This window comes from Pongo pygmaeus, chromosome X (assembly GCF_028885625.2).
Source record: "Pongo pygmaeus isolate AG05252 chromosome X, NHGRI_mPonPyg2-v2.0_pri, whole genome shotgun sequence".
In the NCBI taxonomy this organism is placed as follows: Eukaryota; Metazoa; Chordata; class Mammalia; order Primates; family Hominidae; genus Pongo; species Pongo pygmaeus.
This window is the reverse complement of record NC_072396.2, coordinates 24,613,393-24,882,412: the sequence shown is the minus strand read 5'-3', so window position 1 is coordinate 24,882,412 and position 269,020 is coordinate 24,613,393. Positions and strand designations below refer to the sequence as shown.

Here is a 269,020-nt window from a genome sequence, read left to right as displayed (position 1 = left end):
AGTCTTAAGCTGCAGCAAATCTGATGTACTTTGTGCTATGAATTTGTCTTTCTGCATCGTTCTGTCATAAAAAGGGGTACTACCATAGGATAGAATGCAGGCCTAGGACCCCCGTAAGCTCACTGTTCAACCCAGCCCAGCAAACTGGTCAGTTATAAACTTTGCTGCAGGTCCCTGAAACAACAACAAAAAACTGGGTGAGGTTTTCCTCCCATCTTGTTTTATGTCCTTGGGAGCTTGACCTTATAACCATATGACGGTATTTTCTCTTCGTCTCTGCCATCCAGGGAACCAGAATTTGGAGGTTTATGTCTTAGTTAGCTCTAAAAATTATCTTGAACAGTTAAAAGCCTTTGCAAGCTCAAAACTGACTGCTGTAGGCTCCTTCTGGCAAGAGCAATGGAAACCTTCCAAAGCTATAGCTCACCAGCTGAGGTTTTGCCATTTTACAATGGCCGTCCAGGTTCAATCCTGGCTTAGGGAATGAGTACTTTCTGGTTGATATCTGTGTGACCTTTACCATTTGTTGATTCTCTGCCCCTCCAGGTGCAACTTCCAGCTTCCTTTCGTGAATCTTCCTTTTTGTGAGCTACCTTTGGAGATTCTAGATCTTGTAAAAACTGCTAACACCTCTTTGAAAATACCTTGTACACTTATGGTTAAGTCATAACCTTAGTTAAGGATTATTGGTTTCACCTTGGAGGTTACCATTGTAAAGTTCAAAAGCCAGAAATATTGGCCATTTGGCCTGGCTAAAGTCAGGTAATAAGAGATTTAAGAGGACTTAAAAGGCCCCAACAGACCAGACCAAACCAAAATGGAGTCACTCGTGCTAAATGTGACATAATCAAATTAAGACTGTAAGGAAACACATAGATCCTAGAACAGATGAGGTTTTGTTTTTTCCCTGTAAATAGGATGTTCCAGCGTAAGCAACTACCCTCTACTCAGTCCTTCTTCCTACCTTGCAAAACCCACTGTTTTATTGTTTCCCAGTGGGTTTCAAGACCAAATAAGTACATTTACAATGGTGATAGTGATATCAATGACTAGAGTTTTGATCAGTCTCTCAAAATTGAAATGATGACCAAAAGGGGGAAATTGTTAAATCAAGTTTAGCTTAAAGCTGCCTCCTTACATACATTAAGTTTGACCTAAAGGTTTTTCTGTTATCGTGAACTACAACAAGTCGAGGTGTAAACAGACCATAGCCTACACTTGTGCCAGTCGCTGAGTTTTGGCCAATGAACAGTGGCCGACTGTTCAAGCCATGCTCAAATAAGGCAAACACCGAGCTGTAACTAAGCTAGCTGTTTCTGTACCTCACTTCCGTTTTCTGTGTATCACTTTTTTTTTTTCTGTCCATATGTCTTCCACTGTGTGGCTGCGCTGGAGTCTCAGAGCCTATTCTGGCTGGGGAAGCTGCCCGATTCACAAATTGTTCATTGCTCAATTACACTCCTTTAAATTTAATTCAACTGAAGTTTTTCTTTTATCACATGTAAGCTATGTAAGAAATTTTCTTACTGATTGAGCCAGTTTGAATCAGGGCTTTCTGTCACTTGCAGCCAAAATTATCCTAACTGGCAGGCATTCTGGCTCCTATCAGTCTCCCTGGCAGGGGCAAGAGTTGAACCGCACCACAAAGAGCCCCTGTGGAAGTTTTGCAGGCAAAGAGGGATGATAAGGATCTCCCCAAAGGGACTGTGCCTAAGAGCTGATGAGATTCATCTTACAGGTTAGTGCCAGGCATCCCTAACTGGTTTGAGTTTGGAGCTGGTTTTGACCACCCCCACACAGAGGCTGCCCTGATGGGCTGCTCTCTGAAGGAAATAGACTCAAGACTGGAACCCAACCTGCCCAAGGAAAGAGCAAAGGATTACAAATCACCTGAAGTTTATCCAAAGACAAATAGACATACTATTACCAAAGTAGCCCTCTTTTCTGTAAGTAATGACTATATACATTGTTTCGCTACTTTATATGTTAAATCTGGGCTAGTGTGCATCTTAATGTTACCCAAAAAAGGACCAAGAGAGCTGCACCGGCAGTCGCTGACCTCTCTCTGTTTTGTCTGTGCCTCATAATTACTTGTATCCTTGAGATTATTAGTAAAGCTTGATACCGGGTGAGAGTTCTTATTCTTGTAAGTCTAATTTGCCAATTTGTTTCCTGTGTTATTTAGCTCAGAAGAGATGGGTGTAGAGCAGTAACTGTAGCTATAGCTGTTAAGTGTCCAAAGAGCACACTGGATAGGAAACCATTCAGAGACTACAGCCCACAGGGCATCAGCCACATCAAGAGACATCCCAGGATGCTCCAAAGATGTGAGTAGTCCAAACCCAAAGTAAGATAGAATTACTCCAGATAAGACTTAGTTTCCCAAAGTGCACAGGATGATTCCACTGAGAGAGATATACAGGTCTTTCTAGATGGTCACAATTTTTTTTTTTTTTTTTTTTTTTTTTTTTGAGACAGAGTCTCACTCTGTGTCACAGGCTGTAGTGCAGTGGCAGGATCTCGGCTCACTGCAACCTCTGCCTCCCGGGCTCAAGCGATTCTCCTGCCTCAGCCTCCTGAGTAGCTGGGACTACAGGTGTGCACCATCACACCCGGCTAATTTTTGTATTTTTAGTGGAGATGGGATTTCGCCATGTTGGCCAGGCTGGTCTCAAACTCCTGAGCTCAAGTGATCCTCCTGCCTCGGCCTCCTAAAGTGCTGGGATTACAGGCATGAGCCACTGCAGATGGTCACAGATTCTTGAACCAGAACCTTAGCCCTAGAAAAGACTCAACATTATTTTTTACTACTTCTCATATCCAAACTCAAGTTCACCTTCCAAGTTTGCTGATCATACTTTATTTTAACTAAAGATCATTTGATAAAGAAAGGAGAAACCCTTCTTCAGAAAGCTTACCTGTTCATAACTCACCTTTTCAGTAAGTGTTCCTGACTGGTCTAGTTGGTTCCAATCACTCTAATCATTAACTGGTTCCCAGGGAGACCCCCAGACACTCTGTATTTTTTCCTTTTGCCATAAGTAAGCCCAAGTACTGCCCACAAGCTTGGACCTGGGACTCCCTTGTGAATACTTAAAACACCAGACAAATGCAGAATTTTCCATTACTCATCCACAAGCTTCTCTTGCTGAAGCAGGAAGAGAAGATCCACAGGAAATCACCTCATCTACCATAGCTAATAAGCTAATAGTGGATCAAAATAAGGCAGAACCACAACCTCTTTCTGCTCCCATCCCAATCTACAAATAAAAGTTGTTCTTCCATGACTATACAGAGTGGATTCATCTGTGGAAATTAGGTCACAACTTTCAACTCTTAAGTTGTGGTATATGCAAGCTAGGTTTTCCAACTTTATCATTTCAGGATGTATCATAGTGGGGTAAGGCTGGCCATGGCTAGCCAGGAGAAATTGATTGAAGAACAAAATTATCTAAGTGGTTTCTGGTGGTGATATCTTTAGTTATGGAGCCTCAATAAAATATTTATCTGAGCATGTTGTATTCCCTCTTGTGAGAATCAATTCTGTCTACTTGGCTAATGGATACAAAAGCCTGAAGGCACCACAGTTAGATGGAGTTTACAGACATTTCATAATTCCTCATTTAAAAAAAATTCCACAGGCATACAGCAGGCTGGCCATAAGCAAACTGAGAGAGGTCAGATGTATCTTGGGATCTATCATTTTTAATTTCTCTCTCTGAAATAGACGTTCCCCTCATACAAAAGTATCCATTCTCCAAATATTACAGTCCCTCCATCCCACTCCCCACAAAAAAATCCCTTGCTGTGTCCCAAAGGTCTCTATTAGGTAACAGCAACTCTGAAAATGTAATCGTCCACTTCATTCATTCATTTATTCCCCAAACATTATTGGGCACTGTTTTGTGTCAGGCATATTAAAGTAGCTGAGGACACAAGGATGTATAAGAAAAATCCCTCCCTTCCATCTTCCCTGCCCACTCACCTGATCATCACAAAATCCTTTTGCTTTGGCATCTTAAAAATCTTTTATGTTCTTTCTTCCCTGTCTCTGTCCCTACCACCATCATTTTGTCTCAGCCTTCATCAGCTGATATTGAGTCTATTGCAATGGTCTTAACTACCCATCCTCTTTCCAACCTGCTCCATCCCACCGATTTTCCATACATGGATTGATATTTCTAAAATGTTCTTGTTGCTGCTTACTGCCTTCAGGTCCTCCATAATCTGACCCCTACCCCCAGACTTGTCCATTACCATTCTATAATAGTTGTAATACACTATGTTCCTGTGCCTTCATGCCTTGCCATGTGTAGCATTTTTTTCTTTTTTTTTTTTTGCCACTTATTACACATCTTTTATAGAATTTAATTTTACAGAATTTTACTGATTAGAATTGCATTAAATTAAACATTGTGAACTTATTTCTAGATATTTTGTAAGATTAAAAAAGAAGGTTGTTTTTAGTATACTGATAAAACTTCTAATTTAGCTATATTATTTTGCAAATGACCACTTTATTAAACTCACATTAAATATAATTTTTTATTTGAATCACTTGAGTTTTTAATGCGAAGAAATATGCCACTTGAAAATAATAAGTATTTTGTTTTTTTCAATTCTTTTTTTTTCTTTTTATTATTATTATTATTATTATTATTATACTTTAGGCTCTATGGTACATGTGCGCAACGTGCAGGTAAGTTACATATGTATACATGTGCCATGCTGGTGCGCTGCACCCACCAACTCGTCATCTAGCATTAGGTATATCTCCCAATGCTATCCCTCCCCCCTCCCCCCATCCCACAACAGTCCCCGAAGTGTGATGTTCCCCTTCCTGTGTCCATGTGTTCTCATTGTTCAATTCCCACCTATGAGTGAGAATATGCGGTGTTTGGTTTTTTGTTCTTGCGATGGTTTACTGAGAATGATGATTTCCAATTTCATCCATGTCCCTACAAAGGACATGAACTCATCATTTTTTATGGCTGCATAGTATTCCATGGTGTATATGTGCCACATTTTCTTAATCCAGTCTATCATTGTTGGACATTTGGGTTGGTTCCAAGTCTTTGCTATTGTGAATAATGCCACAATAAACATACGTGTGCATGTGTCTTTATAGCAGCATGATTTATAGTCCTTTGGGTATATACCCAGTAATGGGATGGCTGGGTCAAATGGAATTTCTAGTTCTAGATCCCTGAGGAATCGCCACACTGACTTCCACAAGGGTTGAACTAGTTTACAGTCCCACCAACAGTGTAAAAGTGTTCCTATTTCTCCACATCCTCTCCAGCACCTGTTGTTTCCTGACTTTTGAATGATTGCCATTCTAACTGGTGTGAGATGGTATCTCATTGTGGTTTTGATTTGCATTTCTCTGATGGCCAGTGATGGTGAGCATTTTTTCATGTGTTTTTTGGCTGCATAAATGTCTTCTTTTGAGAAGTGTCTGTTCACGTCCTTCACCCACTTTTTGATGGGGTTGTTTGTTTTTTTCTTGTAAACTTGTTGGAGTTCATTGTAGATTCTGGATATTAGCCCTTTGTCAGATGAGTAGGTTGCGAAAATTTTCTCCCATTTTGTAGGTTGCCTGTTCACTCTGATGGTAGTTTCCTTTGCTGTGCAGAAGCTCTTTAGTTTAATTAGATCCCATTTGTCAATTTTGGCTTTTGTTGCCATTGCTTTTGGTGTTTTAGACATGAAGTCCTTGCCCATGCCTATGTCCTGAATGGTATTGCCTAGGTTTTCTTCTAGGGTTTTTATGGTTTTAGGTCTAACATTTAAGTCTTTAATCCATCTTGAATTGATTTTTGTATAAGGTGTAAGGAAGGGATCCAGTTTTTTGTATAAGGTGTAAGGAAGGGATAACAGCTTTTATTAAGATATAATTCACACACTGTTCATTCACCCACTTACAGTGTACAATGGTTTTAGTATAGTCACAAAGTTGTGCAACCACAGTCAATTCTAGAACATTTTCATCACCCACAGGAGAAACCCCACACCCATTAGCAGTCACTCCTCATTCCCCTCATCCCATCCCCTGCCTCGGCCCTAGACAATCACCAGTCTACTTTCTGTTGTTACAGATTTGCCTATTCTGGACATTTCATATAAATGGAAACACATAGTATGTGGCCTTTGTGTCTGGCTCCTTTTCTTTGCATAATGTTATAGCATATATCAGTATTTCATCCTTCGTTACTTACAAATAATATTCCATTGCATGGCTGTTACCACATTTTGTTTAGTTGATGGACATTTGGGTTGTCTCCACTTTGGGCTACTATGAATAATGCTACTATGGATATTAGTGTACAAAATTTTGTGTTAACATGTCTCCAATCTCTTGCATGTACATTTAGGAGTAGAATTGCAGGGTAATATGATAACTCCATGTTTAACTTTCTGAGGGACCAGCAGACTGGTTTTCAAAGTAGCTGCAGCATTTTACATTCCTATCAACAGTGTATGAAGGTTCTAATCCCTCCACAACCTCATCAACACTTACTATTACCAGTTTTTGTACATTATGGCCATCCTAGTGAGGGTGAAGTGATATCTCATTGTGGTTTTGATTTGCATTTCTCTGATGACTAATGGTGGTGAGCATCTTGCTAAGTGATTATAGGGATCTTCTTTGGAGTATATGAAGCTTCTGCTTTATGCTCTTCCCCTGGCTTGAATGACCTCTTCTTCACCTTGGGTCCCATTCCTGGCTTGTTGGAAAGTTCTACCTGTCCTTCAAAACCTGGCTCAATCATCATATTCTCTCTCAGGCCTTCCCTGACTCTCCCAGGAAGAACTGATCACTGTTCCTTTGGACCCATCCCTGTCTGCTCTGCAGCACTTAGCACCTTATACTTTCCAACATGTAGAAGTTAATTTCCCACAACATTGATTTTGGGCTTGGTTATGTAACTTGCTTTGGACAATGGAATGTCGATGTTTATGACTTACACAACATCCTAACAGAAGCTTTAATGCTAGTCATAATATTGCTGTGTCCCTCTTTTGACCTTCTCCCTTACACCATGCGAAGGCACATGGAGCCCAGTGGAGCTCAAAGATGCCCAACTATGTTCTGCCAAATTATAGCCTTTTGCTACGTAAAGTGTGGTACATGTACCAGCAGCATTGGTATTTCCAGGGGACTTATTAGAAATAAAGAATCTTGGGCTCTGCCCAAGTCCAATTTAATCAGAATTTGCATTTTAACAAGATCTCAGGTGATTGACATGCATATTAAATTTGAAGACCACTTCTTTAACCAACCCTGAGCCATCAGCTACACGAGCTTTTAAAACTTTGGAGGCCAGGTGTGGTGGCTCACGCCTGTAATCCCAGCACTTTGGGAGGCTGAGGTGGGCAGATCACGAGGTCAGGAGTTCAAGACCAGCCTGGCCAACATGGTGAAACTCCATCTCTACTAAAAATAGAAAAATTAGCCAGGCGTAGTGATGCTTGCCTGTAGTCCCAGCTACTCGGGAGGCTGAGGCAGGAGAATCACTTGAACCCAGGAGGCAGAGGTTGCAGTGAGCCGAGATCACGCCACTGCACTCCAGCCTGGGCAACAGAGCAAGACTCTGTCAAAAAAAAAAACAAAAAACCAAAAAAAAAAACAACTTTGGAGTTGTTGCCCCACAAAAACTGACTGAAACATCCACATTGTACTCAGAATCCTGACTCATAAGGAGAAGAAGAATCAGATGTAGCTTAGTTTTTCTCAAGAAGGAGCACTGAAAGTGTTTTATTATGTCTTTTTTACTCTCCAGACAGAAAGGCATTAAACTTCTTAATTTACTGCCCACCAATCAGGGGATGACCAAGTTAACTTTTATTCAGTGAAGTATACATATATATATATATAATATATATATATATATATGAGGGAGGGAAGAGTGGAGAAAGTAGGGGGGCAGGAATTACAGTCTGGAATTTTCCTGAAATGTAGATGATACCCATGAGATCTAAGAATCCCTGAATAACCTCCTAGTTCACACTTATTCTTCTGTTCTAAAAGGACCTCTATAAGTCAGAAGAATGTGAAACATCAGTCTTTGTGAGAAGGGATCCCAACAGAGGTAGAAGGAAACTTGGTGAGCTCGACTTGCAACATTAAAAGAGAATGAAAATTAGGTAGACCTTCTACTACATTATTTAAATTATTTTAGAATATGTGATTACATTGTGTATCAAAGCATTTTTGACTTTGACTGAGGGAAAGCTCAGCTCAAATTAGATCATGCAATAAGGAAATGTATTGGCTTAGATAACAGAAAGTCTAGAGTAGGTCAAGCATCAGGTTTGGTTTGATCCAGTAGCTCTACACTGTTCTGAAGGACTCAGATTCCTCCTGTCTCTCCACTCTGATGTCTATGGTATTGATTTCATTCCTAGGCTGGATCCCCTTATGTTTGTATTATTGGTACCAGAAGCAAGCAGGGCTATATCTTCCTGATAGTGTCTGATTTTCCATAGACTTCCTCTGAAGGGTGAAGAAGTTTTACTCCAGAAGTTCCCAGCAAACTTCTTTTCCATATATCATTGCCACAGATTAGCTAAAGACCTGCCATCCTAGAACCAGTCACTGGGGCGGGGGTTGGGGGAGCAGGGGAATGAGATTATTATAATTAGCTTAGACTAATCAGGCTTCACCCCTGAACCTGAGGTATAATGAATATTGGATTGTCAAACACAAGGTTCACTGAACATTTTATTGTCATTAGTTATTTAGTTACCTGTTTCCTCCTCTAAGTTATACTTTCCTGGAGGTTAGGAAGCAAATTTTTTTCCTCTACCCCCACAAAGCCTGGCATATAGTAGGTACTTAACAGATGTTAATTTAATGAGACTTAGAAAGGGCCAGCCAGCATAGGCAAACCCAATTTGAGATTTCTAGAATCTGTACACACCTCTGTTATATGTGCTACTCCTGGCCAGACCTCTCTGGTTCTCAGCAGTTGTTGTATAATAAAGAATTTATCTGACTTTGTCCTGGGTTTTGGGCATAGAACTTCTAAAACCTTGGAATTTCCTGAGTGATAGGAGTGTCTTTGTAATTAATGAGCCCCTTGAATCACACCTGAGTTTATGCTAATGAGATGATTCCAGATATGGACTGGTCACCAGAAAGACCAGCCATGTGACTGGAGGGTTGGGGTTTTGGGCCAGCCAAACCTTTGGGCAGGGGAGGAGGACTGGAGGCTGAGTTCAATCACATGGCTGATGATTCAGTCATACTTATGTGAAGAAACCCCAATAAAAATTCTGGACACCAAGGCTCAGGGGAACTTCCTGGTTGAACACATTGATGTGCCAGGAGAGTGACATGCACAGATTTGATGGGAAAGGGCATGAAAGCTCTGCATTCTGGACCCTCCCAGATCTATGTATCTTCATTTGGCAGGTCCTGATTTGTATCCTTTATAATAAAACAGTCAATGTTAAGTGTAGTGCTTTTCTGAGGTCTGGGAATCATTCTGGCAGATTATCAAACCTGAAGATATTGTGGAAACCCTTGAATCTGTAGCCAGCTAGTCAGAAGTGCTGGTAGCCTGAGAAGCCTCAAAGTGTGGCTGGCATTTGAACTGAGGGTAGTCTTGTTGGGGACCATGCCCTTTAAGTACTATGGGATCTATGCTAATTGCTGGTGGATAGTGCCAGAAGTATACTGCAGTATAACACCTGGTGTCAGAATAGTGGTAAGTCTCTTAAAATGAAGAGAAACTGTAAAATCAACCATATCTTGGAAACTCTACCAGTGGAAAAGTGGGACAGTGTAGATTCTCCCTGTACAGCCAGCCCAAGAGAAGAACACAGACAAGAGAAAAGATGGGGAGAGAGGTTCTGGTAGAGATACAAGACAGCAGGCTACATATCTACCCTTTGAGAAGTAAGAAAGAGGTCATGGGGGAATCATTGGACCTAATACATTGGCCCAGAATTTTATATGACAGGAAATTCCTATAAACTTAGCTCCTATCCAAATATTGTTCTTCCATCGTCCCTTATTACTCATTAGGCAAATCTGGGGAAAATTTTATTTTCTAAAATCCAGAACATTTAACAGAATGCTATCCTGTTGTTCAAAGACTCAAGATAGTGTCAAAGGGGGGAAGCCCCATAATATTAATTAGATAATAAATAAAAGCCAGTCTAGATTTAAAAGCTTCTGACAATTCTTCTACCATCTAACATCATGTAAGAATAAAGAATTTCATTACATCATGGAGTAAGAATTTCAAAATCTTCAATAAATAAGGAATGGCCCTCCTCAAAGCAAAAATAAATTAAGCGAAGTTTAACTTTAGTCATAAATCACTATGGTTAGAATTTTGGGTGGCATTCATGTCAGTAGAATTTCACAATTATATTAAACTAGTATATTATAAAAGTAGGACTTTATGATGATTTTTATAAGCCAGATGTTATTCTTAAAATCCTGCTGTGATTTGGTGCAGATCCAGCTAGCGTCTAAAAGAAATACTTTAGAAAGTGAAAATTATAATAAATTGAGCCTTGGCTGTCAGGTTAATGGAGTCTTTTTTTTCCTGTCTACTTTTGTTCAATATCATTGTGCATTTTTCTTCTAATGTTGGCAAATGTCGAAAGGCCTATTTTTAAGATGTGGAGATTGAAAACTATCTGAAGACTTTTGGCTAGCGCAGGGTTTCTCAACGTCAGCACTACTGGCATTTTGGGCCAGATAATTCTTTGTTGTTAGGGGCTGTTCTATGCATTGTGGGAGGTTTAACCACATCCCTGGCTACTACCCACTAGATACCAGTCACTTCACTCTCTCCCCCACAGTTGTGGCGACTGAAAATATTTCCAGACATCTATGATAGATATTTTTATCTAGGAGGTTGAACTATAAAATGGCAGTTCTAGAGAGAACAATTTTGTCCCCCGGAGGACACGTGGCCCCCTACAACAAAAACAAAATCTGGCCCAAAATGCCAGTATGCCAAAGTTGAGAACCCTGCTATAAACTAACAAGACTTGTGATGGCAGTGGGTGAAATTTGTTTCATTATTTTTTTATTACTGAATTATATTCACACTTAACCTCTGAGACCATCTTGTGAACTTAATTTGTTGCACTGCCAGTGTCAATTTCTATTCCTCACCCCCACATTTTCCTTCCAATTTCTCAGGGGTGGAGCACTGGAGCAAAGCTAAGCCAATTAGTGCATTCCATCCTCCTAGACAATGATTGGTTCAGAGGTGGGTATGTGATATGATCCAGGCCAATTAGAGTAAATATCTGGACTTTTTCTGGAAAATCAACCAATCCTCTTTGTCCTGCTGGAAACGAAGGAAGAAAAAAGAAAGCCATCTTAGGACTGCAGGTGACTGTATCTGTTGGTTGAATGACTCTGCAAAAGGAAGAGTGGAGAGACATGGAGATCCCTTTAGGGCACTGGATCAAGCCTCTCCAAATGCCAACCCAGTTTCTAGACTTTTTGCTTACATGGATGATGCAGTTTCTTTATTGTTTAAGCCATTTTGAGTTACATTTTTACTTGATACTTGCTACCGAAGGCAACCTACTGATACAACCATCTACTATGATCTGTTTCTGCCCACAAAACACTTCTGGACAAAAATGTGTGGGTTTTTCCTCACACCAGCAACCATTTCTCCACCTTTCTGGACATCAGCTGGGTGTCCTACAGTTTAAGTAAATCCTGACATTAACTACCTGGAGTTAGCATTACATCCCACAAGTTAAAGCTTCAGTCCCACAAGGCTGCCCCACTTCAGATGTCAATTGCAAGTCCTGGACCACTAGGACTTCTAACCAACCAGCTAAAAATTCAGGCAGTTCCCACAGCCCCTCCCTGGGTATGATAATTTGCTAAAATGGTTCACAGAACTCAGGAAAGCAATTTACTTTCATTTACCAGTTTGTTATAAAGGATGCAGATGAAGAGACACATAGGGTAAATTGCAGAGCGGTCCTGAATGCAGGAACTTCTGTCCAATGGAGTTAAGATGTGCCACCCTCCCAACATGTGGATGCGTTCACCAACCCAGAAGCTCTCTGAACCTCATGATTTAGGGGCTTTTATGGAGATTTCATCATGTAGGCATGATCAGTTATTAATTCACTCTCCAGCCTCTCTCCCCTCCCTAGAGGTTGGGGAGAGTAGACCTGAACATTCTATGCTTCTAATCAAGACTTGATCTTCCTGGCAACTAGCCCCCATCCTGAAACTTCAAAAGTTTCCTCATTAAAACAAAAGAGGCTCTATCACCCAGGAAATTCCAAGGGATTTAGGAGCTCTGTGTCAGGAATGATAGTCAAGGACCAACTGTTAGACAAAAGATGCTCCTAGCATCCCTATCACTTAGGAAATTACAAGTGTTTTAGGAGCTCTTTGTCAGGAACTTAGACAATAATCAAATATATAGTTCTTTTTATGCCACACTGTCATTAATACTTTTCTTCAAGGCTGAATGTTGACAGTGGTTCCAGAAAGGAAGAAGTGAATTAATCTAGAATGGTGAGGAGTTCCTGTGGTTTGAACAAGCTTTCCAGATGATTCTGATGTTCCTCTTCTCTCATCCCCAATAAAGAACATTATTTTAAAGCCTTCTCTATTGGTCAACTCTTGCTGAAATGAAGAAAAGTTTTTCTTTGATTTTAACTGTCAATACAGTGTCCTAACAACTTGTATTCTGTAATATGCTTTCTGTGCATTATCTCCACTAATTCATCTATCTATTCATTTTTCATTTACAGTTTCTAAATTTATAGATCATGGTAAAATAGTGGTTCTTTTCTTTTTTTGAGATGGAGTCCCGTTCTGTCACCCAGGCTGGTGTGCAGTGGCACAGTCTTGGCTCACTGCAACCTCTGCCTCCTGGATTCAAGTGAGTCTCCTGCCTCAGCCTCCTGAGTAGCTGGGATTACAGGCATCCACCACCACGCCCAGCTAATTTTTGTATTTTTAGTAGAAACGGGGTTTTGCCATGTTGGCCAGACTGGTCTCGAACTCCTAACCTCAGGTGATCTGCCCGCCTCAGCCTCCCAAAGTGCTGGGATTACAGGCATGACCCACCACACCTGGCAAAATAGTGGTTCTTTTACCCCCTAAAAGGTAGTGTATGAAAATGAAATTGTTTACAGGCACATAATGGAATTTGGGGTTATAGTTTGACCAAATAATTATAGTTGATACATATATTGTCAACCAACTTAAGATTATTCCCCAGCCTTTCTTCTTTTGAATAGTTGCCTCGCATTGATGGTGAAAATCAGATAGCACTCCAGATTAGCAGTGGTTCTTGACCTTGGCCACTGCACTTTGGAACCAACTGGGGAGGTTTAAAAATGACTAAAGCCGAAGCCACCTCCAGAGATTCTGATTTAATTGATCCAGGGTTTGCCTTCCTGGTTATGGGATTTTTGAAAGCTCCTCAAATGATTCTAGTGTGGAACCAGAGTTGAGAACCACTAAGCTTGATGCCACATAGAATCTTATAAGTGCCATTTGGCCCTTGATTTTACTCACCAGACAGGTCTTTTTGTTTTTAGTGAGTAATTTTTGGGTATGGTTTTTGGAACCTTCAGAAATTGACTGAATCATAAATTTTCATTAGTTACAGATAAGACTACATGTTATGGTCTCCCAAAATAAAATTTCTTAATAGTATAGGCTTGTTTAATGTTTCTGATTAGGAAGTACCCAATATGGAAATCGAAGTTTCATATTAAAGCATATCAACAGACCAGGAGACAGAAGAATGTTCAATGAACACTTTCTTTTCTGGATACCTTACAGGAGTAGGTTCCAGAGATATTCAAGACAGAAGACAGAGGGTCTCTCTCTCTCTCTCTCTCTGTTTCTCTCTCATGACACACACACACACACACCACTAATAACCTATTCATTTTAGTCAAATGTATTCCCAAATATCAAAAATAGAGACTATTCCATTGGCTTGAAAATTTGTAATACCTCCTCCACTCTTTCAAGGTCAAATGCTAGGATATTACAGGTGCCACAAAACCCAAATTGACCAGGGAATTTATATTTGTCACCTTCATGCAGCACAAATTTAGGGGTTTTCTTCTTGCAGCTGAGAATCACCTGATGTAGAAAAATAATTCCAACTGGTAACAGGGCAATAATAGTGAAGACTTCAGTAGAACAGTGGACCCACAGCACAGGACCTCAAGGTTTACCCAGGAAGGGAATGAATGAGAACCCTCTGGTTAGGGCTATGTCATGCTGTTCTTGGCAAATCCAATTCCCATCAAACAGAAGGTTCATGTGCCCCCAACTTAGACTGAACATGTAGAATTGCTGTAGCATCAAGTACTTTCAAGAACTGTTGGTTGGGGCCGGGCGCAGTGGCTCATGCCTGTAATCCCAGCACTTTGGGAGGCCAAGGCAGGCGGATCTTAATCCAGAAGAAAAGAAAAAATTATTAGATAACCCAAGTTATTTAAAATTGTGTCCCATCCTATCAGTCATGTAGCACAATAAATTACGAAGCCATGATCTGTAACACTCCCTACAAAACCACTAAAACTAAAACGTCTGGAATATAAACTGAGTTATATCCTCTTCTATCTATAAAAGTTGCTCACAAGTTAGTTCACATATGGTTAATTTACATATAATTCTGAATCACAGAAGATTCATTGCCTTAGTATAATTTGTATAGCACTTTATAAGCATTAGCTATGTTAGAGTGCATTAATAACCCTATTTCTTTATCCTTCCCAGTGTCCATGCCATTTCCTATATGACTTTACGGATCTCACAATTGAAAGGCATAGTATATATTCCCACCCCTTAAATCTCACTTTAGCCATGTGACTTGCTTTGGCCAATGGTAAATATGACACAAGGATAGCTTATAAAAGTACTTCTTCAGTTTCTTCTCTTGCACCTGTGCCATTTACCATAAGAATGATATGCCTGAGCTAACACAGGAGGAAGAAGAGCAACAGGTAGCACAGAGCCAATCACCGTTGCCCAACCCAGCTTAGATCAGTCATGTCCCAGACATGAGTCTAGCTTAGAGCAGCAGAACTGCCCAGAAAGCCCAGCATAGATTAGCTGAGTCCTGTACATCTATGAAAAATATATTGTTGGCTGGGCATGGTGGCTCACGCCTGTAATCTCAGCACTTTGGGAGGCCAAACTGGGTGAATCACCTGAGGTCAGGAGTTTAAGACCAGCCTGGCCATCATGGTGAAACCCTGTCTCTACTAAAAATACAAAAATTAGCCAGGCTGGTGGTGCATGCCTGTAATCCCAGCTACTTGGGAGGCTGAGGCAGGAGAATCACTTGAACCCGGGAGGCAAAGGTTGCAGTGAGCCGAGATTGTGCCACTGCACTCCAGCAGCCTGGGTGACAGAGTGCAACTCTGTCTTAAATATATATATATATATATATATATATACACACACACATATATATGTATATATAGTATATATGAGTATATATGTGTGTATATATATACATATATGTATATATACACATATATATGTATATATATAGTCATATGCTACAAAGGCCTTGTGATTGTTACGAGGCAAATGTTAACCAATATGTTAGCTAATATAATCCTTGATATCCCTCATTAGATAGGTAGAATGGATATCATTATTCCTACTTTACAGATGTGGAAGTGAGACTCATAGAAGTCAAATGCAAATGATTTTATCATAGTCTTACAGCAAGTAGGCGGAAGAACATCATTTCAGACCCAGGGTTTTTAGCATTCGATTCCAGTGATCTTTCCACTGCATCTCTTGGTAAAATTGCCTTGAAGAATGGAGTTTAAGGGCATTCCTATGGGAGTCACATGTTCAGTCAAGGATCCTATGACAAATGGTTGCTGAGCTGCACTTCAGCTGGGCCACCTAAGGCTTCAGCTGCTTCACCCTTCTTACCTGGAAACCAACAAACTTGGGGCAGAGAGCAGAGTAGGTAAGAGCTAGGCTGCATGTCATTATAATTGGTCACAGTCATAGCCAATTTATTTTCCATTCTTGAAGCTGTAACCATTTGAGTTCAAGTTGCAGCTTAGTACAAAATGAAAAGCATATCCATGTTCTTTTAAGAACTACCTCCTTCATTTTAAAACAACAATGACCAAACAAAATAAGAATTACGGAATTGTAATTAAAGCCTAGAGTTTGATAAAACCGAGTTGGTATTACAGTTATGAGCCACACAAGATGTTTCAGTCAACAAAGAACTGCATATACAATGGTAGTCCCATAAGATTATAATGCAGTATTTTTACTGTACCTTTCTATGTTTAGCTATGTTTAGATATACAAATATTTACCGTTGCCTATAGTATTCAATTCAGTAACTATACAAGTGTGTAGCCTAGGAGCAACGGGCTATACCGTATAGCCTAGGTATGTAGTAGGCTCTACCATCTAGGTTTGTGTATGTACACTCTAGGATGTTCACACAATGACAAAATCATCTAAGGATGCATTTCTCAGAATGTGTCCCCATCGCTAAGCCATAGATGACTGTATTTCTTAATGTCTTCCCCTGGCAAAATCATTAAAAATAAATATAAGTTCTCCTTTGCACTGCCATTAAAGAACTCAAATTTCCTTTAACTTAGGAAATATCAACAATCGCATTAGTTCAGAATTGACAAATTGGCCAGATCATATTACTCACTGGATACTTATTAAATTACAGATTCCTGGTCTCTACCACAGACCTACTTAATAATGTCCAGGTGAGGAATCCAGGAATTTTTAGTTTGATCAAGTAATAGGTGATTCTTAAGCTCAGCCAAGTTTGCATTTAGCTGATGCAGAGACAAAAAGGCTATATAAGTTGTGATTTTAAATATAGTTATAGTTCTGACGCTTTAAGAAATTCATCAAACTTCCCTGGATCTCAGTGTTCTTATCTGTAAAATGGGGACATTGGATCAGCTGTGTCTAGAAGAGGTAAATAGAGATAGCAGAAGGGACTGGAGCTTTAAAGTATTGGTTAGCAATCCTGACAGTATATTAGAATCCCCTGGGAAGCTTTTGAAAGTTACTGATGCCCAGGTACCACCCTAGACCAGTTAAACAGAATTTTTGAGGGTGGTTCCACGTGTTGCTAGTTTTAAAATCTCCCCAGGTGACTTTAATGAATAGCCATGGTCACAAACCACTGCTTTAAAGGCTGACCCCAACCACATTGAGCCAGGATAATTTTGATTAGTCTCCCTGCACCTGCTTCCTTGTCTATAACCTGGGAGGCTGATACAGTTTGGATATTCGTCCCCTCAAAAATCTCATGTTGAAATTTGATCCCCAATGTTGATATTGGTTGGTGGGAGGTGTTTGGGTCATGAGGGCGGATCCCTCACTAATGGCTTAGGATTTAATGTTTTCATTTCCTGTTCACTCACTGGTTTTCTTGTGTACAGTTACCCAGGAGTAACGTTTTTGCCATAGACTGTGAGTCTTGCAGACTGGCTCAGCTTGTCCTGCCAGCCCAAAGGCACATGCCTACTGGTCTCTTCCCAGGTGGTGATTTTTCCTCTACTCCATGAGAAAGTTATAAGGTAGATAAAATATGTCTTCGTAGCCCCACAAGATCCTTTTGTACCCTCAGTGAGATCCTCTTTCTCACCTTCCTCGGACACCCTATGCTTTATTTCCTCCCATCCCCACCCACTCATTAAAAAAAAAAAACTCCCCTTAAAAAAAAAAAAAAAGCAGGTTCTCAGAAAGGATTTGAAATTCATTTACTATTTTAAGAGATTCAAAGATCTTCTGAAATCTGTCCGTGTATCCCCTAGTTTAAAACCTCTGCCCAGACTCAAAATTTCAGATGTCAAGTCAGGGCAGAGGTATTTTTGGAGTAGGGCCCCTGAAATCATGTGAGTAGCTGTCTAGTTGGCCTGCTGACAAAGGCCTCTATCTCAGTCTGGCCTGTGCACATGCCCCTGTGCATGTTTCAGGATTCCAGTCCCAACCCTAGGATGTCCAAATAGCCCTTAGACATGTTAGATCACAAAGGGTCCCAGCAAGCCTTCCAACAGATGAGGTCCCAAGGGTATCCTCGGGTTCTCTCTGCAAAGCTGAATATGTTGTCGATGTGGCAAATGGCCACAATTATTGAACCCACAAGGTAGCATGAGCCAAGATGCTAAGTCTGAGGTAGCTGACCTTCCACCCTGACACTGCAGCAATGATGAGACTCCTCCTGGTCAGGCTATGTGGTTCTAAGGCCAGGCAAAGAGAGGCTGGGAACTGCAAACCAAGCTGGTAAACTGCAATGTTTATGTGCCCAGAGCACAAATTTAGGCACAGGGATATTTCTGAAGCCTGTCTTAATTCCTGAAAGTTTGGAAAATCTTGCGAGGCTTGTGTGTACACGTGTCTGGGTAACTAGGGATGTTCAATTTGTCCTATGTTAACCTCCAACCATGCCCCACCCCCCACCAATTCCCCAGAGTCAGTCCTTTGTTCCAGATTGGTTATCCATTTACCCACAAGTCCCAGGTCTCTGGTCGCCATTATTGTTTTTCTCACCTGGACCCCTCTCCTCCAGGGCCATAGGCAAAGCACAACACTTTCCCAAATATTCTCCCTTCCTCGTTTTTGATTCAAGCAAAAACGACTTACAAGAGAATTGAACACTTTTGCCATTAGTAACCACTAGAAAACACATTGAGCTTCAAATTATTCAATAAATTTTGACAGAAAAAGGTCAATTGTGGTTGTCTCTGGTTTTCACTGAAATGGGAGTGGTCTGTCTTAGAAGTAGACCCCACCCAAAGACCAGCCTCACAACTTCATATGGCCCCTTCCATCAGGGAGAGAGAGGCCCCCACACCTCCCCCTTCATCCCCATCCATGGAGATATGGGTCCTTTAGGTGACCCATTAGGAGCCATTGGTACTGAATATTCCAGAATGAAAAATCATGTTTGGCCCACTTGCTTATCTTCATAGTTAAAAAGGGACTATCTAATTAAATGGTTTCTTTTTAATTATGTCTGGCATAATTTATACCATTCAAAAGGTTCAAAAAATAAAGAGTGAAAAGTAAACTTTTGCTGACAAAGAACTGTTGTCCTCCAAAATATACAAAGAACTCTTAAGACTCAACAATAAGGAAATGAACAACCTGATTAAAATATGGGCAAAAGACTTGAATGGATACCTCACCAGAGAAGATATACGGATGGCAAATAACCATATGAAAAGATGCTCAACATGTATGTCATCTGGGAATTGTAAATTAAAACAAGGAGGCCCAGCACCAGTGGCTCATGCCTGTAATCGGCACTTTGGGAGGCCAAGATGGGCAGATCACTTGAGCCCAGGAGTCTAAGACCAGCCTGGGCAACATGGTAAAACCCCTTTTTTACAAAAAAGTACAAAAATTAGCTGGGCATGGTGGCATGGGCCTGTGGTCCCAGCTACTTGGGAGACTGAGGTGGGAGGATCGCCTGAGCCTGGGAGGTCAAGGCTGCAGTGAGCAGTGATCGTACCACTGCACTCCAGCCTGGGCAACACACCAAGACCCTGTCTCAAACAAAAAACAAAACAAAAACAAGGAGATACCACCACACACCTATTAGGATGGCCAAAATTCAAAACACTGAAAATACCAAATGCTGGCAAGTATGTGGAGCAACAGAAACCCTCATTTATTGTGGGTAGGAGCATACAGTCACTTTGGAAGAGAGTTTGGCAGTTTCTCACAAAACTATACTCTTACCATACAATCCAGCAATCACACACCTTGGTATTTACCCAAGTGAGTTGAAAACTCATGTTCACACCAAAACCTGCACAAGAATGTTTATAGCAGCTTTATGCATAATTGCCAAAACTTGGAAGCAACCAAGATGTCTTTCAGTGGGTGAATGGATAAACTGTGGCGTATCTATACAATGAAACACTATTCAGCACTGAAAAGAAATGAGCTATCAAACCATTAAAAGACATGGAGGAATCTTAAATGCATATTGCTAAGTGAAAGAAGCCAGTATGAAAAAGCCACATACTGTATGATTCCAACTATATGATGTTCTGAAAAAGGCAAAACTATGGAGACAGTAAAAAGATCAACATTTGTCAGGGGTTAGGGAGGGGAAGGGATAAATAGAGCACAGAGGATTTTTAGGGTAGTGAAACTATTCTGTATGATTCTATAATGGTAAATAGATGTCATTACACATTTGTACAAACTCATAGAATGTACAACACCAAGAGTGAACCCTGATGTAAATTCTGGGCTTTGATTGATAATGATGTGTCAATGTAGGTTCATCAGTTGTAACAAATGTATCACCCTGGTGTGGAATGTTGATAGTGGGGGAGGTTAAGGGGTGGGGGGCAGGGGGATGGGAACCATACTTTTACTCAATGTTGCTGTGAATCTAGAACTGCTTTTTTTTTTTGAGACGGAGCCTCGCTCCGTCGCCCAGGCTGGAGTGCAGTGGCGTGATCTCGGCTCACTGCAAGCTCTGCCTTCCGGGTTCACGCCGTTCTCCTGCCTCAGCCTCCTGAGTAGCTGGGACAACAGGCGCCCACCACTGCGCCCAGCTAATTTTTTGTAATTTTTTTAGTAGAGACGGGGTTTCACCGTGGTCTCGATCTCCTGACCTCGTGATCCGCCCACCTCGGCCTCCCAGAGGGCTGGGATTACAGGCGTGAGCCACCGCGCCCGGCCTAGAACTGCTTTTTAAGAAAGGCTATAAAAAAGAAAAACAAGGAGTCAGATGCTTGTAAAAAAAAAAAAAAGGAAACCTTCGTCCTTCCCCCTATCCTACCACCCTGTAGGGTATCAGTCCCCAACATCCAGAGGGACGTTTTAAATCCAGAGATATTTCAAAGGTTTCATCTAGAAACCTGGCTGATTAAGCCACCAAACTTTTGTTCACAATTGACTAAAGTTCAATGGCTTCTCTTTCCTTTTATTTTCTTTGGTAACACTCTGATGGGTTAGTGAGCAGTGAAACGGCCAACAGGTAGCAATTTCAGGGTATGAGAGTCAAGGGACATGCATAATCCATCACAGAGGAACCTCCCTGTGATAACTGGGAGGAGACCTCTAAGAACTACACCTACAATTGATAAATCCAACTGAGATTGATGCTAAGGAGTAGGGCGAGCCTTAGATAAAAATGATTGAAGTCTATGTTTCTCTTACCCTTTCAGGTACTCCCTCCCTCTTCCCCCAGACAAAAACTCTTCAAATTAATGTGTTTTCTCTTCTAGGTCATTTTAATGTCATTCAACAAGTACTTACTATTAGATATAGGGAGGAAGAGAGAAACGGAAGAGTTGAGGATGATTCCAAGGTTTTTAGTCTGAGCAACCGGAAAGATGAAGTTGTCACTTCCTGAGATGGGGAAGGCTGCTTGGATAGCTTTGCACCGTGTCAACTTGGCTAAGCTGGGACTATGTTTCCTAGAATTGCCTTTCCTCTGGACCTGTCTCCTGAACTAGACTCATAACATCATGAGTATGATATGATTCTGAGGTGTAGGGCTGGCCAAAAGAGAAATTTTTATGAGATCTGGAAGTCAGGATTGAAGCAGCAGCCATTACATTCTGAAGTTCAGTGTCAGGTACCAGGCACCACTGCAGCTCACACATGTTGCTCATCTACTGGCTCACCTTGATGGGAGCTGGGGAGTAGGCAGTAGCTAGGCCCACAGCTCCCCCAGCTCCCGCTGGATATCCTCCTTCAGCTTTTCTGAGTCCTGGGCCAGGTGCCTGTGCACCTCCATGGCAAAGGGAGCCAGTTCCTTCTGCAAGTCACCTGAATCATCAAGGTTAAAGGCAATGAGAGCCAGACTCAGGTTTGTCCTCGCTGGTTCCAGTTAGCCCTTGTGTGTTCCAGATGGTCCTTGTTCTCGTGCTTCATGCCCAGCTTTTCTTCCTTGCTGCTTGCTCTACTGACCCCCAGTGGTATCAGGTTCATGCCCAGATGCAGAAGCAACAGCCCTCCATAGACTTCTTCACCAGCTTCCCTTTGTGATCCCTGGTCCTTCCAATTGTCCTCTTCTACACATTTACTTCCCTAGGGTCTCCCATGATTTGTGGGGTCTGGTCACTATAAGCAAATGTAATTCCATATTACTTATAGTGATTCCAATTTCTAATTGAACCCCACTGATACTCTGCCAAAGGAGCAAGTTTGGGTAGGAGATAAGGAATTCAGTTTGGACATGTTAAATTGAAAATTCCCATTCAGCAATCAGGGGGAGATTTTTGAATAGGAAGCTTGAGGTTATGAGTCTGTAGTTCAGGGGAGAGGTCCAGGCTGGAGCTATACATTTGGAAACCATTAGGGTGTAGATGGTATCTAAAGCCATAAGACCAGATCAGGTCATCAAATGACTGAGTGTAAATAGAGAAAAACTGTCTAAAGACCAAGTCCAGGGATGCTGTGACATTAAGAAAACAAAGGGCAGATAACATACCCTGAAAGAACAAATACTAAACGAAGACCAAAGATAAATTATTGAAATGAGCAAAGGTTCTTAACTGTTGAGTAAATCTAGAAAATTTGGAAACGGTTATTGACATTTACCAGGCAGACGAACAAAAATATCTTTGCTAGTTTATCTTTTTAAAGATAACTTCTAAAGATTTAATGTTGTTTTTGTTTGCATCTATCCCACTGGCCATGGGCTGTCTTTATTAATCAGGTCCAATGGCAGATTTAGAGCATTAGCAAAGTAATTCAGGGCCAACCATAACAGCCATTGCAGTAAAAACAAAAATAACATTTTAAAAATTACATCTATCATTTGAATTATCCTAGAAATTGAGGTGTAAAGTGTTTTGTGGTTTAGAGATTGCTGCTTTATTTCTCCAGACCTGGTTTTGTGATATCACAGGGTGGTGGTTCTTAACCAGGGATGATTTTGTCCCCCAGGGAACATTCGACAATGTATGGAGACATTTTTGATTGTCATAAATGGGAGGGGGCTGCTACTGGCATATAGTGGGTAAAGGCCACGGATGCTATTAAAAATCCTACAATGCACAGGACAGCCCCCATGACAAATGGGAATAATACGGAGAGGGAGAAACCCTGTCTTAGGGTCTGGCTACTTAGAGAGCAGAATGAAAGTCTTAACGAACAAAATCCAATTTCATTTACTTTTCAGTAAAATGGTTAAAGGATGGGCAAGTGGAAGAAAGGGAAGGGGGATAGAGTTCGAGAAAAGAAAAAGAGGGAAAAAGAGGAAGGCAGAAGATTAATATGCTGTGCAGCACTTATGGGTTGTGAGACGCTCTTAAATCCAATAAACAACTCTTAGCAGATGTGGAAGCACTGAATGATGTAACAGGCTATGGAAAGTGATCTTCACTCAATCTCAGAGCTACAATGTTACCTAAGGTTTGCTTTACTATAGCTGGGGCCTGATCACAGGAGAAATACAAAATGTCAGAGCAAGCGATGGAGGGTTAACCAGGAGGCAACGGTATCTTCAGCTTCTGCAGTCTTTGGGCCCTGTATTTTCAAATTATCTGCTGGTCCCTCTAATTAATGGTAGCAGGGAAGAGGTGGCAAAGATCTAGACCTCAATGGGTATAGAACAAAGTAGTTTGCTAATTGTAAATTAGGACAATTATCTTGCAATTAATTGAATTTTCTTATTCCTGTAGCAAATCTTAGCATGGCCATGAATTTTTCTCAGCTTGTGCTATTCTCTGCTGTGCTGCTACAGGGGAGGGCTGCAGTTGAAGTTCTTATAATCAACCAGTGTTCTCATTAGCATGCTTGGAAGGCCTGAAGGATGGTGTACACTCAGAGGAATTAAAAAAAATTAATCTTGTGGAAAGCCCTGGTAATTAGGCAGCTCAAGTGAAGGGGATGGCCAAGCCATTATAAGCACTGTCAGGCCTAGTAATGCATGTCGTAACATACACACAGGTTCACAACCTCTTCCAGTGTACCTGTGGCCCAGGCAGCCTTGGGGTCTTCCCTCTGGGGAGTCAAGAGTGGGTCACATCCTCTATTTTTGGCCTTGTTGGCTTTAATACTTGGGAAAAAAAAAAAAAGCCTTACATGAAATTGCCCATTTCACTTGGATGGAATACAAATTCACTTCTCCATATGCCCAGATATATGACATAGCACATTATCTACAAAATTAAGAATGAATGGGGCCGGGCATGGTGGCTCATGCCTATAATCCCAGCACTTTGGGAAGCCAAGGCAGGTGGATCACTTTGAGGTCAGGAGTCCAGACCAGCCTGGCCAACATGGCAAACACTGTCTATACTAAAAATACAAAAATTACCCAGCTGTGGTGGTGCACACCTGTAGTCCCAGCTACAAGGAAGGCTGAGGCAGGAGAATTGCTTGAACACGGGAGGAAGAGATTGCAGTGAGCCGAGATCATGCCACTGCACTCCAGCCTGGGTGACAGAGCGAGACTCAGTCTCAAAAAAAAAAAAAAAAAAGAATGACCGATTTCTCCCACTTCTCTTCAGTCCTAAATGTAGCTAATGCTGCCAGTGCCCTGTCCATCTCCCCTTGGCACTCACCATTTCTGTACACACAGACAGAGTCTTACTGCAAGCACCTGTGACTCTGTCTGAGAACATCCTCAAGCCACATCAGCATGGGTGGCCCCTGTATGTGGCAACCAGAAGTGTCAGGAAATAATGCTCCCAGCACTGTCCTAAGTCAATGAGAAAGAATTGGATGAATAAATACCCCAGCTTCTTTGCCTCTAGGGAAGAACAATCTGAGGCTTATTCTGTACTGTCTTCCAAGGTCCCCAGCGTGGACCCGTTGTCCGGAGCTGGTCGTGCTCAGGAATACGTCTTTCATTGTCTGTTTTCCCATCTCTGACTCAGCTCCCCTTTCTGTCACCAATGTTTCTAAGGATTAGCACCCAAAGAAACTACTCCCACTCAAATCCTCTCCTCCGGGAATGCTTTTGGGGAAACCCAAGTGAAGACACAGGCAATTCACCAGCTGAAGATCGAGTCCATCCCATGGCAGGGCGGGCAGCTATACCTCTCTAATAAGTGAGATGCACCCTGGGATATCAGCTGAAGGAGAGGCAGAATTTCGATCACACTCATGAGTCAGAAAAACAGGCTATGGAGTAGTTCTCCCCAGAAAAACATTAATGATCTTGTCCAATAAAACAAACAAAAACAAACAAACTGGGAGATTTCAAGGCAACAAAGTTAATGGAAAACAATGTCCCATAAGTTACCTAAGACAGAATGATGACACTGCAAATCCATCATTAGGATCTTAGCTAAGGTCTACAGTTTACTCTAATCATTGAAAATTTATTGCCATCACCTGGAACAATTGTTCTCGTCCTTATCAGGTGCAAATCACCTTGTAGAAATGAATGGTTTCATGTCTCTCTACCATCCTGACCTGCAATCCATAGACAATGTAATGACCCACCACGTAATTTTTTAATCTGTAAGTGCCCTAACTCAACACATGGAGAAATAAAGGTGAGTAATTATGTAAATGAACGTCATGTACTGGTGCATCCACATGAACACCCCCAGGCGGGAGCTCACTGGACGACGACATGAAGAATCCTGACGCTTGCCACAAACCTGTGGCGTCTCCGGGCATGGAAGCACTACTACCGCGGGCTCATTCCGCAGCCCAGTGGCTGATACCAGCAGCAGTGCTGCCACTCATGGCAAGAGATTCCAAAAGTGCCAACAATTGTTGAAGTTTCCGCGAAGACCAGTGACAACTTCCCATGATTTCCCGACAGTGGTATTCCTGTGAAAACTGATGTCTATGCACGGTACGAAAGATGTGTCTATACTGTCGTTAGTGGCTCGTGCTTTTGCATGTACGCTTTCAAGGTGAAATGGCAAGTAGTCGAGTGCCGGTGCGGGCAGCAGACCCGGAAGTGCAGCGAGTGAGCCTCGCGCCCAGGAAGCCAGAGAAGCAGGGGGCGCCTGGAATCTGCGGTGTGCGGCAAATGCGCACGCGCGCAGTCGGCGCACAGTAGCTGACCCCGGCCCTCCCGTTCATTTCCGGTGTAGCACTCAGAGACGCGAAGCCCAGGCCACGACAATCACCCCTCAGGTACCGATGTTTTCAGAAACCCTCAAACAGATTGGGTAGCGCTTCCCTGGGGGCAAGTTTCTGGGCAGGTGCCCAGACACGCCTAGAGGCTGAACCCGGCCCTCCCGCTCACTTCCGTTCCAGGTCGCAGAGACGCGAGCCCGGCCACGACGACCCCTCAGGTACCGATGTTTTCAGAAACCGTCAAACAGATTGGGTGGCTCTTCCCTGGGGGCAGGTTTCTGGGCAGGTGCCCAGACGCGCCTAGAAGCTGACCCCGGCCCTCCCGCTCAGTTCCGTTCCAGGCCGCAGAGACGCGAAGCCCGGCCACGACGACGACCCTTCAGGTACCGATGTTTTCAGAAACCCTCAGATTGGGTAGTGCTTCCCTGGGGGCGGGTTTCTGGGCAGGTGCCCATGTTGAACTCAGTGTGGACTTGCGGCGTCTTGCGGGCCTGTAGATTAATATGACAGCCGTGATTCCACCCTGCTTCACCAATGCACATGCGTTTTCTCTCCTCTTAGGGGCCCTGTTTTCTGTTACAATGGATCGAGATTTAGAACAGGCTCTGGATCGCGCAGAGAATATCACTGAAATTGCCCAACAGAGACCTCCTAGGAGGAGATACTCACCTAGGGCGGGAAAAACTCTACAGGAAAAACTTTATGACATTTATGTTGAAGAATGTGGAAAAGAGCCTGAGGATCCTCAGGAATTGAGAAGCAATGTAAACTTGTTAGAAAAGCTTGTTAGGAGAGATTCCTTGCCATGTTTACTGGTCAATCTATACCCAGGCAATCAGGGGTATTCTGTGATGCTCCAGAGAGAAGATGGGTCCTTTGCAGAGACCATTCGGCTGCCTTACGAAGAAAGGGCATTGCTCGACTACTTGGATGCAGAAGAATTACCCCCTGCTTTGGGTGATGTCCTGGATAAAGCTTCGGTTAACATTTTTCATAGTGGGTGTGTCATAGTAGAAGTTCGTGACTACAGGCAGTCCAGTAATCTGCAACCTCCTGGTTACCAAAGCAGGCATATTCTCCTACGTCCAACGATGCAGACCTTAGCCCATGATGTGAAGATGATGACAAGAGATGGCCAGAAATGGAGCCAGGAAGACAAATTTCCGCTTGAGAGTCAACTGATCTTAGAGACAGCTGAACCACTGTGTCTCGATCCTTCTGTAGCAGTCGCCTGCACTGCAAACAGGCTGCTGTACAACAAGCAAAAGATGAAGACTGACCCGATGAAACAGTGCCTCCAGAGGTATTCGTGGCCCTCTGTAAAGCCACAGCAGGAGCAGTCTGACTGTCCACCTCCTCCTGAGCTGACAGTGTCGACTTCTGGCCAAAAAGAAGAAAGAAAAGCAGGTCAGCCTTGTGAGCTGAACATTGCTAAAGCAGGAAGTTGTGTAGACACATGGAAACGCAGACCCTGTGATTTGGCCGTGCCTTCAGAAGTGGATGTGGAGAAACTTGCTAAAGGGTATCAGTCCGTCACAGCTGCTGACCCACAGCTCCCAGTCTGGCCAGCCCAGGAGGTAGAAGACCCTTTCAGATTTGCATGGGAAGCTGGCTGTCAGGCCTGGGACACCAAGCCAAACATCACGCAGTCGTTTAATGATCCGGTTTTCAGTGGTGAAATATGGCCACATAAAAAAGCCAGGCAGAAGAGCCAGAAGTCTCCCTGGCAGCCCTTCCCAGATGACCATTCAGCTTGTCCCAGGCCTGGGTCAGAGACTGATGCTGGGAGGGCAGTGAGTCAGGCCCAGGAATCAGTGCAGAGCAAAGTCAAAGGTCCAGGCAAGATGTCACACAGCTCCAGTGGCCCAGCCAGTGTCAGTCAGCTCTCTCCATGGAAAACACCAGAACAGCCTGATCCTGTGTGGGTCCAGTCTTCAGTATTGGGGAAGGGAGAGAAACATCCACCTCCCCACACCCAACTTCCCTCAAGCTTGGGAAAGATTTCCTCAGGTAACAGTTTTCCCCCACAACAGGGAAGCAGCCCTCTTAAGTCTCCATTTCCTGCTGCTGCTGCTCCTGCTCCTGCTGTAGCTGCTGCTGCTGCTGCGGCGGCAGCGGTGGGGGCGGCAGCGGTGGGGGCGGCACCAAGTCATTCTCAGAAGCCCTCTGTGCCTCTCATTAAAGCTAGCAGGCGCCGTCCAGCTGCCCGGCCCCTCACCAGATTCGTAAAAATAGCCCCAGCCATTCAGGTCAGGACAGGCTCCACTGGCCTAGAGGCCATCAATGTGGAGGGCCCAGTCCGGGGAGCCCAGGCTTTGGGGAGCAGTTTCAAGCCTGTGCAGGCCCCTGGCTCGGGTGCCCCCGCTCCTGCAGGAATCAGTGGCAGTGGCCTTCAGTCCTCAGGAGGTCCACTACCAGATGCAGGGCCCGGTGCAGTGCAGGCATCTTCTCCAGCACCCCTTCAGTTTTTCCTAAATACTCCCGAAGGTCTCAGGCCTCTGTCACTCCTCCAGGTTCCGCAGGGCTCGGTTCTGACCGGCCCACAGCAGCAGTTCCATCAGCTGGTTTCCCTGCAGCAGCTCCAGCAGCCCACAGCTGCTCACCCTCCTCAGCCAGGGCCACAGGGTTCCGCATTCGGTTGGAGCACTCAAGGGCAGGCCTTTCCTGCTCAGCAACTTCTTAACGTGAACCTCACTGGAGCAGGTGGTGGTCTGCAGCCCCAGCCCCAGGCTGCTGTGTTGAGTCTGCTTGGCTCTGCCCAGGTTCCTCAGCAGGGTGTCCAGCTCCCCTCTGTCTTGAGGCAGCAGCCACAGCCGCTGCTGCTGCTGCTGCAGCAGCAGCCACAGCCGCTGCAGCCACAACCACAGCCACAGCAGAACCAGCTCCAGACACAGCCTTTGAGAGTCCTGCAGCAGCCAGTGTTTTTCGCAACAGGTGCTGTTCAGGTAGTGCAGCCACATCCAGGTGTGCAAGCAGTGAGCCAGTCGGTAGGTCAGACAAAGGGAGGCAAGCCAACCCCTCCAGCGCCCTGAGGCTTGTGGTAGTTTGTCTCTCTTTTAAAAGCACAGGAGCACTGACCCAAATGAATTCCCAGTTTTTACTTGAGTTTTGTTTTTTTTCTCATGTTTTGGTATTTTACATTTTAAAATACACATTTTACACAGAAGCACAATCCACTGATTTTTATTTAGAAACGGAAGTGATTTCCTAAAGGGGCATTGTTTTGCTTAAGTTACTCCTTTTGTTGTCATTGCTGTTGATATAATTATTTTTAATATAGTATTTTACAGTGTCCAAATCCTAACCAGGTTGAGTTTAAACTTGTGAAGCATATTTCTCTAGAGCCATCAAATGGCAATACCAACAATGTTGTTAATATTTTAACAAGATTTTAATTTTAAGTTAATATTTTAACAAGAAGAGCGTGATTTAAAATTTTTAATGGTGATAAAAACATATAATCTAAAATGGACCACCTTCACTATTTTAAGTGCACGGTTCAATAGTATTAAGTCCACCCCCACGGTTGTGCCGCAGATCTCAAGACCATCTTGCAACACTGAAACTCATGCCCGTTGAACACCAGCTCCCCATTCTCCCTCATCCAGTCCCTGGCAGCCATTGTTCTACTTTCTTTCTCTATGAGTTGACTACCCTGGCCATTTCATGGAAGTGGAATCATATGGCATTTGTCACTTGGTGAGTGGCTTATCTCACTTGGCATAATGTCCTCATGATTTATCCCTGCTGTCTCATGTGACATGAAGGTCATTGCTTTTTAAAAATGGTCTCACTGTACATAATATATATGAAAGTGACCTATGAACTCTGAGAAACCTCTTTCAGAAGAGTGTAATTGTATTTCCATTAATAGGTTTATGCACAATATATGGAATGGAATTATTACACATTCATTTTGAAAAATGAAAAGAAAGTACAGTACAGTGATGCTTGTCACACTGCAATTGAGTACATAGAAGACCTCCAAAGCTGTGGAATGGAATTAGTGGCAGATTTGCTTGTGTGACAGTCCCCTGCCCTTTCAAAGGCCCTGTCTGCACCTAGTGCTCCACAGAGCAAGGCTTTCTCACTGGCTTTGAAAAGGCTCTTTTTGGATGTTTTGTGTGCTCTCTTTACAAAATCATTTACATTTTTTGTAGGTTGTTTGCAAGAAGTTAATAGCGAAACATTTGAAAATCCATTTTATTGGTTTGCTTTTCAAATATTTGTAGCCTTGTTTCTTAAGTAGAACCCCCGTCTTTGTCTTTTTCTCTTTGTTGATGCATCATCATCAGTTGTTCAGCTGTTTCTGCTCCCTCATTTTTTCCCTTGTTCCAGTGAGACTCAAAGAACCATGAACTTTTGTGCCCTTTTGTTTTCCCTTTCTTTTTTCTTTTTTAACAACTAAGGGGTAATCACAGAACAACCAACCATTGTAAAGTACAATTGTAAAGTGGCATTTAGTACATTCATGATGTTGTACAACTACCACTTCTGTTTCCAAAACATTTTCATCACCCACCAAGAAATCTGTGTACCCATTAAGCACTAGCTTGTCATCTTCACACCCCCAGCCTCTGGCAACCACCAATTTGCTTTCTGTTTCTATGGATTTACCTAAATATTTCCTGTAAATGTAGTCATACAGTATGTGATCTTTTGTGTCTGGCCTCTTTCACTCGGCATAATGTTTTTGAAGTTCTTCCATTTTGTAAAATGTATTGCTACTTCATTCCTTTCTGTGGTTCAATAACATTCCATTGTTTGTATATAGCACATTTTTGTTTATTAATTCTTCTGATGATGGACACTTGGGTTGTTTCTACCTTTTGGGTGCTGTGCATAGAGCTGCTGTCAACTTTCATGTACAAGCATCTGTTCTAGCACCTCATATTTTGCTCTGTTAAAACCTTGAAGGGCACCCTATGTAATACTAGTTTTTCTAGGTACGCATGTATATTTCTCTGTTTTTTGCCTTAACAAAATAGAAGGAAATTTGATCTGGCATTCCAAAAGACATCAGTAAAGAGACAGGTATCCAGTGAATCTTACTTGATGAACCCTTTTACTAATGTGCTACCGATGCTGTTAAAGATTTGACCAACTTCAAGCAAACACATCGAATTTCCTAAGTGACACCAAGTCCATCAGAGCAGCCTGGACATAATTGGGAATGGTGCCTGCACTTTTAAGAAGCGAACGAGTGCAATGACCAGTTGTAGAGAAGAGTTTATGCATGGCCTTCAGAGCTAAGCAGTGACCTGAATTCAGTATGTCACCAAATTTGGCGTGCTTTCTCCTTTGCCCCCTGCTTCTTTCAAGTAGGACATGGAGACAACAGCCAAATTTGTGCTTCAGTGATGTGACCTTCCCTTCCCAGGCAGGCAAATAAATTGAGTTTTGTTTCTGATTATCATTTAGTGGTCTTTATTTCCTTATAATGATCCTCAAAACAGTTGATAATTGGATGCAACTGCCACAATGATGAAGAGGAAAGAATATAACCCTTGAAATAAAACCCTAGAGTATGTATTTATTTAAACACCTATATAAGGAGGATTTTCCACAATAATGTTGGAGATGGGGGAGAAGACAGACCACAGAAAAGTAAAAATGCCTCTTTAGGACCTAGATGGTATTCAACCCTCATCTCATTGTGTCCTTCAGTAATTTAAGCTAGATTTACAGAATAATGAAATGTCAATAGATGAGTACGCAATAGAAAGAATAAGAAATAGGTTGGTGCAAAAGTGATTGTGGTTTTTGCCATTACTTGTTTGGTTTTATTTGTTTGTTTGTTTTTTGTTGTTTTTTTAGATGGAGTTGTCGCTCTTGTTGCCCAGGCTGGAGTGTAGTGGCACAATCTCAGCTCACTGCAACCTCCACCTCCCAGATTCAAGTGATTCTCCTGCCTCAGTCTCCCTAATAGCTGGGATTACAGGCATGTGCCACCACACCTGACTAATTTTTTTGTATTTTTAGTAGAGACGGGGTTTCACCATGTTGGCCAGGCTGGTCTCAAACTCCTGATCTCAGGTGATCCACCTGTCTCAGCCTCCCAAAGTGCTGGGATTACAGGCATGAGCCACCGCGCCCGGCCAGTTTTTGCCATTACTTTTAATGTCAAGAAGCAAAGTTACTTTTGCACTAACCTAATAGAGGCAGGCTCAATATTTTAGTGGCTTATTGCCCTACCCCAAGTCAGAGGCCAGGACACAGACCAAGTAGATGATAGAAATAACATTACAAGAGAAAAGTATTGACCAACCCAGGAAGTCCAGGTATTTGTATCTGCACAGAGAATTTGTACTTATTTATAAGTGACAAGTTTAAACAGCTGTCATTCTGTATTAGATTTCTGTTTTGGGAAAAACACCCAATTCTACTAAGAAACTTATTTCTTAAAGCAACACTAACATCTTAGTGAACAGGCTGTCTTCAGGGTCCCACTTCCATTTCTCCCACCTCTCAGCTAATACCAATATTGTCATTTTTTTTTGTTGCATGCTGCCTCCCTGAAATGTCACCAAGACAACCTGTTGATTAGAGAAAGCTGAGTTTATTCTTACTGGTAAGATAGAGGACTACTTTGATAGAGTCTTAGTAGTATTGCAAGTCGTTAAATATATTTTTCCATAAAATCTAATTAAAATAATTCTTCATCTCCAGGACTGTAGCATTTCATCTCCAGGGAAAATGTACTTAACTGCTTTCATTGCATCCTGATAAACGCGTAGGCATAAAATATAGGATCTTTTCCCCTCTGTTCTTTCTACGTGCTTGACACTGTTCTCTCTTAACTGTTTCACTCGCTGAGTTCTTGCAAAAACCACTTACAATTATAAAAGAGGAAACAAGGGATTGGGCGCTTAAGTAATTTGTTCACAATCCCCCAGCTGCAAAGTATCATAGCCCAGATTTGGACCCAAGCTTCCTGGGGTCAGAGACCACATTCTTTCCCACACAACCCTCTTTACTGCGTCATTGAGGGCAAGACGTAGGCCTGTCGCCAGGGGGCTCACGATATGGTTGCAGAGACCCCATAACGTGGACGAAATGACAGATGGCAGTCTGTCATTTTGCTGTATGTTGGCGTTTGAGGGGAGCTTATACGTGACGTCTCTGCCATAGATTGACACCAGCTGAAAAAGAGAGGGATCCAGCAAACAGCTGGACATCAATATATCTCTTTATTAGTGATGCTCATATATTCAAGGACATAATTTAGACCTGGCTTCCTCACTCACAGGCAGGGCTGGAGGCAGGGCTGCTGTGGGCTGCAGATCCCTCCCATGATCTGGCCCTCCCACTGGGGAGAACTGAGTGGGCAGGGAGAGCGCACTTTACTCTAATGAAGAGCTTCTTAACCCCTTAACAATAGGCCTCTTTGGTATTTGGTGAAGCCCATGGATCCTCAAAACTTTTTTTTTTTTTTTTTTTTTTTTGGAGGCAAGGTCTGGCTCTGTCGCCCAGGCTGGAGTGCAGTGGTGTGATCTTGGCTCACTGCCGCCTCTGCCTCCTGGGCTCAAGCCATCCTCCTATCTCAGCATCTGCAATAGTTGGGACTAAAGGCACACACCACCATACCCAGCTAATTTTTTTATTTTTATTTTTGTATATTTTGTAGAGACAGGGTTTTGCCATGCTGCCCAGGCTGCTCTCGAACTCGAGAGCTCAAGCGATCCACCCACCTAGGCCTCCCAGAGTTCTGGGATTGCAGGCATGAGCTACCATGCCGGCCTCAAAATAACATTTTTAAGGGCAAAAAATAAAATACATGGTATTACAAAGGAAAACAATTACACTAAAATACAACCCTGAAAGTATATACCGTAAATACATTCATGATAAATAATCTATGTGCTCCCTTATTAATGCATTAAATAATAAGACAACGGTGGACTAATAACTACCATAATTTTGAAGTAGTGATGAGCTTAAACGATATTTTGAGATATCTGCAACAAGTGAAATTTCATAAGAAAATATCTTATTTCTATTAACTACAAATTTATAGACACTGGTAATACTGCAGTTTGTTGTCTATATTCATACTTGCAGGAAATACTGCATTTCAGTTAGAAGTCAGATAAAATGGCTGGGTGTGGTGGCTCACACCGGTAATCGCAGCACTTTGGGAGGCTGAGGCGGGCAAATCACCTGAGGTCAGGAGTTCGAGACCAGCCTAACCAACATGGAGAAACCCATGTTGGTTTCTCCAAAATTACTAAAATACAAAATTAGCCGGGCATGGTGGTGCATGCCTGTAATCCCAGCTACTCGGGAGGCTGAGGCAGGAGAATTGCTTGAACCCAGGAGGCGGAGGTTGTGGTGAGCCAAGATCACGCCATTGTACTCCAGCCTGGGCAACAAGAGTGAAACTCTGTCTCAAAAAGAAAAAAAAAAAGAAGAAGAAGATGTCAGGTGAAATTACAATGTAAGGTTTTTTCTTATTAAGTTCATGGGTCCCCTGAAAGTGTCAACAGACCCCAGGTTAAGAATTGTTGCTCTAATGGAAGCTCCGCCCCCTGGAAACAGAAGAAATAGGTAATAAGCATTGCCCCCAGCAGTATATGTTATATGAACAAGACTACAGGTGGTGATCAAGTTTGCTTAAATTGTACGTAGTGGCCAAATTATTAAATGGTTATCATAGCAGCTTAGAAAGTAGTTGCTTACAAGGCATGCATTATCAATTTAATCCTCAAAACAATTCTATTGGTGGCTGGTATCGTTAACTCAATTTTCAAGTGAGGAAACAGAGAGGTAAGTGTAACTTGTCAAAGGTCACACATCTAGTTAACAAAGAGGCCAGGATTTGAATCTAGATAGTCTGGTTCCAAAATTCATTGTCTTAACCACTAAATTGAAGCTGCATAAGTTTAGAGAGCTAGTCTAGAAGAAACTAGGGCTAAGTATAACTACTGTTTATAAAATTGCTTCCATAGGAAAATACTTATAAATAAATCCTTGGGAGATGTATTAGTCAGGGTTCTCCAGAGGGACAGAACTAATAGGATAGATGTATATATTAAGGGGAGTTTATTAAGGACTGTTAACTCACACAATCACAAGGTCCCACAATAGGCCATCTGCATGCTGAGGAGCAAGGAAGCCAGTCCAAGTCCCAAAGCTGAAGAACTTGGAGTCCAATGTTCAAGGGTAGGAAGCATCCGGCACGGGAGAAAGATGTAGGCCGGGAGGCTAAGCCAGTCTAGTCTTTTCACGATTTTCTGCCCACTTTTATTCTGGCTGCTCTGGCAGCTGATTAGGTGGTGCCCACCCAGATTAAGGGTGGGTCTGCCTTTCCCAGTCCGCTGACTCAAGTGTTAATCTCCTTTGGTAACACCCTCACAGACACTTAGGATCAATACTTTGCATCCTTCAATCCAATCAAGTTGACACTCAGTATTAACCATCACAGTAGACAACCCTTCCATAGATTAGAATATACAGAGATCAGGAACTATGGAACACCCTATAGTTGTCTATTATCTACTGTACTAAAATAAGCAGAATTGTCTAAAAATGACCTCATTCTGAGTTGCCTGTACCATAAATCAGCTGGGGCTGGAACAGAGTGGGGAAGGGACCTTCTACTGAACTCAGCTTCCTATGGGACCAGTGGCTGCCTTCCCCTGACCAGAGGGCACATAATTTCTAATGGGCTCTGTCAAGAACTGGGAAGGGTCTGAGAATTTACCCTGCTTGCAAGCTAATCAGTTAGCCTGCCACAGTTTCATGCATGCTGGCAGAAAACACAAGAATATCAGGTCAAAGAAAAATTACTTTATTACTCATAGCACAATAGAAAGCATGAACCTCAGGTTTGCGTTGGTTCCTCTGCCCCCCAAGTTTCATGGGGGCAACACGGAGAAGGACTCAGGTGGATGCTGCACGTGCAGTGGATGTGTGTCACAGATGAGGAACCCACGCTTAGAAATACTATTTTAGCTGGGCACGGTGGCTTACACCTGTAATCCCAGCACTTTGGGAGGGATTACAAGCACAAGGTGGGCAGATCACTTGAGGCCAGGAGTTCAAGACCAGCCTGGCCAACATGGTGAAACCCGTCTCTACTAAAAATACAAAAATTAGCCAGTGTGGTGGTGCACGCCTGTAATCCCAGCTACTCAGGAGGCTGAGGTTCGGGCATCGCTTAACCCTGAGAGGCAGAGGTTGCAGTGAACCGAGATAGTGCCACTGTACTCCAGCCTGGGCGACAGAGCGAGTCTCTGTCTCAAAAAAATAAAAATAATAAAATTAAAAATTAAAATTAAAAACTTTTAAAAAGAAAATACTATTTTAAAGGGGGCTGCAAGCAAACTTGCCCAATTGTGTTCTCAAATAAGACATTATCATTTTTATTCTTTTTTTAAAGTTGTTTAAAGACAAGATCTTGCTCTGTTGCCCAGGCTGGAGTGCTGGGGCTCAATCATATCTCACTGTAACCTCGAACTCCTGGCCTCAAGGGATCCTCCTGCCTTGGCCTCCCAAAGCTCTGGGATTACAGGCATGAGCCACCACACTTAACCCTTTATCTTTATTATACTGGTCAACAAAAAAGTTTGCCCTTGGCTTCATAGGGAGACACTATACAAACTTTCTTCAAAAGTTAGTTCAGAATAAAAACTGTTAGTGTCTCTACTCACAAGACATACGGAAACACACAAAAACCCATGGAGAAGTGGCACCTCCCAACAGAGGCCAGGAGCTGGAATTCCTAGGTAACTCCTTTAAACAGCTAGCATCCAACTCCAGACTTCCTGGCACTCAAGCAGTTTATGTGTCCCTTCATTAATAAAGTTGTCTTCTCATACTCACTCTATAAAAGGAGATCAGTAAGGGGACAGGTCCCTCTTCCGGAATGCGGACACACACTATATAACCAGGAGGGTGCCGTGACGCTGGCACATTTCTCTAATGGATAATGGAAGGAAGGGGGGATGGGCCTTCTCTTCTCCTGTTACCCTGGCCTTGTTAAGTTTTCCTTCCCCTGAATAAAGGTGATGACTTAAAATTAACTCCAAGTCCTGATGCATGACAAGTGAGACCCAAATGGTCTCAGTACAATGGATAAAGAAAAGTAACAAAACATCTAAGAAGTCCCAGCAGGCCAGGTGCAGTGGCTCATGAGTGTACTCTCAGCACCTTGGGAGGCTGAGGTGGGAGGATCACTGGAGCCCAGGAGTTCGAGACCAGCCTGGGAAATATAGCAAGACCTTGTCTCTAAAAAAAAAAAAAAAGGAAGAAAATTAGTCAGGCATGGTGGCACACACCTGTAGTCCCAGCTACTTGGAAAGCTGAGGTGGGAGGATCACTTGAGCCCGGGAGGTCAAGGCTGCAATGAGTGGTGATCACACCACTACACTTCAGCCTGGGTGACAGAGCAAGATCCCATCTCCAAATAAAAGAAAAAAAAAAGAATTCCCAGCAGCCAAAAGGAGGAAGATCAAATAAGGCAGGCACTCAGGGAAACAGAATTGCTAGAGGACAAATAACACATTTTTAAAATAAAACTAAGAAAAAGAGATTCAAATACAGCATTAGGGTGACCAACAATCCTGGTTTTCCCGGAACTAAGGGAGATGCAGGGATGTGAGGCCTTCAGTGCTAAAACCAAGACAGTCCCGGGCAAACCAGGATGAGTTAGTCACCCTATACATGCATGCATCCTCCCACACACAAAAACTTTCTGTAACTAGGTGAAAATGATTTCAAAATTTTAAAATACAGTAGATCTCCTTGCATCCTGCCATTGCATCCAGAGGTAGTAATTTGGGGGAAGGAGAAGAAATATCTCAAACATACTATCTCAAAAAATACAAAAAGATGGAATTATAAAAATAAGAGACTTGGAAGATAGAGACAAGCAAAAATAGGAGATCAAGGAGGGGAAAACCAACTGATGGCGGATAAGCATGATTATGCGAGTACATTGGCTCTTGAACGACACAGATTTGAACCTCATGGGCCCACTTATAATGGGGACTTCTTTTCAACGAAACTCAGATGAAAAATATGGTATCCATAAGATGTGAAACCCATACATACAGAGAGCAGACTTTTCATGTACTTGGGTTCTGCAGGGCTGCCTGTGAGACTTGGCTATGCACAGATTTTGGTAAATGTTAGGGTCCTGCAACCAATCTCTCACATATAAAGAGGGACGACAGTAATGACGGAAACTTTTCCTTGAACAAAACAAAGACCCAAGTTTATAGACTGAAAAGCTGCACTGAGTTCCCAGTAGTTTCCAGGAGGATAACAGCAGATAATCTACACACTATAATACATGAAATGGTTGCTCAACAGACATTTATTCCCTCCCCTTATCTAATATGGGTGAGCAGTACTTTCTTAACTCGACTTTGGGTTGGGCTGTGTGACTCACTTTGGCCAATGGGATGTTAATAGATGTGATTCAAGCAAAACTTGAATTATACCTGCATAGCTGGCCTCACCACCCTGTGCTCCTGCTTTCTGCCATGGGAAAAGCATGTTTTTGGAGGCTCCTGATCCAACCTGGACCCAATCTGGAACCTAGATTTAAGTACAGCCTAGATTTGTAGGTGTGTGAAAAAGAATAAATACTTATTGTTTAATGCCACTGAGATTTTTGTGGTAGTTGGTTATGCAGCATTATTGTGACAATAGCTGACTGATATATACACTTATGCATACTGTGGTAAAATTCTGAGCTGTCAAGAACAAAAAATAAATCTTGGCGGGGTACGGTAGCTCACACCTGTAATCTCAACACTTTGGGAGGCTGAGGCAGGAGGATAGCTTGAGCCCAGGGGTTCGAGGCTAGCCAAGGCAACATGGCAAGACCTTGTTTCTACAAAAAAATTTAAAAAATTAGCCAGGCATGGTGTCTCACTCTGGTGGTCTCAGCTACTCCAGAGGCTGAGGTGGTAGGATCCCTTGAGTCCGGGAGATGGAGGTTGCAGTGAGGCGAGATCATGCCACTGTACTCCAGGCTGGGTAACAGAGCAAGACCCTGTCTCAAAAATAAAATAAAATAAATATTCTTCCAGTCAGAAAGAGTAAGTTATCTACAAATAAGAAGAGGCTGGGCGCAGTGGCTCAAGCCTGTAATCCCAGCACTTTGGGAGGTCGAGGCAGGCGGATCACTTGAGGTCAGGAGTTCAAGACCAGCCTGACCAACATGGTAAAACGTCGTCTCTACTAAAAATACAAAAATTAGCTGGGCATGGTGGCACACACCTGTAATCCCAGCTACTCGGGAGGCTGAGGCAGGATAATCACTTGAATCCAGGAGACGGAAGTTGCAGTGAGCCGAGATTGTGCCACTGCACTCCAGCCTGGGTGACAGAGTGAGACCCTGTCTCAAAAAAGAAGAAGTAAGATGAGTATTGGACTTCTCATGTACAGTGTTGGAAGTCCTAGAAGCTAAAAGATGTTGAAAAATCCTCTAGAGACTACTGAGAGTAAAGTACTGCAACCCAAAAATCCCACACCCAGCCAATATTTCATTCATCTATCAGGGGAAAAAAAAAGATCTTTGAGGATTTTTAAGAATAAAAAAATTTTAATAACCACATGATTTATTTGAGAAAAATACTCAAGAAATCATGCTAACCAAAAACCAAGTGAACGAAAACAGTAGCCTCAAGTACTGAAGCTTAAATTAAATGGCTAGTGATTGTATTTCTGAAAATATGTAATAACTAGTTTAATCTAAATTGATCATAAATGAATATCTTAGAATCTGTAATATGAGTACTAAATAAGGATTCTGAAAAGGAGTTGCTGCAAAGGCAATTTTAATAATAATCCAGAACGAAACTATTTTAGAAAAAAACAGGCATTAGATGTGGTGGAGTGGAGGGGGAAGGAGAGTTAAAATACACTGACAACCTCATCTTATTAGGGTAAGGGATGCAAGGAAAAATAGACTGTTGGGTGAGAAAATAGTTGGGGGGCTGTGTTTTCAAGTAATGGTAACAAAATATGCAATTGGTTATAAATACCAGATGATAATAAGTTGCAATTAAGAGAATGGAAAGTACAATGAAACTTCCGAATTAGCCAGGGCAAAAAAAAATGGAATGGATAGCAACTTCATAAAACTAACAAAAATAAGGAAAAAGAAAAAGAAGAAACACCAAATTAAAATGATATAGAATAAACATAATATGGAAAAAAATTAATCAAATATATCAGTCATTTCAGTGGATATGAATAGACTTAATTTTTTTTTTTTTTTAAGGTGGAGTCTCTCTCTGTCACCCAGGCTGGAGTGCAGTGATGTGATCTCGGCTCACTGCAACCTCCGCCTCCCAGGTTCAAGTGATTCTTCTGCCTCAGCCTCTTCAGTAGCTGGGACTTCAGGCACGCTCCACAACGCCCGGCTAATTTTTGTATTTTTAGTAGAGACGGAGTTTCGCCATGTTGGCCAGGCTAGAATAGACTTAATTCTATCAAAAGATAGAAAATATCAAAATGAGTTTTGTTTGGGTGTTTGTTTTTCTGTTTTTTGTTTGTTTGTTTTGAGACAGGGTCTCCTCTGTCGCCCAGGCTGAAGTGAATTGGCACAATCATGGCTCACTGCAGCCTAAACCTCCCAGGTTTAAGCAATCCTCCCACCTCAACCTCTTGAGTAGCTAGAACCACTCCTGGCTAATTTTTAAAAAAATTTTTTTGTAGAGAGGGGAGTCTTGCTATGTTGTCCAGGCTGGTCTTGAATTCCTGTGATCAAGTGATTCTCCCCTCTCGGCCTCCCAAAGTGCTGGGATTACAGGTGTGAGCCACCACATCTGGCCTTGAAAATATCAAAAGGAGTTTTTAAAAATGAATAATTTATAAGAAAGAGATAGCAGGCCAGTGTCATATATAACAGAAATGGTAATATTTATCATCAGGCAGGAAGGAATTGAAGATGAAAAAACCTATAGAGACTGAAGAGGGAAGTTATGGAATGACAGCAAACATAGTTTAAGAAAAGAAGCAATAATATGGAAACTTGTATGTCTCAAACAACATAGCAGCTAAATATATACAGAAGAAAGGCTAGGATTGAGTCTTGAAGAAGGCCAATATTTACAGGTTGGGAAGAAAAGAATAAGCCGGAAAAGGAAGCTGAGAAAGCATAGCAAGAAATAAAGGAAGAGCAGGAAGGTGGGAAATGGTAACATGATCCCTGTGCCCTGGGAGTCCCCCAGTCTACAGGTAAATATGAGCCGAGCAACACTGGTCAGCTCTGCGCTCAGAGAGGACAAAGCCTGAGTGACCACACTTCCTTCCCTGTGAGGAGGCTGCGGGAGACACAGGCTTTTGCCTACAGGCTTCCATTCTCCTGCATCTGCAATTTGTAACAGATTGTAATTGAGATGCACAGAGCAGAATTCGGTCCTTTTGTCTAAATGGGAGTTTTATAGGCTTGGAGTATTAAGAAAGGAACAGCTGCCCAATGTATGGGTGACATTGTGGAACACACCAGTATGTGGAAATTAGAGAGTGCCTATTACTTCCCATTAAAAGACCCATTTAACTTTCTGAGACTTAAAAAGTTAGCCCGTGTTAAGCAATGGAATGTTTCTTACCCACTAAAAATCCCCTTTTCTCTCGACTATTCAGGAATCTATGCTTATTGTCACATTTTCAGGATAATTTTAGGGAATTTTTCTAATATCTACAGGAAATACAACTTCTTAATATTGGCAGATACCTGTCAAATCCCATTTCTCTGCCTTACGCTGTGCAGAGCTTTTGTTTTTCAGTCATGGTGATCCGTTGCAATTAGTAAATTTTTAAAATGACACTCTCACTTTGCATATTGGCTGCCTCCCACCCCAACCCCCCCAACACAAGCATGTGCGAACGCGCACGTGCGTACACACACACACACACACACACAGGCTATTTTTTTTCTGGAAAAGGCAATCAGGCAATAAATTGTGAGAGCAAAATAATACACCAAACAAAATAGATGTATGATCAAGTTGTTTCTTACTTTGGATTTCTACCTAAAGGTTTTGCTGGCATTTTCAATTAGCAGGTGACATGGTTAAGTTTTGTGTCCCCATGCAAATTTCATCTTAAATTGTAGTCCCCATAATCCCCACATGTTGTGGGAGGGACCAGGTGGAGATAATTGAATCATGGGGGCAGTTTCCCCCATCCTATTATCGTGATAGTGAGTTAGTTCTCACGAGATCTGATTGCTTTATAAGGGGCAGCTTCCCTCCTCACGCTCTCTTGCCTGCCGCCATGTAAGATGGGACTTTGTTCCTCCTTTGTCTTTTGCCATGATTGTGAAGCCTCCCCAGCCACGTCGAACTGTGAGTCCATTAAGCCTCTTTTTCTTTATAAATTACCCAGTCTCAGGTATGTCTTTATTAGCTGCATGAGAACTAATACAGCAGATATGTAGGGAATTAGGCCTGATTGGAGGTTGCACAGGAGGAGGAAAGTTAAAGGGTAGGTGATGTCCCAAGCACCTGAACTTCCCCTGACTGTACTAAGTAGAACATTAGAAAATGGCAAACAGCATCCATTCAGGAATTTAACGTAACAAGAAATGAATACAACTAAAATCTTGCGCCATGTTACCCAAAGGGTGGTACCTGGACCAGCAGCATTGGTATCCCCTGTTAGAAAGGAATGCAGACTCTTAGGCCTCATGTAAGACCTACTGAATCAGAATCTGCATTTTAACAAGATCCAATGAGACGTGCTGCTATGGAGAATCTCCTGGCAAGCTCATGAAGAACACAGAATCCCAGCCTTGTTGAAATAGGACGCAGCCTAGGCCTGTGTGGTTTTACCAAGTCCCCCAGGTGACTCTGATACCAGCCGAAATTTGAGCACCACTGCACTAAAGCTGTGCCATTCAAATACGGTAGCTGGTAGCCACGTGTGGCTATCTAAATTTGATTTTAAATTACTTAAAAAGTCATCTTAGCCTCTAGCCACATCTCAGTGCTCAAGAGCCACATGTGGGTACTGCATTGGACGGTAAAAGTCTAGAACAGTTCCATCAATGCAGAAAATTCCATCGGGCAGCACTGGTTTCATTGGTTCTCAATCTTGACTACACATGCAAATCACCAGCCCTAGCTTTTTTGTTTTAGGTTTTAATACAGAACATTACTTATTTTAGGCCTCATCATACAGGCATTTTACCTTCATAGAAACTTGGCCCAAGGTTTTCTAGTACAAACACTGTTAGGAAAACCCAGATCTTGATCTCGATAAAACCACACATATTTCACATTTAGACGATCACGTGAGATATTGTCGCTTAACTTTGCTGAAATCCAGGCTGTGGTGCCAGATTCTATGTAGGCAGTTTCGTGGATGTGCTACTTCATTTTCCCTTTCAATAGTTGAAAAGATTCCCTGGAAACACTGAACATTTTTAAAAGATTCCACACCGTCATACTATTTCCCTTACACAATCATTTTTGTTCAGGGACCTAACCCTCTAATCCTTGCATATCTGCATATAGAAACTGATTATTTATTTATTTTGAGACGGAGTCACTCTCGTCCTGGCTGGAGTGCAGTGGCGCGATCTTGAATCACTGCAACCTCCGCCTCCCAGGTTCGAGTGATCTTTCTGCCTCAGCCTCCCGAGTAGCTGGGATTACAGGCGCCCGCCACCACACCCGGCTAATTTTTGTATTTTTAGTAGAGATGGGGTTTCACCATGTTGGCCAGGCTGGTCTGGAACTCCTGACCTCAAGAGATCCACCTGCCTTGGCCTCCCAAAGTGCTGGGATTACAGGCGTGAGCCACCGCGTCCGGCCAGAAACTGATTTTTCACAAACCTCCTGGCCTGGCTGCTCAGTAGATTTATAACAATCACAAGACTGTATTTCTCTAGATCAGCTCCCATCCCCAACCTGCAGAATCCACAAACATCTGTAAATGCCTGCCTTCTAGCTCCTTAGGGACAGAGGCAGGGACTGGGAAGGGGGCATCTGGTTTGCCCTACAAATATTTCTACACACACATAATGTGTCATCTTCAGCCTTTGCTCCCATAACAACAATGGTGCCCCGGGTACCGAGGTTGCTGTAGTGATGTCCGTTGCTGCTTCTAACTCACAGACATGTCTCCATATCACACTGAATCTCCAAGAGTCACCTAACTAGGTCCCTTTCACTCTGGAGATTTGCTTGGTAGGGTAGAGCATTATTATTTGCTCTATCTTCTTGTCCCAGCCTAACCCCCTGCAACATCTACTTAACACTGGACTACACCAAAACATCTTCCCTCTGGATCAACCATTCCTTAACCAAGTGTATGCATTTGGACTCCTCCTCTTGGGGTTGGTAAGGAGTGGCCCTTATTCCCAATGGGGCTCAGTCCTAGAGCAAAGAGAGGGCCACTGGCCCTAGATGGCTAGCTACTGTTAAAAGAAAAACTTCGGCTAAATTAAATTTAAAGGAGTTTAGGCTGGGCGTGGTGGCTTACGCCTGTAATCCCAACAATTTGGGAGTCCGAGGCCAGCGGATCACGAGGTCAGGAGTTTGAGACCAGCATGGCCAAAATAGTGAAATCGTCTCTACTAAAAATACAAAAAAAATTAGCCAGGCATGGTGGCGGGTGCCTGTAGTCTCAGCTACTTGGGAGGCTGCGGCAGGAGAATCTCTTGAACCCGGGAGGCAGAGGTTGCAGTGAGCTGAGATTGCACCACTGGCACTCCAGCCTGGGCGACAGAGTGAAACTCCATCTCAAAATAAAATAAATTTAAAGGAGTTTAACTGAGTAATGAACGATTCGCGAATCAGGCAGCTCCCAGAATCACAGTAGATTTAGAGAAACGCCAGCGCCGCCATGTGGAAGATTTGTAGACAAGAGGAAATGACAGAAATCGGCAGTGAGGCACAGAAGCAGCTGAATTGGTTACAGCTCGGCGTTTGCCTTATTTTAACATGGTTCAAACAGTTGGCTACATATAATCGGCCAAAATTCAGTGACTGGCACAGGTGTGGGCCACGGTGGGTTTACACCTCCACTTGTTATAGTTCACCATGTACAGAAAAACCCTGAGGCTGAATTTAAATACGTAAGGAGGCCACTTTAGGCTAAACCTGATTAACACTAGTCACTGTCCCTACCAGGGCTGGGACTAGGGTGAGGCAGGTGAGGCACTTTCAAGCTTCACATGCAGGTTGAAACTTTAAAATTTTGATGTTGTGTTCATCATGGTTTCTTGCCCTAATTTTGATTTTTTTTTTCTTTTTTTTTTTTACTATTGCATGACAATATTTTTATCTTGATTACTGAGGGAGTTTGTCCGGCACTCTGTTAAATTTTGCATAAGTGCCTCGTTTACCCTCACCCTAGTCCCAAACCCTGGTCTTGTCCATCAGATTCCTCTCTCCTTTAGCCCTGGTAGGCTGCCTCCTCATGCCTTCAAGCTATATCTATTATAAATCCCTCCTGAGGCTGGGCGCAGTGGCTCACGCCTGTAATCCCAGCACTTTTGGAGGTCAAGGCGGGTGGATGGCTTGAAGCCAGGAGTTCGAGACCAGCCTGGCCAACATGGCAATACCCTGTCTTTACTAAAAATACAAAAATTAGACGGGTGTGATGGTGCGTGCCTGTAGTCCCAGCTATTCAGGAGGCTGAGACAGAAGAATTGCTTGAACCCAGGAGGCAGAGGTTACAGTGAGCTGAGATTGCGCTACTACACCACAGCCTGGGTGACAGAGTGAGACTCCATCTCAAAAAAAAAAAAAAAAAAAAAAAAAAAATTCCCTCCTGGGCATCAGGGTGTAGGTCCTGAGCTGCACATAGTAGCTACCTAGTTGTAATCACACTGCTCACCATTTTTTGTATTATCTTTTATTTTCATAATTATCTCATAAGCAATACTTTTGGTTTCCAGGTTGCCTTAATTGCCTTTTTTTTTAACAGCTGCAAGATAGCTCACTTAGTTGATGCACTATTATCGGATATTTAGGCTAGCTTCCATTTCTAATTGGTGAATAAAGCTTTAGATTTGTAAAGATGCTGAGTGTAGGGGTAGAGTGAGGTTTGAGTGAGATAAATTGCTCTGCCTGATAATGTAGGAGGCTTTGTTGTCTTGGAGTTTGGAGATGGAGGAGTGGGCGTTGTTCGTTTTCTGATGGGCTACAAAGCAGAGAACAGGGTCCAACAACATGTTGAGAAGCTGGAGCCTCAGTTGGAAGAAATAGTGGAGGGACATTTTTAAAAGAGATGTGTGACACTGAATTATGTTGGAGAAAGAGGAGAAAAGAAAGACGAAATGGGAAACATTTGAAAATAGTGACTTTTTTCTCCTTAGCATCTCTTCTCTTCTTTTTATTTTGAGACAAAGTCTTGCTCTGTGGCCCAGGCTGGAGTGCAGGGGTGCGATCTGAGCTCACTACAACCTCTGCCTTCTGGGTTCGTGATTCTCCTGTCTCCTGAGTAGCTGGGATTAAGGCATGTGTCACCACACGCAGCTAATTTTTGTATTTTTAGTAGAGACGCGGGTTTTGCCATGTTAGCCAGGCTGGTCTCAAACTCCTGAGCCCATATGATCTGCCCGCCTCAGCCTCCCAAAGTGCTGGGATTACAAGCATGAGCCATCGCCCCGGCTCCTCTTAGCATCTCTTCTGATGCGAATCAGCTGGTAGCTGGCAGGGCCGAGGCCTGCCACAGGAAGACCACCAGGGACACATCTCTAGTCCAAACCAAACTAGTTTCATTTACTTGCTGCAGCCAGTAAGATCTCGCTACAGGGGGACTGTGGGGGCATTTTAGTAAGAAGAATGGGGGTGGGGGTTGGTTATTACAGGATTTAGGCACGTGTGGAGGGATTCTAAGAGTTTAGGGATGCAGGAGCATGTTCTCAACTCTGTTGTCAGGAGGCAGAGGCAATACAATCATTGGGTATCTTAATTTGTATTTGGGAGCTGAGAAGCTTGAGAAAGGGCTGGAATTGTCATTGGTAAAGAAGAAGCAGTGGATGGGGGAGCTGTTAATCATTTTCCTGGCTGAGGAGTGGCCTTGTCTCTGTCGAGTTCCAAACATGGTCACGGAGTGGCCTTCTCTGGACATTATTTATATCCCATGTTGCTATTTATCTTCAGTTGGGAACATCACGGCCTAGCTGCCAGCAGGGCTGTTCTTCACTTTCTCGGTCCTTCCTTTTGGCCAAGAGCAGACAAGCTGAGCCTGCGGGGCATTAATCTGCGGGATCCAGGTCCACACAAGTCAGGGCATTCTGCTCTTGAACAGCTGCAGCAGTCACCCAGGGAATCATTTGGGTGGTTCAGGGATGGAGGCGCCAGGAGATCTGGGAGTTTACTCTGACATGTTCGGGACAGGCTGTTTCTGCTTCGTGTCTGTCAGTGTCTTTTGAGAGCACCTGCATTTCAATTACACCTTTTCCCTCACCCAGTTTTTCTGAACAGATGCAAATGCTGGAACTTAGCTTCAGATCCCTCCAAGCAGAACCAGAAGTGACAGCTTGCGTATACGTGGTTCACTGTGAGAAGTGATCCATTTTAGCAAGCATGGCTCAACTGCGCAGGGGCCCACCAGAGGGCTTCTATGAGGTCCACCCAAAGCCCAGGGGAGGGGATTGCTTATCGCCTGCCTATCCCCCGTGGCCAAGACTCCCCCACTTCATGTCAACCCCTCACCATTCCAGGAGTGTGGATTTGCAAAAATGGCTGAGAGGCCCCTATTAGGTGTCCCCTGCCTAGCAGATGTTAAATATTTCATCAGTATTTGAAGACTCATGGATAAATGGAAAAAAAGTTAGGGCCTTTTGCCCCTGAGAATCTTCAATGATTTCTGCAACCACCACCCTGGCAGGATCAAGTCCCAAAGAAGCTGTCTCCTACTGAGCCAGTGAAAACGCTTAGACTCAGCCTGAATTTCATGGCTTTACCTAGACAACTCCCTTCACCACTTAGACTTTCTTTGAGTAATTAACTAGAGTGCTGCCTGCTTCTCCCAGGACATAGAACCCAAAGGTATTTCTGTCCTTGTGGGTGAAGGCCCTTGACAAGTGCATCTCCTACAGACCAGACCTATTGTCAGCCCAGTAATGAGAAGGAGTAAAGAGAAAAGGAAGAAGGAAATCCTATCCCATGCTACAGCATGGATGAACCTCAGAAATACCATGCTAAGCAAAATAAGTCTGTCACAAAAGGACAAATACTTTGATTCCACTCATATGAACTGTCTAAAGTAGTCAAAATTATAGAAACAGAAAGGAGAAAGGTGGTTATTAAGGGCTAGGGGGATGGGGTGGAGGAATCAGTGTTTAGTGGGTATAGATTTTCCGTTTTGCAAGATGAAAAAGTTCTGGATATTGGTTGCAAAATAACGTGAGTATACTTAACACCACTGAACTACACATGTAAAAATGGCTAAGATGGTGCTATGGTTTGAATGTCCCCTCCAAAACTCATGTTGAAATTTAATTGCCATTGCCACTGTATTAAGAGGTGGGATGGTTAAGAGGTGATTAGGCCATGAGACAGCTCTATCCATATAAATGGATTAATGTCGTTATCATGGGAATGGGTTTGTTATCTTGGGAATGGGTTGTTACAAAAGCCAGTTTGACCCCCCTCTTGTGTGCTCTCTTGCCCTTCTGCCACAAGGTGACACAGCAAGGAGTACTTTTCCAGATGCAGGCCCCTCAACTTTGTATTTCCCAGCCTCCAGAGCTGTAAGAAATCTGTTTTTTATAAATTACCCAGTGGGTGGTATTCTTTTATAACAAAAAATGGACTATTGGCCAGGCACAATGGCTCAAGCCTGTAATCCTAGCACTTTGGGAAACCGAGGCAGGCGGAGCACCTGAGGTCAGGAGTTCGAGACCAGCCTGGCCAACATGGCAAAACTCCATCTCTACTAAAAATACAAAAATTAGCCAGGTGTGGTGGTGGACACCTGTAATCCCAGCTACTCAAGAGGCTGGGGCAGGAGAATTGCTTGAACCCAGGAGGTGGAGGTTGCAGTGAGCCAAGATCGCACCATTGCACTCCAGCCTGGGCAACAAGAACAAAACTGTCTCAAAAATAAATAAAAATAGACTAAGACAGATGGTAGTTTTTGTTATGTGTTTTTCACCAAAATAGACTTTGAAAAGCAAATCCAAAAAAGAGTAAGAAAGGGAAGAGAGACTAGCTTTATCCTGCTGCTATACCACTGAGTAGACCACATATCTTAGGGAGCTCTGAGTGGACAATATGCCTCTATTTTTAGCAGTATAACTCCAGCAAAACTCTGGAAAAGTAAAGCTGAAAGCTGAAACATTCAGCAGGTTAAGAAAGACTGGCCAGAGCTGAAAAGGAGCCCAAAGTATAATCATTGAAACTGGTAATGTACATAAATAGCTGGACCAGTTTTTCTCTTGTTCAAAAATCCCATTCTATTTGAAAGCAATTTTCTTCCACTTCAAACTCTCTCATTATATACCCTTTCATTCAAAATGTTAATTCTCCCTCCTCTTGTAATTTAACCATCCGCTAATCATTTCTGGGATGGAAACACATATTCCTAAGTGAAACTCTTTTGAAGAGCTGAATTAAGCAGACAGTGGGTTTGTTTCTGTAATTTCTTGTCTAATGATTAATAGAATTGCCAGTGAAGAACTTTCTCAAAGTCTTAAAAACTATCCATGACAATGTTTTTGTGCAAACTAAACTTTTTTTTTTGGCCAGATGGAGATTTATATCTCAGTAATTAAAGTGAAAAAAAAGACCCAAATAATACAAATATGTTGCCCACAAATAATATTTGCAAAAATGACTTAATAGTCTATTAAAAATGCAGTCCAACTCTCTTTGCAAGCAAAAGAGAAGCTATGGAGATATGGGTGCTAGCCTTGGGTCTTCTGGTTACTATCTAAATGACCTTGGTGATATGGTTCTGTGTCTCCACCCAAAGCTCACCTTGAATTGTAATAATCCCCACATGTCGTGGGAGGGATCCAGTGGGAGGTCATTGAATCTATGCTGTTCTCATGATAGTGAATAAGTCTCACGAGATCTGATGGTTTTATAAAGGGGAGTTCCCCTGCACATGGCCTGCCACCATGTAAGATGTGCCTTTCTCCTCCTTCACCTTCATTGTGAGGCCTCCCCAGCCATGCGGAACTGTGAGTCCATTAAACCTCTTTTTCTTTATAAATTACCCAGTCTTGGGTATGTCTTTATTAGCAGTGTGAGAAGGGACTAATACACCTGGGAAGAAAGGAAGCAACCTTGGTTCAAAGTCTGTATCTTCCAGCCAATATGAGTCCACTTATAACACAAATGATAGAAATCGGATCAAGAAACAAAAAATAATAGCAAAGAAGTTTTATTTGGTTTTTTAAATAATAAAGTAATGTCCTTCGCAGCAACATGGATGGAGCTGGAGACCTTTACCTAAGTGAAATAACACGGAAACAGAAAATCAAACACTGCATGTTCTCACTTATAAGTGGAAGCTAAATACTGGATATGCATGGACATAAAGATATAAATAATAGACACTGGGGACTCCAAAAGGGGGGAAAGTCGGGAAGAGGAAGGGTTGAAAAATTACCTGTTGGGTACAATATTCACTATTTGGGTGATGGATATACTGGAAGCCCAAACTTCACCTTATGCAATAGATTCATATAAGAAACCTATATGTGTACCCCTTAAATCTAAAATTTTTAAAAAGATTTATTTGAAAAGGGAATATCAACGCAATGGGACATTGAAGTCAAATATTTTTTCTGGCTCATTTTCTCTGACATCGCTGCTGTCTCTCCTTCCCCATAGCTCAAGGGGCTATCTAATCAGAGTAATTTATGGGCTCCTTAGCAAAAACAACCCTCTTAAAGATGTCAGCAGAGAGCAAGACCAGCTAAGACTTTCCAATGTTTGAAGTTGATTGATAAACCAGCAATTGGCTCCAAATTATATCTCATTTATAAATTTAAAATAGAAGTACATGTGGTCAACTGTTCTCACTGAATCCAATGTCATCCTTTTATCACCCTTGAGAAGAAACTTGAAATATCTTTTATCCGCCTGTCCTCACAAAATAAAAACTTCCCAGCCTATCAAATACATGGTGTGGTAAATTACATGGAAGGCCCAATTCTCCAGCCCTCCTGGGATCCACACCCTTTGCCATGTCATTTTGTAACGTGCTCTTGCTGAGTGGCTCTACCAGCTGCAGGGCCGGCCACACAATTTGTGGGGCCCAGTGCAAATGAAAATGCAGATTCCTTGCTCAAAAAGCAGGAAATGAGTGCCATTAAAACCACTAAAATACAAAGCTGCTTTCTTTCCTCCACAGTCTTTCTCTACTTGTCATGGTATTTTAAATTTGCTATTTCATGTCATACTAAGTAAAGAAAAGTTTAAATTATTAGCATGGGTTTTACAGTTCATCTTTATATTTTGCAAGAAGTAACACCTGAGGCTGGGAAACCTGTGCAAAAATAAATAGGCTACTGTCCACTGGGCTAAGGATTCCTAGAATATGGAGACCATTTCTTTTTTTTTCTTTGAATCTCCAGTGCTAGGCATGGTGCCTGTTACATAGTAGGCAATAAATAATATATTTAAAGGTGAAAGGAGGGAAAGAAATGAGTTTTTAAATCAGTTATGCCTGTGAGACGGTGAAGAAATTGGCACATTCATACATTGCTGGTGAGAATGTAAAAGGGTGCAGCTGCTATGGAAACACTTTGGCAGGTCCTCAAAAAGTTAAACATAGAGTTACCATATGACCCAGCAATTCCACTCCTAGGTATATACCCAGGAGGATTGAAAGCATATGTTGATACAATACCTTATACATGAATGTTCATAGCAGTGTTATTCATAATAGCCAAAAAGTTAGCTGGGCGTGGTAGATCACACCTGTAATCCCAGCTACTCGGGAGGCCGAGGCGGGCGGATCACTTGAGGTCAGGAGTTGGAGACCAGCGTGGCCAACACAGGAAACCCTGTCTCTAGTAAAAATACAAAAAAAAAAAAAAAAAAAAAAAAACAGGCATGGTGGCGGGCACCTGTAATTCCAGCTACTTGGGAGGCTGAGGCACAAGAATCACTTGTACCCAGGAGGTGGAGGTTGCAGTGAGCCGAGATCGTGCCACTGCGCTCCAGCCTGGGTGACAGGGCGAGACTCCATCTCAAAAAAAAAAAAAGCAAAAAGTGAAAACAACTCAAATGTTCATCAGCTGATGAGTGAATTTTTAAAATGTCATCTATCCATACAGTGGAATATTATTTGCCATGAAAGGGAACAAGGTACTGATTCATGCTACAACATGGATGACCCTTGGAAACATCCTAAGTGAAAGATGCCAGACCCAAAAGGCCCTATATCACATGATTCTGTTTACATGAAATGTCCAGAATAGGCAAATCTATACAGACAGAAAGTGGTTGCCAGGGTCCGGGAAAGGGGGAGTGACTGCTGATGGGTATGGAATTTTCTTTTAGGGTCATGAAAGTGTTCTGGAAATACGATTGTTGCAGAACTTTGTGAATATACTGAAAACCACTGAATTGAACACTTTAAAAGGGTGAATTTTGTGATATGTGAATTATATATTGATTTGAAAAATCATTTCTGCCTGACTCCGTTTTTTTAGTAGTGTGACCTTTGAAAAGTTATATGACCTCTCTGAACTTTAGTATCCTGGACTGTGGAAGAAATGGGGAGAAATAATACTTAAAACATGTAGAATTGTTTGTGAGGATAAAGTGAGATCTTAAATGTAAAACAGTTTGCACCGTGCAGTCCTCCAGCCCTCTTCTGTTACCCTCTCCCCTCAATATCAGGGAGGGACTATACGGGTTTCAGGGCAGTGACACAATGGGGTCCCTCACTCACCCTCTACTCGTGGGGAAGTTATGGATGGATCAAAGTTCTCTTCCTCCTCCTGCAAGTGGATTCTCCCCTCCTCAGGGTGGTCAGATGGAGCTAGATGAACTTTCTTCTAGGGAGGAGCTCTCTGCCTTGGAGAGACCAGGTGGGGCCCAGGGAAAAGGAACTATCAGGTTGGGGCAAAAGTAAGTACGGTTTTTGACGTTACTTTAATGGCAAAAAACGCAATTACTTTTGCACGAACATAATAGACTGCTGTCTTCTTGAGCTTGGCTGGTGTCCAGGCCATATAATGGAGAGTGACAGGAGTTCTTGGGATTTCTGCTTGGTCCAACCCCCCTTTCCACCTTGGCATGGAATAAAGTGTAAATAGTGTGCATAATATCTCACTGGACCCAGACACTCAGCAGAAATACAGTTCCAGGGGAGAGAGGGGGAACCCCAGTGTGTGGCCTAGCCAGGGCTATCTAAAAGAGATTTGCAGACAGCAAGGAAGCAGAGAATACAATAGTGGCTGCCAGGGGCTGAGGAGTAGGGGAGATGCAGTGTTGCTGTTCAATGGGTCTAAAGTTTCAGATTGCTCGATGAATACATTCTAGAGACCTGCATAACATTGTGCCTACACTTAATACGGTATAGTGTGCTTAAAAATCTATTAACAGGGCTGGGTGTAGTGGCTCATGCCTGTAATCCTAACACTTTGGGAGGCCAAGGTGGGCAGATCACTTGAGGTCAGGAGTTTGAGACCAGCCTGGCCAACATGGTGAAACCCCATCTCTACTAAAAATGCAAAAATTAGCTGGGCATGGTAGTGGACACCTGTAATCCCAGCTACCTGGGAGGCTGAGGCAGGAGAATCGCTTGAACGCGGGAGGCGGAGGTTGCAGTGAGCCCCGATTGCACCACTGCACTCCAGCCTGGGCGACTGAGGGAGACTCCATTTCAGGGTGACAGGGTCAATCTCGTTTTAAGAGGTTACTACAAGACAAAAGGGACACAAGAAAACTTTGGGAGGTGTTGGATATGTCTGTTGATACCATCAAGATGATGGCATCATGGGGGGGTGTTTGTGTAGGTTCAAACACTTCAGATTGTATGTATTAAATATGTGCAGTTCTGTGCGTATCCATTATACCTCAGTAAAGCTGTTAAATTATTTAGCGGCCGGGCGCAATGACTCACACCTGTAATCCCAGCACTTTGGGAGACCGAGGCAGGAAGATGGCATGAGCCCAGGAGTTCGAGACCAGCCTGGGCAACATGGTGAAACCCCATTTCTACAAAACATAAAATTAGCTGGGCATGGTGGTGAGTACCTGCAGTTCTAGCTACTCAGGAGGCTGAGGTGGGAAGATCAGTTGAGCCTGGGAAGTCAAGGCTACAGTGAGCCATGATCGTGCCATTGTGCTACAGCCTGGGTGACAGAGTGAAACCCTGTCTCAAAAAAAAATTTAGTGAGGATGGGTGATATTGTTGAGGAGTGTTTTCACATTTGCACCAGAGGGCGCTGTCTGCTTCCTTGATAGCCACACTGATGTTCTATGTGATGAGATAAGTGGAGTTAACTAGAACCATGTGATCAATTTATTACACCACCATCTCTGAATGTCAAAATTATATGTTTTCCCTCAGATTCAGCCCAAATGTTGCCACCACCATAAAACCTCTCTGAACCGCCGCCTCTCCTGCACTCCCACCAACTTTAAGTCAGCTCTTCTCCATCCAAACTGTCAAAGCATCTTATACTTCTGTTGTGGCATTTACCCCTTTCTGCCTGGTACCTAGCTACTGCAGTACAATTTGCTGTATTGGTTTCCTAAGTGCTGCCATAACAAATAACCACAAACTGAGTGGCTTAAAACAACAAATTCTGCCGAGTGTGGTGGTTCATGCCTGTAATCTCAGCACTTTGGGAGGCCAAGGCGGACAGATCACCTGAGGTCAGGAGTTCGAGACCAGCCTGGTCAACATGGTGAAACCCCGTCTCTACTAAAAATACAAAAATTAGCCGGGCATGGTGGCGGGCACCTGTAATCCCAGCTACTCGGAGGCTGAGGCAGAAGAATCGCTTGAGCCTGGGAGGCGGAAGTTGCAGTGAGCCAAGATCATGCCACTGCACTCCAGCCTGGGCGACAGAGCAAGACTCTGTCTCCCCACCACCACCCCCCACACACACACACAAAAACACACTGGAAATTTATTCTCTCACAGTCTGGAGCCCAGAAATCCAAAATCAAGGTGTCAGCAGAGCTGGTTCCCTCTGAAGGCCTCAGTGGGAAAAATTAGAGATTCCTGTGCTCTGAGGAAACCTGATCATTATTCCAGGTATGGCTCAAAAAATTCAGTGCACAGAACTCAATGAAAAACCACTGCATGGCTTCACAGCCACGTAGCTTAAAGGAAAAACCCTCAATTTTCCTTGGCTTGTAGCGGCATGAGTCGCTCTGCCTCCATCTTCCGTTGGCCATCTTTTTCTCTGTGTCTTCCTTTTCTGTCTCTTAAAAGGACACTGTCATCAGATTTATAACCCACCCTAAATCCAGAATGATCTCATCCTGAGATCCTTAATTATGTCTGCAAAGTCCATATTTTCAAATAAGGCCACATTCATAGGTACCAGAGTTAGGACCTGGACATACCTTTTTGGGAGAGCACAATTCAACAGCACTACATGTGTCATTAGACTAAGCTCCTTGAGATGAGGATCTAGGTCTTGTCCATCTTTGTCGACAAGTGCCTAGTATGATGCCTTAAACATAGAAAGTGTTCCGTATGCTTGCTGAGTTCATGGGTGGATGGATTGAGGTGGTTGGCCAGATAATGAATATCGTCTAACCTCTTCCACTCCTAATGCAGTCAGAATTGGGAAGCGTGCATTAGAGTTTCCTGTGCCCCGTGGAAACTTGATCATGATTCCAGGTGTGACTCAAAAAATTCGGTGTACACTGTTGGAATTTAGACTGTGGGGGTAGACTCAGTCCGATAGCCCTACTTCCCGCGGGTGTTGACTCCTACTGTTGCGGGCTCAGCGGTGCTTTTCGGGGACTCGTTCTGCATACCTTACCCGGTAGGGCAGGTTAGTGGTTGCGCTCGGAGAGTCAGGAAAAAAGCTCCAAACAAGCGGGACTGAGAGACCAGTAGCTGGCTTTAGACCAGTTTTAGCCGGGGGATTCGTGGTTTTGTATTTCCTTAGCGTGCTGGACGTATGGAAACCGTAGTAAACAGCATGAATCGTGTTTTGTTTTTGAACAGACCACTGGCCTTGTGGGATTGGCTGTGTGCAATACTCCTCACGAGAGGCTAAGAATATTGTACACAAAGATTCTTGATGTTCTTGAGGAAATCCCTAAAAATGCAGCGTATAGAAAGTATACAGAACAGATTACAAATGAGAAGCTGGCTATGGTTAAAGCAGAACCAGATGTTAAAAAATTAGAAGACCAACTTTAAGGCGGTCAATTAGAAGAGGTGATTCTTCAGGCTGAACATGAACTAAATATGGCAAGAAAAATGAGGGAATGGAAACTATGGGAGCCATTAGTGGAAGAGCCTCCTGCCGATCAGTGGAAATGGTCAATATAATTATTAAGTGACTTTGGTGTGTTGATGAGAAACTGATGTAATTAAATATTCTGTTATATTAAGAGCGTGTTCATATTACTGACATTTTATAATCAAGAAAAGTGATATAGAAAATATGTAGGAGACTGTTAAAATTGGTGACTATAGTAACATGGTCATGTGAATCCATTTTTGATTTATAAAATATTCACACAAGTTATTTCAAAGATGATATTTCTATGAACAGAGAGGCCACGGGAAGATTTGAAAATTATTAAAGAAAAATTCCTACAGATCTTCAGTGCAGAGATCATAATCAAAAAGTAAAGTTTCTTTAGTAGTATGTTCAAGTCATCATTTAATTTTTTAAGTTATCCTGAAGAAGAAAAGGTCCTTAATTATTATAGTCTAAACAAATTTATAGATCACTGTTTGAAGTAAATAATACGAGTGAATATTTTCAAATGTGATAAAATAGCACAAGTGGCTGGTGATAAAATTTGAAATTATGGTTAACCTCAGCAGTGATCTTATGTATGTAAAGTAAAATTTAAATATATAATTATGGGTTGATTACAAAATCCATAATGTCATTTTATTTTAGTCATTATTTGAATTATACCGTTTACTCTGTTTTCTTATAGTCTTAATTTTATTATATTTTGTTGTTACTGTATTATATTTGAAAACCTTCAAATTAGAATACATTGTACAGTTGAAGAAATTGACTTGGTACTTAAAAGAAAGATTTCCCATTGCATAGAGGTTATTGGAGAAATTTTCCTTTTGTTGCATTTGTGGAAGTTAGTTTTCTGGCCCGTGGCCTTTTTTTCTTATCAATCTAATTACATCAGGATAGAGGTAGAGTTTCTGTAAAAGAAGAGACATTAAGAGTTCCTGAAATTTATATCTGGCATACAGATAGGCTTATATTCAAAACATCTTAGTCATACGACTATAAATTAAAAGTGGAATCACTAAATAGTTTGCAGTACGTTTCTAATATAAGTGTAGGTGGGTATCAAAACAAGACAAATGCTGTTCAGGGAAAGAAGTTGGCAAGCTTAAGGTTAAACAAAAATAAAATTACATATGTTTTCGCCTTTAAAAAAAAAATTCAGTGTACAGAACTCAATGAAAAACCACAGCATGGCTTCACAGCCATATAGCTTAAATGAAAAACTGGATTTAGGGTGGGCTATAAATCTGATGACTGTGTCTGTATAAGAAACTTCTCTCAAATCCTTGCAAATATATCCCAGATGAAGCTGCTCTGGCCTTCAGAGGTTAAGGTAAACTTGGCTGAAACCCTAGGTGTCACAGACAATGAGAATCCACAGCCCTTCCTACAATTTCTGCAAATCCTGGCCCTAATTCATGGCCTTAATTTGTTGTCTCTGCATGTGTTCTTGATTCCTTCCCTTGCCAAAGGTCAGACCCTTTCCCGGTTGTTGCACAAGATCCCTGACTACCCCCCGCCCTCCACCCCCACCGTCCCCATGAGCATTTTGTGAGTTGAGAACTTCACTGAAGATTTGGGAGTTACAGAGTATACCCCCATATTCCTCAGCCCATTTTCTTACTCCATTTTCTCATTTTACTTTTCTCTCTCCTCTCTCTCTGGTTCAAAACACAAATTTCTTTCCTTGTTTTGTGCCAAGCGGTTCTGTTCATACTTAGGCCCCTTGCCATCTCAGCTTCTACTCTAAACAGGCTTTTTTTTTTTTTTTTAACGTAAGGCAGGAAGGCAAGAGAGAGAGAAGAAAGGAGGGAGGGAGACCTAGAGGGAAGAAGGGAAAGGAGGAGAGAGAATTGAAACCTTCTAAGAATTTTCATACCAGCTATCAAAATAATAATATTTTCCTTCTCTCTATTTTATAAATATTAATAGGTTAAAGTTTGAAGTTCTTTGAGTAGGGAGAGAAATTTCAACAGCCTTTGGTCCACTTGCTGTAGACACCCCTCAAATCCTTGGCGTCCTTAGCAGAGTGAAGCAATCCTCTTCTCAAGTTAACATTTAATTATAATTGCAACCATCATGATGATTAAACCTCCCTTTTTGTCATTGTCTTTTCTTGGTATCATTCCTTTGGCTCCATTCACATGCTATAGACTGTGTATGAATCACAGAGTCTGTGCTTTTTAACTGTGGCAAAAGCATAGGCAGCTTTTTGTTTATTCCCAGAATCAGTTCCAAAACAGCTGTTAAATGTTCGTCCTTGGTCCTGTCATCTTGTTTCAGGGAATTGTAACAGCAGCATCTTCTGCTTTTAATTCTCCCGAAGAATGAAAAAAAAAAAAAACTCCCCAAGTTTGTGTGCCCTGTGTAGGTGCTAGTTAATGTCTTATTTCCTCTCATTTCCTTAATCAGGAAATTTCATAGTTCAGCAGCGGCAGGGTTCCCATTAATGTGGTTCTGACCAAGCTGTGTGAAACAGTCAACCGTGAAAACAGCTGGCTTTGCAAGCCACTGAGTGTTCCAAACTGAGACAGACCAGGAGCTGCCATTCGACACCAGTAAGGAAAGCAAGGACATTTTTCACAGTGATGGTTCCATCTCTGGTAGAATCGATCTGCTGAAAAGTAATACATTAGGTCGTCCACCGAGTAGTTTGGACATGAATTGGCTGGTGGGTTTTGTTTTAAGATTTCCTTGTGAAAAACTGCCATTGAATGATGGACACATTTAATACATTGTGGTATGAAAAAGCACTCAGAAAATCAAGACAAATTGTTTTTTCATGGTTCAAGGTATTGCTTCATTTAAAATTATTACTTGAAGGGCAACAGCTTACCAAAATGGCCATTTTCAAATGACATGAGCTATGTTTAAATTGCTTTTTACCAATGGTTTTCACACACCATAGTTATACGTCGGAATAATCTGAGGAGAGCTTTGGAAGAAAAATACTGGTAACTGAACCCTACTCCCAAAGATTTCAATTCACTGGCTGGGGGTAAATTCTGGGCAGTGGTGTTTTATAAATGCCCTCAAGAGATTACTGCCGGGCATGGTGGCTCACACCTGTAATGCCAGCACTTTGGGAGGCGAAGGTGGGTGGATCACCTGAGGTCAAGAGTTCAAGATCAGCCTGGCTAACATAGTGAAAACCCATCTCTAATAAAAATATAAAAATTAACTGGATGTGGTGGCATATGCCTGTAGACCCAGCTACTTGGGAGGCTGAGCCAGGACAATTGCTTGAACCCAGGAAGCGGAGGTTGCAGTGAGCTGAGATCACACCACTGCTCTCCAGCTTGGGTGACAGAATGAGACTTTGTCTTTTAAAAAAAGAGATTCTAATGTACAGCCAGGATTAGAGCCACTGCTTTATGAAAATCACAACCACAGACAACTTTTGAGACCAATATATTGTGTACGGGGTATGTACATTGCAGTTAAGTCAATTAATTTTCTAATTGCCTGCCTTTTAAGTAGAATTTGTTCTCCTTTGATCAGAGATGATGAACCCATGACAAATCTTCAGCAAGCCTCAAACTCACTTTTTCATACTCAGCCTCCCTTCCCCCTCCCTCTCTGCCCAGGGAGACACATATGTAATTTTCAGCCCATACTGTCTTGTGGAGACCAAACATTCCCAGCCCAGTTCAGACTGCCCCCGATGGACTGGCTTCTCTAATACATATATCATTGCCTGTTTGAGTAAATTAGGCTTCTGTCTTTCTCTCCTCAACCTACAGCAGCGGGGAATTACCAAAATGGGGGCCTACAAAGAAACTCCCAATATCCCAATTAACCATACTGGTCTTTGTCCAGTATTCTCCATTTCAGGAGATGGTCCCCAAATCTACCCTCTTGTTAAGCCAGTCACTTGGATTCCTCTTTGATTCTTTCCTTTCCCTCATCCCTCCCATCTGATTCCCTTCCTCTCGCAGTCAATAAGCGCTCTCTCGCTCTCTCTCTCTCTCTCTCAAGCATATCTAACATTCACCCGCTTCTCACCACCCCCATGGCCACCTGCCTGATCCAAGCTATTAATGCCTCCCACCTTGGTACTGCAGTTGTCTCCCGAATCTATCAGCCTCTCTCTCTCCTGCTCTTGCCCCATTCCACACCCAGCAGCCCATCTTTCTAGATGGTGGTTCATAGACCACTTTCCTGCTGGAAACTTTACAATAGCTGCTTATTTATGAGATGGAGTCTCACTCTGTTGCCCAGTCTGGAGTGCAGTGGCGCAATCTCAGCTCACTGCAACCTCTGCCTCCCAGGTTCAAGCCATTCTCCTGGCTCAGCCGCCTGAGCCGCTTGGACTACAGGCACACACCACCACAGCCGGCTAATTTTTGTGTTTTTGTGTTTTTGTTTTTTTGTTTTGTTTTGTTTTTTTGAGACACAGTCTCACTCTGTTGCCCAGGCTAGAATGCAGTGGCACGATCTCAGCTCACTGCAGTCTCTGCCTCCTGGGTTCAAGCAATTCTCTGCCTCAGCCTCCTGAGTAGCTGCAATTACAGGCACCCGCCACCATGCCCAGCTAATTTTTATATTTTTAGTAGAGATGGGGTTTCACCATCTTGGCCAGGCTGGCCTTGATCCCCTGACCTCGTGATCTACCCGCCTCAGCCTCCCAAAGTGCTGGGATTACAGGCATGAGCCACCGTGCCTGGTCATCAGCTTTTACTTAACAGTTCTACTAGGTCCATTAGCTATTGTTGACACATTTATCACTCGAGCTATTCTTGTAATGTGTGTCAGTTAGGGCCCTGGTTACTAATACAGAAACCAACTTAAGCAAACTTAACCAAAGCAAGAATTCATTGTAAGGCTACTGGCCTGCCTTATGGAACTTACACAGTGGAGACTTAGAAAGGGATTAAAATCAAACTTATATGATTGGGAAGCTGGGGAATTCTCATATTTCCTCTCTCTCTCTCTTTCTCTTTATCCTGCTTTTCTCTACACAACTAATTCTTCTCTCTGCATTTCAGCTTTCAGCACACCTGCCACTATTTCTGAGCTTTTACATCTCTGCTGTCCTAAAACCCAGATGGACCTTGAATGTCACAGAATTAAACTTCCAAATTTCCTGGAAAAGAGATTTTAGTTGCCCTTGGGTTAGATGCTGAACCCAGGCAATTTTCTGTAGCCAATGAGGTGTGGGAATCAGCGTACTAACATCCTCCAAGGGGTATCACTTTAAAAACTGGGGGCAGGGGTGAGAGAGTTTAGAGAGAGAATTCCTGGTGACAGGGGTAATCACTGGCTTTTTGGCTAGATAGATACCCCAAAATATGCCCACTAGAGGAGTCAAGTTGTTTACTGGGGCATGTTAATCCTCACACCCTCCTGGGTGTCTTTTTTTGGGGGACACATTCTCTGTCACCCAAGCTGGAGTGCAGTGGCATGATCTCGGTTCACTGTAACCTCTGCTTCCCAGGTTCAAGCAATTTTCCTGCCTCAGCCTCCCGAGTAGGTGGGATTACAGGCAGGCACCACCAAGCCCAGCTAATTTTTGTATTTTTAGTAGAGATGGGGTTTCACCATGTTGGCCAGGCTGGTCTTGATCTCCTAACCTCAAGTGACCTGTCCACATCAGCCTCCCAAAGTGCTGGGATTCCAGGCGTGAGCCATCATGCTTAGCCTCTTCCTGGGTGTCTTTACTGTTTGTCCCCTATAGTCAGTTTACATCCAGGGAATCCCAGGCTTATGAGCTGATTATTTAATTCCTGGAGGACAGCAGATGTAGAACTGGAATCCTATGAGAGAAAAGAAGCAAAGATGATAAGTACTTTTATGCCACTGAAAGAAGAGAATTAAATAAAGAAATAGTATAATTTAAAGCATCAAAGTGTGATACATTATTTCTAAGAGAAGAATTGGATTAAGAAAAGAATAGGGCACAGAAGCTCACATCTGTAATACCAGCACTTTGGGAAGCAGGGGCAGGTAGATCACTTGAGCCCAGGAGTTCAAAACCAGCCTGGTCAACATAGGGAGACCCCGTGTCTACCAAAAAAAAATTTGTTTAATTAGCTGGGTGTGGTAACATGCGCCTATAGTCCCAGCTACTCAGGAGGCTGCAGTGGAAGGATCACTTGAGCCTGGGAGGTTGAGGCTGCAGCAAGCCATGATCGTACCACTGCGTTCCAGCCTGGACAACAAATGGAGACCCTGTTTCAAGAAAAGAAAGAAAAGAATAAGTATATAATAAGTATGAAAGTTTGAATTCTTTTAAATTGTTGCCTTTTAGTCCTTGGGCAAATCAAATGACTCAGCCACCAAGAGATTCTTTTGTAATGCGATCAATCTTACTTCATTGCTAATATGGCAAGTTCAAATGGTGATCTATTTCTGATTTAAGGTTGCAGATGGTTTCTCCATCCTTATGCTCAGCTGTATGAAGCATTATCTTCCAACATCGCTGCTTGAATCTATGAAAATATACGCATAAATATATTTGAATTAAAGAATAAGTGGCTGAATTTGGGTTTCTGATTTCAAGATCTTATGTAATAATGCCATGCAAGATAGAACAATAGGCAGTTTTAGGAAAAAAATAGAAAAAATCAATATGGTACATTGGTTAATATTTGCAGCCTAATGGTTAGAGCCCTGTGATATGGTTTGGCTGTGTCCCTACCCAAATCTCACCTTGAATTGTAGCTCCCCATGTATTACGGGAGGGACTCGGTGAGAGGTAATTGAATCATGGAGGTGGGATTTTCCCATGCTGTTCTCATGATGGTGAATAAGTCTCACAAGATCTGATGGTTTTATAAAGGGCAGTTCCCCTGCACATTCTCTCGCCTGCTGCCATGTAAGACGTGCCTTTGCTCCTCTTTCACCTTCCACCATGATTGTGAGGCCTCCTCAGCTGTGTGGAACTGTGAGTCCATTAAACCTCTTTTTCTTTATAAATTACCCAGTCTTGGGTATATCTTTATTAGTAGCATGAGAACAAATATACCCTTGTTTCTGTCTCTTACTTAGCTATGTGATCTTCAACAAAATAATTTCTTAGAAATTAAATTTAGTAAATTAAATTTAGAAATTAACATTCCTAGTTAAATTAGGAATGTGAATAGTGCTTGCCTGTGAGGAGTCAGGTGAACAACGGAGTCTATCTGTTAGGAATTGTGTTTGATTGTGAGCAACAGAATCTCTGACTAAATAGTGGCTTCCTCAGATCAGGAGATGATTTTTTCTGACAAGCCCAGAGGTAGGTGGTCACTGGCCTCGGTGAAGGGGCTCAAAGATTTCAGAGCTGAGGTCTTTGCGGTTCCATGACCTTTCTCTCATGATCCCAACATAGCTGCTGCAGCCTTAGCCATCATGTCTGTACTTCTGGCAGGGAAAAGGAAGGAGGGGTGATGACTGAATCAAGAAAGCAAAAGCTTTCCCAGATGTTTAAGGCAGGGTAGGCTAAGTGCTGTAACAAACAAGCCCTATTCATCAGTGGATTAACACAACAGAAGTTTATTTCTCACTCTTGCCAAGGCCAATTGATAGCAGGGAGCGGGAGTTATGGAGAGAGGATGGGATGCAGCTGTGTTCAGTGTGGTCCTGCAGGGACCAATTTAGATGTGGCTTCCAGGGTCATAATAGGCATGAATGTGCTGCCAGCAGATGAGGGGAGAGAGGGAGCGTGGGGAATTGTGTAGGAAGGTTTATGGATCAAGTCTAGAATCAAGGTATACTTTTGCCCACATCTTATTGGCCAGACTTCAGTCACATGGGTCCACATAGATTCAAAGGGAGCCAGAAAATATAGCCCCCGAATGGGCAATTCTTCCCAGCAACATCTCTATGCCATGGAAAGGGAACGTGAATCTTTGGGGGGTACTGCTAACTATCTCTGCCACTGCAACTTCCACAGAAATTACATTGCCTAAAACTATGACACTTGATCAGCCCTGGTTGCAATAAACGCTGGGAAATGTAATTTTCAGCTGGTATCATTGAAACCTTGGGTAGCTTGGGTTTTTCTTAGGAAGAAGAGGAAGATATGTAGGCAACTAGCAGTGTTTGCCACATGTGAAAAAGGTATTTAGCACAGTGCCCAGCACTTAGTAAATATTCAATAAATGCTAGCTATTGTCATTGCTATGATATCTTTCTCAGGGAAAGATATACTCTCTTACCCATTTGTCTCTCCCGCTGTAAGTTACCTTCTTGGCATTCTGAGTAAACCTAGAATCAGAAGACCTGGATTTAAATCCTGGCTTGGCCCTTTAATATCTTCTCTTTGCCTTAGCAATTTTTTTTTTTTTTTTTTTTTTTTAAAGTACAGACAGGATTTCACCATGGTGGCCAGGCTGATCTCAAACGCCTGACCTCAAGTGATCTGCCCACCTCAGCCTCCCAAAGTGCTGAGATTACAGGCATGAGCCACGGTGCCCAGCCAAGGCCTTAGTTTTTTTAATTGAGAAACTGGAGAGAATTAAACCTGCCTCACAAGTTTGTTGTGTGAATTAACTGAGACGATGTGCTTGACTGAGCCAAAAGCATTATTTCACATATAATGCAGACATAATATTAAAACTGAGTCTGTAGTGGAAGCAACCCAAATGCCCATTGTATGAGTTTCCTAGGGCTATGTATTAATCTATTCATGAGAATGGATTAATTGCTATAAAGAACTACCTGAGACTGGTTAAGTTATAAAGAAAAGAGGCTTAATGGACTCACAATTCTGCAAACTGTACAGGAAACATGGCTGGGGAGGCCTCAGGAAACTTTCTATCATGGAGGAAGGCAAAGGGGAAGCAGGCTTGTCTTACATGGCCGGGGGAGGAGGAAGAGAGAGCAGGGGGAGGTGCTACACACTTTTAAACAGCCAGATTTCATAAGAACTCACTACCACGAGAACAGCAAGGAAGAAATCTGTCGCCATGATCCAATCACCTCCCTCCAGGCCCCTCTTCCAATACTGGGGATTACAATTCAACATGAGATTTGGGCAGGGATATAAATCCAAACCATATCAGGCTGCCGTAACAAAATTCCACAAACTGGGTGGCTTAACACACACACATTTATTCTCTCACAGTTCTGAAGGTTTGAAGTCCAAAATCAAAGGCTGGCATGACCATGCTACTTCTGAAGGCCCTAGGGGAGAACCTTCCCTGCCTCTTTCAATTTCTGGTGGTGACTGACGAGCCTTGGACTTCCGTGGCCTGCAACCACATAACTCCGGCCTCTGCCTCTGTCGTCACGTGGCATTTTCCCTGTGTGTTTCTGTCCCTCTTCTCTTATGAGGATACTACAGTCATATTGGGTTAAGAGCCCACCCTGCTCCAATATGACCTCATCTTATCTCATTACATCTGCAACAACCCTATCTCCAAGTAGGGTCACATTCTGAGGTTCTAGGGATTAGGACTTCAACATACCTTTCTTTTGGAAGCCGGCACAATTCAACCCATAACATTCATCAAACGATGAATGAAAAAATAAAACTTGGGATAGCCACATAATAGAATATTATTTTCCCATTAAAAAGGAATGGAGTGCTACAACATAGATGAACCTTGAAAACATGCTAAGTGAAAGAAACCAGACACAAAAGGAAACATATGATTCCATATTAAGTGTCCAGAATAGACAAATCTTTTTTATTTATTTATTTGAAACAGAGTCTCGCTCTGTCACCCAGGCTGGAGTACAGTGGCGCATTCTTGGCTCACTGCAACCTCCGCCTGCCACGTTCAAGCAATTCTCCTGCCTCAGCTGCCCAAGCAGCTGGGACTACAGGCATGTACCACCATGCTTGGCTAACTTTTGTATTTTTTAGTAGAGACAAGGTTTCTCCATGTTGGCCAGGCTGGTCTCAAACTCCTGACCTCAGGTGATCGACCCACCTCGGCCTCCCAAAGTGCTGGGATTATAGGTGTGAGCCACCACGCCTGGCCCAGAATGGGTAAATCTAGACAGACAGAACGTCGCACGTAAGTGGTTGCCAGGGGCTGGGGGAGGTGAGACTGGGGAGTGACTGCCAAAAGGTACCGGTTTCTTTTAATAGAGGACGAAAGTGTTCTAAAATTGACTGTGGTGGTGGTTGTACAAGTCTGAATATACTAAAAATTATTGAATTTTACATCTTAAATCAGTAAATTATATGAATTATATCTCAATAAAGTTGTGATAAAATACAAAACAATCTCTCACGAGCTAGCAGAAGTCAGCTCTCTACAGTTGCATCACCATATTCTGAAACTTTAAAACAAGGTCAGAATCTGGACCCATCAGCGTCCCCATCTCCATGTGGGCATTCCATGAGGTCCTGCCCAGAAGAGCCACATGGTGTCTACTTTTGACATCTCTTAACTGTTGTTTGTCCATCCAGCAAGCATTAATGTGTCAAGTGCCAGATTAAAATAAATAGCACATGGTTTCTCACCCCAGAGAACCCACAATCAAGTGCCACAAGGTGTTACTTCTCTAAGGGTAAGGACAGAATATAGTAATAATCGCATCCTTATACTACAAGACAAATGAAGAATTTAAAGGCAACTGGGTAATATTCTTCAGCCTTAAAAGAAGGAAATTCTGACACATGCTACAGCGTGGATGAACCTTGAGGACATTCTACTAAGCCAGACACAAGAAGACAAATACTGCATGATTCTACCTATACAAGCTATCTAGAGTAAATTAATTGACACAGAAAACAAAATGGTGGCCGGGTACAGTGGCTCGTGCCTGTAATCTTAGCCCTTTGGGAAGCCAAGGCGGTGGATCACTTGAGCCCAGAAGTTCGACGACATAGCAAAACCCCATCTCTACAAAAATACAAAAAATTAGCTGGGTGTGGTGGTGCACACCTGTACTCCCAGCTATGCGGGAGGCTGAGGTGGGAGGATCACCTCATCCCAGGAGGTCAAGGCTGCAGTGAGCCAAGATCACGCCACTGTACTCCAGCCTGGGTGATAGAGTGATGCCCTGTCTCAGAAAGAAAGAAAACAGAATGGTGATTGCCAGGGGCTGGATGAAAGGGGAGTTACTGTTTAATGTGTACAGAGTTTCAGTTTTCTAAGATAAAATGAGTTACCGAAGTGAATGGTGGTGACGGTAGTACATTATTATTAATGTATTTAATGGCACTGAACTATACACTTAAAGATGGTTAAGATGAATTTTTTTTTTTTTTTTTTTTTTTTTTTTTTGAGACCGAGTCTCGTTCTGTCACCCAGGCTGGAGTGCAGTGGCTCAATCTCGGCTCACTGCAACCTCTGCCTCCCGAGTAGCTGAGATTACAGGCATGTGCCACCACACCCAGCTAATTTTTGTATTTTTAGTAGAGACACGTTTTCACCATAGTGGCCAGGCTGGTCTCGAACTTCTGACCTCAGGTGATCCACCCACCTTGGCCTCCCAAAGCTGGGATTACAGGCATGAGCCACCGTGCCCAGCCGTGAATTTTATGTTATGTGTGTCTTACCACAATTTTTTAAGGGGAAAAAACAACTGGGATTTTGGGCATTCTCCAAGATAGCAGGGACCAGGCCTTTTAATTCTTTCGATGCATACTTTCTTCAATACATGTAGTGGATTAATTGAATCCACAAAATTTCTGAACAAAGAAAAACTACTTTACTTCAAAAACATAAAAATGAAGCTTTCATCAAATTATTTCCCAAGAAACTGCTTTAAAATAATACCTTGATGCAAAGCTAAAGCTTTGCTCTAACTTTTCTGCCAACTCTAGGGTCCCAAGGTACACATTTGAAGTTACAACAACTAACTTTCTTTTTTGCGAGGGAAGCATCTCTTTTGAGGGGGGCAATGTTTTCTGCTTGTTTGTATTGTGGCAAAATATAAAGTAATATCATTTTAACCACTCATACGATTCAGTGGCATTAAATGCATTCACAATATTGTGTTACCATCACCACTATCTATACTCACAACTTTTCCATCATCCCCAACAAAAACTCTGTATCCATTAAACAATAACTCCTCCTTTCCCCTCCTCCAAGCCACTGGTAAACTCTATTCTACTTTCTGTCTCTATGAATTTGCCTATCCTGGGCACCTCATGTAAGTGGAATCGTGCCATATTTGTTCTACTGTGTCTGGCTTATTTCACTAAGCAGAACATTTTCAAGGTTCATCCATGTTGTAGCGTGTATGAGACTTACCTTCCTTTTTAAGGCTGAATGATATTCTAGGATATGCTACATTTTATTTGACCATTCATCAGTGGATAGACACAACAAAAGGTTGTGTCCACCTTTTGGCTATTGTGAATAATGCTGCTATGAACATTGGGGTACAAATAGCTGTTTGATTCCCTGCTTTCAATTCTTTTGAACTGAAAGTACGTAGGAGCAGAATTGCTGGGTCATATGATAGTTCTGTGTTTAATCTTTTGAGGAACTGCTGAACTGTTTCCCATAGCAGCTGCACCATTTTACAATCCCAACCAACAATGCACGAGGGTTCCAATTTCTCCACATCCTTAACACTTGTTATTTTCATTTTTTTTCCTTATAAATCCTAGTAGGTGAGAAGTGGCATCTCATTGTGGCTTAGGAGACAGCAATTTCTAGACCGATCCATTAAGAAGATGCTGTATATTTCATGTGTCTTGGTTTCAACCAGGTGTTTGACATCCTTTTGGACAGGAGGGAGACATGTAATTGGATGATAGTAGATATAAGTGATTGCTTAGTTGATTAAAAAACTATTTCCTTCCAGGAGTGAGATCAAAAGTGGTATGCCCCAGGTTGACCTCACCTATTCAACACTTTTCTTAATTAATATTTTATCAACAGTGTGGATAAAGACATAGAAGGCATGCATATGAAATCTGTAAAGCTAAGATCCTAGAGGAACAACTGTGAAAAGTAATAAGAACCTCACTGAACTGGGCGAAAGATCAAAAGAAATTGATAAAATCTACCAAAGAGAAATGGAAACTCCCAACTGAGGTCTAAAAGATAGTGTCCCCCAAAATGTCATGTCCACCCATGTATTAGTCTGTTCTCACGCTGCTAATAAAGATATACCCAAGACTGGGTAATTTATAAAGGAAAGAGGTTTAATTGACTCACAATTTAGCATGGCTGGGGAGGTCTCAGGAAAATTAATGTATTTAATGGCACTGAACTGTACACTTAAAAATGGTTAAGATGGTGAATTTTTTTTTTTTTTTTTTACAATCATGGCAGAAGGTGAAGCAAACATGTCCTTCACATGGTGGCAGGAAGGAAACTGAGTGCCCAGTGCAAGGGGAAGCCTGTTATAAAACCATCAGACTTCATGAGAACTCACTATCATGAGAACAGGATGGGGGAACCCCCAACCCCTGCGTGATTCAGTTATCTCCACCTGGTCTTTCCCATGACATAGGGATTATGGGAAGTACAATTCAGGATGAGATTTGGGTGGGGACACAGCCAAATCATATCAACCCAGAATCTCAGACCTTATTTGGAAATAGTTTTTGCAGATGAAATCAGTTAAAATGAAGTGATACTGGGTTGGGGAGGGGTGGCACTAAATCCAATATGACTGGTACCTTACAAGAAGAGGAGAGACACAGACACATACAGAGGGATGCTGACCATGTGAAGATGGAGGAAGACATTGGAGTGATGGAACTGAATGCTGAGGAATGCCAAGAATTGCTGGCAACCAGCAGAAGCTAGAAAGAAGCAAAGAAAGAATCTTCTCTGGAGCTTTTGGCCCTGCCAGCACCTTGATTTCAAACCTCTATGTGCCTTGCCCGAAAGACTGTTTCTCTGGGTCTGTCTCCCTTCCCTTCACCTCCACTTTTCAAGAAGGAATACTTCTGGCCAGGTACAGTGGCTCATGCCTGTAATCCCAGCAGTTTGGGAGACTGAGGTGGGAGCATCACCTGAGCCCAGGAGTTCGAGACCAGCCTGGGCAACATGGTGAAACTCCATCTCTACCAGAAAATACAAAAAAGAAAAAAAAGAAGGACTACTTCTTTCTGAGGTGACCCTTTCCTGGCACCTGTCAGCCCCCAAATCAGCAAGCCATTTCTTCTGTTTCTAGCTGCCCTGGGCTTAAATACTAATGTGTTATATTAACGGAAGAAAATGGAACTGAAAGAAAGTTTGCCTAATTTGTAAAATAAAAATGAGTTTCGATCCTGGTGGCTTATGTATTATTCTTGTGAGGACTGGGTTTACATCGATCATCTTTTCCATGGCAGTCGAGTGTGGAATATGGCGAAGTTCGAAATGTAATTGTGTAGACATAAAAAATTGCATCTCGATAACCATCATTGGGACACTTTTCTCAAGATGCTATCTCAGTGTCCTTCAGAGCAATAACGATATCAATTGAGAATGTAACAGAAGCAACTTAAATGTTATGCCTCGTTTACTTCTGGTGAGCCTAGTGTGCTTCAGAGCTATTGCTCATGACATAAGGTTCTGTCAGGCTGGAAATGCTTCAAGACCATTAAAAGAAAATGCCAGCCATTCCTGCTGTTCAAATATTCTTCAACTTCTAATTTAAGGCACCCACACCTAAGAATGTAATTGTGTTATTCTCTCTGATAGCTGGAATCTATCTAAGCCAAATACCTGGGAATTATGGACTATTGGGTCTACAGGAGTCCGGAAAACAAATGAGGTGGATAAAACGTGTTATTTTGTACTGGCACGTTCAACATTTGCGCCCCTTATCGTTTCTGTGTTAAAATGTATTCAAAGGTGAAAGTGCCTGAAGGGTCTCTTCTCAGCTGAATTGAAGGAGGTTGGCGAAATGCATAAACCGCCTCAGGATCTAAACTTAGAAATCTGAAAAAGAAAGACTCACACACCTGTACTCAGAATTCTTTTCCACACTAAATTTTCTCTAGTTGATTGTCCTTTATTTATTTATTTATTTATTTATTTATTTAGAGACGGTGTCTCGCTCTTGCTGCCCAGGCTGGAGTGCAATGGCGCAATCTCGGCTCACTGCAACCTCCGCCTCCCGGGTTCAAGCGATTCTCCTGCCTCAGCCTCCCCAGTAGCTGGGATTACAGGCATGCGCCACCACACCTGGCTAATTTTGTGTTTTTAGTAGAGATGGGGTTTCACCATGTTAAGCTGGTCTTGAACTCCTGACCTCATGTGATCTACCCACCTTGGCCTCCCGATTGTCCATTTTTGATTCAGAAAGTTGTCATCTCAATAAAGTAGGTCCCCCATACCTCTCCATTCTCTCCCTGATAAACAAGTGAGACCACAGTTTGAGAAAGGCTAGTTGGATCAGAAAAGGGCAATTTTAAAAGCAAATGCTGTGAAAGGTGAAGCTTCCCCTTCACACGGGTAAATTATTTCTGTTTAATGCCTGTCTTGGGAAGGATACACTTTAGGTTCAGGGACCCCATTGGCACATCAGGGCTTTGACTGGGACACAGTGCCAATTCAAACTGTCATACAGTACAGAGAGGGAAAAAAGCCCAAATCAGTTTCTATTCTTTAGTAGAAAGCAATACTGTAGTTTAAATTAGCAAGGCGCTGCTGAACCACTATTTAAAATGCGTTTGCACTGACATTCCAAGAAAGGATTTTTTTTCTTGTTTAATTGCACTGTCAGTGTGGAACGCTTTCACTTAAAACCATTCTGAGGTAGACCTTTTAATAGAAAGTGACAATTTAAATTGCCATGATAGCAGCGTAAATGGTGCTTAAAGTCATTACTAAACTGATGTCACAGTTGGCTTCAGACCAGTTTGTTAAAGCTGAAGAAAAGGTGTTGGGGGAAGGGAGGAAAGTAACTAAATGGTGAATCATTAATTCCTTTTATATTCATTGTAATAACATTAGCTGTGATGAAGTCATCTGGCTCCCAATGGATGTAATATACATTTCTATTGAATTCTACATTATTCCATTCTAACATTGCCCTGATTAGTGTCGATTACTGAGGAATTGCTTCAATCACAGGCATCTATTTCTCTGCAGTTACTTTTTCTTGTCTTCACTCTTATGGTCCAAAGATAGGATCTGTTGCTTCCATTTCTGGTTTGCGTTCTGAAGCGCAAGTCTTGGTTTTATCCGTGGCCTTTCTTTACTCTTGCTCTAATAAGTTAGATTCTCTTGGCAGCCCTTGGAAATGACTCTCACTAGCTTTCATGAACCGAATGGAACATATGGGATGAGGTCAAGGCCACCTGAGTGGGCTCATTGGTCAAACCTGATTGGTTTAACCGAACCAACTGGTTTGCCAAACTCTTGTTTCAGCGTTTGGGGGCCCAGTGGGTAGGGGCACCATAAAATGTCAAGCAGTTACTGGGTCTGTGAACCTGGAAAGGAGCTCATAGGTGGTTTAAGGTTGAGTTTGGTGCGTTGGCAACAGTGGGAGGGATGGTGGCGGGGGTCGGGAGGGACAGACGACAGAGAAGCCTGTGAGTCAGTAACCACTCAGCCACTTTCATGGTCTCCCACTGATTTGTCTTGCTTCGAAACATACCCCCATAAAAGTAAATTAATCATGAGGTGTTTTAGGAACAATAGGTAAACTAGTTTATTATACGATTACCATGTTAAAACATACTACACACTCCTTTTTGTTACGTACAAATTACCTCAAAGGCCAACAATTGTAGTTGGGCTCAGAGTAGGGAAACATACTTCACATTTTAAATTTAAAACGTTATATTTAGGATGGGGTTTTTGAATAGTTTCCTGAGGTCATACAATTGAAGAGCTCTGAGAACAACTCTACACCCTTCAAAATTTCCCTAAGTCACACATTGCAATTTCTGAAATTTCTATCATTCAAAATTGGAGGCATTTATGGTGATCATCGAAGGCACGACATTAGGGTCTTAATTTGGGGGTCTTGGAATAGGTTATAGAGAGACCATGAAAAACTGGCCTCTGAGTTTTGTATATATATGTGGAGATGCATGACACAGGAAAAAGAGCTCTTTTTTCTTAAATCAGGTTTGCAAAGGAGTTTGCAAACCAAAAATAGTTAACAACTACTAATCCAATCTGACTTTACTAAAAACTAGAAGACAGAGACCCAGAGAGGTGGTTGACTTGCCAAAGTCACTCTGATAGCTATTGGCCAGGCTACATACAGAACCTTGGTCTCTGATTCGTGGTCCAAAACTACCTTTTAAATTTGTTACAATTGTTCCTTTTGGAAAACAATAGATCTGCAATGCTGCGCTTTTCTGAAAGCCACTCTCCTGGCAACCTCAACTCCGTGGAATATAACTCTCCCTGGCAGAGGCACTGAAATTACTGTTACAACACTTTGGCCCACAAGAGAAGCCCCCGAGAGATCATTGAACACCCCATTCATTTACTTAACAAATATTTATCGAGCTAAATACTTACCAATGTTTTATTTGTACATAACTCTGGCAAATTTTGTTATCCAGTTTCACTGAAAATAGGGAATTAGATGAAAGAGGACAGTAAAAGGCAGAGATACTGATCCAGAATTGTGAGATATTCACTCACAGGCTGACAGCAGAGGGAGAGCAAGAACATTGCCATACAATGAGGTCTCTGCACCAGGAAGCAGACCATAAAAGACTTCTCATATAGTTTGTCTGTGAATGCAGGGTTGGGCAGAGTGCGTTTTAGAAAGTTCATCATTTAAAGGATTAAAATGTATGCCATGAGACTATAGATATCTATATCTAATTATATAGAGATTAGATACCTATCTCTCTATATAGAGATAGATATCTATATCTCTATATATCTTTATCTCAATGTGTCCTCTCATCGGATAAACTTGGGTTTTGGACGCTAGTATCTATCATCTTAGCCACCTCCTTAAGATAATTCTCGAAACAAAGGGGGAGGAAGTGTAACATAAATAAGCTTGCGGTGTGTTTGAAAAGCTGAGTCCATTGGAGGAAACTGAGTCCTGGGATCCAGAAAACAGAGTCTCTTGTGTTTGAAGGGTCAAAGGAGAGAAACTGCCTGATGGATTGGGGCAGTAGTTAGTGGAGAAGACAATCTAAATGTCTTCAGAAAGGGTATGACCTTGTATCGTGTTTAGGGAATATAGGATGAGCCCTCTGGTGCTGTTGAACTCCCTAGGACTGGAAAAGAGGCAATAGTTGTGAGTTTCACAAAATATGGATACCTGGGCCAACTTGGACCCAGCACTTCTAAGACATCAGGGCACTGGAAGGGACAAACTTGCGTGACTGATGGGACCAGACACAAAGAACTGTGACCTATAGGTTGTGATATGGTTTGGCCCTGTGTCCACACCCAAATCTCATGTCAAATTGTAATCCTCGTGTGTCAAGAGAGGGACCTGGTTGGAGGTGATTGGATCATGGAGGCAGATTTTCCCCATGCTGTTCTTGTGATAGTGAGTTCTCATGAGATCTGATGGTTTACAAGTGTGGTACTTCCTCCCTCGCTCGCTCACTCTCCTGCTCTGCCATGGTAAGACGTGCTTGCTTCCCCTTTGCCTTCTGCATGATTGTAAGTTTCCTGAGGCCTCCTAGCCATGCTTTTGTACAGCCCACAGCACTGTGAATCAATTAAACCTCTTTTCCTCATAAATTAACCAGTCTCAGGTAGTTCTTTATAGCTGTGTGAGAACAGACTAATACAGGCTGGGTGCAGTGGCTCACACGTGTAATCCCAGCACTTTGGGAGGCTGAGACAGGAGGACTGTTTGAGTCTAGGAGTTTGAGACCAGCCTGGGTAACATAGCGAGACCCCCATCTCTACAAAACAAAAAACTGTGACCTATGGATGCCCATGTGCCATGAGTCGAGTACCCTTGGTTGAACAAATCACAGACAGTGGGGACACACCGGCCTGGGATAGGAGCTGGGTCCAGGGAACTTAACAGCAGCAAGAGTAACAACATTGGTCAGCAGCCATGGGAGACCAGTGTTCTTTGTAACACTGGGAGGCAGAAAGGACCAACCACAGCAATGCCAGCACCAGGCGACAGTCAGCTAGGATCTTCCATGTGGACTGTGTAAGGCCTGCAATGTTCTCTGACTGCCTGGAGGAGTACGGGGGAGCCTGAAAAGTTGCCACTGGATTTCCTGACCACCAGGCATATGCCAGCCTGAATCCTTTTTATTTTTTTTATTTTTTTATTTTTGAGACGGAGTCTCCCAGGCTGGAGTGCAGTGGTGTGATCTCGGTTCACTGCAACCTCCACCTCCTGGGTTCAAGCGATTCTCCTGCCTTAGCCTCCCGAGAAGGTGGAATTACAAGCATGCACCACCACACCCGGCTAATTTTTTTGTATTTTTAGTAGAGACAGGGTTTTACCACATTGGCCAGGCCGGTCTTGAACTCCTGACCTCAAGTGATCCGCCCGCCTCAGCCTCGCACAGTGCTGAGATTACAGGCTTGAGCCACCACACCTAGCCATGCCTGAATCTATCCTAATTGAAGTTGGAAAAATGAAACAGACATGACCCGTTTATACTCTGAAGTTTGTAAAAGAGTTCACAATGAGAATACTAAGTCTCAAAAGCTGTACAGAACTACAAATTAATGAAGTGTCTTCACAAGCATCTTCTTATGTGGCCCTCACAGAAGTCCTGTGAGATGAGTATGGGGTTGACATTATTTTCTCCATTTATTAGATGAAGAAGTTGAGGCTTTGTGAAGCCAAATGAATTGCTCCACTCACATAATTATTAAGTGGTGGGCCAGGTGCAGTGGATCACACCTGTAATCCCAGCACTTTGGGAGGCTGAGGTTAGGTGGATCACTTGAGGTCAGGAGTTCAAGACCAGCCTGGCCAACATGGTGAAACCCTGTCTCTACTAAAAATACAAAAGTTAGCCAGGTGTGGTGGTGGGTGCCTGTAAGTCCAGCTACTCGGAAGGCTGAGGCAGGAGAATCACTTGAACCTGGGAGGCGGAGGTTGCAGTGAGCCAAGATCACGCCACTGCACTCCAGCCTGGGTGACAGAGCAAGACTCTGTCTCAAAAAAAAAAAAAGGTAAAGCTCTGGCTACCACCTAGGCCCTTAGGCCAGTGGCCTTCTATTATGCCATGATGCCTCTCTAAAAAGGAGGGATAGACCCTTTTTGTGGTTCATAAGGTTGATTATTTGGTTCTCATGACACTGCGTGAGATGTACCTCACTCAAACCTCATTACAACGCTGGCGCATTAACCATCTGAGGTAGAAAAATGGGGAGCTGGGCACGGTGGCTCACGCCTGTAATCCCAGCACTTTGGGAGGCCGACGAGGGCGGATCACCTGAGGTCAGGAGTTTGAGACCAGCCTGGCCAACATGGGGAAACCCCACCTCTACTATAAATACAAAATTAGCCAGGCATGGTAGTGCATGCCTGTAATCCCAGCTACTCAGGAGGCTCAGGCAGGAGAATCGCTTGAACCCAGGAAGTGGAGATTGCAGTGAGCCACCACTGGACTCCAGCCTAGGTTGACAGAGTGAAACTCCATCTCAAAAAAGGGAAAAGGGGGAGAGGGGGAGGTATATGGGCTCACCCAAAAATTTCAGAATTTTCCCTGATGCTGGCCTGGAAGGAGTGAATGATAGTACAGGGCTTTATTCCTAAATAACTTCGGTTTAGCCCCAGTTGTTTTTCTTGCATTAGTCCAGAAGACCCACTCAAAGAAAACTTTAGCTGGGTGCAGTGGCTCGTACCTGTTATCCCAGCACTTTGGGAGGCTGAGGCGAGTGGGTCACTTGAGCCCGTGAGTCCAAGATCAGCCTGGACAACAAAGCTAGATCCCTTCTCTACAAAAAATTTAAAATAGTTGGGTTTGGTGGCACACACCTGTAGTCTCAGCTACTTCAGGAGGCTGAGGTGGGAGAATTGCTTGAGCCCAGGAGGTCGAGGCTACAGCGAGCCATTATTGCACCACTGCACTCCAGCCTGGGCAACAGAGCGAGACCCTGTCTCCAAAAAAAAAAAAAAAAAAAAAAAACCTCCCTCCACACAGCTGGGCTGTCCAGCTGCTCCTGAGTCAGGTAGGTCCAGCCCCACATCTGCGCATGGGGTACCCCCTGCCTGGATGGCTTGCATCCTGACCAACCCCTGCCACCCCCACATCCCACACTTGTCATAGAAGTGGATGCCATGTTTAGTTCATTGAGATGTCTCCAATACCACTACCATCTTGCACCGTTACTTATCTGGATTATTGGTGTAGAATTTGTCTTCCTGTCTAGAGTGGCAGCTCTTTGAGGTCAGGGGCCCTTTTCTCAATGGTGCCTACTTCATAGGAAGGAGCAAGTAAAATTCTTCAAATAAATGCTTTTTCTTTTATTGCAAGCATACAGCAGGTGCTCAACAAATATTTGCTAATTGCCTCATTGGCAAGTATCCTACTCTGTAGCCAACTCCTCCCGCTTCAGAATGGGCCTTTAAAAAGGGCATATTTTGCCAGGCGCAATGGCTCATGCTTGTAATCCCAACACTTTGGAGGCCGAGGCAGGTGAATCATCTGAGGTCGGGTATTCGAGACCAACCTGGCCAACATGGTGAAACCCCATCTCTACTAAAAATACAAAAATTACCCTCATGCCTGTAGTCCCAGCCACTCGGGAGGCTAAGGCAGGAGAATCACTTGAACCCGGGAGGCGGATGTTGCAGTGAGCCGAGATCGCACCATTGCACTCCAGCCTGGGCAACAGAGCAAGATTGTCTCCAAAAAAAATAATAAAAGGCATATTCCCAGCCTGGGCAACATAGCAGGACCTCATCTCTACTAAAAAAAAACAAAAAATTAGCCAGGTGTGGTGGCACATACCTGTAGTCTCAGCTACTCAGGAGGCTGAGACGAAGGACTGCTTGAGCCCGGGAGGTTGAGGCTGCAGGGAGCTATGATTGCGCCACTGCACTCCAGCCTGGGCAACAGGCTGACACCCTGTCTCAAAAAATAAATAAGTAATAATAATAAATACATTAAAAGGTCACATTCTGTGACTCAGTCACGCTGTTAGAGTCACAATAAGTCATGTCATGCTTCATCAGCAAGTCATCTCAGTCCAACAGTGGTGTTCGGTATTTTCTCATGCCTGATTCAAACCTCTGTAGGCTTGAGTGGGTGGCATTTTGGGGGCCATGTCACCATTACTCATCCACTCATCCAGTCAAGCAACCAAGCATTCATACATTTAGTTATTTATTCATTCATTTGTTTAAAAAATACCACCTACTACACATTAGACATATGATAACATGTAACTGCTAGTTTTATTATATACCCCTGATCCTCTAGAATCTCTAAATGGATAAATTTCCTAAATAAGTGACATTCTAGTAATATACAGACAATAAACAAAATAAATGAGTAAGATATATAGTATTTTAGATAGTGATATATGCTAAGAAAACAGGAAAAGGGATATGAAATGTCAGGGGATGGATTTTTTTTTTTTCCAGACAGAATCTCACTGTGTCACCCACTGCACTGGAGTGCAGTGGCACGATCTCTGCTCACTGCAACCTCCGCCTCCCGGGTTCAAGCAATTCTCCTGCCTCAGCTTCCTGAGTAGCTGTGACTATAGGCACGTACCACCCCGCCCTGCTAATTTTTATATTTTTAGTAGAGATGGGGTTTCACCATGTTGGCCAGGCTGGTCTCGAACTCCTGACCTCAAATGATCTGCCCACCTCAGCCTCCCACAGTGTTGGGATTACAGGCATAAGCCTCTGTGCCGGCTTCAGGGGATGGATGTTTATATTCTACATAAGTTGGCCAGGGAACCAAAATCTGTATTAGTCATGGTTCTCCAGAGAAACAGAAAATAAAACCAATAGGATGAAAAAATGAGGTGGTGGGGAGAAAGAGAGATTGAAGTCTGCAGGGCAGGCCGGTAGGCTGGAGACCCAGGGAAGAGTTGATGTTTCAGCTGGAGTCTACAGGCAGTCTGGAAGTACAATTCCTTCTTCCTGGGGGGACTGTGGTCATTTTTTTTCCCCAAGGCCTTCAGCTGATTGAATGAGGCCCACCCATATGATGGTGTGTAATCTGCTTTGCTCAAAGTCTACTGAGGGAGGTGGCTTTTGAGGAAAAAAAAATCTGCAGAAAGTGAGGAAGTGAGTCATGCAAATAAACATCTGGGGAAAAGAAATCTAGGTAGCATGAGAAGCAAGTCCAAAGGCCTTGAGGTAGACGTGTGCTGGACACGCTGCTGGAATAGAGTGACTGTGATAGTTAATAGTGTCAATTTGATTGGATTGAAGGATGCAAAGTGTGGTTCCTGGGTGTGTTTGTGACGGTGTTGCCAAAGGAGATTAACATCTGAGTCATTGGACTGGGAGAGGCAGACCAGCCCTCAATCTGGGTGGGCACCATCTAATCAGCTGCCATTGTGGCTAGAATAAAGCAGGTGGGAGAAGATGGAAGAGCAGACTGGCTGAGTCTTCTGGCCTTCATCTTTCTCCCATGCTGGATGCTTCCTGCCCTCAAACATCGGACTCCAAGTTCTTCAGCTTTTGGACTCTTGGATTTAGTGGACTCTTAGACCAGTGGTTTGCTGGGGCTCTTGGGCCTTTGGCCACAGACTGAAGGCTACACTGTCAGCTTCCCTACTTTTGAGGTTTTGGGACTCAGACTGGCTTCTTTGCTCCTCAACTTGCAGACTATCGTGGGACTTTACCTTGTGATCATGTGAGTCAATACTCCTTAATAAACTCCCTTTCATAGACACATCTATCCTATTAGTTCTGTCCCTCTAGAGAACCCTGACTAATACAGTGACCAAGGGTGACAGCAATGGAGATTTGAAGTCCAGGGTGCAGAGCATGTGGGACCTTGCAGGTCTTAAGAACAACTCGAGTGTTATTCTGAGAAAATGGAGCAGAGGGATTGAACAAAGGAATAACACTATTTGACTTATGTTTTAACAAGATTGTTGGCAGCTGTGGTGAGAACAGAGTGCAGGTGGGCAAGGACAGAAGCAAGAAACCATTTGGGAGGCTATTTGAATAGCCCAGGTGAGAAATGGTGGTGGCTTAGATCTTGGTAGCAGTCAGAGACAGAGGGAAAGGTCAAGGGAAATGGCTGAATTCTGTCGATCATTTGAAAATATAGCCAAGAAGATTTGCTGACAGGCTGGATATGGGTTATGGGAGAAAGAAAGGAATCGAGGATGACACTAAGGTTTTTGTCCTGAGCCAGTGCAGCTGAGGTGAGGAAGTTTGCAGCAGTAGCTTGAAGTAGAGGGGAGGGTACACATCTAAGACTCTGTTTGGGACAGGCAAGTGGGGTGCCTAACACATATCCAGATGGAGATGTCTAGTAGACAGTTGGATGTACAGCTCAGGAAGGAGACAGGTTCAGGCTTGAGATATAAACTGGGGAGTTATCGACATATAGATGGCTTTAAAGTCCTGAAACACTAAAGGAGATGACGTAGAAAGTGAGAGTAGATACAAAAGAGGTTTAAGGATTAAACTTTGGGTCACCTCAACACTTGGAAGTTGGGAAAATGAAGAGGACCCAGCAAATGGGACAAGAAAGAGTGCTCAGAAAGAGAAACCAAGGGGAATTCCATCTCAAAAAAAAAAAAAAAAAAAAAAAAAAAAGAGAGAGAAGCCAGGCTGGGCACGGTAGCTCACACCTGTCACTCCAGTGATTTGGGAGGCTGAGGTGGGAGGATTGCTTGAGCCTAGGAGTTTGAGACCAGCCTGGGAAACATACCAAGACCCTGTCTCTACAAAAAATTTAAAAATTAGCCAGGCTAGGCCAGGTGCGGTGGCTCATGCCTGTAATCCCAGCACTTTGAGAGGCCGAGGTGGGCAGATCACCGGAGGTCAGGAGTTCAAGACCAGCCTGGCCAACAGGGTGAAACCCTGTCTCTACTAAAAATACAAAAATTAGCCGGGCGTGGTGGCAGGTGCCTGTAATCCCAGCTGCTCTGGAGGCTGAGGGAGGAGAATGGCTTGAACCTGGGAGACAGAGGTTGCAGTCAGCCGAGATCACGCCACTGCACTCCAGCCTGGGTGACAGAGCGAGACTCTGTCTCAAAAAAAAAATTATCCAGGCATGGTGGTGCACACCTGTAGTCCAAGCTACTCTGGAGGCTGAGGTAGGAGGATCACTTGAGCCTAGGTCAAGGTTGCAGTGAGCTATGATAGTGCCACTGCATTTCAGCCTGGGCAACAGAGCGAGACCCTTTCTCAAAAAGAGAGAGAGAGAGGAGACAGCTGGGCATGGTGATGCACACCTGGAGTCCCAGCTACTTGGGAGGCTGAGCCAGGAGTTTAAGGCTATAGTGTGCTGTGATGCTTGAGCCTGTGAATAGCCATTGTACTCCAGCCTGGGCAACATAGCGAGACCCTGTCTCTTTAAAATAATAAAAGAAAGCAAAAGAAGTGAGTGGGGTATTGTGGGAGCCAAGGAGTAAAGTATTTCAAGGGGAAAGTGATCAACATGTCAAATGCTGCCACTAAGGACTGAGAAGTGACCATTGGACTTGGCAAATGTTGCAGAGCTTTTGTGACTAGGGCAGTTGCAGTTTGGTAGAGAGATGAGGCCTGATTGGGTAGGTTCATGGGAGAATAGAAGCAGAGAAATTAGAGACAATAAACAGAAGCAACTTTTTTTTTTTTTTTTTTGAAATGGAGTCTCTCTCTCTCTCTCTCTTGCCCAGGCTAGAGTGCAATGGCACAATCTCGGCTCACTGCAACCTCCGCCTCCTGGGTTCAAGCGATTCTCCTGCCTCAGCCTCATGAGTAGCTGAGATTACAGGCGCCTGCCACCACACCCGGCTAATTTTTGTATTGTTAGTGGAGATGGGGTTTCGCCATGTTGGTCAGGCTGGTCTCAAACTCGTGACGTCGTGATCCACCCGCCTTGGCCTCCCAAAGTGCTGGGATTACAGGCGTGAGCCACCGTACCCGGGCTTTTTTTTGTTTGTTTTTTTTAAAGGCTGGAGTATTGAGCAGAGCACAGATGGGCTGGAGTGCAGTGGCACAATCATAGCTCACTGCAGCCTTGAACTCCTGGGCTCAGGCAATCCTCCCACCTCAGCCTCCTGAGCAGCTAGGACTACAGGCTCACACACCACTACACCCAGGTACATTTTTATTTTTTTTCTAGAGACAGGGTGTCACTGTGTTGCTCAGGCTGGTGGTCTCCAGCTCCTGGCCTCAAGCAATCTTCTTATCTCAGCCTCCTGAGTCACTGGGATTACAGGCATCAGCCACAGGGCCTGGCCCAGAAGCAACTCTTATTAATTAATATCAAAGAAATAGTAGTACGTGTGTGCTGATGGGAATGATGCGGTAAATAGGAGAAAACTGATGATGTGGTAGAGAGGAAAGAATTGCCACAGCCTGTTCTTGAGAGGGGATAGAATCTAGCATGCAGTGGAGAGGCTGCGGTTGGCCAGGAACATAAGTCATTCATCTTATTGGAGAGGAAGTGGAGTATCTCGGGTTCAGATGCAGCGGGAAGGGAAGCTGCTGTGCTGGGAACTTGTGCACATGCTCTTCTAATAATTTCCATTTCCTCAGTGAAGTAGGAAGCAAAGTCAAGCTCAGCTGAGAGAGTGAAAATAGAGGAGGAGAGGTTGAAAGTTTGAGGAGAGAGTTAAAATATCCAGTGCTAAATTTTGCTTGGATTTCTACGTGTCAGAAGCAAGCTCTTCAGTAGTTAGAGCACAAGACATACCAAGCCCAGGAGGGAGTTAAAGCAAAGTCTGAAGTTCACTGTAAGATCAGTGTTGGCAGAAGGGAGGGAAGAGGGGAGTGCAAAGGACGCCAGGATGCCCGCAGCAAGACAGGAAGTACCCCAAAGTGGACAAAGGGCATACCAGGTAGGGGGCCAGAGATACCAGTAATGGGGACCCGAGTTAGACCCCATTGTGAGGTCTGTCAGTGCCTCCAGGAAGCGATAGATAAAGGGCATTCCCTCCATCGTGCCCGTTTCCTCCCTTCAAACGGAAGATGGGATGTAGAAGGTCAAGTAGGCCAGAAAGAAACATTTGTTTGCAGGGCCCCCCAACTCCAAGTGGCTGGTCCAGCTTCCCCATTAACACAGGGTGTGCTGTGATGATTATGCCTGTGAATAGCCATTATACTCCAGCCTGGGCAACATAGCCAGAACCCATCTCTTTAAAAATAAAATAGTAAAAAAGTGAAAGAGAGAAGGCAAAAGAGGTGAGTGGGTTATTGTGGGAGCCAAGGAATAAAGTATTTCAAGGGAAAGGTGGCTCAGCTCCTCCATTAACACATGGCAATGGGGTGGGCGGCAGGGGGATGCTATAAGGAAGGAGAGAAGGAGAGAAGGATGATCTTCTGCACTTTAAGAAGCTCCCAGTGCGAGAAGGCTGCGGTTCTCAAGTGTGATCCCCAACCAGCAGCATCAGTTTCACCTGGGAAATTGTTAGAAATGCACATTATCGGGCCCTACCCCAAACCTGCTGCTATGGTTTGAAGGCATCCCCTCCAAAATTCATGTGGAAAGGGAATCCCCATGGTGGTGGTATTAAGAGATAGGGCCTTTCAGAGGTGTTAAGCCACGAGGGCTCTGCTGTCATGAATGGATCCGTGTCATGTAAAAGGGCTGCAGGGAACGGCTTAGGCTTTTTTTGCCCCTCTGCCCTCTACTATGTGAGGGTGACGCTAGCAGAAGACACCATCCATGGAGCAGGCCCTCAGCAGATACTAAACCTGTCGGTGATCTTGGACTTCCTTGATCTTGGACTTCCCAGCCTCCAGAGCTGTGAGGCATCATTTCTGTTCTTTATAAATAACTCAGCCTCAGGTATTTTGTTATAAATAACGGAGTCTCAGGTATTTTGTTATAGCGGCACTATGGGACTAAGACATCTAGTAACTTAGAAACTCTGAGTGCAGTGAGGCCCAACAAGCTGTATTTTAACATGATCATTGGTATGTACACCAAAGTTTGAGAAACAGCGCTTGAAGGCAGCCTGCAGCAGTTTCTGTCTGTTCTTATGCAGTACTGCCACCTATTGGGCAAGCTCTTCAGAAGCTCTGAGGTTAATACAAACATTAGGAAAAACAAAAGGGAATTTCCTTTTTCAATGTTAAATAACTGTACAAACCAAAAGCAAACCCTTTGCATTATGCAAACACTGATTTTCCGTGGTTGTAATGAGTGTATTTAGACTCTTCTGTTTCTTTCATAAAACATTTTGTACCTGCTTTCCATGTATTCACCTAGTAAAACATAGAGTTACGATTTTTGTTATAATATTCCATCAGGATAAAATTATGTAGTCACAGTGACCACATATTTCAAAGTAAACTGGATGCATGGGCTGGCCAAGCATAAACAGGTGAAGACAATGTGACCTGATATTTGGAATTCACACCATCTGTGGAAATCTTAGACGTTTGTTATATCACAAATTAGTCTGTTGTTCCACGGTTTTATATGCTTGAGCTATTTCTGGTTTTCAGTAGTTACTATCAATAAGGCAATAAGTACCACGTTACTATAGCTGGGTGGTTATTTCTTTGGGATTATAATCTCTAAAGTAAAATCTCTAGCCCAAAAGGTATAATAACAGACAGCATTATTTTAAATAAGTTAAAAAAAAAAAAACTAGAAATAACCCAAAGGTGTTTGCAACAACGTTATCACAACATAGTACCAAGGAATCTTGCCAAGGTTCCTGGCTTCCCAGCATCTTTGGAAGCTTTGTTAGTCCTGTCTCCCTGGTAGAAGCCAGAAAACTTGCTTTCTCAGCTTCCTTTGCAGACAGTTCACACATGACCCAGGGCTCATCCATCAGCCATCTCAAAACCGGACTGATTCCAAAGTGAGCAATGTGAAGAAGCAGGAAACACATGGAACCTACTTTCTGGTGAGGGTGGCATCGGCGTCCAGAATCCAGAGGTTCTGGAATCCAGTTCTCAGTATCACAGGTGCAAGCTGTGGGTCCACATCCAGTGGTCTTCCCTGGACACCCAGTGATGCGGTTTGAGCAGTACTCCTGGCTGAGTAACGTTTAAGTCCAACACTCCAGCCCTCTCAGACATCTGTGAACTAATTTTCTTTGTTTCTTTGTTTGAGACAGAGTCTCATTCTGTCGCCCAGGCTGGAACGTGGTGGCACGAACTCGGCTCACTGCAACATCCGCCTCCTGGGTTCAAGCGATTCTCCTGCCTCAGCCTCCCGAGTAGCTGGGACTACAGGCACCCGCAACCACGTCCGGCTAATTTTTTGTATTTTTAGTAGAGATGGGGTTCCACCATGTTGGCCAGGCTGGTCTCAAACTCCTGACCTCAGGTGATCTGCCCACCTCGGCCTCCCAAAGTGCTGGGCTTACAGGCGTGAGCCACCGCGCCTAGCCCGTGAACTAATCTTCTTTAATAAACTCCCTCTTGGGCCAGGTGCAGTGGCTCATGCCTATAATCCCAGCACTTTGGGTGGCCGAGGCGGGTGGATCACCTGAGGTCAGGAATTCGAGACCAGTCTGGCCAGCATGGTGAAACCCTGTCTCTACTAAAAATACAAAAATTAGCCGGGTGCGGTAGCAGGTGCCTGTAATTTCAGCTATTTGGGAGGCTGAGGCGGGCGAATCGCTTGAATCCAGGAGGCGGAGGTTGCAGTGAGCCGAGATCGTGCCATTGCACTCCAGCCTGGGTGACAAGAGCAAAACTCTGTCTCAAAAATAAATAAAAATAAACTCCCTCTCTGCCTGCATGATTGTTCTAGTACTTTTGCTACGTTACAAATCAACCTAAAACTTAGTGGATTATGTAGTTTAAGTAGGGTTTCTCAATCTCAGCACAGTTGGCATTTGGGACCAGCTAATTCTTTGTCCTGGAGGCTGTCCTGTGTCCTGCAGGATGTTTAGCAGCACCCCTGGTCTCCACCCACTGGAAGCAAGTACCACCATGCACCCACCCCCAAGTTATGACAATATCTCCAGGCATTGCCACACATCCCGGGGAGGGGGGGTGCGGCGCGGTGCAAAATCTCCCCCAGTTGAGAACTACTGGCTTAAAGCAACATTCAAGTATTGAGGACTGTATTAGCTGGGAGGGTCTGGCTTAGTGTGATTCATGCAGTTGTAGTCAAATGGTAGTTAGAGCTGGACCAGTGGGGGACTGCAGCAGCAGGGGGCTGGCTGGAAATCTTTTTCTTCTCATGTAGCCTCAAGGGCTCTTCCCATGATCTCTTTGTATGAGCTTGTTTGGGCTTTGTCATAGCATAGTGACGTCAGGTTAGTTTAACTACTTGTATGGAAGCTCTGGGCTCCAAAGGGGTGTCTCAAAAAACTAGGTAATGCCTCTTAAGACCTAGCCTCAGAAATCACATGTTACCATTTCCACCACAGTCACAAGATTCAAGGGGAGGGAACACAGATGCCACCTCTCCATAGGAAGAATGCCAAAGTTACATTGTAAGGTCATGTGGAATGGGAGACATTGTTGAGACTTTCTTTAGGAAAATCTCATCTGTCCCAGTGATCAACGTCACTACTCATCAGGAAAATGCAAATTAAAACCATGAGATACCTCTACACATCCCCAGAATGGCTAAAAATAAAAAGGCTCATAATACTAGGTATTGGCAAGGATGTGGAGCAACTGGAACTCTCATACATTGCTGATGGGAATATAAATTGGTACAACCACTGTGGAAACATTATTTAACTGTATCTACTAAAGCTAAATACATGCCTGGTCTATGGCCCAACAATCTCTTTTCCTAGGTTTGCACCTAAGAGAAATAAATGCATATGTGTACCAAAAGACATGAATGAGAATGTTCCTAGAAGTTTTATTCAGCATAACTAAAAACTGGAAAAGAACCAAATGTCTGTCAATAGGAGAATGAATATGTGATCTTTTCATCCAATAGAACATTACACTGCAATACAAAAGGACAACTTATATACACAACAAGGGTGAATCTCCTAACTATATGTTCAGCAGAGGAAGTCAGACACATACATGTGGTGTAATTCCATGTATATAATGTTCAAAAACAGGAAAACTAATCGATGATGATAGAAATCAGAGGAAATGGTTACTTGTAGTGGGAAGAGGGGATTCATATGGGGAAGAGGCACAAAGAACTTCTGGAAGGCTGAGGATCATCTATACTTTGATCCAGGTGGTGATTACACAAGTGTATACACATGTAAAAGTTAAGGTGTATAATGTACTAACGCTCTTTGAGTACTTTATTCCATTCCTCAGTAAAAAGTAGAAATAGGCCGGGCACGGTGGCTCACGCCTGTAATCCCAGCACTTTGGGAGGCCGAGGCAGGCGGATCACCTGAGGTTGGGAGTTCAAGACCAGCCTGACCAACATGGAGAAACCCCATCCCTACTAAAAGTACAAAAATTAGCTGGGTGTGGTGGCACATGCCTGTAATTCCAGCTACTCGGGAGGCTGAGGCAGAAGAATCGCTTGAACCTGGGAGGTGGAGGTTGCAGTGAGCCAAGATCGTGCCACTACACTCCAGCCTGGGCAACAAAAGCGAAACTCTGTCTTAAAAAAAAAGGTAGAAATAAAATTCCTTTGCTGTTTAAAAGTAGTTAGCAGATTCTATCAGTTAAACTACGACCTTCACCCTTCACCTCAGGAGGATGGAGACCCTTGCTGCTGGGAGGTCCGGGCTCACACTGCAGCCACAGTGTTCCTGTGAGGCCTGCCCCTTTGCCAGTTAGGCCCTCTAGATAACCATTTCCACTAGGGATGCACCCAGGAGCATTTTCCTAGAGGAGAGAAGTACACAATCAAGCATTGTAACCATAAAATATTAAAAGCTTAGTAACCAAAAAATGTATCAGTGAATAGCAGATTATACACAGCTGAAAGATAAACCAGGAAGCTGAAGGCTATATTGAGAAATTTTCCCAGAACAGAGCACAGAGATAAAGGATGAAAAGAATGAAGAAAATTGTAAAGACACATGGAGAAAAGACTCGGTAGTTACAAATTCCTCTAAAAGAATTTCCAGAAGGAGATAATTGAAGCAATATTCAAAATATAATAGTCAACAAATTTCTGGAACTGCACCAAAACACAAGTCCTTAGATTGAGAGAGACCTCTCTGAATGCTAATCAGGATTTAAAAAAAGAAAAAAACAAAAAAACATAGACACTGTGGTAAATTTTCAGAACAAGAAGGATGAAGAGCTACCTAAAAGTTACCAGAACAAAAAGACCCCCCAAAAATGAGAACGAGATTAACATGAGATATCCCATCAGCAAAACAGATGCAAATATACTGATCATTGCTGAAGTCAAGGGAGGGATATCTGGGGTCTCATTGTGTTATTCCTTCTACTTTTCTGTAAGATTAAAATTTTTCAGAGTAAAAAGATTTTTTTTTGTTTTTTTTGTTTTTTTGTTTTTTTTTTAATGGATGCAAGAAGATAATAGAGTAATAGTTGCTAAGTGCTGAGGGAGAATATGTTTGGTTTTTGTTGTTTGTTGGGTTTTTTTTTGTGTTTGTCTGTTTTTGAGATGGAGTTTCGCTCTTGTTGCCCGGACTGGAGTGCAGTGGTGCGATCTCGGCTCACTGCAAGCTCCGCCTCCCAGGTTCAAGTGATTCTCCTGCCTCAGTCTCCCGAGTAGCTGGGATTACAGGCACCCGCCACCACACCCAGCTAATTTTTTGTATTTTTAGTAGAGACAGAGTTTCACCGTGTTGGCCAGGCTGGTCTGGAACTCCTGACCTCAGGTGATCCACCTGCCTCAACCTCCCAAAGGGCATACTCTGCCAGGGAAAATATCTTTGAACTTCAAATTCTATATCTATTAATATTGTCCTTCGAGAATGAGGGCAAAATAAAAACATCCTCAGATTACAAGGACTCAGACATTTGATCATAACAGATGCTCCAAGAGCACTTCAGTAAGAGAAAAATGAAACCAGGCTGGGCACAGTGGCTCACGTCTGTAATTCCTACACTTTAGGAGGCCAAAGCGGGAGGATCGCTTGATCTCAGGAGTTCAAGACCAGCTTGGGCAACATAGTGAGATCCCATTTCTACAAAAAATACAAAAATAAACAGGAGTGGTGGCACATGCCTGTGATCCCAGCTACTCAGGAGGCTGAGGTGGGAGGATCACTTGAGCCCAAGAGGTTGAGGCTACAATGAGCTGAGATCACACCACTGCACTCCAGCCTGGGTGACAGAGTGAGACTCTTTCTCAAAAAAAAAAAAAATTTAATTAAAAAATGAAACCAATGAGAAGTGTGAGACTTCCAAACTGGCTGTTCTTTTTCAATATCGTTTTGATTATTCTGAGCCCCTTACATTCCATATGAATTTGAGGATCACCTTTTTTCATATCTGCAAAAAGACCATTAAAATGTAATATGAAATGTATTAAATCTTTTTAAAATTGTGGATATTATTGCCATCTTAACAATATTAAATTTTCCAGTTTATAAATAAAAAAAAAAAGAAACCAAAAGAAATGGTAGGATGCCAGAAGCAATAGACAACAAAGAAATTAATAAGATACCTGGTAGGTCTAAATTATTGCTTATAAAATTCATAGTCTTTAATACCAAATTGTAACTAAAATTCAAGATATATCAACATGGAAGAGATAGGAGAGGGAGGAAGGGAATTCAAACCTTTTTTTTTTTTTTTTTTTTTTTTTTTTGAGATGGAGTCTCACTCTGTTGCCCAGGCTAGAGTGCAGTGGCGTGATCTCAGCTCACTGCAACCTCCGCCTACTGGGTTCAAGCGATCCTTTCACCTCAGCCTCCTGAGTAGCTGGGATTACAGGCACATGCTACCACGCCCAGCTAATTTTTGTATTTTTAGTAGAGATGTGGTTTTGCCATGTTGCCCTGGCTGGTCTCGAACTCCTGGCCTCAAGTGATCCACCTGCCTTGGCCTCCCAAAGTGCTGGGATTATAGGTGTGAGCCACCACACCCAGCTGTAAATAAAAGCTTTCTAAAGGTCTGATTTTGTTCAGGTTGGTTATACTGAAACTAACTGACCCTTAAACTAGTGCTCCTCAAACTTTAATATGTATGCAAATCATCTGCAGAATTTTGTTAAAGAGCAGTTTCTGATTCAGCAAGTCCCAGGTGGACCTGAGATTTTGCATTTGAAACGAACCCACAGACCACACGTTGAGTAGCAAGACTTTAGACAAAACAGTGGTTCTGTACTGTGTTGATTCAGGGGGAACATATGCTAAGCTTTCCTCACTGTGTTTCAAAAATGTGAGAAATGATGGTGTGTTTCAGAAAATACTCAAGGACATGATTTTTAAAATTCATGGACTGGAAACTTAGTGGAAACCCATAGCAATAAGTGGGAGCTTAACGCACTGGCCCATAGCACCCAGGACCTGACACAAATATCGAAGTCTGGAATTTCACCTCCAAGGAATAAGGAATCACTGCACACCTATTCACAGGAAAACTGATGCACTGAGCTCCTGCTCAACCAGCTATGTTTGAAAAATTCTTACCTAGCTGCTTAAGAGTGCAACTAGAAACAAAGTTCTTGCCTGTGATAGAGTGGAAAAGCAGAGAGATTTACACAGCAGGCACCAGGAATACATTTCATGCAAGCTCCTAGTTTGGAATTGTGATATACTCACAGGGCAAGAGCCCAGAACCACTGAACTTGGTTCTCAGGACACTGGGCTGAAGCAATCATAAAACCATTTTCCAGGGAGAGTGGGAAAGAAAAAAAGCCTCCATGTAAGATGAGCACTCAAAAAAAAAAAATTACAAAGGCTACAATGAAACCCAACATATAAGAAGATTCACATAAAAGAAAATAGAAGTAATAGAGCAATCTGGAAAGGATTTAAAAATAAGTGCAGTTAAAGTCAACAAACAGGCCAGGCACAGTGGCTCATGCCTGTAATCCCAGCACTTTGGGAAGCCAAGGCAGTCAGATCACCTGAGGTTGGGAGTTTGAGACCAGCCTGACCAACATGGAGAAACCCCATCTCTATTAAAAAAAAATACAAAATTAGCCACGCGTGGTGGCGCCTGCCTGCAATCCCAGCTACTTGGGAGGCTGAGGCAGGAGAATGGCTTGAACCTGAGAGGCAGAGGTTGCGGTGAGCCGAGATCATGCCATTGCACTCCAGCCTGGGCAACAAGAGCAAAACTCCATCTCAAAAAAAAAAATTAATTAAAAAAAAATGCAGGTGGTTATGAATCAAGAATAGATGAAACTCAGCCAGGTGCGGTGGCTCACGCCTATAATCCCAGCACTTTGGGAGGCTGAGGTGTGCGGATCACTTGAGGCCAGGAGTTCGAGACCAGCCTGGCAAACATGTTAAAACCACGTCTCTACTAAAAATTAAAAAAAAAAACAAAACTGGGCATGGTGGTGCACACCTGTAGTCCCAGCTACTTGGGAGGCTGAGGCACGAGAATTGCTTGAACCTGGGAGGCAGAGATTGCAGTAATCTGAGATTGCACTACTGCACTCCAGCCTGGACAACAGAGCAAGACTCTGTCTCAAAAAAAATAAAAAATAAAAATAGATGAAACTCTTGGAAACCTTTGTAAAGCCACTGAACTAATTTTTAGATGGTATATCAGTCAGGGTCCAGTTAGGAAAAGAAAAATCTCTCTAGATATTTTCAACAGAGGAATCTTTATAGAAGGAATTTATTACACAGGTGACAGAGGAACTTAGAAGCCAAGAGGGGATGGTGAGATATCCCAGAGATTCAAAACAGGAAAGAAAAAGAAAAAAGCTGCTACCTCCCCTATGGCTAAAGGGACAGCAGAAGGAGGGTGTGTTACCAGAATCAAGCATTTAGAGCTATCTGATCGGGGCTAGAACCACAGCAGGATCTGAGACCATGGAAGGTGCAGCTATATGGCAGGAGATGGAGACACAGTCTCTTCTAGAGATATTGCTTAAAGCAGAGACAGAGGGAGAGAAATACCCTAGTTTCACTCTTATCTCTCCCTCAAGTCATCTGCCAATACTTCCCACAGGCCAAACTTACACAGAAAAGACCATGGGGTGTATAGTTCCCTGCAACACAGCACAGGGCAGAGTAGGATGGGGAATGAATCTGGGGACAAAGTAACAAGTGCCCAGCATAATGAGATAAACAAGAGAATGGACACAAAGAGTGAGTTTGTGATTTAGAAGGTTGAGCTGAGGAAGTTATCCAGAGTCAGTGATAAAGAGATGAAAAATATGAAAAAGTAGTTCAGAGCTAGGGGGATAGATTGACACAGAAAAGACCATGGGGTATATAGTTCCTTGCAACACAGCACAGGGCAGAGTAGGATGGGGAATGAATCTGGGGACAAAGTAACAAATGCCCAGCATAATGAGATAAAGAAGAGAATGGACACAAAGAGTGAGTTTGTGATTTAGAAGGCTGAGCTGAGGAAGTCATCCAGAGTCAGTGAGAAAGGGATGAAAAATATGAAAAAGTAGTTCAGAGCTAGGGGGATAGATTGAAAAGCACCAAAACATATTTGATATAAGTTCCAGAGAGAGAGAGAAACTAGAATCAGGAGGTAGCAATATTTAAGGTGATGATGTCTGAGAATTTTCCAGAACCAAAGAAAGACAGCATCCCTAGATTTAAAAAACTATTTCTGGGAAAGATGGGCTGTACTATTTATACCAACCATCCCACTGAAAACAACTAAATATGTGATATAAAATTTTTTTTTCTTTTCATCCTGTTTTAAGGACTTTATAAAATTGTAATTTTTTTTTTTTTTAAGAGATGGGGGTCTCACTATGTTGCCTAAGCTGATCTCGAACTCCCTGGCCTCAAGCGATCCTCCTGCCTCAGGCTCCTGAGTAGGCAGAAATACAGATGCGCGCCACTGCACTTGGCTTAAAATTTTAAATATTAAGAGCATTAAAAAGCTAATGAAAAAGTAAGTAAATTCCAGGCTAAGCTCCAAGAAAAAAGCAGAAGCCTATAGAAAGATAATTTTAAAGCACAAAACCATGCTTACCCCAAGGTGGTATGCTAATAAGAAACACTTGTGCTTCAATTTTAGTGGATTAATGAGAAAATTTGGACATAAAACAATGCCAGGGCCTGCCCAAGGTAGAGAAAATAACAGGAGGCCTTTTACAGGCTAAGCTGGGATTGCACTGGCTTAGCGATATTTGGAGCAGGAAGAAAAGGAAAAGGGAAAAAATCTTGTGCCCATGAAGCTGGCTTTTGCGTGAATTTGCAGCACAAGTTCAGTGTCTGGGTAGTTCAGAGAAATTACAATTGTATCCTCATCTAAAATGGTCCCAGATGAGGAGTAATCCAAGAAGAAAAGGTAAATGCAAAATCTTTTTGAGAAAAGCAGCTTCATCTTGGGCTTCAGTGAATCTCCGAAATAATTTTTCAAGTACAGTGACCAGTATAAAGTAAAAAATATTGGCTTACACCTGTAAGTGCTTTGGGAAGCTGAGGCAGGAGGCTCCCTTGAGCCCCAGGAGTTGGAGACCAGCTTGGACAGCATAACAAGACCTCGTCTCTACAAAAAATAAAATTAGCCAGGCAGGTGGTGGTGCATAACTGTGGTCCCAGATACTCGGGAGACTGAGGCAGGAGGATTGCTTGAGCCCAGGAGTTGGAGGCTACCATGAGCTATGATCATGCCACCACACTCCAGCTTGGGTAACAGAGCAAGACCCTGTCTCTATAAAAAAAAAAAAAATTAATAATAACCAAACAGGAGAACAAGGCACCAGGAGTGGGAGCCAGTTGAAACAACTGACTACAGAAACAGACATACCAAAACTTCAGACAGAGACTAATTTTTTTTTTTTTAAGATGGAGTCTCACTCTCTTGCCCGGGCTGGAGTGCAGTGGCATAGTCTTGGCTCACTGTAATCTCCGTCTCCCAGGTTCCAGCGATTCTCCCACCTCAGCCTCCCGAGTAGCTGGGATTACAGGCGTGTGCCAACATGCCCCATTGATTTTTGTATTTTTAGTAGAGACGGGGCTTCACCATGTTGGCCAGACTGGTCTTGACCTCCTGACCTCAGGTGATCCGTCTGCCTTGGCCTCCCAAAGTGTGGGATTACAGGCATGAGCCACCGTGCCCAGCCGAGACCAATTTTTTAAATGCTTACTTTATTTAAAGAATAAAAGACATGATTTAAAATATCTGCAAGAAGAAACAACTCTAAACAGTGATGCTTCTTGGTTTCTAATACCATATTCTCCAGTGAAAGGAACCAGGGGCTTGGCGCGGTGGCTCATGCTTGTAATCCCAGCACTTTGGGAGGCCGGGACAGGCGGATCACAAGGTCAAGAGGTTGAGACCACCCTGGCCAACATGGTGAAACCCTGTCTCTACTAAAAATACAAAAATTAGCTGGGCGTGGTAGCGTGCACCTGTAGTCTCAGCTACTTGGGAGGCTGAGGCAGGAGAATCGTTTGAACCAGGGAGGCAGAGGTTGCAGTGAGCCAAGATTGTACCACAGCACTCCAGCCTGAGTGACAGAGCGAGACTCCATCTCAAAAAAAAAAAAGAAAAAGGAACCCAGGGTTCCTTGGAGAAATTGTTGATTCTAGGACTGGGGCAGGAAAAATACAAAATGAGCCTGGAGCATCTTGAAGGGCCAGAGATAAGGAAGTGCTCAAACAACAAAATGATGGGGCTGTGTCACAGGAAGCACCTGAGGGGAGCTAGCAATGGCCAAAGCTGGAACAATTTGGACAGGGGAAATAAAATGAAGAATATAGTACTGAATTATAACCTGAAGCATAAAGGAAATATCCGGCTGGGTGCAGTGGCTCATGTCTGTAATCCCAGCACTTTGGGAGGCCAAGGTGGGCAGATCACCTGAGATTAGGAGTTCGAGACCAGCCTGACCAACATGGTGAAACCCCATCTCTAATAAAAATATAAAAAATAGCCGGGTGTGGTGGCGCATGCCTGTAATCTCAGCTATCCGGGAGGCTGAAGCAGGAGAATCGCTTGAACTGGGGAGGTGGAGGTTGCAGTGAGATGAGATGGTGCCACTGCACTCCAGTCTGGGTGACAGAGACTCTGTCAAAAAAAAAAAAAATCCATGACTCAACAGTAATATAAACAATTGAAAAAATTAATAAATGAAATGAGGCAGAATGGACAGTCTCCTATATGGAAGAATTCTACATGATTTATGTAGATACGCACTCTCCAGGGAGGTGAAACTTAACACCCCACACCTTAAGTACAGGCTGTGATTAGAGTTTTACTTCCAATGAGGACAGTATTAAAAGAGTGGGGTGGAAAATAACAGCAGAGAAACCTCACAAGCACCATCTTGGCCAGGCGATCAAGGTTAATGTAATCTGTGACAAGTCACATTGATAGCATGTGTCCTTGATGGTGATGTGATGAGGGCCCATCACCTCTGTGGCCTCCTTCCTAAAAACCTGTAACCTTAGTCTAACCATGAGAAAAATATCAGACAAGCTTAATTTGAGGAATAGTCTGCAAAATGCATGACCAGTGCTCCTCAAAACGGTCAAGGTCACCAAAAATAGGTGAAGTGTGAGGAATCGTCGCAGTCCAGAGGAGGCTGAGAAGACGTGATGACTATACATAACATATCTGGGAGGGATCCTGGAACACAGAAAAGACGTTGAGGGAAGCTAATGAAATATGAATAAAGTCAGGAATTTAATAATATCAGTATTGGCTTATTAGTTGCAACAAATGTACCATAATGTAAGATGTTAACAATAGGCAAGACTGAAGGCAGGGTATATGGGAACTCTCTGTACTATCTTTGCAACTTGAACTTTCTGTACTATCTTTGCAACTTTCCTGTCAATCTGAAACTATTCTGTTTGGGAGGCCAAGGTGGGTGGATCACTTGAGGTCAGGACTTTGAGACCAGCCTGGCCAACATGGTGAAACCCCCATCTCTACTGAAAATACAGAAATTAGCTGGGTATAGGAGCACATGCCTGTAATCTCAGCTACTTGGGAGGCTGAGGCAGGAGAATTGCTTGAACCCTGGAGGCAGAGGTTGCAGTGAGCCAGGATCATCCCACTGCACTCCAGCCTGGGCAACAGAGCGAAACTCCATCACAAAAATAAAATAAACTATTCTAAAATCAAGTTTACTTTGTTAAAAAAAAAGATGACCCCAAAACTTGGAAAAACAAACATACTTTTGTATAAAAAGATGACCCCAAATACTCGGAAAAACAAAATAGAACTTCTAGAAATAAAAAAACACTCAGTAAGCAAAATTGAAAATTCAATGGATAGGTTTAACAGTAAATAACATAGAGATGAAGAAAGAATAGCCAATTGGAAGTTGGTTCAGAAAACATTATCCAGAATTTAGCATACAGACAAAAACAAAATACAAAAGAGAAGTTAACATGGGAAATAATGTGAGAAGTCTAACATACATGTAGTTGGAGTTCCAGGAGGAAAAGAGCAAGAATTAGGTAGAGGCATATTTGCAAGTGATAGAAGCTGAAATAAAAGACATTGATCAGTATATTCCAGAAGCCCAATGCATCACAAATAGGACTTTCTAAAATCCATACCTAACACATTGCATCAAAACTGAAGGAAAAATCTTCAAAAATAAAAATTTAAAAACAGTCATGAAAGATATATTACCTACAAAGAAGAAACAGTGGACTTTTTGACAAAAATAATGAAAACATAATTTCAATGAGCACAAAGAAAAATAACAATAACAATCTATACTTAGTGAAAATGTCCTTCAAGAATAAATGAGAAGGCCGGGCGTGTTGGCTCACGCCTGTAATCCCAGCACTTCAGGAGGCCAAGGTGGGTGGATTACCTGAGGTCAGGGGTTCAAGACCAGCCTGGCCAACATGGTGAAACCCCGTCTCTACTAAAAATAGAAAAATTAGCTGGGTGTGGTGGTACCCGCCTGTAATCCCAGCTACTCGAGAGGGTGAGAAAAAAATGAGAAAAAGAAAACTAGACAATAGAAGTAGAACCACAGAGATTCAGATGAGGTTATTAGATTTCAATTTAAAAATTACTATGGTTAATATGTCCAAAGACTTAAAATATTTAGGCCAGGCACGGTGGCTCACGCCTGTAATCTCAGCACTTTGGGAGGCTGAGGCAGGTGGATCACTTGAGGTCAGGAGTTCGAGACCAGCCTGGCCAACATAGTGAAACCTCCTCTCTGTTAAAAACACACAAATTAGCCAGGCATGGTGGCGTACGCATGTAGTCCCAGCTACTCGGGAGGCTGAGGCAGGAGAATCACTTGAGCCCGAGAGGCAGCGGTTGCAATGAGCTGATATCACACCACTGTACTTCAGCCTGGGCAACAGAGTGAGACTCTATCTCAAAAAAAAAAAAAAAAAAAAGATTTTAAGTTTGGCAAAAAATTAGAAACTATGAAAAGAACCAAATGAAAATTGAAAACAAAAAAATACAGTAATTGAAATTAACTTGATCGATGGGTTTAACAGTATATTATACACAGCTAACGAAATAATTGATGAACTGGAAGATAGATGGGGAGAAAAAAATCCATGACAAAGTACAGAAGGAAAAAAAGAAGAAAACGGGGTAAGAAACATAGGTTACAATGACTAGATCTAACAAAAGGGTAATTGGAGTTCCAGCAGGAAAGAAGAGATAAATTGGAACAAAGGCAATATTTTGGAGATAATGGCTGACAGTTTTCTAAAACAAATGAAACATATGAGCCATATATTTAAGAATCAATATTAATCTAAAGCAGGATAAATACAAATAAAACCACAGCTAGGTACATCATAGTCAAATTGCTAAAAACGAAGAAACAAAATCTTAAGACACAGACACATGCGCACACACACACACACACACACACACACAGGCAATTGCCTTCAAAGGAGCAATAGGACAGCTAGTTTCCCAACAGAACAAGTTCGAAGAAAATAAAATGAGATCTTCAAAGTGTTGAGAGAAAATAACTGCCTATCCCAAATTATATATTAATTGGAAATAACCTTCAAAATTGAAGGTGAAATAAAAATATTTTCAGACAAAAGGCTGACAAAATTCCTTAAAGGAAATACTAAAAGGTATCCTTCAGGCAGAAAGAAGGTAATCCCAGATGAAAGTTTGTATTTGCAGGAAGGAATGAAGAGCAACTGAAATTGTAAATATGTGGGCCGTTCTAAATTAATACTGTATAATACAATGAAAATAATGTCTTGGGAGGCTTAATATACACAGCTATAATGGCATATAGGTCAGGAGAGGGTATAAATGAAGTGTTCTAGAGTCCTTGCATTGTCTGGGAAGTAGGCAAAAATGCCAGTTAACATTAGACTTTAACAAATCAAAAATGCATGTTGCAATCTCTCTTACAACTACAGCCCATCGGTTTTACTCCTGGGTACGTGCCCAAGAAAAACGTGTGAGCATGTGCACCAAAAGAGAAGTATAAGAATGTTCCTAGCAGCAGTATTCGAGATAGCCCCAGATGTCGATAGAGAAAAATAAATTGTAGTAGATTCATCCAATGGAACAAAACAGAATCAGGGAGTTCCAGAAAGTCTCCGTGGTTTGACAGTCTTTCCCAGCACTGCCTCTGGAATGAATAGACTTGCTTCACTCCGTTTAGGATTAAAGGATTAAAAGTTCCGGAGGAGTGAGTCACCCTCACATACTTTTGGCAACATGCTGGCACCTTGGCTCTGTTGAAGAGATTAGAGGAAGAATCTAGAAGATGTTGCCTTCAGGGGTCTCTTCATTTCTGTAGTGGGAGTTCTGCTAGATCCTCGATTTATCATTCCACCAAGATGGTGTACACCTAGGGAACTGGCCAGAGGTGATCATGCGTGCTGTCAGGAAGGATGAATGGATGTGGGTGGTACCGCCTTCCCCCACGAAATAGTCCATCCCTTTGGACATAGCTTCCCATAGATATACTTTCCAAAATTCTGTTGCCTAAAATAATGTGATTTTTTCCCCTTACAATGTAAAATGGACTCACATTTCCCAAAGAGAGACACACCAAAGTCTCCATTTCTGCACCTACCTCCAACATAAAGATCTTTGGATCAGACCTGTGCCTCTTCTAATTCCATCACAATTCTGTAACCTATGGTCTAAATAGCAAGTTTATCCATATTGAGGAAAAAGGAGCCAAAGAGATGAGAAATTGTTTATGAACATATATATTTGGCAAGGAAGAAAATTCGAGGATCAGCAACAGTCTTTGTGTTTGCAAGTAGCTATGAGGCTCCTGTCCTCTCTCATGCAATCCGAATTCCTCTTCCCTTGCTGGTGTGAGGTGTCCCAAGCTTTACTTCCTGAGCGTCCATGCCCTTGTTAGTCCTGCCTGTTTGGGTATTCAGTGGTATTCCATTAACTGTTACCTAGGGACGCCCCCTGAGTTCCAGCCATCCTCTGTCCTACCCCCATGGTGCAACAGCAAAACCTATTTTGATTTTGCACTGATTGGAGGCCATCAGTCCAGCCAATGTCCTAACCCTGTTGTCATTGCCTTCACACAGTGGTGTGAGCAAGCACTTTGTGGACTGCATAACCCCAGCGGCTCTCTCTAGATTGGTGACCTTGCTGAAAGCAGTGGCTCCTCCTCACCCCAGAGGGAGAGGCTGTATGTGATCTCAGTTTCTCACAGTCTCCCCCAGTGCCATCAGCAATGGCAGCTCATGTTCTCAGAACTGGTATGCAACTCCCCCAAGCAGTTGGCACCAAGGCTCAAATCCAATCCCCACCCCTGCACCCCCACACAGACACACACAACTCCTCTCATAGGAGCCCTGTAAAAAGGGAGAGGACCTGCCAATTAATATATGAAAACATTGTCACTCTCACTAATAACCAGGGGAATGCAAACTAAACAAGAAATCATTTTCACCTGCCAGATTGGAAAATATGACATTTTGGCAAAGATTGGGGCAAACAGGCAATTTCATTACTGCAGGAAGTATAAATTGGCACGGTCATTTTGGTGAGCAATTTGGGAGTGTGTCTAAGACTTAAAAATGTTCACATGATTTCCCCTCCCTCCCCAACATTTCCTCTCTTAGGTGTCTTCCCTAGAAAAGGACACTCTGACATGGACAAGCAGGCGGTGTTCACTGTAGCGTCGTGTAGAAAAATGAAAATCTAGAAACAACCTATAAGTCATCAGTGGGAAAATAAGTTTTCATTTTTTATAGCTAAGAATTAACTAGATCCACATGTAGCAACAGGGATTTCAAAACTGAATGAGACGGTTGAGTGGAAAAAAGTGAGGAATGAAAAAAGTGAATGATATGGAAGGAGAGTATCATTGTTGCAAAAACAAACACGTGTGTGTTTATGTAGTTTTTTTTTTTTTGGTCTGGAAAGATTTACTCCAAACTCATAACTGAGGGTGGGGACAGGTGGGGAGGAGAGGGACCTAGATTGAGTTACTGTCAAAGAGGACTCTATAACGTACTTATTTTCATAAGGAGAATGTATTCATGTTATACTCTTGCAACAGAAAATTAATGATAAAAAATAATACATGTTCCTCTGGAAAGTGTACCTAAACTTCAAACACTCATTCACATGGTATATGATCAAGATTTACCTTTTGTGACATCTCCTTTGCATGACTACAGACTGAGTGGCCCCAGAAGCGTCCAAAAGTATTCCCCTGGGAACATAAGGTCTAACAGGCTAAACAGGCAAGCACAGTAGAAAGTTTTTACTGAGGCTTATGAAGCCAAATTCAAACAGGAAACTTCTAAAGCTTTTGAAAATCCATCAGAATTAGTTTGGGCCCCTGAATTAGTTACCTACTGCTGCATAACAAATTATCCTAAAACGTAATGGCTCAAAACGACACATTTCTTTTCTCACAGTTTCCATGCTGCAGGAATCAGGGTCTCTCCCAGGGCTGCAATCAGAATGTTCACTGGGGCTACTGGCTCATCTGAAGGTTTCACAAGGGAAGGATCTGTTTGCAAATGCACTCACGTGGTTGTTGGCCAGATTCCGTTTCTCACAAGCTGTTGGACTAAGGGCCTTGGTTCCCCCTGAGGGCGTCAGTTTCTTGCTGGTTGTTGGCCAGAAGCTGCTCTCAGTTCCCGGCCATGTGAACCTCTGCATGGGGTGGTTGACAGCATGGTAGCTGGCTTCCTCAGAACAAGCACGCAAGAGGCATCAGAGACAGTTTGCAATCAAGACAGAAGCCACAGTCTTGGCCAGGCGCGGTGGCTCACGCCTGTAATCCCAGCACTTTGGAAAGCCGAGGTGGGCGGATCACTTGAGGACCAGAGTTTGAGACCAGCCTGGCCAACATGGCAAAACCCTGTCTTCAAAAAAAAAAAAACAAAAATGAGCTGGGAGTGGTGGCATGCGCCTATAGTCCCAGCTATTAGGGAGGATGGCTTGAGCCCGGGAGGTCGAGGCTGCAGTGAGCTGTGACCGTGCCATTGCACTCCAGACTGGGCGACAGAGCACGAACATGTCTCAAAAAATAAATAAATAAAGTCACGGTGTTTTGTAACCTAATCTCAGATGGGACACCCCATCATTTTTGTCCTATTCTCTTCATTAGAAGCAAGTTTGTCCTATTCTGTTCATTAGAAGCAAGTCACTAGTGTAGCCCACACTCGGGATCCAGGTCAGAAGCTGCCTGTCATAGCCTCATGGGAATTCTGTGTTCCGTTCCAGCTGTGTTAACAGGGGGCTAGTGGGATAGGGGGAAGGGAAGGGAGGGAATACTCGCTTCCAAGAGTCCTGAAAGAGAATTTCTGATGTTGTCAGAGAAAATATTAGTATATCCAGTAGGTGGCACCCATCACTGTGAACAAGGGTCCCCAGCCCCTTGAGAATAACACCTAACACAACAGACTCTGGTAATAAAGATTTAAGCAGCCAATCAAATATTCTTGTTAATAGGGAATTTTTGCATATTATGCAATTGTTCTTTTAAAAATTATGATTAATTTCTGTTCTGTTACCATTCTAAGTGATTTATATGATTTTCAAATTTTCTTGCAGATTTTGACATGTATGGTGGCAAATTATAACGACATGTAAAGTTTTTGCACGTAAGCCAGGATGTTTTACTAAGAGAGCAGTCATTCTACACTAAGGATCCCTTAAGTTAGCATCACAACTGATAAATTCAACATGTTATCATTTGTGCCTAACAAAATATACTTCCAAAAAACATGGCTGTGCCATTCACAATGCACCAATTCATAACTTTTAAACCTTTCTTCATATGGTTAAAATATCTAGGTTGTTATAAATATTAAAGATAATCTAGCAGTGCTTTTCTACCTATCGTATGTGACTTATTCGTGAATCAAAATAACTTGGTGGATTTTGATAAGTAAATTTATATCACAATATTTCTTGGTAAATGGTAAAATGTACATATCCTAAAATATATCATTGTAATCACTTTAAATGTACAATTCTGTGGCATTACGTATATTTAAAATGTTGTTTAGATCAGGCGCGGTGGCTCACGCCTGTAATCCCAGCACTTTGGGAGGCCAAGGCGGGTGGATCACCTGAGGTCAGGAGTTCAAGACCAGCCTAGCCAACATGGTGAAACCCTGTCTCTACAAAAATTAGCCAGGCACAATGGAGGGTGCCTGTAATCCCAGCTACTCAGGAGTCTGAGGTGGGAGAATCACTTGAACCCTGGAGGCAGACGTTGCAGTGAGCTGAGATAGCGCCACTGCACTCCAACCTGGGCAACAGAGCAGGACTTCATCTCAAAAAAAAAAAAAAAAAAAAAAAAAAAGTTGTTTAAATATCACCACTATCTATTTCTAGAGCTTTTTCATCATCCCAAACAAAAACTGTAGCATAGGCAATAGCTTCCCATTGTTTCTTTCTCCAGCCCCTGGTAACCTCTATCCTTCTGTCTCTATGAATTTGCCTATTCCAGATGTTTCATATAAGTGGATAATATATTATTTGTCCTTTTACATCTGGTATGTTTCATTTAACACAACATTTTCAAGGTTCATTCATGTTGTAACATGTATCAGAACTTTAGTTCCTGTTTTCAATTCTTTGGGGTATATACCTCAGATTGGAAGTATTGGATCATATGGTAATTTTTTTTTTTTTTTTTTTTTTTTGAAACAGTCTTCGCTCTGTTGCCTAGACTGGAGTGCAGTGGCATGATCTCGGCTCACTGCAACCTCCACCTCCTGGGTTCAAGCGATTCTCCTGCCTCAGCCTCCCAAGTAGCTGGGACTACAGGTGTGCACCGCCACGCTCGGCTAATTTTTGTATTTTTAGTAGAGATGCAGTTTCACCATGTTGGCCAGGCTGGTCTCGAACTCCTGACCTCAAATGATCCGCCCACCTTGGCCTCCCAAAGTGCTGGGATTACAGGTGTGAGCCAGGCCAGATCATATGGTAATTCTATGTTTAACTTTTTAAAAACCACCATACTGTTTTCCACAGCAGCTGCAACGTTTTACATTCCTACCAGCAATATACAAGGGTTCCAATTTCTCTATATCCCCATAACACTTGTTATTTCTATTTTTTTATAATAACCATCCTGGTGGGTATGAAGTAACATCTCATTGTGGTTTTAATTTGCATTTACCTAATGACTAATGATGTTGAGCATCTTTTCATGTGCTTTTGGTCCATGTGTAAGTCTTCTTTGGAGAAATGTCTATTTAAGTCCTTTGCCCATTTAAAAATTGGGTCGTTTGCTTGTACTTGAGTTGTAGGAGTTCTTTATATTTTTTGGATATTAAACCCTCATCATATGTATGATTTGCAAATACTTTCCCCCATTTCATGGGTCATCTTTTCAGTTTCTTGATAGTGTCCTCTGAAACATGCAAGCTTTTAATTTAGATGAAGTTCAATTTATCTATTTTTTCTTTTGTTTCTCGTGCTTTTAGTGCCATATTTAGATAAATGAATGTCTTCATGAAATACAATAGAAAAATCACAATGTGGCCAGGCACAGTGTCTCATGCCTGTAATCCCAGCACTTAGAGAGGCCAAGGTGGGTGGGTCACTTGAGCTCAAGAGTTTGAGACCAGCCTGGGCAACATGGGGAAACCTTGTCTCTACAAAAAAATACAAAAATTAGCCGGGCATGATGGTGTACACCTATAGTTCCAGCTACTCAGGAGGCTGAGGTGGCTGAGGTAGGAGGATCACTTGTACATGGGAGGCGGAGGCTGCAGTGAGCTATAATTATCCAACTGCACTCCAGCCTGGGCGACAGAGGAGACCCTGACTCAAAAAAAAAAAAAATCAGACTGGGCGCGGTGGCTCATGACTGTAATCCCAGCACTTTGGGAGGCCAAGGCAGGTGGATCACCTGAGGTCAGGAGTTCAAGACCAGTTTGGCCAACATGGTGAAACCGTCTCTATTAAAACTAAAAAAAATGAGCTGGGCGTAGTGGCAGGTGCCTATAGTCCCCAGCTACTCAGGAGGCTGAGGCAAGAGAATCGCTTGAACCCGGGAGGCAGAGGCTGTAGTGAGCCGAGACTGTACCACTGCACTCCAGCCTGGGCAACAGAGTGGGACTCTATCTCAAAAAAAAAAAAAAAAAAAAATTCACAATACCTTACACATAGGGTAAACATTGTTTAATGAAACTCTTGTCTCAGTTACCTGTATCGTGAATGAACGTCTATGTAAAACGTATTTCTTCTTACAGGTCACAGTGAACATTTTTTGAAATTCATCAATGTAGAGTAATTCCCCGTCACATACTTAAATATTCTCCATCTTCCTTCTACATAAACACAGAAGCCTGTCACGGTGGGGAGCTTGCTCCCTTCCAAGGCAGCCTCCTGGCATTTAGATACAAATTTCAAATGGATCACATGCACCTAAATCCCTTCCAAATGACTGAAATCACAGGAAAAAAAATTTTTAATTATTTATGTATAATACCACTAGAAAGCCAAACACTACAAACCAAAAGATTTGAGGAACTCTTGAAGGAAAAATAGAAGGTGAGAACAAACCCAAGAGGAAACTGAGGAAGGAGACTGGAAAAATTGGGGAGCAATAGATGGAGTGTGCGGGGGTCATGGGACAATCTGCCGGGTGGTTAATTTGAAGACTACATGTGAAATATTCTCTCTCTTTCTCTCCCTCTTTCTCTCCCTTTCCCCCCCTTTCCCCACCCCCCCACCTCCCCACCTCCCCACCTCCCCACCTCCCCACCTCCGCCCCCGCTCAGCCCCCTCTCAGCCCCCTCTCAGCCCCCTCTCAGCCCCTTCTCCTCTCTCCCATTTTCTCTAAGGGCTTGTGCTTACTCTTTGCCTAAAACTGCCCCCAGGGCCACCATTCCCCAAGTGACAAAGGCAGCCTAACATCCCCCACTCCACTCAACCCCATAATCCTCAAAACAAGCTTCTCCATCAGAGCCAGAATCCATAGCCACACAAGCAGAAGTTCTCACACAGTAACACGAGCACACAGACAAAAACCACAGAACACCCAAAGAAATCCATTGCCATGAAAGACAGGCACCAAGTTCAACCAACACAAGGAACAGCTTATGGAGAGATAGTTTTGTGTGTTTTTTTTCTTTCCACTCCACCTCAAGGAGCCTGCCACATCCCAAGATAGAGGTGATAAGAGGGCTTTTTAAAAACGTAACTGATGACGCCTGTAATCCCAGCATTTTGGGAGGCCAAGATGGGAGGATTACTTGAGGCCAGGGGTTCAAAACAGCCTGGGCAATATAGTGAGACCCCATCTCAAAAAAAAAAAAACTAATTAAATGTTGAGAAGGAGATATGAACTCTTTCAGCATAATTAAGTTCAAAATATACACCAACAGGAAGTTCTCCTTCACAGAAATGTCTGATTGCTTTATAACTATTTCACCCACAAGTCACGGCATCACGATGAACTCTTCCACTGTCGACTTCCACCTTCAGGACCCTAAAGGTTTCTCCCCCTCACCTCTATCCAAGAGGGAAAGTGGATGGGCTACAATGTAACCGACAGTCCATGACAGAAGAGGAGACAGGAAGATGAAAGAGGATAACAGATTAAAAGACTAAGGAATATGGGGAAAGGGACAAAGATGGGAAGGAAATGGTTCAAGGAGGTCGCTCTCTACTGACTGAAGGACTGGACACAGGTACATAAGATGAGTTGAATGGATGAAGGCCAACCTTCCAAGATCTTTAGACTCTACATGGCACAGAAGATGAAGGAAATAACCAACTTCATATGTTTCCTTGGCTGAGGGTGTGGGCATGCTACACGTTTTACCTCTCTAATCACCCAGAATACTTTGCTTTTTCCCAAGTAGAAGACAAAGACAGGAAAAGGTCACGCAGGGGATAGTTATTGACTGTCCTGTCCCTTCTCCAGCAAAGCAAGGGGCATAGGGCCTGGGTTACATTTGGAGTGCTGTAAACCATCTTTGGGGTTTAAGGTCTGATATTCAGATGGACTTCAGATTAAAAGTTGCATGCTGGCTAGGTGTCGTGGCTCACGCCTATAATCCCAACACTTTGAGAGGCTGAGGCAGGAGGATCACTTGAGCCCAGGAGTTCGAGACCAGCCTGGGCAACATGGTGAAACTCCACCTCTATAAACAAAATAATAAAAAATTAGCCGGGCATGGTGGTGCACACCTGTAGTCCCAGCTACTTGGGAGGCTGAGGCAGGCAGATCACTTGAAGCCAGGAGGTCAAGGCTGTGGTTAGCCGTGATCTCACCACTGCACTCTAGCCTAGGCGAAAGTGAGACCCTGCCTTATTTTAACAACAAAAAAACCTTTCATGCTAAACCTGAACCAGAAAACATTTTCACCATGTTTCACCAACAATGATGTCAAAAAACAGGAGCTGCCCAGCTCCAAGCCATGATAATTCTGACATTAACCCCAGATAGCCCAAGAGAGAAACATTGTGAAGTCTGGTATCAGAGTGGTACATCTGGGGAGAACATACTGTTTGAATTGTATATACCAGAGAGAAAACCAAACATATGTGATATTATGTAACTCTACCAAATCGAGAAAATCCATTGTCTTTTTAAAACCTAATCTCAGTTGGGCGCGGTGGTTCATGCCTGTAATCCCAGCACTTTGGGAGGCCGAGGTGGGCGGATCATGAGGGCAGGAGATTGAGACCATCCTGGCTAACACGGTGAAACCCCGTCTCTACTAAAAACACAAAAAATTAGCCGGGCATGGTGGCGGGCGCCTGTAGTCGCAGCTACTCAGGAGGCTGAGGCAGGAGAATGGCGTGAACCCAGGAGGCGGAGCTTGCAGTGAGCCGAGATCGCACCACTGCACTCCAGCCTAGGCGACAGAGCTAGACTCCATCTCAAAATATAAATAAAAATAAAACCTAATCTCCACTGATGACCAATTTCTTTTTTTATTTTTATTTTTTTTTTAGATGGAGTCTCACTCTGTCACACAGGCTGGAGTGCAGTGGTGAGATCTCAGCTCACTGCAACCTCTGCCTCCTGTGTTCTAGCGATTCTCCTGCCTCAGCCTCCCAAGTAGCTGGGATTATAGGCTTGTGCCACCATGACCAGCTAATTTATTTTTTGTATTTTTAGTATAGACGGGGTTTCACCATGTTGGCCAGGCTAGTCTCAAACTCCTAACCTCAAGGTGATTCGCCCTCCTCGGCCTCCCAAAGTGCTGAGATTACAGGTGTGAGCCACCACACCCGGCCTTATTCTTATTTATTTATTTTTATTTATTTATTTTTTTCGAGATGGAGTCTCACTGTCGCCCAGGCTGGAGTGCAGTGGCACGATCTCAGCTCACTGCAAGCTCCGCCTCCCGGGTTCACACCATTCTCCTGCCTCAGACTCCTGAGTAGCTGGGACTACAGATGCCCGCCACCACACCCAGCTAATTTTTTGTATTTTTAGTAGGGACGGGGTTTCACCGTGTTAGCCAGGATGATCTCGATCTCCTGACCTCATGATCTGCCCACCTCAGCCTCCCAAAGTGCTGGGATTACAGGCTTGAGCCACTGCGCCTTGCCCCTTATTTTTATTTTTTTGAGACAGAGTATCATTCTGTCACCCAGGCTAGAGTACAGCAGCATGATCCAGGCTCACTGCAGCCTTGACTTTCTGGGGTCAAGTGATCCTCCCACCTCAGCCTCCCAATTAGGTGGACCATAGGTGTGTACCACCACACCTGGCTAATTTTTGTATTTTTAGTAGAGACGGAGTTTCCTATGTTGCCCAGGCTGGTCTCAAAATCCTGATCTCAAGTGATCTGCCTGCCTTGGCCTCCCAAAGTGCTGGGATTACAGTTGTGAGCCACCCTTGCAAGATGGCCAGTTTCTTAAGAAATTGAAGTTGCTTCTGGATGGGGACAGGGGATCCATGACCAACATGCCTGCACTCACTCAGGGTCCTATTGGGCTCCACCAATGCTGTCAGCTCCCTGGGACTTAGCAGCCTCTGTGAGGCTTGTGATAACATAGGCTTACCAGAAACAAATTAGTAAGAAGTACCTCTTAAAGTACCAGATCGGAAGGCTTGATCTGTGATTAGAGGTGCCAATGAAATAGTAAACAGGTGGAAGCCCCAAGAAGTGAACATCAATTAAGTGACTCCAGTGTGAGAGTTGTTCATGAACCTTAGGTCACCAAAATTGGTTTTGGTTTTGGTTTTTGAGGGCTGCCTTATACCCCTAGAGAGAATAGCAGAATGGACAACTGCTGAGATTCATAGGCCCAATTTATCAGCACAGGTTGGTGAGGAAGGAGAAAGGGCACCTCTGTTTCTTCAGATTGGAACAATAATCACAGCAGGCATCTACTGGGGAAGAAGCCAGCAAGGCTAGAAGGGCCAGAGGCGCCAGGAGCAGCAGCTCTCAACCTCGGCTGCACAGAGTCACCTGGGGAGCTTTTTATACTGATGCCTGCCCTCCTCCCAAGAGATTCACCTTCAATTGGCCTGGCCTGAGTCCTGCAAAGAGGAACTTTGAAAGGATCCCAGGTGAGTCTAGCATGTAGCTAGAGCTAAGAACCTCTGATGTAGATGAAGGGCCTGTAATCCTAATTTATAGTCAAGATGTATTCAGTTATCATGGACTTCATCATGATCTTCAGAATTCTCATAGTTGGTGTAGCTGATCTGAGGGAGAGGAAAAGGTTACCATATCTGTTCTCCAAAAGCAAGCTTACATGATGTATTAGTCTGTTTTCCCCTGCTGATAAAGACATACCCAAGACTGGGTAATTTGTAAAGAAAAAGAGGTTTAATGGACTCACAGTTCCACAATCGTGGCAGAAGGTGAAAGGCACGTCTTACATGGCAGCAGACAAGAGAAATGAGAGCCAAGCAAAAGGGGTTTCCCTTTACAAAACCATCAGATCTCGTGAGACTTATTCACTACCACGAGAACAGTATGGGGGAAACTGCCCCCATGATTAAATTATCTCCAATTATGTCCCTCCCACAACACGTGGGAATTATGGGAGCTACAAATCAAGATGAGATTTGGGTGGGGACACAGCCAAACCATATCACATGATAAAGCTCAGATGGAGGATTCTGGTGGAGATCTGTGTGAGAGAAGTGATTCCAAATACAAGATGTACCCAGGATGAGCAAGATCCCATTGGTTTGCATGAGCAAGGTCTGAAACCTAAATAGGTCCTCCCTCCCAAAAGTTCAGTTACAAGACTGTACCCACTAATTTGCTTTCAGCTGAACAGAATGAGTTAGAAGTGGGGTAGCACAGGTCGGATGCAGTGGCTCACACCTGTAATCCCAGCACTTTGGGAGGCCGAGGCAGGCAGATCATGAGGTAAGAATTTGAGACCAGCCTGACCAACATGGTGAAACCCCGCCTCTACTAAAAATACAAAAATTAGCCAGGTGTGGTGGTGCGTGCCTGTAATCCCAGCTACTCAGGACGCTGAGGCAGAAGAATTGCTTGAATCCAGGAGGCAGAGGTTGCAGTGAGCTGAGATCATGCCACTTCACTCCAGCCTGGACAACAGAGCGAGACTCCATCTCAAAAAAAAAAAAAAAAAAAAAAAAATTGGGTAGCACTGAGTTTTTGGCTACTCATACCCTGGCATTTTGGAAACCCAGACACATGCAAAATGAAACCTAAAGGGCTAGCTCCAAACATTGGGAGGCTCTGTGTGTCCTGGGTTTGCTTCAAGCCACAAAGAAAGAAGGTCATGCAGCAGCAGTCTACAAACACGAAGATAACTGCTGGGCGAGCATATCCTCCTTTTCATATTATGTAGGGCAGAAACTGTGGCATGTCTGCCACTCCCTGGCTCTGAAGTTTGTGAGAAGGAATCATGATTAATTGAGTCAAGCTCGACCTGGCAGGACTTCCAGGCTTTCAAAAAATAAGTAATTAAACTCACCCCAAAAGGAAAAGGATAAAGATTGAACTGGAAGAAAAGTCGTCTCTGGGTGCTACCATAAAATACCAGGATTCTGTTTAGAGAGACTTTCAAATACTTCCTTGGGAAAAGCCTAACAGGGACAAAAATTCACAATCTTCCGTCACTATCTTCATTTTCTAAGGGAGGAAAATTCTTCATGTTACAGCTCCTAGGTTTCCTTTGTTGTGGAGAACCCACAAGGAGAAATTTAAAAAAAAAAAAAAAGGAAATAAGGCCAGGCGTGGTGGCTCATGCTTGTAATCTCAGCACTTTGTTTGGGAGGCTGAGGCAGGTGGATCACTTGAGCCCAGGAGTTCGAGACTAGACTAGGCAACATGGCAAAAAAAGCCGGGCGTGGTGGTGCACGCCTGTATTCCCAGCGACCTGGGAGGCTGAGATGGAAGGATCGCTTGAGCCCAGGAGGCAGAGGTTGCAGTGAGCCATGATCACGCCACTGCACTCCAGCCTTGGTGATAGAGCCAGACCCTGTCTCAAAAAAACTAGATAAGATGTTTAAGATCTATTTAAAGGTATCAGAGATTCCAAGTTGGAAAAAGATGGGCAAAAGGGAAAAAATAGAAGCTGTATGAACTAGATATTAGAGGGGACTTGGGTAGGGCTGAAAAGTGCTAGTTGGAGAGATTTTCAGAGCTCTATTGCCAGAGGTGTAGGGTATATTTGGGGAGAAGAAATATTTAAGATGTTAGGCATTAAAAATGCATTTCCTCTTTGGCTCTTCTCAAGAAACAAAATGCTGCAAATTACTTGTCAAGAATTTTAGCTGCTGACCTAGATTTCTTTGGATGGATGCCTTGCAATAAATGGATTACATATGGTCCTGATTTACATTAAAATTATTAGGGGTATATATGGAAAACAGAAGATGACTTAAAATCCATTATAATTAATATCTGGAGAAAGATTAAAGAGGCGATCACATTCATAAAACAAGAACTGGCTGTGAAGAAACAAACCAGTGAAAGATTAGAAAATTAAAAATTGAATATCAAAAAACTCTAGCTGGAGAACAAATTTTTCTGAGTAATTTTTAAAAACACAGTGCAGGCTGGGCACAGTGGCTCACACCTGTAATTGCAGAACTTTGGGAGGCCGAGATGGGTGGATCACCTGAAGTTTTGGGGTTCAAGACCAACCTGACCAACATAGTGAAACCCCATCTCTACTAAATACACAAAATTAGCCAGGCATGGTGGCACATGCCTGTAATCCCAGCTACTTGGGAGGCTGAGGCAGGAGAATCACTTGAACCTGGGAGGCGGAGGTTGCAGTGAGCCAAGATCACGCCATTGCACTCTAGCCCGGGCAATAAGAGCAAAACTCCATCTCAAAAAAAAAAAAAAAAAAAACCCACAGTGTAAAAGGGGAACAAAAGAGACAAAAATGTCCAAGAAAAGTTAGAAAACAAAGATCCTGATGTATCAGCATTGATCTAATGAAAGTTCCAGAGAAGCTAAAGAAAAGAGAGGGGGAGAAAATCATTTTTGAAATGAGATGAAAATTCCCCAGAGGTGAAAACAAGACACCAGTTTTCATATTTAAAGAGTCGCTCAAATGCAAGGAAGAGCAATTTTTAAAAATATATCTGGGTCTATCATGGGGAAATATCAGGACACCAAGAATAAAGAATAAAATTCGTAAAGTTACCAAAGAGAAAAGACATACTGCTTCAAAATAAAACGGAATAAGATTATGCTTAGAATTCTCATCAGTACCTCTAAATGTAATAAGAAATGCACTAATATAGCTGCAACTGTCAAGAGTGAGAACAGAAGAAAGATGTATTGAGACATGCATGGACTTAATATTTATCTTCTTAAACCCTTTTCAGGAATTTAGAGGATGTGTTCCAGCATGTGACTATGTAAGCCTAGAAAGAGAAAGTTATAATGTTAAAGAAATAGTAAATGTAACTAGGAAAATAATAAGTAATTCAAGGATAGCAGCTGCACAAATCAATCTGGAGCGAAATCAAGCCAGTTGGAACAGGGGAAGGAGGATCCCAGAGAAAAATTTTTGTGAATAAAATCCAGCCAACTAAATCCTGAATCAAAATAAACAGCTCAAAAACAGCACTGCAATGGTGAAATGGCTGGTGGTGAACAGTGTAACCATATACATTTAGAACTACCACTAAACAACTCTGTAAATTATGACCGTAGAATAGAATGCCAATTCCAAACACTTTGATGAAGTAAAATAACCAACAACAAAAAAATGAAAGGTAGGTTTTCTATTTCAGGCAGAAGTAGACTAACTTTTTGCATACCAACTGTCTCAGTAAGTACAATCAGAAAAACTAGATAAGATGTTTAAGATCTATTTGAAGGTATCAGAACTAGTACAATGAGGACGTGAGAGCAAAGACAGATGAGAAACATACAAAGATGAGACCAACATTCAGTGCTGCTTTTCCCTGGAGTCATCTACTGATTTAAAACACACACACACACACACACGCACACGCAGCTGAAAGGCCGAAAAGCTGAGCAGAAAGCGATGACTCATATATACCGAGGAGCTGTGCAGTGCTTCCAACAGTCTCAAAGGGATAGGGAGGAAATTAGACTTTAGAGTCCTCCAAGGAAGAGACCCTCATAAACACTCCATGCTTTCAGCTGGAATATCTGAAAGGCCAAATATTTGGAAAACTGGTGAATCGGAAGTGAATAAGCCCTCAAAAAGACTTATTTCCAGATTCAAATCAGCTCAATCCCTGAGTAGATTAAGGAGAACTGGCCCACTTTCAACTGACAGCCAGAAGCTAAAATAAAACTATAAGAAAATAACACCGTAGGCAGGGCGTGGTGGCTCACACCTGTAATCCCAGCACTTTGGGAGGCCAAGACAGGCAGATTATCTGAGGTCAGGAGTTCGAGACCAGCCTGGCCAACATGGTGAAACCCCATCTCTACTAAAAATACCAAAAAAAAAAAAAAAAAAAAAAATTAGCCGGGCATGGTGGTATGTGCCTATAGTCCCAGCTACTGGTGAGGCTGAGGCAGGAGATAATCTGATAATTGCTTGAACCTGGGAGGCAGAGGTTGCAGTGAGCAGAGATCACACCACTGAACTCTAACCTGGGCGACAGAGCAACACTGTCTCAAAAACAAAAAACACTGTACAGGGAATCAAATTATGTCTATAATTTTTCATATGCAATACCAAACATTCAATGAAAAACTATTAGGATGATTCTGGCCAAGATCGACTAAAAGGATTACCTTTATCCTCCCATCCAAAACAACCAAAAAGATCGGGGGGAGAAATGAAACAATAGGTTACAAGACACTGAACATTAAAGCAACAAATAACAGTCATGGAGAGAGCTTGGAAACAAGGTAAACCCTAAAACTGCCCTGCATTACTGCCTTGAAAGAGTTTCCAGGTCACGGTGCGGGGAAGGAGAACCCGGCATAACCTAACAAACAGCCTGAGTTGAGGAGACAAACTGAGAATCTGGGGTGACAAAGCAGCTAGAATCTGCAGGAATGAGTACCAGAGAGGAGGAAACTGCAAAGACAGAGAAAACTCCAGGTATCTGCAGAGGGTTCCCCTTGAGTATTCAACAGAGTACTAATCAGTCCAAGCATGTTTGGAAACTACCCAAGGCCAGGGAATGAACCAACTGAAGAGATTAGAGGGAATGGTGCTGAGAATTTACACAGGGCCAAGTGGAAATGGACTGTTTCCACTAACGAGACTGGAAAACCTCAAAATGCGCAGAGAATTTGGTAGAGTACGCAGAAGAGTCTTGGGTCAGTTGTGGGAATAATTAATCCTAAAGGATTCTGGTCCTGCCTAACAGATTTTAAAAGCAAGACCTGAAAGGATCAAACTGTTTCCAAGTAACTTAACTGTGTCCTAGAATAAAGCTCAAGAATGTTTATGGGAATAAAAATTATCAAACATTCAACAAGGTAAAATTCATAACGTCTGGTATCCAATCCAAAATTATTAGGCACAGGTCAGGCACACGCCTGTGGCTCATGCCTGTAATCCCAACACTTTGGGAGGCCAGGGTGGGAGGCTCACTTGAGCCCAGGAGTTCGAGAACCAGCCTGGGCAACATGGTGAGACCTCATCTCTACCAAAAATTTTAAAAATTAGCCAGGTGTGATGGCACATGCCTGTGGTCCCAGCTACTCAGGAGGCTGAGATGGGATCGCTTGTGCCTGGGAGGTCAAGACTGCAATGAGCCACGATCGCGCCACTGCACTCCAGCCTGGGTGACAGAGCAAGACCTTGTCTCAAAAAAAAAAAAAAAAAAAAAAAAATTACTATGCACGGAAGGAAGGAAAATACAACCCAAAATAGGGGGGTGGGTGGGGAATAAATCAATCAAAACCAACACCTAAATGAATGGATGTTAGAATTAGTAGACAAGGAACATTAAGAGTTATAACAGTATTTCACATGTTCAAAAAGTTAAGACATGGAAGATTTCTTTTAAAGACCCAAATCAAACTTCAAGAGATGAGAATTACAGTGTCCAAGATGAAATATACTAGCTAGAATTAATAACAGACTAATAAAAGCCAAAACTTTTGCAAGATACAAACTAGAAGAAAATATTTGCAAATCATATACCCAACAAAGGATTTGTATCCAGATAATAAACTCATAACAGTAAAAAAAAAAAAAAAAAAAAAAAGCCTACTGAAAATGAGTAAAATGTATTAAACCAAAAATGATATGTGATAAGTGAGCATATGAAAAGATGCCCAACATTACTAGTCATTAGGGAAATGCACATTAAAATGGCTAAAAAAGGCCAGGTGTGGTGGCTCATGCCTGTAATCCCAGCACTTTGGGAGGTCGAGGCAGGTGGATCATCTGAGCTCAGGAGTTCAAGACCAGCCTGGGCAATATGGCGAAACCTGTCTCTAAAAAAAAATACAAAAAAATTAGCCAAGCATGGCGGCGCACACCTGTAGACCCAGCTACTCGGGAGGCTGAGGTAGGGAGGATCACTTGAACCCAGGAGGCAGAGACTATCGTGAGCCGGATCATGCCACTGCACTCCAGCCTGGGCAACAGAGTGAGACCCTCTTTCAAAAAAAAAAAAAAAAAAAAAAAAGGCTAAAAAAGAAAACTGACAATACCAAGTGCTGACAAGGATGCAGAACCACTGGAACTCTCATATATTTCTGATCAGAATACAATATGGTATAGCTGCTCTAGGAAATATTTTGACAGTTTCTTAAAAAGTTGAACATATACTTACCACACTACCCAGCCATCCCACTTCCATGTATTTACCCTGCATAAATGAAAACTTATGTGCACAAAAACCTTTACGTAAATGTTTATAGCAGCTCAAACCATAATTGTGAAAAAAAGGAAACCCAAATGCCTTTCTTTTTTTTACTTTTTTAACAAATGTTTTAATTTTTCATTTTTGTGGGTACAGAGTAGATGTATATATTTGTGGGGTACGTGAGATGTCTTGATACAGGCATGCAATGTGAAATAAGCACATCATGGAGAATGGGGCATCCATCCCCTCAAGACTTTATCCTTTAAGTTACAAACAACCCAATTACACTCTTTTAATTATTTTAAAATGTACCATTAAGTTATTGTTGACTACAGTCACCCTGTTGTGCAGTCAAATAGTATGTCTTATTCATTCTTTCTATTTTTTGTACCTATTAACCATCCCCACCTTCCTCCCAATCCCCCCACTTCCCATTCCCAGCCTCTGGTAACCATCCTTCTATTCTCTATGTCCATTAGTTCAATTGTTTTGATTTTTAGATCTTACAAGTAAGTAAGAACATGCAATGTTTGTCTTTCTGTGCCTGGATTATTTCACTTAACATTATGATCTCCAGTTCCACCCATGTTGCTGCAAATGATAGGATTTCATTCTTTTTTATGGCTGAATAGTACTCCATTGTGTATATGTACTACATTTTCTTTATCCATTCACCTGTTGATGGACACTTAGGTTACTTCCAAATCTTAGCTGTTCTGAACAGTGCTGCAACAAACGTGGGAGTGCAGATATATCTTTGATGTACAGATTTCCTTTCTTTTGGGTATATACCCAGCAGTGGGATTGCTGGATCATATGGTAGAGATCCATTGCTGGATCTCTATTTTTGGTCTTTTGAGGAACTTCCAAACTGTTCTCCATAGTGGTTGTACTAATTTATGTTCCCACCAACAGTGTATGAGGGTTCCCTTTTCTCCATGTCCTCACCTGCATGTGTTATTGCCTGTCTTTTGAATATAAGCTTTTTTTTTTTTTTTGAGATGCAGTTTCACTCTTATTGCCCAGGCTGGAGTGCAATGGCGCGATCTCGGCTCATCACAACCTCTGCCTCCGGGGTTCAAGTGATTCTCCTGCCTCAGCCTCCTGAGTAGTGGGGATTACAGGCGCCTGCCACTAAGCCCGGCTAATTTTGTATTTTTAGTAGAGACGGGGTTTCTCCATGTTGGTCAGGCTGGTCTCAAACTTCAGACCTCAGGTGATCCGCCAACCTCAGCATCCCAAAGTGCTGGGATTACAAGCGTGAGCCACCGCGCCCAGCCGAATATAAGCCATTTTAACTGAGGTGAGGTAACATCTCATTGTAGTTTTTATTTGCATTTCTCTGATGATCAGTGATATTGAGCACCTTTTCAGATGCCTGTCTGCCATTTGTATGTCTTCTTTTGAGAAATGTCTATTCAAATCTTTTGCCCATTTTTTGATAGGATTATTAGACTTTTTCCTATATAGTTGTTTGAGCTCCTTATATATTCTGGCTATTAATCCCTTGTCACATGGGTAGTTTGCAAATATTTTCTCCCATTCTGTGGGTTGTCTCTTCACTTTGCTGATTGTTTCCTTTGCTGTGCAGGAGCTTTTTATGTGACCAAATGCCTTTCAATGGGTGAATGAATAAATAATTGTGGTATAGCCTTATAATGGACTACTACTGAACAATAAGAAGGAACAGACTATTGATACATGCAACTACATAGATGAATCTTAATGACACTATGCTGAATGAAGGAAGACACCCTCAAAGATTATATACTGTATGATTTCATTGATACGACATTCTGGGAAAGGGAAAACTATAGTGATGAAGAACAGATGACTGTTTGCCAGGGCTTAGAGGTGGGATGAGGGTGTAATTACTAAGATACAGCCTAAGGGAGATTTTGGGGACGATGGAATTCCATATCCAGTTTGTGGTAGAGGTTATATAAATCTATACATTTGTTAAAACTCATAGAACTTTACACCAAAACAAGCATCAATTTTACTATGTGTTATCTTCTAAATACAGACCTGTACACCAAATAGGTCAATTTTACTCTTTATTATTTAAAAGTAAAATAGAAACACAATGAGATATCACAATATACACCCTAAAATGGCTAAAATGTTTAAAAGACTGATCATAACAAGTGCTGGTGAGGATGTAGAGCAACTGCAACTGTTAACACTGCTGGTGGAATTGTAAAATGGTACAACTATGTAGGAAAGTTTGGCTATGTCTAAAATATTAAATATATACCTACCACACAAACTAGTCATTCCACCTACCCCAAAGAATTGAAAACCTATGTCCACACAAATATATAAATGTTCATGGCAGTTTTATATGTAATAGCTCAAAACTGTGAACAATCCAAATGGCTATCAAGAGGTGAATGGGCAGATTGTGCTGTATCCATACAGTGGAATAATACTCAGCAATTAAAAGGAATAAACTATTGATATATGCAGCAATAGAGATGAATCTCAAAATAATGGTTCCGAGTGCAAGAAACAAGACTGAGAAGGGTAGAAAAAGGAGTAGCAGAGTTAAGAGATGATATGTAGCCCATAATGAAATTACTGAACTAGAAGACAGGTCAAAAGAAACTATCCAGAATGAAGCATGGAGAGACCTAAAACATGGAAAATATGTTTTGAAAAGTGCAAGAGACATACAGGATACAATGTGAAGGCCTAACAAATATTTCTCCTTTTTTTTCTTTTTTTGAGACAGGGTCTCACTCTGTCGCCCATGCTAGGGTGCAGTGGTGCAGTCAGGGCTCACTGCAGCCTCAATTTCCCAGGCTCAAGTGATCCTTCCACCCTCATACACAGCTGATGGGAATGTAAAATCATGCAACTGTTTTGGAAAATAGTCTGGCAATTGCTAAAAATGTTAAAAGTCAAGGTACCATATGAGTCAGCAACTTCACCTCTAGGTTCGTGGCCAAGAGAAGTGAAAACATGTACACACAAAAACTTGTACACAAATACTTACAGCAACACTCTTCATAATAGCCAAAAGGTGGGACAACTCAAATGTCCATCAACTGATGGAAGAATGGATAAACAAAATGTGGTATATCCATACGATGGAATATTATTTGGCCATTAAAAAGAAACAAAGTACTGAGACATGCTTCAACATGGATGACACTTGAAAACATTGTGCTAAGTGAAAAAAGCCAGTCAAAAACAGCATATATTGTATGATTCTATTTATATGAAGTAACCAGCATAGCAAACCTATAGAGACTAAAGGTAAACTAGTGGAGGTCAGAGGCTGGGAGGATGTGGGGAGTGGGAAGTGACTGCTTATGGGTATGAAATTTCTTTTTTTTATTATTATTTTTTATTTTGAGACGGAGTTTTGCTCTTCTCACCCAGGCTGGAGTGCAATGGTGCGATCTCGGCTTACTGCAACTTCCACCTCCCAAGTTCAAGCGATTCTCCTGTCTCAGCCTCCTGAGTAGCTGGGATTACAGATGCCCACCACCACACCTGGCTAATTTTTTGTATTTTTAGTAGAAATGGGGTTTCGCCATGTTGGGAAGGCTGGTCTCAAACTCCTGACCTCAGGTGATCTGCCTGCCTCAGCATCCCAAAGTGCTGGGATTACAAGTGTGAGCCACCGCACCCAGTACTGGGTATGAAATTTCTTTTGAGAGTGATGACATATTCTAAACTTAGATCATGTTGATGGTTGGACAATTCTGTGAATATACTAAAATTTGAATTGTATACCTTAAATGGTTGGATTTTATGGTGTGTGAATTATACCCAGTAAAGATTGTTTTAAAAAGCCATGATGGGGCCAGGTGCGCTAGCTCATGCCTGTAATCCCAGCACTTTGGGAGGCTGAGGCGGGTAGATCACTTAAGGCCAGGAGTTCGAGACCAGCCTGGCCAAGATGATAAAACCCTGTCTCTACTAAAAACACAAAAATTAGCCGGGGATGGCGGTGCACGCCTGTAGTCCCAGCTACTCGGGAGGTGGAGGAAGGAGAATCACTTGAACCCGGGAAGTGGAGGTTGCAGTGAGCTGAGATTACACCACTTTACTCTGGCCTGGGGGACAGAGTAAGACTCCATCCTCCCCCGCCCCCACAAAAAAAGTTATGGGGTATAGTTACAGAGAAAGACAAATGACAAATGGAACAAAACAGAGATCCTAGAAGCAGATCCACATACATAGGAATATTTTATATATCACGGAGCTGGCTCTGCAAATTAGTAGGCAAGTATTGATTTTTTCAGTAAAGAGTTGAACTGTATGAAGTTGAAGTTGAAAAAAGTTAAAGTGAATGCTTAACTCACACTATATCCTAAAACTGATTCAATGTGGATTAAAGACATAAGTATGAAAAGTCAAACTACAGAGCTTTAAAAAACTAATATCAGAGAATAACTTCATTACTATCAGGAAGGATTTCTTAAGACACATAAAGCATTAATCATAAGGAAAAGATATCAATTTTACCATGTTATAATGATGAGCTTATGTTAATCAAAAGACACAATAGAGTAAAATGGCAAGCCACAGACCAAGAGAAGATATTTACAGAGATTTTAAAATTAACATGTATGGCCAGGTGTGGTGGCTCATACCTGTACAGCACTTTGGGAGGCCAAGGCAAGAGGATCACTTGAGCCCAGGAGTTTGAGACCAGCCGGGGCAACATGGCAAAACCCCATCTCTACCAAAAAAGAAAAAAACAGAAAAATTAGCCAGGCGTAGTGGCATGCACCTGTGGTCCCAGCTACTCGGGAGGCTGAGGTGGGAGGGGTGGTTGAGCCCAGGAGGTAGATGTTGCAGTGAGCCGAGACTGCGCCACCACACTCCATCCAGCCTGGGTGACAGAGCAAGGCCCTGACTCAAAAACTAACTAAATAAATAAAATTACATATAAGTGACAAAGGACTAATATCAAGACTATATAAAGGGGCCAGGCATGGTGGCTCACACCTGTGATCCCAGCTCTTTGATTGAGCCCAGGAGTTCGAGATCAGCCTGGGCAACATAGTGAGACCTTGTCTCTTAAAATAGATGATTGATTGATTGATTGATAGATAGATAGATAGATAGAGATATAGATGTTTATGGATCAACAAGAAAAAGGTAAGCAATCCAATAGAAATGGACCATTCATAGAAAATAGGCCAAAAAAAAACGATATAGTCTTGTCACAAAAGAGGAAACGTGAATAACCAATAAATATGTGAAAAGATGCTCAATATTATTCATAATTAGGGATATGTTCATTAAAATCTCAATGTAATATTCTTTTACATGCACAAAATTGGCAAAACTTAAAAGTGTGCCAATATTACAGTGTTCTCATTGCTGCACATCCTCACCAAAACTCAATATTTTCCAATTTTGCTGTGAAGAGTGTAAATTGGTCCATTTTGAAACAAAGCTTAGCATTGCACATGTGAACAAAAGTTCTCTGGAAGGGAATTTGGAGGAAAGATACTTTATTTCAGTGCATGGTTTGCAAACTAGGGAGAGGAAGGCTTCCCTGTAAAACAAAGGTGTTTTCCAGAGAACAAAAAGAGGGTTAGGGTCTCATAGCAAAAGTTCTCAGCCAAGTTCCCAATCTGGTCTGTTCATGCAAATAAAGGACTGAAACTTAGTTTTGATTGGTCAGTGAAGCTGAGTTCTGATCGGTTGATACAGCTGAGCCCTGATTGACTGAGGCAGGTATGCTCTGATTAGTTGATTCAGGGGAGTTCTGGAGTCACAAAGTTGAACAGAGGTGTGGATTTAGGGGGAATTCAGAGGATATGGGTGACCTCTAGTCAGCAAATGGCTGCTTGGCTCTGTTTTATTTTTACAGTTTTTTTCCTTTTTTTTTTTTTTTTTTTCCTATACCAGTTGGTTCATATCTATTTTAAATTTAGGCCCAGTTAGCCACTGGGGATCCATCTTGAATGATTGGCTCTCTCAGGTTCACATTTGTTCACATATGTTAAATTTGAATAAGATCAGGAATGACATTCAGGGACAATGGTGATGTCTGCTACAACAGTGCTCTCATTCTTTCTCATTTAACAAAATGTGTAACGTACAGGGAAAGGAAGAGATGGAGAACTCTTATTCAGCACTGTGTACCTAGCATTAAGACTTTTTTACATGCTTCTTTATTTAAAGTTGAGGCAAAGAAGGTACTCAGAATGCTGTTATTCTATGACAGGAAATTTCTGGCTGAAGTTCCTTCTACTAGTGAGAAATAAATCAGGAGCACTGTTACTCCATAAGGACAGGCTGCACATTTACAGACTATCACTCTCTTGCTTCTTTTCTTTCAGCAATCCCACCACTGGGGACATACCTTGCTTCTCTCTTCAAGAGACATCCGTTTCAAACATTTAAATTGTTCGGTACAATAATGATCACATGCTGGGGCACGGGATTAAAGGGATTCTTTCTTCTTGGTGCCATTTTATGATGACAAGACAAATCCAGGAGATGTTATATGTGAAAAATAGGAATTCCCGAAGAAGCAAAATGCCAGTATAAGTAATAATTACACACAAGATGTAAGAAAACTTCTTTAGCTGAAGAGAGACTTAACAGAAAGAAAGGAATCAGCAAATAACAAATCCCAGATGTGATTAGAAGTACACACAAACACACACACGCACGCACACACCCCTAGATAGATTCTAGTGACCTTTCTGAGTTCCAAAGACAAAGGAAAATTCATATGAACTTCAGGAAACAAAGGAAGAGGCATTGGAGTTCTTATAACACTGAAGTTGGAAAACAATGAAACATCTATAAACTGAAAGAAAAGAGACTGTGAACAAAAGTTTATACCTACTAAGATCATTTGTCAAGGCAAAAATAGATGTTTTGGGGTAGTCAAGGTTTTAGAAAGAATATATACCCACACACCAAATATGAAGGAACAAACGAAGTATACGTCAACCAAATGAAAATTTATTCAGCACAGAGATGTCAAATGGGGAAAGATGAAACGGACAAGAAACAGCAGTAGCCAAAAATTCTGCAGTGTACACTTATGTCTAAATTATGATAACATGAGAATTTTTAATATAAGACATAAGAAAGGATTGAAATAGAAAACACATATCAAAGTAGAGTTCAAGACCAAATACGTTAAAGAGGACAAAAATATCCTGTAAAAGGTACAATCATAAATAAGATCTGTCAAACATCTATGAAACAAAAATCGATAGAAACCAAATACATAAAGCAAAACTTTAAGTACAAGGAAACTCTATAAAACTCCCTTATAGTGAGATATTTTGATATTTTTTCAAAAATTAAAAATCAAATAGTCGCCAGGCATGGTGACCCATGCCTGTAATCCCAGGACTTTGGGAGGTTTAGGTGGGAGGTTCGCTTGAGCCCAGGAGTTTGAAACCAGCCTAGGCAACACAGCGAGAACCTGTCTCAAACAAAAACAAACAAACAAAAAAACTCAAGTAGTAAAAAAAAAAGCAAGGATATAGGATATAAAGGATCTGAATAATCAACAAGCTCAGTTTTATCTGTAAGTTTATACTTATAAATGTAAAGATACATGTTATATCTGTGTTGTATTTTCAAAAAAATTATGTCTTGCCGAAAAGGAAAACTTCAAAAATTCCAAAAAAAAATGTAGAGGTTATGCAGGCCATACTTTGAACTCAAACCAACAAAACTAGAGATCAAAGCTAAAGGGATTAATAAAAATGTTTACTACTTGAAAGTTAAACTCTACTGTAAATAGGAAATCAAAACAGATGTAAAACTATCTAGAATACAAAAAAGGATAACTCATATACAATGGCCCATAGCTAAAGTTGTATACCAAAGGAAATATACAGGTTTCAAGGATTTCCTTTAAAAATAAATGAAAATTAATGAAATACGAAGCATCAGACATTTTAATTAGATAGTAAAATATACCAGAAGAAAATAGGAAAAGAAAATAGGTCAGGCAGGGTGGCTCACACCTGTAATCCTAACACTTTGGGAGGGGGTGGCAGGTGGATAGCTTGAGTTCAGGAGTTTGAGACCAGCCTGGGCAACATGACAAGACCTCGTCTCTACCAAAAAAAAATACAAAAATTAGCTGGGCATGGTGGTGCGTGCCTGTGGTCCCAGCTACTCAGGAGGCTAAGATGGGAGGATCACTTGAGCCCAGGAGGTCGAGGCTGCAGTGAGCTGTGATCACACCACTGCACTCTAGCCTTGGCAACAGAGTGAGACCTTGTCTCAAAAAAAAAAAAAAAAAAAAGAAAAAAGTAACAACGAAAGATAAAATTAAGTAGAAAACCAAAAAATATAAACAAAAGAGCAGTTTCTTTGACACTACCTATGAAATAGCAAAACCTCTGAAAGCCACTTAAAGAAATATGAGCCAGGCACAGTGGCTCACACCTGTAATCCCAGCACTTTGGGAGGCTGAGGCAGGCAGATCACTTGAGGTCAGGAGTTCGAGACCAGCCCGGCCAACATGGTAAAACATCATCTCTACTAAAAACACAAAAATTAGCCAGGCATGTTGGCGTGCGCCTGTAATCCCAGCTACTCTGGAGGCTGAGGCAGGAGAATCTCTTGAACCCGGGAGGCAGAGGTTGCAGTGAGCTGAGATTACACCACTGCACTCCAGCCTGGGTGACAGAGCAAGACTCCGACTCAAAAAAAAAAAAAGAAATATGACAGAAAACAAAACATATAACATTTAAGATGAGAAAGGAGATGCAACCAGAAATGCAAGAGAATAAAATAAGACTATTAAATAGTAAGAAAATATTGTATCTCTATGGCAATAAACTGCAAATCTAGAAGAGTGGTTCAAATCTTGGCTACACATTGTAATCACCTGAGGAACTTGAAAAATTACTGTCTGAGACCCATTCCCACCGGGCTCTGGGAAGTTCAAAGGCTGCCCCGTGTGATTCTATGACCGAAATTGAGAACCACTGAATTCTTCCAGGGCTACGTGGTCCATGGTCCACAGCATCAATATCACCAGGGAGCTTGCAGGAAGTGCACAATCACAAGCCCCACTCTAGACTCACTGAATCAGAATGAGCATTTTCACATCATACCCCAGATGATGCATATGCACATTAATACGTGAGAAGTATTGATCTAGAGAAAATGGATGATTTTCAAAGATACCAAATCTTAAGAAGAGAAGCTCATGGGCTAATTAATGTAGAAGAGATCGGAAAAGTAAAGGCCTCCCATTTTATTTTATTGATTGATTGATTGATTGAGACGGAGTTTCGCTCTTGTTGCCCAGGCTGGAGTGCAATGGCGCGATCTTGGCTCACTGCAACGCTGCTCAGGTTCCCAGGTTCAAACAATTCTGCCTCAGCCTCCCGGAGAGTAGCCAGGACCACGGGCATACCACCACACCCAGCTAATTTGTGTATTTTTAGTAGAGGCGGGGTTTCACCATGTTGGCCAGCTGGTCTCCAACTCCTGACCTCAAGTGATCCGCCCTCCAAGTGCTGGGATTACAGGCGTGCGTCACCGCCGCCTGGCCCCAAGACCTACCATTTATAAAAAGGCATCAGACCCAAATGCTTTCACAACTGAGTTCTATCTGATCTTCAAGGATTAGATCATGCTTCCAGTTTTTAAACTATTGGAGATTGTAGAAAATTTCCAAGTTTATTTTTTAGAGCTAGAGTTAAATTAATATGCAAACTAATTAGTATTAGTCTCAGCCAGAGGTGGTGACTCACGCCTGTAATCCCAGCACTTTGGGAGGCCGAAGCGGGCGGATACCTGAGGTCAGGAGTTCAAGACCACCCTGGCCAACATGGTGAAACCCCGTCTCTACTAAAAATACAAAAATCAGCTGGGCGTGGTGGAGCATGCCTGTAATCCCAGCTACTCGGGAGGCTGAGGCAGGAGAATCGTCTGAGCCCAGGAGGTGGAGTTTGCAGTGAGCCGAGATCTCACCACTGCACTCAAGCCTGGGCGACAGAGTGAGACTCCATCTCAAAAAAACAAACAAAAAAAATGCATGCAATCTGAATCAAAAATCCCAATGAGGCTTTTAAGGGAAACTGGGTAAAATGATTTTCATGTTCCTATGGAATAAGTGTCAAGAAAACTATGAAAAAATAGAACTAAAGAGGGACTTGCCTTCTGGTTCACCAGAGTATTGTGAGAAAAACAATATGGCATTGGCATAAAAATGACAAACAGATCAGTAAAACAAAATAGACTTCAGAAATAAATCCAAGGATATATATGATGACCACATAAAGTGTCATTTCAGCTCATGAGGGTAAAGGGTGACTTACTTCATAAACAGTACTGGAATAGGTGGCTCTCTATCCAAGAGAAAACAGAAATTAGATGCCCTACCAAACAATATATTTTTAAAAAATTTTTTTGAGATGGGGTCTCACTCTGTCATCTAGGCTGGGGTGCAGTGGCACGATCATAGTTCACCATAGCCTTGGATTCCTGGGCTCAAGCTATCTTCCCACTTCAGTCTCCAGAGTAGCTGGGACAACAGGTGCGTGCCACCTTGCCCAGGTAATTTTTTTTCAAAATAATTTTTTAAATCACCATTGGATCTGCTAAACAAAATAATTTTAATTACATAATCCAAACAAAACAATAAAAATATAGGAAGAAAATCTAGGCATATATTTGTAGAACCTTGCGATAGAAAAGACCTTTTTAAGCAGAACAAGAAACACTAGGAATCATAAAGGGAAAAAAAAAAAACATTTGATTACACAAATATTAAAAATTTTTATATATGAAAAGATTACATAAGCAATAACAAGATAAATCATGGACTACAAAAATATGCAGCAAATGTATTAGAAAGTTAATAGGCTTAATGTACAAAGAACTCCAAATAGAAAATGGGGCACAGGATTTGAATAGGCAGTTTATCAGAGCGACAACTTAAAGTGCTATTATATACACACAAGTATTAAACCCCACTAGGAGTCCAGTCAAAGCAAATTGAAACAGCAATGACATATTCTTTATTTTTTTAACCTGTGAGATTAGCTGTAACACCCACTGTTTGTAAGGTTGAGGGGAACGAACTCTCCCATATACTGGTGTAGACACGTGAATTACATTTGATGTTTGAAAAGAAAATCTCTGAACCCAGAGTAGAATTGATATTGTGGTTACAAGACAGATAAAAGATTTATGTGTATGGACTAAAATTAGAAGAGAACAAAGACAAGCAATCCCTTTAATAAAGGTGGTGGCCTTGTGGGTGATCATTTTCCCAATTTTTGTTACAAAAGCATGCAATAAAAATAACTTGCAAGATTTCCATCTTTGTATAGTAGGTACATTTGCCCTTTAAAAATTAATTTTCTGAAGAACAACCAAAGCATACTGCCTTGAGAGAGAAAGGAACTTTAGAAAGTCTGCCACAACCACCACTTCAAGGGGGAACAGTAAAAATCAATAAAAGTGGACATAAACATGCAAGGCTACTGGGGAAACCTCACATGTTGCTAGTGTGCTAATGTCAGAGGGCAATCCAGAATTGGACTAACCTTTATTAGGATGACGTAAGGGAACTCTTCTCCCCCTTTTCCTGTGTTCTAGCCTGGGAGGGCTGGAGTAGATGCTCCCTTTCTCTGATGAGAGAACTAGTCTCTTGATAGCTCACAAAGGAGTGGAAGGTAGGCCCCATGCCTTCAAATGACTGGCTGCATCAGTCAAGGCCTACATGGGAGGGAAAGAGATTGGAAACAGACTCATCTCAGCCTCTGGGTCTCCCAATCCAGCCTTACTAGAATAAATCGCACACTTAATTGGTGGTTTCTTGTCTATCTTCAATGTGGTTAGAACTCAAGAGGGGAGGACAGGTGACTAGAACCTTCAAAACCCCAACAGATGGCTTTGCAATACCCCTCTTATTTCAAAGAATCTCAGACAAGGAAATGGGTTCTGCATTTAAAAGCAGAAACTGGCCTCTTAGAAAGCAAAATAATATAGGTCTAGTTAACTATTCTATACTTTTAGTCAATGTGTTGAGATACTTCTGTGGTAGTTCACATAGCCAAATGACATCTAGAAGTCCTGAGCAGGTTTTTAGTAGCCAAGTCTCCTAGTGGCTTTACAGTCTCGACAGGTCACTGTAATGCCAGATCCTTTGTGTCCACCAATACCAGCAATACAAGTAACATGGGAGACCAACTGAATAGGAAAAACCAAGTAAAGGAAAGTAATTCTTGATTTTGACCTCAAACTTCATGGACTGAGTATTTCCATCGCAGAGGTCAGAACATGATTTTGAAATCCAAGTCGGTACAGATGCTACGCCTATATGCACCAGTGACATGTTCCTTGGTGCTATTATTAGTGTTGAACCACTGAAGGGAGTCGAATCACCTCCAGCTTCGAACAAGTTGGGAATTCATTAACTGCGTGATTTAAGTCTCCTCATTTCGAGTATATACCTTGTCTATAGCCAACACTCCACTAGGGTAACTTAAAACAAAATAGTAATTTATTTACAATAGCAAAGATGTCAAAAATAACAGGAACAATATATAACAAATCCAAGATTTTTATGAAAAAGGCAAACAGTATATACACGAAACAAAAGATGAAACAAAATCCATAGGGTAAACTTAATTTGACCTTAACTAAACAGTTACAGAATGTGGCAAAATGGTTATGATTTACTTAAGTAACCCTGGGCCAATTACACACACACACACACACACACACACACACACACTCTCTCTCTCTCTCTCTCTCTCTCTCTCTCTTTCAACCCTTCTCATAAATGCTGAATCTTCCTCTGAACTCAATTTACCTTTGAGGAATGTAACTATGGGAGGCCACACAAGATTTAGGAAGTGCAGGCTATTTACATGTGCGCTAAAGGCATACTTGTTGACTTGGCAGGCTCACACTTTTAAAACAGCAAATGGAAGGTATAAACTGTCTGGGGTCCTATTTTTCTCTCACTGTTCATTTCTGATTTTTTGTGATAATTTCTTATCTACCACACAAAATGCTGAACCAGTCATCTTTTACGTTCCTCAAGTGCTCTAAAAGTGTTTCCCAAGTTTGAACGGGCATCAGAATCACTTGGAGAACATGTTAAAACAAAGATTGCTGGGCCCCACGCCAGTTTCCCAATTCAGTAGGACTAGGGTGGGGCTGAGAATTTGCATCTTTAACAAAGTCCCAGGAGATTAAGATGCTGCCAATGCTGCCCGGCCACACTTTGAAAACCACTGCTCTGAAAGACTGCCCCTTTAAGATATTGATTAGCCACGTTTTTCCTTACACGAATGCTAGAATTTGTGGGAAATGAAATTATTAATACTGAGATTCCCAGAGAATACAAATACAGCAGCATGTTACCTGACTTGTTGGATCACAGACAGGTTAGGTGTCATTTGTTGGGTGTTCCATTACAAAAGTTTTTCAGCATGCTATGTATGGTTTTGCCCGATTTATGGCTCTGGACAGTGACATTCACCACATTCCCTTCAACATTTACCTAAAATTTTAATTTATTGTTTCAACTATTAGGCAAACATTTGTTCATACAGTTGGAAGAACTGCAGAATCTTGTCTATAAAATCAAAGATGGCACAACTCTATCTCTTTTGACTCCTGACATTTACTTAACTGCCGATTTTTAACTGTGGCAATGACCATTCCCTAGTATGTTAGCATCTACTAGTCCTCTAAACTGGGGACAGTGGGGTAACTCGAGCGCGTGATTTCTGTTGTGGAGATGGTAACAGTCCCCACTGATTAAATATGCTGTAAATTAATACTGAAATGAACTTTAAGTGCTCTCAAAAACCACTTTATGCATGAGTAATTTATCTCAGGGGAATTGGAGATGCTAATAAAACAAATCCTTTATGAAGATAAAAGAAAAAATGAATTCCAAGGACATGCTCATCAAAGGACTCACCAATCACCTCTTAACTTCTCTGAAATATTACTTGCAAATTCACAGAACTGAAATATTACCAGTATTTGCATCTGAGTCACAAAATTCAAAGCAATCAAGCACTTTGCATTCCACTGCTGTGAAAAAGAAATTAAGAAATGGGGGGATGAAAACAATCCACTGCTTTTGATGTTTATTAGGTTTACAAAAACTGTACATTTTTTTTTCCTTAAGAAAAAGCATTAACTTAGTACTGGTATCAAATAGACTAAACATTCAATAACAGGAAAATATTCTGATTTTTATTTTTGCACGTTATTCTCAAGTACACAATTACAATAATGTCACACATCCCTATATGATTTTCTTTTTATGTATTTTACTTTCTTTACAAAGTGTACAGAGGGAGGGACATACAATATTTAATAGGGTATTTCTACAGAACAATAACTTATATTATGTCCTTGTAAAAATCTGTACCTCTTTAAAACATTTAACTGAAACATCCATTTTTTTTTTTAGCTTTGCTAATCAAAATTGTTTTAAGAATTAAAACTAGGTTGTAACTAATGTCAGTACATAACAGTGACTACGATTTCATTTTCTCTTTATACAGACAAGTATGTTTTATCATATTCACTTGACCAAACCCTTAAATACCTTTTAAAGGTTTTAATGTTGTGCTTTAAAAAGAAAAGAACTGTGTATGATTCCAGAGTATGTAAGAGAAATATAAAATGTGTGAAGTGTTGTGTTCTTTATCTTTCAGTTTATTTAAAAAAATATAGTTAAATGACCCAATCATTTATATTTTCTGTATTAATTTTATAGGATTTAAAATTAATACATTTCCACTTTCATTTAAGTGTTTTTACATTATTTCTGGGAAAATAAAAATTAAGGGAGATTTTAAAGGTTCTCACAAAAAAACAGACAGAGCTTTCAAGAATCGCAGGGCAATGAATCATGGATCACAAAATTGTAAGTTAGTTTTTTTTTTAAAAAAAAAAAAAAAAGCACATTATGGGGGCCAAGAAGGTACAGGAATTTCCTATAAGATAGGCTAGGAAAACCCATGCCTTGACTTTGACTGGCATTTGGGCTGGAGTTCACACCTGCCTAAAGCACTTGGTTTAAAACTAGACTAAATCAGTCTAGCACTTCAGAGGTTTGCCAAACACCAAATATTTTTATTTCTAACCCTAAAAATATAACTCTTGAATACAAACATCAATGGCAAAGAGAAAGATGAAAGGTAAAAACCTAAGCACACAGGGGATGGAGCACCATAATGAGGTGACAAGGCAGCTATCGGGTGGGAAGACAATTTCTAAATCTCCTACAATGTGCTAGATGCATACAGACCAATAGCCAACTGAAGGGACCCCAAAAACTGTTTTCTGTTCTCCAAGATTCATCTTAACATAACCAAGTTCTAATTAACCGAGTTTGTTTTATGAATGTATGACAATGACTCAGACCTATGTGGTGTCTGGGTGCGGTGGCTCACGCCTGTAATCCCAGCACTATGGAAGGCCGAGGCAGGTGGATCACGAGGTCAGGGTTCAAGACCAGCCTGGCCAAGATGGTGAAACCCCATCTCTATTGAAAATATAAAAAATTAGCCGGGTGTGGTGGTGGGCGCCTATAATCCCAGCTACTCGAGGCTGAGGCAGATAATTGCTTGAACCCGGGAAGCAGAGGTTGCAGTGAGCTGAGATCGCACCACTGCAGTCCAGCCTGGGCAACGGAGCAAGACTCCGTCTTAAAAAACAAACAAACCAAAAAAAACCTGTGGAAGACTTAGTGATGTTCCAAATAAGGCCTCAGACTTTCCTTATCCACTTAAAACACATCTTTACCTTTTAATCAAAGCCAACTTGAGTCTTAAGTTTTTAAAGTTTGCTAACTGTAACTGAGAAATACCAGATCGGCCTGAACTTGCCGAGTGTGAAGTCATAATTAGCACCCGTTCTCTGGTCCACAGAGCCATCGCTTCTTTTCCATCCCCCTCACTAGGTAAGACAGAGTTCCCTCTCAGGCTTCTCAAAGAGAACTGTGGGAGTCATGTCTGGATACTCATTTTCTTTTCAGAAAAATATAAAGACATGGAGCTGAAATTGTATGAAAACATTCTACCTAGAAACATCTTAACCTCTATTTTTCAATTACCAAAGATATTTAAAAGAAAATATCTTTACTCTTTAAAAATACTAGTGTCCTTATTTTCCTTCTAATTCTTCACCTGAGTAGTCTCTCTGAAGAGCATGACTTACAAAATGCTCTCTCATGCATCCCTGGATCTTTCATGTTATTGTAAATTTAATACTTTTCATTATAGATTTTAAACAACTACTACTTGGGGTTGTGTGTATAAATATGTAAAATAAGCAATACACACAGGTACATGATATATATGTGTATATATATAATTCAGGGTACATTTACATACATAAAGTTGCAAAAGATCCTATAAGCCATGAGTTACCTCTAGGAGATTCCAAAATGCAGTCCTCAGTAAGTGTCATTTGTAGCACACAACCATTCCAAGACGAAGCCGCACAGACAGAATAATCAAAATACAACATGATCAAGCACAATTTTTCAATAAGGTTTTCTAAAAGTTTGCTATGCTGACAAAAGATGTAAATAATCCAAAAAAAGCTAAAAGAAGTATATTTGAAAAGTAAACACAAACCCAGCCACTGCTCTTTACTCAGCAAAGCCAGGGATGCAAAAGCTCAAATGGAAACTTTCACTGTCAAGTGGTCTGAAAATATTAAGCAAGACAAGTAAATGACTTCCATGTTATGATAATTAGACCTGACTGTAAAATCTCCCATTTATATTAGTAGATGTCTCTGACAATTTTATTGTGAGAAATGTATGGGGAAAAAAATGAGTCAACATGAATACTTTAAGAGTTACCAATATAAAGTTACCTTAAGTTAATGGTCTTAGAAGAGTACCATCAAGGTAAGCAAGGTAAATATTTAAATAAATATAAAATTCTAAGATATAAAACTTCGGTATAGAATCAGGGATTACTTTATTAAAAGTAACTAGCATGTTGCCAGTTTTCCCCATTTATTAAACAAACTGAATAGAATTCAGAACACACTACTGAACAAAATGTATATTAAAAAAAGTCAACTAGAAGCAATAATTCTATTTGTACACAGCATAAATCAATATACAGTATTGTATGTGAACGAGACTGATTGGCTTTAAAATGAATTTTCTACTTCAAGGCCAATATCTCTACAAACGTTCTGTAGAAGTATTGTTAGGGCAGGCCAACTTCTTTATGATGTCGCATTATGTGCTGGTTCTTTTCTGAAGGTCTTCGGAAGCCTTTCTTGCAGTACTCACACCGGTGAGGATAGTCTTTTGTGTGAATGGAAATAACGTGCCGTTTAAAGCCTGAGGCATCTGTAGTGCTATACTCACAGTACTCACACTGATACACTTTCCTGCCACTGTGTGTCTTCATATGCTTTTTAAGCTCACTCTGTTGCCTAAATCCCTTTCTACATCTCTTGCACCTAAATGGAAGATCCTTTGTGTGAACTGAGAGAATATGGCGACTTAGAACAAATGGATCTGCAATCTTAAAGTCACAATGTCTACACTGGTGCATTTTTTTGCCCTTGTGGGCAGCCACGTGTTTCTTGAGTTCTGAAGGCCTGTGAAAGCCTTTATCACACATGTCACACTTATGGGGGTAGTCTTTCGTGTGAACTGAAATTATGTGTCGTTTCAAATCACTTGAGTTCGAACTCTTGTGGTCGCAATGCAAACACTGGTGTGTTTTGCTTTCTTGGTGGATAAGAGCATGTTGCTGCACCTCTTTGGTATCCGAGAAAGTCAGAAGACAAATGTCACACTTGAATGGCATCTCTTTACTATGCTTAGTTTTGACATGCGTTTTCAAGTTAGAAGAGTCTGCAGACCTATATTCGCAGTACTGGCATTGGTACGGCTTCTCCCCAGTATGGATTCTCATGTGCTTTTTGAGCTCTGACGGGTGACGAAAACCCTTACCACACTCCACACAAATATGAGGAAAGTTCTTGCTGTGGACCGCCAAGAGGTGGCGATTCAATAACCCTTGTTCAGCTGTCTCGTATTCACAGAATTTACACTTGTGCATTTTGTTGGCTCCTTTTTCCTTATGCACCATTTTGTGAGTAAACAAAGCCCCTGCATGAGAGAAATGCTTCCCACACTCATCGCATTCAATGGCCTTCTCTGCCTTGCTGGTCAGCTTGTGGCTCTCCAGGTGGTTGTGTAAACTTATCTTCTTGTTGGTAGTGTAATCACAGTCAGTACAGCGGTATTTCTTCTTGGCAAGGTGTTCGGGATGGTTTTTCATGTGCCTTTTCAAAAAACCTCTCGACTTAAACTTCTTCCCACAAATCATGCAAGGATAGACAGTCAAAGGATGTCCATCAGGGCCAATAATTATTGCTAAAAAAGGAAAAGAAAGGAGTATGAGTGCTCAACCAAGTTCTGTTGCAGTTTCTTTGCGAATGTAAAGTGTGGGTTCTGACCACTGTTGGCCAAGGACTCCTAAATTGGACTATTTGATACTTAACATTCCTTCTACTGTTTTTCAACACAAGAGATATAGCAACCTAGTCATACAGAAAATGGTCTGGAAACTTCATTCATGAGGACTGTACCACCTTCACTCCCTCTAGTTTAATAAAATTAATGAATATGTAACTTTTATCAATTAGTGATTAAACCTATAGCAATTTAGAAATTGGTGGAAAATTGGCTGGGCATGGTGGCTCACACCTGTAATCCCAGCACTTTCGGAGGCCGAGGCATGCAGATCACCTGAACTCAGGAGTTCGAGACCACCCTGACCAACATAACATGCTGAAAACCCGTCTCTACTAAAAATATGAAAATTAGTGGGGCACAGTGGCACACATCTGTAATCCCAGCCACTTGGAAGGCTGAGGCAGGAGAATCACTTGTACCCAGGAGGCAGAGGTTGCAGTGTGAGTTGAGATCACGCCACTGCACTCCAGCCTGGGCGAGAGAGCAAGATTCTGCCTCAAAAAAAATAAGTAAATAAACTGGTGGAAAATTATTCATAAAAATAAACTTTGGTGACAAAAATTTCCACTGTTTATTCCAAAAAACATAACTTACATTAACTTACAGCAAAGTTTATATATGCCCATAAAATTTTTAATATGCAAATCATCATACAAGAATAGGAATGTCATATGAACTAAAGTACTTATCCTGCTGCTCGGTAAATTATGCCTGCTTTATGCTGACATAGATTCTCTAAATATATTAATTTATTTAAAAAGTTAATGCTTATAACATATTTGAGGGATTTCATTCCATGTACACATAAAAATCTCCAAGTTTTCAATTTTTCTCATCCATGTTTCAGCCACGTCCTGTTTCTTTTTATCCAAGGAAATCATTCATGAATATCACTGAATTCTGAAAATTATATTTTCAAGTTCAATAGACAAAGCTATCTATGGTCTAGCAGCTAAAATGCCATTGTGACACCCCTGTGGATACATACTAGAGTTTCCTCTGAGAGCTCGCAGAGCACGCTGCGCCATGGAACTCGTGCGCCCTCACCTGTTTGGTACTGCCTGGAATCAGGTCTTCTCCTTTTCTTTGGTTTTTGTTTAGCCAGTCTGCCGAGGCCAGCAGACTCATCTATGTGCAAGAGGGCACTTGCAGTGCCATTCCGGTTTTCAATTCCATCAGAATTATTACCTAACAATGTGTATTAAAAAACAAAATTATACAGTATTATAAATTTTAAAGAATTAGGAATTCTTTATTAACTACAACAACGAAAAGTAAGCCATGATACTCATGAATGACAGAAATTCCCCATTCTAGGTCATGGGTTTTATGAGCACATTTATTATCGCGAGACCGTAGGAAACGCCTAGCTTCCAAAGCTAAAAAACGCATGTCAGCATTTCTGCCCCATGGACTCCCTTGTTATCTCCCAAAATGAAAAAGTCATGGGAAAAACATAATCAAGATGAAAACTTTCAGCCTGAAAGCCTGTGTACTTCTTGCAGTACTTCCCTTCTACATAATATACACATGAAGGAAATTCCTGTTAAAAATAAAGACAAAAAGTAGACTTTAATTCAATTCAAATAATCCTTACAGGATACTGGTACTTCAGACTTCTGAAACCTAAGACCACAGAAACCATTTTTCAATCATGGATTCATGTTCAAGAACCAACTTCTTCAATGCTAAGAGCTGCTGGGCAACTTACCATAAGCTGCTGCCCATGCGATCGGCATGAAGGTTTTGATTTCATTGTCATCCATTTGCTGCTCGTGCACGGCGGCGGCTGCTGCTGCTGCCGCAGCATCCTCCTCTCCTACGATCACTTCCATATAAACTTCGTCAGCGATTTCAGCAACATCTAAGTAGAAAGTTACAAAAACTTCTGTGACCAGGTTTACAGAGATCACAGGAAACACGTTTTTATTTGAATTCAGTTAATAGACAAAATGGAAAGAAGGTCCAAATATTACATACCTAGAACATAGCTTTCACGTAGTAAGCACTCAATACATATTTGTTGAATGAATCAGTTACTTCTTGGCTTTCACCATAACTTGGTTTTAAAGCAACATCATAAGCATATATAAAAGAGTCACTGATGTTTCCCTTGGAATGTAGTAGCATAATAATCTCTAAAATAATGCTACTTATTGCAAACCCTGGCCACCTAAAAGCTCCAGAAACATAAAATTTTCTCCCACAAAAAGGCCACCTACTTACTTAAATCTTCATCTTCTGGCTGAGAGTCATTGACAGTCATATAAACCATCTTTTCCCTGGGAACACGAATACTGCTGTTCTGATCAAGCAGTTCAACTCCATGATCATTCTCAGGCTCACTCTCCACAATGTCTACAGTTCCACCTATCAGGGAAGAAGACAGCTTCAATAATTTATTTGAAAACTTCATTTCCACCTATTTCTTTTTACATACTTATTAATTTTTACAAACTTTGCTATTACTACATTGGAATTCTTATATAAAACTTACTTCAGAAGAGACTCCAAATGTTCTCAATCTAAATAACCCAAAAGTAATCAGGCTGAAACATTTGGATGAGGATGTATAATGTCTAAACACTTCTTACCTAAGTCATCTTCTCCAGGGTCAGCTTTAAAAATGTACACCTTGATGACCTCAGGGCAAGTGCCATCCACTTTACAAGGATCAATTTCCGACTCTGTGTCCATGGTCATTCCAGAAGAACCGTCATGTTCTATTTTGCCAGCATCATCCACTAAAAAGGAAGGAAATAAATCACAAATAGTAACAGATATTTAAATAAAATGTTACTATTTGCAAAAAAAAAAAAAATTTTTTTTTTTTTTTTTTGAGACGGAGTCTCACTGTCACCCAGGCTGGAGTGCAGTGGTGCAATCTCAGCTCACTGCAACCTCCGCCTCCCAGGTTCAAGCCATTCTCCCGCCTCAGCCTCCCGAGTAGCTGGGACTACAGGTGCCCACCACCATGCCCAGGCGCCCACCATGTATTTTTAGTAGAGACAGGGTTTCACCGTGTTAGCCAGGATGATCTCGATCTCCTGACCTCGTGATCTGCCCACCTCGGCCTCCCAAAGTGCTGGATTACGGGTGTGAGCCACTGCGCCCGGCAAAAGTTCTTTTACAAATATAATCTCTAACTTGATTCACATAAAATTGGATTTTACCTAGACAACTAGAAGATTCAATAAATACATTTCTAAAGACTTCTAAAAACAGAATCAGATATTAAAGCAAAAAATACTATACATAGAGAAAACTCCTGGTAGCCTAGAAAACTGTAAATACAAAAGAATGTACTTATAGCCTTTACTAAGCCATAAGGTAAAAGCACTCCTATATTAAAGATATTCTTCTAATACTAAAACCTTAAAAGAACCAGCCAGGTGCAGTGGATCATGCCTGTAATCCCAGCACTTTGGGAGGCCAAGGTGGGTGGATCACTTAAGACCAGGAGTTTGAGACCAGGCTGGGCACCATGGCAAGACCCCCATCTCTACCACACACACACACATCTCTACCACACACACACACATCTCTACCACACACACACACACACACACACACACACGAGGCTGAGGTGGGAGGATCACATGAGCCTGGGAGGTGGAGGTTACAGTGAGCCAAGATAATGCCACTGCACTCCAGCCTGGGTTACAGAGGGAGACCCTGTCTCAAAACAACAACAACAAAAAAACTTAGAAGAATGTCCTAGAAGTAAAATCAAGAAATAGTCTTCATATAAATATTTTATAAGCAGTACTTCATGGTCACTATTCTTGAATATCACTTGATATGATCTATTTGCAATAGAATAATACATTTGAAAATAATCAAAACATGATTGCCAGAAAGGTACACTGCAATGAGATGGTCAATGGAAATTCAGCTTCAATCTGCTTAAATGTAAATATGCATAACGTACACACACAACTTTAGTTTATGACAATAATGAGTCTAGGTCCTTGCTGGCAAATGCAGCAATACGTGAATTTAAACATATTCTCATATACCCATTGCTCTCATTAATGAAGGTATAATAGCCTGTATGTGTTAAAAAACGAACAAACAAAAGAGAGACAGAGGGGGAGAAAAAGAGAAAAAAAATTAAAAACAAAAAGAGGTACGTATGATTTCCAATAGTAGAGACGCAGGGGATATACAACAAACATCACATTTATTTATTTATTTTATATTTTATTTTATTTATTTATTTATTTTGAAACAGAGTCTCTGTCATCCAGGCTGGAGTGCAATGGCACAATCTTGGCTCATTCTGCCTCCTGGGTTCAAGCGATTCTCCTGCCTCAGTCTCCCAAGAAGCTGGGATTACAGACGCCCGCCACCACACCCAGCTAATTTTTGTATTTTTAGTAGAGACAGGTTTCGCCATGTTGGTCAGGCTGGTCTCAAATTCCTGACCTCAAGTGAGCCACCTCGGCCTCCCAAAGTGCTGGGATTATAGGCGTGAGCCACCACGCCCAGCCAAACATCACATTTTTTAAAACTTTACAAAGTAGCCAAGAAAATAAGTGTCCTGTTATTCACAGGACCTGGAAAATAAAGCTGCAAAAAATGGTGTCTTCAGATAACAGACGCTGGATTTGAATAAATACCAAAAGCATAATCCCCATATAATGTAGCCTTACAATACATGTCACTTATGGACACTCACTGCTATCCCTAGCTCAACAAAAAGTGTGGCAAAGACTAATGAAAAGTTAGCACCCAATACAACTTAATTTATCACAAAAGTTGGGTTTTTCAATGTTGAGTCCATTAGTGAAACACTGAAGGAATGTTCTCTCTGCTCTAGGCCCAGCTGGCCTATCTGGCATGGTGGAAGACCAACTAGAGGGGAGCAGGACCAAGGCCCAGAAAAGAAGGCTCATTGAGCTTGTCTGTAATACCTGCAACAAGCCTTTTCATTTCCCCTTTGCCCTTTTAGTTCCCTTTCTGGTGTTCCTCTGCTAGATATATCTGTTTTCCTTTTGGATGGACATTGATTTATTCAGTTCAGCAAACAGTGAATCACAACTACATTAGACTCTAGGCAGGTACTGGAGATGCAAATATGAAAAAGTCAAGGGCTCCAGAAATTTACAGTCTTATGGCAAAGTGGACAAGTAAACAGGTGAGTATTTTTAAATGTAGTAATAATAATGCAGCTACCATTTACTAAGTGATTATGGTAAGTACTACTTAATACTTACAACAACCCTGTGAGGTGGGTGGTACAATATTCTCTACATTTTACAGCAAAGCAAACTGAAGTTTAGAGAGGTTGAGTAACTTATCTGGAGTCACACAATTCAGATCTCAAGCTACGTTAGTCCCAATCAGGGCTCGTCAACTTCTGGAATTTGGAGCATGGGGTTTAAGTTGGTAGAGGCAACTGTGATTTTTGAAAAATCAAAAAATAGTGTAACTATCTAAACATGCTTTCTTTTCGTGGAAAACGAATGTGCTCATGACTCAGGCAGGCATAATCAGTACTGCAACCAAGGCTAGGTGGTGGTGGTTCTGACCACTATAACTTTTAAAATTCACAGTCATCCCTTGTGTAATTTACACCCGTTATACCAAGACAGAACTCAGATTCTGACGTCTTTGAAATGATACTTCTGCAAAGTTCTGTCGTGATCTCCATCAGATCCAAAAACTGTGTTTACCTAATCAAAATTCTTACACAGAACATCAAGATGAATCTAATATCTCAAAAGCCAACATTAAAAAGCAAAAATACAGTGACAATTTGTCAACTTAACTTCTGACTTACTGAGAATCAAGACCATCCACATCCCAAATTACTTGCAAAGAAAAGCTTGAAAATGGCAGCCCCAAACCTTTGTCATTTACAAACATTAATCAGCTTGTTTCAAATGCAAAGTTCAAGAATCCCAAACTCTGGGTCACTGAAAGCAGTTGTTGTTTTGGTCTATTTTTGATATCATTAATCAGCAAACTACATTTTAATATACCTTCAGTTTCAAAACCAAACAAGTCACTTAAAAATGCACTTGTTGATAAATTATACTTTTTCTTACATAAATTGAAATGAAGGTCATTTATGAGAAAAAAGCAAAAGCTTGTTTATGTACATTGTAAGATGACATCAATGTTGAGCCCTCTAATGCAATCTTTAATAAACTGATACAGAAAATGAGAGGATGAGAGTCTGAAATGACTGGCAAACATCATTGTGCACTGATCGCTGCCATGGGAACAAAGGAAAGATACCTCACTCAGGTTAAGAGAAAGAAAGAGAAGGGACAAATGAAGGGAGACACGAAATGGCGTGATGGTAAGGGAATGCATGGTTCAATATTGCTGGAATTGTGAGGGTAAAGTGTGGCACAGGACATGGCAGGAAATGCAGCCGACTGCTAAACTGAACCCAGGTCATGAAGGGCCTCATGCACAGGCAGAGGGGCTCCGACTTTATCCTTGCAGGCCAAGGGTTTCTCAATCTGGTCAGGTGTCAAAATCTCTTAGGGAATTTAAAAACAAAGCATCCAGTCCAGCAGCTCTACAGAATTAGAATCTGCAGCGCTGGGACCCGCTATATAGAGACAGATTTAGGGGCGCCCTGCCTCTGGGACTCTGATGAGAGGCTGGAGAACATCTGCTGCAGGACTGGGAGACTTTCACACAGAGCAGTGACTAAGTCAGGTGCCCATTTTTGCTGGCCTTGGAAAGGTAGATCCAATGAGATCAAAGCATGGAGCTGACTTGAGTCTACTGCAGTAATGCAGGTGATAGATGACGAGGCCTTGAATCAGGACGGAGGTAGTACAACTGGCGGAGTGGGCTGGATTTAAGGCCTATCTTGGGACTGAAATGAGTAGAACTTGGTGTCTGACTGAAAACCCAACATGACAAAGAAGCCAAGGATAACTGGGTTTTTTTAATTTAGGTGACTGAGTGACTAGGGTAAGAAATTTGAGAGAAATGAGGAAAAGGATCTCTCTTCCTGCATGTTTGATTAACTTAAGGTCCCAAGCATAACGTCCTGAAAAGCCCTCAGAACCAGTGACTGTTGCTATTGCTTTGTGCTCATGGCACCCTTTGCTTGCTTCTCTTGGAATACATGATTCACTGTGTGGCCACTGTCTGGTTTTTCTCCCCGTCTTTCCCATTGACACAGCAGAACCTGTATTTTCATTACTCAGTCTTTTAAGACCCAGTCTGGTGATGGTAGATGATCAGAATATTGATGAATCAACGATTCACTGAATGAATGAGATGTGAAGCCAGCTGCTTAATATTCAAGTCTGAAAGTGGAAGGCTGACACAGTTTGGGGAGCCCTCAACTGTGTTAACTAAGCTTTGCCATCATGCAGTGAGAATCTGCAGTGTGAGGACAGAGTCCTGGGGAACGCCACAGTTGAAGGGAGGCGCAAGAGTAGTTCATAAACCAGAGAAGGGAAAGCTGGAGAGGGTGGTAGAAGGGCATGAAGGAAGCTAGGGAGTTAAAAGATGCAGGAACCCTAGTAAGGCCCATGGCAATAATGCAGCACCACACAAGAAGGAACGTGGAGGAGGAATGTCCACCACAGTAGCATGAGGTCGCTGATGTTCTTGGTTAAAATCAGTGGAGTGAAGGCTGTAGGGGGTCAGACTAGAGTGGGCTTAGGAGTCAATGGAACATGTGAATTTCTTCAAGTATGTAAAAAGGCAAACAAAAGGACAATAACTAGAATGGGTTGCAGAGTCAAGGACTTTTCCGTTTAGTATTAATAGATAAAAATACTCAAGCATGCTTGGTCTGTGGGAGAAAACGGAATAGAAAGTGAGAGACTGAAGCCAGAGGACATGATGAAATTTTGGGATCCAGATCTCAGAGGAAAAGGGATAAAGGAAACTAGGAGCAAAGATGAAGGAATTTTCCTTAAATAGAAGAGAAACACGCTACCCTTCTGAGACTTGAATGAGAGAATGTAGCTATGCTGTGTTTAGGGAAGCAGGGAAGGTGATAATGCAGAAAGTTGTAGTTTATGGCTGTTGGCTTCAATCATAGGTATGAAACAGGAGGCAAGAACTTGGATAATCAGTGAGAAAACAACAGACTGGGTTAAGAGCTTGAGAAACTAGAGAAAATGAGTGATCTAGGACAAGCTTAATGATATGAAGGCTTAAAGAGTCCAACTGGTTAAAGTCTTTGCAGTTAGAAAACAACTACAGGTTCTCTAAATGCTGGACATAACTATCTAAAGTATCTTGATTATGCTTTATAAAAATGGTTTGTAGGGAGAAAGAGTCAGCATTAATGTTCTTACTTCTGGACTGATATGTACTTACCCTTTTTCAAAGCTATTTTTATGATATACCCGGCTAACTGGGCCAAAGTTATTTTCTTAAAGGTGGTTTGGAATTTCAAACTGAGGTAGCAGTGGAGGGATAAAGTTATCACCAAACTAGGCAGAAATTTGTAACATCTTTGGGTAACTCAACTCGAAACAGTTTGATGTTGTTGATAAAGCTGGCCTCTTTTGACAAGGCTTGTCAAAACTGATTCTAACAAGTACTGGAAAATCCAATGTCCTTGTGTTTACAAAGAACAGGGCCAGGCTTCTTGTTTTTGCATGTCAGTTTGTCTGTACCCTTCAGGTTAAACCTCTGATGACTAGAAAATGCAATCATTTTAGAGCTCGCAAAATGTCATGGTTTTACCTGTAACTTGGAGTAAAAGACCTTTGTTTGCTTTCACAAATGTGTGGGAAAACACATTCCAAATATATGAGCTTACCTGGTAGCAAAGCTATTCTATTACATAAGTATAAGTCACCTTCAGATTTTCACCTTGAACATTTATCCCACTAACTCAATCTATAAAATTATTCTGAATATGAAATGTTACAAGAATGATTTATCTTTAAAAAAGACACTTTTATGGTCCTGCTAAGTACTCAAAATTTCACTATAATTTTAAAGCTACCATTATTAAAAATGAATTTCTAAAAACAGACAAAGAAGGCTTCGATAAAATTGAGTCATCCTACCTATGATTCCTGCATAAGTGCCTTCTCCTAATGTAGTAATGAAGAACTAGAGCTTTAGAATAAGGCCTCTCCAAAATAGAAGAGCATAATTTCTGGAAATTAAGACTACTTCTAATAATAACTACCAATTGCATGGCATTTTGTAATTTCCTTAGCATTTCTACATTTTTTTATTACATTTGATTCTCATCTTTTCCAGATAAAGAAATACAGGCTCTGAAATGGCATGTGATTTGCCCAAAGTCAGTGAGCTACTAAGTGAGAGGTGGAAGAGAAAGTGAGGTGCCTGTCTTTAGAACTCAGACCTTTATCTTCATCTTCTGAAAGAAATGAAAATGTGCTCAAAATCCTGCCACTGGGAACTATCAACAGAATTTACAGATCATTAGACATTTCTCCACGCATATTACAAATAAAAGGATGGACGAAAGAACAGAGAATTTTTTGTGAAAATAAGATATTGTAACATGCTCTTTTTAAACAAAGGTTACAACATTAGAATTTAAACTCAACAACAAAACAATTTTAACTCCAAAGTCGATCCCATTCCCTTGCCCACGATCTCAATTCCCTTTCCCTACCCCTTCTTTTGTTTCATCACACAGGCTTGGCACAATCAGACACTTTACAATTTGCCTCTTTGCCTCTGCACTAGCACCTATGTAGCTAAATGTGGCTGGAGACACACAGAAACACAAACACACACCCAGCAGATGGTTTCACTTTAAATTCATAACCTTGAACCTGCAGTGAGCCATTTCTGCTACTTTCTGTTCTCTCCTCTTTTCCCTATTCTCGTCTCCCCTCAAATGTCTAATACCACCTCCCCATCATCACTCTTTCTTCTTACTTCACCTAGAATTCAGACAATCAGAAGAGAAGATTTGCTACCACATCTAATCCACCTGCCAGCAACTAAGCCCACAAACGCTGTCTTCAGGCTCTTCCCACAAACCACTGTGTTCCTACCTAATGCCCATCCCCTCTTTTTGAAGGCCCTTCTTCACTGCTTGAGTACCTCTCCCCTCTCTTTCCCTGCATCCTCTACTGGATCATTCTCATCAGGATACAAACAAGCCATTCTTTCTCCCCTGCTTAAAACGAGCAAAAACTCTTTTTTTTTTTTGGAGACAGAGTTTCGCTCTTGTTGCCCAGGCTGGAGTGCAATGGTGCAATCTCGGCTCACTGCAACCTTTGCCTTCCGGGTTCAAGCGATTCTCCTGCCTCAGCCTCCCAAGTAGCTGGGATTATAGGCGTGCACCACCACACCTGGCTAATTTTGTATTCTTAATAGAGATGGGGTTTCACCATGTTGGTCAGGCTGGTCTTGAACTCCTTACTTCAGGTGATCCACCCACCTCAGCCTCCCAAAATGCTGGGATTACAGGCGTGAGCCACTGTGCCCGGCTAAGCAAAAACTCTTGATCCCATTTCTCCACCACCTCCATTTCCCAAATTAGCCTCATTTCATCCTTTAAAGTCACTTCAAGGTTGGGTGCAGCGGTGCACACCTATAATCCCAGCTCCTTGGGAGGCCAAGGCAGGAGAACTGCTTAAGCCCAGGAGTTAGAGACCAGCCTGGGCAACACAGTGAGACCCTCATCTCTACAAAAAATTAAAAAATTAGCCAGGCATGGTAGTGTGCACCTGTAGTCCCAGCTACCCAGGAGGCTGAGGTGGGAGGACAACCTCAACCTGGGAGGTCGAGGCTGCAGTGAGCTGTGATTGCACCACTGCACTTCGGCCTGGGCGACAGTGACACCCTGCCTCCAAAAAAAAAAAAAAAAAGTTTACTTCAATCAAGTCATTCTTTCTTTGCCCATAACTTCACCAAAACTGTTCATCAAGGTCACCTGTGACCAATTCTCAGCCCTCGTGTGACTCGCAGCGGCAGCATCTGACAGATGCTCACTCTCTGTCATTCACTTTCCTCACTTGGCTCCCCTGACCCAACCTCTTGGTTTCCTCTCACCTCACTGACCATGCCTCCTCACTCTTTTGCTGGAGCCGCCTCTTACCGCCTAATGCTGCAAACCCCAGGGCTTAGTCCTTAGTCTTAGTTTGTCTACAGTCACTCCTTTGGTTATCTCTTTCTGTCTGATGGCTTAAATTTCATCTATGTACCAAGAACTCCCAAATTTACGTCTCCACTCTAGACCTGTCTCCATAACTCAGATTTGTACATGTATTTCCTCTTTGATGTCTATCGGATGTCTCAAAAGTAAGTCTCTGCTCAAATGTTACCTTCTCAGCAAAACCCTGACCGTACTTGTAACCCAAATCCTCCTTATACTGCTTTTTACCTCCCTAAGTATGTATCACCTTATAATACGCTGTATCACTCACCTATGTCTGTGTACCTCTGCTAAAATGTAATGTCTATGAGGGAAAGAAACTTCCTGTGTTTTGTTCACTGATGTATCCCAAGTGCCTACAACACTGCCCAGCATATAGAGTAAGCACGCAACATTCATTCATTAAATACATGAATGCTAATCTTCAAGTAAATGTTTGGTCATTAAGATATTAGTTCTTAAACCTCTAAAAAAAAAAAAACAAAGCCAGGTGCAGTGGCTCACGCCTATAATCACAACACTTTGGGAGGCCAAGGTGGGAGGATTGCTTCAGCCTGGGCAACATAGTGAGACCATCTCTAAAAAAATTTTTAAATTAGCTGGGCATGGTGGTATGGGGCTGTGGTGCCAGCTGCTCGGGAGGCTGACGTAGGAGGATCACTTCAGCCCAGGAGGTCAAGGCTGCAGTGAGTCATGATCGTGCCACTGCACTCTAGCCTGGGCAACAAAGCAAGACCCCACTTCAAAAAATAAAAAATATTATAAAAGCATCCATATTTTGCCTATAATACACAAATAAGTTTTAGAGCCAGCATCTACCGTCACTTTACCATGGAAGATGTGGAAGTTAACATTTCGACTTCTCCACTCCCCCAAATATTTTATAGCTAGTTTTATATTAAATGAATTCAATGCTCATTTCTAGTTTTTTTAAATCAGTTTCTCCATTCTAGGGTTCTTTCTACTGATTGATCCTTTAGTAGATTCAATACCAAATAGTTCCTCCATCCCTGTCAAGAAAGGCCAATGGGTACTACAGTCCCTGAATTCCTGAATACTTGAAAATGTTGGTCCATGGCCTTTACTTGAAGAATGAATTGGCTGAGTATAAAACTCTTAGGTTACAATTTCCTCAGAACTTTGCAGACATTGTTCCACTGTCTCCTAGCATTGAGCATTTCTGTGTGGATGTCCCTGTAATTCTTGATCCTTAAAGTTCACTAAATAACATTATGATGATGATTTGGTTGTTTTACCATTTTGACAATTTCTTGGAACAAGAAAGATCCTAATCTTTATTTCAGGAAAAAAAATCTCCCATTATAAATCTTTTTTTAGTTCATTAGTTGTTCTCTTCTGGAATTTCACTTATGTGTGTTTGTATCCTTTATCTTTCTCCATATCTATCCTTCTTCTCCATAAGCATTTTCACAATTTTATTTTCTTACAATTTCATTTTGTGATTTCTCAAAGCCCAATTCCTCTGTCCTTGGCTATATGCTAAGATACATTTTTTCTTATTGTTGCTTCTATGGTGGCTTTTACCTTGATCGTATTTTTTTCTCTTCAGCTTCTTTCTGAATTTTGTCAATTTCTACTCTAACTGCCCCTATTGCCTTGTAATATATAATAAATAAATGTTTTTGTTTTGGTAGAGATGGGATCTGTGTTGCCCAGGCTGGCCTCGAACTCCTAGCCTCAAGCAATCCTTCCACTTCCATTTCCCACAGTGCTGGGATTATAGGTAGAAGCCACCACACCTGGCCTGCCTCAAGTTTTTAAAAAGACATCATATTGTTTGCAATTTCACTGAGCCTGCAGATCAGTGCTAACCAACAGAACTTTCTTTGATGAAGGAAATGCTCTGCACTAACCACATGTAGCTATTGAGTACTTGAAATGTGACTAGTGCAATGCAGGAACTGTATGTTTAATTCATTTTAACAACTTTATTTAGCCAAATATGTGACTAGTGGCTACTATTAGAGGAAATCTCCAAATTCAAAGGGCTCCCATGCATGAAAATACAATGCATAAACAAACAAACAAACAAACCTACAGCCAAACATGGTGGCTCACACCTGTGATCCCCAACACTTTGGGAGGCCAAGGTGGGAGGATCACTTAAGTGAGAAGTTTCAGACCAGCCTGGACAACATAGTGAGACCCCATCTCTACAAATAAAATAAATTAGCTGGGTGTGGTAGCACGTGCCTGCAGTCCCAGCTCCACAGGAGGCTGAGGCAGGAGGACTGTTTGAGCCCAGGAGTCCAAGGTTGCAGCAGTGAGCCATGATCACACCACTGCACTCTAGCCTGGGCAATGGAGCAAGATCCTGTCTCCCAAAAAAAAAAAAAAAAAAAAAAAGACAATTAAAATTTCTAGGGGAAAAAAGCTGTATGCAAAAATGTTATCAAAGTGATCAGTGGTTATGCTGCAAATGATATTTTCACAATCAAAATAATGTAAGCACTGAGTACTGATTTTCTACTTTATTGGAAGGCTAATGGTTATAGAACATACATGGATTGGCTGGGCGCAGTGGCTCATGCCTGTAATCCTAGCACTTTGGGAGGCCAAGGAAGGCGGATCACCTGAGGTCAGGAGTTCAAGACCAGCCTGACCAACATGGAGAAACCCCGTCTCTACTAAAAATAGAAAAATTAGCCGGGCGTGTTGGAGCATTCCTGTAATCCCAGCTACTAGGGAGACTGAGGCAGGAGAATCACCTGAACCCGGGAGGCAGAGGTTGTGGTAAGCCGAGATCATGCCACTGCACTCCAGACTGGGTAACAAGAGCAAAACTCCATCTCAAAAAAAATAAACTTAGATGGATCAGACTCAACAATACAAAGTAAACATAGATTGGAAGGTAGGCTGAACAGCTCAAGGAAAGTGGAGGGCAAAGGCACTGATATCCTCATCTTAAAAAGGAGGAGTCAAAAGATACTGTCCACATTTGATGGAACAAGAAATAAAGATGTTAATGCATTACTTAAATTTTGAAAGGCAAAGAACCAAAAATTGTAACACACTTATCGTGAAAAGTCATGGGAAAGGGAGGTGAGAACGAAAGTGAGCAAAATTGTCAGCTATCACAACAGGACGTGAAGAAAGAACATATAAAACAGAAGTAATAAAAATCAAGAAAGTGGCCGGGCGTGGTGGCTCACACCTGTAATCCCAACACTTTGGGAGGCCAGGGTGGGCAGATCACAAGAGACCAGCCTGGCTAACATGGCGAAACATCGTGAAACGTCTCTACTACTATAAAAATTAGCCGGGCACGCCGGGCGTGGTGGCTCACACCTATAATCCCAGCACTTTGGGAGGCCGAGGTGGGCGGATCACGAGGTCAGGAGATCGAGACCATCCTGGCTAACATGGTGAAACCCCGTCTCTACTAAAAATACAAAAAAAATTAGCCAGGCGTGGTGGCAGGCGTCTGTAGTCCCAGCTACTAAGGAGGCTGAGGCAGGAGAATGGCGTGAACCCGGGAGGCGGAGCTTGCAGTGAGCCAAGATCGCGCCACTGCACTCCAGCCTGGGTGACAGAGTGAGGCTCTCTCTCAAAAAAAAAAAAAAAAAAAAAAATTGGCACAGTGGCAGGCACCTGTAATCCCAGGTACTCAGGAGACTGAGGCAGGGGGAGTTGCTTGAACCTGGGAGGCAGAGGTTCAGTGAGCCGAGATGATGCCACTGCACTCCAGCCTGGGTGCAGAGCGAGACTCTGTCTCAAAAAAAGTCAAGAAAGCGTATTATTTAAAATCATATAGATAAGTACCATTAGAAATAGCTGAAAGAGAAGTACAGTATAAGTCCTCACGTAATGTCGTTAGTAGGTTCTCGGAAATTGTGACTTTCAGCCAAACAACGTAGTATATAACAAAAGCAATTTTTTGGCCGGGTGCAGTGGCTCACGCCTGTAATCCCAGTACTTTGGGAGGCCAATGCGGGAGGATCACTTGAGGTCAGGAGTTCGAGATCAGCCTCGCCAAAATGGTGAAACCCCGTCTCTACTAAAAATACAAAAATTAGCCGGGCAGGGTGGTGCACGCGTGTAGTCCCAGCTACTTGGGGGGCTGAGGCAGGAGAATTGCTTGAACTAGGGAGGTGGAGGTTGCAGTAAGCCGAGGTAGCGCCACTGCACTCCAGCCTGGGTGACAAGGTGAGACTCTGCCTCAAAAAAAAAAAAAAAAAAAACAATTTACTGTAGGCTAATTGATATAAACAAGAGTTAAGTTCCTATGGCATATTTCTGGTCACAAAAACATCACCAAACTTCTAAATATAGTCTAAAACACTTGTAGCATTAAACATGGAAATAAATGTGGGCTACACATATATTTAAGAAAGATTAGTAAAAACAAGATAATTATTTGCCCAATGATTCTAGATCAGGGTCATGGGTGTAGGAGCCTCTCCAGCAGCTCAGGGTACCAGACAGGAACCATCACAGGGCATGCTCACTCACATTGGGACAGTGTAGACATGCCAGTTAACCTAATGTGCACAGCTGTGGGATGTGGGAGGAAACCCACATGGACATGAGGAGAATGTGCAAACGCCACAGGGACAGTGGCCCCAGCAGAAAGTCGATTTTCTTTCTCATCAACATTATAAGGAAATAACGTGTTATTCCAGGACCTGCTACAGTTGCTTTGGGGGGGATAAGCCAGGAAGAACAAAGGGTAGGTAAGGCAAAGGATTACTGCTTTAAAATAGTTTTTCAGTGGATAAACACAATATGGTCTATCCATACAATGGAATCCTACTTAGCCTTAAAAAGGAAGGAAATTCTGACACAAGCTGCAACATGAATAAATCTTGAAAAATCATGCTAGGTGAAATAAGCCAGCCACAAAAGGAAAAATACTGTATGATCCCACTTATAAGAGGTAGCCAGGGTAGTCGAATTCCTAAGAGACAGAAAGTAGAAGGGTGGCTGCCAGGGGCTGGGAGGAGGGGATCGGGGAGTTAGTGTTTAATGGATATAGAGTTTGTTTTGCAAGATGAAAAGAGTTCTGGGGATGGATGATACTGATGGTTGCTCAAGAGTGTAAATGCACTTAATGCCACTGAACTGTATACTTAAAAAACTGTTAAGATGGTAAATTGTATGTGTATTTTATAATTAAAAAATAATAATTTTAAAAACTAAATTAAAAGCTTTTGCCACAATGCCACATCTATCACCTCTCCTTTTTTAAACATCCCTCATGATACCTGAAGATATTTTATTGAAAAAAGTAATTGCTTAAAGAGGAAAAGCTAATTTGGAGCCTTTAGTAAATAGAAAAGCTAATAATAAAGGCTCTAGGGGATTGTATCATTATTGAGATATAGTTTACATAACAAAATTATCCATTTTAAAGTGTACAATTAAGTGATTTTTAGTACATTCACTGTGGTGCAACCATCAGCACCCTTCTAATTCCGCATAAAGAAACACCATACCCATTAGCAATCAGGCCCAACTCATTCTTCCCCCAGTCTCCTGGAAACCACTCATCTACTTTCTCTATGGCTCTGCCTCTTCTAGACATTTCACATAGATGGAATCATACAACACGTGGTCTTTTTCGCCTGGCTTCTTCCACTAAGCATAACGCTTTCAAGGTTCATCCATATTGCAGCATTCAACAAAACTTAATTCCTTTTTATGACTGAATGATATCCCATTGTATGGATATACCACATTTCAGTTATCCATTCATCAGCTGATGAACATCAAGGTTGTCATCACTTTTTGGCTAATGTGAATAATACTGCTATGAATGTGCAGAAGTTTTTGTGTGAACATGTTTTCAATGGCCCATCTGGTTTTACATCTTTAAACCAATATACTAGTGTCTGCTAATGACACTAAAAGGGTGTAACATGGAAGTACTAAGCCTTTGGAAGTATAAAAGAAACAAGACCTAAAAGATAAGAAATGATCTCTTAAATAAAACCCAGAAAAGAGAAGTCATTAAACAGTCATTAAAATAAGCTCAAATAAAATCTTTTTTGTTTTTTTTTGTTTTGTTTTTTGGTTTTTTTTTGAGACAGGGTCTCACTCTGTCACCCAGGCTGGAATGCAGTGCACAATCATGGCTCACTGTGGCCCTGACCTTCTGGGCTCAAGCAACCCTCCCACCTCAGCCTCCTAGGCATGCGCCACCACACCTAGCTATTTTCTTTAATTGTTTCTAGAGATGGGGTCTCCAGATGTTGTCAAGTCTAGTTTGAACTCCTGGGCTCAAGTGATCCTCCCGCCTCAGCCTCCAAAAACGCTGGGATTACAGGTGTGAGCCATTGTGCCAGGCCTCAAAATCTTAACACTGCAACTCTGATTGCCACATTTCTATAAAGCTTGAAAAGATCTTGTGCTCCTCTTGAGAACTGAAATTATCTAGGAGGCACAAACAAGAGGGAAAATCTATGCCATGAGGACACAATCAGTCTCAAACTCTAATTAAACCTGAAGTCGATAAACCTATGGCCAATACTCACAAGGTAGACATAAATTCATTCACTAAATCCCAGCCTCCCAGACACCTGATAAATCTTTAAACAGGCTAATCTGAGAGAAAAATAAAGATGACTTTACTTCCTAAGTAAGTTACCTCAAGGGGCAGTATGAATACACAAATCTTTTCTAAAGTTTTAACAAGATTCACACCTGTGATCTTGGGACTGATGTCAAGGAGGGAAACCAGGCCTTTCCTTACCATACACCTCACTACTGCTAAGATAAAATTAGGTTCTGTGAACAATGAGCCTATTCTAACTTACTATGGCAAGTCTAATAGTCTTACTACCTAATTACCAGAATGTTTTTTATACCTCTAACCCCAAAATCCAATCAAAAGAAAAACTGTAGGATAGACTTGATATTATTCAACATCCTCAGGGTCCCTGTGTGGATGGCTGTTTAATACTCAATGAAGGCCGGACTCGGTGGCTCACACCTGTAATCCCAGCACTTTGGGAGGCCAAGACGGGTGGATTACCTGAGATCGGGAGTTTGAGACCAGCCTGGCCAACATGGCAAACCCCCATCTCTACTAAAAATACAAAAATTAGCTGGGTGTGGTGGTGCACACCTGTAATCCCAGCTACTCGGGAGGCTGAGGAAGGAGAATCGCTTGTACCCAGGAGATGGAGGTTGAAGTGAGTCAAGATCGCACCACTGCACTCCAACCTGGGGGGATACAGCAAGACTCCATCTCAAAAAAAAAAAAAATCCAATGAAGATATCAAAGATGGGTATTTCCTCCTAAAAGGATATCTGAGCAACTATTATGTCCCAGGCACTATGGTAAGTAGTTTCCCTGTATTTTATTATGAAATCAATGACGACAACCCCAGAACTTAGATGTTTTGTCTCTGCTTGACATATGTGAAAACAGAGCACCTAAAAGACTGAGTAACTTGCAGGAAGTATTCTGTCAAGAAGGCAAATGCTTTAGTAGATAAATACATTTAAATTTCACTCTTAGACCTTCCTCTCTTAACTTCCTCCTCAGGAACCCTCTTTCTGGGGTTAAAATTCCACCTTATTTTTATTATATAGCCTATAAGAGACTTGAAAGAATTGGGTACGATCTGATCTCCTTTAATTCTTGAAACATTCCTAGAGCAGTTCAAAGGTTTAGTGAAATTAGCCTCATTCCGTAGACGAGGAATTAAAGGCACAGTGCCAGTCAGGTCACTGTCCTAAGTTAGGGTGATCTGTAGCGTGGTGTCAGAGACCTAAGTAATGAAAAATAGTTGAATAGGTCTAAAACTAGTAAAACAATAACTGATTTCTTTATACATTCAGGAGGAAAAGAAAGGAATAACTGTTACAATCCCACCCTGTACCTGCCCTTACCCAAGAAGAATTCCCTGATGGGACAACAGAAAGGTCATAATGAAGCTAGTTGAGATTGAGCCTTGCTAGCCCAATGGATGCCACTGACTGAAAGCCTCTGGATGATAACGACAGCAATGGCTAGCAGTGACTGACAGGATCTCTCATTCTCACAACCACCCTGGAAGTCAAGCAGTATTACTGCCATTTCACAAATAAGGAAGCTAAAACAAAAAGGTTAGTTAACTTGCCCGAATTCATTCAGCTAATGAGTAGCAGAGCTGGTATCCAAATCCAAGGCTGTCTGACTCAGCTGCAAGCTGAGTTTCCATATACCAGATGTTGCTTCTCTAAGATAGGCTAGGAGAGGTATATTCTCTCTCTCCCTCTCTCCTTTTCTCTTCCCTCCCCAAACCCATTACCTCACAAAGTAATCATATATCTGTTCAAAGGGCAAGGTGACATTTTTGTCTAGGTTTCAGTAGATAAACAGTAAATATTAACCACAAGGCCAGTCTGAAGCTCCAATTGCTTGTAATGCTTTCAAAATAGAGACCTTTTCCCAACCTTGTTTTTGGCAGGGGAAGGGAGAAACTAAAACATCTTTGCCTTATTTGAGTGCTTTATTCTTGTTATAAAGCTAGCCAACACCTAGATTGAACATTATACTGAAAACTCTTAAGTCATTAATTGTAGTGTTGATTTCTAAATAAATTTCAGTGTTTACAGTAAAGATACAATTTTAGATGGATTAAAATAACCACTTTTCGAATTTTATCTGAAAAAGCTTTAAAAAGATGCTTGAGGTGACTACAGTTAATAACAATGTACTGTATACTTGAAAATCACTGAGAACAGATTTTAAGTGTTCTCACCACAAAAAAATAAGAATGTGAGGTAATATACGTTAATTAGCTTCACTTAGCCATTCCACAACACATACATATTTCAAAACATCATGTTGTGCACCATAAATATATACCATTTTTATTGAGCAACTAAAAAAATTAATTAAAAAATAATGAAATAAATTTTAAAAATCTTCAATACACTTTCTCCAAAATATCCTCAGTTCAGTAAATAACACTTTTCTCACATTTCAGAAATATTCCCATGTAGATATATAGTTTTCAAATTCCAAACTTTTTCCTGTGTTTTATCAAATGGTTTTTAAAAAATTGGTAGGGTACATACATAAAAATAATAAAATACATACCTAGCCAATAATTAACCCATAGAACAAATGAGTAAATATTTTACTATCTCTTCTGTGCTAATAGTCCCTAGAATCAATCAATAAACTATTAGGTTGTGTTGACCCTCAGAGTTTATACATTAAAGATAGGAGTTTGGACTTTATGTATTTATTTGCTCCCTGGTTTAAAAAAACTGGTAGGGTACATACATAAAAATAATGGTAAAATACATACCTAGCCAATAATTAGCCCATGGAATGAAAGAGTAAATATTTTACTATCTCTTCTGTGCTAACAGTCCCTAGAATCAATCAATAAACTATCAGATTGTGTTGACCCTCAGGGTTTATACATTAAACATAGGGGTTTGGACTTTATGTATTTATTCGCTCCCTGAACCACGTTTTATTGGATGTCTACTATGACCAAAGTCATGCTTAATTAGGAGCTAATATTAGAATGATTGGTCAAAATACCTAAACTAGATGGCCAGGGCAAACCACGGCCACATCATTACACATTTGCAAGAGTCCCTTTACATTGTAGTTGTATGCAGCAACCCTGTCCATCTTTAGCATGTCCATCTGCTCCTCTTCTAGTAACAGTTTTGCCATGTGCCCAGCTGCATAAGCTGGACACCAAGAAGTGAGCTGCAAACCCTCCCCTCTTCCTCAACCCTAAATTTAATCCAAATTCTACTTCCTACATATGTCATGAATCAGTTTTCACTAAATTCTACTGATAAAACCTTATTTCAGGCCAGGCGCAGTGGCTCACGCCTGTAATCCTAGCAGTTTGGGAAGCCGAGACAGGCGGATCACGAGGTCAGAAGATCAAGACCATCCTGGTTAACACAGTGAAACCCCGTCTCGACTAAAAATACAAAAAATTAGTCAGGTGTGGTGGCATGCGCCTGTAGTCCCAGCTACTCGGGAGGCTGAGGCAGGAGAATCGCTTGAACCCAGGAGGCGGAGCTTGCAGTGAACAGAGATTGCACCACTGCACTCCAGCCTGGGTGACAGAGCGACACTCCATCTCAAAAAAACAAAACACAAACTTATTTCGAACTATTATCATCTGTTTCTTACCTAGACTACCACAATAACCTTCCGAAATGTACTTTTTGTTTCTGAATTCGCTCTTAACTTGCGCCTGCCCTGAACATTGCCATTATCTTTCTAAACTATAAATCTAAACATGTTGTTATTAATCTGCCTAAAATCCTTTAACAGCTTCCCACGTCCAAAAAGTAAAGCAGGCGTCTATGTTCAAGAGCCTTTATGTTTTGGGCCCTATTTGCCAATCTTCTTTCTCACCACTTCCTCCATCCTCCTCACCAGACATTATTAGCACCCAAAGAATAGGTCTCTGAACACTCAGTGATCTCACATCTCTCTGCCTTTCTTCCCTCCTCAGCCACCTAATGAACATTGTATTTTATACGCCCTTCAGATTGAGTTCATCTCAAATTATTTTTTAAAGCTTTGAAAACGGTTTTTTTTTTTAATCCTTGTCTTTGAGAAGCAAATACTGAAATACTTATGAAAAAAATGTTATGTGGAATTTGCTTAAAATACAGGAGGGAGGAAAATGAATAGGAGATAAAATAAACTTGGTCAGTATCTTCAAGTGAGCTTCCATAGAACTTCAGTTTATAACGCTTTTGTACAGCATTCATCTCCCTCAAGCGTACCAAAAAAAAAATTTTTTTTTTTTTTTTTTTTTTTTTTTTGAGACAGTCTCACTCTGTCACCAGCGTGCAGTGGCTAGAGTGCAGTGGCGTGATCTCAGTTCACTGCAACCTCTGCCTCCCGGATTCGAGCGATTCTCCTGACTCAGCCGCCTGAGTAGCTGGGATTACAGGTGCACACCACCATGCCCAGCTAATTTTTGTATTTTTAGTAGAGACAGGGTTTCACCATGTTGGTCAGGCTGGTCTCGAACTCCTGACCTCGTGATCCGCCTGCCTCGGCCTCCCAAAGTGCTGGGATTACAGGCGTTGAGTCACCGCGCCCGGCCCCATTTTCTTAGTGCTTCTAAAGTACTTTGTATATCTATTTGTATACCTTCCTACACTCAACTGTAATTTCCTGTTTCTGTTTCTCTTCCCTCTCAGACTGTGAACTTAAAAAGCCAGGGACTTTGCTGTTTATCTCCAACCCCTAGTGAGGTTCGCAGCTCATTATGGCTGATCAATAACTGTTTTCTGAATGAATGAAGGCAAAAGAAAAATCAACACTGGCAAGACTAAAAGTAATAGCTTATATATGATTCCTTTTTGTCATGTAAACACAAATTGAAAAAAATTAATACTTTTCAGTTAGAAAAACAACAGAATGGGGTTTGGAAGCTGTCTGGGCTTCTGCTAGAATGAGTTAAATAAAAAAAATGCTTAACCCCTCCCAACAAATAATTTTTTAACATTGTTGAAATTTGGTATTCATTATTATTGTAAATTGCAGTTATCTTTGGAATTCTATTTGCCTCCCCCATCTACCAATAAGCACTATTTATCATGAACTCTACTGCTTTGTAGTATTAAATCATACACACATACACACAAATATACATACACAGAGACACACAGAGAGAAAGGGGGGCCAATAAGACAATTAAGAGTGGACACTTTGGAATAAAACATAACTGGTTTCAAAGCCTCACCCTAATGCTGCTGGGTGTGACCTTGGAGAAGCTATTATTCGAGGCTGCAGTGCACTATGATCAGACCTTCAGATAGCCACTGTACATTTACAGGCATGTATGTATGTATGTATGTATGCCAGGCATGTATGTATGCCTGGGCAACACAGTGAGATCTCATCTCAAAAACTAACTGTATTTTCAATTCCGGCACATAGATATCATTTATTGAAGATTTACTATTACCTATTTTTATCAAGAGACAATAGCTACTGGTAGGGAAGAAATGTATCGTTAATGCCTTGGATGAGGCATGATGTACACAGACTTTCAGCTATAACATTCATATATTCATTTATTCAACAAATATTTATTTCATACCTAATATACATATGGTGTGATGGGGAAGATACAAAAGCAGCAAAGATGCAATAAATAGTTCCTGCCCTCAAGAAACATATAATTAACTTAGAAGCCAATCATAAAATCTAGATTGCAAAGACTAAAGAAGTCAGTCATCCTGACCTCAAAGGTAGCTATATACTGGGACAATGTGTCTATATACACAACCATGATATTATAAAGAATGAGGATTGCTTCATCATCATTTATTGTTGTTTTGTGTGGTTTTTTGGTTTTTGGTTTTTTTTAGAGATGGGGTCTCGTTCTGTCACTCGGGCTGAAGTGCAATGGTATGATTACAGCTCACTGCAACCTCGAACTCCTGTGCTCAAGGGATCCTCCTGCCTCTGCCTCCTGAGCAGCTGGGACCACAGGCACACGCCACCACACCAGCTAATCTTTTTTTTTTTGGGGTTGTGGGGAGTAGAGATGGGGTCTCGCCATGTTGCCCAGGCTGGTCTCCAACTCCTTACCCTCGAGATCCTCCCACCTCAGCCTCCCAAAATGCTGGGATTACAGGTGTGAGCCACCTTACCTGGCCCATCATCATTTTAAATGAGACCTGCAGAGGGAAGAAACCTGCCAAGATGGATACTAAAGACATTATAAAAGCTGTTTATTAGACACTCAGATCCAGTAACTTACTGAAACTTTTAAAGAAAATAGAGTAGAAAAGAGAGTACTTGGACATCTGGCCACATTTCTGACCTAAAGATAAAGTGTTTAATAAATATAAGAATTCAGAGATACTACCATCTTTCATCATAATATGAAAAGCATTAAAGCTGACTACCGATAATGGTATCTCCACATTCTCTATCATGGATTAAATCAGCCCATAGTTTCTCTATATACTTACGACAAAACCTTTGTTAATCCTTAACTTCTGAAATCAATATAGGTGTTTTAGGGGGGTTTTGGGAGGGTTTTTTTTTTTTTAAGAAACAGGGTCTCATTCTGTCGCCCAGGCTGGAGTACAGTGGCGCAATCAAGGGTCACTGTGACCTCTGAACTCCTAGGCTCAAGCGACCCTCCCCCATCTCGGCTTCCGAAAGTGTTGCGATTACAGGCATAAGCCATCGTGCCCGACCTCAGTATAGGTTTTAAGTTAAAATGCATCATTAAGGCCGGACGTGGTGGCTCAAGCCTGTAATCCTAGCACTTTGGGAGGCCGAGGTGAGCAGATCGCTTGAGGCCAGAGTTTGAGACCAGCCTGGCCAACATGGTGAAACTGAGTCTCTACTAAAAATACAAAAATTAGCCAGGCGTGGTGGCATGCGCCTGTAGTCACAGCTACTCAGGAGGCTGAGGCAGGAGAATCACTTGAACCTGGGAGGTGGAGGCTGCAGTGAACCAAGATCATGCCACTGCACTCCAGCCTGGGCGACAGAGCAAGACTCTGTCTCAAAAATAAATTAATTAAAATAAAATGCATCATTAAGTATCTTTGCTGGGAGGCACAGCCAAGAGAAATGTTAATTCTAAAGTGTTCAATTGGTTTGATCCCAAAGCCAATAGTAAATTAAATTTTAAAATATGATCATTACTTTGAAAGGAAAGGGGATGATGAAGTAGAGGGAAGTAAGAGTGCAAAAGTGGCTGTAGAGGCCGGGCAAGGTGGCTCACACCTGAATTGAAGAATTTGGGGAGGCTGAAGTGGGCAAATTGCTTCAGCCCAGGCTGGTTCAAGACCAGATTCAAGACCAGCCTGGGCAACATGGCAAAACCCCTCTCTACAAAAAATATAAAAATTAGGCGGGTGTGGTGGCACATGCCTGTCATCCTAGCTACTCTCGAGGCGAGGGTGGAAAGATTGCTTGAGCGCAGGAGGCAGAGGTGGTAGTGAGCCACGACGGCACCACTGCACTCCAGCCTGGGTAAGGGAGCAAGACTTCATCTCAAAAAAAATAATAATAATAGAGAAGACAAAAGATACTACTAAAGGCCACCATCTCTAAACCCAATTTAAAAACAACCATTTCATTATAGTGAAATAGGGGAATAGCACATGTGTGCACGCAAATGCTCATGTGCGTATGTATTTGTTTAAATGTATCTCTGCATTATTTGAGTTTGGATATGTTTTATTTTAAAAGGAAAGAAATTATATTACCAAAATATATACACATACATAAAATATATATTAAAATATATAAAATACACTAATAGCCATTTATGTTCATCCATATTCACTTTTTCAGGAACATTAAAATCTATATAAATTAGAAGAAACCCAGGGCCTAAAGATGACTATAAATAAAATTTTTAATGAAAATTTTACAAGTCTGTAAAATTTTACATGTTTTGTATTACAGATTCTGTAATACAAGAACCTGATATGCTGAGTCAATTGTTACTAAAACAACTTCTGGGTTTTTTTCAATGACTTCCTTGGAGGGCTGAACTTCCTAAAAGAGGAGAAAGTAAAGGCAAGAGATAGTGTGCAGTTAAAGGGCAAACCAATACCATGCATTTTACTCCTTAGCAAAAAAGCTGAGGAAGACAGAAAACGCAGAAAGTGCAGAGAGAAGTCAAGGAGAAGCGAGAGTGCTTTCTCCTCTTCAGTATTTCACCAGGCCCTCTTCCCCTCACAAACTGGGACGAACTCAACTCTCTGCTTTCTCTAGCCTTGGTCCTGGGTTGCCCAGTCTTGTAATAGAAAATCTGGCAGTCGTAAGGGTTGAGTAACCCTTATCCAAAATACTTGGACCAGAAGTGTTTCAGACTTTCGTGGATTTTGCAATATTTGCATATACATAATGAGATACCTTAGGGATGGGACCCAAGTCTAAACATGAAATTTATCTGTGTTTCAGCCAGGCACGGTGGCTCACGCCTGTAATCCCAGCACTTTGGGAGGCTGAGGCGGATGGATCACTTGAGGTAAGGAGTTCAATCGAGATCAGCTTGGCCAACATGGCAAAACCCCGTCTCTACTAAAAATACAAAAAAATTAGCTGGGCATAGTGGAAAGTGCCTGTAATCCCAGCTACTCAGGAGGCCAAGGCATGAGAATCGCTTGAACCCGGGAGGCGCAGGTTGCAGTAAGCCAAGATGGCACCATTGCACTCCAGCCTGGGCAACAGAGTGAGACTCCATCTCAAAAATAAAATAAAATAAAATAGACTCCTAACCTCAGCTGGCCCCTCAATGCGGTTCAGCAATCTATCTCATAAATTCTTGGCTTCCTACACTGGCCCATCCCCAAAAGACTAAAGCTTTTCAACCCTTTGCCATTATCCTTCAGCTTTCCACCCAACCTCTGCAGTCCTTCCATATGTGCAGATGAATCTGCTTCACAAGACAAAATAGCTCCCAACATTCAAGCACTCCTTTTACCTTCTGTCCCTGGAAAGGGGCCTCATCCTTAACTGCCTTCCTGTCTCAGAGAAGGGGACTCACTTTCCCTCTCCAGGACTTACCTAACAGCCGTCTCCTGCAGCCGTGGACCCCAGTCCCTTCCCCTTCTCTGGAACCTGCTCCACTAGCCAGCCCATCCTTTCTTTATCTTCAGGTTCTCTCTGTCCAGTGATTTTTTTTTCCCTGAAGTCTATAAACATGTTCAACTTACTTTCGCCATCCAGGCAACCACCAAAAGCTATACTCCCACCTCTTCAGTCCCTTTGCTGACCAAAATGGCAATTTATCCAAACCGCTTTACCTAACTCTACTTCCACTAACTTCTCAATCCATCACAGCTCATCTCTTCCATCTCCTCTCCAATAGCCCATGCCTTACTGAACCTACTCTAATTTAGATACCAATGACCTCCTAAATGCCAAACAAAAAAGCCTGCGTTCTCCTCAGTGGCTGATAACTTGTAGAAACTCTATTCTTAACAGTGTTGGAAACACTTTTTCTCCTCCTTCTCTTCCCAAAACCTCCTGATTTTTCAAGGACTCTTTTCTGCCTACTTCTTAAATACCTAAAGGAGCCATACTTGACACTCTTATTCGACAAGCATACTCTGGGGACTACCATCTATTTCCATATATGATACTGCCTACATTCTGTTGTCCTAAATTTCTTCCTCTAGCAACAAACTCTCTCAAAAGCATCAAAGTCATATTTTCAACTGCCTAGAAAAAACATCCACCAGCAAGCAACTCAAACTGTAACAGATCCCAAATCTTCCCCCTTCCCCCACCTTCCCCCACCAAACCTACTCCTCCTTTCAGGTAATGGCATGAGTAGGCATCCAATCTCCCAAGGTAGAACACTTAGGGTCATCCTTGAATTATCTTTCTTCCTCAAACCCCTAGGCTCTTTTATCTATCATCAAATCTCATCCATTTTTCTTCCTAATCTCTCTTGAATGCAGCTACCTCTCTGTCCCCTTTACTATTATTAATGTACTTCAGATCATCTTATATATGAACCATTTCAACAGTTCACTGCCACTAATCTCTCCCTCCCTTAAGTCTTCTTCCACAAACAAGGATTATCATCCTAAAATAAATTCAAAATTGAAACAGGATAACGTATTTTTCCCTATCAGACTGGCAAAAACTAAAAAGAAAAATAATACTCTGTGTTGGTTCCAGTGTAGGGAAATGAACATTCTCATAAACTTGGTGAAGGGAATATTAAGGCAAAATACCAAGAGAATTTAACCAAACTTCAAGCATAACCAAACTTGTCAATGTGTACACCTTTTGATCTATCAATTCTATTTCTACAAATTTATTTTAAGGAATAAAACAGAACGTACACAAAGATATAAAAGTGTATCCTAAAGTTCCCATCATTATCAGCAATATCGGCAAAGGCCAGAACTTTTTTCTTTTTTAATATACTATAGTATATGCCTAGAATGTCTTCCTGCCACCCGTGCCCTTCATCCTGTAAAACTAGAATTCATCCTTGATTTCAAAGGTCAGCTACTCCATCCCATCTCCACGGCAGTTTAGTCACACCTCTGCATCACACTACAAACTTTCTCTCCCACAGCAGATCAAAAGCTCTCCAGGGATAATGGTCTTCTGTATGTATTTATTTAGCACGTATCTGTATCTACGCTACCTACAACAATGTCTCACACATTAAGGGTCCAATAAACGTGTTGAATGAAGGCATTTTCTTCCCTTTTCCACAAATAATTCTTTGATTTTCAGAATCTCAAGAAGTTTTCAAAGGAGTTTCAAAATCTCAAAGAAGTTTCCTAAAATGCTGGTGGACTCCAATATATTAATGTTATATTAAATTCCTTATTAAAACAGGTATTAGAACAAAGCAAATATTCTTGTAAATTTATAAATAGTCTGTGAATCCTTTATATTTTAGGTTTAGTTCCTTAAGGCATAAGAATTTCCATACTGGGTCAGAACCGTGGCCTAGCCTATCTAGAATTTTATCTCCGAAATTGGTACCAAGAAGTATGTTGTAAGAAGATAACGGCTGTCTTTCCAGATGCTAAGATAAACATGTAAAGGTGTGTTTCAAAATACTTTACTTTTCTCCAATAACCTAATATGAATCCATCATACTTGATACTATGTTTTGGAATCATGTTTCATACTATACCAGAGCTCTTTTTCATGTTATCTGTTATGTAGTGTTTTACATATTATGTAAGTACATAAGTATTACATAAACAGTACCGTGTATCCATATTCAAGAAAATAAGTAGCAGCGTGATACCTCACACCTGTAATCCTCCCACTTTGGAAGGCCAAGGCAGGCGGATTACCTGAGCTCAGGAGTTCGAGACCAGACTAGGCAACATGGCAAAACACCCTCTCTACTAAAAATACAAAAAATTAGCCAGGCGTGGTGGTGCGTGCCTACAATCCCAGCTACTCGGGAGGCTGAGGCACAAGAATCACTTGAACTCGAGAGGCAGAGTTTACAGCGAGCTGAGATCACGCCACTACACTCCAGCCTGGGCGACAGAGCAGACTCTCCCTCCAAAAAAAAAAAAAAGAATGTAAGTAGCTTGGTTAGACATTTTTTTTTCTAAGTTGAACTCCTTTTAGGTTTCAAGAGCATTCATAATTCTAATAAAGGCTGGTAACAGCCTAATCACATTCTTCATGATTCCAAAGTTCAATTCTGTTCCTTTCAGCTTTTTTTTTTTTTTTTTTTTTGAGAAGGAGTCTTGCTCTGTCACCCAGGCTGAAGTGCAGTGGCACAATCTTGGCTGACTGCAACCTCTGGCTCCCGGGTTCAAGCGATTCTCCTGCCTCAGCCTCCCAAGTAGCTGGGATTACAGGCGCCCACCACCACACCCGGTTAATTTTTGTATTTTTAGTAGAGACGGGGTTTCACCATGTTGGTTGGCCAGGCTGGTCTCGAACTCCTGACCTCAGGTGATCCACCTGCCTTGGCCTCCCAAAGTGCTGGGACTACAGGCATGAGCCACCACACCCGGCCTCACTTTTCCTAATTTTCAGTTATCTTGTAGGCTGCAAATGGAAACAATAATGCAGGTAGGTCTATGAGATTTACTTTAATTTTACAGACATTTAAGTCAAGAAAATTTCACCCCTGATGTAAATTAGGAGAGGCAGCCTACAAAAACACCTTTGACAATGACTGTACCCCAAGACTTACAGGAAATCATAAGGTAGTCCTCACAGTTGCCTTTGTCATCATCCTGCTGGTCCACAGGGATCCCATTGGCATCTATGACTGCTTCAGAGGCACAGTCTGCTACCAATACTTCTTCTGAAACTACGTCGGTAGTCAGAGGATCAGTGACAATTTCTGCTTCCACTACACTATCATGAACCACATGTTCAACATGTCCAACATGTCCAACGTCAGACACATGTATAGAATCACCCGTCAAGACGTGTTCTGGCATAGACATTGAGGCTGAAGTAATGTCAGAAGCTAAAACATCATCTGGGACTGTGCAATGTGCTAAAGAAACTTCTTCAGTTACATCTGAGTCCAGCACTTGCTCAGGAATGATGACCGTTTCAGATACATCTGCTTCTTCCATGATATCTGGGCACTGAACATCTTCTATAACAACGTCCTCAATAACATCTTGGATTACAACCGAATCTGGGTCATCAGGAACAAAGTTATGCACAGTTATGTCTGAATCCACAACATCTGAAACAAAAACAGTTTCTTGTACTTCCACAACAATTTGATCACCATCCATGTGTGTACCATCAGCTCCTTAAAAAAAAAAATTAAAATGACAAATTTCAGGTAAGTATGCATGACTACAATTAACGTAAATGTTACTTAATTTCTACTGGGAAAACAGACTAGCTCCTCAGTTTTCTTAAACATTAAGATAGATAAAAGAAATAAAGAGGGAATCTATTTTTGAATCACGTTTTTAACCCAAGAACTTTTGTAATCATCTCAAATCAATAGATTTTTAAAAATTAGGAGAACAAAGCAAATGAGGCACTCACAGGAGAAATACATACATGAAAGTAAAATTCTAGGCACACTAATAAAATCCATATATAGCCAGGTGCAATGGCTTCACACCTGTATTCCCACCACTTTGGGAAGCCAAGGTCAGGGGATCACTTGAAGCCAAGAGTCTGAGACCAGCCTGGGTAACATTGCGAAACCCTATCTCTACTAAAAACACAAAAATTAGCCAGGCATGGTAGCACAAGCCTATAATCCCAACTTCCCGGGAGGCTGAAGCAGAACTGCTTGAACCGGGGAGGCGGACGTTGCAGTGAGCCGAGGTGGCGCTGCTGCACTCCACCCTGGGTGACAAAGCAAGACTGTTTAAAAAAAAAAAAAAAGGGCCAGGAGCAGTGGCTCAGGCCTGTAATCCCAGCACTTTGGGAGGCCGAGACGGGCGGATGACCAGGTCAGAAGCTCGAGACCATCCTGGCTAACATGGTGAAAACCCGTCTCTACTAAAAATACAAAAAAAATGAGCCAGGTGTGGTGGCGGGCGCCTGTAGTCCCAGTTACTTGGGAGGCTGAGGCAGGAGAATGGCGTGAACCCCGGAGGCGGAGCTTGCAGTGAGCCGAGATCGCGCCACTGCACTCCAGCCTGGGCGACAGAGCAAGACTCCGTCTCAAAAAAAAAAAAAAAGAAAAGAAAACCATACACATAGGTACTTAAGGGAAGATTACAAAAATTAATTAAGTAGGCCAGGCACGGTGGCTCACGCCTGTAATCCCAGCACTTTGGGAGGCCGAGGCAGGCGGATCACGAGCTCAGGAGATTGAGACCATTCTGGCTAACACAGTGAAACCCTGTCTCTACTAAAACTACAAAAATTAGCCGGGCGTGGTGGCAGGCGCCTGTAGTCCCAGCTACTCGGGAGGCTGAGACAGGAGAATGGTGTAAACCTGGAAGGCAGAGCTTGCAGTGAGCGGAGATCGTGCCACTGCACTCCAGCCTGGGCAACAGAGCAAGACTCCGTCTCTAAGTCTCTTAAAAAAAAAAAAATTAAGTAATACAACTTCAGGTGACAAACATACTATTTTCCTTCATTATATGTGTTTTACCTTTTTGCTCCACCTCCCTCTCCTCAACTTATATTTGTTCTTCTTTCCATCTCTCCCATGTGTTTCTTTTACTTCTATTTTTTTCCTTTCTCCCTTCACACGCTTCCCTTTTTTGTTCTGGTGCAATATACCACCAATATGCTCTATCTATGGCTATAGAAATTTAGAAATCATCTTCTGAATCTAGGACATACAAGGATCAAAGGATAAATTAAAAGAGGGACAAAAGGCCACAGTTGAGGAGGAAAGATAACTGGGTTGAGGAGGCTCTGGAGACTGATAGGCTAAATACAAGTGCAGCTGCGCTGGAGTGGTGGACATTGAGAGTAGTTGGAGCGGGAGCTGCCCCAACTTCATCAGGGTACGTTGCCTCCATCTAGCCTCCTCCCGTCCCCCTAGACCCCAACTCCCAAGGCAGTTCCTCGGAACATAGTTCCCCTACTCTAGTCCATTTTGCAGTTAAGGAATGAAGGTAGACGACTGAATCAATTGAAGCCCAGTGAGATTAAATGACTTAACCAAGATCACACAGTTTGCACAGTGTATGGTGCTCAGAAAATATTATTATGAATGAATGTCACAAATGGAAATAGAAATCAAATATCCTTATCAAAAATATAAGATAAAATAAAAGAAGGCTGGGCGCAGTGGCTCACACCTGTAATCCCAGCACTTTGGGAGGCCGAAGTAGGTGGATCCCGAGGTCAGGAGATCAAGACCATCCTGGCTAACACTGTGAAACCCCGTCTGTACGAAAAATACAAAAAATTAGCTGGGTGTGGTGGCATGCACCTGTGGTCCCAGCTACTAGGGAGGCTGAGGCAGGAGAATTGTTTGAACCCAAGAGGCGGAGGTTGCAGTGAGTCGAGATTGCACCACTGCACTCCAGCCTAGGCGACAGAGCAAGACTCCGTCTCAATAATTAATAAATAAATAAATAAAATATCTTGGCTTCTGTTCTAGAGAAAAGCAAAGAAAGTTTTATAAAAGTCTTACCTAAATAGCTATTCAGTAGATTAGTGCCTCTGGTTGACTCAGACCAGGCTGAGTCCAACCAGGTGCCTAACTCAATGACTGTGTGTCACTGGCCAGGCCCTCAGAGAAATACATAGCTTCATCAACAATCAAAAATGATCAGGTCTGGCGCGGTGGCTCACGCCTTGTAATCCCAGCACTAAGGGAGGCCAAGCTGGGCAGATTACCTGAGTCCAAGGGTTCGAGACCAACCTGGCCAACATGGTGAAACCCCGTCTCTACTAAAAATATAAAAATTAACCAGGCGTGGTGGTGCATGCCTGTAATCCCAGCTACTCAGGAGGCTGAAGCAGGAGAATCGCTTGAACCCAGGAGGCGGAGGTTGCATTGAGCCAAGATTGTACCACTGCACTCCAGCCTGGGCGACAGAGTAAGACTCTGTCTCAAAAAAAAAAAATCAAAGGCCAAAAAATATTAAAAATTATAGGAAGTCAACTAATATCTATTTTAATTACACCTAGAAATAATAAAAAGAATATGTTCACTTTAGGCTGGGAACGGTGGCTCACACCTGTAATCCCAGCACTTTGGGAGGCCAAGGCGGGCGAATCACCTGAGGTCAGGAGTTCGAGACCAGCCTGACCAACATGGAGAAACCCCATCTCTACTAAAGATACAAAATTAGCCGGACATGGTGGCACATGCCTGTAATCCCAGCTACTCGGGAGGCTGAGGCAGAATCATTTGAACCCGGGAGGTGGAGGTTGTGGTGAGCAAAGATCGCGCCATTGCACTCCAGCCTAGGCAACAAGAGCAAAACTCCATCTCAAAAAAAAAAAAAAAAAAAAGAGTATGTTCACTTTAATTTCTACAGAATTTCTACAAAATGCTTTACACTTGTTTTCAATATCCACAATATTATCATTAAGTAATAGATCACTAATCTCCATTTAGCATACATAAAGATGAAAGCATCTAGTGGCAAGAGCACTGGTTATAAAATATAAATCAGCTGGGCGCGGTGGCTCACGCCTGTAATCCCAGCACTTTGGGAGGCCGAGGCAGGCGAATCACTTGAGGTCAGGAGTTCGAGACCAGCCTGGTCAACATGGCAAAACCCCGTCTCTACTAAAAATACAAAAATTAGCCGGGCATGGTGGTCTGCACCAGTAATCTCAGCTACTCAGGAGGCTGAGACAGGACAATCACCTGAACCAGGGAGGTGGAAGTTGCAGTGAGCAGAGATCATGGCCACTGTACTCCAGCCTGGGCAACAGAGCAATTCTCCATCTCGAAAACAAAACAAAACCAAAAAAAAACAAAATCTAAATCAGAGAGTATATCAGGGTAGGCCACTTATTAGTTTTGTGACCTTGGGCAAGTCATTTAACCTCTGAGTTTCAGTTTCCTCATCAGTAAAATGAGGGCAGTAGTATCTGCCATGCATACCTCACAGGACTGTGGTGATGATCAAATGGGAATGTATGGGAAGTGTTCTGAAAAACTGTAATGAGAGGTTTCATTATTATTATGACATATGAAAACGGAGGCCCTGGCAGATTAAGTGACTTGCTCAAAGATAAACAAATACCATTAAGTGTTATCAATCAAAACTAAAACGCAATAGCCCTTCAATCTACCACTTAGTCCATTACCTAGGTTTGCCTGTGGCAAGATTAAGTAAACAAACACTGCACATTTTTCTCCAAAGAGTTTAGTCTCTTTCAAGTGTATTACTTATATTTCATGTTCCAAGGAAGAAAGAATTATAAACCTTACGTTTATCATTATCAAATTGAAATTACCAAACGAGTTAAAAGATTATCCCAAGTTGTTAAGAAATACACACACATCCCCACTGGATTTAGAGATTAAAGAAAATTTTAAAATTTGACCAAGCATAGTGGCTCACACCTGTAATCCCAGCACCATGGGAGGCCAAAGCGGGAGGATCACTTGTTTGAGACCAGCCTGGGCAACATAGCAAGACCCCGTTCTCCACAAAAAATAAAATTAGCTGGGCTTGATGGCGCACATCTGTAGTCCAAGCTACTCAGAAGGCTGAGGTAGGAGGATCCCTTGAGCACAGGAGTCCGAAGTTACAATGAGCTATAATCATGCCACCGTACTCTAGCCCAGGCAACAGGGTGAGACCCTGTCTCTAAAAGAAAAATAAAATAATAATAAAAAGAAAATTTTAGGGCTGGGTGCGGTGGCTCACCCCTGTAATCCCAGCACTTTGGGAGGCTGAGGCAGGCGGATCACGAGGTCAAGAGATCGAGACCATCCTAGCCAACATGGTGAAACCCCGTTCTACTAAAAATACAAAAAAATTAGCTGGGCGTGGTGGTGCACACCTGTAGTCCCAGCTACTCGGGAGGCTGAGGCAGGAGAATCACTTGAACTCGGGAGACAGAGGTTGCAGTGAGCCAAGATCGTGCCACTGCACTCCAGCCTGGCAACAGAGTAAGACTCTGTCTCAAAAAAAAAAAAAAAAATTAAAATTTAAAATCACTGACATTTAATTTCCTGATAAAGTTCATTGCTATTTCTTTAATACACTACAATCTGATCATTTACAGTCCAATGGAAAACTTATTAGCATTTTATTTATAATAAGGGTAGCTACCTAGTGTGATACAAAACCCTTTTATTTTTATTTTTTTTCTCTTTTGAGACCGAGTCTCATGCTAACACCCAGACTGGAGTGCAGTGGTGCGATCTCAGCTCACTGCAACCTCCGCCTCCCAGATTCAACCGATTCTCATGCCTCAGCCTCCCGAGTAGCTGGGATTACAGGTATGCACCACCACACCCAGATAATTTTTTTGTATTTTTAGTAGAGACGGGGTTTCACCATGTTGGCCAGGTTGGTCTTGAGCTCCTGGCCTCAAGTGATCCACCCACCTCAGCCTCCCAAAGTGCTGGGATTATATGTGCGAGCCACCATGTCTGGCCTCAAATCCCTTTTATGTTATAAAACCAAGTATAGGCCAGGCACGGTGGCTCACACCTGTACTCACGCCTGTAATCCCAATACTTATAGGAGACCGAGGCAGGCAGATCGCATGAGCCCACGGGTTCAAGACCAGCCTGGGCAACATGGCAAAACCCCGTCTCTACCCAAAAAAAAAAAAAAAATACAAAAATTAGCCAGGCATTGTGGCACACACCTGTAGCCCCAGTTACTCGGGAAGCTGAGCAGATCACTTGAGCCTGGGAGGTGGAGGTTGCAGTGGACCCAGATGGCGCCACTGTGCTCCAGCCTGGGTGACAGAACGAGACCTTGTCTGAAAACAAAAAAACCCAGAACACAAGTGTAACCACTTTACAACGTTATATGATTATAACCATGGGTAATCTGAAATACATGTTTTCTAATACTGTTTTTTTCCTATTTTTAGAACTTCCTGAGTATAATTTTTCCTTGTACACTATGCGGAGTGAAGACTCCATCTTCCTGAAGCAGAATCTCTTTTTGGGAACTTGTGAGAGAGAGAGAGTTATAAAAATAGGATAGGGTCAATGTGGCAGACCTTCTTTATCTGCTGGGTATTGGAGAACAGAGAAATGACAGGATCCACATGTTATTTTACAGTGAGTACTCTGATCAGCAGGCTAGATAAGAGAGACTAAGGGTAAGGAAAATAATGCAAAAGTTATTTCCAGCCTAAGAATGAGACATAGAGCCTGTCTATGTGGTAGGCACTAGGATGAAGAAGAGCAGATGTAAACAAAGAATATTTTTTCTTTTTCTTTTTTTAAACAAAGGTCCAAACAAAGCTAACAAGGAATATTTTCAAAGGGAAAAACAACAGGAATTAGGGACATAACTCGGCAAGATATTATCTTCATAACTGAAGATAAAACTAAGGTTTGATATCGCTGCTGTTACTGACAAGAATATGAGAGTTGGTTGTGAGGGAGCCACATCTTTGAGGAGGGTAATAATAATGTGCTCACCGCAACATCTGTGAATTTTGACAGGATAACAAGATAACCTGTGAATGATCAATGTGAGAGTTCTAGCAATTCATTGATGACAACCAACTCCAAATCTGGTAGATGGGAAGTGGAACAATTCAAGTAGTTATACCTGTTGCATCAAAAAATGAGTTTGGCTCTTGTTGTAATTCAAGCCCATCTTCATCCATGGCCTTTAATTCTCATCAGTCACAGCTCCTAAATCAGGGAAAAAAGTAAACCAAAGCCATTAGTTTTTTCATATCAGGTATTAAATGCCATCATGATAGTTTCATTTCTGAGACACTCAAATTGTGTGAAATACAAATGTGTATCAAAAACTTATCTATCTAAAGTAAAATAGAACTTACTTGATTTACAATGATAAATGGGCATCTATATGACAAAGCAGGGCAGACAAACAAGTCAACTTTGCCTGGACTTCTTTTTAAGTTGAAGCAATAAATGTATTGCTTAGGTCCATCAAGAGCACACATCTTGATGAATTCTGATACATATATAAACCTTTGTAATCACTACCCTGATCAAAATATAGAACGCTTTTAAGACCCCAGCACTCTTGTGTCCTCAGTCTGTAATACCCCATGTTCCCACAAGGGTAACCAGTTTTGTTAAGATTCAACTTAAAATACATTCTGTAGCTTATTGGGGGAAATTTTTGCACAATTTTCATATTCTCTATATTTAATTAGTCTACTAAATTCCAACCAGTAGATTACACAACGATAAAAATTCAAAGTGCATAACTGTAGTAAACAACCTTTGGGATTCTGCCTAACCTCTCTTAACTAACCCTCTCATCTAGAGAAGTAAATTCCCATAGTGTATTTATATTCTCCTGGCCACAGGTGATTGGCACTAGCTATAAAGCGGTAAACAATAAGTTCATCTTTAAGCACGATAAAATCAAAGTCCTATCCCTGAGAATCCAAAACCATGAGCAAGAATCAGTGTCTGTCTGTCTGTCTGTCTCTCTCTCTCTCTCTCTCTCTCTCTCTCTCTCTCTCTCTCTCTCTCTCTCTCTCTCTCTGTCCTGGTGGCTGGAACGTAAAAGCTGAGAAAAGTCATTTTGCAACTCTGGCTTAGACTAGTGAATAAAAAATAAAAAGAATCCTGTGAGTGCCTTGAGTCATAGAATAGAGTAAGCAGGGAGGGGAGACAGCTCTTTAGCTCCTGGTTCTAGACCTATCTGAGGTCCAGCTATATTCCTGCCTTGAATTCTTGTAAGACATTCCAATGGCCTTAATTCTCCCTTTTCTACTTAAGCCAAAAACTTCTGACAAAAAGAACTCTAACCAATAATTTTCACCTTTACCACTTTTTTTGCTGATTTTATAAGTACTACATGCTTATTAAAATTTCAAATAACAGAAACACAAGTCATTTTTCTAAAGCTAGGTGACATCATTCCTCTGTTCAAAAATGTTTAATGGCTTCTTGCTCCCTCTAAATAAAGTTCAAACACCTGTCATCTTCTAAGTTCTGGCCCCAAACTACCTTCCCATCATCATCTCCCCTAACTTTCCTTCAAGCACTTCCCTCTACCACTGTCAGCATGTACACAAACACACGGCCCCCACCCAAACAAAGTTCAGCCAAACAAAAATGCTCAACATCCCCATAAAACCCCACCTTCATATTTGATTCAGGGTTCCTTCTACCTGGAACACCTTTCCCCCATTATCTCTGCTTTGATCTTTCCCTCTAAATCTCCTTCCCCACAAAAAAAGAGAAAGCTGGAAATAATTTTTCCCTCTGAAATTTCCGCAGCACTCTATTCTTCTTATTGTACTGGTTTGTCATATTATGATTATTTATATATGTCTTATTTACAGATACTAAATTACATATACAGTCCTTAAAAAAATCCACTAACATGGAATAGTAATGGAAATATCCATTAAATGTTGAGAAAATTAACATTCATAAAAGGAATTCTCAACATATCAACTCTGAGATATATTCTACTCATTTTTAAGAAATAGCATGTTTCATGTTATTTATTCAAACTGTTTCAAATAAAAGTAAATGGGCTGGGCATGGTGGCTAACGCCTGTAATGCCAGCACCGTGGGAGGCCGAGGTGGGTAGATCACCTGAGGTCAGGCGTTTGAGACCAGCCTGGCCAACATGGCGAAACCCCTCCTCTACTAAAATACAAAAAAATTAGCAGGGTATGGTGGCGCATGCCTGTAATCCCAGCTACTCAGGAGGCTGAGGCAGGAGAATCGCTTGAACCTGGGAGGCGGAGGTTGCAATGAGCTGAGATCATGCCATTGCACTCCAGCCTGGGCCATAGAGCAAGACTCTGTCTCAAAAAAAAAAAAAATTTAAGAAAAATTAAAGCAAATGAAAAACAGAAAGTGTATGTGCTCTGAAAAAGTTATTACTGCTCTACTCCTGCAAAACCACCTCTGGCTATAGAATACCTTTTCCCCCTTTTAAAAATGATAAATGTAAATTAATCTTCTAAGCATCAGCCGGACATGGTGGCTCACACCTGTAATCCCAGCACTTTGGGAGGCCGAGACGGGTGGATCACCTGAGGTCAGGAGTTCGAGACCAGCCTGGCCAACATGGCGCAACCCCATTGCTACTAAAAATACAAAAATTAGCCGGGCGTGGTGGTGGGTCCCTGTAATCCCAGCTACTCAGGAGGTTGAGGCAGGGAGAACTACTTGAATCCGGGAGGTGGAGGTTGCAGTGAGCCGAGACTGCACCACTGCACTCCAGCCTGGGCGACAGAGCGAGACTGTCTCAAAAATAAAAAATAAAAATTCTAAGCATTATGAAACACTATGACATTAAAGCAAGCCAATTAAGAAGGCAATAAAGGGGATACATTAAGGTATTTAAGCCCCTCACTGCACAAATTTCCCTACATAAACCCAATCCCATCAGCTCTAAGGACTCTCAACCTGCAGAACAACTTTTCTTGGCATTCATCCTCCTTGGCATTTCTATTAGAGTTTAACAATCATCTCCCTAATTTGTGAAGTGCTCTCCTTCCTCTGTTGCTTTAAGTGACTTCTAGTTATCTTCCCCCTTCTTAACTGCTGGCTGCTCAGCCTCTCCTCACCCCTTACTGCGGCTCTGCCCAGGTGTGTGCTCAACCCTCTCCTCTTCTGCTTTCTCTTTATTCCCATGGTTTCAACTACTATTTCCACAACAATGATTCCTACAATCATCCTAACATGTCCAATAGACTGTTGAATATTCTCATCTGGATAAAACCCAGCCTTCTCCTGATATGACCACTATGGCCTTTTTCTTCTTCCCTGCTCACAGTCAGATTGCCAGATCTTGTCAATTCTCCTCAACTTCTCAAGAATCCATCTTTTTTTTTTTTTTTTTTAATTCCTAGTTAGCATTCCCACTCAGCTTCATATTTCCTGATCCCTGGGGGATGAAAATAGCCTCTGGACTGGCCTTGCTCCTTTCTGCCACTCCCACAACAAATGACTAGACACCCTAATATTACACGTAAGGGCTGGTGCCAAGTATTGAGGCATTTCTGCAATCTGTAGGCAGATTAACCCTCCTGAAGCACTGCTTTGATCATACCACTTCCCTGCTCTGAACACTTCAGCAGTTCCTCAATACTCAGAGGCTCTGCAGTACTAACCCAAGCTACCATTAACAGACTGATCTGCTTTCTTCCCATCCTTTTACATCATGTGCATTTCCTAATAGATATTCTGGCCTACAAGGGGGTGCCCGCTCATCTCATCTTAAGTGAGCAGTAATTATTCAACAAACTATTGTTTTGCCTGGTCATTTTCCCTTCTGTTTTGTCATTACAAAAATTCAAACATTCTAAACAGAAATGACTATACCTCAACTTTGTAACCCCTCTGGAGTTAGAATACTAATTCCCTTTGACAATCAGAATGAAACTGTGTTCTCAGAACAGAACCTACTCAGAGAAGTTCTCAGATGTGATAAAGGAAAGGTGGAAAAAGGTACGTGATAATGTAACTGGCGGTGTCCATGCCTCTGTAGTACAAACCAAGCCCAGAGATCAGTTGAACCTAAAGAATAATAAGCAGGATGGTTCAGAGAACCAAGAATCTCAGAATTTGGGTGAACAAGTACTAACATTTAGTCTTACTATCAAACGCCCTCAAGGTATTTCTGGGACTCTACTAACACCTCAAACTCAGTAAGACATTCCCTTCCCAGTTATGAGAATCATGATCCTGAAAACAATTCACAGTGGAAAAACATAGTTTTTGGTAACAGATTGTGAGGACAGAAACTAAAAAAAAAAAAAAAAAGAAAAGAAAAACATATAGTTTTAAGGGAAATAATGGGCTGGGAGAACCCAGGAAATTCACAAAAATGTCCTTCCGTTCTTTAAAATAAAGCAATATCATCCTAGAAGAAGGTAATTATAAATAAAATATATAATAAAGCAATAAAAGTTAACAGGTATAGCAATGGCATTTTATCTATCTTAAATTAGGGATCACAGATATAATTTATTTGTTTTATATCTTTTGATGCTTAGATACTTCTGTGATCTCCCTCTTGGGCAAGTTAACAGGATTCTTATTTATTCACTTTGCTTTCTGCATCTAATATGCATATAAAAATCACTTTTCTGCTTCTGGTCTCCCAAACCTCAATGCCTGTTAATTCTATGACTCAACTCTAATTCTTCTAAGTCACACTCAGAGAACTAAATTTTATTATACATGGTAGAAGGAATGCTTAAGCTGCAGGAAAAGCAAACAAAGGCAAATGTGTCTACAACAATTTGTCTTAGAGGGAAATCAGAACTGGTGAAAACTTATATTTAAGGCCTAATTAATATCTTCTCTCTTAAGCTGCATTTCTTTCCTAATTTTCCCCCCATGTTGTTCAATGTTAGCCATCATTTCTCCAGATCTCATTTTCAAATCTGGAGTCATATTTCACTTCTCTGACTCTATCAGCCCTTAAATTAAATTCATCTCAAAGCCAGTAACTCTTATATTTATCACTTCCTCTTTCTCACTACTACCACTCTAACAAGTTCTCTTCTCACATGCAGACCATGTGGGGGCCTTTCAATCAAACGATTGAGCCCTTCTTGAACTTAGGAAAGTTTCTTTTTGTTTCTATACTTTCCTCCATTTTCTCCGTTCATTCTTACTAGCATTTATTACAGGACGTAAAAAGGCTACTAAATCTAGCTTCTATATTGCTTTAACTTTTCTCTCATATTTTCTATCCTTGTCTTTCTACTACACCCTCAGAGAATCCCTGAATTCTTTCTTCTAAGCTAGCTAATTTGATCTCCACCCCATCTACTGAATTTTTCTTTAAAAGATCATATTTTAATTCCAATAGTTTCTTTTCCAGAGCAATCTTTTCTTTTTTGGGTGGACATGATATTTTCCCAAATCTCTCTGTGGATTTAAAGTTCATTCTGTACCCTATATAAACTGTCTCCTCTGGTGTTTCATTATTCAGTTAGTTGAATTTGGTGCCTCTCTTTTAAACTGCTGGTTTTCCTGAAAAGCATGGTTCTTCCTGGTTGTCTATTCCTATTTGTAGATAAGGGTCCAGACTAGAGTTATATTCTGACTGCTGGGGTGAACTTCTTCAGCCCAAGTGATAATTCCTGTTTGCCCAACAATAAACTGAAATTCAGATCACAGGAGTCCTATCTAGAATGAGTCCATAGGCGAGAAAGAAACCATGTAACCAGCCAGGTTCTCCTTTAATGGTGGAAGAGTATTCCATCTTCCAGGTGCTGGAGGTTCAATATCCTTCAGGATAGCCACAAGCTACCTAAACTACTGCCCCTATCTTTCTTGCTATACAGCACTCACTTTGGAATTTCCTATGGACAAACAAGCAATTCAGAGAGCTGAATTTTGGGCATTATCCCAGCAGGAAAACCATTACGGGCACTTACACTAATAGGTAAATGGCTTAGTTTTCCATGGCTTTAATTATCTGGCTGTACTCATGGCTTGTTCTATCTCCAAGTGCCTCCCTGCTTTTGATGTTGGTGGTACTGCAGGATGCCAATTCTTGGCTGGTCCTTTCTACTTTCTGCAAAAGGTCACATGTTCACTAAGCTCTCTTGGGTTTTGACATTAATTGATTTCCAATTGCTTTATTCAACCAAAAATTCATCATATTCTGATTCATACCACTGAGGTTTTCTTGTTTCTCTGGATTTGTTTTTATATTCTTTATGTGATTTTAGAAGGAAGAAAAAATAAGTGCGTGTGTTCTCTAGTCTATGTTGAATTTGAAGTCATTATGCATTTTTATGTGCCAAATAAAACAGCATGGAAATATGTAAATATAAAAAAAGCAAAAGAACCTATGAGACAGTAATAAAAAAAAATCAGTAGTGGAAGGTTACAACAACTCTATCAACACTTAACAGATCAACTAGTATAAAAGGAAAGAGAAAGTGTATATAATCAATATTAATCTAATAATTGTAATTCAAGTTCCATTCTCTAAGAAAAGAATATTTTATTTTCAAATAGTCCTGCCTACTCCACGTCAAGAAGAGGAAAAGAAAATATCTGCTGTTGTAAATAGAGCCCCATCCTTCCTCGCCCTGTCCCATTTGGAACTTTTGTAGGCTTTGCTCAAATATTCAAGGCCAAGTTTCTGTATTAGTTTTTCCATAAAACCACGCTGAGCCAATCAGTAATTTCAAGGTTTTGTTTGTTTAAAATCTAAGAGTCCAAACTTTCACAATCTATTAAAACTTGGCTGGAAAATGACAAACCTTCTTAAAGCCTATTTTCTCAAAGCTTCTATTCCTGCTCAAATTAAGAGTTGACACAATACTCTCTGAATTTTCTTGTACCAATGAGCTACGAACACTAGTTTTAAATGCTTTTGATTTTAAGGCTTAGCTTGATGTGAGGAAATGCACACATTCTAACTAGTTTTCAGATATTTAAAGCAGTACAGCCTCCTTAATAAAGTATTGCCACTTAATGCATTCAATAATTTAGCAATATCCATGTTCATTACATAACATTGTACCATATATCATAATGGAATGAGTAAAACAACTCAACTCTTTGGATCACTCTTTTATTTCACAGTGAAAAACTTTAAAATAGCTTATTAGTTTTTGCTGAAATTCTGAAAAGAAATTCTATTCACATGTTTCCTCTACTGAAGTATTCTACCTTTAGTTGCAGACTTAGTTCGAGCAGTGTGAGAAACACTTGATGTAATCAAAGGATAAGACAGTATTCTGACATGGTATCAAGTGGAGATTTAGACTACACTGTACATGGAATAAATGAAATAAAACCATCCTAGGGAAAATTTTTAAAAGGTTAATTTCTGTCAAATGCAGTACATGATGAAGAAAGGTTTAAGTATCAGAAACTGTTTTCTTACACATTTCCTTTTTCTTGCACCTGCTACCTTTCCCAAAATTGGGCATTTAGTTTATCTCTGAACTAGTCATTAACATAGTTGTTAACTTAGTAAGTTCTTTTCTTATCAAACCCCTTCTCAATGAGCAATATGTCTCCTTGTATTAGAAAATCTTTCTGGCCGGGCGTGGTGGCTCACGCCTATAATCCCAGCACTTTGGGAGGCCGAGGCTGGCAGATCACAAGGTCAGGAAATCGAGAACATCCTGGCCAAGATAGTGAAACCCTGTCTCTACTACAATACAAAAAATTAGCCAGGCGTGGTGGCACGTGCCTGTAGTCCCAGCTACTTAGGAGGCTGAGGCAGGGGAATTGCTTGAACGCAGGAGGCGAAGGTTGCAGTGAGCCAAATTCATGCCACTGCACTCCAGCCTGGCAATAGAGCGAGACTCCGTCTCAAAAAAAAAAGAAAGAAAGAAAATATTTTTCTGATACTGTATTAGGATTTGGGGTTTTTTTTAATTAGTGCAGTCTCGCTTTCATGTTACTTTATTCAAGCTAATTAAGTGCTTTCCTTCATTTTCTGGTAACTAGTTGTAAAAATCATGCCTTGCAGGTTTACAGTTTTTAAAACACTCTAAATATTTTTTTTTTTTTTTTTTTGAGACGGAGTCTCGCTCTATCGCCAGGCTGGAGTGCAGTGGCACGAATTTGGCTCACTGCAACCTTCGCCTCCTGAGTTCAAGCAATTCTCCCACCTCAGCCTCCCAAAAGTAGCTGGGATTTACAGGCATGCACCACCACGGCTGGCTAATTTTTTGTATTTTTTACTAGTAGAGACAGGGTTTCACCACGTTGGCCAGGCTGGTTTTGAACTCCTGACCTCAGGTGATCCACCCACCTCAGCCTCCCAAAGTGCTGGGATTACAGGTGTGAGACACCGCGCCCAGCCCTAAATATTCTTAAACTATGAATTTTCTTAACATAATTGTCTTGCCAACTCCCTTGTCACTGATCACCAACACTGTAATTTGACTCATACTGACCATACTATATCTCACCTACATGAATGCATACTTACTATTATTGCTTTTCCTGAATACATTACTTTCGGCCTATGAGGTTCTGTAAACTCAGTGTTAACACTTACAGTATTCTCTGTATACCTTAAGCACTGGCAAGAATATAACACTGGGCCTTTCAACAACTAGAACAAATATTTTAAATGGACAGTTCCAGAATTGTGGGATATTTTTACAATGATCTTTTGCTAATGCAATCAGCAATGTGTTTTGCACATGGAATTTAATAAATCCTTTAATCATTAAAAAAATAATAAAAGAAAAGAACAAGCTGGGCAATGCAGGGGCAGGTTCGAAATACGCCTGCTTCTCACAAGACCAACAACAGGTATGCTCCAGGTTGAGTATCAGCAACCATTAATTTCATGACCACTCTCTGGAGCAAAGCTAGGGAGCCAGCTAATTTTTACCCCAAAAAAATCTCCAAACCAGGCTTTTTCCAGGGGGTTGGGAAGACAATAAAATACAAGATAATAATCTAAAAGAGGGGAAGAAACTGGGAGAAAGCACAAACATATATAATTTGAGATAAGAAAAAAAAAACACCACAGATACAGAAAAAAAGAAAACTTGTATGAAAATGGTCTAGAATTCTACACTAGCACATTGACGGAAAATGTAAATTACCAGCATTAACTCAATAAAAGAAAACCCGATCGTCATGAATTTTTTTTTTTTTTTTTTAAAGAGGGGGCCTGGGCACAGTGGCTCACACCTGTAATCCCAGCACTTTGGGAAGCCAAGGCAGGAGATCACTTGCAGCAAGGAGTTCAAGACCAACCTGGACAAACTAGCTAGACTCCATCTTGACAAAATAATTTTAAAAATTAGCTAGGCGGCCGGGCATGGTGACTAATGCCTGTAATCCCAGCACTTTGGAAGGCTGAGGTGGGTGGATCACCTGAGGTCAGCAGTTCGAGACCAGCCTGGCCAACATGGTGAAACCCCATCTCTACTAAAAATACAAAAATTAGCTGGGCGTGGTTGCTCGCGCCTGTAGTCCCAGCTACTCGGGAGGCTGAGGCACGAGAATCACTTGAACCCAGGAGGCAGAGGTTGCAGTGAGCTGAGATAATGCCACTGCACTCCAGCCTGGGCAAAGAGTGAGACTCAGTCTCAAAAAAATTAGCTAGCCATGGTGGCGCATGTCTGTAGTCCTAGCTACTTGGGACACTGAGGTGGGAGGATCACCTGAGCCCAAGAGTTCAACGCTAGAGTGAGCTATGATTGTCCCACTCCACTCCAGTCAGGGCAACAGGGTGAGACCCCGTATCTTTTAAAAACGAAAAGAAAGAGAAAAGTTGTCTAATGTTACCCCTTTCAAAAAGCTCCAGTCTTTCCCCAAAGTTTTGTGTGTGTGTGTGTGTGTGTGTGTGTGTGTTTTTAATAGAGACGAAGTCTCACTATGTTGCCCAGGCTGGTCTCGAACTTCTGAGCTCAAGTGATCCTCACACCTCAGCCTCCTGAAGTGCTAGGATTACAGGCACGAGCCCCATATCCAGCCTTTTGGCAAAACTATCTGAATTGAGGAAGAAAGCTTTCTCAACTCCTTTTACAAAATTAATTTACCATTTAAAACAAAATCTAGGCTGGACACGGTGGCTCACACCTGTAATCCCAGCACTTTGGGAGGCCAAGGCGGGAGGATCACCTGAGGTCAGGAGTTCGAGAGCAGCATGACTAATATGGTGAAACCCCATCTCTACTAAAAATACAAAAATTAGCCGGGCATAGTGACAGGTGCCTGTAATCCCAACTACTCAGGCGGCTGATGCAGGAGAATCACTTGAACCCAAGAGGCGGAGGTTGCAGTGAGCCGAGATCACGCCATTGCACTCCAGCCTGGGCGACAGAGTGAGACTCTGTATCAAAAAAAAAAAAAAAAACTAACAAAAATAATTTAACCAAATTACAAACTTGGTTAATTATGAATCCCAAGACAAGTATCCGCAAATGTGATCCATCATGGAAAAAAAAAAAAAAAAGCACATCAATGTACATATATGTACACACACACACGCGCACACACACACACACACACACACAGACCTTGGCACAGTATGGGTACTCTAGAATTCAAGGATGTAGCCAAATAATGGCCCAAATTAATAGGTCAAAAAAAAAACCACCTGATATTCTCAACAGACGCTGAAAAGTTGAAACTGAACGCCTACTTGATTTAAAGCAAACTTTTGAGTCAAATTGGGATAGATATTTTAAGTTAAAAAATTAAATAAATAGGATACACGCTAAAACATGGATGACCTTGAAAACAATATGCTAAGTGAAAGGAGCCAGACACGAAAGACCACGTTATAGGATTCCATTTACATGAAACGTCAAGAACAAGCAAATCCACACAGACAAAAGGTAGATTAGTGGTTGCTAGGAGATGAAGGAAGCGGGGAGAGGAGAGTGATCACCAATAGGTATAGGGTTTCTTTTTGGGGTGACAAAAATGTTCTAATTAGTGATAACAGTTACAGAACTCTGAATCTACTAAAAAACCACTGAAATGTACATTTTAAAGCATAGATTTAATATAGCTTTATCTCAATAAAGCTGTTTAAAAAATACTCAAGTATATGCAATCTTAAACCAGTTCACGTCAGAACATGTGTTTTGGGATATGAGAATGATGTCAGTTACCACTTTATAACAAAAAGACATCTATTAAACCTAAGGTAAAACATTAGAAGTATTCTCTCTAAAGTCAAAATTAAGAATGACCATTAATATTATTATTATAGGATTGTGTGACAAATGCCAGCCAGTGCAATTAGGTTAAGATGATGAAATACAAGATATAATTATTACTTGAAGAAAATTAAACTTATTTGCATATGCTATATCTAGGAAATACAAGAGAATCAACTGAAAAACTATTATCAGTATGAATTCATAAGGTGTGCTGGTACAAAATTAATATACTTGAAGACAAAAGCTTTCTCATGTAAATACCTAAGAATGAAAAAATCCCACCGATAAGAGTAATTAAAAACTCTACTGGGTGGGATTTTTTTTTTTTTTTTTTTTGAGACAGAGTTTCACTCTTGTTGCCCAGGCTGGAGTGCAATGGCACCATCTCAGCTCACCGCAACCTCCACCTCCCAGGTTCAAGCGATTCTCTTGCCTCAGCCTTCCAAGTAGCTGGGACTACAGGCATGTGCCACCACGCCCAGCTAGGAATTTCTTTTTTTTTTTTTTTTTTTTTTTCCTTTTTAGACAATAGAGAAAGCAATCTTGCTCTTAAATATGTTACATTAGGGCCAGGTGCAATGGCTCACACCTGTAATCCCAGCACTTTGGGAGGCCGAGGCAGGTAGATCACTTGAGGTCAGGAGTTCGAGACCAGGCTGGCCAACATGGTGAAACCCCGTCTCTATTAAAAATACAAAAGCTAGCCAGGCATGGTGGCGCACACCTGTAATCCCAGCTACTCGGGAGGCTGAGGAAGAAGAATCACTTGAACACAGAAGGCAGAGGTTGCAGTGAGCCGAATTTGCACCACTGCACTGCATTCCAGCCTGGACGACAGAGGAAGACTGTCTTTAAAAAAAAAAAAAAAAAAAGAATATGTTAGATTAGTAGTATCACTTCTCCCTTAATTAACCTCTACATTCAATCAAAATCCCAATACACCTTTCTTTAAATCAACTGACCTTGTATGTGTAGGTCAACTTTTGGACTCTATCCTGTGCCACTGGTCAATCTGGCTTTGCGCCCACTAATTTAATCACTACAGCTTTATAATAAGTGTTGATATATGTTAGCATTAAGTCTTCCAACTTTTTCTCAAGATTGCCTTTGCCATTCTTGGCCCTGTGCCTTTCCATATAAATTTGAGAACTAGCCTATCCAAAAGAAAAAAAATCAGCAGTGACAGCAGCAATAGCCCTATTGAGATATTTATTGCAATTGCACTGAATTTCTGTATGTATCAATTTAGAGAGAACTGACATCTTTACAATACTGACACTTCCAATCCAATGAACATGGTTATCTCTTTCCATTAATTTAGGTCTTTCTCATTTCTCTTAGTAAGGTTTTTACTGAAGGCCTTGGTATGCTTTGTTGGATTTATTTCAAGGTATCAGATGTTTTTTGACCTTATTATAAATTGTATTAGTTTTCAAATTTGATTTTCAAATTGTTTGCTGCTGGTATAGAGAAACAGAGTTGATTTTTGCATCTCAATGTTCCCCAAGTATAATACAATAAAATTAGAAATAAATATCACAGAGATAACAGTAATACAAAAAGAAAATCCTGTAAATACAAAGTTCTAAATAATTTTAATGGGCAACAGGAAAATTATGGAGATCACAATATATTTAGAACTAAATAATAAAAACCAATTCATGTCAAAAATCATAGTATCCAGAGATAGGGAGAGTCTGGTTAACAGATACAAATTATAGCTAAATAGGGGGAATAAGTTCTAGTGTTCTATAGCACTGTAGGGTGATTACAGTTAAAAATAATTCATCATGTATTTTCAAATATCTAGAAGAAAGGATTTTGAATGTTCCCAACACAGAGAAATGATAAATGCTGGTGTGACAGATATGCTAATTACCCTGATTTGACCATTACACATTGTATACATGTACATAATCGCTCTACCCCATAAATACGTATATTTCGGCTGGGCTCAGTGGCTCACGCCTGTAATCCCAGCACTTTGTGAGGCCGAGGCAGGTGGATCACCTGAGGTCAGGAGTTTGAAACCAGCCTGGCTAACATGGTGAAACCCCATCTCTACTAAAAATACAAAAATTAGCCGGGCATGCTGGTGCACGTCTGTAATCCCAGCGACTCAGGGGGCTGAGGCAAGAGAATCGCTTGAACCCGGGAGGCAGAGGTTACAGTGAGCCGGAGAGTGCACCACTGCACTCCACCCTGGGTAACAGAGCAAGACCCGCCCTCAAAAAAAAAAAAAAAAAAAAATGCATTTCAATTTTTTTAAATAGCATCCAATAGTCTAGAGAAAATTTTATAGTTTTTAGTGTATATATTATAGAAATAGATTAAATATGAATGAGCTAAGCCTCTAACTTACATTGTTAAATGTCAGAATGAATGCAAATAAAGCAGAAGGAAAATATTAACCACAGGAGTAGAAATAGAAAGGATCAATAAAAATAACTATGTTAAAAGTCTAATAATAAAGGCAGTTATTGGCAATACTGATCAGAAAAAAAGGAACAAACTAACAAAATTAGGTTTTTAAAAGTCATCAGAGAAATCTGTATTTTATAATAATGCATTTGAAATTTAATATTTTTCTAGAAAATTGTTCATTTTGTATAAATGACCAAAAAAACTCAAGAACAGCTAAAAAAAAAAAAAAAAAAAAAAAAAGACTTATCATCATGAAAGAAACAATTAACAAATCAGAAACCACAAATTTACACTCAAAAGACGCCAAGCACAGATAATCTCACAGATGGGTTCTTACTTTTAAGAAACAGATAGTCTCGCTCGGACACAGTGGCTCACGTCTGTAATCCCAGCACTTTGGGAGGTCAAGGTAGGCCCATCACCTGAGGTCAGGAGTTCGAGACCAGACCTGAGGCCTGGCCAACATGATGAAACCCATCTCTACTAAAAACTACAAAAATTAGCCAGGCATGGTGGCGGGCACCTGTAATCCTAGCTACTCAGGAGGCTGAGGCAGGAGAATTACTTGAACCAGGGAGGCGGAGATTGCAGTGAGCCAAGATCGTGCCACTGCACTCCAGCCTGGGCGACAGAGAGAGATTCTGTCTCCAAAAAAAGAAAAGAAACAGATTGTCTCTATTAAACAGCAACCGTTAAAAAAAAAAAAAAAAAGAAAAAAATACTCCCCAATTTATCTTATGAGGTTAATACAACTTTGTTATCCAAACAAGATTACATAAAAAAGGAAAAGTACATGGCAATAACAAAGATATGCAAATATCCAGGAATCCAAAAATAGTTTAAAATAGAAAATGTAGGACCCACGCTGTAGCTCACGCCTATAATCCCAGCTCTTTTGGAGGCCCAGGCAGCACAACTGCTTGAGACCAGGAGGTCAAGACTAGCCTGTGCAACAAGGCAAGACCGTCTCTACAAAAAAATTTAAAAAATCAGGCCAGCATGGTGGCACATGCCTATGGTCCCAGCTACTTGGGAGGCTGAGGTGGGAGGATGGCTTGAGCCCAGAAGGTCAAGACTGCAGTGAGCCGTGCACTCCCACCTAGGCGACAGAGCAAGACCCCATCTCAAAATGAAAAATAAAAAAAACTAAAAATAAAATAGAAGATTAATGGACTTCATTACGCCAATAGATGTAGCAAAAGTATTAGCAAAATTAAACTCCTGCTCACAGTAGAAACTCTAAAATGATAAGTAAAAGAGAACTGCAACTAAAAAATATCATCCAGCCTGACCAGGATGGTAAAACCCCATCTCTACTAAAAATACAAAAAAAAAAAAAAAAATAGCCAGGCATGGTGGCACATGCCTGTAGTCCCAGCTACCTGGGAGGCTGAGGCAGGAGAATGGCTTGAACCCAAGAGGCGGAGGTTGCAGTGAGCCGAGATCGCACCATTGCAATCCAGCTTGGGCGACAGAGCAAGACCCCGGCTCAAAAAAAAAAAATAAATAAAAATATCATCAGCACCCCCTCTCAAAAAAGCCCACTACAATATCATATTTAATGATAAAACATTACAAGCACTCCATTAAAGTAACTAGAGAAGGATGCCCATTATCAATGCTTCTACTGAACACTTCAATAGAGGAATTAGTCAATGCAGTAAAACCAGAACAAGAAATAGGAGGCAAGAAGGAATGGAAAAGAAGAAATAAAACTGTATTATTCACAGACATGAAAACTACTTAGAAAATACAAAAGAATTATGAACTGTGTTTTTCTGTTTGTTTTTGGTTTTTTTGTTTGTTTTTTTGAGACGAAGTCCACCAGTCTCGGCCTCCCAAAGTGCTGGGATTACAGGCGTGAACCACTACACCCGGCCATGAACTGTTATTACTACTACATTTCACTGACTCCCAAGATACCAATTGTAAGCTGTACCCTTATTTTACACGACTAAGAAAAAAACATTGCCAATTAAACTGATACAGTATTTTCTTATTATCTAGAATTTTCATTCTAGATTTATCAAGACAATTCAGACTTATTTAGACAGACTTTTATCGTATCTTGTGTATACAGAAGCAAAACAAATTGGCCGGGCATGGTGGTTCATGCCTGTAATCCTAACACTTTGGGAGGCCGAGGCGAGCGGATTGCCTGGGTTCAGGAGTTCGAGAACAGCCTGGGAAACACAGTGAAACCCTGTCTTGACTAAAATACAAAAAATTAGCTGGGCGTGGCAGCGTGCACCTGTAGTCCTAGCTACTCGGGAGGCTGAGGCAGGACAATTGCTTTAACGCGGGAGGTGGAGGTTGCAGTGAGCTGAGATCGTGCCACTGCACTCCACCCTGGGCGACAGAAAAAAAAGAAGCAAAATAAATTGGTAAGGTATTCCTACAACTTCACATTCAAGGTCCTACTATGGATTGCTCTTCCACTCAAAACTGTTCAACTGTTGCTAACAATATTGTGCTCTGCCAATAAGAGTGTTGGTGATGCAGCACTTCTTAAAATGATCCATTATTATTTATGGGATTTTCTTTCAAGTCAGACACCCACTTCGCAATTTCTTCCGCCTCCAGTTTTATTGTTTGGCATGAAATAACAATACACCAATGCATATACTCATTTAAAGTGATGACAAAATGAAGAGCCCTGACCAAGTTTGTGCATGTGCAGGCAATGATAACTACATCATGACTGCTGCCTAGACAACAGTGATTATAGGACACCATCAAAGATCTATTTTGATTTCAGATTATGTGAAGATGTAGGGGGGAAAAGTGTACCTCAGAATCTACGAAATATGATGAGAGTTCAGCAATGTTACGTGATCAATACATATAAGTCAACAGTGATCCTTATACATCAGCAATAACAGAAATTATAACTAAAAGAAAATCCTATTCACAATGACAACAAAAATTACACAGGTATCTAACAAAAATATCTAACAAAAGTTGTGCAAGAGCTTTATGAAAAGTAGTAGCACATACCCAGAATTCAAATCCCAGCTCTATTAGCATTTATCTACATGAATCTATGTATTTATTCTATAAATTTGAGGCAAATATAAAAATCCAACAGTTTTCACAGAAATTGACAAACTAACCCCAAAATAAGCAAAGAGAGGAAAACAGCTAAAATAATCCTGAAGGAAAAGAATATATACTAAGTTTTAATTATAAAGCTATTATTAAGGCCGGGCGTGGTGGCTCACGCCTGTAATCCCAGCACTTTGGGAGGCCGAGGTGGGCGGATCACGAGGTCAGGAGATCGAGACCATCCTGGCTAACACGAGGAAACCCCGTCTCTACTAAAAATACAAAAAATCAGCCGGGCGTGGTTGCGGGCGCCTGCAGTCCCAGCTACTCAGGAGGCTGAGGCAGGAGAATGGCGTGAGCCCAGGAGGTGGAGCTTGCAGTGAGCTGAGATCGTGCCACTGCACTCCAGCCTGGGCAACAGAGCAAAACTCCATCTCAAAAAAAAAAAAAAAAAAGGCTATTACTAAATTAGAATAGTATAGATACAGAGATAGGCAAACAGACCAATGAAACCAAAAGAGAGAAACTAAAAACACATACATATGTGGGAATACGATATACCTCAGGAGGTGCATTATAAATCAGTGGGGAGAAACGCTGATTTGATAAAACCACACGAAAAAGATATTAAGATTCCCACGTCACATAATATAGAAAAAACTCCAGTGATTTAATGACCTAAACATGAAAAAGCACAGTATCATTACAACCTTGGGGTAAGGGAAGAATGTATTGAAGACATAAGAAAACACAAGCCATAAATGAAAAAAATTGAGAACTGGCTACCTTCATATTAAGAAGTCCTACATAAAAAACTTTCCACAAACAGAGCTAAAAGCCAAGCCACAGACCAAGAAAAGATATTTTCAATGTATATAATCACAAATTAGTATCCAGAATATAAAACCCATAAACCAGCCAGCCACAATGGCTCACACCTGTAATCCCAGCACTTTCAGAGGCCAAGGAGGGCCGATCACTTGAGGTCAGGAGTTCGAGACAAGCCTGGCCAACATGGTGAAACCCCGTCTCTACCGAAAGCACAAAAATTAACCGGGCGTGGTGGCAGGTGTCTGTTATCCCAGCTACTCAGGAGGCTGAGGCAGGACAATTGCTTGAACCTGGGAGGCAGAGGCTACAGTGAGCCCAGACCACATGCCACTGCACTCCAGCCAGGGCAACAGAGCGAGACTCCATCTCAAATAAATAAATAAAACCCATATACCAATGAGGAGGAGGCAACAATCCAACAGAAAAATGAACCAAAGGTATGCACAAGCAATTCACAGAAAACTCTGATGGCCAATAAATATATGAGGAAAAAAGGTCAACCTCACTAGTAATCTTAGAAATGCAAAATGAAAATAGCAAGCAGATGCCATTTATACCCAACAGATTGGGAAAAAAATGCAAAATCTAATCCTTTGGCAGTGATTTGGAGAAACGGGATCAAACACAGCTGGAGTGTCAAACAGAAGACAATTTGCCATTTTGGCAATTCCCAGTAAAGTTGACAATGCACAGACTTCTTAAATGAAGCAATTCTACTTCTACTGTATGTATATAATCCCAAGAAAGACAAACCATGTATAAGGATGTTCATAGCAGTAGCGTTTGAAATTCAGAAACTGCAAACAGCCTATCCGTCCCTCCAAGAAGAATAGATAAACCACAGTATATTTATACAGTGAAATACAAATAAAATGAATGAACTAAATCAGTAGTTTTCAAACTTCGTGGTCTCAGGACTCCTTTGCACTCTTAAAAATTAAGGACCACAATAAAATTTAAAAAACAAAACAAAAAACAAAAATTAAGAACCACAAAGAGTTTTTATGCGGGTCGTATCTATAGATGTTTATCATACTAGAAATTAAAACTGAGACATTTAAAAGCACTTATTAACCCATAAAAATACTATTTTTTCTTTATTCCTTTTTTCCCTTTTGTTGAGATATTTTTTAAAACTTTTATTTTAGGTTTGGGAGTACATGTACAGGTTTGTTACATGGGTAAACTTGTGTCACGGGGGTTTGTTGTACAGATTATTTCATCACCCAGGTATTTAAGCCCAGTACCCAACAGTTATCTCTTCTGATCCTCTCTCCTCCCTCCCTTCGCCCTCTAGTAGACCCCCAGTGTCTGTTGTTTCCTTCTTTGTGTTCATCAGTTAGCTCCTACTTGTAAGTGAGAATATTCAGTATTTGGTTTTCTGTTCCTGCGTTAGTTTGCTAAGGATAATAGCCTCCAGCTCCATCCATGTTTCCGCAAAAGACATGATCTCGTTCTTTTTCATGGCTGCATATTTATTTTAAAATAACTATTTTTCTAAACAAAAAAAAAAACAGTAAAACGAGTGGCACTGTTTTACATTTTTGCAAATCTCTTTGATGCCTGGCTTAATAGAAACCGGCTGTATTCCCATAAGTATTTCTGCATTCTATCTATTATGACATCATATGTCATGCAGCCTCTGTACAGTATTCCTATAGTGTACAGAAAATGTGGGTGAAAAGAGCAAATAAAAAGTATTATGAAAATAGTTTTGACCTTAGGGATCCCCAGGAATCCCTGGAGCACACTTTGAAAACTGCTGGACTAAACATTACATGGATAAATCTCAAAAACACACTGTTAAGTAAAAATAATATATAAGGTATGGTTATGATACTGTTTATGTAAAGTTAAACACACAAGCAATACCTGATATTGTTTTGGTACATACACATTGGGACAAGTGGTTACTTCTGGCGAAAAGAAGACAGGAAGGGGATGGGGAGGGACTCTTTGAATCTGTGAGATTTTCTTTCTTTAAACAACAAAAAGATATGAATCAAATATATAGCAAAATATTAAGATCTCTTAAATCTGGGTGATTCTGATTTTCAGTAATTTTAAAATATTCCATAAAACTTTTTAAATATATTTTTTAAATGCCTAATGGCTGTGTACCTCAAGGCCACACAATTTCCTTAGCGTATACTTCCTTTGAGTAAAATACAATTACAAGATACCTGGGTTTTATAAAATGTTGTCTGGAAAAATAATTTGGCAGGAATAAGAATAGGCTGGCCATATTCCAATCAGATAAGGGGTGGTGGGAGGGGGTTACTTCTTGACCTGGTGCCCTAATAAGTGTGTCTTAATATGTATGTCCCTTAGTCAAAAAACACACTGACTGGATACCTGATTTTGAACAGCTGAAAACTATTAACTACGTAAAATTCTCTGCACCCAGTAACAGAAATGATTGCTTTTAGAGATAATGGTCCATATGCCAGGTACTGCTTGGAGACAAAGATAAATCAGAACTTGTCTCTATATTCACAGTGTAGAAGAGAAAAATATAAACACACATTTTCAATATAATACATTAAATGCTAAATCAAGGGGAATCCCACCATAGAAGACAGAGAAGGCACAGAGTTTCTGAAACACAGAGCACTTTTATATAACACACCTGTTAACATGCTGTGCAAGTTTCCCAATTTGGGAAATACTGGATTTAAGAATAAGTGGGGTGAAAAGAAAGTGAACACAGGTGAGGTTTTTTAAGATGAGCAAACCTAGGAATATTTGTAAAGAGAGGGTAATGATGCAAGAGACGGCATCACGGACAGAGCTTGGTCCCTAAGGAGGCAGCCAGGGTGAAGAGCAGGCACAGAGCAGCAGTGGGGCTTGTGAGACAGCAATCCCTCCCGCAACCTCCCCTGCGGCAAAAGGAGGAAGGCCTAGGTGAAGACAGGAAAGGCATGAAGGGGAAGGGAGGGAGACTTGGCTCTTTATCAGATGGCCATCTACCCTTCTCAGTGAAGTGAAAGATTGGGTAATCTCTGCTGAAGGTGAGAGATTTCAAGGACCCGTTGAGTAGTTTTAAGAGTGAAAAAAAGTCTGGAATTGCCAGTGTACACATGAACAAATAATACAAAGAAGATTATCAGTGACAGTATCAGTCTAAACGGGTTAAGTGAGAGTAAGCATTTACAATGAGAGTAAGCATTTACAAAAAGCAATGTGGAAAAAAAAATTTGTAACACATTCGTGAGCATTTTTTTTTAAAAAAAGAAATCTGCATCTATCTGAAAAATACACAGAAATTAAAAACTAACACCTTATTTATCCAGGGTGGTTGGGTTCGAAGGTGTTCCAACAGTCAGTTTTCCAAAGTTTCAAGGTCTACCCTTTCAGGCAAAAATAATTTTATATTTAACCATTTCTAATTGAAACTAAACTACACACTTACCTGTCTTAATCACACAACTTGACTCTAATCTTAATCTTGAACATCCACTGTTGCTGTACTGCGCAGCAAAACAATTCTATCTTCTTAATAGTTCTTCTATGTCTTTCCCAGCTGCTGTCAAAATACAAAAGCACCTGGTTCTTCTAAGTTTATGTTTACCCTTAACACCTCAACAACCACAGCCCGCCTTCTCAACTTGCTTCTAGTCAGCTTCATGCAATGCACTGTTTCTCGAACTTTTCTAAACCATAGCCCTTTATAATAAACATGAGACTCTGATTCCCTCCAGCCCTTTCATGGAGCACTGCTGCTCATGACCTGTTACAGTCTAGAAAAACGGAAAAACTGAAAATGGGTTATCTATGCCACCTAAAGGTTTCCATCATAAAATTCTAGGAAACAGGCAGGGCACGGTGGTTCATGCCTGTAATCCCAGCACTTTGGGAGGTCAAGGCAGGCAGATCACTTGAGGTCAGGAGTTCGAGACCAGCCTGGCCAACATGAAACCCTGTCTCTACTAAAAATACAAAAATTAACCAGGCATGGTGGCAGGGTCCTGTAGTCCCAGCTACTCGGGAGGCTGAGGCAGGAGAATCATTTGAACCCGGGAGGCAGAGATTGCAATGAGCCAAGATCACACCACTGCACTCCAGCCTGGGCAACAGAGCAAGACTCAGTCTCAAAAAAAAAAAAAAAAATTATCACGGGAATACTCATTTCTCATTTTCGTCAAATAACCCACAACACTAGTCCTGTACTTTTCAACCATAGTAGATGAAATGTTAGAAACCCCTCCCTATTTGTGTACCACAGAAATTCTGACAACTCTCAGCAAAAGATTATTTCGGATGAGAAATCAGGATAGAAAAAAGCAGCAGCTGTCTTAAAAGAGACGCATCGTTCCAAAAGTAGCAAAATTTGCTTAAGTTCTGAATATTCTTGTAATCGTTCTGATAATGAAAACACTGATCAACTTACTACTCTCATTATTTTTCAACTTTGAAACTTTTCCTAGTCCAATGGAACTACTAAGTACCGTAAAGCACAGCTCAGGGAACAGACGGCAGTGGGAGGCGGGAGAACGGCTTGAGCCCAGGAGTTCGAGACCAGCCTGGGGCAATATAGCAAGAACCTGTCTCAAAATAAAAAATAAGTAAGTAAATAACAAGGTGCAGCTCAGGTGTGCCATTACTCTTCTAGTTGAGGGCACCCCCGCTGCCTCCCCCATTGAGTATAAGCCCCTCCACCTGGCAAGCAAGCTCTTCTGCAATCTAACTTTTCTAGCCTGAATTCCCACCACTCCCCTACCTATACCATCCACTTTTGCCAAACTGTAAATACTTACTGTTTACTGAAGAAGCTTCACCCTTGAAACGTCCTTTCTCCACCTCCACCTCTACCTAACAAAGTCCTACCCATCCCTCGGTAACCTTCTCAAAATGCCACCTATTAATACTTCAGGAACCCGTCCCTCCCTGATCCTCCAATGGCAACCTTGCTTCCCTCGGAAATCCCAGTAATTAGTTGTACCTCTCACTTCACTGCATTTCACCTTGCCCCACCTACCTCTAAACATGAGACTTCTTGCAGCCACCGTCTGCATTACAAGAACCTTTTTAATGTTTCTTAGCATCTAGCACGGTGCATCGCTAACAGTAGGCTCCGAGTTTATCAAGAAAGTTGTACAGTGTGCAATCAAAAAAGTATGTTAGGGGATGAAACTCCGCCTTAAAACTTCACAAATGAAAAATCGAAATACCATGACAGGCAAATGCACAATAAATATGCACCACACTAAGTTGTCCTCCAATAAGAAAATAAAAAACGTCTGCCCTTCTTATTCCTCGATTTAAAAAAATACCACCAACAGATCACTAATCGCTTAAATCGTTTTTCAAGAAAGTTGTTTCCACATAAATGAGTACGAATGATTCAAAATTTTATTCCTCCGCTTTCGTGTTGTGCAATTTTCTTCCCTATAGGACAAAACAATGGCAAAAACTTTCCCATCAATCTTTATTTTTCTTTCTTTATTCAGATACTCGGGGTGGCAAAGATTGTTGGAAAAACAACTGCATCGAAAGCACCTTAGCAGCCACATATGATTTGACTTAAGCAAAAATAACATTTCCTGGGGTCCCGTATGCCCTGGTAAGCCCAGGTGTCCGGACTGCCACCTGCCCCGACTGCCCTCGGGTGGCTACAGGCGCGGGGGAAGGCGCAGGGCCGGGGGCGCTGAGGGCGAAACGGTCCCGGCGTCCGGGCGGCGGCGGTGGCCGCCTGCGGCAGCTCAGCTGAAACGCAGCGGAAACTGCAGCCAGTCACGGGGCTGCGGAAAGCAAGGCAGGAAGGTGGCGCTGCCGCCGAGCGCCTGGAGCCCGAGCGCTCATCATGGCGGCAAGGGCAATGGCCGCCACGGGGAGCGAGCACGCCCCTCCGCGCGCACACGCCGCCGCGCCGGGCCTCCGGGGCCCGTCACCGGCGCCGCTGCTGCCGCCGCCCGCTCTCCCACCCCCCCTCACGGGCTGTAGCGGAATTTTCTCTCCAGACACCGCCTCCAAGATGGCGGCTCCCCCTCCCGGCAACCCCCTCTATCGTCCCCTGCAGCAGGCGCCGAGCCGCCGCCATCTTGTCCCCCGTCCCTCCCCCCTTCACCGATATTTACATAGCGAAAATCGGCCCGGCCGGCCTGCGGCCTTCACCTCACGCCTGCAGCCTTCGCCTCCTCGCCAGGCCTCACCCCGACGCGGTGCCCCGGGTCGGCCGCGGAGCCGAGCCGGGGCCCCTCGGCCGCCTCCGGCACAACCGGGCGACCCTCCCCCAACCCCCGCCCGCTTACGGAGCGCGCCTCCGCCGCCGCTCGGGGCAGCCGGGCTCCTCCCCGGGCCTAACTGCGGCCTCCTCGGGGCCTGCTCGGCGCCGCGCGCCACGCCGCCCGGCCTAGCGCGGGAGGGCGCCTTGCGGGCCGCCGACCAGGCCAAGACCAGGCCGCTGTGCGCGCACTAGGCCCCGCGGCCGCGGCGGCACCCGGGACTCACCGGACGGACGTGCAGGCGGCCGGCGACGGTGGCGGGTGCTGCAGGCCGGCCTTTCTCTGGAGCACTGGGCCGGGCTCCGGCTGGTGGGGCGGGCGGAGGGAGGGAGGAGGGGCCGAGCTCGGAGCTGACAAAAAGCGGCCCAGCTCCCCGGCACGGGCCCGCCGTCAGCACGTCACGTCACCGCCCGGGAGAGAGACCCAGGAAAATGCGGAAGGGTAGACAGGCCCCCTCCTCCGCCCGGTGGGTCCCTCTGGCGCCCCGTGTCGGCGCCGCTCCCGCCCCGCGACCGGGGAGCCCAGTGGCCTCGCTGCGGCGGGGTCTCCGGCGGCCGGAGTCTCCGTGACAGCGCCCCCCTTCTTTCCACCTCCTCCGCGCTCCCGCCCGCCGCCGCCACACACGCACCGCTGCCGCCGCCTCGGCCGTAAAGCCCGCGCGGGGCCGCGGTCGGCCGACCCCGCGTAGAGGCAGGCGGCCCGGCCGCCCCCCACCATGTCCCGTGGGCCGCGGCCGCCCCCCGGGGGCCTCCCTGGAGACCTACCGCCTCTCGCGCCAGTCCTGGCCGAGGCTCCAGTTCGAGTTGTTTGCAGGCCCTCAGACCCCCGCCCGCAGTAAATGTGTTTTCTTCATCCCCGTGGCTGGGGAGGAAGATAAATTTAGCAACCCCCGCTGTCCCCTGCCTTCGCTTAAAAAAAAAAAAAAAATCTTAGAAATAAAATGAAAACGGGCTTGCCAGTCTAAATGGGTGTGCGGGAAGGGGGGTGGAGTGGGGGGAGAAGGGTTATCCCTAGAGCACCTACCAGGCCGTCTACTTTTTAAAAATAAGCAGTCAGAGCCAAACTGATTTTATTAGTTTGTACGGGGGAGGGAGATGAGCAAAGTTGCATTTTGAAACGTTTCGCACGTTGCAAAGAACAGGAATTTTCTGTGTATTTTCCTATGTACCCGTGTTTCAGAGCTTGGGAGTCTGTGAAATGTAAGACTGGTGTCATCGTTTCATAAATCATGAATTTTCCACATTCCTTAATAGAGAGGAGCCCAATTGGGTATGGATTTTTTTTTTTTTTAACAAACTGCTTAAAAAAGCCTTTTGAAGTTTCAAAAGACTTGGGAGAGAAGGGAAAAATGATTAAACAGCACTTACCAACTTCAAAAATGTGTATTTTGCACTTCAGTTTAAATGTTTATGCTATCTTTCCATGCTGAACTTGGAACCCAAACTCTGTTTTAAAGTTACTAGGGAAAAGTTAAATAGTGGAATCTTTACATTAATCGGAATCTGGCATGCTATCCTTTAACACAGCACTAAATGTTAAAGGCATTTTTAAACAATAAGAAACAAAAATTATAAAGCAAATAGTATACTGGTGTGAAATCTCTTTAAATACAGAGGCCACGTATTTTAGTTGCCTGACATAACTCTTTAAAACTCCCAGAATGCAATTTGTCCCTTCCCTCAGACATCTCTCAATCACAAATGCTTTCAAAAAGGAAAAACAAAAGTAGAGTAAGAAGAAATCTCTGAGCATGCACTGGATGGTAATTTTCCTCTCGGGGCTTTAGTCTGAATTTTTCCAAGCGATTAAATTTCCTTTCAAAAATAGTAACAGCATGTATTCATTGTTTATAAAAATTACATCAGGCTGTGATAGAGACTTTCACAGAAAGACATTTCACAGAAAGGTAAATGAAACTAAGCAATGTTGTTTCAATCAAAAAAAAAAATGAGAAATAGCTTGTGTCCCCACATTAATATTTCTTGCACTCCCAGACTGGAGTGCAATGGCGTGATCTCGGCTCACTGAACCTCCGCCTTCGGGGTTCAAGCGATTCTCCTGCCTCAGTCTCCCGAGTAGCTGGGATTACAGGCACGTGCCACCATGCCCGGCTAATTTTTCTATTTTTTTAGTAGAGACGGGGTTTCACCATGTTGGCCAGGCTGGTCTCCAACTCCTGACCTCAGGTAATCCACCCGCCTCGGCCTCCCAAAGTGCTGGGATTACAGGCGTGAGCCACCGTGCCCGGCCGCCCACATTAATATTTCAAAACATTGATAACCAGCGTTTAAGTACTTTCCAAGGGCCTCAGTGTGATGCTACGGTATGGCAAGAATGGAGGCCAGGTTCCCTGGCTCACTCCTGTAATCACAGCACTTCGGGAGGCCGAGGCGGGAAGATCACTTGAGCCCAGGAGTTCAAGATTAGCCTGGGTAGCATGGTGAGACCTCGTCTCTATTAAAAAAAAGAAGAAGAATAGAGCCTCACTTCATCATCCATGCAACTGTAAGCAGCATGTTCAAGACAGAAAAACCTAATGTCACCATTCTTGTTAGTTTTTCCATAATTACCATCAAATACTTATACATCCACCAGTGTAAAGCACTTAAGAGTGTCCAAGGAGCATAAAAGAAAAATAAGTTCTCTCAGTTTAAAAGATCACAAGTAGTTTAGGGATTGATACTTTCAAAGAGCCCTTTGTCATTACTTTTCATACAGGAAGAGACTGTTAACTTTGGTGAGAAACAAAGAAAGGATGGCCTAGTTCTATTAGATTAGATAAACCTTTATTAAAGTCCAGCAAACTTTATAAAGTCCAGTTATTTTATAGATGACTATACAGATAAGGTCAACTATTTTTTTTTAGTTTAAAAAAAGGTAAAGTAATTTGTACTTTAAGCCCATTTATGGAAGTCTGTAAAGAACACTGTTAAACTGGTAAAAGAACAATGGTAAAAATCATTTCACTAGAAGTACACTTAGTATTATACTCATGATAAAGTGAAGATGAAAAGGAAGTGTAAACAGCAGAGATCAGAAATTGTTTGATGTGACAAAATACAAAATGCATTTTATGAAAGTACTCACAATAGGACCTTGAGGACACCTAAGATCCTTGAAAGCATTTGGTAATTAAGCACCAGACATCTTGCACTTAAAGGACCTACTGCAGCCTATCTTGCCTTGATAATTGTTTTCGTATTAGGGACCTTTAGAATTCTGGGCACAGGAAGTAACAAAGATGTGCTTGCCCTTGGGGAACTCGAATAAGGAGGCTGTGTAAGGCAAAATAAAAACATTCCCAAGTACTTTCATTTTCTCACTTAAGTAAACATAATAAAAGGAAATTTTATCTAGGGAGGTCGAGAGCAGAACATTTCAAAAGAGAATGCTATGAATACAAAATAGCTGGTTTCAAAGCAGTAAAAGGAATTTTGATTACGTGCTAAAATGTATTTGTTCCTTCAGAGCTGTTAATGTACATCAGATAGTTAAAAGCATTTACTCAAGGTTTTGACAGTGTTTTAATAACTTAACTAAAAATCTCTGACATGTTTATAGGTCCTTGAGCCAGAAACGATAGAAGGCCTTTCAATCATTTTTCCAGAGAAAGATTAGTCAGAAAAGAAGCTGTTGATTTTCACTCCACATCAGAGACTGATGGGAATTCAAATAAGAAGCAATAAATTATTGGCTTATGAGAAAATGTAGACCTTCTTGAATAAAGTTGTGGTAATTCTTTTTTTTTTTTTTTGTATCCCAAACATTAAAAAATATTTATCTTCCCCTAGAAAGGCCCTAGTTTTATTGAACTAAGCATGCCCTATAAAAATTAACCATTTATCTGATACCTGATACTTATGTTATACTTAGCGTGAGCAAGTTGCATCTTCTGTTAGAATTCAGTTGGTCATAATTAATGCCAAGTAAGAATTTTTCATCTGAGCCCTTAAGCCACACACTCTCCCCAAGGACAATAATTTTAAAATAAACAATGACTGGCAAATAGGTGATTTTCAAGCAGTGCTTTTTACATGAGTCATTAGTCGAACAAGACATTAATTCCTGAAAATAATAGCCAAATTCTTCATGGATTATAAATCACAGGGCACAGCAAACAAACTAGCTCCACTAAAGAGATAAAAAAAATCAATATAGAGGCCTAGAAACAATGAGCAGTAGCAGTGAGCACCCCTGGTGTCCAAGTTGGGGCCTCTACAGTTTCCCACCAAAGGAAAGGGAGAAGTGATTGATTCCAGGGCTGGAGCAGGAAAGTATAAGATAAGCCAGGAACATCTCCTTATAGCAGAAAGCAAAAGAAGAAAGTGTCCAAGCTTACTAGGTTGTCTAACATTAAGAAAATTTGGATGTCAAAAAAAAATTGCTATGGAGTGAAACATAGTGGATATGTTAATGAATTTATGAGACTTTAAAAATGATCAACTAGTGGTGATGGTTGCACAACTTTGTAAATGTACTAGAAATTAGTGACTTGTATGTATGCTTTAAAAGGGTGAATTTGATAGTATAAGAGTCATATTTCAATTTTTTTAAGTGATCACTTTTGGAGAATGCTAGGGAACCAACTCAATATTTTGAAAACTAGTGAAGGAAAAGAGATGAAGCCTGTAAGATCTACTCCTCAGAGTAACCAAATAGTTGATGAAGGGACCTTCCTTTTAATAGAAGTATTCCAACTAATACATGAAGAAGTCCTGATGAAATTAGAGTATCACCATTTTGGATTTTGTCGACCACAAAATATCACCATTTTGCAACACCTAATGAATTAATGGACCTTGGCAATGATCATCAGTGGCTGCTAAGCAGAGAGAAAACCAGAAATATGCCTCAAGACGGAAGGACAAAATGCTGCTGGACAAAAAAAAAAAAAAAAAAAAAAAATCAAACCTGAGTTTGATCAACCTTCTAGCTCTAACTACCAGTTTACAGGAAATACAGGAAACAGAGAAACGTATCAATGAAACCACAGGGATGCGGTCGACAAAATCCAGTTGATGAGAAACTCTAAAGGACAAATGAAAGATAAGAATAAACAAATAAATTATAAGAAAACAAATTATAAGAAAAATTCAACATTTAACAAATACATTTCTTCAACGAACAAATTATTAGAAAAAAATAGGAGGGGAAATCAATAGATTAGAAAAGACTTAAAAGACATGTTAATCAATGGCAGTGTATGAACTTCATTTCATTTTTTTTTCTTGTGGCAGGGTCTCTCTCTGTTGCCCAGGCTGGAGTGTAGTAGTGCCATCACGGCTCACTGCAGCCTCGACCTCCCAGGCTCAAGTGATCCTTCCACCTCAGCCTCTTGAGTAGCTGGGACTGCAGGTGCACATCAGCACACCCAGGTAATTTTCGTAGAGACAGGGTTTTGCCATGTTGCCCAGGCTGGTCTTGAACTGGACTCAAGTGATCCACCTGCATCGGCCTCCCAAAGTGGGGGAATTACAGGCACAAGCTCATTTCAATCTTGATTCAAACAAACTGTAGGTAAGGTGCAGTGGCGCATGCTGTAATCCTAGCACTTTGGGAGGCCAGTGAGCTCAGGAGTTCAAGACTAGCCTGGACAATATGATGGAACCCCACCTCTACAAATACAAAAAAATTACCCAGGCACGGTGGGGCTCCTGTAGTCCCAGCTACTCAAGAAGCAGAGGTTGGGAGGATCGCTTGAGCCCAGGAGGTTGAGGCTGCAGTGAGCTGAGATCATGCCACTGCACTCCAGCCTGGGAGACAGAATGAGACCCTGTCTCAATCAATCAATCAATCAATCAATAAAAACAAAAAACTAAAAATATGAGACAATTGGAGAAATATGAACACTGGATTTTCTCAATACTGACTGGATACATGCTCATATAAAAAAATTATTGTAATGTTAATTCATTTAGATATAATGATGGTGTGATTATGTCTAAAAACTAGTCCTTATCGGCCGGGCGCAGCGGCTCACGCCTGTTATCCTCTGTTATCCTAGCACTTTGGGAAGCCGAGGTGGGCAGATCACAAGGTCAGGCGTTCAAGACCAGCCTGGCCAACATGGTGAAACCCCATCTCTACTAAAAATACAAAATATTAGCCAGGCGTGGTGGTGAGTGCCTGTAACCCCAGCTACTCAGGAGGCTGAGGCAGGAGGGTCACTTGAGCCCAGGAGGCAGAGGTTGCAGTGAACTGAGATTCTACCACTGTACTCCAGCCTGGGTGACAGAGTGAGACTCCATCTCAAAAAAAAAAAGATCTGCCGTTACCAACGCGGGTGAACGTCGTCCAATCCGTTGAGGGCCTAAATAGAACAAACATTCAGAGGAAAGGTGAATTCTCTTCCTGAGCTGCCCTGGGACGTTGGAGCTCCTGGTTTTCAGGCCTTTGGACTCAGATCAAATTACACCACCAGTTTGCCTTGTTCTCCAGCTTGTATAAGGCAGACTGTAAGACTGCTTGGCCTCCATAATCACATAAGACAATTCTCATAATAAATCTCCTCTTATATATCTATGTATATTCTTATTGACTCTGTTTCTCTCTGGAGAACCCTGACTGATACAGTAGGTATGGGATAGGGCCAGTTTAACCAGGAGTCCTGGTGATACACAGACAAGTCATCCACACACCAATAACACTTTAAGAAATATTAGTACATCCTTGTAAATGCCTCTTGCCCACATGTATAAGAGTTTTTCTTGGAGTATAAATAAGTAAAATTTCAGAATACGGCACATTTTCAATATTACTCTCCAAAATGACTATCCTAATATACATTCCCTCCAGCAGAATATGAGAATTCTTAATTCCCTATTCCTTCGTAACTCTTGATGTGCTCATACTTTTTTACAATCTAATAAGTGAGAAATGGTAAAATTGTTTTAATTGACATTTCCTTGATAACAAGTAAGTTCAAGGTATCTTTCACTCTTTATTAGCTATAGTTTTCCTCATCTGAAAATTGCCTTGGAATAACCTTTGTCTGTTTTTCTATTGTTCTTATTCATTTGTAGAAATACTTTCTACATTCTGAATATACTTCTTTGCTAATCATGTATGTTACAAATATCATTTCCTTGTCTGCTGCTTGTCTTTTAACTTACTTTGTCTAAGGTAGTTTTTCTAGTTGCACATTTTAAAGTCAATTAAAATCCTGGGGAACTTTTTTTTTTTAATGAGACAGGGTCTCACTATGTTGCCCAGGCTGGTCTCGAACTCCTGGCCTCAAAAGAGATTCCCCCCGCCTTGGCATCCCAAAGTGCTGGGATTACAGGCATGAGCCACAACACCCAGCCAAATTAATGTCTTTTTATTTATTTATTTATTTATTTATTTATTTAGTTTGAGATGGGAGTTTCACCCTTTCGCCCAGGCTGGAGTGAAGTGGCGGGATCACACCTCACTGCAACCTCTGGTTCCCAGGTTCAAGTGATTTTCATGCCTCAGCCTCCCAAGTAGCTGGGATTACAGGTGCGCACCACCACACCTAGCTAATTTTTGTATTTTTAGTAAAGACAGGGTTTCTCCATATTGGCCAGGCTGGTCTCGAACTCCTGACCTTGGGTGATCCTTAGCCTCCCAAAGTGCTAGGATTACAGGCATGAGCCACCATACCCGGCCCCAAATTAATATCTTTAAATCTACCAATACCACTATACATTTTGTGGAATTAAGAAATTTGCTGTAGGCACATGACCAGTAAGTACTTTAGTGCTGGTACATGCTTGGACTTTCTGGGTTTTTTGTTGTGGTTGTTGTTGTTTGTTTTGTTTTGTTTTTGAGACGAGTCTTCCTCTGTTGCCCAGGCTGGAGTGCAGTGGCACGATTTCGGCTCACTGCAAGTTCCGCCTCCCGGGTTCACACCATTCTCCTGCCTCAGCCTCCCAAATGGCTGGGACTACAGGCGCCCGCCACCACACCCGGCTAATTTTTTGTATTTTTAGTAGAGACGGGGTTTCACCATGTTAGCCAGGATGGTCTTGATCTCCTGACCTCGTGATCCGCCCACCTTGGCCTCCCAAAGTGCTGGGATTACAGGCATGAGCCACTGCGCCCTGCCAACTTTCTGTTTTTGTCCTAAATTTTCTTTTCTTTAAAACCTTCCTTATCAAAAATACATCTTCATATCTATAACTTTCTTCACATCTCTCCTCTACTTCCTGGTTCCTTTCTACCTTGTTTCCTGAATAACATTTTGAAGTCTGTAATTTGAATTAATCTTCAGATAACTTCCGAATTAGATAAAATTATTCTTTCTCTCAATAAAAACACATCTTCTTGGGCACATATTATATACAGAATTATATCTTAACTAGAATTCTTTTCCTTAGTAACTTTAAATTTAGTGAAAACCTGGGAAGCAAGAAATCCTGAGCTGCCTGTCACATATTAGCATTTTATAGATGAGAACCATTCCACGATTTTTAGAAACATGTTTCCCCATATCATAATCTTTTCTTAATTGGAAATGACCCAGACATCCAATGAGCAGCAAAAATAACTTTAAGATTTTAAGTTACACAAAAAGTTCACCTATAGCACTTACTCATTGATATTTTATTTGTTTTTAGCAGTTTATCTAGGTTATTTATAAATCATTTCCTTGTTATCTATTTTACAAACTGTGAATATCAGGTGTTCACCTTTTAAGAATCTTAAAGGTAACTACATGGGCATTTTCACCAATAACTCAGAATATTCTGCTGTTTTTTTTTTTATTAAACCAATAATATTAAATTAGTCTTACTTATTTAAAAATGTGCATAAAGATCATTTTGTTTTGGCTGGGTTTATAGTTTTATAACCTTCTGTGCCAAACCCTGATACCTCAAAATATCTAGCAGAGACAAATATAAAACCCAAACAAAAATGTATGCTGACAACTCTGAAGACATTTCTATTTTTATTTTACCAATAATTTTATTTATTTATATTTATTTGTTTGTTTGTTTTTTGAGACAGAGTCTCCATCTGTTACCCAGGCTGGATTGCAGTGGCGCCATCTTGGCTCACTGCAACCTCCACCTCCTGGGTTCAAGCAATTCTCCTGCTTCAGCCTCCCGAGTAGCTGGAACTACAGGCACCCACCGCCATGCCTGGCTAATTTTTGTATTTTTAGTAGAGACGAGGTTTCACCATGTTGGCCAGGCTGGTCTCGAACTCCTGACCTCCAATGATCTGACCGCCTCGGCCTCCCAAAGTGCTAGGATTACAGATGTGAGCCACCGTGCCCAGCCTCAGTTGGGCTTGTTCAACCTGCAAATGGGAATTCCTTTACAAATTTCCCAAACTGAAAGGAGCAGATCCTGCTGTCTGGGCCCACAAAGTGCACTCATCCTATCTGGATGCAGTTGTCAAATTTCAAAGGCTGTTCTTCCGAGGCAATCAGGAACCCTGTTGGGGCTGGCTGCAGAGGGGCCAGAGAGAAGGAAACTCACCTCCAGCCTAAATTGGGTGGGCAGCTGCTTAGGAGGGCTTCTGAGACTCCCAGCAGCCCGTTGCAGCCAAGCCACAAGCAAAGCATACTGGGTCAGGGAACCAAAATCTGTTACCAAAACACCAGGGGCTCCATCTAGGTTCTGCTGCTCGTGCACAGAAAGACAAATCACTGAGACAACAATGATTGCCAAGGAAGAAGGTTTTAATCAGGTGCTGCAGCCAAGGAGATGGAAGATCAGTCTCAAGTCCATCTCCCTGACCAACTAAAATTAGGGGTTTAAATAGCAGGAAAGAAATGTTAACTATGTATGGGAAAACAGAGGAAGCAATCATGATGAATGAGGGTGTCTTAATGTCTGGATGCAATGATCTGGTGAGTTTCAGTTATTTGATACCTTTTGAGAGGCTTGGTATCCCATTGTCTGGATCTGGTGAGTTTCAAGTTTTAAGACCAGAAAGGTCAATTTCTATGTTTATCAAAAAAAAAAAAAAAAAACCTGTCTTGGCCAGGTGCAGTGGCTCATGCCTGTAATCCCATCACTTTGGGAGGCCGAGGCAGGTGGATCACCTCGGATCACCTGAGGTCAGGAGTTCGAGACCAGCCTGGCCAACATGGTGAAACCCGGTCTCTACCAAAAATACAAAAATTAGCTGGGCGGGGTGGCAGGCACCTGTAATCCCAGCTATGTGGGAGGCTGAGGCAGGAGAATAGCTTGAAGCAGGGAGGCTGAGGTTGCAGTGAGCCAAGATGGCGCCATTGCACTCCAGGCTGAGTGACAGAGGGAGACACCGTCTCAAAAAAAACAAACAACCAAAAAAACTGTCTATGGGACTGTTAGGTTGGTTTCAATATTAGCTTATAATTTTCTTTCCATGTGAGATCTTTTTCCAGTTTTTTTGTTTTTGGGTTTTGTTGTTGTTGTTGTTGTTGTTTTGTTGTTGTTTGAGACACAGTCTTGCTCTGTAGCCCAGGCTGGAGTATAGTGGCACAATCTCAGCTCACTGCAGCCCTGAGAGCTTCCAGGCTCAAGCAATCCTCCCACCTCAGTCTCCAGAATAGCTGGGACTACAGGAGTGCACCACCACACCGGCAAATTTTTGTGTTTTTTGTAGAGATGTGTTTCGCCATGTTGCCCAGGCTGGTCTTGTACCACTGGACTCAAACGATCCACCCACCTCGGCCTCCCAAAGTGCTGGGATTACAGGCATGAGCCTCTGGATCTGGCCTTTTTCCAGTTTTCATATTAAGGTTAATGTAGCCTCTTAAATGAGTTGGATAGCATTCTCCTTTATTATTGTTATTATTGTTATTTAAATAATTAAGATAAGGGTTTTCTGTTTTCTTGTGGGTTGAGCAACACTCTCCTATAAAACCCTCTGGGCCTGGTTGTATTTTGTTTATGTGTGTGACTATTTTAGGTGATTAAGTATTTTCACTATTGTATCAGTTCATTAATGGTCTGTGTCTGAATTCTATTACCTCTTGAATTCATTTCGAAAATTTATATTTTTCTAGAAAAGTGTCTATTTCATTGTGAGTTTTCTAATGCATTTCTATAGAGGAAATCATAATAATCTTCTATGAGTTTTGGCAACTTTACTGTTTCTATCATAGTGTGCCCTTTTTCCTTTGTACTATTGTCTATTATGCTTCTTATTTTTCTCAGTTAGTTTTCCAAGTGATTAGCCTATTTTTAATTCTCTTAAATTAATTGACTTTCAGTTTTGATCACCTATTGTTCCTTGTTATCCTTGTTTATAACATTCTGCTTTTATACTTATTGTTTTCTTCTTTCAATTGTCTTTGAGTTTACTAATATGGTTGCTTATGGCAGTTTGGTAATCGTCCCCCAATATCGTTTTCCCTTTCCTTCAGAGATATGAAACTGTAATTGGACTCAGGACTTCTTATCTAAACTCCATAGTTCTTAATAATCCCCTTTGCTGCTACCTGTCATCATATGACCAAGTTCTAACCAATAGAATGGAGGACCCCTTCAGGGTCTTTTTTTTTTCTTTGAGACAGTGTCTCCCTCTTGTCATCCAGGCTGGAGTGCATTGGCACCATGAATCATGACTCATTGCAGCCTGTACCTCCTGGGCTCAAGCGATCCTCCCCCCTCAGCCTCCCAAGTAGCTGGAACCATAGGTGTTTGCTGCCATACCCAGCTAATTTTTTTATTTTTTGTAAAGACGGGGTCTCACTATGTTGCCTAGGCTGCTCTTGAACTCCTGGGCCTCTTGAACTCCACATCGGCCTCCCAAAGTGCTGAGTTTATAGGCAGGAGCCATCTCACCCAGCCCAGGTCTTACATTTAAAAAAAAATTGCGTGTGCACTCTCTTGAGCTCATTTCCACTGTCTGATTACTGAAAGGTGATGACAACCAGATAGTGCTACTTTTGACATGCAAATGAAAGGATTATGTTGAGTTTGACATAAATGCCTGCCAACCCTGGACCTGCCACCTACCACAAGACTATCTTATGAGAAGAAAATAGTGGTCTATCTTATTTAAGTTTCTATATTTTGGGGACTCATTGATAAAAGTACTGAGCCTGGCCAGATGCGGTGGCTCACGCCTGTAATCCCAGCACTTTGGGAGGCCGAGGCCGGTGGATCACCTGAAGTCAGGAGTTCGAGACCAGCCTAGCCAACACGGTGAAATCCCGTCTCTACTAAAAATACAAAAATTAGCCAGGTGTGATGGTGCGCCCCTGTAATTCCAGCTACTCAGGAGGCTGAGGTGGGAGAATTGCTTGAACCAGGAGGCAAAGGCTGCAGTGAGCTGAGATTCTGCCACTGCACCGCAGCCTGGGCGATAGAGCGATACCCCATCTCAAAAAACAACAAAAAAGTACTGAGTACTGATTCTCTACCTTTTCTGAACATTCTGATCATTAAGTGTAAATTTTTTTGTCTAATATATGCATTTAAAACTTTAATTTCAGTCTAAATACCACCTTTTATCACACAGGCTTTTTTTTTTTTTTTCTTTTTAAAACAGAGTCTCACTCTGATGTCCAGGCTGCAGAGCAGTGGCGCAGTCATGGCTCACTGCAGTCTCAACCTCCTTGGCTCAAGTCATCCTCTCACCTCTGCCTCCTAAACTGCTAGGATTACAGGCATGAGCTCCCACACCCAGCCCACACAACCTTTCATGGATTCTGTTCTGTTGCTGTTCAGCTCTAAATATTTTGTAATTTTCCTTTCAGTTTCTTTTTTTAACCCAGTCATCATTTAGAAATGTTTTTAAATGTCCCTACTAGGGGCAGGGGAAGGTTATACTTTCATTCTATTATTTATACCAAATTTGATTTCTTGAAGCCAGATAATATGCTCTATATCAGTGCTGTTCAAACCATCTGCAGTGAAAAACCAACTTAAAAAAATTTTCCCATCTATTGCACACTGATATTTCTGTAAGATATAATAAAAATAAATCACTAGAAAAATAAAATTTTAAAATGATGTATAAAATACAAAGCCAAATTTTTACTGTTAAAGGCAGCAGACATAAAAATATGTTATGAAAGTTTCTAAACACTCTCAATTTCTGTATTTATCTCATCACAGCTGGATAACAAAGAGTTCACTGACTGGCACCGCTCTACAAACTATATTTGTAATTTCACTGGGGTTTATACAATATATATAACATATAACATAATACACAACTACCTTACATAATGACCCTTCAGTTAACATTTGCCAAAGCAGCTCTCGAAACTTATATCACCTTTTGAACAAAGACTCCTTTTTTTAATGACATAATGACTTTTCACCCCCAACATACATTTAAATAAATATGCTAAAAGAAGTGATAATTCAACATTACAGCTTAGTGCAAAAATATACTCACCAATTATAGGGACATAAGAATTCCTAGTCAGAGACTATCATATGGAACGAATTTGGATCGTGCCCTGTGCTTGAATGAACCGCAATGTGTTCTGCTTATTTATCTCTTTTAGCATACAGACATCAAGCAAAAGAAATAAACATCCCAAATTGAGAACAAAACAGGAAGAAGCAGCTGGCAGAACTGTGGAAAGTTTTGTAATTCTCGAAAAGGTAAGGCAAGCCAAGGACACAGTAAAATCAAAGTTTCAATGAAGTCTGAATTGTGCATACAAAACTTCAAAGTGCCCTGGCAACAGAGCTCCCACTTTATGGCAATAACATTACATTGTTCTTAAGAATTTCTGAGTTTGAAAAAATAAAAAATAATAAAATAAAATCATTATATTGAGGGAAAATATCACATAAAAATGAAGTAGGTATTAATAGTAAAGAGAGTCAGTATTACATGATCTCGTCTGGTGAGGAGGTGGGGGTTTTCACCGTAAAGAATGACTTTGTGGGTAGACAAAAAATGGATTATGAAAAAGGGTTAAACTGAGCCTGCACCTTGGAGCAGAGCTTCGCAAACTTTAATGTGCACACAAATCACCCACAGATGTTGTGGAAATGCTCGTTCTGATTCAGGGGTCCAGGATAAGGCCTGAGAGTCTGCGTTTCCAACAGGCTCTCAGGTGCGGCCTTTGGAGCTGCTGGGCTGCACAGCAGGGGTCTCTGGGATCCTGCAGAGCTGTTGTGTTTCCCGCTGGCTTTGCATAAAGTCTGTGTCATCAAGTCCTATATCACCCACACCTGCCAGCACCACTGCTAGAAAGACAATGAGGGACCGGGATGAGGCAGAAACCCATTCCCCCGGGTGGCCTGTGGGAAGGGGCTGGGCTGGAGGCGGTGGCTTAAGATTCCTCCTCTGTCCCTTGGACGGCCCTTGGATGGAAGGTTGGAGTGGAACAAGGAGTCAACTGCTCTCATAATTAATACTTTCACCAAGGCCAAGCCCTGAGGAATTCCCACATTCGGAGGTGGAGGAGAGAGAAAATTATGAGAGAGATGACAGATACGGAGAACAGAGAATGCGGCACCAACACACAGATAGTTACCGTTCCTGGCCAAGAGATGCAATCATGAAAGAGCTTTGGAAACAATTTTCCTAAGCTTAAGAAAGATCAGTATCTGCAGACTGAAGGAATTTACCACATTTCAGGAGAATCAGCTACCTACACGTACACACATTTGGCAACAATTTTTTTTTTATATTTTTATTTTTGAGCAGAGTCTTGCTCTGTGGCCCAGGCTGGAGTGCACTGGCGCCATCTCGGCTCCCTGCAACCTCTGCCTCCCAGGTTCAAGCAATTCTCTTGCCTCAGCCTCCCAAGTAGCTGCGACTACAAGCACATGCCACCATGGCTGGCTAATTTTTGTACTTTTAGTAAGAGACGGGGTTTCACCATATTGGCCAGTCTGGGTTCGTACTCCTGGCCTCAAGTGATCCTCCCACCTTGGCCTCCCAAAGTGCTGGGATTACAGGCGTGAGCCACTGCTCCAGGCCCAACAATTTTTAACTACAAGGAAAAAAACTCCTACAATCATTATGACAGGAGGAGACAGATCATCTTTTCTTGAGGACTTGCCTTGTGTCTGACACATACTTGGTGCTTTACACGAATTCTCTTATTTAAACCACACAGCATCCCAATAAAGTGGCGGCGCCGGCCTGGAAGTTGGCTGGATGCAGGAACTCAACCCGTGTTGTCGGGGTGCCTCTGCTCTCCAGCTGCTCAGCTCCGGTTGGTTCTGTGTGGTAGCCTGAGCCTCTCCTACTGCAGACAGGCTTCCAGGTGAGGCCCAGGCAGCTCCAGGTTCACGTAATCCTAGCTCAGGAACCCCAGAAGGAAGAAAGAGTCTCCCACCTGGTTTGCCCATAGAAGGACTCCTGTTGTCTTCAGGGTACATGCTCAACACTTAGATCCAGCACAGTGGCCAACAGAATTCAGTGAGATATTGGTAAGGGGGTGAAGCTGCTATGAATGGAAGTCCCACCTGAATCAAAAGGTTGGAGTGAAAAAAACCCAAACAACTAAAAGGGAGGAAGGATGGTTTGGCCAACAAATGCAAAGGGTCCACGAAAGGGAGGGTCTATGAGTTGCCCCACATTACAGGAGAGATCAACTGGCCCAAGGTCACACATCCAGTAAATGGGAGAGCCAGGACTCATACCAAGGCAGTCCAACCCCAGACTCTTAACCACCCTGCTCTAAGGAAACAGAGCCTCTTTGGTTTCAGAATTCTCTGCAACATTAGCTTTCAGAAGAAAATGGAGCAACAGCTGGACTTTCTGGAGAAAAAGATTGTAACTGAAGATTCATACACTCTGCCAAATTGTCTTTCACAATTTCAGGATAGTTAAAAAGCATTAAACACACACCATGTGACAGGCACTGTTCTAAGTGCTTTATATGTATATTGAGCCATTCAATCCATGAACAACTCTATAATATAGGACTTCTTATCCTCATTTCACAAATGAGAAAACCAAAGCCCAAAGAAGTTAGGTAACTTACCTAAGAGTCAGGATTGAGCCTAGGCAGTCTGATCTTCTGAGCTCATGCTGTAAACTTCTCTGATCTCAGAATATGGGATGTCTCCTTTTATTTAAGCCTTCTTTAATTTATTTCAGCAATGTTTTGTGGTTTTCAATCATTCTTTCTTCAAATATTTTCTCTTCTCCTTTCTACTTTTCTTTTTCTAGTATTCCCATTACATGTATATTGGTGTGTGGTTAATGGTGTCCCAGATTTCTGTGAAGCTGTTAATTTTTCTTCATTCTTTTTCTCACTCTGTTCTTAAGATTGCATAATCTCTATTGATCTTCAAATTTACTGATTTTCTTTCTTTCTTTCTGTCTCTCTCTCTTTCTCTCTCTCTCTCTCTCATTCTCTCTCTCTTTCTTCCTTCCTTTCTCTTTTTCTTTCTTGGCGTACCCGAGTTTATGTGGGGCACACTGGGGTGAGAGGCCCCTGCAACTAGCAGAAGGTGTTGGTCCTCTTGGTAGTGAAGCATGGCTTGTGCTGATGGTGCAGGACGCGGTGGAGCAGCAGGAACTTGATGGAGTTGTGGAACTGCACTTGCTGGCTGTAATCTCCTCCAGTGGGCCAGGGTGTGGTGCTGGGCACCCATGTCTAGGTCTATAAAAAGGGGGAGGGAGCAGGGTAACCGCATTTCCTGGACTCTAGGCATTTGGCAAACCTCCTATCGAGTGCCTGTCCAGTGACCTGGTACATTCTGTCAAGCACAGCCATTGCCTGGGGGCCGTGACTTGGGGCTACCTAGGGGGCCAGATGGCCACAGCCTCTGGTCCCAGCAGGCACTGGCCACCAGGGATGTAGAGCCTCTAAGTTCACTTTAAGGAGCACAGCCACAGCCACCAAAAGTAATGAGATTCGCTTGCTGTTTGCACCTCTGTTTAAACCACCACTTCAAGAAACAGTGATTCTTTGGGTTTAGGTGCAACTGATTCTTTTTTTTTTTTTAAGGGGCAGCTGTCCCAGAGGGTAACACCAATTAATTTTGACACTTTTTTCTTTAGTGCATTATTATTATTTATTTATGACAGGGTGTCACTCTGTCACCCAGGCCGGAGTGCAGTGGCACACAATCTTGGTTCACTGCAACGTCTGCCTCCCAGGCTTAAGTGATCCTCCCACCTCAGCCTCCCCAGTAGCTGGGACTACAGGTCTGCACCACCAAACCCAGCTAATTTTTATATTTTTAGTAGAGACGGGGTTTCACCATGTTGGCCAGGCTGGTCTTCAACTCCTGACCTCAGGTGATCTGCCCACCTGGGCCTCCCAAAGTGCTGGGATTACAGGAATGAGCCACTTTGCCCGGCCTCCTTTAACCCTTTAAACATGGTTTCGCCTGGTTTTTTGAATATATTTGTAATAGCTGCTTTGAGGTTTTGCTAAGTTCAACCCATTGACCCCTCAAAAGCAATTTCTATTGCGTGCTTTTTCCTTATGTATTGGTCACACTTTCCTTTTTCTTGCATGTCTTGTAATTTTTTTGTTGTTGAAAACGACATTTTAGAGACTATGGTAGCAACTCTGGATACTGATTCCCCCTTACCTACCTCCAGGACCTATTGTATTTGCTTGTTATTTGTTTAGTGACTTGATTGGACTAGTTTGGTGAAGTCTAGGTACCCATGCAATGTGGAGCCGCTGGTGTCTTCCTCAGAGGCCACAGCCTTGGGCACACACAGTAGTCTCCATGACCACCAGAGATGACTGACTCTAGGCTCTCTGTCTAGTTCCCTGATGAACTGTTAAGCTTTTGGCTGGTCTACTTCACACCCACTTAGCCTCTTCTAATTTCTAGGTGATTGTTCTATGGTTTTTTTTTGTTTTTGTTTTTGTTTTTGTTTTTTTTTCAGAATCTCGTTCTGTTGCCCAGGCTGGAGTATAGTGGCGCAATCTTGGCTCACTGCAACCTCCACCTTCCCAGTTCAAGTGATTCTCCTGCCTCAGCTTCCTGACTAGCTGGGATTACAGGCGCCCACCAACACGCTCGGCTAATTTTTGTATTTTTAGTAGAGACAAGGTTTCCCCATGTTGGCCAGGCTGGTCTCAAACTCCTGACCTCAAATGATCCGCCCGCCTTGGCCTCCCAAAGTACTGGAATTACAGGCGTGAGCCACCACACCCAGCCAGCAATCTGTTCTTTTGGTTTGCCTCTCCTGCTGGACAGAACCTCTGTACCACTACTCCTGAGCTGGACGGGGGGAGGAAGATGGTGGCCTGCTTTTCCCAGAATGACACACTTGCTCTTCAAGAGGGGCACTGGGCAAAGATAGTAGCCCCTGGTCTTCTCATCTCCCTTCTCCTGGTAGGGAGGGAAACTCTACCCTGTGAATAAGCAAGGCAAAGTACTGCAGCCTGCCTCCATGTAGTAGAACTTCTGCTCTAAGGTGGACGCTGGAAGGAGGAGGGAGCTCCAATCCTCTGCCCTGCAGTTGCCTGGAATACAACTTCTGTAAGACAGAACTGGTGGTGATGAGATGCTGATGGCCTGCCCTTCCTGGAGTAAAACCATAGCCCTACTCTGGGATCTGGGAAGAAAGGGTGCTCCATCTTCTTGGCTGTGTCTTCCCAGAGTAGAGCTTCTAACACACTGAGCTTGAGGTGAGAGGACAGGAAGCATTTTGGGGTTCAAAAGCCACAGACTTCCATTGTTCTTCCCAAGGTTTAGTAGGTAGATTTTCTTGAATAAGTTTCTCCACTTGAGGAGTTCAAGACCAGCCTGGGAGGATGAGGCTGCAGTGAACCATGATCATACCACTGCACTCTGCCCTGGGCGACAGAGCGAGATCCTGTTCCCCCCCAAAAAAATGAAGACAAAAAGAAAAAAACAATAATTTTCACCAGTTAAAGTTTGTTCCATTTGGGAGTATATCTACTGATCTCCTCATCCTACTATTTTGGAAGTCCTCTACCTCAATCAGGTTTTTTTAAAGGTAAAAATAAGTTTGTTTAGTAATATTATATATTAATGGGCTCAAACTTATTTGATGTGTTTCAATCAACTGCAATTTTTTCTATTGATACTCAAATTATTTTAATTTTGGCTAGTAGGAACTTCTTTAAGTTGGCTCCTTAGTCCTTTTGACGGGAACCTAGCAATTATTGATAACTTTCTTGCTATTAAAATGCCTTATATAGGCCAGGCACAGTGGCTCATGCCTGTAATCCCAGCACTTTGGGAGGCCGAGGCAGGAGGATCACCTGAGATTGGGAGCTCGAGACCAGCCTGACCAACATGGAGAAACCCCATCTCAACTAAAAATACAAAAACTAGCCGAGCATGCTGGCACATGCCTGTAATCCCAGCTACTTGGGAGGCTGAGGCAGGAGAATCGCTTGAATCCGGGAGGCAGAGGCTGCAGTGAGCTGAGATGGCGCCATTGCACTCCAGCCTGGGTGACAAGAGCGAAACTCCGTCTCAAAAAACAAAACAAAACACCTTATACATTACTTTCCCACTACCCACAGAATGCTTTTGAAAAACTGAAAGGTTGCATTCACCAGTATCGAAAGGAGTGTATATGCCTTCCAAGGAACTGAAGAAGATAAAAGCAAACACTCAAAAGGGAGAAGAAAAAAAAAAAAAACAATAGAAAAACCATAAGGCTGGGCACGGTGGCTCACGCCTGTAATCCCTGCACTTTGGGAGGCTGAGGAGGGCAAATCGCTTGAGGTCAGGAGTTTGAGACCAGCCTGGTCAACATGGCGAAACCCCCACCTCTACTAAAAAGAAAAAAAAATTAGCCGGGCATAGTGGCACGCGCCTGTAGTCCCAGCTCAGGAGTCTGAGGCACAAGAATTGCTTGAACCCAGGCGGCAGACGTTTGCAGTGAGCTGAGATCGCGCCACTGCACTCCAGCCTGGGCAACAAAGCAAGACTCCATCTCAATAAAAATTTTTAAAAAAAGAAAAATCACAAAAGAAAAAATGACAAGGAAACCTTAAAAATAGCATAGGAAAATATGGCAGGTGCAGTGGCTCACACCTGTAATCCCAGCACTTTGAGAGGCCGAGGCAGGAGGATTGCTTGAGCCCAGGAATTTGAGACAAGCCTGGGCAATATAGTGAGACATTGTCTTTACAAAAAAATTTTTAAATTAGCTGGGTGTGGTCAGGTGTGCCTGTAGTCCCAGCTGCTTAGGAGGCTGAGATGGGAGGATTGCTTGAGTCCGGGAAATGGAAATTGCAGTGACCCGAGATTACCCCACTGCACTCCAGCTATGGAGCAGAACCCTGTCTTAAAAACAAAAACAAAAAAAGAAAAATATGACGTGTATAATAAAACAGATGAGGCCGGGCACGGTGGCTCATGCCTGTAATCCCAACACTTTGGGAGGCCGAGGCGGGTGGATCACAAGGTCAGGAGATCGAGACTATCCTGGCTAACATGGTGAAACACCGTCTCTACTAAAAATACAAAAAAATAGCAAGGCGTGGTGGCGGGCGCCTGTAGTCCCAGCTACTCGGGAGGCTGAGGCAGGAGAATGGCATGAACCCAGGAGGCAGAGCTTGCAGTGAGCCGAGATCGCACCACTGCACTCCAGCCTGGGCGACAGAGTGAGACCCCATCTCAAAAAAATTTTAAAAAATTAAAAAATAAAAACAGATGTATTAGCGATGATAAATATAAATGGACTCTACTCCTCTGTTAAAAATTAAGATTCCCAAATTGAATTCAGATTTCAATTTTATGTTATTTAAAATAAGCACAAAATGCAACAAAAAGATTAAAGTAAGAGAAGGGGACATATATAAAACAAATGCAAATTAGGAGAAATCAAAGATGAAAATACTTACATTAATAGAATTTGAAACTCCATAAATATATAAATGGCATTGAAATGGATGAAGTGAATATATCAAGGATAGAGAATCACTTAATAATAAGTCTCAACAGCTTCCTGGAAAGAAACACATATAGCAGACAATATACCTATTTTTCCTAGTGCCTGTGCAATGTTTAAAAAAACTGAATATACAGTATAGCTGCACTAATAGTGGCACTAAATAGGGTTCACTTGCTAAAGAAGATTCACAAGACCTCAAATGACAAAGCTTACAAGTCTACACTTTATTACAGGGAAGGGACCCCCTATAGCAAGAGCATGAAAGTCAGGCTATACACCACAGCAGACGACTCCACAAGGGGCCTGGAGAAGCCAGGTGCAGGCTCTTCCTATCTTTTCCTTCTGGTACTACCACGTGTTCCATGCGCATCTTGTATTTTTCCTGCCTTAGACCTAGAGGCAGCCATTTCTTCAAGGAACTCTGGTTTCCTTTATTGGAGACTGGTATTTGGAAACGAAGATCTGGGTGCTAAGTGTGCTCATTGCTGCTGGGATGTCACTGCTTCTAGCCCATCTCAACAGTCAAAGCTAGGAAATATATCTATGTATACCAACCTATGTATACGTATACATCTATATTTCTGTATCCATCTCCTGTTAGATAAAAATTATATCAGGCCATTGTTTTGGACTAAGCTCCTACACTAGGCCCCAACAGAGCAGACTACAAACCAGAATGGAGTTGTTCATACTAAAGATCTACACCATGGCCAGGCGCAGTGGCTCACGCCTGTAATCCCAGCACTTTGGGAGGCCGAGGCGGGCGGATCACCTGAGGTCAGGAGTTCAAGACCAGCCTGGCCAACATGGTGAAACCCCGTCTCTACTAAAAATACAAAAATTAGCTCTGTGTGGTGGTGGTGCGTGCCTGTAATCCCAGCTACTAGAGAGGCTGAGGCAGAATAGAATTGCTTGAACCCTGGAGGCAGACGTTGCAGTGAGCCAAGATCGTGCGACTGCACTCCAGCCTGGGCAACAGAGAGAGACTCTGTCTCAAAACAAAACAAAAAAATAGATCTACATCATCAGACTAAAACTGAGTTGTTAGCTGGCCTTCTGAGAAATCAGGAGACAGACAAAGCCCAATTTCCCAAGCAGGCCAGTTTCCATCGGCGTGATAATGAAGTTCCCTTTGCCTTTAGTCCTTACAACAAAAAGTAATCTGAAGTAACCTCATGTTAACCAATCAATTATTTGTCTATTGTTCTGTTTCCCTGTTCCCACTTCACAAGGAAAGTAACTTCGAAATGACCAGTCCACTTTTTGTTCTTTGTTTCTGCTTTCTTCAGCCCTTTCTGTCTATAAAATCAACCTCCTCTGCTCAGTCCGTTGGAACATTTACTCTATTTTACAGAATAAAGTGTTGCCCAATTCTAGAATCACACACAAAAAAGCAAACTAAGATCTTAAAACTACATTATTGTGATTTTGTTCTTTGATGCTCCCAACTAAAGTACAGTGTTTATGTACAGTTTTTTTGTTGTTGTTTTTTTGTTTGTTTTTTGACACAGTTTCACTCTGTCATCCAGGCTGGAGTACAGTGGCGGGGTCTCAGCTCACCGCAACCTCCATCTCCCAGGTTCAAGCAATTCTCCTGCCTCAGCCTCCCTAGTAGCTGGGATTGCAGGCGCCCGCCACCACACCCAGCTAATTTTTATATTTTTAGTAGAGATGGTGTTTCACTATGTTGGCCAGGCTGGTCTTGAACTCCTGACCTCAGGTGATCTGCCCACCTCAGCCTCCCAAAGTGCTGGGATTACAGGCGTGAGCCACCTCGCCTGGCCTACGTACAGTCCTTTTTGTCTTTAGCCTTACACTATCTAGTCAAAACACTTTTTTAGCAAACGTTGCTTAATCAGCAACTTCTTCCCTACCATCTTCAGTAATGTCATATATTTTTCATAAAAATATTTTATTATTATTTTTAATTGACAAATAAAAATTGTATGTTAACCCTGTACAACATGTTGTTTTGAAATATGTATACATTGTGTGAAATGGCTAAATCAAGCTAATTAACATATGCATTACTTCTCACACTTATCATGTTTCATGATATACCTAAAATATACTTTCTTAGCAATTTTCAAGTATGCAATATATTGTTATTAACTACAAGCACCATGATGTACAATAGCTCTCTTGAACTTATTCCTCCTGTCAAACTGAAATTTTGTATCCTTTGACCAATATCTCCCCAACACCAGCACCCCTCCCCTTCCTCAGCCCCTGGTAACCACCTTTCTACTCTCTGCTTCTTTATTTCTTATTTTTTCAACTTTTTTTTTTCTTGAGATGGAGTTTCGCTCTTGTTGCCCAGGCTGGAGTGCAATGGTGCGATCTCAGCTCACGCAACCTCCGCGTCCTGGATTCAAGTGATTCTCCTGCCTCAGCCTCCCGAGTAGCTGGGATTATAGGCATGTGCCACCACGCCCGCTAATTTTGTATTTTTAGTAGAGACGGGGTTTCTCCAAGTTGGTCAGGATGGTCTTGAACTCCCAATCTCAGGTGGTCCACCCGCCTCAGCCTCCCAAAGTGCTGGGATTACAGGCGTAAACCACCACGCCCGGCCAATTTTTTCCTTTTTTAGATTCCACATATAAGTGAGATCATGCAGTATTTGTCTTTCTGTGCCTGGTTTATTTCACTTAACGATTTCCTCCAGGTACAATTAATTTCTTTTGTCATCCTCTGCATTTCATCCTGGAATCACTGAAAACCAGGTTGATTCTTTTTTTCAATTTGCACACAGTAATGTTCACTCTTGGTGTTGTACCATTCCACAGGTTTTGACAATTGTAGAGTCGTATATCCACCACTAACCTCATGCACTCAACCCTTCCTTCTCCCCTACCCCTGACAACCACTGATCTATTTTCAGTCTTGTTCTAGACTGAATAATGACCCCGGAAAGATATCCTGTCCTAATCCCCAAAACCTGTGAAGGTTACCTTAATATGACAAAGGAACTGGGCAAATGTAATTATATTAAGGATCTCAAGATGAGATTATCCTAGATTATCCAGGTGAGCCCTAAATGTATTAATAATAACAAGGGTCCTTAAAAGAGGATGGCAAGAAGGTCAAAGGAGGTCATGGGAGAGGTGAGGATAGAAGCAAGAGGTTGAAGTGATGTGAGGAAGGGGTCATCAACTAATGTATGCAGATGGCCTCCCGAAGCTAGAAAAGGCAAGGAAATGAATTTCCCCCCAAGAGCCTTGTATTAGTCTGTTCTCACGCTGCTGATAAAGACTTATCAGAGACTGGGTAATTTTTTTTTTCTAGACAGAGTCTTGCTCTGTCGCCCAGGCTGGAGTGCAGTGATGTGCTCTTGACCCACTGCAACCTCTGCCTCCCGGGTTCAAGTGATTCTCCCGCCTCAGCCTCCCAAGTAGCTGGGATTACAGGCACCTGCCACCACGCCCGGCTAATTTTTGTATTTTTAGTAAAGACCGGGTTTCACCATATTGGCTAGGCTGGTCTCAAACTCCTGACCTCGTGATCCATGCCCCTCAGCCTCCTGAAGTGGTGGGATTACAGGCATGAGCCACCCCACCCAGCGAGACTCTGTTTCAAAAAAAAAAAAAAAAATTCATCTATGTTTGTTATATATATTTTACCACTAAAAGAAAACAAGATTTGGCTGGGCGCGGTGGCTCACACCTGCAATCCCAGCACTTTGGGAGGCCGAGGCGGGCAGATCACAAGGTCAGGAGATTGAGACCATCCTGGCTAACACGGTGAAACCCCGTCTCTACTAAAAATACAAAAAAATTAGCCGGGTGTGGTGGCGGGCAGCTGCAGTCCCAGCTACTAGGGAGGCTGAGGCAGGAGAATGGCGTGAACCCGAGAGGTGGAGCTTGCAGTGAGCTGAGATCGCGCCACTGCACTCTAGCCTGGGCGACAGAGCAAGACTCCGTCCCAAAAAAACAAAAAACAAAAAAAAAGATTCACCTGTATTGTTGAGTGAGTTGATAGATCTTTCCTTTTTTCCATTGATGAGAATTCTACTGTACACATATACCACAGTTTGTTTATGCATTCACTTGCTGAAGGAGATCTTGGTTGTTTCCAGTTATTGATTAATAAAACTGCTATAAGGCCAGGCACGGTGGCTCACACCTATAATCCCAGCACTTTGGGAGGCTGAGGTGGGTGGATCACTTGAGGTTAGGAGTTTGAGACCAGACAGCAAACATGGTGAAATCCCATCTCTACTAAAAATACAAAAATTAGCCAGGTGTGGTGGCACGCACCTGTAGTCTCAGCTACTCGAGAGGCCGAGGCAGGAGAATTGCTTGAACCTGGGAGGCAGAGGTTGCAGTGAGCTGAGATCACACCATTGCACTCCAGCCTGGGCAACAGAGAGAGACTCTGTCTCAAAAATAAATAAATAAATAAAACTGCTATAGGCCAGGCACGGTGGCTCATGCCTGTAATCCTAGCACTTTGGGAGGCTGAGGCGGGTGGATCACCTGAGGTCAGGAGTTCAAGACCAGCCTGGGCAACATGGTGAAACCCCTTCTCTACTAAAATACAAAAAAATTAGCTGGACATGGCGGTGTGCACCTGTAATCCCAGTTACTTGGGAGGCTGAGGCAGGAGAATTGCTTGAACCTGGCAGGCGGAGGTTGTAGTGAGCCAAGATAACGCCACTGCACTCCAGCCTGGGTGACAGAGCAAAACTGAAAATAAATAAATAAATAAATGTATTTATCTCAAAAATAAATAAACAAATAAATAAAATAAAACTGCTACAAACATTTACATACAGGATTTTGTCTGCACAAAAATTTTCAATTCACTTAGCTATTAAAGAAAACTTGGCCAGGGGTGGTGGCTCACCCCTGTAATCCCAGTACTTTGGGAGGCCGAGGCGGGTGGATTGCCTGAGGTCAGGAGTTCGAGAACAGTCTGGCCAACATGGTGAAACTCTGCCTCTACTAAAACTACAAAAAAATCAGCCGGGTGTGGTGGCATGCGCCTGTACTCCAGCTACTCAGGAGGCTGAGGCAGGGGAATTGCTTGAACCAGGGAGGTGGAGGTTGCAGTGAGCCGAGATCGCGCCACTGCACTCCAGCCTGGGCGACAGAGCAAGACTTCGTCTCAAAAAAAAAAAAAGAAAACTCATAGGTATTCACAGCTTTTAGGACATGGAGAGGTCAATTTAAATATTATTACTAGGGGAACAGATTATTAATTGATACAAACCAAAAGAATTACAGACTTTTCTTCTTTTCTTTTCTTTTCGGAGACAGAGTCTCACTCTGTTGCCCAGGCTGGAGTGGAATGGCATGATCTTGGCTCACTGCAACCTCTGCCTCCCAGGTTCAAGCAATTCTCCTGCCTCAGTCTCCAGAGTAGCTGGGATTACACGGATGCGCCACCACGCCTGGCTAATTTTTGTATTATTAGTAGAGACGAGGTTTCACTATGTTGGCCAGGCTGGTCTCAAACTCCTGACCTCAGGTGATCTGCCCACCTCAGCCTCCCAAAGTGCTGAGATTACAGGCGTAAGCCACCGCGCCTGGCCAAGAATTTCAGGTTTTTTAAGGCCAAGGTTACATTCATAGATCAAGTCACAAGCTCAGAGTTCTAGATGTCTTACAAGAGCCCTTTGTTAGAAATAACATTTTCAAGGGTATTTTAAGAGACCAGAAGAATCACTTTTTCCTTATTCCGTTGCTAGGATTTCTTATACCAGCAGTCAGGAGGGCCTGTGGTGTTGCAGATGAAATGCTGGAATTCCATTATTTAGAACTGAAAAAAGTAAAGACAGATCTGGAAGCTTAAAAGTTACTATGGAAAAGAAAGGGGCAAAATAATATAAACAATTGGAATTTGAGGCATGTGATGTTATCCATCTATAGGATGAATAGAAAAAAATGACAATATTTAAATTTCTGGTTTATTATATCGGCAATCCAGTTGCCCTTAGTCCTTAGTACTGTTTGCTGTGAAACTTTGTCAAACACTTTCATGAAGTTATTAAAAGTGACCTGTTTTTTCCAACAGATGTGCAGTGATACCTTTGCCAGTGGAGTTTTGCCTGAATAACAACAACAAAAAAAATCATTCAAACACAAAAGTGACAAAGTTTTTCCCTTAGGGACCAAAACTACAGAGAAATAATTGAGTTGTACCCTTCAATGCGAAATCACATACAAGTCACATGATGTCCAAAAGCTTGTAAAACCAACTGCAATGTTTCTAATGAATATTTGCCAGGGTCTGGGATTTCCCCCTATTTACACGTTAGCCTTTTGTGGATCCACATATCCATTTCATGGATGTCAGCAACACGAGCTACCGGCATGAGCATCAGTATATTTGTGTCAGTTCTCTAAGTCTCCCACAGGATCATGCGGTTCCCTAAATCTCCAAGTCCCACAGGACCTTGCGAAGGGGCCCAGGTGGATACACTGTGTACACAGTGCAGGTTTGCCTCACAGCCAAGGAATACCAGCCTTGGGGAAAGCAAGCCTGCTCTTTGTCCCAGAGGGAGATATCACCTCATGCCCCAAGGCAGCTCCTTGCAATAGAGCCCTGAGAAACGGCCCAGCTAAAGAGCAGTCACGACCTTGCATTTTTGGCATGCCCAACAAGAACAAGCAGGAACTCTCTGGGCCATGGGGGATCACCTCTCCCAACAATATGCCCATAGAGAAAATAGGCCATCTCTCCTTCCACATGAAAGGGACAACAAGAAGTACTGCCCAAAGTGTTGCCCCTTCACCACTGTCTTTCAGGGGCTAGAATGCAGCTACCACCCACTTTTAGGTGGTGCTGGGAAACTGTGCATCATAAACCTTGCTCTTTCTCTGTTATCCAGTCATAGGGAACTCTCCGGGAAGTCACAGATCTTGGTTAAAGGAGAAGTAAACCAGTAGCAGCAAGCATCGTGAGGGTCTGAACCACCTCTTCATGCAGTTTACTTGTGCCTTCCAACCAGCTTGGACCCAAACTTATATATTACGTTTTCATTTTCTAATGAAATATGGCTTTGCACATTCAACCTAGCCTTGATGGTCATTTCAAATGGCACACCTCACTCTCCTCCCACCTTCCAGATCTCCTGCCAGTGCTTCCCACTGAGTGAACCCACCCAGAAGCTGGAAGGCAAGGAAACCTGCTGCTACAGCCCCTTTGCTGGGCACAGAGCAGGTAAAGAAGGGTGGAGTGAGTCTGGAAAGGCAAATGGAAGATATCCAGCACAGCCCATAAATGACATTGATGTCATTGGTGTGATTTTCTAAAACATTAAGCTATTCTTGGAAAAGTTCCACACAAAACAACACACACTCCTTTCAATTTACATAGTAGTTCCATTCCTGGAAAATTCCACATATATTAAAACCGTGCAGAAAATCCTTTGAGTTATTACTTGCTTTAGCAGCAATATACTAACATTGGAATTATATTGATACAAAGAAAATAAGTATGGCCCCCATGCTAGATGACATCGTGCTAGATGACATGCACATTTGTGAAAGCATTTCATATTTTTTTAAAAATAAATTTCATAAAAAAATAGTACTTTGAGTTTACAGGTAAAACAAGGTTAAGTTTAGGCTCAGATAATCACAAATAGGTTTTCATATACACAAATGTCTAGGGAGACATTTGAAAATTATGTTAGACGTAGGAAAATTCTTCCTTGCAGGAATGTCACATGCATTGAAGGACATATGACATTCTTGGCTCCTGCCCACTAAATAGAAGAAATGACTTCTCAATTTGTGGGTCCCTGTTCCATCCAACACACAGAAGTTTCTGACCTAGCTACCAAACACTTGCTGCCATTTCTGACAACGTAAAATTATGAATTGGAATTTTCTGATTTAGCATGAAGTAATAACTGGCTACATATGAAACTGAAGCTTCAGGACAGGCGAGGTGCCTCGTGCCTATAATCCCAGCACTTTGGGAGGCCAAGATGGGCAGATCACTTGAGGTCAGGAGTTTGAGACCAGCCTGGCCAACATGGCGAAACCCTGTCTCTACTAAAAATATAAAAATTAGCCAGGCATGGTGGTGCACGCCTGTAGTCCCAGCTACTCGGGAGCCTGAGGGAGGAAAATGGCATGCATGAACCCGGGAGGCGGAGCTTGCAGTGAGCCGAGATCGCGCCACTGCACTCCAGCCTGGGCGACAGAGCGAGACTCCATCTCAAAAAAAAAAAAAGTTAATAGATAGTTAATAAAAGATAACCACATTTCATGTCACTTGAAAATAAACTATAACATTGTTCTATTTTTAACATATGCGCTTTAAGTAATTCATGCACATTACATAAAATTAGAAAATGCATACACAAAACTAAAAACTAAAACCCACATTCTGTAGTAGACAGAATAATGGCCCCTTAAAGATATCCATAATCTAGTTTCTGGAACCTTTTACATGGCAAAAGGGCCTATGCAGATGTCACTAAATTAAGGATCTTGGGATGGGGAGATTATCCAGGATTATCCAAGCAGGGCCAACGTAATCTCAAAGATCCTTATAAAAGGGAAGTGGACCCGGTGCAGTGGCTCATGCCTGTAATCCTAGTGCTTTGGGAGGCCGAGGCAAGAGGATCACTTGAGGCCAGGATTTTGAAACCAGCTTGGGCAACATAGTGAGACCTCATCTCTACAAAAAAAGAAAAAAGAAAAATTAGCCAGGAGCCTGCTGTTCCAGCTACCCGGGAGGCTGAGGTGGGAGGATTGTTTGAACCCGGGAGGTCATGGCTGCAGTGAGCCGGGATGGCACCACTGCACTCCAGCCTGGGCAACACAGCAAGGCCTTGTCTCAAAAAAGAAAAAAAATCATGGACTTTCATAGATTCCATCTGTTTCCACCATTAGCCTTTATAATGTTCTAAATGTCATGACTGTGACCAATGGTATATGACCCAAATGATACTTGAGAATTTGACTGATTTCTAGCACAATCAAATAGACTTGGCTTTCCTCATACTTTCCCTGCCCTAGACCTGGAATAAGACATTGCTTCAAAGAGCCCAGCTCCCCTTTAATGGGGGGATAGTTTGGCTTGTTGTTGTTGTTGTCGTTGTTGTTGTTGTTTCACTCTTGTTGTCCAGGCTGGAGTGCAATGGTGTGATCTCGGCTCACTGCAACCTCCGCCTCCCAGGTTCAAGCGATTCTCCTGCCTCAGCCTCTCAAGTAGCTGGGACTACAGCTGCCCACCATCATGTCCAGCTAATTTTGTATTTTTAGTAGAGACGGGGTTTCTCCATGTTGGTCAGGCTGGTCTCAAACTCCCGATCGCAGGTGATCCACCCACCTCGGCCTCCAAAAGTGCTGGGATTACAGGTGTGAGTCACTGTGCCAGGCCGGGGGAATGGTTTTTAAGGACCACAACCTGAGCACTAGAGATGTTCATTATTACAGAGTGAAGTTGCTTTTAGGCTACTTCAATGGACACAGCTAGAAAAAAAAGTATACATATTTATGACACACAGACTCTAGAGTGGCACCCATGATCCCTGCCTCCTGCTGTTCATGCTCCCGTGTGATCCCCTCCTCTTGAAAGTGGGAGGAACCATGACTTGCTTCTAATCAGTAGTATATGTCTAAGGTGACAGGATGTACATGGTTACATATACATGAGTACATTACGTTCAGAATGATTACATGATGATTGTAATGCCCCTCTTGCAAAGACACACTCTCCTTGCTGGCATAAAAGAAGCAAGCTGTGTATGAAGAGGGCCATATGGCAAGGAGCTGAGGGCAGCCTCTGGCTAATAGCCAGCGAGAAACTGAGGACATCAGTGCAGCAGCCGGCTAGAAACTAAAGGTTGCCAACAACCACATGAGCTTGCAAGCAGATGAAACTGCAGTCCCTCCGACACCTTGATTGAAGCTTTGTGAGCCATAAGCAGAACATCTAGCTAAACCATGCTCAATCTCCTGACTCACTGACAGTGTGAGATAATAAAAGTGTCTTGTGTTTTTTGTTGCTGTTGTTTTTTTGTTTTTGTTTTTGTTTGAGAAGGAATTTCGCTCTGTCACACAGGCTGGAGTGTGCGTTCTCGGTTCACTGCAACCTCTACCTGCAAGGTTCAAGCGATTCTCCTGCCTCAGCCTCCCAAGTAGCTGGGATTAGAGGCACCCCGCACCATGCCCGGCTAATTTTTGTATTTTTAGTACAGACAGGGTTTCACCATGTTGGCCAGGCTGGTCTCGAACTCCTGACCTCGAGTGATCTGCCCACCTTTGCCTCCCAAAGTGCTGGGATTAAGGTGTGAGCCACTGAGCCTGGCCTAATTTTTTGTAGAGACGGGGTTTCACCATATTCCCCAGGCTGGTTTCTAACTGCTGGACTCAAATGATCCTCCTGCCTCGGCCTCCCAAAGTGTTAGAATTACAGGTATGAGCTCCGTGCCTGGCCAATAGATTAACTTAAATCAAAGACTTTTCTAGCACAACTTCACAAGTTCTTTACAATTCTGTTCTATGTCATGAAATTGTTTTCTCTGGATTAACAATGCTTTATTTATTTATTACTTTTTTAACTTTTTATTTTTTTGAGATGCAGTCTCGATCTGTTGCCCAGGCTGGAGTGCAGTAGTGTGATCTCAGCTCACTGCAACCTCTGCCTCCTAGGTTCAAGCAATCCTCCTGCCTCAGCCTCCTGAGTAGCTGGGATTACAGGCGTGTGCCAACATGCCTGGGTAATTATTGTATTTTTAGTAGAGATGGGGTTTTACCATGTTGGCCAGGCTGGTCTCGAACTCCTGACCTCAAGAGATCCACCCGCCATGGCCTCCCAAAGTGCTGGGATTACAGGCGTGAGCCACCAAGCCCAGCCTGGATTAATGCATTGAAGAGGCTGAGGAATCCTGAGGAAAGGGTCTGAGTTTTATTTCTCTCTCTATCCCTGGACCTAGTATAGAAGCTGGCATATTAATTCAATTAATGTTAAGTAAATGACGGGATAATTAGAGGGACAGAGGGAAGAAGGAAGAAAGGAAGAAAAGAAGGAAGGAGGGAAGAAGGAAGAAAGGAAGAAAAGAAGGAAGGAGGGAAGGAAGGAAAGAAGGAGGAAAGGAGGAAGCAAGGAAGGAAGGAAGGAAGGAAGGAGACAAAAGATCCATGAGATGGCCTTAAGTGGCTTTAAAGTTACTCTGAAATATATTTAAGGCTGGGTGCAGTGGCTCATGCCTGTAATGCCAGCACTTTGGGAGGCCGAGGCAGGTGGATCACCTGAGGTCAGGAGTTTGAGACCAGCCTGGCCAACATGGTGAAACCCCGTCTCTACTAAAAACACAAAAATTAGCCGGGCATGGTGGCGCACGTCTGTAATCCCAGCTATTCGGGAGGCTGAGGCAGGAGAATTGCTTGAACCCGGGAGGCAGAGGTTGCAGTGAGACAAAATCGCACCACTGCACTCCAGCCTGGGCGACAGAGTAGGACTCCATCTCAAAAACAAAAACAAAACAAAACAAAACAAACAAAAAACAAAAAAAAGAAATATATTTAAATATCTTAAAAGGAATAAAGAAATGCAAAGCAACGAAGTAGTGAAGGAAGTTAGCTAGTGAAGGAAGTTATCTTCATGAAAGCTGCAGATTTCCATAAACCAGTGAAAGAAATAGGTACTGGTAGGATATAAGCCCAGAAATGAGAACTATGTGGACTGTGGGAACAACCCCTATCTAAAAATTTTGGAATCCATGTCATTTTGTCTATAAAAAGGGGATTAGTCTAGCCTTTGAACTCATGAGAAACTGGAGATCTTCAGCCCACATCTTCTTACAACCCAGCCAGTTTCTGGACAAAAAAGCAACCTCAGTCAAAAGAGAGAGTAGGCTGGGCGAGGTGGCTTACGCTTGTAATCCCAGCACTTTGGGAGGCCGAGGCAGGAGGACTGCTTGAGCCCAGGAGTTTGAGACCAGCTTAGGCAACATGGCAAAAACCCGTCCCTACAAAAAAATACAAAAAAAAATTAGTCAGGCATGGTGACGTACATTGTAGTCTCAGCTACTCAGGAGGCTGAGGTGGAAGGATGGCTTGAGCCCAGGAGTTCCAGGCTGCAATGAGCCACAATCGTGCCACCGCACTCCAGCCTGGGTGACAGAGTGAGACCCTGTTTCAAAACAAAAAACAAAAAACAAAAAAAACTGCAGAAGAGGCCAGCTGTGTCTCACACCTGTAATCCTAGCATTTTGGGAGTCTGAGGCAGGAGGAGAGCTTGAGCTCAGGAGTTCTAGACCAGCTGCAGCAACATGGGGAGACCCCTATCTCTACCAAAAAAAAAAAATTTTTTTTTTTTAATTAGCCAGGCATGGTGGCACATGCCTGTGGTCCCAGCTACTCAAAAGGCTAAGGCAGAGGATTGCTTAAGCCCAGGAGGAGGAGGCTGCAGTGAGCCATGATGAGGCCACTGCACTCCAGCCTGGGTGTCAGAGTGAACAAAAAACCTGTCTAGGCTGGGCACGGTGGCTCACGCCTGTAATCCCAGCACTTTGGGAGGCCGAGGCGGGCGGATCACAAGGTCACGAGATCGAGACCATCCTGGCTAACACGGTGAAACCCCGTCTCTACTAAAAATACAAAAAAAATTAGCCGGGCGTGGTGGCAGGCGCCTGTGATCCCAGCTACTTGGGAGGCTGAGGCAGGAGAATGGTGTGAACCCGGAAGGCAGAGCTTGCAGTGAGCCAAGATCGCACCACTGCACTCCAGCCTGGGCGACAGAGCGAGACTCTGTCTCAAAAACAAAACAAAACAAAACAAAATACCTGTCTAGACCAAAAAACGAAAGAGGAAAAAAAAAGGCATTAGCACTGAGAAATGAAAATTAAATCATTAGCCGACTTTGCATCTGCCAACAACTGATACCAGAAGATAGCAGAATGATATTTTCAAAGTGAAAAAGGAAATAATTAGCCACCTAGGATTTTATACCTAGATAAATGATTTTTCTAGAGTAAAGGCAAAATAGAGACATTTATAGACGTATAAAAAAGTATTGTTTACCACTCACAAACTCACTAAAAGAAATATTATGGGCCGAGTGCAGTGGCTCACGCCTGTAATTCCAGCACTTTGGGAGGCCGAGGCGGGTGGATCACTTGAGGTCAGCCTGGCCAACATGGTGAAACCCCGTCTCTACTAAAAATACAAAAAAAAAAGGCCGGGCGCGGTGGCTCACGCCTGTAATCCCAACACTTTGGGAGGCTGAGGTGGGCGGATCACAAGGTCAGAAGTTTGAGACCAGCCTGGCCAACATGGTGAAACCTTGTCTCTAATAAAAATACAAAAATTAGCTGGGCGTGGTGGCACATGCCTGTAACCCCAGCTACTTGGAAGGCTGAGGCAGGAGAATCGCTGGAACCAGGGAGTCAGAGATTGCAGTGAGCCAAGATCGCGCCACTGCACTCTAGCCTGGTGACAGAGCGAGACTCCATCCCCCCCAAAAAAATAAAAATAAAAATAATAAAAATACAAAAAAAGAATTAGCCAGGTGTGGTGGCACACGCCTGTAATCCCAGCTACCCAGGAGGCTGAGGCAGGAGAATTGCTTGAACCTGGGAGGTGGAGGTTGCAGTGAGCCAAGATCACGCCACTACACTCAAGCCCAGGTGACAGAGCAAGACTTCGTTTCAAAAAGAAAAAGAAAAAGAAATATTATGGATGTACTGATTTCTGTTGCCAGCCAAGATGGAGTAAGTCCACTGTAGTCTCTCTCTCCCACTTATGACAACTAAAATTTCTGTAGAAAACACAAAAAGCAACTACCTGAGAACTCTGAAAAGTAAGCAAGACTAGGTAAATTGGGAAGAAAAACCAAAACTTGAAACAGTGCTCATACAGGGATGAGTTACTTATATTTTTTTCCCCACCTTCTCTTCCAACATTTATCAGTGAGGAAGTCTCCAGCAAAGCTGCTGTAGGCGATGCAGGGGAGAAAACTCCAAGGAGCCCCATTTTATTGGCCAGAAGACTGAGAAAATGGGCCCCTGAAAACTGGACAGTGTGGAGGGAATCACAGAGGAGAGAAGTGGAGAGAGGATCCTTTAATTGTGTGTGTGTACGAACATGGCACAAATCCCAGACTCATCTCTGAGCTGAGCATGCGTGAGTCAGACCCAAATAAACAGCAGACTTTGAAAACTGAACTACGATTTAAAACAGCAGACTAACCCCTGAGGAGGCCATATGTGAAATAAGCCCAAAATAGCGTGGCAAAGGCTTTGAAAATTGAACTGACACTGAACCAACTGCACACAGAAGGTAAGATAGAACTTGTAGTCTGAGCCTAACCAGGTTGATTGCCTGATTTAAAAAAAAAAAATCACATTCACCAGAGGACTTGAGCAGGACCCAGATTCTTACAATATAGTATTTAAAAATGTCCAGGATCTAATCCAAAATTGCTTTGCATACAAAGAACCAAGAAACTGTAATTCTCAAGAGGAAAGACATTCAACAGATGCAAAATCCAAGATGATTCAGATGTTGAAATTACAAGACAGACTTCAAAGCAGTGATTATAATTATGCTCTGTGAGGTGAGGTAAAGGTAAAGGTGAACACTCTTCTTCTTTATTTTTTATTTATTTTTATTTTTTTGAGACAGGGTCTTGCTCTGTAGCACAAGCTGGAGTGCAGTGGAATGATCTTGGCTCCCTGCAGCCTCACCCTCTGGGGGCTCAAGCAAGCCTCCAGCCTCAGTCTCCCAAAGCGCTGGGATTACAGGAGTGAGCCACCACAGCCGGCTTGAACATTCTTTAAATAAATGAAAATATAGTACTCAGCAGAGTAGAAAGAAACTATAAAAAATAACCAAATGGAAATTTTAGAGAATAAAAATACAATATATTTTAGGGCAGTGAAAATACTCTGTATGATACTATGAGGATGGATACATGTCATCATATATTTGTCCAAACCCATAGAATATACACCACCAAGAGTGAATCCTAATGTAAACTATGGACTTTGGGTGATTATGGTTGTTGATGGAGGTTCATCAGTTGTAACAAAAGAACCACTCTGGTGGGGGATGTTGATCATGTGGGAGGCTATACATGTGTGGGGCAAGGGATATATGGAAATCTCTGTACCTTCCTCTTAATTTTGCTGTGACCCTAAAACTGCTCTAAAAATGAAGTCTTGGCCGGGTGCAGTGGCTCATACCTGTAATCCCAGCACTTTGGGAGGCCGAAGCAGGCGGATCGCTTGAGGTCAGGAATTTGAAACCAGCCTGACCAACATGGTGAAACCCCATCTCAAATAGAAATACAAAATAAGCTGGGCGTGGTGGCACATGCCTGTAATCCCAGCTACTCAGAAGGCTGAGGCAGGAGACTCACTTGTACCCGGGAGGCAGAGGTTGCAGTTAGCTGAGATCATGCCATTGCACTCCAGCCTGGGCAATAAGAGGGAAACTTCATCTAAAAATAAATAAATAAATAAATAAATAAATAAATAAGTCTCTACAAAATACCAATGCACTAAAAATAATAAGAATACAATATATCAAATTAAAAGCTCACTACATGGGCTCAATAGCAGAAATACATGTATATTAGTCAGGGTTCTCCAGAGGAACAGAACCAATAGGACATATGTGTATGTGTCTCTCTGTGTGTGTGTGTATGTGTGTGTGTGTGTGTGTGTGTGTGTGTATATATATAGATATATATATATATGCTAGTCCAAGTTCTGTAAGGCAGGCCAGCAGGCTGGAGACCCAGGGAAAAGTGCGTGCAACAATCCTGAGTCTGAAAGCAGTCTAGAGGCAGAATTCTTTCTTCCTCTTTACTTCTACAGCCTCCCACTGATTGCATGAGGCTTACTCACACTATAGAGGATAATCTACTCTACTCAAAGTCCACTGATTTAAATGTTAATCACACCTAAAAAAATATACTGGCTGGGCCAGGCGCGGTGGCTCACGCCTGTAATCCCAGCACTTTGAGAGGCTGAGGCAGGTGGATCACAAGGTCAGGAGTTAAGAGACCAGCCTGACCAACATGGTGAAACCTGTCTCTACTAAAAATACAAAAATTAGCCAGGTGTGGTGGTGAGCACCTGTGATCCCAGTTATTCGAGAGGCTGAGGCAAGAGAATCAACTGAATCTGGGAAGCAGAGGTTGTAAGTAGCCGAGATCATGCCACTGCACTCCAGCCTGGGTGACAGAGCGAGACTCCATCTAAAAAAATAATAATGATAAACAAATAAATTTTAAAAATAAAAAAAATAAAGAATGGAAAGAAGATTGAAAAAAAATTAACAGATCCTCAGTCCTGTGAAAACATATCAAAAGATCTAACTTTTGTGGCTCTGGAATCCCAGCAGATTGGTGCAGAAAAAATATTTGAAGAAATAATGGCTGAAAACTTCCCAAATTTGGAGGAAGTTTTTTGCCGCTGTTGTTGTTGTTGTTTTGTTTTGTTTTGTTTTGTTGTTCAGACAGAGTCTCCCTCTGTCGCCCAGACTGGAGTGCCATGGGGTGATGTCGGCTTACTGAAGCTTCCACCTCCTGAGTTCCAGCAATTCTCCTGCCTCAGCCTCCTGGGTAGCTGGGATTACAGGCATGCGCCACCACACCAGGCTAAGTTTTGTAATTTTAGTAGAGATGGGGTTTCACCATGTTGGCCAGGCTGGTTTCGAACTCCTGACCTCGGGTGATCCACCTGCCTAGGCCTCCCAAAGTGCTAGAATTATAGGTGTGAGCCACCGCACCTGGCCAAGAAAGACAAGTTTTTTATTCAAGATAAGCAAACCCAAAACAAGATAAACTCACCAACAAGAAAAAATGTGCTCATTCTCCTTAGTTACATATGAAGCATTTACAAAAAAAAATCAGATATAAATGATGGACTGGATGTGGTGGCTCACACCTGTAATTCCAGCACTTTGGGAGGCCGAGGTGGGTGGATCATCTGAAGTCAGGAGTTCAAGACCAGCCTGACTAACATGTGAAACCCCATCTCTACAAAAAATACAAAAATTAGCCAGCTGTGGTGGCAAGCACCTGTAATCCAAGCTACTTGAGAGGCTGAGGCAGGAGAATAGCTTGAATCAGGGAAGCAGAGGTTGCAGTGAGCTGAGATTGCACCACTGTACTCTAGCCTGGGGGAGAGAGCAAGACTCTGTTTAAAAAAAAAAAAAAAAAAAAAAAAAAAAAAAGATATAAATGATGAATGAAGTCTCAACAAATTGGAAAGAATTAATATTAAATAGACCTCACTCTCTATTATTATTAATTTTAATTTTAGAGACAGAGTCTCAGTCTGGTGCCCAGGCTGGCCTCAAACTCCTGGGCCCAAGCCATCCTCCCATCTCAGCCTCCCAAGTAGCTGGGACTATAGGCATGCACCATCATGCTCAGTCAGAACCTTACTTTCAAAAAGAAAAGAACAATAAAAAGATAAGTTTTAAAAATAAATGTTTACAACACTAAAATGTTACTAAATAACTCATGGGCTTAAGAGTAAGTCACAATTGCCGGGCACGGTGGCTCACGCCTGTAATCCCAGCACTTTGGGAAGCCGACGTGGGCGGATCACGAGGTCAGGAGATCGAGACCACCCTGGCTAACAAGGTGAAAACCCGTCTCTACTAGAAATACGAAAAAAAAAAAAAAAAATTAGCCGGGCGTGGTGGCGGGCGGCTGTAGTCCCAGCTACCCAGGAGGCTGAGGCAGGAGAATCACTTGAACCCAGGAGGTGGTGGTTGCAGTGAGCCGAGATTGCACCACTGCACTCCACTCCAGCCTCGCGACAGAGCAAGACTCCGTCTCAAAAAAAAAAAAGGAAATTGCACAGAAAACCCACAGAATGGGAGACCATATTTGCAAATCATAAATCCATTAAGGGATTTGTATCTAGAATTAAAAACTCTTAAAATTCAATAATAATAAGACAGGCCAACATTTTAAAAATGGGCAAAGGATCTGAATAACATGATCGGTATTTCTCCAAGGAATATATAAATGGCCAATAAGCACATGAAAAGATGCTCAATATCATTATCCATTGGAGGAATTCAAATCAAAATGAGAATGAGATACCACTTTGTACCCAGTAGGATGGCTAGAATCAGAAAGTCATAATAAGCAACAGGAGCTCTCATTCATTGTGGGTGGGAATGCAAAACGGTACAGCCACTTTGGAAGACAGCTTGGCAGTTTCTTACGAAACTAAACATACTCTTACCATATGATCCAGCAATCGCACTTTTTGGTATTTACACAAATGAATTGAAAACTTATGTCCACATAAAAACCTGCACATGAATGTTTATAACAGCTTTATTCATAATTGCCAAATGTGGAAGCAACCAAGATGTCCAAAAATAGGTGAATAGATAAACAAACTGTGGTACATTCATACAATGGAATGTTATTGAGTGATAAAAAAGAAATGAGCTATGAAACCAGAAAAAGACATGGAGGAACTTTAAATGCATATTGCTGAGTAAAAGAAGCCAAACTAAAAAGTCTACATATTGTTTGATTCCAACTATATGACATTCTGGAAAAGGCAAAACTATGGAAACATAATGGTTGCCAAGGGTTGGAAGGGAGGGAAGGAAGGAGGGATAAGTAGGTGGAACATGGGGAAATTTTAGGGTATCAAAACTATTCTGTGTGACACTGTAATGGTGGATACATGTCATTATACATTTGTCCAAACCCACAGAACGTACAGTGCAAAGAGTGAACCTTAATGTAAGCTTATGAACTTCAGTTAAAAAGAAAACCTGGCCGGGCGTGGTGGCTCATGCCTGTAATCCCAGCACTTTGGGAGGCCAAGGCAGGTGGATCACGAGGTCAGGACATCGAGACCATCCTGGCTAACACGGTGAAACCCTGTCTCTACTAAAAATACAAAAAATCAGCCGGGTGCAGCGGTGGGCGCCTGTAGTCCCAGCTACTCGGGAGGCTGAGGCAGGAGAATGGCACGAACCCGGGAGGCCAAGGTTGCAGTGAGCCAAGATCGCGCCACTGCACTCCAGCCTGGGCGACAGAGCGAGACTCCGTCTCAAAAAAAAAAAGAAAAAAAAAAAAAGAAAACCTGCTGAAGAGTAAAATAAAAAGAACACAGCCAAAGAAGTCATAGTAACAAGTGCTGGTGAGAATGTGGAGGAATCAGAGCCCTCGTACATTGCTGGTGGGAATGGAAAATGGTGCAGCTGCTGTGGCATATAGTCTGGCAGTTCCTCAAATAGTTACCATATGACCCAGCAATCACACTTCTAGGTATACACTGAAGCGAAATGGAAACATATGTCTACACAAAAACTTATATAAAATGTTTATAGCAGGCTGGGAGCAGTGGCTCACGCCTGTAATCCCAGCACTTTAGGAGGCCAAGGCGGGCAGATCACCTGAGGTCAGGAGTTCGAGACCAGCCTGGCCAACATGGTGGCTGGCATTCTTCTATGGAGACAAAGTATCTCCATTAATTACCTGGCGACCTTGGGGTTCTGCCTGGGGACAGGCGTGGTGGCTTACGCCTGTAATCCTAGCACTTTGGGAGGCTGAGGTGGGCAGATAACTTGAGGTCAGGAGTTGGAGACCAGCCTGACCAACATAGTGAAACCCTGTCTCTACTAAAAATACAAAAATTAGTCAGGCGTGACTACTTTGCCAACATGGTGGCCCGGCTAAACACAAAAATTAGCCGGGCATGGTGGCGGGTGCCTGTAATCCCAGCTATCCAGGAGGCTGAGGCAGGAGAATCGCTTGAAACCGAGAGGCAGAGGTTGCAGTGAGTCAAGATCGTGTCTCTGCACTACAGCCTGAGCAACAAGAGCGAAACTCCGTCGCAAACAAACAATGAAAAATAAAAACAAAAAATGTTTATAGCAGCAATATTCATAAAAGCCAAAAGGTGGAAATCCAAATGTCCATCAATGGACGAATGCATAAACAAAATGTGTTATATCCATACAATGGAATATTATTCAGCAATAAAAAGGAATGAAGTACTAATAGATGCTACAGCTTGGGTGGACCTTGAAAACATTATGCTAAATGAAAGAAGTCACATATAAATTAAAAGACCACATATTATATGATTCTAGTCATATGAAAGTTTGCAACTTAGAAATCTATAGACACAAAGTAGAGCAGTGGCTGCTTAGGGCTGGGCGTGGAGGAAGGTGCTGAGGAGTAGGAGGATGATTGCTAGAGGCCACAGAGTTTCTTTTTGAGGGGATAAAAAGGTTCTTTTTTTTGGCTTTTTTTTTTTTTTGAGACAGAGTTTCGCGCTTGTCCCCCAGGCTGGTGTGCAGTGGCATGATCTCGGCTTGCTGCAACCTCCGCCTCCTGGGTTCAAGTGATTCTCCTGCCTCAGCTTACCGAGCAGCTGGGATTACAGGCACCCGCCACCACGCCTGACTAATTTTTGTATTTTTAGTAGAGACAGGGTTTCACTATGTTGGTCAGGCTGGTCTCCAACTCCTGACCTCAAGTTATCCGCCCACCTCAGCCTCCCAAAGTGCTAGGATTACAGGCGTAAGCCACCACGCCTGTCCCCAGGCAGAACCCCAAGGTCGCCAGGTAATTAATGGAGAATACTTTGTCTCCATAGAAGAATGCCAGACAAAAAAGTACAAAAAGAATGAGAGAATTAGAAAATGAACATTTTGCCACTGCAGCCTCCACCTCCCAGGGTTCAAGCAATTCTCATGCCTCAGCCTCCGGAGTAGCTGGGATTACAGGCATAAGCCACCACACCCGGCTAATTTTTGTATTTTTAGTACAGATGGGGTCTCGCCATGTTGGCTAGGTTGGTCTCGAACTCCTGACCTCAGGTGATCCACCTGCCTCAGCCTCCCAAAGTGCTGGGATTACAGGCGTGAGCCACCACGCCCGGCCGGATAAAAAGCTTCTAACATTGACTGTGGTGATGGTTGCACAACTTTATGAATATACTAATGGCCATTGAATTCTACACTTTAAATGAGTTAATTGTGTGCTGTGTACATTATATCTCAATAAAGCTGTTTTTAAAAAAGGAAAGGGGCCGGGCTCGGTGGCTCACGCCTGTAATCCAGCACTTCGGGAGGCCGATGCAGGCAGATCGCTTGAGCCCAGGAGTTGGAGACCAGCCTGGGCAACATAGCGAAACCCCATCTCTTCTAAAAATACAAAACCTAGCTGGACGTGGGTGGCACATGCCTGTAATGCCAGCTACTCGGGAGGCTGAGGTGGGAGTATCACCTGAGCCCCAAAGGTTTAGGCTGCAGTTAGCTAAGATTGTGCCACTGCACTCCAGCCTGGGAAACTGGAGTGAGACCCTGTCTCAGAGAGAGAGAGAGAAAGAGACAGGTCTGTCTCTTAAAAAAATAAAATAATTTAAAAATAAAAAGGAATGAACTACTGATACATGCTATAACATGGATGAATTTCAAAGACATGACCACAAATTATATTATTCCATCCTATGAAAGTCCAGAATAGCAGCCAGGTGCAGTAGCTCACGTCTGTAATCCCAGCTATGTGGGAGGCTGAGGGGGAAGGATCATTTAAGCCCAGGAGGTGTATGCGGCAGTGAGCCAAGATCACCATTGCACTCCAGCCTGGGCGACAGAGCCAGACCCTGTCTCAAAAAAAAAAAAAAGAAAGAAAGAAAGAAGAAAACAAGTCCAGTATAGAAAAACCTATAGAGACAGAAAGTAGATTTGTGGTTATTAAGGTTGGGAGGTTGGGAGGATGAGGGATGAGGGAATGATAACTAAAGGATATGGTTTCTTTTTTTTCTTTTTTTAAGAAATTGATTTTCTTTATTCTCCTTTTTCTTATTTTTCTTTTGTATTTCTTTGTTGTGTCCCCAGCTTACTGAAGGGTTTCCTTTTGAAGTGATTCAAATGTCCCGACTGTCATGATGGTGGCATATACCTGGTAATATACTAAAAACCATTGAACTGTACACTTTAAATCAGTGAGTTGTATAGTATGTAAATTACATCCCAATAAAACTGTTTTTTAAAAAGAGTAAATCAAAATAAAAATTACAAAATAGGCTGGGCATGGTGGCTCACGCTTGTAATCCCAGCAATTTGGGAGGCCGAAGCAGGAGGATCACTTGAGCCCAGGAGTTCGAGCCCTACCTGGGCAACATGGTGAAACCCCGTCTCTACAAAAAATAGAAAAAATTAACCAGGTGTGGCCGTGCCCGTAGTCCGAGCTACCTGGGAGGCTGAGGTGGGAAGATCACCTCAGTCCAGGAGGTTGTGGCTGCAGTGAACCGTGATTGAGCCACTGCACTCCAGCCTGGGTGACAGAGCAAGACTCTGTCTCAAGATTAAAAAAAAAAAAGGAAAGAAAAAGAAAAAACAAAATATTTATATCTCAACTGGAATGTTAGTATTTCATACCAAAACTTACTGGATGTAGCAAATCAGTATTTTGAGGTAATTTTTATTTATAAGTGGATTAAGTTGGGTTTTTTTGGTTTTTGTTCGTTTGTTTTAAGACAGAGTCTTGCTCTGTTGCCCAGGCTGGAGTGCAGTGGCACGATCTCGGCTCACTGCAACCTCTGGTCCCGGGTTCAAGTGATTCTCCTGCCTCAGCCTCCCAAGTAGCTGGGATTACAGGCACCCGCCATCATGCCTGGCTAATTTTTGTATTTTTGTAGAGATGGGGTTTCACCATGTTGGCCAGGCTAGTCTCAAACTCCTGACCTCAGATGATCCACCTGCCTTGGCCTCCCAAAGTGCTGGGATAACAGGCATGAGCCACTGTGGCCAGCCAGTGGATTAAGTTTTAAAAAAGAAAAGCCCCCAAATGGCTGATTCCACATCTGAGACAGGAAATTTATAACACAAACCTGGGACAGCTTGCCAGGATACTATCAGGAAGGCACAGGAGTCACCTTGAAGGGGCTCCCACTGGCCAAACAAGAAATAATTTGAGCATCAGAAACAATAATGAGTGTAATTGATTGAAGTATGTAAAATATATAATATACATGAGCCCACAGAGATAATTTTAATAACCCTCACCATGCTAAAGCACCATCTCATAACTCTGCAAACTGATAAATGGAAAGAATTAAACATTTATCATGGCATTTCTGTCCCCAGGCAGAACCCCAAGGTCACCAAGTAATTAATGGAGAATACTTTGTCTCCATAGAAGAATTCCAGATAAAAAAGTACAGAAAGAATGAGAGAATTAGAAAATCAACATTTTGCCACTGCAATCTCCGCCTCCCGGGGTTCAAGCAATTCTCGTGCCTCAGCCTCCAGAGTAGCTGGGATTACAGGCATGAGCCACCACGACCGGCTAATTTTTGTATTTTTAGTACAGATGCGGTCTCGCCATGCTGGCCAGGTTGGTCTCGAACTCCTGACCTCAGGTGATTCACCTGCCTCAGCCTCCCAAAGTGCTGGGATTACAGGTGTGAACCACTGCACCTGGACTTGCTCTCCCCACTTCTATTCAACATTGTAGAAGAGGTTCTAGCCACGGCAATCAGGCATGAAAAAGAAATAAAAAGGCACTCAGATGGAATAAAGAAGCAAAACTATCTCTATTTGCAGATGACACAGTCTCAAATGTAGAAAATCCTAAGAACTTTGCTAAAAAACAATCAGAACTAAGGAACAAGTTCAGAAAAGTGTCAGGATACAAAATCAACATGCCAAAGTCCGTTGTGTTTCTATAAACTAGCATTGAAGAATCCAAAAACCAAATTAGGACAACAATCCCATTTATAATAGCAGCAAAACCAAAGAATACCTAGGAATAAATTTAAGAAAAAAGCACAAGATTTGTATACTGAAAACTATAAAACACTGTTGAAAAAACTTCAGATCTAAAAAAATGGAAAAATATATATGTTCATGGATTGGAAAGCAAACATTGTCAAGATGATAATACTCCCCCAATTCACCTACAGATTCAATGGAATCCCTATCAAAATCCCAGGCTGTTTTGCAGAAATAGATAATTTAATCATAAAATGCTTATGAAAACGCACGGGACTCAGAATAGCCAAAAAAATATTGAAAAAGATCAAAGTTGGAGGAGTCACATGTCCTGATTTCAAAACTTAATACAAAACTACAGCAACCAAGACAGTGCAGTACCGTCATAAGGATAGGCATATACATCAATGGAACAGAATTAAGAGTTCAGAAATAAACCCTTACATTTGTGGTCAACTGATTTTGAGAAGGATGCCAAGACAATTCCATGGGGAAGAATAGTCTCTTCAACAAATCGTGCTGAGACAACTGGATATCCCCATGTAAAAGAATGAAGATGGACCTCTTCCTCACACAACACACAAAAATGAACTCAAATGGATCATGGCCTGAGTATAAGGGCTAAAACTGGAAAACTCTTAGAAGAAAATATAGGAGTATGTCTTCATTACCTTGGATTTGGCAATAGTTTCTTAGACACAATAACAAAAGTACAAACGACGAAAGAAAAAATAAACAGCTTCCTCAAAGTTAAAAACTTTTGTGCTGCAAATGATCAAGAAAGTAAAAAGACAATCCATAAAATGGAAGAAAATATTTGCATATTACATATCTATAAGGAACCTGTATCTAGAGTACCTAAAGGGTTCAATAATAAAAAGTCAAATAACCAAATTTAAAAATGGGCAAAGGAGGCCAGGCGTGGTGGCTCACGCTTGTAATCCCAGCACTTTGGGAGGCCAAGGCAGGTGGATCACCTGAGGTCAGGAGTTCGAGACCAGCCTGACCAACATGGTGAAACCCCATCTCTACTAAAAATATGAAAATTAGCTGGGCATGGTGGCAGGAGCCTATAATCCCAGCTACTCGGGAGGCTGAGGCAGGAGAATTGCTTGAACCTGGGAGGTGGAGGTTGCAGTGAGCCGAGATCGCGCCATTGCACTCCAGCTTGGGTGACAGAGTAAGACTCTGTCTCGGGAAAAAAAAAAAAAAAATGGGCAAAGGATTTAATAGACATTTCTTCAAATAAGATATGCAAATAGCCAACAAATACATGGAAAGATGCTCAGTATCCTTACTTGTCAGGGAAATGCAAATCCAAACCACAATGAGATACCACTTCACATCCACTAGGATGGCTAGAATCAAAATAATACATGCTGGTGAGGATGCAGAAAAATTAGAACCTTCCTACATTGCTAGTGGCAATGTAAAATGCTGCAGCAGCTGTGAAAAACAGCCTGGCAGTTCTTCCAAAGGCTAAACACTGAGTTACCATACATCCCAGCAATTCTATTCCCAGGCATATACCGAAGAGAATCAAAAATATGTGTCCACACAAAACCTGTATGTTCATAGCAGCATTATTCATAACAGCTAAAAGGCAGATACAACCCAAATGTCCATCAACAAATGAATGAATAAAGAAAATGTGGCATATCCATATTATTCGAATATTATTTGGCAATAAAAGGAAGAAGTGCTGCTATGAGTTGAGTTGTGACCCTCAAAAAGATATATTGAAGTCCTAACCCCCCAGTACCTCAGATTGCGACCTTATTTGGAAATATAGTCTTTACAGAGGAAATCAAGTTAAAATGAGGACATTAGGATAGGTCCTAACCCAACAGGACTGATGTCCTTAAAAAAGAGGAAACTTGGACACAGAGACAGGCACGCATACAAGGAAAATGCCACATGAAGATGAAGGCAGAGATAACGGTGACATGGCCGGGTGCAGTGGCTCAAGCCTGTAATCCCAGAACTTTGGGAGGCCAAGGAGGGCGGATCACCTGAGGTCAGAAGTTCAAGACCAGCCTCCCCAAATGGTGAAACCTCGTCTCTACCAAAAATACAAAAATTAGCCAGGCGTGGTAGCAGGCGCCTCTAATCTCAGCTACTCAGGAGAGTGAGGCAGGAGAATCGCTTGAATCCGGGAGGCAGAGGTTGCAGTGAGCCAGGATCACGCCACTGCACTCCAGCCTGGGCGACAGAGTGAGGCTCCCTCTCAAAAAAAAAAAAAAAAAGATATAAGGGTGACACATCTTATCTTTGGAATGCCAAAGACTGCCAGCAAGGCAGCAAAAGCTAGCAGAAAGGCCTGGAACAGATTCTCCCTCACAGCCCTCAGAAGCAGCCATTCCTGCCAACACCTTGAACTCAGACTTCCAGCCTACAGAACTGTGAGACAATACATTTCTGTTGTTTTAAGCCACCCAGTTTGCAGTACTTTGTTACAACATGGATGAACCTTGAAAACGTTTGGCAAAATGAAAGAAACCAGGCAGAAAAGGCCACATATTATATGAGTCCATAATAAAAGTGTCTAGAATAGGCAAATCCATAGAGACAGAAAGTAGATTAGGGTGTGCCAGGGGCTGGGTGTGTGTTTGAGGTAGTGCTGGGATGGCTGCCTAATGGATATGGGGCTTCATGTTTCAGAATTAGATCGTGGTGGTGGTTGCATAACTTTGGGAATATACTAAGAACCACTGAACTATATATTTTAAAAGGGTAAGTTTATAGTATGTGACTTGTATTTAATAAAAAATAAGTCTGGGCCTGGTGGCTCACGCCTGTAATCCCAGCACTTTGGGAGGCCAAGGCGGGTGGATCACCTGAGGTCAGGAGTTCGAGACCAGCCTGGACAACGTGGTGAAACCCCGTCTCTACCAAAAATAAAAATTAGCCGGGCGTGGTGGCGGGCGCCTGTAATCCCAGCTACTCAAGAGGCAGGAGAATCACTTGAACCTGGGAGGCAGAGGTTGCAGTAAGCTGAGATCATGCCATTGCACTCCAGCCTGGGCGACAAGAACGAAACTCCATCTAAAAATAAATAAATAAATAAAATAAAATAAAATAAAATAAAAGGCTGGGCACGATGGCTCATGCCTGTAATCCCAGCACTATGGGAGGCCAAGGCAGGCGGATCACTTGAGGTCAGGAGTTTAAGACCAGCCTGGCCAACATGGTGAAACTCTGTCTCTACTTAAAATACAAAAAATGAGCCAGGAGTGGTGGCAGGCGCCTGTAATCTCAGCTACTTGGGAGGCTGAGGCAGGAGAATTGCTTGACCCTGGGAGGCGGAGGTTGCAGTGAGCCGAGATCGTGCCATTGCACTCCAGCTTGGGTGACAAGAGCGAGACTCCATCTCAGAAAAAAAAAATACAAAAATACAAAAATTAGCTGGGCATGGTGGCACACACCTGCAATCCCAGCTACTTGGGAGGCTGAGGCAGAAGAATCGCTTCAACCCAGGCCAGATGCAGTGGCTCACGCCTGTAATCCCAACATTTTGGGAGGCCGAGGCGGGCTGATCATGAGGTCAGGAGTTCAAGACCATCCCGGCCAATTTGATGAAACCACATCTCTACTAAAAACACAAAAATTAGCCGGGCGTGGTGGTGCACACCTGTAGTCCCAGGTACTCGGGAGGCTAAGGCAGAAGAATCGCTTGAACCTGGGAGGCGGAGGTTGCAGTGAGCCAAGATCATGCCACTGCACTCCAGCCTGGCGATGGAGTGAGACTCCGTCTCAAAAAAATAATAATAATAAAATAAAAAAATAAAAGCATCACTTGAACCCGGGAGGCGGAGGTTGCAGTAAGCCGAGATCATGCCACTGCACTCCACCCTGGGCGAAGGAGGAAGACTCTGTCTCAAAAAAATAAAAATAAGGGCTGGGTGTGGTGGCTCATGCCTGTAATCCCAGCACTTTGGGAGGCTGAGGCTGGCAGATACTTGAGGTCAGGAGTTTGAGACCAGCCTGGCCAACATGGTGAAACCTCATCTCTACTAAAAATAACAAAAATTAGCAAGGAATGATGGCAGGTGCCTGTAATCCCAGCTACTTGGGAGGCTGAGGCAGGAGAATCACTTGAACCCGGGAGGCAGAGGTTGCAGGGAGCCGAGGTCGCGCCACTGCACTCCAGCCTGGGCAACAAGAGTGAAACTCCATCTCAAAAAATAAATAAAAATAAATAAATAAAATAACAAAAATAAATAATCCCTCAAGCCTCAAGGAACAGGACAAGGCCCAGTGGCTGTTCCTGTTGTGGCTGGATGTTGAACCCACTGGTTTCTGGGGAAGGGACTTGATGTAAAAAAAAAAAAAAAAGTTGTGAAAACAAAAATAGGGGCCGGGCACGGTGGCTCACGCCTGTTATTCCAGCACTTTGGGAGGCCGAGGCGGGCGGATCACTTGAGGTCAGAAGTTCGAGACCAGCTTGACCAACATGGAGAAACCCCATCTCTACCGAAAATACAAAACTTAGCCGGGTGTGGTAGCGCATGCCTGTAATCTCAGCTACTCAGGAGGCTGAGGCAGGAGAATTGCTTGAACCCGGGAGGCGGAGGTTGCAGTGAGTGGAGATCATGCCACTGCACTCCAGCCTGGGCAACAAGAGCGAAACTCCGTCTCAAAAAAAAAGAAAAATAGGAAAGACTGAAAATAAGTGAGTTATATATTCAATTCAGGATCTTAGACTGAAAAAAGTAAACCCCAAAGAAGTAGAAAGATGGGTATAAAGTCTATAAGAGCAGAAATTAATGACAGAAAGGAAAGAAAAAGGCAATCAGTGCAACCAAAATCTTGTTCTCTGACAAAACTACTAAAATAGAAAAAATTGTTGGGCACAGTGGCTGTCGCCTATAAACCCAGTTACTCAGGATCCTGAGGCAGGAGGATCACTTGAGCTCAGGAGTTCAAGGCTACAGTGAGTTATGATCCTGCCACTGCACCCTAGACTAGGCGACAGAGTGAGACACCATCTCTAATTTAAAAAAGAAAAAGGAAAAAATTCCAGCAAGTCTGATCATCAGAAAGGAGTGAGAAGACAGAAAATAAACAATAATAGGAACAGAAAGGAAATATAACAAATGATAACAGTAGAGATTTTTAATAACATATGAGAACACTGTGAACAACCTTGTCCCAGGACATTTGAAAACCAAGATACCATGGAAAGATTTCAAGAAAAATACAGATTACCAAAATAGGAACTGATAATCAAGTATCTCTCACGATAAGAAATATCAAGCCCACACAGTTTTACTAAAAAGTCTTACCAAACCTTCAAAGGAAAGATAATCTCTCTATATTAAATAATTCTGAAATAACATATTTCAGAAAACAGAAAGAGTGGGAAATTTACTCAGCCCGTATTACGAGCTAATACAAACTTAATATCAAATTCACAAAACTGTGTTAAAAAATAATGTTTTAGACCAATCTTACTTATTAGCATGCATGCAAAACTTCTAAATAAAATAACAAGCTGGATGCAGTGGTGCGTGCCTGTAGTCCCAGCTAACTGGAGGCTGAGGCAGGAGGATCTCCTAAGCCCAGGAGTTTGAGACCAGCCGTTGCAACATAGCAAGACCCCAACTCTAATAAAAAACAAAAACAAAAAACACAGTAACAAACCAAATTTTAGCAGACCTCATCTCTAATAAAAATAATATGCCAGGCACGGTGGCCCACGCCTATAATCCCAACAGTTTGGGAGCCTGAGGTAGGCGGATCTCTTGAGCCCAGGAGTTCAAGACCAGCCTGGGCAACATAGTGAGACCTCTCTACAAAACATTTTTTAAAATTAGCCAGCTGTTGTGGCGCACACCTCTAGTCCCAGCTACTTGGGAGGCTGAGGTGGAAGGATCGCTTGAGCCTGGGAGGCGGAGGTTGCAGTGAGCCGAGATTGTGCCACTGCACTCCAGCCTGGGTGACAGAGCAAGACCCTGTCTCAAAAAATAAATAAAAATAAAAAGTAATGTGTTATGACTAAGTAGAATTTTATGAGGAATGCATCAAGAAGGGTTCAACATCGGAAAATCTAGCAAAATATTTTATAGATTAAAGGGAAAATATAATCATTTCATGAGATAACAAAGAGACAAACACTCATTATTTAAAACAAAACAGGCCGGGCACGGTGGCTCATGCCTGTAATCCCAGTATTTTGGGAGGCCAAGGTGGGCGGATCACCTTGAGGTTAGGAGTTCAAGACCAGCCTGGTCAACATGGTGAAACCCTGTCTCTACTAAAAATACAAAAATTATCTGGGTGTGGTGGCACACTCCTGCAGTCCCAGCTACTCGGGAGGCTAAGGCACAAGAATCACTTGAACCTGGGAGGTGAAGGTTGTGGTGAGCCGAGATCGTGCCATTGCACTCCAGCCTGGGTGACAGTGAGACCCTGTCTCAAAAAATAATAATAATTAAGGCCGGGCACAGTGGCTCATGCCTGTAATCCCAGCACTTTGGGAAGCCGAGATGGACGGATCACCTGAGGTCAGAAGTTCAAGACCAGCCTGGCCAACATGGTGAAACCCCGTCTCTACTAAAAATACAAAAAATTAGCCGGGCATGGTGATGGGTGCCTGTAATACCAGCTACTCAGGAGGCTGATGCGGGAGAATCACTTGAACCCGGGAGGCAAAGGTTGCAGTGAGTCGAGACTGTGCCATAGCACTCCAGCCTGGGCAACAAGAGCAAAACTTAGTCTCAATAATAATAATAATAATTTTTTTTTAAATGAAAAAGCTTCTAAGAGAATTAGAATTAAAAGGAAATGTCCTTAATCTAGAAAAAGAAATCTATTTTAAAAACAACACTGTAGTAGAGGTAGGACTTCCAGTGAAGATGGAAGACAAATCCTCTTCCAGAAAAGTAACTATAAAGATGGACAAAATTGACAAAAACAATTGTACAATGATCTGAGAAGTGGTCATGCCTGAAAAATTGCTGAACTTTGTGCAAGAAGAGTGGGAGTCTGCAGTGTTCTTCCCTGGGGCCTCTCCCAAATTCCAGCTCCCTTAGCGTGAAGGTTCTGCTAAGGCTGGGTTGGCTGTGAGGTTGGCAGCTTTGCTGCCATAGTCAAAGTGGTCTCACTCACTTGGGAGCAGTGGGTAATGTCCATGCACAGTAGCACAGTCAGAGGAAGTGACGATCTCAGCAAAGGGTGGGAGGGGATGATATACATCTCTCTTAGTCTGGGGTTGCCATTGTGGTTGCAGCAAGCACATTTCTGGCTGAGACTGTGTATACAGCAAAATCAGACAAAATGGTCTTTAAGATAAGAAATATTATTATCTTATTTTTAAGATAAGATTTGTACCTTATATTTAAGATAAGAAATGTACCTCTAGAAACAAAGAGGTACATTTCATGATGAAAAAAGGTTCAATACATCAGGAAGATATAACAATTATACACTGATATATACCCAATGAGAGCCTCAGAATACATGAAGCAAAAAGTGAAAGAATTCAAAGGGGAAAGAGACAATCAGCAATAATAGGCAAAGATTACAATACCTCATTCTTGATAACAGAGTGAAAAGAAAACTTTTTGTTTAAGAAGAAAACTTTTTTAAAAAGTTTTTTTTAAAAAGACAGAGTTTCAATATGTTGCCCAGGCTGGTCTGAAACTCCTGGACTCAAGTGATCCTCCCGCTTCAGCCTCCGGAGTAGCTGGGACTACAGGCATGTAACACTGTGCCTGGCATAGAGAGAAAATTTGAACAACACTATTGTAGTAGACATAGTCCCTCCAAAATATCCACATCCTAATCTCCAGAACTTGTGAATACGTTATCTTACATGATAAAAGAGACTTTGCCGATGTGATTAAGTTAAAGATCTCAAGGCGGAAGGATTGTCCTGGATTATCTGGGTGGGCCCAATGTCATCACAAGGGTCCTTAGAAGTGAAAGAGGGAGGCAGAAGAGTGAATGTCAGAGTGATGTAATGTGAGAACGACATAAGCAACCTATTGCTGACTTTGAAGATGGAAGGAGACCATAAGCCAAGGAATGCGGGGCAGCTTGTAGAAGCTGAAATTGCAAGAAAATCCCCTAGAGCACCCAGAAAAGAATGCAGCCTTGTCAACATCTTCCCCTCACCCAGTGAGACCTATTGCAAACTCCTGACCTCCAGAACTATACGATAACAAATATGTGTTGTTTTAAGCCACTAAGTTTGTGGCAACTTGTTACAACAGGAATAAAAAATGAATACTACTATCAACTAACTCAATCTAACTAACAATTTTAGAACATTCCACTCATCCAGTTCAGAATACACATTCTTTTCAAGTAGACATGAAACATTCTCCAAGATAGAGCATATCAATAGGTATAAAACAAGCCTCAATAAATTTAAAAGAACTGAAATCATACAGAGTGTGTGGTACTCTGACCACAATGGAATCAAACTAGAAATCAAAATCTCTAAACATATGGGAACTAAACACACTTCTAAATAATCCATGAGTCAAAGAGGAAATTTCAAGGGAAACTTTTAAAATACAGTAAATTCAAAAAGATAAATACTGTATGGTTCTACTTAAATAAGGTATCTAAATTAGTCAAATTCACAGAAATAAAAAGCAGAATGGTGGTTCCCAGGGGCTAAGAGGAAGGGAGAAGGGTGAGTTGTTCAGTAGGTATAGAGTTTCAGATCTGCAAGATGAAAAAGTTCTGGAGATCTGTTTCACAGCAACAAGATGGATATATTTAGAACTACTGAACTGTATACTCAAAAATGATTAAAATAGCAAATGTTTATGTTATATGTTTTTTATCACAGATTAAAAGGTAAACACATTACATATTTTGGGAAAACCGGAAAGAAAAATTAATCACCTTTATCAAAATAAAAATGAATACAGTGAACTGCATGAAAGTGAAAATACATTATCAATTATTTGTAGAACATTAGCTGAAGCAGTATTAAGAGGGGAAAAAATATCTCAAAGTAATAATCTAAGCTCCCAATAGAAGAGCCTAGGAAAATAAGAGTAACATAAACCCAAATAAAGCAGAAAGGAGGAAATAGTAAAGATAAGATCAGAAAAAAAAAAATAGAGAAAAGTCAACAGAACAAAAAGCTGGGTTCTTGGGAAAAGACCAATAAAATTGACAAACCTCTAGCAAGACAGTTGAGAGAGACAGGAAGGACATAAACTACCAATATCAGGAATGGAACAGGGGATATCACCAGAGACCGTGTAGACATCAAAGGATAAGGGAATACCACAAACAATTCTACACAGAAAAATTTGTCTTTTTTCCCCCCTTTTTGTGGAGAACAGGGTCTCGCTATATTGCCCAGACAGGTCTCGAACTCCTAGGCTAAGCTATCCTCCTGCCTCTGCCTCCCTAAATTCTGGGATTTACAGGTGGGAGCCACTGCACTTGGCCAAAAATTTGACAACTAAGATGAAGTGCAGCAATTCACCTGAAGACACAAACTAATAATGCACCCAATATGAAATACATAATTTGAATAGTCCTATATATCTTAAAGAAATTGAATTCTTACTCTTAAAAATCCCATGTAAGAGGCTGGGCGCTCACGCCTGTAATCCCAGCACTTTAGGAGGCTAAGGCAGGTAGATCACCTGAGGTCAGGAGTTTGAGACCAGCCTGGCTAACAAGGCAAAACCCCATCTCTACGAAAAAATACAAAAATTAGCCAGGCGTGGTGGCACATGCCTGTAATCCCGGCTACTTGGGAGGCTTAGGGAGGAGAATCACTTGAACCCAGGAGGCGGAGGTTGCAATAAGCCGACATCACGCCACTGCACTCCAGCCCGGGCAAAAAAAAAAAAAAAAAAAAAAATCCCATGTAAAATGCTGTAGCAAGCTTTGGAAAATACTTTGCAAGTTTCTTAAAAAGTAAAAACATATAATTACCACGACCCAGCAATTTTGCTTCTAGGTGTATACCCAAAAGAATTGAAAACAGGTGTTCAAACAAAAACTTGTACAGGAATGTTCATTGCACCACTATTCACAATAGTCAAAACATGGAAACGACCCAAATGTTCAACAACAGATGAATAAATAAACAAAATATGGCATATTATTCAATTGCAAAAAGGAATGATGTACTCACACATGCTACAACATAGATGAACCTTGAAAACATTATGCTAAGTGAAAGAAACCAGACACAAAAGACCACATATTGTATGATTCCATTTATATGAATTATCCAGAGTTGGCAAATCCATATAAACAGAAAGCAGATTAGTGGTTGCCAAGGGCTGAGGGGAATGAGAATGAGGAGTGACTACTCAATGAGTCTAGGGTTTCTTTTTGGGGTGATGAAAATGTGCTGGAATTAGATGGTGGTAATGGTTGCACAACATTGTGAAAGTACTTAATGTCATATTGTACACTTTACATGGCTAAAATTGGACATTTTATGTTATGTGTATTTTACCACAATAATTTTTTTTTTTTTTTTTTAAAGAATCACACACCGGCCGGGCATGGTGGCTCACGCCTATAATCCCAGCACTTTAGGAGGCCAAGGTGGGTGGATAACCTGAGGTCAGGAGTTCGAGACCAGCTTGACCATGGTGAAACCCCATCTCTACTAAACACAAAAAATCAGCCAGGCATGGTGGCACATGCCTGTAATCCCAGCTAGTTGGGAGACTGAGGCAGGAGCTTGAACCCCAGAGGCAGAGGTTGTAGTGAGCCGAGATTGCGCCATTGCACTCCAGCCTGGGCAACAAGAGTGAGACTCCATCTCAAAAAAAAAAAGAAAGAAAGAAAAAAAAAAGGCTCATACACCATGACTAAGTAAGGTTTTTTCCATGGATGAAAATTTGGCTCAACATTCAAAAATCAGTCAAAGTAAGCCACCACATTAACAAGCTAAAGAAGAAAGATCACATAATCATATCGATTGATGCAGAAAAGGCATTTGACAAAATTCAACACCCATTCCTGATAAAAATTCTCTGAAAACTAGGAACAGAGGGTAACTTCTTAAACTTGATAAAGGATATCTACAAGAAAACTTGTAGCTAACATTATATTTACTGGTGAAAGGCTGAATGCTTTACCCCTGAGAACAGGAGCAAAGCAAGGATGTCCCCTCTCATTACCTTCTTCAACATAATACTGGACATTCTAGCCAATGCAGCAAGATTAAAAAGAAAAAAAAGGGAAATAAAAGCCATCTTAATAGGAAAGAAATAAAACTGTCCTTATTTACAGATGACATAATTATCTATGTAGAAAATCCACAAAAGAACTCCTAGAACTAATAAGTGAGTCCAGCAAGGTCACAGGATATAATATAAACATACAAAATCAATTGCATTACTATATATTAGCAATGAACACATGGACAACAAGATTTAAAGTACAATACCTCGGCCGGGCACGGTGGCTCACACCTGTAATTCTAGCACTTTGGGAGGCCGAGGCAGATGGATCACTTGAGGTCAGGAGTTCGAGACCAGCCTGGCCAAGATGGTGAAACCCTGCCTCTACTAAAAATACAAAAATTAGCCAGGCGTGGTGGTGGGCGCCAGTAATCCCAGCTACTTGGGAGGCTGAGGCAGGAGAATCACTTGAACCCGGGATGTGGAGGTTGCAGTGAGCTGAGATCACAGCACTGCTCTCCAGCTTGGGCACCAGAATGAGGGCCTGTCTCTCAAACAAAAAACAAAAAAAGAAGAAGAGGAGAGGAGAGGAGAGAAGAGAAGATTATCATTTATAATTGCTCAAAAAAATAAAACAGGTATAAATCTGACAAATCATGTATAGGACTTATATGCTGAAAACTACAAAACACTGATTAAAAAAATAAAAGAGGCTGGGCTTGGTGGCTCACGCCTGTAATCCCAGCACTTTGGGAGGCTGAGGCAGGCGGATCACGAGGTCAAGAGATTGAGATCATCCTGGCCAACATGGTGAAACCCCGTCTCTACTAAAAATACAAAAATTAGCTGGGCATGGTGGTGCGCACCTGTAGTCCCAGCTACTCGGGAGGCTGAGGCAGGAGAATCACTTGAACCTGGGAGGCAGAGCTTGCAGTGAGCCAAGATCATGCCACTGCACTCCAGCCTGGCAACAGAACAAGACTCTGTCTCAAAAAAACTAAATAAAAGAAATAAATACAAGAAGATCTAAACAAATGGAGAGATATTTCCATGGATTGGAAAACTCAACATAGAAAATATGTCAATTTTCTTCAAATTGATATACAGGTATAATACAATTCCTATCAAAATCCCAGCAAGATTTTTCTATTGATACCAACAAGCATATTCTAAAATTTACATGGAAAGAAAAAGGAACTAGATTAGCTAAATTAATTTTGAAAAAAATGAATAAAGGGGAAAGAATAAGTCAACCTGATTTCATGCTTTATTATACAGTAATCCAGATTGTGTGATATTGGCAAAGGGACAGACACAGATCAATGGAACAGATTAGAGAACCCAGAAACAGACCCACACGAATATACTCAACTGATTTTTAACAAAAAGCCTTTTCAATAACTGGTGCTACAGAAATTATACATTCATAGGCAAAAATGAGACTCCACCTAACTGCACACCTTATACAAAAACTAACTCAAAATGGGTCATGGTCTTAAATGTAAAACATAAAACTATAAAACTTCAGGGAAAAGAAAACTAGAAAATCTTCAGGATCTAGAGCCAGGCTAAGTGTTCTTAAATTTAACACCCATAATATCATACAAGGAAAAGTGGGTAAGTTGAACTTCATCGAAATGTAAAATTTTGCTGTAATAGAACCTGTTTAGAGAATAAGAAGTCAGTCTACAGACTGGAAGGAAATATTTGCAAACCACATATTTGACAAAGAATTAGGATCTCAAAATTCAACAGTAAAAAAGTAAATAATCCAATTACAAAATGAGGAAAGGACATGAGCAGTCATTTCATCAAAAAGGATATACAGATGGCAAATAAGCCCATGAAAAGACATTCAATATCATAGCCATTATAGAGATACAAGTTAAAACCACAATGAGATATCACTGCACACCTGCACACCTATCAGAGTGGCCAAAATAAAAGGTAGTGATGGCTGGTGGGAATGTTAAAAAGTACAGCCACTCTGGAAAACAGCTTGGCAGTTTCTTAAAAAACTAAACATGTTTAAAAACTAAAACTAACTTTTCTGTGAGTTACCAGGAATAAACAAATAAATACTAAAACTACCACAACCCAGGAATTGTACTGCTTGAAATTTATTCAGGAGAACTGAAAATTTAAGTTCAAAGGCCTGTATATGAATATTTATAGCAGCTTTACTTTTTATACATGTATTTAATCTTGCTTAATTAAGCTGAATACCGCAGCTTTATTGTAACAGGCAATAAATGGAAACAACCCAGAGGTCCTCCAATAGGTGAATCATTAAACTATAGTACATCCAGAATACTATTCAGGAAATAAAAAAAAGGGACAAGCCTGGGCCACATGGCAAGACCCCACCCCTACAAAACTTACAAAAAATTAACCGGGTGCAGTGGCATGTGCCTATAGTTTCAGCTACTCTGGGGGGCTGAGGTGGAAGGACCGCTTGAGTCCCAGAGGTAGAGGCTGCGGTAAGCTGAGATTGCACCACTGCACTCCAGCCTGGGGGTCAGAGCAAGACCCTATTTCAAAAAAAAAAAAAGAACAAACTATTAAACTATTGATACACAAAACAATTTGAATGATTCTTCAGAGAACTATGCTGAGTCGAAAAAAAAAGCCAATCCCAAAGTATAGTTCAATTTATATAACATTCTTGAAATGACAAAATTATAGAAATGGAGAACTGAATAGTGGTTGCTAGGAGTGAGGTAGGAAGAAAGCAGACGTGGCTACATGAGGACAACATGAGGGATCTTTGGTGATGCAACAGTCCTGTATCCTGACTGTATCAATGTTAGCATCCTGGTTGTCCTATGGTACTACAGTTTTGTAAGATGTTACCACTGGCGAACACGTGTAGAAGGTACATGGGATCACTCCTTATGAGCGATACCCAACCTTTTTGGCCCCAGGGACCTGTCTTGTGGAAGAAAATTTTTTCACAGTAGGGGGTGGGTGGTTTCAGGATGAAACTATTCCACCTCAAATCATCAGGCATTAGTTAGAGTCTCATAAGGAGTGTGCAACCTCGATTCTTCGCATGCAGGGAGTTCTCCCTTCTATGAGAATCTAATGCTCGCTCGCCTCCTGCTGTGCAGCTGGGTTCCTAACAGGCCAAGGACCGGTAAAGGTCCGCCACTGCGGGGCTGGGGATCCCTGCTGTATATGATTTCTTAGAACAGCATGTGAGTCCACAATTATCTCCTTTAAAACATTTGTTTATTTGTGTTTGTTTGTTTATTTTAGACGGAGTCTCGCTGTGTCGCCCAGGCTGGAGCGCAGTGGCGCGATCTCGGCTCACTGCAAGCTCCGCCTCCCGGGTTCATGCCATTCTCCTGCCTCAGCCTCCCGAGCAGCTGGGACTACAGGTGCCTGCCTACACGCCCGGCTAATTTTTTGTATTGTTAGTAGAGACGGGGTTTCACCATGTTAGCCAGGATGGTCTCGATCTCCTGACCTCGTGATCCGCCCGCCTCGACCTCCCAAAGTGCTGGGATTACAGGCGTGAGCCACCGCGCCCGGCACTATTTATTTATTTATTTGAGACGGAGTCTCGCTCTGTTGCCCAGGCTGGAGTGCAGTGGCGAGATCTCGGTTCACTGCAACCTCTGCCCCCTTGGGTTAAAGCGATTCTCCTGCCTCAGCCTCCCTAGTAGCTGGGACTACAGGCGCCCGCCCCCACGCCTGGCTAATTTTTTGTATTTTTGGTAGAGATGGGGTTTTATCGTGTTAGCCAGGATGGTCTCGATCTCTTGACCTCGTGATTCGCCTGCCTCGGCGTCCCAAAGTGCTGGGATTACAGGCATGAGCCACCGCGCCTGGCAGGGTGATTCAGAAATTATCTCTGCTGGGCCGGGTGCAGTGGCTCAAGCCTGTAATCCCAGCACTTTGGGAGGCCAAGGCAGGCGGATCACACGGTCAGGAGATTGAGACCATCCTGGCTAACACAGTGAAACCCCGTCTCTACCAAAAATACAAAAAATTAGCCGGGCGTGGTGGCGGGCACCTGTAGTCCCAGCTACTCGGGAGGCTGAGGCAGGAGAATGGCATGAACCCAGGAGGCGGAGCTTGTAGAGAGCCGAGATTGAGCCACTGTACTCCAGCCTGGGTGACAGAGCCAGACTCTGTCTCAAAAAAAAAAAAAAAAAAAAAAAGTTTAATTTTAAAAATAGGATGGGATACAGAGAAAGCGGTGCTTAGAGAGAAATTTACGTCTTTAAATGCCTGTATCAGAAAAGAAGGCATCATATCAATAACCTATACTTCTACCTTAGCAAACTAGAAAACAGAAGAGCAAACTACACCAGAAGTGAATATAAGAAAGAAGTAATAAAGAATAATAAATAAAATATTAAGTAATAAAGTAATAAAGGTGAGAACTGAAACACAGAAAACAGAAAAAAAATAGAGAAAATCAAATAAATGAAACGTTGGTTATTTGAAAAGATCCAGAAAATTGACAAACCTTTGCTAGATTGCCACATAAAAAAGCGAGAAGGCCGGGCACGGTGACTCACGCCTGTAATCCCAGCACGTTGGGAGGCTGAGGCGGGCAGATCACGAGGTCAGGAGATGGAGACCATCCTGGCTAACACGGTGAAACCCCGTCTCTAATGAAAATACAAAAAATTAGCCGGGCGGGGGGGCAGGCACCTGTAGTCCCAGCTACTCAGGAGGCCCAGGCAGGGGAATCGCTTGAACCCGGGAGGCGGAGATTGCAGTGAGCCAAGATCGTGCCACTGCACTCCAGCCTGGCAACAGAGCGAGATTCTGCCATGTAAAAAAAAAAAAAAAAAAAAAAATCGAGAAGAGGGCCTGGCTTGGCAGCACACACCTATAGTCCCAGCTACTTGGGAGGCTGAGGCAGGAGAATTGCTTGAACCCAGGAGTTTGAAGCTGCAGTGAGCTATGATGGTGCCATTGCACTCCAGCCTGACAAGGCGAGACCCTGACTCAAAAAAACAAACAAATCAACCAAAAAAGAGAGAAGACATAAATTACCAAAATCAGAACAAAATCTTACAGCACTACCTACACTTCACATAAAAGGATTAAAAGGCATTCTATGAATAATATTATACCCATACATTAGAAAACTTAGATGACATGAATAAATTCCTGAAAATATACAAATTACCAAAATTAACTCAACAAGCAATAGAAAATCTAAATTATGCAGAATACATCATTTTATTATACTTTGCTTTATTGCACTTTGCAGATATTGCATTTTTTACAAATGAAAGGTTTGTGGCCACCCTGTGTTAAGCAAGTCTATCAGTTCCAATGTTTTTAACAGTGTGTGCTCACTTAATGTCTCTGGGTCACATTTTTGGTAATTCTCAAAATATTCCAAGTCTTTTCATTATTATTATATCTGTTATGGTGATCTGTGATCAGTGATTTTTGATGTCACTACTGTAATTGTTTTGGAACACCAGGAACCATGTCTATGTACCCATAAACGTTATGTGTGTTCTGACCATCCACCCACTGGCCACCCCTCGCCCTCTCCTGGGGCCTCCTTATTCCCTGAAACACAACAATATTGAAAATAGGCCAATTAATCACCCAATGATGGCCTCTAAGTGTTCAAGTGAAAGGTAGAGTCACGTATCTCTCACTTTAAATCAAAAGGCAGAAATGATTAAGCTTAGTGAGGAAGGCATGTGGAGAGCCAAGACAGGCCAAAAGCTAAGCCTCCTGTGCCAGTCAGCCAAGTTGTGAATGCAAAGGAAAACTTCTTGAAGGAAATTAAAAGTGCTACTCCAGCAAACACATGAATGATAAGAAGCAAAACAGCCTTACTGCTAATATGGAGAAAGTTTGAGTGGTCTGGATACAAGATCAAACTAGTTACAGCATTTCCTTTAATCAAACTCCATTCAGTTCTATGAAGGTTGAGAGAAGTGAGGAAACTGCAGAAGGAAAGTTGGAAGCCAGCAGGGATTGGTTTATGAGGATTAAGGAAAGAGGCCATCTCCATAACAAAAAAGTACAAAGTGAACCAGCAAGTGCTGATTTAGAAGCTGCAGCAAGTTATCCAGAAGATCTAGCTAATTGATTAAGGTGGCTACACTAAACAACAGATTTATTTTCAATGTAGACAAAACAGTCTTCTATTTGAAGAAGATACCATCTAGGACATTTATAGCTAGAGAGACGTCAATGCCTGGCTTCAAAGCTTCAAAGGACAGGCTGACTCTCTTGTCCTAGGGGCTAATGTATTAATAGCTGATGACATTAACTTGAAGCCAAACTCTGGCCATTTCAAAAATCCTAGGGCCTGGGCCTGGTGTGGTGGCTCATGCTTATAAGCCCAGCACTTTGGGAGGCCAAGGTAGAAGGATCCCTTGAGGCCAGGAGTTTGGAGACCAACCCAGGCAACATAGCAAGACCCCAATTCTACAAAAAATTTAAAAAATTAGGCATGATGGAGCATGCCTGTAGCCTTAGCTACTCAGGAGGCTGAGGCAGGAAGATTCTCTGAGCCCAGGAGTTTCAGGCCGCAGTGAGGTATGATTATGCCACTGCACTCCAGCCTGGGCAACAGAGTGAGACCCTATCTCTAAAAAAAATAAAATAAAATCCTAGGGTCCTAAGGAATTGTGCTAAATCTACTCTGCCTGTGCTTTATAAATGGAATCACAAAACCTGGATGACAGCACATCTATTAGCAGCATGGTTTACTGAATATTTTAAGCCCAATGTCAAGACCTATTGCTCGTTTTTTAAACATCCCTTTCAGCCAGGTGCTGTGGCTCACGCCTGTAATCCCAGTACTTTGGGAGGCCCAGGAGGGCAGATCACCTGAGGTCAGGAGTTCGAGACCAGCCTGGCCAACATGGTGAAACCCTGTCTCTACTAAAAATACAAAAATTAGCCCGGCACGATGGCACGCACCTGTAGTCCCAACTACTCAGGATGCTGAGGCAGGAGAATCGTTTGAACTCAGGAGGCAGAGGTTGCAGTGAGCCGAGATCGAGCCACTGCACTCCAGCCTGGGTGACAGAGCGAAACTCTGCCTCAAAAAACAAAAAATCCCTTTCAAAATATTACTGCTCACTGACAATGCACCTAGTCACCCAAGAGCCCCGATGAAGATGTACAAGGAGATTAATCTGTTTTTTTTGAGACAGCATCTCTCTCTGTCACCCAGGCTGGAGTGCAGTGGCACAATTACAGCTCACTACAGCCTCAATCTCCTGTGCTCAAGCCATCCTCTCCCCTCAGGCTCCTGAGTAGCTAGGACTACAGGCCCATGTCACCATACCTGGCTAATTTTTTAATTTTTTGTGGAGATGGAGCCTCCCTATGTTGCCCAGGCTGGTCTCAAACTCCTGGGCTCAAGAGAACCTCCCACCTCAGCCTCCCAAAATGCTGAGATTACAGGTGTGAGCCATCACACCCAGCCCTAATGTTGTTTTCATGCCTGCTAACACAGCATCCATTCTGCAGCCCATGGTTCAGGGAGTCATTTCAACTTTCAAGTCTTATGATTTAAGAAATACATTTCGGCCAGGCGCGGTGGCTCACGCCTGTAATCCCAACACTTTGGGAGGCTGAGGCAGGTGGATCACGAGGTCAAGAGTTCGAGACCAGCCTGGCCAACATGGTGAAACCCCATCTCTACTAAAAATACAAAAATTAGCCAGGCATGGTGGTGGGCGCCTGTAATCCCAGCTACCCAGGAGACTGAGGCAGGATAATTGCTTGAACCCGGGAGGCAGAGGTTGCAGTGAGCCAAGACTGCACCACAGCACTCCAGCTTGGACAACAGAGCAAGCCTCTGTCTTGGGAAAAAATAAAGAAATACATTTCATGGCCTGGAGCGGTGACTCATGCCTGTAATCCCAGCACTTTGGAGGCTGAGGCGGGCAGATCACCTGAGGTCAAGAGTTTGAGACCAGCCTGGCCAACATGGTGAAACCCGTCTCTATTAAAAGACATTCCATGTTTATGAATTAGAAGAATCAATATTGTCAAGATGGTACTTCCCTCCAAACTGGATCTAGAAATTTAGTGTGATCCCTAGCAAAATTCCAGAAGGTTTGGGTTTGTTTTTTTTTGGGGGGAAATTGACAAGCAGATCCTAAATGTTATATGGGAATTCAAAGGATTTCAAATAGCCAAAACAGTTTTGAACAAAAAAAGAAGACAAAGCTGAAAGATTTACGTTACCCTATTCCAATTTCAAAACTCCCTGTAAAGCCACAATCATCAAGACAGTGTGGCATATAGATCAATAGAGTAGAATTAAAGAAATTAACTTTTATACTTATGTCAACTGATTTTCAATAAAGATGCCAAGACAATCCAGTGGGGAAACAATAATCTTTTCAACAAATGCTTTGGGAGAATTAGACATCCATTTAAAAATAAAATTAGGCTGGGTGTGATGGCTCATACCTGTAATCCCAGCAGTTTGAGAGGCTGAGACAAGAGGATCACTTGAGGCCAGCAGTTTGAGATTAGCCCGAGCAACATAGTGAGACCACATCTCTACAAAATAAAATAAATAAAAATTTTAAAATGAACGTAGACCTTTACCCCACACCATTGAAAAATTAACTTACAATAGAACCAAAACTATAAAAGTTCCAGAAGTTACATGCTAAGAAGCACATGAAAAGTGCTCAACATCATTAGTCATTAGGAAAATGCAAATTTAAACCACAACAAGATACCACTACATTCCCACTAAAAGGGTTATACAGGGCCGGGTGTGGTGGCTCACGCCTGTAATCCCAGCACTTTGGGAGGCCGAGGTGGTCGGATCACGAGGTCAGGAGATCGAGACCATCCTGGCTAACACGGTGAAACCCTGTTTCTACTAAAAATAACAAAAAATTAGCCGGGCGTGGTGGCAGGCACCTGTAATCCCAGCTACTCAGGAGGCTGAGGCAGGAGAATCGCTTGAACCAGGGAGGCAGAGGTTGCAGTGAGCCAAGATTGCACCACTGCACTCCAGCCTAGGCAACAGAGCGAGACTCAGTCGCAAAAAAAAAAAAAAAAGGGTTATACAGGCCTGGCATGGTGGCTCACACCTGTAATCCCAGCACTTTGGGAGGCCAAGGCAGGTGGATCACTTGAGGTCACGAGTTCGAGACCAGCCTGGCCAACACGGTGAAATCCCGTCTCTACTAAAAATACAAAAATTAGCCACGCGGGGTGGCAGGCGACTGTAATCCCAGCTACTCCGGAGGCTGAAGCAGGAGAATTGCTTGAACCCGGGAGGCAGAGGTAGCAGTGACCCGAGATCACGCCACTGCACTCCAACACGGGCAACACAGTGAGACCCTGTCTCAAAAAAAAAGCGAGGGTTATACAGTAATCCCCCCTTATCTCCAAGGTTTCAGTTACCTGTGGTAAACCAGTCTGAAAATATTAAATTGAAAATTCCAGAAATAAGCAATTCATAAATTTTGAATTGTGTGCTGTTCTGAACAGCATGATAAAATACCATGCCATCTCACTCTGTCTTGCCTAGAGTGTGAACCATCCCCTTGTGCAGCATATCCATGCTGTATATACTATCTGCGCATTAGTCACCTAGTAGCCATCTTGGTTATCAGATCAAAAAATATAGTATATATAGGATTTGGTACTAGCTACTGTTTCAGGGATTCACTGAGGGTCTTGGGATATATGCCCTGCAGGTAAGGGGGGACGACTGTAATAAAAAAAAAATACCAAGTATTAGAGACGATATTGAGAAACTGGAACCCTGGTCTATTGTTGATAGGAATATAAAATGGCACAGCCTAGCCGGGCACGGTAGCTCATGCCTGTAATCCCAGCAATTTGGGAGGCTGAGGTGGGTGGATCATTTGAGGTCAGGAGTTCGAGACCAGCTTGGCCAACACAGTGACACTCCGCCTCTACTAAAAATACAAAAATTCACTGGGCATGGTGGCGGGCACCTGTAGTCCCAGCTACTCAGGAGGATGAGGCAGGAGAATCACTTGAACCTGGGAGGCAGAGTTTGCAGTGAGCCGAGATCATGCCACTGCACTCCAGCCTGGGTGACAGAACAAGACTCCGTCTCAAATAAAATAAAATAAAATAAAATAAATAACATAACATAACATAACATGAAATAAAATAAAATAAAATAAAATAAAATAAAATAAAATAAAATAAAATAGCACAGCCACTTTGCAAACGTTTAGCAGTTTCTAAGTTTAACATAGACTTACCACACAACCCAACATTTCACTCTTAGGAATCTACTTAAAGCAATTAAAACATATGGCCGAGCACAGTGGCTCACGCCTGTAATCCCAGCACTTTGGGAGGCCGAGACGGGCAGATCACCTGAGGTCAGAAGTCCAAGACCAACCTGGCCAGCATGGTGAAACTCTGTCTCTACTAAAAATACAGAAATTTGTTGGGCATGGTGGCATATGTCCGTAATCCCAGCTACTTGGGAGGCTGAGGCAGGAGAATCACTTGAATCTGGGAGGCAGAGGTTGCAGTGAGCCAAGATCATGCCATTGCACTCCAGCCTGGGAAACAGGGCAAGACTCTGTCTCAAAAAAAAAAAAAAAATTAAATAAAAAAACATATGACTACACAAAGATTTGCATGTGAATGTTTATAGAGCATTATTCTTTTTTTTATTTTTTATTTTTTTATAGAGATGAGGTCTCCCTATGTTGTCCAGGCTGGTGTCTAACTCCCAGGCCCAAGTCATCCTCCCTCCTCGGCCTCCCAAATGCTGGGATTACAGGAGTGAGCCACTGCACCCCGCCTGCACTATTCTTAATAGCCAGAAAGTGGCAAGATCCAAATGTCCATCAAGTGGTGAATGGATTAAAAAAATGTGATATTTCTTTATAGTGCAATACTATTCAGCAATAAAAAGGAACAAACTATTGAGACATGCTACTACGTGGATGAATCTCAAAAAAGTTTTAAGAGGCTGGGCGCGGTGGCTCATGCCTGTAATCCCAGCACTTTCAGAGGCCTTGGTGGGCACATCACCTGAGGTCAGGAGTTCGAGATCAGCCTGGCCAACATGGCGAAACCCTGTCTCTACTAAAAATACAAAAATAAGCCGGGCATGGTGGTGCACACCTGTAATCCCAGCTACTCAGGAGGCTGAGGCAGGACAATCACTTGAACCCGGGAGGCGGAGGTTGCAGTGAAAAAATATCACACCACTGCACTCCAGCCCAGGTGACAGAGTCAGATTTTGTCTCAAAAAAAAAAAAAAAAAATTTTAAGTGGAAGAAGCCAGATGCCAAAAGACGACATATTGTAGAAGGATAAGGGAATTCTCTGGGGTGATGGAAATGTTCTGTATCTTGTTTAGGCTGCAGGATACAAGGGTGTATACAATTATCAAAACTCATCAGTTGGGCGTGGTGGCTCACACCTGTAATCCCAGCACTTTGGGAGGCCGAGGCGGGTGGATCACAAGGTCAGGAGTTCAAGACCAGCCTGGCCCAAATGGTGAAACCCCGTCTCTACTAAATATATACAAAAAAACAGCTGGGTGTGGTGGCAGGTGCTGTAATCCCAGCTACTCGGGAGGCTGAGGCGGGAGAATTGCTTGAACCTGGGAGGTGGAGGTTGCAGTGAGCCGATATCCTGCCACTGCACTCCAGCCTGGGTGACAGAATAAGAGTACGTCTCAAAAAAAAAAAAAAAAAAAAAAAAAACTCATCAAAATGAATATTCAAGATTTGTGCATTTTATTGAATATAAATTATACCTAAATAAATAACATCTTATTTGCTCAACTAAGGAAGTACCGACTGGGAAACGTTTAGCCTTAAATGTTTATACTAGAAAAAGGGCTAAAAGAAAATTAATGGGCTGGGTGCAGCGGCTCCCACCTGTAATCCCAACACTTTGGGAGGCCAAGGTGGGTGGATCACTTGAGCCCAAGAGTTTGAGACCAGCCCGGGTAACATGGCAAAACCCCGTCTCTACAAGAAATACAAAACTTAGCCGGGCATGGTGGCGTGCACCCGTAGTCCCAGCTACTTGGGAGGCTGGTGGGAGGATCACCTGGGTCTGGAGAGGTTGAGGCTGCAGTGAGCCTTGGTAGTGCCACTGCACTCCAGCCTGGGCAAAAGAGGGAGACCTGTGTCGGGGGTGGGGGGGAGAAAAATAAAATAAAATTAGTGAGTTAAGTACTTACAAAAAAAATAGCATGATAAACCCAAATAAATCAGAAGAAAGGAAATGAGAAAGGTAAGAAATCAGTGAAGTTAAAAGTACAATAGAGAGGCTTTAACAAATTCAAAAACTGGTTGTCTTTGTTTACTGTTGCTGCAACAGAATACCACAGTCTGGGTAATTTATAAAGAAAAGAGACTTATTTGGCTCATGGTTCTGGAGGCTAGAAAGTCCAAAAGCATGGTGTCGGCATCTAGTGAGGGTCTTCTTGCCGCATGGTAACAGGAGCCCACTCTCGTGATAACCAACCCACGCTCGAGATGAAGGCATTAATCCATTTATGAGGGCAGAACCCTCATGACCTAATCACCTCTTAAATGTCTCACCTCTCAACACTGTTACAATGATTAAATTTCAACATGAGTTTTGGAAGGAACATTCAAGCCATAGCAATGATCTTTTGAAAAGACTAATAAAATTTTTGAAAAATAAGCCATGAGCGCCTGTAATCCCAGCACTCTGGGAGGCTGAGGCGGGCAAATCACGAGGTCAGGAGATCGAGATCTTCCTGGCTAACACAGTGAAACCCCGTCTCTACCAAAAATACAAAAAATTAGCCAGGCGTGGTGGCAGGTGCCTGTAGTCCCAGCTATTCGGGAGGCTGAAGCAGGAGAATGGCGTGAACCCGGGAGGCGGAGCTTGCAGTGAGCTGAGATCGTGCCACTGCACTCCAGCCCGGGTGAAAGAGCGAGACACCATCTCAAAAGAAAAAAAGAAAAATAGGTCATGAGTCATATTTGATGAGAAACTTTGAGACAAGCAAAATACTGCTGGGTTATGCTTTTGAGAATGCAAACCACTGGACTAATGGGTTTTGCTGTAATTGTGCAACCCTTTGGAGAAAGTTGAAGATGATTACAAATCATGACTAAGGAGATTCTGCAATGGACAAAGGTCTTGTTTAAGTTTGAGCTATACATATTCTACATCTTACTATCACTAGTGTGTTCTTGGCTTGTTGAAGCTCCTACTGTGACATTCTTGGTATACATTTTTTTTTTTTTTTTTTTTGAGATGGAGTCTCGCTCTGTCACCCAGTCTGGAGTGCAGTGATGCGATCTTGGCTCACTGCAACCTCCACCTCCCAGGTTCAAGCAATTCTCCTGCCTCAGCCTCCCAAGCTGGGACTACAGGCATGTGCCACCATGCCCGGCTAATTTTTGTATTTAGTAGAGATGGGGTTTCATCATGTTGGCCAGGCTGGTTTCGAACTCCTGAACTCAAATGATCCATCCGCCTCGGCCTCCCAGAGTGCTGGGATTACAGGCATGAGACACCACGCCCAGCCCGGTATACATATTGTTATTATTATATTTATTTTATTTTTCTTGAAATGGAGTCTCTCTCTGTTGCCCAGGCTAGAGTGCAGTGGCACAATCTCCACTCACTGCAACTTCCACCTCCCAGATTCAAGTGATTCTCCTGCCTCAGCCTCCTGAGTAGCTGGGATTACAGGTGCGTGCCACCACACCCGGCTAATTTTTGTATTTTTAGTAGAGATGGGGTTTCGCTATGTTGGTAAGGCTTGTCTTGAACTCCCGACCTCATGATCCGCCCGCCTCAGCCTCCCAAAGTGGTGGGATTACAGGCGTGAGCCACCGCGCCCGGCCCTAGCCCAGTATACATATTTTTAAAGGATTTATTGTTATCTCTTTTGGAGTATAATACTCAAAGTTATGATTCCTGCTAAGTTTTGTTGTTTTTTTTTTTTTTTTTTTTTAGGGACAGAATTTCCCTCGTCACCCAGGCTGGAGTGCAATGGCGCAATCTTGGCTCACCGCAACCTCCGCCTCCCGGGTTCAAGCGATTCTCCTGCCTCAACCTCCTGAGTAGCTGGCATCACAGGCGCCCACCACCACACCCGGCTAGTTTTTTTATTTTTAGTAGAGACCAGGTTTCACCATGTTGGGCTGCTGGTCTCGAACTCCTGACCTCAGGTGATCCACCTGCCTCAGCCTCCCAAAGTGTTGGGATTACAGGCGTGAGCCACCGCGCCTGGCCTCCTGCTAAGTCTTTTTATATGTTTCTTGTGGAGAATATATTATTCAATGTTCACTTGTAATAGGAAATTATATTTAGGCCAGGAGCAGTGGCTTGCGCCTGTAATCCCAGCACTTTGGGAGGCAGAGGCATACAGATCACCTGAGGTCAGGTGTTTGAGACCAGCCTGGCCAACATGGTGAAATCCCATATCTACTAAAAATACAAAAATTAGCTGGGCATGGTGGTAACTGCCTGTAGTCCCAGCTACTCGGGAGGCTGAGGCACAAGAATCACTTGAACCCAGGAGGCAGAGGCTGCAGTGAGCCAAGATTGAGCTACTGCACTCCAGCCTGGGCGACCGAGAGAGATTCCGTCTCAAAAAAAAAAAAAAAGTAAAAGGAATTTATATTTGATAGAAAGCATGTGTTGTAAGAAAATAAACTGTAATGGACACACCAGCTCAAAAGTGATTAACTGTAACGTATAATTTCACTACTATAGAAGTGGCATAAATTCACTTGTTAGTGTTAGATTTCTCCCTATGAGGCTGTATGAGAAAATAAAGTTGTGATTCGAAGAGATTCAGTGCTAATACTGATGTGGGGCATGTTCCTTTTACATTCCTCTTCCTTCTTGTTGAGTCAGCAATAATCAATACTGCATTTTGAATTCTCAAATCACCTTAAGTCAAAAATTATTTCCTCTCAGGGATTCCCATGAAATATTTTTGGGACCAGTATTTTCACTTTTAATTTTAACCAGGCTGAATCAAAGGTAGCTCATAGCTTTATTTCATAACAGAATGAATTCACCACAAAATATTTTAAATCATTCCCTTTGACTAACATTCAGGTGCCTTGCAATAGTTGCTATAATAAACAGTGCTGGGGCCCAGCCCTGGTGGCTTGCACCTGTAATCCCAATGCTTTGGGAGGCTGAGGTGGGACGATCACTTGAAGCCAACAGTTCCAGACCAGCCTGGGCAACAGAGGAATAAAATAAAATAAGTAAACAATGCTGGAATGAACATCCTTCTACATATATCTTTATGAACATGAACAAGTATTTATGATTCTCAGATACGAATTCTCAGTCAAAAGGTGAGACATTTTAAAACTTGATAGATATAACAGTAATATATACTCGCCTACATTGATTATAAACATTTTTAATATTTTTCGAGATAGGTTCTTGCTGTCACTCAGGCTGGGCTGGAGTGCAATGGCGCCATCTAGGCTCGCTGCAAGCGCCACTCCCGGGCTCAAGCCATCCTCCCACCTCAGCCTCCCGAATAGCTGGGACTACAGGCAGGGTCACCATGCCTGGCTTTTTTTTTTTTTTTAAATGGGGTTTTGCCATGTTGCCACTACTGATCTGGAAGTCATGGCCTGAAGCCATCCGCCCTCCTCAGCCTCCCAAAGTGCTGGGATTACAGGCACGAGGCACTGCTCCTTTTTTTTTTTTTTTTTTTTTTTTTTGAGACACGGAGTCTTGCTCTGTCACCCAGGCTGAAGTGCAGTGGCGCCATCTGGATTCACTGCAACCTCTGTCTCCTGGGTTCAAGCGATCCTCCCACCTCAGTCTTCCGAGTTGCTGGAACTACAGGCACACGCCACAACACCCAGCCAATTTTTGTATTTTTTTTTTTTTTTGAGACCGGGTTTCCCTGTGTTGCCCAGGCTAGTTTCAAACTCCTGGGCTCTACCTCGTCTTGTACGACAGTGAGACCCTGTCTCAAAAAAAAGAAAATTTTTTTAAGCCTTTCTGGATTAGATTGAATTTGTAGAAAAAAATGGCACAGTCATCTGTACATTGATCCCATCCAATATTTTCCTTATAATTCATCTCTTCTTTAGCAAAATGTGTTTTATTTATACATGAGTATTCCTGTTAAATGTATACCTGGGTAGTTTACATCTATCACATTTTGATTTGTGTGTGTGTGGTGAATAAGGAAACTAATATTAAATAATTGTGCATATTTATCTTGAACTTTGTCACCTTACTGAACTCTCCTAGCAGTTTTTCAGTTTCTGGGATGTATTTTCTAGGTGGACTATCTTACACTTTGTGAAGAACATTCAATCTCTCCATAAGGTAAACTATCTTACATTCAGTCTCTTCCATTCCCAGTACTTGTATCATTTGCTAAGGCCCAGAGAAGAATGTAGAATTGTAGTAGTAGCTGACGTTCTTGTTTTAGGCCTTAATGAGAACAGAGGTGATGAATTCTGATATAATGCAAATTATTGCTTCTCACGCTCTGAATTGCATCCTAGTTATTTCATCAACCTCACAATAACCCATTTTACCCAACTGAAATATTTACCTCACCTATCACATTATGGCAAGATGTCACCATGCTCCAATGTCTCATTACTGAAAATGATTTTGAAAGTTCTTTGCTTAGTACACATTGTTTCCTTTACATCATCTCGCTTTTAAAAATCACTTTGAACTGTATCAGACACATCTCCAAGGTACTTTTTCTTTCAACCTATAATACATCCCTGTATACACAATATATTATTTTTAATACACTGCTGGATTTATTACATTTTAGTATGGACTTTGTATCTTTTTGTGAGAATGGTCTCTGGTTTTTCTGGTGTTTTGTTGTTGTTTTTGTGTAGTATTCTCTCCCAAGTTTGAGTAGTGGGGACAGAATACTTTTTTTTTTTTTTTGAGAGTCTCGCTGCAACGCCCAGGCTGGAGTGCAGTGGCACAATCTCGGCTCACTGCAACCTCCACTTCCCAGGTTCAAGCAATTCTCCTGCCTCAGCTTCCTAAGTAGCTGAGACTACAGGCATGCGTCACCACAACCGGCTGAGTTTTCTATTTTTAGTAGAGACGGGGTTTTACCATATTGGCCAGGCTGGTCTCAAAACTCCTGATCTCAAGTGATCCACCCACCTTCGCCTCCCAAAGTACTGGGATTACAGGCATGCGCCTCCACGCCCGGCCAGCAGAGGTAATTTCTTTTATTATTTTTTTGAGATGGAGTCTCGCTCTGTCACCCAGGCTGGAGTGCAGTGGCACAATCTCAGCTCACTGCAACCTCCAACTCCCAGGTTCAAGCGATTCTCCCGCCTCAGCCTCCTGAGTAGCTGGGACTACAGGCACATGCCACCACACCCAGCTAATTTTTGTATTTTTAGTAAAGACGGGGTTTCGCCATGTTGGCCAAGCTGGTCTCAAACTCCTGACCTCAGGTAATCCACCCACCTCGGCCTCTCAAAGTGCTGGGATTGCAGGTGTGAGCCACCGTGCCTGGCCCAGCAGAGGTACTTTCTGAATCACCTGTTTCATGGTTATTAATCTTTTAAGGGTATCTGCTTCATTTTAGGTAATTAAATTTTTTAAAATATTATTCCCAGAAAAGCACCCATTTCACTGGAATCATCACTCTATCAAGTTTTCCTAGAAATGGGATTTGTTTTATGAGTGCAGTTATTTGCATATCCTTATTAGAATGAAAGTCACGTTGCCTCTGCAAAAACAAGCACACACAGGCATCCTCTTTGGAAGTCAGACATGAGGAAAGTACCGAGAGCTTTCCAGGTCGGCTTCAAAATGTCACAGCTAGTCTGTCTTCACGCCCGCCATTTCTGTGAGGCTAACTTTTACACCTTACTATCACAGAGTTGTATCTAGTATTCTCTAAAAAACAGGGACTCTGGCTATCATGTTGAGAACAGACTGCAGCAGGGCAAGTGTAGAAGCAGGACAGTTAGAAGGCTAGTCCAGGTGAGAGTCACTGATGGCTTTGACTAAGGTGGTAGCAGTGGAAGTGATCAGAACTAAAAAGATTTTGAAAATATCTTGACAGTAGAGCCAAAAGTATTTACATATGCAATGTACTTTTTTTTTTTTTTGAGATGGAGTCTTGTTCTTATCACCCAGGCTGCAGTGCAATGGTGTGACCTCAGCTCACTGCAACCTCCACCTCCTGGGTTCAAGCGATTCTCCTGCCTCAGCCTCCAGAGTAGCTGGGATTACAGGCACCTGCCACTACACCCGGCTAACTTTTGTATTTTTAGTAGAGACAGGGTTTCGCCATGTTGGCCAGGCTGGTCTCGAACTCCTGACCTCATGATCCACCCACCTCGGCCTCCCAAAGTGCTGGGATTACAGGTGTGAGCCACCACACCTGGCCATAATGTACTTTCATCAGAAACATTACAGGCACATTCTCAACTAGGTACATCTCTTGCTAAGAATAACTGCGCTGGTTTCAAGTTCTATGAAAATAAGGTCCATTTACTTCCTATCTGTATATGCCCATTACACTCAGTACAGTGCTTTACAAATTTGCTAATTCATGTGGATGTCTGAAATTAATTATAATAGAATTCTGGTTTCAAATCCTACATGAGATTAATTACAATGTCTATATTTTAAGTCTTATTCCAAAATTTCTGGTAGAAGGTACCTACAAAACACATGGGGACATGTTAGATATAAAATTAATGTTTGATTTAGAATTGTTTTATTTGTGTTCCTCATGCTACAACACAACCTTCAAAGTCAGCGAAGTTTATAACATTAATATGCTTCCTCAAAACATCAACTTAGATAACCCATAGCCAGAGCTTCTAAACTTCTACAATGCAACTTCAACATTCACAAGAGCACAATATGCTTCAAATCCCATCTCAATGCAAATTTAAGAAAAGCAAAGCAAACTGTATTATCAGACTACCAAAACTCAGTAAGATTCTGTAATTTAATATACCTACTTCTCAACTCTCTAAATTTGTTTCTCAACACTGGGGAGAGTTTTTAAAGGTATCAATGCCTGAATTCTACTCCAAGCCAATTAAATCAGAACAATTAAAA

At 42.2% G+C, this 269,020-nt stretch overlaps 2 protein-coding genes, 1 long non-coding RNA gene, 2 other non-coding genes and 1 pseudogene across 27 annotated transcripts; 3 read left to right on the top strand and 3 right to left on the bottom strand.

The window, feature by feature from the left end:
* Positions 1-25,986: 25,986 nt before the first annotated feature.
* Positions 25,987-31,424, top strand: SUPT20HL2 (SUPT20H like 2). Its single transcript, XM_054472665.1, has 3 exons — positions 25,987-26,065; positions 26,189-26,391; positions 26,570-31,424. The coding sequence occupies exon 3, from the start codon at positions 26,590-26,592 to the stop codon at positions 29,038-29,040; it is 2,451 nt and encodes an 816-aa protein (XP_054328640.1). The 5' UTR covers positions 25,987-26,065; positions 26,189-26,391; positions 26,570-26,589; the 3' UTR covers positions 29,041-31,424.
* A 13,394-nt stretch (positions 31,425-44,818) lies between these two features.
* LOC129024035 (NADH dehydrogenase [ubiquinone] 1 alpha subcomplex subunit 5-like) lies at positions 44,819-56,532 on the top strand (annotated as a pseudogene).
* A 19,822-nt stretch (positions 56,533-76,354) lies between these two features.
* On the top strand, positions 76,355-76,459 carry LOC129025586 (small nucleolar RNA U13). Its single transcript, XR_008497329.1, has one exon. It is a non-coding gene; the product is annotated as a small nucleolar RNA U13 (small nucleolar RNA).
* A 51,792-nt stretch (positions 76,460-128,251) lies between these two features.
* On the bottom strand, positions 128,252-195,514 carry ZFX (zinc finger protein X-linked). 23 transcript variants are annotated; one of them, XM_063659944.1, is made up of 12 exons: positions 194,693-195,180; positions 192,691-192,786; positions 191,655-191,768; positions 182,667-182,791; positions 170,925-171,010; positions 170,002-170,118; positions 163,964-164,542; positions 136,849-136,998; positions 136,481-136,624; positions 135,966-136,118; positions 135,302-135,442; positions 128,252-134,152 (listed from the first exon to the last, which is right to left on the bottom strand). In XM_063659944.1, exons 5-12 carry the CDS (start codon positions 170,980-170,982, stop codon positions 132,969-132,971), a joined length of 2,526 nt encoding a protein of 841 aa, XP_063516014.1. In that variant the 5' UTR covers positions 170,983-171,010; positions 182,667-182,791; positions 191,655-191,768; positions 192,691-192,786; positions 194,693-195,180; the 3' UTR covers positions 128,252-132,968. The 23 variants fall into 23 exon arrangements, with proteins under 23 accessions (XP_063516014.1, XP_063516013.1, XP_054328628.1 ...); XM_063659943.1 differs by having other exon boundaries at positions 191,655-191,765; XM_054472653.2 differs by lacking the exons at positions 182,667-182,791; positions 194,693-195,180 and adding an exon at positions 195,231-195,514.
* Positions 195,515-207,385: 11,871 nt separating this feature from the next.
* Positions 207,386-262,642, bottom strand: LOC134738989 (uncharacterized). Its single transcript, XR_010125335.1, has 4 exons — positions 262,028-262,642; positions 258,419-258,511; positions 215,147-215,250; positions 207,386-210,955 (listed from the first exon to the last, which is right to left on the bottom strand). It is a non-coding gene; the product is annotated as an uncharacterized LOC134738989 (long non-coding RNA).
* Positions 211,149-211,281, bottom strand: LOC129025541 (small nucleolar RNA SNORA68). The gene has a single exon (XR_008497289.1). It is a non-coding gene; the product is annotated as a small nucleolar RNA SNORA68 (small nucleolar RNA).
* Positions 262,643-269,020: the final 6,378 nt, after the last annotated feature.

Bases quoted from the DNA above. Each gene is read 5' to 3' on its own strand.
- SUPT20HL2 (XM_054472665.1), top strand. From the start codon at position 26,590: ATGGATCGAGATTTAGAACAGGCTCTGGATCGCGCAGAGAATATCACT.
- ZFX (XM_054472653.2), bottom strand. From the start codon at position 170,982: ATGGATGAAGATGGGCTTGAATTACAACAAGAGCCAAACTCATTTTTT. The intron at 164,543-170,001 runs GTGTGTGCCACA...TTTTTTTTTAAG, and splicing joins CCGAGTAACTGGGGCTACAG to GAGCTGATGGTACACACATG. The intron at 136,625-136,848 runs GTAAGAAGTGTT...CTTCCCTGATAG, and splicing joins CCCTGGAGAAGATGACTTAG to GTGGAACTGTAGACATTGTG.